The 229648-nt window shown below is 59.3% G+C and overlaps 25 protein-coding genes across 31 annotated transcripts; 15 read left to right on the forward strand and 10 right to left on the reverse strand.

Annotated features, from left to right (window-relative positions):
* Window positions 1-2559: 2559 nt before the first annotated feature.
* Window positions 2560-5394, reverse strand: MRPL16 (mitochondrial ribosomal protein L16). The gene is made up of 4 exons (XM_061348450.1): window positions 5316-5394; window positions 5099-5164; window positions 3869-4017; window positions 2560-3069 (listed from the first exon to the last, which is right to left on the reverse strand). Exons 1-4 carry the CDS (start codon window positions 5365-5367, stop codon window positions 2584-2586), a joined length of 753 nt encoding a protein of 250 aa, XP_061204434.1. The 5' UTR covers window positions 5368-5394; the 3' UTR covers window positions 2560-2583.
* Window positions 5395-5648: 254 nt separating this feature from the next.
* CBLIF (cobalamin binding intrinsic factor) lies at window positions 5649-9055 on the reverse strand. Its single transcript, XM_061348452.1, has 8 exons — window positions 8987-9055; window positions 8734-8913; window positions 8506-8649; window positions 7500-7643; window positions 7245-7420; window positions 6745-7154; window positions 5895-6013; window positions 5649-5731 (listed from the first exon to the last, which is right to left on the reverse strand). Exons 2-8 carry the CDS (start codon window positions 8873-8875, stop codon window positions 5670-5672), a joined length of 1197 nt encoding a protein of 398 aa, XP_061204436.1. The 5' UTR covers window positions 8876-8913; window positions 8987-9055; the 3' UTR covers window positions 5649-5669.
* A 1314-nt stretch (window positions 9056-10369) lies between these two features.
* Window positions 10370-13824, reverse strand: LOC133209708 (membrane-spanning 4-domains subfamily A member 12-like). The gene is made up of 7 exons (XM_061348453.1): window positions 13654-13824; window positions 13305-13424; window positions 13013-13069; window positions 12653-12784; window positions 11709-11822; window positions 11535-11618; window positions 10370-10438 (listed from the first exon to the last, which is right to left on the reverse strand). Exons 1-7 carry the CDS (start codon window positions 13741-13743, stop codon window positions 10418-10420), a joined length of 618 nt encoding a protein of 205 aa, XP_061204437.1. The 5' UTR covers window positions 13744-13824; the 3' UTR covers window positions 10370-10417.
* A 5460-nt stretch (window positions 13825-19284) lies between these two features.
* Window positions 19285-21250, forward strand: LOC133209709 (membrane-spanning 4-domains subfamily A member 15-like). The gene is made up of 7 exons (XM_061348454.1): window positions 19285-19360; window positions 19517-19687; window positions 19826-19945; window positions 20143-20199; window positions 20533-20688; window positions 20806-20925; window positions 21068-21250. Exons 2-7 carry the CDS (start codon window positions 19520-19522, stop codon window positions 21074-21076), a joined length of 630 nt encoding a protein of 209 aa, XP_061204438.1. The 5' UTR covers window positions 19285-19360; window positions 19517-19519; the 3' UTR covers window positions 21077-21250.
* Window positions 21251-21454: 204 nt separating this feature from the next.
* CCDC86 (coiled-coil domain containing 86) lies at window positions 21455-25194 on the forward strand. Its single transcript, XM_061348455.1, has 4 exons — window positions 21455-21651; window positions 22450-22579; window positions 23810-23884; window positions 25050-25194. Exons 1-4 carry the CDS (start codon window positions 21464-21466, stop codon window positions 25167-25169), a joined length of 513 nt encoding a protein of 170 aa, XP_061204439.1. The 5' UTR covers window positions 21455-21463; the 3' UTR covers window positions 25170-25194.
* A 1662-nt stretch (window positions 25195-26856) lies between these two features.
* LOC133209717 (acyl-coenzyme A amino acid N-acyltransferase 2-like) lies at window positions 26857-30333 on the forward strand. The gene is made up of 3 exons (XM_061348464.1): window positions 26857-27343; window positions 29419-29621; window positions 29718-30333. Exons 1-3 carry the CDS (start codon window positions 26881-26883, stop codon window positions 30300-30302), a joined length of 1251 nt encoding a protein of 416 aa, XP_061204448.1. The 5' UTR covers window positions 26857-26880; the 3' UTR covers window positions 30303-30333.
* A 512-nt stretch (window positions 30334-30845) lies between these two features.
* On the forward strand, window positions 30846-35433 carry ZP1 (zona pellucida glycoprotein 1). Its single transcript, XM_061348476.1, has 12 exons — window positions 30846-31002; window positions 31137-31258; window positions 31350-31752; window positions 32329-32823; window positions 32914-33057; window positions 33913-34097; window positions 34196-34293; window positions 34441-34568; window positions 34649-34838; window positions 34925-35075; window positions 35160-35244; window positions 35330-35433. Exons 1-12 carry the CDS (start codon window positions 30846-30848, stop codon window positions 35431-35433), a joined length of 2262 nt encoding a protein of 753 aa, XP_061204460.1.
* A 464-nt stretch (window positions 35434-35897) lies between these two features.
* On the reverse strand, window positions 35898-45895 carry PRPF19 (pre-mRNA processing factor 19). The gene is made up of 16 exons (XM_061348465.1): window positions 45821-45895; window positions 45572-45721; window positions 42226-42302; window positions 41994-42135; window positions 40221-40294; window positions 40068-40130; window positions 39944-39985; window positions 39772-39846; window positions 39532-39607; window positions 39230-39339; window positions 38983-39138; window positions 38836-38905; window positions 38442-38527; window positions 37353-37523; window positions 36095-36200; window positions 35898-36015 (listed from the first exon to the last, which is right to left on the reverse strand). The coding sequence occupies exons 1-16, from the start codon at window positions 45837-45839 to the stop codon at window positions 35918-35920; spliced, it is 1515 nt and encodes a 504-aa protein (XP_061204449.1). The 5' UTR covers window positions 45840-45895; the 3' UTR covers window positions 35898-35917.
* Window positions 45896-46993: 1098 nt separating this feature from the next.
* TMEM109 (transmembrane protein 109) lies at window positions 46994-53264 on the forward strand. Its single transcript, XM_061348444.1, has 3 exons — window positions 46994-47155; window positions 51441-51543; window positions 52885-53264. Exons 1-3 carry the CDS (start codon window positions 46994-46996, stop codon window positions 53262-53264), a joined length of 645 nt encoding a protein of 214 aa, XP_061204428.1.
* A 2481-nt stretch (window positions 53265-55745) lies between these two features.
* TMEM132A (transmembrane protein 132A) lies at window positions 55746-67014 on the forward strand. The gene is made up of 12 exons (XM_061348445.1): window positions 55746-55989; window positions 56373-56587; window positions 56682-56862; window positions 57079-57419; window positions 58063-58388; window positions 58473-58622; window positions 58720-58912; window positions 59620-59763; window positions 60611-60813; window positions 63289-63565; window positions 65652-65843; window positions 65964-67014. The coding sequence occupies exons 1-12, from the start codon at window positions 55746-55748 to the stop codon at window positions 67008-67010; spliced, it is 3513 nt and encodes a 1170-aa protein (XP_061204429.1). The 3' UTR covers window positions 67011-67014.
* Window positions 67015-70320: 3306 nt separating this feature from the next.
* CD6 (CD6 molecule) lies at window positions 70321-73691 on the forward strand. The gene is made up of 10 exons (XM_061348446.1): window positions 70321-70375; window positions 70464-70778; window positions 70900-71199; window positions 71298-71363; window positions 71451-71591; window positions 71687-71815; window positions 71891-71977; window positions 72063-72143; window positions 72682-72849; window positions 73416-73691. Exons 1-10 carry the CDS (start codon window positions 70321-70323, stop codon window positions 73652-73654), a joined length of 1581 nt encoding a protein of 526 aa, XP_061204430.1. The 3' UTR covers window positions 73655-73691.
* A 5682-nt stretch (window positions 73692-79373) lies between these two features.
* On the forward strand, window positions 79374-83723 carry CD5 (CD5 molecule). Its single transcript, XM_061348447.1, has 8 exons — window positions 79374-79761; window positions 80269-80322; window positions 80488-80802; window positions 81353-81631; window positions 81761-81892; window positions 82219-82272; window positions 83432-83539; window positions 83638-83723. Exons 1-8 carry the CDS (start codon window positions 79374-79376, stop codon window positions 83721-83723), a joined length of 1416 nt encoding a protein of 471 aa, XP_061204431.1.
* Window positions 83724-86340: 2617 nt separating this feature from the next.
* VPS37C (VPS37C subunit of ESCRT-I) lies at window positions 86341-88816 on the reverse strand. Its single transcript, XM_061348457.1, has 4 exons — window positions 88716-88816; window positions 88006-88177; window positions 87560-87642; window positions 86341-87079 (listed from the first exon to the last, which is right to left on the reverse strand). Exons 1-4 carry the CDS (start codon window positions 88806-88808, stop codon window positions 86372-86374), a joined length of 1056 nt encoding a protein of 351 aa, XP_061204441.1. The 5' UTR covers window positions 88809-88816; the 3' UTR covers window positions 86341-86371.
* A 10814-nt stretch (window positions 88817-99630) lies between these two features.
* On the forward strand, window positions 99631-104277 carry LOC133209712 (pepsin A-like). The gene is made up of 9 exons (XM_061348458.1): window positions 99631-99961; window positions 100187-100334; window positions 102489-102606; window positions 102790-102908; window positions 102999-103198; window positions 103365-103481; window positions 103558-103696; window positions 103791-103883; window positions 103973-104277. The coding sequence occupies exons 1-9, from the start codon at window positions 99906-99908 to the stop codon at window positions 104120-104122; spliced, it is 1140 nt and encodes a 379-aa protein (XP_061204442.1). The 5' UTR covers window positions 99631-99905; the 3' UTR covers window positions 104123-104277.
* A 3366-nt stretch (window positions 104278-107643) lies between these two features.
* On the reverse strand, window positions 107644-123106 carry VWCE (von Willebrand factor C and EGF domains). Its single transcript, XM_061348448.1, has 22 exons — window positions 123069-123106; window positions 121619-121807; window positions 119640-119734; window positions 118349-118438; window positions 118034-118162; window positions 116979-117095; window positions 116361-116477; window positions 116061-116189; window positions 115655-115971; window positions 115481-115577; window positions 115327-115409; window positions 113220-113307; window positions 112995-113080; window positions 111690-111807; window positions 109521-109606; window positions 109267-109363; window positions 108853-108935; window positions 108594-108684; window positions 108415-108497; window positions 108247-108322; window positions 108033-108119; window positions 107644-107801 (listed from the first exon to the last, which is right to left on the reverse strand). Exons 1-22 carry the CDS (start codon window positions 123104-123106, stop codon window positions 107644-107646), a joined length of 2454 nt encoding a protein of 817 aa, XP_061204432.1.
* Window positions 123107-123676: 570 nt separating this feature from the next.
* On the reverse strand, window positions 123677-144392 carry DDB1 (damage specific DNA binding protein 1). The gene is made up of 27 exons (XM_061348466.1): window positions 144270-144392; window positions 142302-142450; window positions 142073-142189; window positions 139201-139422; window positions 136699-136813; window positions 136504-136601; window positions 134514-134672; window positions 133434-133517; window positions 133164-133280; window positions 132173-132275; window positions 131948-132023; window positions 131202-131310; window positions 130842-131020; window positions 130592-130755; window positions 130407-130514; window positions 129510-129717; window positions 128732-128827; window positions 128436-128547; window positions 127854-127977; window positions 127427-127591; window positions 126300-126394; window positions 125996-126166; window positions 125123-125232; window positions 124805-124974; window positions 124490-124592; window positions 123990-124113; window positions 123677-123821 (listed from the first exon to the last, which is right to left on the reverse strand). The coding sequence occupies exons 1-27, from the start codon at window positions 144328-144330 to the stop codon at window positions 123738-123740; spliced, it is 3423 nt and encodes a 1140-aa protein (XP_061204450.1). The 5' UTR covers window positions 144331-144392; the 3' UTR covers window positions 123677-123737.
* Window positions 144393-145530: 1138 nt separating this feature from the next.
* On the forward strand, window positions 145531-150341 carry TKFC (triokinase and FMN cyclase). Of its 2 annotated transcripts, none has more exons than XM_061348474.1 (17): window positions 145531-145628; window positions 145708-145897; window positions 145965-146075; window positions 147154-147335; window positions 147409-147487; window positions 147600-147689; window positions 147782-147816; window positions 147912-147996; window positions 148071-148160; window positions 148235-148351; window positions 148448-148567; window positions 148664-148801; window positions 148993-149099; window positions 149173-149276; window positions 149366-149399; window positions 149931-150020; window positions 150122-150341. In XM_061348474.1, the coding sequence occupies exons 1-17, from the start codon at window positions 145623-145625 to the stop codon at window positions 150272-150274; spliced, it is 1731 nt and encodes a 576-aa protein (XP_061204458.1). In that variant the 5' UTR covers window positions 145531-145622; the 3' UTR covers window positions 150275-150341. The 2 variants fall into 2 exon arrangements, with proteins under 2 accessions (XP_061204458.1, XP_061204459.1); XM_061348475.1 differs by having other exon boundaries at window positions 149931-150012; window positions 150114-150341.
* Window positions 150342-151078: 737 nt separating this feature from the next.
* On the reverse strand, window positions 151079-154836 carry LOC133209704 (lysosomal membrane ascorbate-dependent ferrireductase CYB561A3). Its single transcript, XM_061348449.1, has 6 exons — window positions 154787-154836; window positions 153337-153542; window positions 153061-153269; window positions 151724-151878; window positions 151377-151529; window positions 151079-151274 (listed from the first exon to the last, which is right to left on the reverse strand). Exons 1-6 carry the CDS (start codon window positions 154816-154818, stop codon window positions 151079-151081), a joined length of 951 nt encoding a protein of 316 aa, XP_061204433.1. The 5' UTR covers window positions 154819-154836.
* A 65-nt stretch (window positions 154837-154901) lies between these two features.
* Window positions 154902-158114, forward strand: TMEM138 (transmembrane protein 138). Its single transcript, XM_061348459.1, has 5 exons — window positions 154902-155003; window positions 156181-156416; window positions 156497-156668; window positions 157774-157849; window positions 157959-158114. The coding sequence occupies exons 2-5, from the start codon at window positions 156289-156291 to the stop codon at window positions 158069-158071; spliced, it is 489 nt and encodes a 162-aa protein (XP_061204443.1). The 5' UTR covers window positions 154902-155003; window positions 156181-156288; the 3' UTR covers window positions 158072-158114.
* Window positions 158115-158469: 355 nt separating this feature from the next.
* Window positions 158470-159868, forward strand: TMEM216 (transmembrane protein 216). The gene is made up of 5 exons (XM_061348468.1): window positions 158470-158597; window positions 158724-158825; window positions 158929-159021; window positions 159350-159551; window positions 159637-159868. The coding sequence occupies exons 1-5, from the start codon at window positions 158585-158587 to the stop codon at window positions 159650-159652; spliced, it is 426 nt and encodes a 141-aa protein (XP_061204452.1). The 5' UTR covers window positions 158470-158584; the 3' UTR covers window positions 159653-159868.
* A 1967-nt stretch (window positions 159869-161835) lies between these two features.
* CPSF7 (cleavage and polyadenylation specific factor 7) lies at window positions 161836-171708 on the reverse strand. Its single transcript, XM_061348467.1, has 9 exons — window positions 171567-171708; window positions 166583-166804; window positions 166053-166156; window positions 165473-165618; window positions 163790-164198; window positions 163583-163701; window positions 163313-163481; window positions 162637-162810; window positions 161836-161935 (listed from the first exon to the last, which is right to left on the reverse strand). The coding sequence occupies exons 1-8, from the start codon at window positions 171618-171620 to the stop codon at window positions 162642-162644; spliced, it is 1392 nt and encodes a 463-aa protein (XP_061204451.1). The 5' UTR covers window positions 171621-171708; the 3' UTR covers window positions 161836-161935; window positions 162637-162641.
* Window positions 171709-172724: 1016 nt separating this feature from the next.
* SDHAF2 (succinate dehydrogenase complex assembly factor 2) lies at window positions 172725-176104 on the forward strand. 2 transcript variants are annotated; one of them, XM_061348461.1, is made up of 4 exons: window positions 172725-172754; window positions 174281-174504; window positions 175642-175751; window positions 175865-176104. In XM_061348461.1, the coding sequence occupies exons 1-4, from the start codon at window positions 172740-172742 to the stop codon at window positions 176002-176004; spliced, it is 489 nt and encodes a 162-aa protein (XP_061204445.1). In that variant the 5' UTR covers window positions 172725-172739; the 3' UTR covers window positions 176005-176104. The 2 variants fall into 2 exon arrangements, with proteins under 2 accessions (XP_061204445.1, XP_061204444.1); XM_061348460.1 differs by lacking the exon at window positions 172725-172754 and having other exon boundaries at window positions 174248-174504.
* Window positions 176105-176411: 307 nt separating this feature from the next.
* Window positions 176412-179821, forward strand: SAXO4 (stabilizer of axonemal microtubules 4). The gene is made up of 7 exons (XM_061348462.1): window positions 176412-176556; window positions 176637-176745; window positions 176838-177064; window positions 177810-177919; window positions 179165-179215; window positions 179301-179387; window positions 179464-179821. The coding sequence occupies exons 1-7, from the start codon at window positions 176412-176414 to the stop codon at window positions 179710-179712; spliced, it is 978 nt and encodes a 325-aa protein (XP_061204446.1). The 3' UTR covers window positions 179713-179821.
* Window positions 179822-181188: 1367 nt separating this feature from the next.
* LRRC10B (leucine rich repeat containing 10B) lies at window positions 181189-182136 on the forward strand. Its single transcript, XM_061348463.1, has one exon. The coding sequence runs from the start codon at window positions 181189-181191 to the stop codon at window positions 182026-182028; it is 840 nt and encodes a 279-aa protein (XP_061204447.1). The 3' UTR covers window positions 182029-182136.
* An 8689-nt stretch (window positions 182137-190825) lies between these two features.
* SYT7 (synaptotagmin 7) lies at window positions 190826-224627 on the reverse strand. Of its 5 annotated transcripts, XM_061348469.1 has the most exons (13): window positions 224580-224627; window positions 212970-213073; window positions 209289-209368; window positions 205119-205250; window positions 204354-204569; window positions 200543-200929; window positions 198205-198330; window positions 195613-195748; window positions 194909-195179; window positions 194374-194543; window positions 193264-193378; window positions 192969-193168; window positions 190826-191477 (listed from the first exon to the last, which is right to left on the reverse strand). In XM_061348469.1, exons 1-13 carry the CDS (start codon window positions 224608-224610, stop codon window positions 191373-191375), a joined length of 2073 nt encoding a protein of 690 aa, XP_061204453.1. In that variant the 5' UTR covers window positions 224611-224627; the 3' UTR covers window positions 190826-191372. The 5 variants fall into 5 exon arrangements, with proteins under 5 accessions (XP_061204453.1, XP_061204455.1, XP_061204454.1 ...); XM_061348471.1 differs by lacking the exon at window positions 200543-200929; XM_061348470.1 differs by lacking the exon at window positions 198205-198330.
* Between the last annotated feature and the right edge of the window lie 5021 nt (window positions 224628-229648).

A 229648-nucleotide genomic window follows, 5' to 3' on the forward strand; every position in this document is an offset into this window, starting at 1 on the left:
CGTTAAGAGTGACCCAGGGGAGGGGGTCACAGTAGAGAGAGCATCCGTCACCCCATAGAGAGCATCCGTCACCCCATAGAGAGCTGGGATCGCCCCATAGAGAGAGCATCCGTCACCCCATAGAGAGCAGGGATCGCCCCATAGAGAGCATCCATCACCCCATAGAGAGCAGGGATCGCCCCATAGAGAGAGCATCCATCATCCCATAGAGAGCTGGGATCGCCCCATAGAGAGAGCATCCATCATCCCATAGAGAGCTGGGATCGCCCCATAGAGAGAGCATCCATCACCCCATAGAGAGCATCCATCACCCCATAGAGAGCAGGGATCGCCCCATAGAGAGAGCATCCATCACCCCATAGAGAGCAGGGATCGCCCCATAGTGAGCATCCATCACCCCATAGCAAGCACTTATCACCCCATAGGGATGGATGGGGTGGAGGAGTGGAGGGGACAGGAGAGCCCCATGTGGGGGGCATGGGAACAATGGGTGCCAGCACTGTGTGTCTGTGGGGCTTAGGTCTATGGGGCTCAGGCTCTGTGGGGCTCTATGGAGCTCAGGTCTATGGGGCTCTAGGCTCTATGGGGCTCAGGGTTCTATGGTGCTCTATGGAGCTCAGGGCTCTATGGTGCTCAGGGCTCTATGGGGCTCTATGGAGCTCAGTTCTATGGGATTCAGGGCTCTATAGGGCTCTATGGAACTCAGGGCTCTATGGGGCTCAGGGCTCTATGGGGCTCAGTTCTACGGGATTCAGGGCTCTATGGAACTCGGAGCTCTATGAGGCTCTATGGGGCTCAGGGCTCTATGGGGCTCAGTTCTACGGGATTCAGGGCTCTATGGAACTCAGAGCTCTATGAGGCTCTATGGGGCCCTATGGGGCTCAGGGCTCTATGGGGCTCAGTTCTATGGGTTTCAGAGCTCTATAGGGCTCTATGGAACTCAGAGCTCTATGAGGCTCTATGGGGCCCTATGGGGCTCAGGGCTCTATGGGGCTCCATGGATTTGCTCCATGGGCCTATGGCCCTCCCACTCTATGCGGCTCATGGGCCCCTATGGGCTCACCTCCATGCCCATGGGGCTCTATGGCCCTCCTCCCTCCATCCCTACTCCCTCCCCACATCCCCTTCCCTCCCATCACCATGGCGACGGAGCAGGCAAGGACCGGACCCCCATCCCTGTGCGCATCCCATGGGATGAGGGGTGGGAACACAGGGGCTTGGTGGCACCGGTGGCTCTGCCTTTGCTACCTATGGAACTGGGAATACCATCCCCTTCCGGGCCTTGATATCCATACTGGAGCCATGGGGACAGGGGGATGTGGTGGTACCCAATTCCCACTGCACAATGCGATGCTTAGGGGGGACATCACTGGGATGAGGGTTTGGGACCGGATGCGACCCCCCCATCCCTTCCAGAGCAGAATTCCCCATGGATTTGATAGGACACCCCCCATTGGGGCCAGGTTGGACACAGGGGCTTGGAGCAAGCTGCTCCAGTGGAAGGGGTTGGATGAGCTTTGCGCTCCCTTTATCCCAACCCATTCCAGGATGGATTGGGATCGCTCCTGGGCATTCCCATCACTCCCCTTTCCCCCCTGCAGAAGAAGATCCTCATCATGCTCTGCTGCATCATCCTCGCCGTTATCCTGGCCGCCAGCATCGGCAGCATCTTCGCCTGAGCCCATCCCGCTGCCCTCAGGTGATGGAGCACCCACATTGGGAACGGGATCACTGGGAATGGGATTGGATTCACCCCAAAGCACCAGTGCGGACTGGGGGAGCCCCCTGTTAAGGAGGGATGGGGATGGAGCTCCGTTGGTCCTCATCTTGTTCCAGGTGGCCTTTCCCGCTCCATGATGATCCCATTGTGGCTCCGGCCTTGTCCCCCAGAGCCATGAGGACATCCCTGTGCATCCCAAAGGAACGGAGACCCCGCATCCCCATCCTTTGCTCTGCATCCCGTCCATCCCTGGGGCAGCATCCATGCTCAGAGCAGGACGAGCAGCATCCCCCTTTCCCTACAGCCGTATCCATAGGGATTCTCCATCCCGGAGGCTCCTTGGATGCTCCCTAATAAAACCATCACCCGAGCCTATGGTTCCTTATGGGAAGAACCTAAAGAGGCTTTAGGAAAACCGGGATAGGAGCAGAAAGGACCCCAATGGATACAGGGAACGCATCCAGCATCATCCCATCCCTATGGACCAGCGCATCCCTTGGGAAGCTTTAATCCCTTTTCCCATCACACACGGTGCTTGAGGAAGAACTTGCCCCAGTAGCGCCCATGGAGGTGCAGGTCATAGGGGCTCAGGTACCGGCGCATCCCCAACATATTGGCTCTCACCACACGCTCAAAGGTCTACAGCTGTATCCATAGGGATTCTCCATCCCGGAGGCTCCTTGGATGCTCCCTAATAAAACCATCACCCGAGCCTATGGTTCCTTATGGGAAGAACCTAAAGAGGCTTTAGGAAAACCGGGATAGGAGCAGAAAGGACCCCAATGGATACAGGGAACGCATCCAGCATCATCCCATCCGTATGGACCAGCGCATCCCTTGGGAAGCTTTAATCCCTTTTCCCATCACACACGGTGCTTGAGGAAGAACTTGCCCCAGTAGCGCCCATGGAGGTGCAGGTCATAGGGGCTCAGGTACCGGCGCATCCCCAACATATTGGCTCTCACCACACGCTCAAAGGTCCATGGGTTCTGGTTCTGGAGCTTCCTCTCCTCCTCTTCCCGACGCATCCGTTCCAGACCGGATCTGCTGATGGGAATGGCCGGGAATGGGAGCTTCCGAGCTGCCTGCAATAGGAACGGTTCCACCTCTTGGAACTCGCAGCGTCCACCCAGTTCCACCAGCAAGCGCCCGCTCTTGATGGCAGTCACATAGCGGTCAATGGGGCCTTTGCCACCTCCCATGCGGTGCCCTAAGCTCTTCCTGGTGACCGGTTTGGAAGGCGCCGGCACGCGCCAGATGGCAAACATGGATTTGGGATCCATGGAGCGCCCGATGGTCAAGCGCAGCATCTCCAGGTGGCCCCAGTGAAGGTATCCGCCGCCCAGAGCCTATAGGGGGGGAAAGGAGGAGGTGGGGATGGTTTGGGGTGGTACCCAACATCCGGTCATGAGCATCGCACAAGGATGCTGGGGATGGCTATAGGGATGCAGGGGCAGGAGGAGGGGATGGTTCCCATTGGGATATGGGGATGGAGGCTCACCAGGATCCCAGTGATGGCCATAGGGATGCAGGGGCAGGACAAGGGGATGGTTCCCATTGGGATATGGGATGGAGGCTCACCAGGATCCCAGTGATGGCCATAGGGATGCAGGGACAGGACAAGGGGATGGTTCCCATTGGGATATGGGGATGGAGGCTCACCAGGATCCCAGTGATGCCCATAGGGATGCAGGGGTAGGACAAGGGGATGGTTCCCATTGGGATATGGGGATGGAGGCTCACCAGGATCCCAGTGATGCCCATAGGGATGCAGGGACAGGACAAGGGGATGGTTCCCATTGGGATATGGGGATGGAGGCTCACCAGGATCCCAGTGATGCCCATAGGGATGCAGGGACAGGACAAGGGGATGGTTCCCATTGGGATATGGGGATGGAGGCTCACCAGGATCCCAGTGATGCCCATAGGGATGCAGGGACAGGACAAGGGGATGGTTCCCATTGGGATATGGGGATGGAGGCTCACCAGGATCCCAGTGATGCCCATAGGGATGCAGGGGTAGGAGGAGGGGATGGTTCCCATTGGGATATGGGGATGGAGGCTCACCAGGATCCCAGTGATGGCCATAGGGATGCAGGGACAGGACAAGGGGATGGTTCCCATTGGGATATGGGGACGGAGGCTCACCAGGATCCCGAATTGTCCCTGGGTGAAGTCAGTGGCCACCCGGGATGGGCCACGGATGTCCCGGAGCCGCCGTGGCTCCCGGCGCATCTTGGGCACCGCTGGCACCTTCTCCATGAACTTCAGCTTCGGCTTCTCCGGGATCTCGATCCCTGGGGGGGGGTAAAGGAATATGAGCACTCATTGAACCCCATTATATCCCTATGGGGGGGGTTCAACCCATAGACTCCCATTATATCCCCATGGGGGGGGGTTCAACCCATAGATCCCCATTATATCCCCATGGGGGGGGTTCAACCCATAGACCCCCATTATATCCCTATGGGGGGGGTTCAACCCATAGACCCCCATTATATCCCCATGGTGGGGGGTTCAACCCATAGACCCCCATTATATCCCCATGGGGGGGGTTCAACCCATAGACCCCCATTATATCCCCATGGGGGGCTCTCCCTCCATAGACCCCCATTATATCCCCATGGGGGGCTCTCCCTCCATAGACCCCTGTTATATCCCCATGAGGGGCTCTCCCTCCATAGACCCCCATTATATCTCCATGGGGGGCTCTTCCTCCATAGACCCCCATTATATCCCCATGGGGGGGGGTTCAACCCATAGACCCCCATTATATCCCCATGGGGGGGGTTCAACCCATAGACCCCCATTATATCCGCAGGGGGGGCTCTCCCTCCATAGACCCCCATTATATCCCTATGGGGGGGGTTCAACCCATAGACCCCCATTATATCCCCAGGGGGGGCTCTCCCTCCATAGACCCCCATTATACCCCCCTGGGTGGTGTTCTCCCCCCATAAGCCCCCTATTATACCCCCATGGGGGGTGTTCTCCCCCCATAGACCCCCATTAGACCCCCATAGGGGGGTGTTCTCCCCCCATAGACCCCCATTAGATCCCCATGGGGGGGTATTCTTCCCCCATAGTCTTCCATTAGACCCCCATCGGGGTGTGTTCTCCCCCCATACACCCCCATTATACCCCCATACGGGGGTGTTTACCCCTCCCAGACCCCCATTAGACCCCTATAGGAAGCGGTTCTCTCCCTATAGACCCCCATTAGACCCCCATAGGGGGGTGTTCTCCCCTCATAGACCCCCATTAGATCCCCATGGGGGGTGTTCTCCCCCCACAGACCCCCTATAGACCCCCATAGGGGGGTGTTCTCCTCCCATAGACCACCATTAGACCCCGCAGCCCCCCATTGCCCCCCCTCACCGCTGTAGTCCGGAGGCATCACCAGCTTCTTGAGGCCTGCCCGGGGCACGGTGACACCGGCGGGACCTGGGGACAGAGCGGAGCTGAGGCACCGGCAACGGGGACCCGAGCACCTCCGACCCGGGCACACAGGGCCCCATTGTACCCTATAGAGCCCCACTGTGCCACATAGAGCCCCATTGTGCCCCATAGCGCGGCCCGGACCCCCCCCTCTGACCTGCCCGGGTCAGGAGCGGCGCCCGCAGGCGCCATCGCAACATGGCCGCCATCACTTCAGTGCCGGTAGGGCGTCGCCATGTTGTACGTCCCTAAAAGCGGCACTTCCGGTTGTTGGTCCGTTCCCCCACCCGGGAAACACGGAGCGGAACTTTAGTTCCGGGCGGAATTCCCGCTAATTTTTGGCATTCCATGAGGTCGCTCCCGGTCCCACAATCCCCCCCCATCGCCCCCATATCCTCGGGGTCCGGTTGAGCCCCCCAGCATCCCTCCCCATGGTGTTCCCCACACACACAAACACGCATAGAGCTGCAAATGATGCTTTATTGGGGGGGCGGGATGTCCCTCGATGGGCTCAGTAGGTGCTGAACACAGCCTGGATGTGCTCCCCGTTGTGCGGCTTGTAGAGACCGACCCCTACGGTGAGAGCATGGGGTGAGCCGTGGGGCACGCTCCCCATCCTGCATCCCCCCCCATAGAGCCATGGAATGGTCCCCCCATGTCCCCCATCCCTTTATGGGTCCTTTCCAACCCAACCCATTCCATGGATCCCTCCCATCCATTCCAGCTCCTATCCCACCTTCCTGCAGAGCATCGCTGCCGCTCAGGAAGCACCAGTACGTCCGATCCTCGGCACTCCCGGCCAGCCCGTGGATGGACACCACCATGATCCCCCAGGACATCTGCTCCGTCTGGAAGCTTCCAGAGAGGCAAAGATGGGCTCCGTGTTCCATAGGGGAACCGGCCCCTAAACCCCTCCATCTCTCATCTATGGAGTCTATAGGGCTCACCTATAGAGTTATAGGGCTCACCTATAGAGTAAGTCACCTACAGGGTCTATAGGTCTCATCTATAGTGTCTATGGGTCTCACCTATAGGGTAGGTCACCTACAGGGTCTATAGGTCTCATCTATGGTGTTGATGGGTCTCATCTATAGGGTTATAGGTCACCTACAGGGTCTATAGGTCTCATCTATGGTGTTGATGGGTCTCACCTATAGGGTTATAGGTCACCTACAGGGTCTATAGGTCTCATCTATGGTGTCTATGGGTCTCACCTATAGAGTTATAGGTCACCTACAGGGTCTATAGGTCTCATCTATGGTGTCTATGGGTCTCACCTATAGGGTTATAGGTCACCTACAGGGTCTATAGGTCTCATCTGTGGCGTCTATGGGTCTCATCTATAGGGTTATAGGTCACCTACAGGGTCTATAGGTCTCATCGATGGTGTCTATGGGTCTCACCTATAGAGATATAGGTCTCACCTGTAGAGTTGTCTCACCTATAGAATCTATAGGTCTCACCTACAGAGTCATAGGTCTCACCTATAGGGTTATAGGTCACCTATAGGGTCATAGGTCTCACCTATAGAGTCATAGGTCTCACCTATAGGGTTATAGGTCACCTATAGAGTCTATGGGTCTCACCTATAGACCTCAGGGTTCTCCTTGGCCGCTACCTCCATCACCTCCAGCAGCGTGGAGCCATCCGGCACGCTCACGGTGATGCTGAAGCTGAAGGGCTTCCCCTGGAGCCGGTTGATGATGGAGAACTGCACCGTGATTGGCTGCGCTGCCAGGGATGCAGGCATGGAGCGGCGCCGGGGATGCAGAGCGGGAGCAGTGGTACCCATGGATGCAGCCGGGATGCTCCGGGATGCTCCGGTGCTGGAGGAGCAATCCAAGCTCCCTGCATCCAGGTAGGTCCTGCCCAGTAGTGCAGGAAGGAGCTGGGCAATGGCTGTGGGCAGCTGGAAGTGATGCTTGGACACCACAGAGAGGGCTTGGGAGCAATCCCATTGGCGAGGGGCGTAAAACATCCCTGCGGATTGCAGTGCCTGTGGGATGGCAGCAAGGATGGGACCATGGCCATGGAGCTGGGGGGGGGGTCCATGCTCCATGCTCCATGCCAAGCCATCCCATTGTACCTGCATGGCCAGCCCCATGCTGTAGATGTTCCCTATGAGGCCACCGCTCTGCTCCTGCTCGTCCAGGAAGGCGTTGGTGACCACGGACACAGCCTCTCGGAGCAGGTCCCGCTCATCCTGGAGCTCCGTGCGCCCATGGGTGCACACCAGCGCCAGCACCGCCATGGCCCGGGTGTCTGGGGCATCCCCATCACCATTGGGATCCATGGGGATGGTAGAGGGGGGATGCAATGGGGTTGGAGGGGGGGATCTCACCCACGGAGAGGGGGCTGGAGGGGCTCAGCAGCTCCCTGGCCAGCTCCACGGAGGCCTCTTGGTAGCCACCAACCCCGGTCAGGCAGAGGCTGAGGGCGTCCAGGCCGATGCTGTAAAGGGTGGTCCTGGGGACACCTTCGACCTCTGCAGAGTGAATGTGGGGAGGGGATGGGGGGGGATGATGGGGATGGGGGTGAGGAGATGGAGGGTTATGGGAAAATGGTGGGGGGATGATGGGGGGTGATGGGGAGGGGATGGGGATGATGGGGAGGGGATGGGGATGATGGGGAAATGATGGGGAAATGATGGGGAGGTGATGGGGTGATGGGGAGGTGATGGGGGTGATGGGGAGGCGATGGGGGTGATGGGGAGGTGATGGGGATGATGGGGAGGTGATGGGGATGATGGGGAGGTGATGGGGATGATGGGGAGATGATGGGGGTGATGGGGAGGTGATGGGGGTGATGGGGAGGCGATGGGGGTGATGGGGAGGTGATGGGGATGATGGGGAGGTGATGGGGATGATGAGGAGGTGATGGGGGTGATGGGGAGATGATGGGGGTGATGGGGAGGTGATGGGGATGATGGGGAGGTGATGGGGATGATGGGGAGATGATGGGGATGATGGGGAGGTGATGGGGATGATGGGGAGGTGATGGGGGTGATGGGGAGGTGATGGGGATGATGGGGAGGTGATGGGGATGATGGGGAGTTGATGGGGATGATGGGGAGGTGATGGGGATGATGAGGAGGTGATGGGGGTGATGGGGAGATGATGGGGATGATGGGGAGATGATGGGGATGATGGGGAGATGATGGGGATGATGATGGGGATGATGGGGAGATGATGGGGATGATGGGGAGATGATGGGGATGATGGGGAAGTGATGGGGATGATGGGGAGGCGATGGGGGTGATGGGGAAGTGATGGGGGTGATCATGGATGATGGGGGGAGGCACTGGGGACGCAGCCAGGCGCCAGCCCCATTCCCCCATCCCACCGTACCCATACTGGCCAGCTCCCCATCGGTCGCCTGCTGCAGGATGCCGAGCAGGTCCACGCTCATCCCCAGGGCCTGGACCTGCTGCGGGTCCTGGCAGGAGGACAGGAGGGCGAGCACGAGCAGAGCCACCTCCCCCGAGGCCATGCCTGTGGGGACAGGACAGGGGGGATGCGAGCGGTACCACCGGGCCCTATGGGATGCAGGGGGAGCATCCCCTGCCCCGTTCCTACCTTTTGGGGCCCTCTTCACCGCCTCCTCCTTCAGCTGCTGGAGCAGCAGCTTCTGCACATCCCTACTGGAGCCCCCGGCCAGGTTCAGGGCCAGGAGGACACTGGGGTTGGGGCTTGCATCCTCCAGCACGGAGCCCTCCATTCGCTGCAGCAGCTCTGACACCAGCGCCTGTGGGGCTGCTATGGGGAGAGGGGTTGGGGGTCATCAGAGCCCCATAATAGGCTCCCTATGGGTCCTGCGCATCGCACTCACCGCATCCCTGTGCCCATGGGGCACACAGCAGGGCCAGCAGGACCCCAAGGGGCAAAAGCACACGGAGCATCCTCTGGGATCAGAGCAGTCTGTCTGCCCAAGCGTCCTTGGGTCCTTATAACAGGTCCCAGTGTCCTTCCCTGGTCACCTTCCCCATAGCCACCAAGTCACCACCAGGCACCGTGGGTTTATCTGTGTCCCCACGGCTGGGTCATGGCTGTGGGGACTGGGATTTTCCATTGGAGGTCATTGGGAAGGAGCAGTGGAATGATGGGGTGGGGAGCTCACCCAATCCAACCCCAATATATCCCAATGGGGCAGGGTGATCCAAGCCCTTATGTCCTTGAGCACGGTCCCAAGGGACTGGGCCCTTCCTCCTGGACCTGCTCATGATTATTGCAGAGGCATGGACCCGAAATAACAGGGAGGCAGTGAATAATGCATGAGCCTGGGCAGGGCATGGGGAGAACAAGGCAGGAACCAAAGGGATGGGTCCAACAGGAACCCTAACCCTGTTCTGGGGCTGGAGATGGGCTTTGTCCCGAAGGAATGGGATGAATCCCACCTTAAAGCACCAATGATGCACCAGGGTCTTGTTCTTCCCCTTTATCCCAAGCTTTTGGGATGCTATAGGAACGATGCGCTTCATCGGCGTGCTGTGGAGGATGCTCCTTGCTCCCCAAGCATCCCCATCCCTGCAGGGTGGTGCTCACCAAGAAGCCCTTTAAAGGCAAAAAAACCCCTCTTTTCTGGTTAAAAAGGTCAGGAATCTCCCTTTCCAACCCTAAAATAGGGGCTTGTTGAGGGGCTGCATCACTGGTGATGCTCAACCACCCCTGCAGCCCCAAGGGACCGGGTGCCACCGGTGTCCCTGCATCACCCCAAGGAGTGGTCCTTGGTGGAGCTGCTGCCATCATCCCCATTGGCTTCCCAGTTGCTCCAGCAGCACTGGAATAGGGTGGAAGATTCCCTTTGGAGTAGAAGTGGTACCCAAGGACCTTCGTCTCACCCTCATTAATGGGACCAGAAGACCCTTAAAGCCCCACAGTGGGTTTGGGGAGGGAACTGAAGCTTCTGCATTGAGGTCACCCCAAAAGAGGAGCCACAACCCCAGAGAGAGCCTTTATTCCCAAGAGGAAGTGAAGCCGAGGGGATGCTCTGGCTCCCAGCACACATTGGGACCTCTCCATGAGCACCAAAGAGGTCCTGAACCCCAATAGGGTACTTATAGGGCCCCCCCAGACATCCCAGCAAGCAAAGAGCCCCCTGAGGCCCGAAGCAATGGGGAGGGAAGGGGGATTAGGGGGTGCTTGCTGGCTTTGGGGAGCAGGGAGCAGCACATCCCAGTCTGCAGTGGGGTGGGAGGAGGATGCTGTGGCCATAGGGATGGAGATAGGATCCCAATCGATGTCCTCATGGACCAGCACTGGGTTAGACCTCGGGAGCAGGGAGCTGCAAAGGAAGCCAAGAGATGCTGCTTAGAGAAGGGGATGGGGTTTGGGGTGAGGCACCAGTATCCCCCAAGCCCATAGGGGCTGTGGTACCCAGTGCCCATCAATGGTGAGTATTGGGGTGAAGGTGTTGGGGTGCTCCTGGGGATGGGGGGGTCATGCAAGGGGTGGGTGCTGCTACTGAGAGGCAGCAGCGGAGATGGGGATGAGATAATGGGGTTTGCCCTGCTCTGAACTGGGGTTTGCCCTGCTTCTATATGGGGTTTGCTCTGTTCCTCCATGGGGTTTGCTCTGTTCCTCCATGGGGTTTGCCCTGTTCCTCCATGGGGTTTGCCCTGTTCCCCTATGGGGTTTGCTCTGTTCCCCTATGGGGTTTGCCCTGTTCCCCCATGGGGTTTGCCCTGTTCCCCTATGGGGTTTGCCCTGTTCCCCTATGGGGTTTGCCCTGTTCCTCCATGGGGTTTGCCCTGTTCCCCTATGGGGTTTGCTCTGTTCCTCCATGGGGTTTGCTCTGTTCCCCCATGGGGTTTGCCCTGTTCCTCCATGGGGTTTGCCCTGTTCCCCTATGGGGTTTGCCCTGTTCCTCCATGGGGTTTGCTCTGTTCCTCCATGGGGTTTGCTCTGTTCCTCCATGGGGTTTGCCCTGTTCCCCTATGGGGTTTGCTCTGTTCCTCCATGGGGTTTGCCCTGTTCCTCCATGGGGTTTGCCCTGTTCCTCCATGGGGTTTGCCCTGTTCCTCTATGGGGTTTGCCCTGTTCCCCTATGGGGTTTGCTCTGTTCCTCCATGGGGTTTGCTCTGTTCCTCCATGGGGTTTGCCCTGTTCCTCCATGGGGTTTGCTCTGTTCCTCCATGGGGTTTGCTCTGTTCCTCCATGGGGTTTGCCCTGTTCCCCTATGGGGTTTGCTCTGTTCCCCTATGGGGTTTGCCCTGTTCCTCCATGGGGTTTGCTCTGTTCCTCCATGGGGTTTGCTCTGTTCCTCCATGGGGTTTGCTCTGTTCCTCCATGGGGTTTGCCCTGTTCCCCTATGGGGTTTGCCCTGTTCCCCCATGGGGTTTGCCCTGTTCCCCCCTGTTCCCCATAGGGCCGGAGCTCACCTCAGTGTAACTCGGTGGCTGCGGCATCTCAGTCACTGGTGCTGCCAGGTCTACCCGGGTGGCACTGGGCACGATCAGCATGGACTGGGATCAGATGGAAACAACGGGGGTGAACCAGCGCTATGGGACCAAGCAGGTCTCACCCCCCCTTTACCCTGCACCCCATTACCCTACCTCATTGGAGCTGAGGCGAGTGGCCCTGCACCAGAAGTTGGCCGTGGCCACAGCGATGCAGAACTCGAGGATGGTGAAGATGAGGAGCACGATGGAGATCCCGTTCCCTGCGAGCTCCAGGGTGGGCGAAAACCCCCATCAGCCCCCCCGTTACACCCCAAGGATGGGGAACCCCCCCCATGGGAACCGATCCCACCCCATAGATGGGTACCAAGGAGCCCTTCGCATCGCTGCGTTTATGGCTTTCGGGATGGGAACGGGCGCTTCCAGCGTGAGTCATCGGCCGCAAATAGGGGCAGGAAGGCGGCGCGGCGCCGGGTGCTGGCTCCGCGTAGGGCCGTGGTTCCCCCCCCATACACACACCCCGATCCCAAGCAGCCCCATAGAGCAGCGGGGAACAGCGCCCTCGGAGCCAAAGGGATGGAGAAGGGAGGAGGGAATGGTGTCAAAGGGGAAGGAGAGCGTGGAAAAGCCCCCCCCGTATCCCAGGAAGGGGTCGGGGAGGATGCAGGATAAAGAAGGGGATGCTCCGCAATGGGAGGACTTGGAAAAGCTCCTCGTTTCCCAGGAAGGGGACAGGGAACATCCAGGAGGGATGGGGAAGGGAGAAAGGGATGTTCCCAAAGGGAAAGGAGCCTGGAAAAGGCTCTCATATCCCAGGAAAGGCTCGGGAAGGGATGGAGAAGGGAGAAAGGGATGTTCCCAAAGGGAAAAGGAGCCTGGAAAAGGCTCTCATGTCCCAGGAAAGGCTCGGGAAGCATTCAAAGGGATGCAGAAGGGGGACGGGGATGTTCCCAAAGGGAAAAGGAGCCTGGAAAAGCCTCTCATATCCCAGGAAAGGCTTGGAAGCATTCAAAGGGATGGAGAAGGGGGAAAGGGATGCTCCTGAAGGGCTGGTACCCCGGTTCAAAGGGGGGCCCATGCTGTGCCCCCCCCTCACCTACCAGGACCAAGTAGCTGTAGTAGTTGAAGCTGGAGTGATAGAGCCCGTTGAGGTTGAGGTCCACGATGAAGGCCACGATGCCCAGGAGGGCGAAGATGGCGCTGATGATGTTCATGGTCTGGCTGCCCTTCACCTGCGGGCACACAGGGGCTTTGGGGGCAGCACAGGGGTATGGGGCAGCCCCATAGGGATACCCATCACTGTGGGTCTGTATCCAGGGTAACAGCATGGGGAGGGGGTGTCCTTTCCTTCATTCCCATTGACAGGAATACGCCTGCAAAAGGATTTGCCCTGATAGGGTTTGGGGTTGCTCCCCCCCCCCATATCCTGCACCCACTTTGGGGTGCCCAGCACCACTCACCGCACACTCTGTGGGGCTCTTCTCTGCCCCAATGGAGAGACACCCCGAGATGATGAACTGCCAAAAGGGAAACGGGGGGACACAGTGAAACACGGCCATGGTCACCCCAAACCCCAAATACCCCCCCAGCATCAACCCATGGGGTCCCTGTGAGCTCATTGAGTGCTGTTAGGATTGAGTTTTAAAGCCGGGAGGACCGGGGTCGCGGTGGGCACCGTTCCCAAGGGGAATCCCTGCCGGTGAGCATCATTCCCAGTGGGAATCCCTCCCCATCCATGCCCATAGTACGCACGGACACGCCGCCCAGGAAGGGGATCTCTCCGATGACGAAGACGGAGGTGTAGACGTTGGTGAGCGTCGTCAGGACGATCCCGAAGCCGATGTGCATGAAGCCGGTCATGATTTGGATGGTCTATGGGATAGAGCGGGAGCGATCCATACAAACCCCACATCCTTTATCCCGGGATGGGGTTAGGGGGGTCCCCTTGTCCCCAAGCTGAAGCATTGCAAAGGGGATGAGGAGGAGGAGTAGGAACCCTTGGGAATGAGGCAGAAACACCGGGAATGGGGCAAAAACACCGGGAATGAGGTAGGGAAAGGAATTGCCCCCCAAAAGTCGTCCCGTCCCCCCCCGAACTCACCCCCATGACTCGGTTCTTGCCCTTGGGCAGGGTCTCGGCCGTGTACATCACTGCGCGGCTGCCCAGCCGCAGGCTCCCCATCCCCTGCATGGAAGCGGAAAGGGGGGGGCAAAGGGACCCCCCCTTCCCGGTCCCGGAGCAGCTCCGGTCCCCACCGGGGGCGTTCCCGCCCCCCCCCCCGCAGGCCTCACCCAGCCACGCCCCCCAAGGCCTGGCGCTCATTGGTTGACCGAGGGTGACGTCAGAGGCTGCGGCATCCCCCGGCCACCGCCCAGCCCCATCGCGGACCCCGCGGTCCGGCCGCGCATCACGGGGTGAGCAGGGGATACGGAGCGTATAAGGACATATAGGAGCATATAGGGATGTATAGGAACATATAGGATCGTAATGGGGGTGATGGAAGAAGCAGCCCCCCAAAACCACCAAACACCCATGGGTGCAGCCCCCCCAGCTCTATGGGGTGTGTGGAAGATGCTCAGTGGTACCCACTCTCTAGGGGAAGATGCTCAGTGGTACCCACTCCCTAGGCCAAGATGCTCAGTGGTACCCACCCCATCAGGGAATATGCTCAGTGGTACCCACTCCCTAAGGGAAGATGCTCAGTGGTACCCACTCCCTAAGGGAAGATGCTCAGTGGTACCCACCCCATCAGGGAATATGCTCAGTGGTACCCACTCCCTAAGGGAAGATGCTCAGTGGTACCCACTCCCTAAGGGAAGATGCTCAGTGGTACCCACTCCCTAAGGGAAGATGCTCAGTGGTACCCACCTCATCAGGGAAGATGCTCAGTGGTACCCACTCCCTAAGGGAAGATGCTCAGTGGTACCCACTCCCTAAGGGAAGATGCTCAGTGGTACCCACTCCCTAAGGGAAGATGCTCAGTGGTACCCACCTCATCAGGGAAGATGCTCAGTGGTACCCACTCCTTAAGGGAAGATGCTCAGTGGTACCCACTCCCTAAGGGAAGATGCTCAGTGGTACCCATTCCCTAAGGGAAGATGCTCAGTGGTACCCACTCCCTAAGGGAAGATGCTCAGTGGTACCCACCCCATCAGGGAAGATGCTCAGTGGTACCCACTCCGTAAGGGAAGATGCTCAGTGGTACCCACTCCCTAGGGGAAGATGCTCAGTGGTACCCACTCCCTAAGGGAAGATGCTCAGTGGTACCCACCCCATCAGGGAAGATGCTCAGTGGTACCCACTCCTTAAGGGAAGATGCTCAGTGGTACCCACTCCCTAGGGGAAGATGCTCAGTGGTACCCACTCCCTAAGGGAAGATGCTCAGTGGTACCCACTCCCTAAGGGAAGATGCTCAGTGGTACCCACTCCTTAAGGGAAGATGCTCAGTGGTACCCACTCCCTAAGGGAAGATGCTCAGTGGTACCCACCCTGTCAGTGAAGATGCTCAGTGGTACCCACTCCCTAAGGGAAGATGCTCAGTGGTACTCACTCCCTAAGGGAAGATGCTCAGTGGTACCCACTCCCTAAGGGAAGATGCTCAGTGGTACCCACCCCGTCAGGGAAGATGCTCAGTGGTACCCACTCCCTAAGGGAAGATGCTCAGTGGTACCCACCCCATCAGGGAAGATGCTCAGTGGTACCCACTCCCTAAGGGAAGATGCTCAGTGGTACCCACTCCCTAAGGGAAGATGCTCAGTGGTACCCACTCCCTAAGGGAAGATGCTCAGTGGTACCCACTCCCTAGGGGAAGATGCTCAGACCCCCTCCCACAGCACGCTCATAGGAAAGGATGCTTGACAAAAGCCACCCCCCAAAGTGGTTTGTGCCCCCCCCCCATCTCCCCAAAAAGCTCCTGGCTGAGCTACAGCCCCATTTACAGCCGCCCCCCCCCAGGCTGTGGTTACAGGAGCTCAGACAGGAGGGAATAAAGAGAAAATGAAGAAAGCAAAAAGCTCTTTGCAGCCAGTTCCTGGCAGAAAGATCCATCAAGGCCATTAGGCACAGAGCATCTCCTCCCTGAGAGCTGGGGCTGTGGAGAGCATCACGGGGGGGGCTGGATCCCCACATCCCCCCCGATGGTGTCCAGCCAAGAGCTCCATGAGCACCCCATGTCAGTAAATGAAAGACACATGGGTGGAGTTGGGGGGCACAAGGGACCACCCCTCCGACCATCCCCCTGCACCAATGGAGGGGGGCACTTATAGGGACAAGGGGGGCGCCAATGGGGAGAGGGGGGCGCCAATGGGGGGGAGGGGCGCCAATGGGGGGGGTGGGGCGCCAATGGGGGGGTGCCAATGGGGGGGCGCCAATGGGGGGGGCAATGGGGATGGGCAGGGGCCAATGGGGATGGGGGGGCCAATGGGGATGGGGGGGGGCAGTGGGGATGGGGGTGGAGCCAATGGGGAGGGGGTGGAGCCTCTTCTTCCTCTTCTGCCTTTCCTCCTCCTTCTTCTCTTTTTCTTCCTCTTCTCCTCTTCCTCCTCTTCTTCCTCCTCTTCCTCTTCTTCCTCTTCTTCCTTTCCTCCTTGTCCTTTTTCTCCTTTCTCCTCCTTCTCCTTTTCTTCCTCTTCTCCTCTTCTTCCTCCTCTTCCTCTTCTTCCTCTTCTTCCTCTTCTTCCTCTTCTTCTTCTCCTTTCTCCTTCTCCTCTTCTTCCTCTTCTTCCTCTTCTTCCTCCTCTTTCTCTTCTTCCTCTTCTTCCTTTCCTCCTTCTCCTTCTTCTCCTCTTCTTCCTCTTCTCCTCTTCTTCCTCTTCTTCCTCCTCTTTCTCTTCTTCCTCTTCTTCCTTTTCTCCTTGTCCTCCTTCTTTCTCCTTCTCCTCTTCTTCCTCTTCTTCCTTTCCTCCTTGTCCTTCTTCTCCTTTATCCTTCCCCTTCTCCTTTTCTTCCTCTTCTCCTCTTCTTCCTCTTCTTCCTTTCCTCCCTTTCCTCCTTGTCCTTCTCCTTCTTTCTCCTTCTTTCTCTTTGTCCTTCTTCTTTCTCCTTCTTCTCCTTTTCTTCCTCTTCTCCTCCTCTTCCTCTTCTTTTCCTCTCCTCTTCTTCCTCCTCCTCTTCCCAGGAGCAAACCAAGGGCCCTGCTCCCTCTCCCTGTCCTTGCTCCTTCCCCTGCTCCTTGTCCCTGTCCCTGCCTTGCCGATGATGGGGATTGGGGTCAATCCCTGCCCTCATCACCCCAAAAGATGCTGGTCCCACACGCAGGGTGATGAGCGCATCCTTGTGCCACCCTCCTATGGGTACCAAGCACAGGGATTGGTCCCGAAGATCCTGTAGGCTTTATATCCATGCAGAGCTGGGCTCTGCATCCCATAATGAGGGGAAAGGGGGAGATGTGGAGCTGAAATGGGGGGGACCCCCCCACCCCAACAAGGGGAGCCGGGGGTAAAGGGTAAGCACCCCAGTGCCCATGAGCCCACCCCGGGTTGATGCTGCCCTGGATCCTCTGTTCCCAAAGCATCCAGGTCCTCCTGGGTACCAATCCCCTTGGATTTAGGGCAGTGGCTGCCTCTTCATCCCCTTCTCCTCCCCTTTTCCCAATGGTGATGGCTCCATCCGTGGCTTTATGGGACACAGAGCAGGGATAACGCACCTGGGATTGCATTGGGGCTGCAGGGGGAAGCGAAGCACAAGGCTGGCTTTTGGGGTTCCTATGGGGATATATATTCCCAGGCTATTTTCTTTGGAAAAAAGCAGGATTTTGGGGCTTGGAAAAGGCTTCCAGCAGGCTCATAAACTTGTGCTGTTATGGTGGGAAGGGATGCACCCAGCCAGGCTTTCCCATTGCATCCTATGGGATGCTGGAGCGTTGGAATGGAGCCATTGGGATGTGTTTGCATCCCATGGGGTAGACCTGTTGTCCAGCCCTGTGCGAGCAGCAGATAGGGATTGGAAAGGGAGAAGATCCAGCATAGAACAGAATTCCAGCTGTCAGGAAAGCACAACTCCACCTACATGAATAGGATGAATAATAAAACCCATGGAATGTGCTGGATCTATCAGCAAAGCCAGGAATTCCTCCATAAATTAGGGCTGGAATGCGGCACCGAGCGGCTTTGCCTCTTCCCTGCATCCCAAAGACATCCGCACATCCTCCTTTGGGATGCTGCCATCCCCACCTGGAGCTGGCTATGGTTAGAAGGGGAAATGTGCTTTCCCCATAGCTCCTTCCCTTGGCTCTTTGTGGCTGCGAGGCTGAAACCCTCTGGAATGCTTTAGGAATGTGGGAGGGAATCCACCATAGCCAGAGCTTCCAATGGGGAATAGGGGCTGTGTGGATGCTGGAAGCCTAAAGGCTCAAGAGGGGATCGCAGCATTTCCACGCTGGATCAAGTGTTCCGTCCCCTTTGGATGCTGGGAATGGGAGCTCTTGTTAGCACTGGGGTGTTGAAAGGGGCCCATTATCCTTTGGGATTTTCCAGCAGGAATGACAGCCTGAGAGGCACTGGGAGTGCAATGAACCTCATCCATGTCCATGTTTTCCTTGGAAAACCAGCATCCCTTTACAAGGCCCAGTGCTTGCTCCCTGCTGGATGCAGGATGGAGGGATGCATTGGGATGCTCAACGTGATCCAGGTTGGTCACAAGGGGCTTGGAGCAAACTGCTTGAAGTGGAAGATATCCCTGGATGAGGGAACTGGAAGAGCTTTAAGCTCCCTTTATCCCAACCATGATTCCATGCAAGTCAGCTCCATGGTGGGATGGGGACCACATCCCGATGCTGGCCCTAACGCTGGGGGCTGAGGGCTTCCAAAGCAGGACTGCCGGCTCCCTCTAGGGCCGAAGGGAAGGAAAAGGCACTTCCAAGCCTTGCTCCTAAAACCCTGCGGTTGGAATCCGGTCTTTTCTGGGATCATGGAGCCGGGATGCGGCTCCTAAGCACAGTGGATGTGGTGTGATGCTGCCTGCAGGTCCTTGCGGCTGGAAGCCTGTAGTTAAATATTCCCGTTGTAAGGAATAGCTTCATCTCCAAGGGAGGACAATCCCAAGTGGAATCCTGTCCCCACAGCCCTGAGCTGGTTCAATCCCACCTTGTCCCATTTGTCCTTGTCCTGCAGCACAATCCCATTGGGATCAATGGGATTTGTGCTCTTGGTGCGGAGCCGGAGCTCTGGAGACCTCCCTGAGCACGGAGGATGAGGAAGGGATGGGACCAGCATCCGACATCCAACACCCATGGAATCCCTCCTGGAGAGCACTGGGAATGGGGAGCGGTGGGAATGGAGACCTGGGAGGAAGGGGGTACCCCGAGCTTATCCCATGGGAGCTCCGAACCCAGGCTTAGCTCTCGCTTCCCATCACAAAGGGCCCCATCCCTGTGTATCCGGATGGGACCAGCATCTGACATCCAACACCCATGGAATCCCTCCTGGAGAGCACTGGGAATGGGGAGCAGTGGGAATGGAGACCTGGGAGGAAGGGGGCACCCAGAGCTTATCCCATGGGAGCTCCGATCCCAGGCTTAGCTCTTGCTTCCCATCACAAAGGGCCCCATCCCTGTGGATCCGGATGGATCCATCCCATTCCCCAGGGATGGATCCGCAGCTCCAGAAGGAGAATCCCAAAGGAAAGGCGATAAAGGAGCTTCCCGGGGAGGCTTTCCCAGCCTCATTCCTCACTCTTGGCCAAAGCCACCTCATTGAGCAAGAGGGATTTCCATGAGCAAACTTCCTGCAGGGAGCAAAGGGCATTGGGATCAGCACGGCCCTGGGGAGCCCATAGGGAAGAAGAGGAGGGTAAAGGCAAGCTGAAGGAGGTACCCGGCTTGGGATGAGGTGCTGGGAGCAGGATTGGGATGCAGGACACCTCCATAAGGGGATGCCAGAGCCGCTTGTGCTCCCATGGATGCATCCATGTGCTGCTTCCTGGAGCTGAAGGCCTCATCCTGCAGCTTCCCCTGCTCTATCCCTAGGGAATGGCGGCCACCACGGTGACGGATGCTGGAGGGGTGCGCATCATCACGGAAGTCATCCCAGCCTCCGACCCCCGTGTGGCCCAGTTGGCTCCCAGCTCCAGGCCGGCGGCAGCACCGGTGTCATTCCAAGTGCGGGGCTTCCGAAGGGCTCAGCCCAAGGCGTTGGGGGTGAGAGATGGCAATTCCCAAGGGATGGGGCACTTGGGGTGCGTATCCCATGGGAACGGCCTGCTGGAGGGTCTCCTTGATTGGTGGTTGGTTGGGGTGATGGAGGTGGGATGCTGGTGATGCCCGATCCTTCCTTAGACCATCCACATCCTCACTGGGATCATCCACATCTGCTTTGGGATCATCCTGACGGCAGCGGAGCATCAGAAACCTGCCCTCCCCGTGGCCAGTGGGGTCCTCTTCTGGCTGGGGCTCCTGGTAAGCAGGGATGTGCTTGGAATCCATCTCCTCATTATCCAATGAGGACAAAGGGATCCGGGTGGATGCGGGAGCAGATCCCGTTGTCACCCACGTCTCCCACTCTCCATCCCAAACACGATTCCCAGTGGGATGGGCACTGGGATGAGCGGGATGGGAGAGGAGCATCCCTGCTGATGCCTCTGTTCCCTGAGCAGCTCCTGGTCTCGGGCTCTCTGCTGGTGGAAAGCGAGAAGCGAGACAGCATCCTCCTGGTGAGGGGGGATCCCTTGGGTTGGGGGGAGCATCTCCCATTGCTTCCATGCCTCCTGCTCCTTCCAGTGGTGCTGGGATCCATCCTATGGGATTCACCCCATAGGATCCAAGGCAACGCTTGCCCCGTGCTTGGGAGTCTGGGTCTCTATGAAGGGCTTGGTGTGGTGATGGGGACAAAGGGCACACACAGAGGGGATGCTCTGGGCGGCTTCTCCAAGAGTAGACTGGATCCCAGTGGAATAATCCACACTGGAACGCTCAGGGAGCTGCTCCCAGGGTCTCCATGGCAACGGGAAGGGATGGAGCCGCTGACGGAGGGGGGCCTCACGCAGGTCAAGACGTGCTGCGTGCTCAATGCCGGCCTCATCCTGAGCACGCTGGTGGCCGCCCTGCTCCACAGCACGGCCATCACCCGCGACAGCCCCGGCTGCGAGCCCAGCACTGGGATCCAGCTCAGAGCCGAGTGGTGCTGGCACAGCGAGAGCAAGGTTAGAACCACCCCCCCCCTGCCCTTGTCCCGATGGGATGCAGGGTCCCCGCCTCCATCCGTGCGGCACAGCCGTTGCCAGGCAACGGAGAGGGGATGCAGGTCCCGCTCCTCGCAGCTCCTGAGCAATGGGATGGATTCCCTGCTCGTGGTCTTCATCCTGCTCGAGTTCTGCGTGGCCGTGGCGGTGCTGGCCTTTGGGTACCACGCTGTCAAGCAGCACAGCTACACCCGCATGGTGAGGGGTTAACACCAGAGCATTCGGGATGCTGGATCCGGCATCCCATGGGATCAGGGCAGATTTCCCTCCTCAGAGGGGCTCCCCAGCATCCTCTTTATGGCTCCCAAAGCGGGATTCCACCCTTTATCCTCTCCTTTAGGTGATGTAGCCATGGCCAGGCACGGAGCCATCACTATTGAGAGCTGCATCCGCGATGCTGGAGCCCCTGAGATGCTCCCTGATCCCTGGGGGTGCTGGGATCGGAGCTTGAGACCCCCGCTACCCCCGGGGCAGGGCACCGCGGTCCTCAGCGCCACAATAAAGGCTCTTTATTGCATTGGCATCACTGCGGGGATGAAGGGACCGGGAGAGCACCGGGTACCGCTATGGGCCCGTTTGCCCTCAACAAAGATGGCGGCCGCCGCCCGGTGGCGTTGAGGAAGCAGGGAGGGGGGGAAGTGCCCGATTCCAATATGGCCGCCGAGGCGTCGCCGTGTGCGTGCGGCGCGCGGTGACGTCATCACGCGGCGACCAGCGTGAGGGGGCAGCGTGGAGGATGGAGGAGGAAGGGGAGGGGACCCCGGTACCGGGCAATGGAGGGAGCGGAGCCGCGGCCCCGGCCCCGGCCCCGGCCCCGGTCCGGAGGCGTCGGAAAGCGGCCAAGAAGCGGAAGGAGGCGGCGGCCGCGATCCCGAGGGGCAAACCCAAGTCAGGGCGGGTGTGGAAGGACCCCGGCAAGAAGAGGTCTGGGGGGGGTTTGGTGATGGGAAGGGGTTTGGGGGGGATTTGGTGATGGGAAGGGGTTTGGGGGGGGTTGGTGATGGGAAGGGGTTTGGGGGGGGTTTGGTGATGGGAAGGGGTTTGGGAGGGGTTTGGTGATGGGAAGGGGTTTGGGGGGGGTTGGTGATGGGAAGGGGTTTGGGGGGGGTTTGGTGATGGGAAGGGGTTTGGGGGGGCTGTGGGATGGGAAGGGGTTGGGGGGGTTGGTGATGGGAAGGGGTTTGGGGGGGGTTTGGTGATGGGAAGGGGTTTGGGGGGGGTTTGGTGATGGGAATGGGTTTGGGGGGTTTGGTGATGGGGTTTGGGGGGGGTTTGGTGATGGGAAGGGGTTTGGGGGGGGTTTGGTGATGGGAAGGGGTTTTGGGGGGGTTTGGTGATGGGAAGGGGTTTGGGGGGGATTTGGTGATGGGAAGGGGTGGTTTGGGGGGGATTTGGTGATGGGAAGGGGTTTGGGGGGGGTTGGTGATGGGAAGGGGTTTGGGGGGGTTTGGTGATGGGAAGGGGTTTGGGGGGGGTTTGGTGATGGGAAGGGGTTTGGGAGGGGTTTGGTGATGGGAAGGGGTTTGGGGTGTCCCCAACACAAGGGGGACCTGCAGCTGATGGAGCAAGCCCATGGGGATGCTGCGAGGATGCTGTGCCCATTGCATCCCTCGGGGTCTCCATAGGCTTAGGAAGGGGAAGGCTTGGATGAGCCGAGGCCGTTGCAAAGAGGGGGGGTCCCTGCCTCAGCTCTGCCTCCTTTCCCCCCCCTTCCATCCCCAGGTTCTCCCACATGATCCAGGACAAGGCCCTGCGCAGCTCCTGGCCTCGGAAGCTGCGGGAGCGGCAGGAGAAGAAGCTGGTGCAGGCCCTGGCTCGGCAGCTGCAGGATGGGAAGAGGAGGGAGAGAGAGGTACCAGGGTCCCCCCCCAACACATTATCCCTATGGAGCATCAGCACCATGGGGAAGGAGATGCTGTGGTCCAGGGTGGGTTACACAGGAGGCATCCAGAGAGGGATGCTCTGCATCCCACCCTGCACCAGGGCTGTGGTACCCTCAGCATCAATAAGCTCCTATTCATGGTTCTGGTTCTGTTCATTGCCATTGCTCCTGCTGGGCCTCCCCCTGGTGCACTGAGGGGATCCCCTCTCAGGCTCCACATGAATCAGACCCAGTCTCCCCTTTAAGATGCTCCAGCCCCTGAGCATCCCTCTGGTCTCTGGGACTGGGACACAGGGCTCCAGCCATGGCATCCCCATGGTTCAATAGAGCAGCATCACCTCCCCAGGCTCCTGATGCATCCCAGGGTGCTCATGGAACAGGAAGCTGCTCATGGTTAAGCCATCACCCCCCCAACCAGGTCCTTGCCAGTGGGGGGCACCCCCATTTACTGGTGCTTGGGGTTCTGCCTCCTCTTGCCCTTGTGGGGCCTCAGGAGGTTTCTCCCCTATGGGGGGGTCCTGTTTGTGGCAGCACAGCTTGAGGTGGCCCCAGCTCTGCCCCATGGAGGGGGCATTGATGAGTTCAGTAGGAGCAGACCCAGCGTTGATCCCTTGGGAATACCATGGCAAGCCTCCAAGTGGGTCCTGCCCCACTGATCCCAACCCTCTGGGCCACTCGGCCGCTTCCCTGTCCCATCCATCCAACCCCTGCTTCCTGAGCTGGTACCCAAGGATGCGATGGGAGACGGTGCCGAAAGCCTCCTGTGGTCCAGGGGGATGCCATCCATCATGCCATGGCATCATAGGAAGGTGCTGGGTTGATGTGGCAACACCAATCCAAGGGGATGCCCCATTCCCTTTGCTTGGATGAGCTCAGGACCACATCGCAGGGTCAGGATCCTTCCACCTCCCCATGTGTGTGCCCCCATCCAGGGGCTGTGGCACCATGGGATGAGCGGGGCAAAGCCCTGCAGTGAGCACAGATGCTTCCAGGGAGCAGCTGGGATGGGGAATTCCCTGTGGTGGAGCCGAATTCCCTATGGAATTCCAGTGTCAGCTCCAGCGTGGAGCAAGGAGGATGCTGTTTGTGCCGCAGGGTCCAAGCTGTGCAGTTCCTGATGGGGAGGATGGGATGGGGTTGGGGATGCTGTTGGTGTGGGATCATTTGGGAAGTGGGAATCAGCAGGGAATGTTCCCATAGGAGAAGAAGAGGCGGCGAGAGGAGAACATGAAGCGGAGGCTGGAGAATGAGCGCAAGGCGGAGATCGTGCAAGTGGTGAGTGACCAGGGCATCACCAGAGCCCTCAGTGCTCCAGGGCCCAGAATCCCAGCATCCCAAGGCTTGGAAAGGGACCTCAAGAGATCATCAGGTCCAATCCCCTACAAGAGCAGGGAAACAGAGTACATCCCATGGGAACTTGGGTATCCCCAACATAGGAGACTCCACAACCTGGTCCAGTGCTCTGTCACTCTCACAGTAAAGATCCTCCTCATGTTCACATGGAACCTCCTATGCTCCAGTTTACACCCATTGCCCCTTGTCCCAGCACTGGACATCACTGGAAAAACCTACCTGATGCTCACCCTTTATTTATAAGCATTGATGGGGTCACCCCTCAGTCTCCTCTATAGAGACCCAGCTCCATCAGCCTCTCATAAGGGAGATGCTCCAGGCTCTGTGCTGGCCTCTTCCAAGCAATTCCCTGTCCTTCTTGAACTGAGGGGCCCAGAACTGGACCCAGTATTCCAGATGGGGTCTCACCAGGGCTGAGTAGAGGGGAAGGAGGACCTCTCTTGCCCTACTAACCACCCCCTTTCTAATGCACCATTGGCCTTGTTGGCCACAAAGGCACATTGCTGGCTCATGGGCATCCTTCTATCCACCAGCACCCCCAGGTCCCTTTCCCATTGACTCCTTTCCAGCAGGTCAACCCCATCCTATACTGGTCCATGGGGTTGTTCCTGCCCAGATGCAGGACTCTACACTTACCCTTGTTGAATTGCATCACGTTATTCCCTATCTAGGTCCTGTTGTGGCAGCCTCCCTTAGTTTAGCATCATCAGTGAACTTGCTGAGGGTACCCTCAGTTCCCCCATCCAGGTCATTGATGAGGGTATTAAACAGCACTGGTCCCAGCATCAACCCCTGAGGTCCTATCCCTGCATCCCATGGGAAGAGCCCTAAGGCCATAACTGCATTGGGAAGGGCTCCTCTGTGCCTGGATAAGCCCATAGCAGGGATGAGAGCACTGAGGCTGCGTTTGCATGGAGGGAAGTTGGGGTTTTCCTTATGGAAGAGCCTTGGGAGCTGTTGGAGCATCCCCATGGAAGAGTTTGAAGATGAAATACCCAGGTCCTGGTGCCAAGGGTTCCCCTTTAAGGCACCGGAGCAGGGTGGGAAGCTGGGATCTGGAGCCCTTTTCCTCCTCCTTCTCCTCCAGATCCGGAACCCTCTGAAGCTGAAGCGAGCCAAGAAGAAGCACCTGAGGCGGGTGGAGAAGAGGGATACCCTGGCCCTGCTCCAGAAGGAACCCATCAGGAGCAAAGCAGCCATGGAATGAGCCGGGAATCACCTCCATGCTCTGTGGGTCCTGCTGCCCGCCCCATAAGCTGGATGCAATGGGGCAGAGCTGGGGTGGGCTCTGCATCCCTATGGCTCCAAGGGTCCTGTCCTGCCTTTGGAGAGCGCAGGTTGGGGCTGGAAGAATGGCTTCAAATGGCCCAAATCTGCCTTTTTTTGTACCAAAATGAGTAGGAACTGAACCCAAAATCCCCTCCCAATGGCTTTGTGTGGTGGTGATGGGGCCGCTTTGGGGTCTCCTCTGTGCTAAATAAAGGAGCTCATCTCCATTGGGACGATGATCTCCCATCCATCCCGTTGGGAATGAGCCCTGGAGCGCATCCCAAAGGAAGGGGGTTTGTTTCTGCTGCCCTATGGGGATGGGAAGGGAATGTGGGGCTGGAATCTCTTCATATTCCTGGTTTTTCTTGCTGTATGAGCACCCCATTCTCCATCCCTCTTGAGGGTGTCACTGGGTGGTTCCAATGGGATAAAGCCCTGGAATGGGAGCACGTGGTGGTACCCAGCTCCATCCTTGTGGGAACACCGTGGGCCTATGGGATGAACAGGAAGGTTAAGGAAGGGTTAATCACAGCTGGAGGGACCCCAATGTGTGGGGCAGAGCTTGATGTAGCCCCATGGAGCAGCATTGGGGATGGGGATCCCTTTGAGGGCTTCCAGAGGCAAGGAAGGCGGCGTCTATGGGGTGCACTGGGGTGGTTGCCAACGGGTCATAGGGCAGAAGGGCTTTGCCCTCGTTGCTTCCTGGTTAATGAATGATTCCCAAGGCATGGAAAAGCCCAACCTCTTCCACCACCTCCCTCCCTACACTTCCTAACCAGCCTTTGCCCTGCTGGTAAGAGGTGAGGGTTGGAAGGGGGGGGGGGGGTGGTTTGGAGCCCATCCCCGTGGCGTCGGGGCGGCTGTTGTTCCTAATGGGGTCTATGCGGTGTCCCCTAACCAGGGTTGGGATAGAGCCAGTGTTCTTGCTGGGATCTCTGCCTGTATGGGAATGGGGGGCCCATAGATGGGGCAACCCCCCTTGCCCTTTGTCCCCTTGCCCATGGTTTTGGGGTGCAGAGGAGGAGGATGGGGAGGGGGAAAAGTGGGTGCTGGGGGTGGGGGAGAGGAGTAAAAGGGGTGTCCCTGTTGTTAGAGGGGGTGTCAATGGGGTGATGCTGCCCCTTGGATGCTGCATCCAGCCCTGATGTGCCCAGTATCAGGACATGGGGATGCTCTGGGGATGGAGCAGGTCCCGGATGGAGCCAGGCTGGGAGCACTGGGGCTGTGTGGGGAGCTCAGAGCAGCTCCAGTGTGTGAAGGGGATACAGGGATGCTGGGGATGGATTCTCCATCAGGGATGGGAGTGATGGATGAGGGGTGATGGGGATGCAGGGATGCTGGGGATGGATTCTCCATCAGGGATGGGAGTGATGGGATGAGGGGTGATGGGGATGCAGGGATGCTGGGGATGGATTCTCCATCAGGGATGGGAGTGATGGGATGAGGGGTGATGGGTTCAGAGTGAAACAGGGGGGATGCAGCTTAGATGTAAGGAAGGAATCCTTCATTATGAGGGTGCCCAGAGAGGCTGTGGCTGCCCCATCCCATGGGCTTGGAGCACCCTGCTCCAGTGGAAGGGGTTGGGGTCAGAGCTGGATCCCCCCCCATACCATAACCAGGATGCTCCTCTCCATCCCCATAGGTGCCCCATGGTGGAGGTGACGGTGACGCCGCGCTCCTCCCTCGCCGACCGCCCCATCCGGGTGCTGGTGCGGGGCCTGTCCCCATCCCAGCTCATCACCCTACGGGCCTGGCTCCGGGATGAGCAAGGGGAACGCTTCCAAGCCCGGGCCTTCTTCCGTGCGGATGCTATGGGCGAGGTGGACCCCGGGTACCAACCTGCCCTTGGTGGTACCTACAGAGGCCTCTCCCCTATGGGGCTGCTGTGGTCCCTGCAGCCGGATACCCCCTTCCGCCGCCTGCTCAAGAGGGATGTGACCGGCAGCCCCTTCCGCATCCATGTGGAAGCCTTCGATGGCGTCCTCCTCGTCGATGGACCCCAGGACCGGCCCTTGGCTTCCTGTGAAGCCGAGCGTTGGTTTGTGGGTGCTGGGGTGCAGAGGGTGCCCATCAGGGAGGGCAGGGTCCGGGGGGCCCTCTTCTTGCCGCCTGGTGAGTAATGGGATGAGGGGGGAGCATCCATTGGGATGCGGGATGGAGCCGGTCCTCAGTGTGGATGCGGGGGGAGCATCCATTGGGATGCGGGATGGAGCCGGTCCTCAGTGTGGATGCAGGGGGAGCATCCATTGGGATGCGGGATGGAGCCGGTCCTCAGTGTGGATGAAGAGGGGGGAGCATCCATTGGGATGTGGGATGGAGGCGGTCCTCAGTGTGGATGAAGGAGGGGGGAGCATCCATTGGGATGCGGGATGGAGCTGGTCCTCAGTGTGGATGCAGGGGGAGCATCCATTGGGATGCACGATGGAGCCGGTCCTCGGTGTGGATGAAGGAGGGGGGAGCATCCATTGGGATGTGCGATGGAGCCGGTCCTCAGTGTGGATGCAGGGGGAGCATCCATTGGGATGCGGGATGGAGCCGGTCCTCAGTGTGGATGCGGGGGGAGCATCCATTGGGATGCGGGATGGAGCTGGTCCTCAGCGTGGATGCAGGGGGAGCATCCATTGGGATGCGGGATGGAGCCGGTCCTCAGTGTGGATGCTGGGGGAGCATCCATTGGGATGCGCGATGGAGCCGGTCCTCAGTGTGGATGCAGGGGGAGCATCCATTGGGATGCGGGATGGAGCCGGTCCTCAGCGTGGATGCAGGGGGAGCATCCATTGGGATGAGGGATGGAGCCGGTCCTCAGTGTGGATGCGGGGGGAGCATCCATTGGGATGTGCGATGGAGCCGGTCCTCAGTGTGGATGCAGGGGGAGCATCCATTGGGATGCACGATGGAGCCGGTCCTCAGTGTGGATGTGGGGGGAGCATCCATTGGGATGCAAAATGGAGCTGGTCCTCAGTGTGGATGCAGGGGGAGCATCCATTGGGATGCGGGATGGAACCAGTCCTCAGTGTGGATGCAGGGGGAGCATCCATTGGGATGCGCGATGGAACCGGTCCTCAGTGTGGATGCAGGGGGAGCATCCATTGGGATGCGCGATGGAGCCGGTCCTCAGTGTGGATGCAGGGGGAGCATCCATTGGGATGCGGGATGGAGCCGGTCCTCAGTGTGGATGCAGGGGGAGCATCCATTGGGATGCGCGATGGAGCCGGTCCTCAGTGTGGATGCAGGGGGAGCATCCATTGGGATGCGCGATGGAGCCGGTCCTCAGTGTGGATGCAGGGGGAGCATCCATTGGGATGCACGATGGAGCCGGTCCTCAGTGTGGATGCAGGGGGAGCATCCATTGGGATGCGCGATGGAGCCGGTCCTCAGTGTGGATGCAGGGGGAGCATCCATTGGGATGCGGGATGGAGCCGGTCCTCAGTGTGGATGCAGGGGGAGCATCCATTGGGATGCGGGATGGAGCCGGTCCTCAGTGTGGATGCAGGGGGAGCATCCATTGGGATGCGCAATGGAGCCGGTCCTCAGTGTGGATGCAGGGGGAGCATCCATTGGGATGCGGGATGGAGCCGGTCCTTAGGGTGGATGCGGGAGGAGCATCCATTGGGATGCACAATGGAGCTGGTCCTCAGTGTGGATGCAGGGGGAGCATCCATTGGGATGCACGATGGAGCCGGTCCTCAGTGTGGATGCTGGGGGGGAGCATCCATTGGGATGCGCGATGGAGCCGGTCCTCAGTGTGGATGCAGGGGGAGCATCCATTGGGATGCGGGATGGAACCAGTCCTCAGTGTGGATGCGGGGGGAGCATCCATTGGGATGCGGGATGGAGCCGGTCCTCAGTGTGGATGCAGGGGGAGCATCCATTGGGATGTGCGATGGAGCCGGTCCTCAGTGTGGATGCAGGGGGAGCATCCATTGGGATGAGGGATGGAGCCGGTCCTCAGTGTGGATGCAGGGGGGAGCATCCATTGGGATGCACAATGGAGCTGGTCCTCAGTGTGGATGCAGGGGGAGCACCCATTGGGATGCACGATGGAGCCGGTCCTCAGTGTGGATGCAGGGGGAGCATCCATTGGGATGCGGGATGGAACCGGTCCTCAGTGTGGATGCGGGGGGAGCATCCATTGGGATGCACGATGCCGCCAGCTCTCAGTGATGATTCCTGGGGTTCCCCCACAGGCCCAGGCCCCTTCCCGGGCGTCGTGGACCTCTTTGGGGGTGCAGGAGGTCTCATTGAGTTCCGAGCGGGGCTCTTGGCCAGCCGGGGCTTTGCGGTGCTGGCTTTGGCTTTCTTTGCCTATGAGGACCTGCCCCGCACCATGGCCCTGCTGGACCTCAACTACTTCGAGGAGGCGACAGCGGTGCTGCTGCAGCACCCCAAGGTGAGCACCCATCAGTGGGGTACGGGGTGCGGGTGCGGTGGCCGCAGCACCAACGCATCCCATGGAGCATCCCAATGCACGGCGCTCCCATTGCAGGTGCGAGGCCCTGGGTTGGGCGTCATCGGTGTCTCCAAAGGAGCAGAGGTGGCTTTGGCCATGGCTTCCTTCCTGCCGTCGGTGGTGGCCACGGTGTGGATCAACGGCACCGCTTTCCTCCATGGCAACCCTTTGGTCTACAAGGACCTCCGCATCCCCGCTATTCCCTATGGGATCGAGCGCGTCCTCATCACCGAGATGGGCGCTTTGGATAACTCCGCTGTCCTCAATGACCCCCAGCGCCCCATTCCCAGCTCCTCGGCCATCCCAGTGGAGAGGATCAATGGGAAGGTGCTGTTTATAGTGGGAGAAGCCGACCGCAGCCTCAACAGCAAGCTCTATGCCAAGCTGGCCATGGCACGGATGCAGCCGGAGCATGGGCGCATCCTGTCCTACCCTGGGGCCGGGCACCTCATTGAGCCCCCTTGCTCCCCACTTTGCAGCATGTCCTGCATCAAGGGGAGCCCCCGACCCCTGCTTTGGGGGGGTGAAGCCAAGGCCCATGCCAGGGCTCAGGAACACTCATGGGAGGAGATGATCCGCTTCCTAGCGCACGAGCTGGGATGTGCTGGGGCGAAGCTGTGATGGGGATGGGGAAAGGGATGCCCTTAATAAAGGTTGGGCTCGGAGTGATGCTGCCTGGTGCTGTATGGGATTGGGGGGGGCACCATGGAGGAGCCCTATGGGAGGTTTCCCATTGGGAATACTGCAGGTAGAGGGGAGGGATGGCTTTAACCCCACAAAGGATGAGGGTGGGATGGATGGTGGCAAATGGGCTTTGAGGGATGTGTGGGGAGCTCAGAGCATCTTCCACTGTCCTAAGGGGATACAGGGATGCTGGGGGGGGGGGATTCTTCATCAGGGATGGGATCAGACTGGAATGGATTAGGTGGGATCTAAGGAAGTTCCTTGCTCCGTTCCCATTCCCTATTCCCAAAGCCTCCAGTCCCTGCCCGCTCGCCCCGGCCATGGGAGGTGAGCACAGCCCTAGGGCAATGAGGTCAGTGCTGCTGGGCAGAGGAGCGAGGAGCCCTGGCACCCTCGCAGCATTCCAGGGGTGGGGAACGCGGCGCATTCCATGCAGCCGGGGATAAAAGCCCCGGTGCTGATCCCTGCTCCGTGCTCACCATGGGCTGGAGCTGCTCCATGCGGCTCCTGCTGCTGCTGCTGCTGCTGGGTCCTGGAGCCCTCTCCCTCCTGCGCTACCGGTACGAGTGCAGGGAGCAGCGGATGCAGCTGGAGGCGCATCCCAGCCGTGGGCGCAGCGCCCGCATCAGGGTCCTGGGTGAGTGGGGATGGGGTCCCTATGGGGCAGGGGTGGGGAAAGGGGAACGGAGTGAAGCTGGGGGGGGATTGGGTGAGCTTTGAGGTCCCTTCATCCCACTGCATCCCATGGATCCCATTATCCCCCCCATACAGATGAGCTCGGGAGCCCCTTCGACGTGGCCAACTGCTCCATCTGCCTCCATTGGCTCCACAGCAGAGCAGATGGTGCCATCGTCTTCTCCTCTGGCTATGAGGGATGCCATGTGCTGCTGAAGGTGAGGCTCCATCACTTCCATCACCCCCCAATGCAGTGCTATGGGGCTGGGGGTCACTGTTATCCCCCCCATCCACCCTGCCCCATTGCAGGAGGACCACTACATCCTACGGGTGCAGCTGGAGGAGATGCTACCCAATGGAGCCCCACTCAGCTCCTATGAGGTGAACATGACCTGTCCTCAGCCCCCTGGCAACGAGCATCCCGCTGGTGGCCATGGCAACGGCATCCGCCACAGCCAGCCTGGGGTCCCGGTCCCCCTGTCCCAGCCGGGCCTCCTGCACCAAGCATCCCAATCCTCCATCAGCATCCCGGGATCCCAGCTCATGTCCCAAGTGCACCAGGAGCAGGTTCCCCCCCTGGCACGGGCAGAGCCCCAGGAGCAGCCGGGAATGGGGCATCCCGGGGCTCAGCATCAACCGGGGCGGCTTCATTCAGTGCTTCAGACCCACAACCAGCCCGGGCTGATGCATTCTATGGGTCAGAATCAAGCAGGTCAGGTCCGTCCTGGGGTCCAGACCCAAACCCAACCTGGGCTGATGCATTCTATGGGTCAGAATCAAGCAGGTCAGGTCCGTCCTGGGGTCCAGACCCAAACCCAACCTGGTCTGATGCATTCTATGGGTCAGAATCAAGCAGGTCTCGTCCGTCCTGCGGTCCAGACCCACAACCAACCTGGTCTGATGCATTCTATGGGTCAGAATCAACCGGGTCTTGTCCGTCCTGGGGTCCAGACCCAAGCCCAACCTGGTCTGATGCATTCTATGGGTCAGAATCAACCGGGTCTTGTCCATCCTAGGGTCCAGACCCACAACCAACCTGGACTGATGCATTCTATGGGTCAGAATCAACCGGGTCTTGTCCATCCTAGGGTCCAGACCCAAACCCAACCTGGTCTGATGCATTCTATGGGTCAGAATCAACCGGGTCAGGTCCGTCCTGGGGTCCAGACCCACAACCAACCCAGTCTGATGCATTCTATGGGTCAGAATCAACCAGGTCACGTCCATCCTGCACTCCAGACCCACAACCAACCTGCTCTGGTGCATCCCAGGGCTCCAACTCAACCAGGGCACCTTCGCCCTGGGGTGCAGACCCAAACCCACCCTGTTCTGGTGCACCAAAGGGCTCAGACTCAAGCAGGAGCCCTTCGTGCAGGGCTTGCACCCCAAAACCAGCCCGGGTTGGTGCAGGGCACCGGTGCCTTCATGCACACTGGTGCTCAGACCCACACGGGCTTCATACGCCCTGGGGCTCACCCCCCAAACCAGCCGGGTTTAACCCATCCCAACCCTCAGCCCCATTCCCAAGGGAACCGTGTCCATGCTGGGCTCCAGAGCCAAACTGGGCTGATCCATCCAAGCCATTCCCAACCGGGTCTATCCCATCCCGGGCTCCAATCCCGCCCGGGTTTGATGCGCCCTGGTCTCCATGCTCAGCCCCAACCGGGTTTGGGGCGCCCAGGACTCCAGCCCCAAGCCCAGCCTGGTTTGATGCGGCCTGGCCTTCAATCCCAACCCAGTCTGCTGCAATCCACAGCCCTCTTCTACCCATCAGCAGGGGCAGGTAAGCGGATGGGATGGGTCAATGGGATGGGATGGGTACCCCTGGACCAGTGGGATGCAGGGATGCTGAGGGCCCTTTGTGCCATGCCAGGTACCCCATTGAGCCGTGAGCAGTGCCAAGTGGCCGTGGGGAGGATGCCCTGTGTGGCACCACAGGGCCGGGATGCGTGTCTGCAGGCGGGATGCTGCTACGATGACATGGACCGGGCTGCGCCCTGTTACTATGGCAACACTGGTAGGATGCTCAGGGCAAAGGGAGGGATGTGCCATCACCTGCATCCCTGGTTGGAAGCTGCTGGGTGGATAAATGGGGTTGGAGGTGCCCCTTTAGAAGGGAGATTGGGACTGGTTTGAAAGCCAAAGGTGTTGGGACAGGATGCTCGGGGCAATGGGAGGGATGTGCCATCACCTGCATCCCTGGTTGGAAGCTGCTGGGTGGATGAATGGGGCTGAAGTGCCCCTTTAGAAGGGAGATTGGGACTGGTTTGAAAGCCAAAGGTGTTGGGACAGGATGCTCGGGGCAAGGGGAGGGATGTGCCATCACCTGCATCCCTGGTTGGAAGCTGCTGGGTGGATAAATGGGGTTGGAAGTGCCCCTTTAGAAGGGAGATTGGGACTGGTTTGAAAGCCAAAGGTGTTGGGACAGGATGCTCGGGGCAAAGGGAGGGATGTGCCATCACCTGCATCCCTGGTTGGAAGCTGCTGGGTGGATAAATGGGGTTGGAAGTGCCCCTTTAAAAGGGAGATTGGGACTGGTTTGAAAGCCAAAGGTGTTGGGACAGGATGCTCGGGGCAAAGGGAGGGATGTGCCATCACCTGCATCCCTGGTTGGAAGCTGCTGGGTGGATAAATGGGGCTGGAAGTGCCCCTTTAGAAGGGAGATTGGGACTGGTTTGAAAGCCAAAGGTGTTGGGACAGGATGCTCGGGGCAAGTTGGGACAGGATGCAAGGTTCAAGGCCAGGCTGGACACAGGGGCTTGGAGTATCCTGGACCATCAGGGATGCCCATGGCACTGGATGAGCATGAAGCCCCCTTCCATGCCATGTCTCCATGGGGCTGTGCTGATGGGCTCGCTCCCTGTCGCCATAGCAACGGTGCAGTGCCTGCTGGATGCTCACTTCGTGCTGGTGGTACCAAGGGGGCTCAGCACCCAGCCCTACAACCTGGACAGCGTGCGCCTGGCCAGCAACCAGCCCGGCTGCGAGCCCCTCCGCATCACCGAGGCCTTCGTCATGTTCCGCTTCGCCGTCACCCAATGCGGGACCACGGTGCAGGTGGGGATGCGGTGGCACCCATCATCATCACCATCATCATCATCATCATCATCATCATCATCGCAGCATCCTCACCCCCATCTCTGTGCCCACCCCAGGCCATCGAGGACCGGCTCATCTATGAGAACCAGCTCATCTCCACCATCGATGTGCAGGGGTCCCCCCGTGGCTCCATCACACGGGACAGCATCTACATGTGAGATACCAGCATCCCCCTTACCTCCAGCATCCTTCCTCCTGCTGGGCCTTCATACTGGGGCCATGGACCAGTTCCTCTTTGGCTCCAGAGGCAATGGAAAAGATGGGGAGGGGGGGATCACCAATCTCTACCCTGCTCCCACAGCCTCCAAGCCCGCTGCATCTACAACGCCAGCGAGCTCCTACCCCTCCGCATGGAGGTTGCCATCCCCACCACTGCAGCCCCAGTGGCCAGGCTGGGCCCACTGGGGCTCCAGTTGCGCATCGCCACTGGTGAGCAACGCATCCGCTGGTCCCCTTCATCCCGGGTATCCCCCCCCCTTATCCCTCTCAGCTTCTCCCCATGCCCATAGATGAGAGCTACAGCTCCTACCACCCCGCTGGTGACTTCCCCCTGGTGAAGGTGCTGAGGGACCCCATCTACGTGGAGGTTCGGCTCCTGCAGAAGACAGACCCCAACCTGGTGCTGGTGCTGCACCATTGCTGGGCATCCCCCAGCACCGAGCCCACGGCCGAGCCCCAATGGCCCATCCTGGTGGAGGGGTGAGCAGAGGGCAACAAGAGGATGGAGATGGGGGTTTGGTGGGGGGGAACCCGCGTTAACCTAAAGGTCCCTTTGGCACCCCAAGGTGCCCCTTTGAAGGGGATAACTACAGGACGCAGCTTGTGCCGGTTGGACCAGCATCCCCACAGGTCCCATTCCCCAGTCATTACCAGCGCTTCGTCATCTCCACCTTCACCTTCGTGGAACCCCCATCCATGGCAGTGCTGGAGGGAGAGGTGAGGGGTGAATGGGGCTCTATGGGGCTCAGGGACCCTTCTATGGGGCCCTGCAGCCTGATGGAGCCCATGTGTGGGTCGCAGGTGTTCATCTCCTGCAGTGCCTCCGTCTGCCACTTGGCCCAGCCTGAACCCTGCCGCCCCTCCTGCCACCTCGGGGTGCCCTCACGTGAGTCCTGGGGGGGCCTGGGGTGGGGAAGGGACCCCCCCCTTTTTTGTGTCCCCCCAAACCAAGGCCCCTTGTCCCTCCCCAGGAGCACGGCGGGCAACGAGGGCCAGAAGCGGAGCCATGGGCACGGTCAGCTCCCAGGGCAGCATCGCCTTCCCCATGGTGGCCAAGGTGGGAGGAGGGGGATGAAGGCCCTGCTCTTCCTCAGCCTTCATCCCTGCTGCTGCACCATCAAATAAAGCCCCTGGAGCATGGATGGAGGGGATGCTTTGTGCCTAAAAGGGGGGGTAGGAAGGAGGAAAAGGGTCCCATGGCAGGCCCCCATCTCAGCCCCCCCATCCCAAGCCCAATGGAGCACAGAGGATGATGAAGAGCTCTTTATTTCCCCCATAAAGCCACATAATGGATACAAACCCTACCCATTCCCCCCCCATCCTCATTCCCCAGTGCCACGGTCCGATCCCAACCCCAAACCCAGAGCTAAAGGCAGGGATGAAAACACACACAGGAGGCTGCAAAGCAAAACCCACCTCAAACCACCCCAGGAAGGCCAAAACCCTAAGAGCTACTGAGGAGAGCCTGGAGAAGGGATGATCCCGGCTCCCTCCCCTACCCCATCCCGGATTCCCCATCCCTCTATCCCAAACCCCACATTGAGACCCCAGCTCCGTGGCTACAGGCTGTAGAACTTGAGGCTTCGGTCCATGCCCGTGGAGGCGATGAACTTGGCGTGGTGGCCAAAAGCCACCCCTGTGGTGAGGCCACTGTGCTCTGGGGAGGGAAGAGAGCATAGGGAATGGTTGCAGGAGGTAGCACTGAGGGTGCACAGACTGGTTGTGATGGGGCTCACCTGTGAAGTGGAGGATCTCAGTCCACTGCTTGCAGATGTAGATCTGCACATCCGTCCCACCCAGAGCCAGGTAGGTACCGCTCTGGTCAAAGATGAGAGACTTCACCTATGGAGGAGAAGGGGAAAGAGGCTCCCATGCAGCTCAGGATCACAGCATCACAGTATGGTAGAGATTGGAAGGGACCTCATAAGATCATCCAGCCCAATCCCCCTATGGAGCAGGAACACCTAGATAAGGTTTTGAATGTCTCCAGAGAAGGAGACCCCACAACCTCCCTGGGCAGCCTGGTCCAGTGTTCTGTCACCTCACTGAGAAGAGGTTTAAGTGGAACCTCTTGTGTTCCAGTTTGTACCCATTGCCCCTTGTCCTATCATTGTTTGCCACTGAGAAGAGCCTGGCTCCATCCTCGGGACACTCCCCCTTTATATATTTATATACACTAATAAGGTCACCCCTCAGTCTCCTCTTCTCCAAACTATAGAGACCCAGCTCCCTCAGTCTTTCCTCATAAGGGAGATGCTCCACTCCCTTCATCATCTCAGTTGCCCTGCGCTGGACTCTCTCCAGCAGGTCCCTGTCCTTTTTAAACTGAGGGGCCCAGAACTGGACCCCATATTCCAGATGGGGTCTCACCAGGGCTGAGTAGAGGGGAAGGAGGACCTCTCTCGACCTACTAACCACCCCCCTTCTAATACACCCCAGGATGCCATTGGCCTTCTTGGCCACAAGGGCACAGTGTCGGCTCATGGTCACCCTGTCGTCCACTAGACCCCCAGGTCCCTCTCTAACCGGTCGTTCCCCAGTCTATACTGGAACCTGGGGTTGTTCCTGCCCACATGCAGGACCCTACACTTTCCCTTGTTGTATTCCATCAAGTTATTCCCTGCCCAACTCTCCAGCCTGTCCAGGTCTCCAGGATGGCAGCACTGCCTTCTCCCAGCTTAGTGTCATCAGCAAACTCACTGATAGCACACTCAATTCCCTCATCTAAATCATTGATGAGTATATTAAACAATACTGGTCCCAGTATGGACCCTTGAGGCACTCCACTAGATACAGGCCTCCAACTAGACTCCCCCCCATAGCCTACATCTCTCTGCCTTCTCTCCTTCAGCCAGCTCACAGTCCACCTCACTACCCAATCACCCAACGATGCTCCAAAAGGGCGCTTTGGGATGCTCAGCACCTCCCAAGGATGCTCCTCCCTATGCAGCCCATGCCCCATCCCCATCCAGAGCACCAAGGGGATGCTCCCACCTCGAAGTTGTTTTCCAGCTGTAGGGTCTTGAAGTTCTTGAGCTTGCGGAGGTCCCAGAGCTTGACAGAGGAATCGTCTGCAGCAGTGGCCAGGTAGTAGCCGTTCTCTGAGAAGGCAATGCTGGTGATGGGGCCTGAGTGGCCTGGGAAGTTGGCCACGTTGGTGCGTTCCTAAGGGAAAAAGAGCTTGGAGCAAAAGGGAACTGCAGCACCCATGGATACTGGGGGAATAAGGAGGTGGGGATGGGGTCCTGAGTGGGTGATGTTGGGTTGGAACCATGGGCTCAGGGCTGGGTCCTGCGCTTGGGCCCCAATGGAACGGGGCAGGCTTGGGAAGGAGCTGCTGGAGCTGAGCAGGAGCAGCTTGAGCCCAAGGAGCCCCCAGCGTCCTGGCCTGCACCAGCACCAGTGCGGCAGCAGGAGCAGGGCAGGGACTGGGCCCCTGTGCTGGGCACTGGGGAGGCTGCACCTCGGATCCTGGGCTCAGCTCTGGGCCCCTCACTGCAAGAGAGACCTTGAGGGGCTGGAGCGGGGCCGGAGCAGGGCAATGGAGCTGGGGCAGGGCCTGGAGCCCAAGGGTGATGGGGAAGGGCTGAGGGAGCTGGGGGGTTCAGATGGAGAAGAGAAGGCTCAGGGGGGACCTGATGGCTGCCTCCAACTGCCTGACAGGAGGATGGAGCCAGGAGGGGCTGGGCTCTGCTCCCAAGGAACAAGGGATGGGACAAGAGGAACCGGCCTCAAGCTGCACCAGGGCAGGGTTAGATGGAGCTGAGGAACAATTCCTGCCCCAGAGGCATTGGAACAGGCTGCCCAGGGAACCGGCCCTGCAAGTGCTCCCAAACCCTATAGACGATGCCCTCAGTGCTATGGGTTGTGGTGGCCTTGGGGTTGGACTGGATGCTCTTAAAGCCCTTTCCCAGCCTGGTTGATGCCATGACTCCATGACCATCGCTCTGCTTCAGTCAGAACCAGGGTGGGTGAAGCAGCTGCTCCTGAGCTCAAGCTTTGTGGGTTCCAAACCCCCAAACTCCATGGATTGAACCCTCTGCAGGGCACTGAACCCCATCCCCTCCCAGAGCCCGTTTCTACCTTCAGATCCCAGATCTTGATCTGAGAGTCCATGGTTCCCGTTCCAAAGATGAGCCCATCCGGGTGGAACTGGGCACAGGTGAGAGCTGCAGAGACACAGGAACTGACTTGGGAAGAAGCTCTTCCCTATGAGGGTGCTGAGGCGCTGGCACAGGGTGCCCAGAGAAGCTGGGGCTGCCCCATCCCTTGCAGTGCTCAAGGCCAGGTTGGACCTGGGTAAGCCCCAAGGTCCCTTCCAACCCAAAATCCCCCTGGATTGGGAGGACTGGGAAGGATTCCTTTGCTCCCATCCCCATCAAGTCCTAGTGAGCTCCACGACATCAGGGACCCACAGGGAGGAAAATCCCTGCTCCAAAGCTCCCACAAGGGTTGGGATCCTCATCCCCATCCTTACCACAGCCAGAGCTCTCATCCGTCACCTTGGTGAGGACACGGCCTGTCTGGATGTCCGAGAAAGCCCAGTACTGGAGGGGAGGGAGAGCACAGTGAGGATGTGAGGATGAGGAGGAGGAAGGGGCTATGGAAAGGGCTAGGATCTCACCTGATCATCTGAGGAGCTCAGGAGGTAGTCACCCGTGGCATGGAGGCTCAGCCCTGTCACCGAGCCCTCATGGGCACGGACCACCTGCACACAGGAGGCGTTGGGGACCGACCAGATCCGGATGGTGGCATCAGGAGATGCTGAGAACACCAGGTCCTGGGGCACAGAGGGATGGAGGAGAAGGATGCTTGAGCTCCAGAGATCCCAATTGCAGTGTGGCTATGGGGGAAAAGGGGCCTGGGCACACCTGGGATGGGTGGAACACCACGCTGGTGACCTTCTTGGAATGCCCCTTGAGGGTGGCCAGGATCTGCTCCGAGCTCTTGTCGAAGACGATGACGTTTTTATCCGCCCCACCTGGGGAAAGGGAGCAGGGAATGAGGATGGATGGGAGCCTGCAGCCAAGCAGCTCCATGGCCCCCTCCAGTCCTGCTCCCAGCACTCAGAGAACCCCTCCTGTCCCTCATCCCAGTTCTATCCCCCCAATAGAATAGAAACAGGGACCTGCTCCCATAGAGCCCCAGCAAGCAGAGGGAGGGAGCCCTTTACCAGTGAGGATCTTGTTGGTGTCCGAAGGACACAGGTCCAAAGCCAGGATCCCTGGAATGCTGGCGCTGTGCAGCCCCTGTGTAACATGGAAGGACACCAGGTTAACCCCACCAGCACAAAAACAGCCCCATAAGGAACCAGGGAGCTCCTTTCCCCATGGGGAAGCATCTCCTGCAGCACAGCGAGCTGCATCCCCTTCAGTGCTCATCCCAGCTCCATGGGGCAGGTCCTGGCACTCACCACATGGGAAGCAACCTGCCGGTACTTGCTGAGCTCCTCCGGCTTCACCAGCTCCTCCGGCACCGTTTTCCCTCTCTGTGGAAGGGAAATGGGATGGGGATGGGCATCAGCATCCCTTGGAGGGCAGCATGTACCTGGGTGTTGGTTATTGGGGGGAAAGGGGGGCTCTCACCTTCTTCCTCTCCGTGGTGAGCACCGTGGCCTTGTCTTGGAGCTGCTCAAGAGAAGGGAGAGGTCAGGGATGGAGCAGGAGGGAAGGGAAGGGCTCAAAGGGTGCAGGAGAGAGACCCCGTTACCTTCTGGATGATCTCTGGGGTCATGCCTGCGAGCTCCCCCAGCTCCATGGGCTCCCCGGCTCCCTGCATGGGACACAGGGAATTGGGGGTGAGGTCCCCAAAGGGGGGAAGGAGGGGAAGGGGGGGGAAGGAAGGGAAATGGGGGGGACTCACGGCCACGTTGGGTTGGGAGGATGGCACCGCCTGGGGTACGATGAGCCCGGCCTGGGGCTTCAGGGTTGCCAGAGCTGGGGGGCAGAGAGGGCACGGGTGAGGGATGGGAATGGGAAGGGAGAGAGCGGCAGGGATGCCAAGCACAAACCCCAAAGGGATCCCAACCACTGCACCCAGTACCCAGTGCAGGGATCCCAGCACCCAGTGCAGTGATCCCAGTGCCCAGTGCAGTGATCCCAACACCCAGCGCAGTGATCCCAACCACAGCACCCACTGCCCAGCACCCAGTGCAGTGATCCCAGCACCCAGTGCAGTGATCCCAACCACAGCACCCACTGCCCAGCACCCAGTGCAGTGATCCCAGCACCCAGTGCAGTGATCCCAACCACAGCACCCACTGCCCAGCACCCAGCGCAGTGATCCCAGCACCCAGTCCAGAGATCCCAGCACCCAGTCCAGAGATCCCAGCACCCAGTGCAGTGGTCCCAGCACCCAGTGCAGTGATCCCAGCACCCAGTGCAGTGATCCCAGCACCCAGTCCAGAGATCCCAGCACCCAGTGCAGTGGTCCCAGCACCCAGCGCAGCGATCCCAGCACCCAGTGCAGTGATCCCAGCACCCAGTCCAGTGATCCCAACACCCAGTGCAGTGACCCCAGCACCCAGTCCAGTGATCCCAACACCCAGCACAGTGATCCCAGCACCCAGTCCAGTGATCCCAGCACCCAGTCCAGTGATCCCAACACCCAGTACAGTGATCCCAGCACCCAGTACAGTGATCCCAACACCCAGTCCAGTGATCCCAGCACCCAGTCCAGTGATCCCAACACCCAGTCCAGTGATCCCAGCACCCAGTGCAGTGACCCCAGCACCCAGCGCAGTTATCCCAGCACCCAGTACAGTGACCCAAGCACCCAGCGCAGTGACCCCAGCACCCAGCGCAGCGATCCCAGCACCCAGTACAGTGATCCCAGCACCCAGTACAGTGATCCCAGCACCCAGTACAGCGATCCCAGCACCCAGCGCAGTGATCCCAGCACCCAGTGCAGTGATCCCAGCACCCAGTCCAGCGACCCCAGCACCCAGTGCAGTGACCCCAGCACCCAGTGCAGTGATCCCAGCACCCAGTACAGTGATCCCAGCACCCAGTGCAGTGATCCCAGCACCCAGTGCAGCGATCCCAGCACCCAGTGCAGTGATCCCAGCACCCAGTCCAGTGATCCCAGCACCCAGTGCAGTGATCCCAGCACCCAGTGCAGTGATCCCAGCACCCAGTGCCCAGCACCCAGTACAGTGGTCCCAGCACCCAATGCAGTGATCCCAGCACCCAGTGCAGTGATCCCAGCACCCAGTGCCCAGCACCCAGTACAGTGGTCCCAGCACCCAGTGCAGTGATCCCAGCACCCAGTGCCCAGCACCCAGTACAGCGATCCCAGCACCCAGCGCAGTGATCCCAGCACCCAGCGCAGTGATCCCAACCACAGCACCCAGTGCCCAGCACCCAGTGCAGTGATCCCAGCACCCAGTGCAGTGATCCCAGCACCCAGTGCCCAGCACCCAGTACAGTGGTCCCAGCACCCAATGCAGTGATCCCAACCACAGCACCCACTGCCCAGCACCCAATCCAGTGATCCCAACCTCAGCACCCACTGCCCAGCACCCAGTGCAGTGATCCCAGCACCCAGCGCAGTTATCCCAGCACCCAGTCCAGTGATCCCAGCACCCAATGCTGCTCCCTCCTCCCCATCTGCCCCCATTCCTCCCCATTGGGCCACCTTCTCTGGCAGCCGTGACCTCCTTGGTGAGGCGGGCGATGACCCTGCAGGCAGCATCGTGCTGGTAGAGGGCATGGGAGAGCTCCTGGCGCGTGGTCTGGAGCTGCTGGCGCAGGGTGAAGCTGTGCAGCATGACCGCATCCTGCCGGGATGAGGGGTGGGGACATGGGCATCACCGGTAGCACCAGCATGGCCACCATGGGGGCCTCAGCACCGTGCCCCTAAGGCTTACCCATTCATCCTGCAGGGCCTTCAGGATGGCCGGGATGCTGGTGGCGGATGGAGGCTTTGGCCGGATTGGGTGGGCAACTGTCAATGGGAGGGTGGGAGAGCATCAAAACCAGTCCCAGTGCTGCATCCCAGAACCATCCCTTGGGAGAGCATCAACTGCAGTCCCAATGCTGCATCCCAGAACCATCCCTTGGGAGAGCATCAAAACCAGTGCCAGTGCTGCATCCCAGAAGCATCCCTTGGGAGAGCATCAACTGCAGCCCCAATGCTGCATCCCAGAACCATCCCTTGGGAGAGCATCAAAACCAGTCCCAATGCTGCATCCCAGAACCATCCCTTGGGAGAGCATCAACTGCAGCCCCAATGCTGCATCCCAGAACCATCCCTTGGGAGAGCATCAACTGCAGTCCCAATGCTCCATCCCAGAACCATCCCTTGGGAGAGCATCAAAACCAGTCCCAGTGCTGCATCCCAGAACCATCCCTTGGGAGAGCATCAACTGCAGTCCCAGTGCTGCATCCCAGAACCATCCCTTGGGAGAGCATCAACTGCAGTCCCAATGCTGCATCCCAGAACCATCCCTTGGGAGAGCATCAACTGCAGTCCCAGTGCTGCATCCCAGAACCATCCCTTGGGAGAGCATCAACTGCAGTCCCAGTGCTGCATCCCAGAACCATCCCTTGGGAGAGCATCAACTGCAGCCCCAATGCTCCATCCCAGAACCATCCCTTGGGAGAGCATCAACTGCAGCCCCAATGCTCCATCCCAGAACCATCCCTTGGGAGAGCATCAACTGCAGTCCCAGTGCTGCATCCCAGAACCATCCCTTGGGAGAGCATCAACTGCAGCCCCAATGCTGCATCCCAGAACCATCCCTTGGGAGAGCATCAACTGCAGTCCCAATGCTGCATCCCAGAACCATCCCTTGGGAGAGCATCAGAAACAGCCCCAATGCTGCATCCCAGAACCATCCCTTGGGAGAGCATCAACTGCAGTCCCAATGCTCCATCCCAGAACCATCCCTTGGGAGAGCATCAACTGCAGCCCCAATGCTGCATCCCAGAACCATCCCCTGGGAGAGCATCAACTGCAGTCCCAATGCTGCATCCCAGAACCATCCCTTGGGAGAGCATCAACTGCAGTCCCAATGCTGCATCCCAGAACCATCCCTTGGGAGAGCATCAACTGCAGCCCCAGTGCTGCATCCCAGAACCATCCCTTGGGAGAGCATCAACTGCAGCCCCAATGCTGCATCCCAGAACCATCCCTTGGGAGAGCATCAACTGCAGCCCCAATGCTGCATCCCAGAACCATCCCTTGGGAGAGCATCAACTGCAGCCCCAATGCTGCATCCCAGAACCATCCCTTGGGAGAGCATCAACTGCAGTCCCAATGCTGCATCCCAGAACCATCCCTTGGGAGAGCATCAACTGCAGCCCCAATGCTGCATCCCAGAACCATCCCTTGGGAGAGCATCAACTGCAGCCCCAATGCTGCATCCCAGAACCATCCCTTGGGAGAGCATCAACTGCAGCCCCAATGCTGCATCCCAGAACCATCCCTTGGGAGAGCATCAACTGCAGTCCCAATGCTGCATCCCAGAACCATCCCTTGGGAGAGCATCAACTGCAGCCCCAATGCTGCATCCCAGAACCATCCCTTGGGAGAGCATCAACTGCAGCCCCAATGCTGCATCCCAGAACCATCCCTTGGGAGAGCATCAACTGCAGCCCCAATGCTGCATCCCAGAACCATCCCTTGGGAGAGCATCAACTGCAGCCCCAATGCTGCATCCCAGAACCATCCCTTGGGAGAGCATCAACTGCAGTCCCAATGCTGCATCCCAGAACCATCCCTTGGGAGAGCATCAACTGCAGCCCCAGTGCTGCATCCCAGAACCATCCCTTGGGAGAGCATCAACTGCAGCCCCAATGCTGCATCCCAGAACCATCCCTTGGGAGAGCATCAACTGCAGTCCCAATGCTGCATCCCAGAACCATCCCTTGGGACAGCATCAACTGCAGCCCCAATGCTGCATCCCAGAACCATCCCTTGGGAGAGCATCAACTGCAGCCCCAATGCTGCATCCCAGAACCATCCCTTGGGAGAGCATCAACAGCCCCAATGCTGCATCCCAGAACCATCCCTTGGGAGAGCATCAACTGCAGTCCCAATGCTGCATCCCAGAACCATCCCTTGGGAGAGCATCAACTGCAGCCCCAATGCTGCATCCCAGAACCATCCCTTGGGAGAGCATCAACTGCAGCCCCAATGCTCCATCCCAGAACCATCCCTTGGGAGAGCATCAACTGCAGCCCCAATGCTGCATCCCAGAACCATCCCTTGGGAGAGCATCAACTGCAGCCCCAATGCTGCATCCCAGAACCATCCCTTGGGAGAGCATCAACTGCAGTCCCAATGCTGCATCCAGACACCCTTGGGAGCATCAACTGCAGCCCCAGCTGCATCCCAGAACCATCCCTGGGAAGCACAACAGCCCCAATGCTGCATCCCAGAACCATCCCTTGGGAGAGCATCAATGCAGCCCCAATGCTGCATCCCAGAACCATCCCTTGGGAGAGCATCAACTGCAGCCCCAATGCTGTATCCCAGAACCATCCCTTGGGAGAGCATCAACTGCAGTCCCAATGCTGCATCCCAGAACCATCCCTTGGGAGAGCATCAACTGCAGCCCCAATGCTGCATCCCAGAACCATCCCTTGGGAGAGCATCAACTGCAGTCCCAATGCTCCATCCCAGAACCATCCCTTGGGAGAGCATCAACTGCAGTCCCAATGCTCCATCCCAGAACCATCCCTTGGGAGAGCATCAACTGCAGCCCCAATGCTGCATTCCAGAACCATCCCTTGGGAGAGCATCAACTGCAGCCCCAATGCTGCATCCCAGAACCATCCCTTGGGAGAGCATCAACTGCAGTCCCAATGCTCCATCCCAGAACCATCCCTTGGGAGAGCATCAACTGCAGCCCCAATGCTGCATCCCAGAACCATCCCTTGGGAGAGCATCAACTGCAGCCCCAATGCTGCATCCCAGAACCATCCCTTGGGAGAGCATCAACTGCAGTCCCAATGCTCCATCCCAGAACCATCCCTGCATCCCAACCCATTTTCCTTCCCTTGGCTTACAAGAAGAGGGAATCCCACGGGCATCCCTTCCTTAGGGTACCTACACCCCGCTGCGGACCCACAGCTCCCCCTAAGCGTCCACAAACGGGGCCCCCCCACATCCCCATCCCCTCAACCCCTTTTATCCTCCTCCACAACGCCCCAAAGCGGCCCCCCCAAAGCCCGCCGGGCCCCGTTGCAAGGCCCGGTGGAAGCGGACACCTTTAATGTCGATGAGCTGCTCCTCGGCCAGCGGCTGGTTGTTCACCGGGTCCGTGCCGTTCTCCGCGATGTACTTCTCGATGAGGCGCCGCTCGTACACGTGGTTGGACACCGGGGACACGCACGGGTGCTCGGGGACCTCATTGGAGACTGCGGACAAGGGGAGGGATGAACGGGAGGGCCCCCGCTGAGGCCTTTCCTTCCTCCCGCCCGCCCCCGTGGTCCCGGCGAGGCCTAGGCCGCACTCACTGGAGCAGATGAGCGCCATGGCGGAGGCCTCGGGGCACCGACTGCCGCCTGCTCCGCTTCCGGTGTCGGCGGTTCCGCTTCCGGTAAGAGGCCGCGCCGCCTCAACGGCACACGCGGGAGCACAGGAGGAAACGGAAACGATCCCGGCGTGCACCGCGGCCCCGCTACGGGGCGATGAGGGATGGGGAACACCCTCCCCCCGTTGCTATAGAGACCGCGGGGAGGGGACTACAACTCCCATGGTGCCCCGAGGCCGCTGTGGACTACAGCTCCCGGCATGCACCGCGCGTCCGGAAGGCGCGCTGAGGGAAACGGGGTGCTGCTATAGAGACAGAGGACGGGACTACAACTCCCATGGTGCCCCGCGGCCGCTCTGGACTACAGCTCCCGGCGTGCCCCGCGGCGGCGGCGGTGGTGGTGGTGGCGGGCGGCGGCCATTGGGGTCTCCCCGCACGCTCCGGGCCGCGCGGCTCCGCAGCGCCCCCGTGCGGTGACGGTGAGCGATGCCCGGGAGAGGGGAGGCCATGGGGGGGGATCCAATGGGATTGGGGGGGTCCTGGTTTGGGGGGGGGCATTGAGGGGATTGTGGGGGGTCCCAAGAGGGGGGGCATCTGTGTATGGGGGCGTCCCGGTGGGACTGGGGGGTTCCGGGGTATTGGGAAGGCCCCAATGGGATGGGGGGGGACCCGGTGGCATTGGGGGGGGCGGTTCGGGGTATTGGGAAGGCCCCAATGGGATGGGGGGGACCGGGTGGGACTGGAGGGGTCCGGGGTATTGGGAAGGCCCCATTGGGATGGGGGGGGACCCGGTGGGACTGGGTCCCCATCGGGTGTGGGGGGCACTGAGGGGCACAAGGAGGGATCATGGGGATGGAGGAGGGGGGGAGGATCCGAGGGTGCCCCCTGCGAGATGGGGTGGAATGGGTCAGAACAGATGGGGGGGGTAAATGGGGCACGGGGGGGTGATCAGAAGTGGGGTGCCCCATGGGATGTGTGGGTCCCTATGGGGGGGGTGTGGGTCTCTATGGGGGTGCAATGATGCCCGCCCCCCCCGTGTCCTTGGCGAGGGCACAGCCGAGATCCCGGAACAGCCGGGGCCCGGCGCGGGGGGGTCCCGAGGGCCGATTATGGGGCGGGCCCCCCCATCAATATCCCCATAGAGGCCGGGCTGGCGATGGGTCCCGCGCATGCGCTGTCGGGGCTGGTGCTGGGCCTGGTGCTGAGCACCGGGGCCGGGGCTGCGGGCGGCGATGACGTCCTGAGCCGGGCGGGCAGTGCCGCATGGGCGGCGCTAGAGGGCGCGCTAGGACCGCAGCCGCTGCGAGCGGTGAGCGAGGTGGGTACCGCATGGCAGGGATAGCGCATCCCTATGGAGCACACATGGGGTATGGAATGGGGGCTGCATGGCAGGGATAGCGCATCCCTATGGAGCACACATGGGGTATGGAATGGGGGCTGCATGGCAGGGATAGCGCATCCCTATGGAGCACACATGGGGTATGGAATGGGGGCTGCATGGCAGGGATAGCGCATCCCTATGGAGCACACATGGGGTATGGAATGGGGGCTGCATGGCAGGGATAGTGCATCCCTATGGAGCACACATGGGTATGGAATGGGGGCTGCATGGCAGGGATAGCGCATCCCTATGGAGCACACATGGGTATGGAATGGACTGCATGGCAGGGATAGCCATCCCTATGGAGCACACATGGGTATGGAATGGGGGCTGCATGGCAGGGATAGCGCATCCCATGGAGCACACATGGGTATGGAATGGGGGCTGCATCAGGGATAGCGCATCCCTATGGAGCACACATGGGTATGGAATGGGCTGCATCGGGATAGCGCATCCCTATGGAGCACACATGGGGTATGGGATGGGGGCTGCATGGCAGGGATAGCGCATCCCTATGGAGCACACATGGGTATGGAATGGGGGCTGCATGGCAGGGATAGCGCATCCCTATGGAGCACACATGGGTATGGAATGGGGGCTGCATGGCAGGGATAGCGCATCCCTATGGAGCACACATGGGTATGGAATGGGGGCTGCATGGCAGGGATAGCGCATCCCTATGGAGCACACATGGGTATGGAATGGGGGCTGCATCCCGGGGATAGCGCATCCCTATGGAGCACACATGGGTATGGAATGGGGGCTGCATCCCGGGGATAGCGCATCCCTATGGAGCACACATGGGTATGGAATGGGGGCTGCATGGCAGGGATAGCGCATCCCTATGGAGCACACATGGGTAAACACATGGATGGAATGGGGGCTGCATGGCAGGGATAGCGCATCCCTATGGAGCACACATGGGGTATGGAATGGGGGCTGCATGGCAGGGATAGCGCATCCCTATGGAGCACACATGGGTATGGAATGGGGGCTGCATGGCAGGGATAGCGCATCCCTATGGAGCACACATGGGTATGGAATGGGGGCTGCATGGCAGGGATAGCGCATCCCTATGGAGCACACATGGGGTATGGAATGGGGGCTGCATGGCGGGGATAGCGCATCCCTATGGAGCACACATGGTATGGAATGGGGGCTGCATGGCAGGGATAGCGCATCCCTATGGAGCACACATGGGTATGGAATGGGGGCTGCATGGCAGGGATAGCGCATCCCTATGGAGCACACATGGGTATGGAATGGGGGCTGCATGGCAGGGATAGCGCATCCCTATGGAGCACACATGGGTATGGAATGGGGGCTGCATGGCAGGGATAGCGCATCCCTATGGAGCACACATGGGTATGGAATGGGGGCTGCATCCCGAGGATAGCGCATCCCTATGGACACACATGGGTATGGAATGGGGCTGCACCCGGGATAGCGCATCCCTATGGAGCACACATGGGGTATGGAATGGGCTGCATCCCGGACAGCCATCCCAATGGAGCACACATGGGGTATGGAATGGGGGCTGCATGGCAGGATAGCGCATCCCTATGGAGCACACATGGGTATGGAATGGGGGCTGCATGGCAGGGATAGCGCATCCCTATGGAGCACACATGGGTATGGAATGGGGGCTGCATGGCAGGGATAGCGCATCCCTATGGAGCACACATGGGTATGGAATGGGGGCTGCATGGCAGGGATAGCGCATCCCTATACACACAAAACCGGCAGGGATAGCGCATCCCTATGGAGCACACATGGGTATGGAATGGGGGCTGCATCCCGGGGATAGCGCATCCCTATGGAGCACACATGGGTATGGAATGGGCTGCATCCCGGAGCACACATGGGTATGGAATGGGGGCTGCATGGCAGGGATAGCGCATCCCTATGGAGCACACATGGGTATGGAATGGGGGCTGCATGGCAGGGATAGCGCATCCCTATGGAGCACACATGGGTATGGAATGGGGGCTGCATGGCAGGGATAGCGCATCCCTATGGAGCACACATGGGTATGGAATGGGGGCTGCATGGCAGGGATAGCGCATCCCTATGGAGCACACATGGGTATGGAATGGGGGCTGCATGGCAGGGATAGCGCATCCCTATGGAGCACACATGGGTATGGAATGGGGGCTGCATGGCAGGGATAGCGCATCCCTATGGAGCACACATGGGTATGGAATGGGGGCTGCATGGCAGGGATAGCGCATCCCTATGGAGCACACATGGGTATGGAATGGGGGCTGCATGGCAGGGATAGCGCATCCCTATGGAGCACACATGGGTATGGAATGGGGGCTGCATGGCAGGGATAGCGCATCCCTATGGAGCACACATGGGTATGGAATGGGGGCTGCATGGCAGGGATAGCGCATCCCTATGGAGCACACATGGGTATGGAATGGGGGCTGCATGGCAGGGATAGCGCATCCCTATGGAGCACACATGGGGTATGGAATGGGGGCTGCATGGCAGGGATAGCGCATCCCTATGGAGCACACATGGGTATGGAATGGGGGCTGCATGGCAGGGATAGCGCATCCCTATGGAGCACACATGGGTATGGAATGGGGGCTGCATGGCAGGGATAGCGCATCCCTATGGAGCACACATGGGGTATGGAATGGGGGCTCCATCCGGGGGATAGCGCATCCCTATGGAGCACACATGGGTATGGAATGGGGGCTGCATGGCAGGGATAGCGCATCCCTATGGAGCACGCATGGGTATGGAATGGGGGCTGCATGGCAGGGATAGCGCATCCCTATGGAGCACACATGGGGTATGGAATGGGGGCTCCATGGGGATAGCGCATCCCTATGGAGCACACATGGGTATGGAATGGGGGCTGCATGGCAGGGATAGCGCATCCCTATGGAGCACACATGGGTATGGAATGGGGGCTGCATGGCAGGGATAGCGCATCCCTATGGAGCACACATGGGTATGGAAAGGGGGCATGGCAGGGATAGCGCATCCCTATGGAGCACACATGGAATGGAATGGGGGCTGCATGGCAGGGATAGCGCATCCCTATGGAGCACACATGGGTATGGAATGGGGGCTGCATGGCAGGGATAGCGCATCCCTATGGAGCACACATGGGTATGGAATGGGGGCTGCATGGCAGGGATAGCGCATCCCTATGGAGCACACATGGGTATGGAATGGGGGCTGCATGGCAGGGATAGCGCATCCCTATGGAGCACACATGGGGTATGGAATGGGGGCTGCATGGCGGGGATAGCGCATCCCTATGGAGCACACATGGGGTATGGGATGGGGGCTGCATGGCAGGGATAGCGCATCCCTATGGAGCACACATGGGGTATGGAATGGGGGCTGCATGGCAGGGATAGCGCATCCCTATGGAGCACACATGGGTATGGAATGGGGGCTGCATGGCAGGGATAGCGCATCCCTATGGAGCACACATGGGTATGGAATGGGGGCGCATGGCAGGGATAGCGCATCCCTATGGAGCACACATGAGCACACATGGGTATGGAATGGGGGCTGCATGGCAGGGATAGCGCATCCCTATGGAGCACACATGGGGTATGGAATGGGGGCTGCATGGCAGGGATAGCGCATCCCTATGGAGCACACATGGGTATGGAATGGGGGCTGCATGGCAGGGATAGCGCATCCCTATGGAGCACACATGGGGTATGGAATGGGGGCTGCATGGCAGGGATAGCGCATCCCTATGGAGCACACATGGGTATGGAATGGGGGCTGCATGGCAGGGATAGCGCATCCCTATGGAGCACACATGGGTATGGAATGGGGGCTGCATGGCAGGGATAGCGCATCCCTATGGAGCACACATGGGTATGGAATGGGGCTGCATGGAGGATAGGCATCCCTATGGAGCACACAGGGTATGGAATGGGGGCTGCATGGCAGGGCTAGCGCATCCCTATGGAGCACACATGGGTATGGAATGGGGGCTGCATGGCAGGGATAGCGCATCCCTATGGAGCACACATGGGTATGGAATGGGGGCTGCATGGCAGGGATAGCGCATCCCTATGGAGCACACATGGGGTATGGAATGGGGGCTGCATGGCAGGGATAGCGCATCCCTATGGAGCACACATGGGTATGGAATGGGGGCTGCATGGCAGGGATAGCGCATCCCTATGGAGCACACATGGGTATGGGATGGGGGCTCCATCCCCTCTCCCCTCTCCCCCAGTTCCTCTCCAGCTCCCTCTGGGCCATCTCCTGCGGGCTCTCGGCTGCTCTGGGCGCGCTCTGTGGGATCCTGGGGGAGCTCCTGGCGGCTGCTGGTGTCAGTGGTGAGTGCTGGGGTGGGGGCCTCTGCGTGGCACCAGGGACACACCAGTTAACACACCAGTAACACCAGTGACACCAGTAACACCAGTAACACCAGTAACACACCAGTAACACACCAGTGACACACCAGTAACACCAGTAACACCAGTAACACCAGTAACACACCAGTAACACACCAGTAACACCAGTAACACCAGTGACACACCAGTAACACACCAGTAACACCAGTAACACACCAGTGACACACCAGTAACACACCAGTAACACCAGTAACACACCAGTGACACACCAGTAACACACCAGTAACACCAGTAACACACCAGTAACACCAGTAGCACACCAGTAACACCAGTAACACCAGTAACACCAGTAACAACCGGGAACACCAGTAACACCAGTAACAACCAGTAACACCAGTAACACCAGTAACACCGGTAACACCAGTAACACCAGTAACACCAGTAACACCAGTAACACCAGTAACACCAGTAACACCGGTAACACACCATTAACACACGAGCAATACACCGGTAACACCAGTAACACACCAGTGACACACCAGTAACACATCGGTAACACCAGTGACACACCAGTAACACATTGGTAACACCAGTAACACACCAGTATTACACCAGTGACACCAGTAACACCAGTAACACACTAGTAACACCAGTGACACCAGTGACACCAGTAACACCAGTGACACCACTGACACCATTGACACCAGTGACACCAGTACCGCACATGGGTGCCATGACTGATACCATTGACACAATTGCCACCAGTGCCACCATTGACACCAGTGACATCAGTGACACCAGTGCCACCATTGACACCGGTGACACCATTGACAGCAGTGACACCATTGACATCATGCCACCAGTGCCACCATTGACACCAGTACCACACACACCAGTGACACCAATCCCGCACACACACAGTGACACCAGTACCACACACACCAGTGACACCAGTACCGCACACACCAGTGACACCAGTGACACCAGTCCCACACACACCAGTAACACACCAGTGACACCAGTAACACACCAGTGACACCAGTCCTGCACACACACACACCAGTGACACCAGTGACACCACTCCCGCACACACCAGTGACACCAGCGACACCAGTCCCATACACACACAGCACTGATACCAGTGACACCAGTACTGCACACACACACCAGTGACACCAGTAACACACCAGTAACACACCAGTGACACCAGTAACACACCAGTAACACACCAGTGACACCAGTCCCGCACTCAGGTGCCCCCATTGCCCCCATTCCCCCCCATTCCCCTCTCCCCTCTCCCACCCTCTCCCATTCCCGTTCCAGGCCCCCCCTCTCTGCTCGCATCGGCCCCGGCTCCCCCCTCGGTCCAGCGGGCGCTGCTCTGGGCTCTGGCGGCGCTGGCGCTCTCGGGGCTCCGCTCCCTGCTGCGGGCCCGGCTCCAGCCCCTGCTCGGCCCCGCGCTGCGCTGCGCTTTCCTCTGCGCCTTCCTGCTGGTGGCGGGGTCCGCGCAGAGCCCCACGGCGCAGGCGGGGCAGCTCCTGGCTCTATGGGCGCTGAGCTGCGCCCTCCAGGCCCTCCTGGGACCCCCCCCCGAGCGCGATCCCGACCCCCGCCTGCAGGCGGCGCTCAGGAGCCTCGAGTGGAAAGTGGAGGAGCTGCAGAGGAGGCAGAGGTGGGGGGGGCCCCGCAATAGGGAGGAGTGAGGGACCCCCCCCCCCCCCTGCATCCCCCTCCCTGCGCACCCTGGTCCTGCAGGTGGGGTCCCCCCCATTGTAGCATCCCAAAGCTGGGGATGCTCCCATTGATGGCAGAAGTGGGGGGACCCCGGGGGGAGCCCCATGGAGCCCCCCTGCATCCCCCTCTCTGCACCCCCTGGTCCCGCAGGGGGGGTCCCCCCCATTGCAGCACCCTAAAGCTGAGGGGATGCTCCCATTGATGGCAGAAGTGGGGGGACCCCGAGGATGCGCTCCCTGAGCTGCCCCATTGTTCCCTATGGACCCCTCAGCATCCCCCTCCCTGCGCACCCTGGTCCCACAGATGGGGTCCCCCCCATTGCAGCACCCTAAAGCTGGGGATGCTCCCATTGATGGCAAAAGTGGGGGGACCCCGGGGGTGCGCCCCATGGACCCCCCAGCATCCCCCTCCCTGCGCCCCCTTATCCCACAGAGGGGGTCCCCCCCATTGACGGCAGAAGTGGGGGGACCCCGAGGATGCGCTCCCTGAGCTACCCCATTGCACCCCATGCACACCCCCCAGCATCCCCCTCCCTGCACCCCCTTATCCCACAGACGGGATGCTCCCATTGATGGCAGAAGTGGGGGGGACCCCGGACCAGGGAGGAGGGAGGGACCCCGAGGGTGCACCCCACTGAGCTGCCCCATTGCATCCCATGGACCGCCCCAGCATCCCCCTCCTTGCACCCCCTTATCCCACAGATGGGGTCCCCCCATTGCAGCATCCCAAAGCTGGGGATGCTCCCGTTGATGGCAGAAGGGGGGGGACACCCCATAACTGGGAGGAGGGATACCCCCCAGCACACTCCTCACAAGCTGCCCCATTGCACCCCATTGCTTTGGCTCTGGACCCCCAAACACGCATCCCTCTGGGACCCCCCATTACATACACAGAGGTGTCTCCCCCCCCCCCACTGCAGCACCCCAAAAGCTGGGGACGTGCTCCCAGTGCCTTCCCCCAAGCCAAAAGTGCCTTGCCCAGTGTGGGGGGACCCCCCTGCTCCCGACCTCAGGCCGAAATGGGGGTTCACCCTATGGGGGGGTGCAGCCCCCCCCTCGCTGTCAGCTGCTTTTGTACATGGGTCTGAATAAAGCCGGGTTCATCCCAGTCTGGCTCCTCTGCTCCACACATGGATCCCCATTGGGATACAGGGGGGACCCCCTTGGGGATGCTCAGAACCCCCCAATCCCAGTCTGGTGTGGGGGGGGTGAATTCATCCTTCTCCCCCTGCTGATGGTGCTGAGGGGGGTCCTTGTCTCCATCCCTGTGGATGGGGGCTTCTCAATAGGGCTCGTGGTACCCCGTGTCCTGGAATGGGAATGGGGATGGGAATGGGAATGGGATGAGAGCAGGGTAGAGTTGGGAATGGAGATGGGACTGGGGAACTGGGTGGGAATGGGAATGAAGAGTGTAATGTGGAACAGGGTGGGATGGGGATGGGGAACAGGATGGGAATGGGGATAGGGACGGAGATGGGGACGGGGAGTGGGATGGGAATGGGAAGGGGATGAGAATAGGATACAGTTGGGAATGGAGATGGGGTTGGGCAGCAGGATAGGAATGGGAATGAGCAGTGTAATGCAGAACAGAATGGGGTGGTGATGTGAATGAGGATGAGGATGGGGAGCAGGATGGGATTGGAGTGAGAATGGGGATGGGGAATGGGATGGGAAAGGGGATAAGGATGGAAATGGGGATGGGGAGCAGGATGGGAAAGGGATGGGGATGGGAATGGAAATGGGGATGGGAGTGGAATGGGGAGGAGGATGGGGTGGGAATGGGTATAGGGAGGGAAATAGGGACAGGGAGCAGGATGGGAATGGGAAAGGAATGAGAACAGGATAGAGTTGGGAATGGAGATAGGATTGGGCAGCAGGATAGGAATGGGAATAAACAGGATAATGCGGAAGAGGATGGGGTGGCGATGTGAATGGGGATGGGGATGGGATTGGGATGGGATTGGAATGAGAATGGGGATGGGGAACAGGATGGGAATGGGGATAGGGATGGAAAGGGGAATGGGAAAAGGACGGGAATGGGAATGGGGGTGGGAGTGGGATGGGAATGACGATGGGGAACAGGATGGGAATGGGGCTAGGGATGGAAATGGGGATAGGAAAGGGACAGGATGGGAATGGAAATGGGGATGGGAATAGGAGTGGGGAGGAGGATGGGGTGGGAATGGGGATAGGGAGGGAAATAGGGATGGGACTGGGATGAGAATGAGGATGGGGAACAGGATGGGAATGGGGATAGGGATAGAAAGGGGAATGGGAAAGGGACGGGAATGGGAATGGGGATGGGAGTGGGATGGGAATGAGGATGGGGAACAGGATGGGAATGGGGATAGGAATAGAAATGGGAATGGGAAAGGGACAGGGAAGGGAAGGGAATGGTAATGGGGATGGGAGTGGGATGGGATGGGAATGAGGATGGGGAACAGGATGGGAATGGGGATAAGGAAGGAAACGGGATGGGAGCAGCCCTCGGTGGTCGGCGCTACCCAGGGCGGGCAAGAGGCGGTGTTTAGGACCCAGCGGGACGAGGCGGTGCCGGTGCGGGTCCCGCCCCGGCCCCATTGTCTGTACGGGAGGCGGAGGAACGGGAGCGGCGAACGAGCCCCGGCCATGGCCCCGGTACCGACCCCGGGCCCGAAACTGGCGCTGTTGACCGCGGCCCTGCTCTGCTCCTCGGGTGAGTGCGGGCGGGACCGATCGCGATCGCTATCGCGATAGGGGGTGAACCCTTTCCACACCCCCCCCCCCCCAATCCCGCAGCCATTCCCGCATCGGGAGTCGTTTCCACACTGGGATCCCCTCGGGATCGCGGGGGGGGGGGTGGGGGCGGAACCCCCAGTTCCAGTGTGGAACGTGGGATCCAATGGGAATTCCTCCTTGCTTCCCATTGGGAATCACCCCCCCTCTTTCCCCAGTTCATCGCTGCATCCCACCGGGATGATGCCACCAGCATCCCTCCTCCTTCACCCCCGTTGTTACGAACGGGGATGAAGTTGGGGTGACGCTATAGCACGGATGCAGGGCATCACCCATAGCATCACACCCCCTTGTTCCCCATAGCAAAAGGGGACGGGGACCCCCCGGAACCCCTGTTCCTACCGGCAGACCTGGAGCTCCTGGGGGTACCGGAATACTACCGCTTGCAACGGGCAGACCGGGATACCCCAACCAACACCTCCATGGATACCCGCACCGAGACCTTCCTGATGCTGCGGCACAACCCCGGTACCCAACCTTTGCTCCAAGCCACTTACCCCCCCTTCAGCACCCGGCAGGTAAAGTGGTCCCCAAATCCATCCCCTTTTTCCATGCATCCTTTATAGGGGGGATGCTCAGCATCCTGCTCCCATCATCCCTATCCCACTGCAGGAGGTACCCATGGAGAGGGAGCAGAGGGAAGCTTGGGCTGTGCGGGCTGTCCCCATTGAGAGCTCCGTGTCACCGGCAGAGCCCTTTGCCCGTGTGCTCTTCCATCTGTATGGGCCTGATTGGATGGCTGGGAAACGGGATCATCCCGAGGGATGGGATCCACCCGGACAGCGGGAGCAGGGTGAGCCTGGAATGTGGGATCAGCATCAGGAGCGGGATCGTCCTGGGGAGTGGGATCACCCCAAGGAGCAGCATCCCAAGAACTGGGATCACCCCAAGGAGCAGCATCCCAAGAACTGGGATCATCCCAAGGAGCAGCATCCCAGGAACTGGGATCACCCCAAGGAGCAGCATCACAAGAACTGGGATCATCCCAAGGAATGGGATCAACCTAAAGAGAGGGATCACCCCATGGAACAGCATCATCCCAGGACCTGGGATCATCCCAAGGAGCAGCATCCCAAGAACTGGGATCATCCCAAGGAATGGGATCAACCTAAAGAGAGGGATCATCCCAAGGAGCAAAACCACCCCAGGAACTGGGATCACCCCAAGGAACGGGATCACCCTGGAGACTGGGATCACCCCACAAAGCAGGATCACCCCAAGGAATGGGATCACCCCATGGAATGGGATCACCCCATGGAACGGGATCACCCCAAGGACCGAGACCTGCCCTATGTCACCCTCTATGCACATCACCATGGCCGGGTGGCCCATGCCTCGTGCCACCTGCAGGTCAGTGCCACCATGGGCTCACCCCCTTCATCCCCCTAACTGGGATGCACCAGGATGCACCGGGATGCGCCGGGATGCAGTGGGATGCAATGGGATGCACTGGGATGCACCAGGATGCACCGGGATGCACTGGGATGCAGCAGGATGCACCGGGATGCAGTGGGATGTAGTGGGATGCACCAGGATGCACTGGGATGCACCGGGATGCACCGGGATGCACTGGGACACACCGGGATGCACCGGGATGCACCGGGATGCAGTGGGATGCACTGGGATGCACTGGGATGCACCGGGATGCACCGGGATGCACCGGGATGCACTGGGATGCACTGGGATGCACTGGGATGCACCGGGATGCACTGGGATGCACTGGGATGCAGTGGGATGCACTGGGATGCAGTGGGATGCACCGGGATGCACTGGGACTCACTGGGATGCACTGGGATGCACCGGGATGCACCAGGATGCACCGGGATGCAGTGGGATGCACCGGGATGCAGTGGGATGCAGTGGGATGCACCGGGATGCACCGGGATGCACTGGGATGCACTGGGATGAACCGGGATGCACTGGGACTCACTGGGATGCACTGGGATGAACTGGGATGCACCGGAACACACCAGAACCCCACTCTCCCCTCCAGGCACCCCTGGGCGCCTGCGTGGTAGAACTGGAGATCCCCCCCCACTGGTTCTCCCCCGCTCCCCCCGCACCGGCCCAGCTCCAGTACAGCGTGATGGGATCCCGGGAACACCGCACTGGGAACCGGGAACGGGGCCGTGCCGGGGCTGCTCCACATCCCCTGGGCTCCCTGGAGCTGCGGGCGGCGGAGGCGGTGCGGTGGCAGGAGGTGAGGTTGGACCCCAAGGTCCTGCTGCGGGTACCCGATGCCAGCGTGCGGCCGGGGCATCGCTTCAGCGCCAGCATCGCCCTGCGGCACAACTTCACCGCCGACCACTTGGTGCTGCGGTGAGAGGATGCGGGGGTACCCCCGATGCTGCGGGAACGGGGGGGTTATAACAGGGATGGGGGCTGATGGGGATGCTCCATTAGGATCAAGGCCAAGAAAGGGCTGCAGGTGATGGGTGCCCGCAGCGGGGTACCCGGGGCATGGACAACGCATGTGGAGCGCAGCCGCGGTCCCAAGCACTCCACGGTGGTGGTGATGTGCCGGAGGAGCGGGGATGCTGCTGCTGGATCCAGGTAAGGGATGCGCCCCATAGGGGTTAAGCATCCCAATGTGGGCATTGTGGGGACGGGGGGGGGTACAGCGCAGCTTGACCCCCATATGGTGGCACAGGGTGGCTGATACTGAGGCGTTCCTGCACTTGGATGTGGTGGTGGAGAATGGGACCGCGGGGCTGGCACCGGTGCGGCCCCTCACGTGGCAAGTGGAGTACCCAGGGCAGGACCCCGAGGCGCAGAAGGATAAACTGGTGTGGGAGATCCAGGTGTCGGAGCGCGATGTCCGGGCTCTCGTCCCCCTTGTACAGGTGGGTACCCCCCATCCTGTCCCCATCATCCCATCCCCACCATCCCACCCACACCATCCTGTCTCCATCATCCCATCCCCATCATCCCATCCCATCCCATCCCATCCCCATCATCCCATCCCCATCATCCCATCCCATCCCATCCCATCCCATCCCCATTATCCCATCCCATCCCCATCATCCCATCCCCATCATCCCATCCCATCCCCATCATCCCACCCTCATCATCCCATCACCACTACCCCATCCCCATTCCCCCATCCCCACCATCCCATCATCCCATCCCCATCATCCCATCCCCATCATCCTGTCCCATCCCCATCCCCATCATCCCATCCCATCCCATCCCATCCCATCCCCATCCCATCCCATCCCATCCCATCCCCATCATCCCATCCCATCCCCATCATCCCATCCCCATCCCATCCCCATCCCATCCCATCCCATCCCCACCATCCCATCCCCACATCCCATCCCATCCCATCCCCATCATCCATCCATCCCCACCCCATCCCCATCCCATCCCATCCCCATCATCCATCCCCATCATCCCATCCCCATCCCCATCCCATCCCCATCATCCCATCCCCATCCCACCCCATTCCCACTACCCCACCCCATTCCCATCCCATCCCACCCCATCCCCCCCATGCCATCCCCATCCCCCCCATATGGAGCCATGTTCCCAGCCCCACTCTGCCCCACAGGACCTGGAGATCCTCAACACGGCCCCACTGACGGGGGTCCCCCGCTTCGTGCCCGTCAGACTGGTGTTGGTGGAGGCGGGGGGGGGCATCACTGAGCTCCCGGAGCCCCCCGGCTGCGAGTCAGCTGACAAGCAGGTCCTGCAGGTGAGCGGGACCCCCAGATCCCCCCAGTACCCCATAGACACCCCTATGCCCCTCTATACCCCCCTATACCCCCTATACCCCTTATACCCCCCTATACCCCCTATACTCCCTATACCCCTTACAGCCCCTATAGCCCCCTATAGCCCCTATACCCCCCTATACTCCCTATACCCCCTATACTCCTGTATCCCCTACACCCCCTATACCCCCTATACCACCTATACCCCCTATACCCCCTATAACCACCATACCCCCTATACCCCCCTATACCCCCTATATGCCCCTATACCCCTTATACTCCCATACCCCCTATCCCCCTATAGCCCTATACAACCTATATGCCCCTATACCCCCTATCCCCCCCCATACCCCATATACCCCCTATACCCCCTATACCCCCTATACCCCCTATCCCCCATACCCCCATACCCCTCATACCCCCTATACCCCCTATACCCCCTCTACCCCCCATACCCCCTATACCCCCCATACCCCCTATACCCCCCATACCCCCTATACCCCTCTAAACCCCCTATACCCTCCATACCCCCCCATACCCCCCTATAGCCCCTATACCCCCTATACCCTCTATACCCCCTATCACCCCTATCCCCCCTATACCCCCATGCCCCCTATACCCCCTATACCCCCCATATCCCCCTATACCCTCAAACCCCCCTGTAACCCCTATACCCCCATACCCCCCTATACCCCCCATACCCTCTATACCCCCTATCACCCCTATCCCCCCCATACCCCCCATACCCCTTATACCCATCCCCCATACCCCCCATACCCCCCATATCCCCCCATCCCCCCTCTACCCCCATCTCCCCTCCCCGCGCAGGTCTCTGCCGCCTGCACCGCGGTGTTCGTGGGGGGCCAGGAGAGCCGTGGGGCTCGGGGGGCTCGGGTGGATTTCTGGTGGCGGCGCCTGCACGCGGCGCTGAGCTTCACGGTGTGGGCCCCACTGCTGCCGCTGCGCCTGCAGCTGGGGGACACGGCCCTGGGGCAGCTGCGGGGCTGGCGCCTGCCCCACGGCACCGAGAGGTGAGAGCAAGGGATGGGGATGTGGGGCACGGAGCAACCGCTGGGGTCAGTGCATAGGGGCTGCCCCATTGAGAGCCTTCTCCGACCACACACTGGCCCCATTGAACCCCCATCCCATCCCATCCTGATCCCACCCCCATCCCATCCCATCCCCATCCCATCCCCACCCCCTCCCCATCCCCATCCCCGTCCCCATCCCACCCCATCCACATCCCATCCCCACCCCACCCCATCCCCATCCCATCCCCACCCCACCCCATCCCCATCCCATCCCCATCCCCACCCCATTCCCCATCCATCCCCATCCATCCCCATCCCCCATCCCATCCCCATCCATCCATCCCCATCCCATCCATCCCCATCCATCCCCATCCCCACCCAGTCCATCCATCCCCATCCCCATCCCCATCCATCCCCCATCCCATCCCCATCCCATCCCCATCCATCCCCATCCCCATCCCATCCCATCCATCCCCATCCCCATCCCATCCCCATCCCATCCCCCATCCCCATCCCCATCCCCACCCCATCCCCATCCCCATCCCCCATCCCCACCCCATCCCCATCCCCATCCCCCATCCCATCCCCATCCCCATCCCCATCCATCCCATCCCCACCCCATCCCATCCCCATCCCATCCCCATCCCATCCCATCCCCATCCCATCCCCATCCCCACCCCATCCCATCCCCATCCCCACCCCATCCATCCCCATCCCATCCACGCACCATCCCCATCCCATTCCATCCATCCCATCCTGATCCATCCCAGCCCCATCCCCATCCCATCCCATCCATCCCCATCCATCCCATCCCCATCCCATCCCCCATCCCCACCCATCCATCCATCCATCCCCATCCATCCATCCCCATCCATCCCATCCCCATCCATCCCCATCCCATCCCCATCCATCCCCATCCATCCCCATCCCCATCCCCATCCCCATCCCCATCCATCCCCATCCCCATCCCCATCCCCACCCCATCCCCATCCCCATCCCCATCCCCATCCATCCATCCCTCCCCATCCCTCCATCCCCATCCATCCCATCCATCCCCATCCCCATGCCTTCCCCCATCCCATCCCCATCCCATCATCCCCATCCCCATCCCCATCCCCATCCATCCCGTCCCCATCCCCATCCCCATCCCCATCCCCATCCATCCCCATCCATCCATCCCCTCCCCATCCATCCATCCCCATCCATACCCATCCCCATCCCCATCCATCCCCCATCCCGTCCCCATCCCCATCCCCATCCCCATCCCCATCCCCATCCCACCCCCATCCCATCCCCAGTCCCATCCCCAGTCCCCATCCCCATCCCATCCCCATCCCATCCATCCCCATCCCCATCCCCATCCCCATCCCCATCCCATCCCCACCCCATCCATCCCCATCCCCCATCCATCCCCATCCCACCCCATCCCATCCCCACCTCATCCCCATCCCTCCCGTCCCCATCCCCATCCCTGTTCCCATCCCATCCCCATCTCATCCCCATCCATCCATCCCCTCCATCCCATCCCATCCCCCATCCCGTCCATCCCCATCCCCATCCCATCCCCCATCCCATTCCCATCCCCATCCCCATCTCCCATCCCCATCCCCATCCCCATCCCCATCCCACCCCCATCCCATCCCCATCCCCATCCCCATCCCCATCCCCATCCATCCCATCCCCATCCCCATCCCCATCCCCATCCCCCATCCCATCCCCATCCCACCCCATCCCATCCCCCATCCCCATCCCCATCCCATCATCCCCATCCCCATCCCCATCCCCTCCCCCATCCCCATCCATCCCCATCCCCATCCCATCCCATCCCCATCCCCATCCATCCCCATCCATCCCCATCCCCATCCCCCATCCCATCCCCATCCCCATCCCCATCCATCCATCCCCATCCCCATCCCCATCCATCCATCCCCATCCCCATCCCCCATCCCCATCCCCATCCCACATCCATCCCCATCCCCATCCCCATCCCCATCCCCATCCCATCCCCACCCCATCCCATCCCATCCCCATCCCCATCCCATCCCCCATCCCTATTCCTATCCCCATCCCCATCCCATCCTGATCCCCATCCCCAGTCCCCTCCCCATCCCATCCTATACCCCATCCCTCATCCCCATCCCATCCTGATCCTGTGATCCCCATCCTGATCCCATTTACATCCCCATCCCATCCCATCCTATTCCCATCCCCATCCCACCCCATCCCTAATCCTATTCCCATCCCATCATCCCCTACTCCCTACTGGGATTTCCTCATCCCCATCCCATCCCCATCCCCATCCCCATCCCATCGCATCCCCCCATCCCCCATCCCCATCCCCACATCCCCTGTATCCCTGATCTGGGTTCTTATCCCATCCCCATCCCATCCACATCCCCATCCCCATCACATCCCATCCCATCCCATCCCATCCCCACTCCCCTCTCCCCATTCCCACCTCCCCGTTCCCCGCAGCGCTCCGGATGAGGCCGCTCCCGGTGCCCGGGATGGTCCCCGCCGGTTCCGGGGCTGCCGCCCTCAGTTCCAGCGCACGGCGCTGCGGGTCCTGGCTCACTTCGCGGCGCGGCCGCTGGACGGGGGCCGGCCCCTCGCGTACCTGCCCGGCCCCGCCTGGCTCCTCGATGTCACCCCCCTGGTGGCCGCACGCACCCGGGTCCAGGACCCGCGGGTGGCAGCGCTGGAGCCGGGCCCTGTGGTGGTGGGGCTGGAGCCAGGGGTCACCTCGGTGGAGGTAGGGATGGGGTGGGGATGGGATGGGATGGGATGGGATGGGGATGGGATGGGATGGGATGGGGATGGGGATGGGGATGGGGATGGATGGGGATGGGGATGGGGATGGGATGGGGATGGGGATGGGGATGGGATGGGGATGGGATGGGGATGGGATGGGGATGGATGGGATGGGGATGGGGATGGGGATGGGGATGGGGATGGGATGGGGATGGGGATGGGGATGGATGGGATGGGGATGGGGATGGGATGGATGGGGATGGGATGGGGATGGGATGGGATGGGGATGGGGATGGGGATGGGGATGGGGATGGATGGGGATGGGGATGGGGATGGGATGGGGATGTATGGGGATGGGAATGGAAGGGATGGGGATGGATGAGATGGAATGGGTATGAATGAGGATGGGGATGGGGATGGGATGGGGATAGGATGGTGATGGGGTGTGATGGGGATGGGGATGGGATGGATGGGGATGGGATGGGGATGGGATGGGGATGGGATGGGGATGGGGATGGGATGGGGATGGGGATGGATGGGGATGGGGATGGATGGCGATGGGGATGGATGGGGATGGGATGGGGATGGGGATGGGATAGGGATGGATGGGGATGGGGATGGGATGGGGATGGGATGGGGATGGGATGGGGATGGGATGGGGATGGGGATGGGGATGGGATGGGGATGGGGATGGATGGGGATGGGATGGGGATGGGGATGGGGTGGGGATGGGGATGGGATGGGGATGGGATGGGGATGGGGTGGGGGTGGGGGATGGGGATGGGATGGGGATGGGGATGGGATGGGGATGGGGTGGGGATGGGGATGGGATGGGGATGGGGATGGGGTTGGGGATGGGAAGGGGATGGGATGGGGATGGGGATGGGATGGGGATGGGGATGGGGATGGGGATGGGGATGGGATGGGGATGGGGATGGGGGATGGGATGGGGATGGATGGGGATGGGGATGGGTGGGATGGGGATGGGATGGGGATGGGATGGGGATGGGGATGGGGATGGGGGTGGGGATGGGGATGGGATGGGGATGGGATGGGGATGGGATGGGGATGGGGATGGGATGGGGGTGGGGATGGGGATGGGATGGGGATGGGATGGGGATGGGGATGGGGATGGGGATGGGGATGGGATGGGATGGGATGGGATGGGATGGATGGGGAAGGGGATGGGGATGGGATGGGGATGGGGATGGGGATGGGGATGGGGATGGGGATGGATGGATGGGATGGGATGGGATGGGATGGGGGATGGGGATGGGGATGGATGGGGATGGGATGGATGGGGATGGATGGGATGGGATGGGATGGGATGGGGATGGGGATGGGGATGGGGATGGGGATGGGGATGGGATGGGGATGGGGATGGGGTGGGGATGGGGATGGGGAGGGGATGGGGAGGGGATGGGGATGGGATGGGGATGGGGATGGGGTTGGGATGGGAATGGGGATGGGATGGGGATGGAGGGAGGGATGAAGGGGGTGGAGGGAGGGATGCAGGGGATGGAGGAAGGGATGGAGGGAGGGATGAAGGGGATGGAGGGAGGGATGCAAGGGATGGAGGGAGGGATGGAGGGGATGGAGGGAGGGATGCAGAGGATGGAGGAACAGATGGAGAGAGGGATGAAGGGGGGTGGAGGAAGAGATGCAGAGGATGGAGGGAGGGATGCAGGGGATGGAGGAAGGGAAGAAGAGGATGGAGGAAGGGATGGAGGGAGGGATGCAGGGGATGGAGGAAGGGAAGAAGAGGATGGAGGAAGGGATGGAGGGAGGGATGCAGGGGATGGAGGAAGGGAAGGAGGATGGAGGAAGGGATGGAGGGAGGGATGCAGGGGATGGAGGAAGGGGATGGAGGAGGAATGGAGAGGGAGGGGATGGAGGGATGGAGGAGGATGGAAGAAGAGGATGGAGGAAGGGATGGAGGGAGGGATGCAGGGGATGGAGGGAGGGGTGGAGGAAGGGATGGAGGGGATGGAGGGAGGGAACTGGAGTTGCTGAGTACCAGGCCAGGGGTGCCAGAGGCTGGAGGTGTGACCTGAGGGCTCACAGTGTGTCCCCCCCCCATGTCCCAGGTCCGCTCCCCACTGTCAGACTCCATCCTGGGGGAGCAGACGCTGGTGGTGTCGGATGAGAAGGTGACGGTGACGGAGCTCCGGGCCCAGCTCGTGTCGGGGCTGTCCCTGGTGGTGCGGGCAGAGCCAGGGCACCGGGGGCTGGTGACCGCCAGCGCCATGGGCACAGGGAGCCTGCGGGTACCCAAGCAGGTGAGGGCTATGGGGGCTTGGAGCACCCTGCTCCAATGGAAGGGGTTGGGGTTGGGATGAGCTTTAAGCTCCATGCATCCCACCCCATCCCATCCTTCCCGGTGCCATCCTTCCCTGCAGGAAGCGACGCTCTCCGTGTGGCTGTCCTTCTCCGACCACACACTGGCCCCATTGGAGCTCTATGGGTGGCAGGACACAGCCTTGACCCTAACATCGCTGGACCCCACCATAGCCACCGTGGGGGGCTCCCCGGGTGTCCCCACCGCGCACCCATGGGTGGTAGCCGAAGGCCCGGGGCGCGGGGCCCTGCTGCAGCTCAGCCTGCACCCCCCAGACCCCTGCCGCCGGGGCCGGCACCGCGGCACCGCCTTGGCCACCGGCACCGCTTGGCTTGAGGTGCTGGGGGGGGGTAACGGCGCCACCAGCACCGGGGTCCCCCATGGGTCCAGGTCCCCGTTCCAAAGGGCGGAAGGGGCCATGTCCGGAGAGGCGGTGACGGCCGGGAGCGAGCCACGGAGGAGGGATGCGATGGGCAACACCAAGCTCCAAGGGATGGGGTCTTCATCGGAGGAGGAGGAGGATGGGTATGGGCACACTGGTGAGGAGGAGGAGGAGATGGTGAAGGCTCCGGAGCGCGTAACCGACCTGGAGATCGGCATGTACGTCCTGCTGGGGGTCTTCTGCTTGGCCATCTTCATCTTCCTCATCAACTGCATCTTCTTCGTGCTGCGCTACCAGCAGAAGGAGCTGCCCGATGCCGCGGCCCCATCGTCGGCCCCACAGCCCCACAACTGGGTCTGGTTGGGTACCGACCAGGAGGAGCTGAGCCGGCAGCTGGACCGGCGGCAACCCGAGCCCCCCATCACCGATGGGCGCTGCTGCTGCGGTTCTGAAGATGGGGGTACCCCCAGCCCCACAAGCCCGGCGGTTGCTCCGCAGCCCCATAGGGAAGGTGGAGCCCCAAGGGGGGGCAGGAGGAAGAGGGTGGAATTTGTCACCTTCTCCCCAACTCGAGGCGCTGAGGACCCCCAAGAGGAGCCCGTTCCCAATGTCCAATCCATCCTGGTGGCCAGCGAGGATGACATCCGTTGGGTGTGCGAGGATATGGGGCTGCGGGACCCCGAGGAGCTCCGTAGCTACATGGAGAGGATCCGGGGCAGCTCCTGAGCACGGTGGGATGAGATCCCAGTGCTCCCAGTCCGAAGCAGGAAGGGACCCACCTGCCTTGTGCCACCATAGGGATGCACACACACATGGGCTTGGGGGACCGCTCCGTGGTGATGGTGTTGGGGTCTGGGGCCATCACCCCTGTAAAGGGGGGTGTCCTAACTGCTTAGGGTCTCATTGCGCCCTTGTGTTCATAGTGATGCTGAGTCCTGTGTTGGGTGCCCTGACCCACACATCCGGGTTTGTATGACTGACTGATGTTCGGTACCTGTCCCATGTGCTGGGGGCTGTTATTTATAGGGGGGGGGTCACCCCGACCTTGCTACAGGCAATAAAGTGTTGGAGAGGACCCCATCAGCATCCTGACCCCATTGCCCTCGATGCTGGCTCCATGCAGGAGCTGGGCATGGCATGGCCTGGTCCAGGAGGGTGGCCTTAGGGAGTGGGGTCTCCTTCCTCCTCCTCCTCTTCCTCCCATGCAGCTCATCCCTGCCTGCTCATGGGGTTGCCCCAAGCTCCAGCAAAGCATCCCCCCTGCATTGACAGCCTCAAGTCCCTTTGTTTGGGGATCCCAAAGCCCCTCGACCCCAAGACACCCCCAAATCACCCTTGGAGTCGCCCTGCTCCTGCTGGCACCCCCATCCTTCCCCTTCCCTCTGCCCCATACGGGGCTCAAACCATCCCCACAGCATCCTATGGGGACCACAGGGATGCGGCTCCCATCCAGCATCATCAGAGCAGCAGAGCCCAGACCCATAGGAACCCAAGCAGGCATCGGACTGCTATGGGTAAGCAAAGGCCCCCCAGGTAAAGGGGCTGCCCCAGTTTGGATGTGATGCTGCTTGCTCCGAGGCCATGCAAGGGGTCTGCTCCCCATCACCCCCATCAAGAACCAAAGGGCCTGGTGCTGGCTCCTCACAGCCCCATGCTCTGCTCCCTCCCCACCTCCCCATTCCTCATTCCTGCTCCATGCAAGCATCAAAGGATGCTCCAGGATGGAAGGTCCCCATCAGCCAATGTGGCTTCTCCTTGCTATGGGGCTTTCCTTCTGCTTCCTCTTTACCTGGGGGGTCTGACCCCATTAGGGTCAGCACAAAGCCCATACAACCCCCTGGGGATCCATAGGGATGGATGGGAGCTCGAGGCTCACCCAGTTCCATGGGTCCCTTCCATTGGGGTTCTTGTGTCCTGAGCACTGCCAGGGATGGGGCAGCCACAGCATCTCTGGGCACCCCTGTGCTATGGAAGAGCCCTTCAGGATGGGACCCAGTCTGGTCCCAGCACCCAACCCCCTTGCTCCAGTGCTAACTGGTGGCACATCCTCATGGTCACCATGGTCCTCCATGCCATGGGGTAGATCCGGATGCGAGAGCCCGCATCCCACCTCACAAGCATCCTCCTGCCCCCATCCCACCCCACAGGAGGAGGAAGGAGCCCCACGCTCTGCTCCATCACCCCATAGAGGTCCTAACACCTGAGCCCCACCGTGTGATGCTGTCCCAGCCCCATAATGGTGAAGATCCACATCCCACAGGCACTGAGCATGGTCCTGGTACCTCGCATCACCCCAAGGGATGCTGGAGGTGCACGGCACGGACCTCGCCACCCCCAGACCCCCCATTTCCTCCCTCTGAACGTGCAGGATGGAGCCACCCCATTGAGCTCCTCCGCCCCACGGCGCTGAGCTGGCTTCCTGCAGCCCCAACCACAGGCAGGGGGCAAAGAGCAGCGGGTACCGCGCTGGGTCACAGCCACACCATGGCCCTGAGCTGCTAGAAGGGGACGGGACCACGCACCCCACATCTTCCCCACCCCGTACCGCTATGGGGCTGCCCCACATCGGCTAAGGAGGATGGAGAGGATCTGCTTGCTCGTGGTGGCTCTTTTTGCTGCAGCATCTGGACAAGGTACATCAGCATCCTCATCCCTTCCCTCCCCATCGCTTGCTGTGGTCCAGGGTAAGGCATCCTTGGATGGGTGCTGTGTGGACAGGGATGGTGCTTGGGGAGGTGCTTGCCCTCCTTGTGCCCCTCATTGGGTGGGAGTAAGGGATACGGGGCTGGGAAGCCCTCAGGTCCATCCCACCTCCATCCCTGCAGGGACAAGGGGATGCTTTCCTGTTGCTGGCAGGACCAAACCCCCTCCTGGTGTCACCAGCATCACCCAGGGATGGTTTTGGTGATGATGCCCCTTGTTCCCCACTGTCCCCAGTGGGGGTTAGGGTGGTTTCACACCCATGAGGGTACCAGGAGCAGCCTTGGATCCATGGGGAACGGTCCCCATCACCGCTAACGGCTCCTTCCCATGCCTTCAATACGATGCTCTGGGCTCGAGCATGGTGCCAGCAACCCCAGGACCCCATGGAGCAGCTCATCCCGAGCTCCTACGTTCATCCCTATCCTTCTCCTTTAACACTAAGCCAAACCCCAATGCCTAAAGGGGTGTTTTCCCATTGAGACACCCACCCAATGCATCCCCTTAAACACCTACGGATGCCTCTCGCAGTGATGGATGAGCAAAGGTGGGAATGGGCTCCAGCAGTGATCCATGACCAAAGGTGGGAATGGGCTCCAAGAGGGATCCGTGACCAAGGACTGGGCTCCATCAGCACGATGGGAGGATGCAGCAGTGGCAAAAAGTGCCCTTTTTTGGTCAAAACTCATCTTTGCATGGTTTTGGTGGTGGTGATGCTGAAAGCACCTCAGCTTCAACCAGGGGGGTGGATCCTTCATCCCAAAGGAGCAATTGATGGGGTTGTCCAGTGATAACCATGGAGAAGTGGCTTGGATGTAGATGTGGGTTGAAAGGGATGGGAAAGAGGGGACAAGGAGGATGGGATCGAGCCTTTGGGGTGTCCTAAAGCCTGAAGCGGGACCTTGGTGGCAGCAGCATCACCTGGAGTGATGGTTCAGAGGGGATACAGGCGGATACAGGCAGCAACAGCCCCTCTCCATCAGCAGGAACAGCGAGCTGGGACACGGCAGCATCCCGGGATCGTGGTACCCAACGCTTCGGCTCCCCCACCCGTGAGTCCTGCCCCCCAAATCACCCCCTTTAGGGCCAGATTCTGCCTCCCCCATCCTATGAGCAGATCCCACACCGGGGTTTGGGCCTGGGGGACATTCCCATCCCAGGGTTGATGTAAGGCCATTGGGGTTGATGTTGAGGGGTGCAAGAAGGGGCCCCCCGTGGTGCCGTCCATTTTGTGCAGCTGGGGAAGCCATTTTGAGCATCCTTCCCTAAAACAGCATCATTTTATGGGTGCTCATTCCTGATCCCCATCCTCTTCCCCTTCCTCCTTGCAGCCCCCATGGATTCAACAGCATCCCCCAGCATCCCAACAGGGAACACCTCAGTGGCTCCAGGTGAGCAGCACAGGACCAGCATCCCATTGGGATGCTCCCATCGCATCCCATTGTTCCCAATGGGGACCCTCACCCTGTGCCTCCACAGGTCCCGGTGCGCTGCGGTTGGTGGGGGGCCAGAGCCGGTGCGAGGGCCGGGTGGAGATGAAGGAGGAAGAGGAGGGTGCATGGGGCACGGTGTGCGATGATGGATGGGACCTGGTTGATGCCGACGTCGTGTGCCGGCAACTACGGTGTGGCCGTGCCGTGAGCGCCCGCGGTGATGCCGTTTATGGCCGGGGTACCGGCTCCATCCTCCGGGATGAAATGGGGTGTAAAGGGCACGAGGAGCACCTGTGGGAATGCCCTGCGGCGCGGGAGCACGACTGCAGCCATAAGGAGGATGCTGGTGTGGTGTGCTCAGGTGGGTTGGTGGGATGGGGGCGGTGGAAGGGAACCATGGAGCAGGTCCCATCCAACCCAACCCATGATGGTTGCACTGGTGGGATGCATCGGAGCATCCCCAACTCCATGCATCCCTACAGAGCATCACCAGTGGCGGTTGTCAGGGCGACGGGATGGATGCGCCGGCCGGCTGGAGGTGCTGTTCCGTGGTACATGGAGCACCGTGTGTGACAGCGCCTGGTACGAGCTGGAGCGCCGGGTGCTGTGCGGCTCATTGGGATGTGGGGTCCCAATCCGGACCCTATCCTATGGGCACACGCTGCCGGGGAGGATGTTCTACAAGTGTGAGAGCCTCCAGCCATCGCTGGCCTATTGCCACTGGGTGTTCAATAAGTCATCTCCTTGCTACCAGTCCCGGGCGGCTGGGGTTGTGTGCAATGGTATGGGGTCCCCATCCTGCTGCTCTCAGTGCCTTGGTGGGTATCGGGGTGCTGAGTGTTCACCCATGGGGACCCCCATCCTTATCCCCTCCTTCCAGGCTCCTTGGGTTTGCAGACCCCGACCCCGATGGCAACGGTGACACCGAACACCACGGTCCTGAGAGGTGAGCATCCCATTCCCCCCACCCTGCATCCCGTTAACGGATGCTCCCCATCCCTGTATCCCGAGCTGTGCCCGTTCTCTATCCCAGCTGATGGAGGCTCCTCGGATGCAGGATCCGGCTCCCATCTCCATGTGTCCCTCCTCATCCTCTGCTTGGTGCTGGCAGCGCTGCTCCTCCTCACCCTGGTGGCCTTCACCGCTGCCCTGCTGAGGGTGAGGAAGAGGAGCGGTAAGGAACCCATATAGGGGCACAGCAGGCTCTGCCCATGGATGGGGCGATGCTTCCAGCCCATCCATGGCCATTGCATCCCCATTGTCCCATAGCCCACACCGTGGCCTCCCTCGGGCTTCCTGGACCGGTCCTGCTGACCCACAGCGCCCAGCACCCCACTGTGTCCCCCAGGACCTCCAATGACTACAGGGAGATGCCCCCGAGCGCTCCCAAAGGACCAGGTCTGTCCTGACCCCATTCCCTATGGGCAATGGGTGTCCCATCCCCATCTCACCCCTGCATCCCGCTGCTCGCAGCCCATCCCGAGGACCCCGACTCCGATTCTGACTATGAACACTATGACTTCAGCACCAAGCCCCCCATGGCCCTGTCCACCTTCCACAGTGAGCAGCGCACCCACCACGGGACCCCCATCGCCCCCATCCATGGGGTGGCCCCACTGATGGCCCCTCCATCCCTTCCCCATAGATTCCCTGCGGCGGCAGCCCCAGGAGCAGCTCCTCCTGCTGATGCCCAAGAGGGATGGGATGGAGCCGTTCACTGAGGAGGGTAGGAGGTGATGGGGGGCATCCCATATCAGGTGCTGGGTGCTCATCCCATATCAGGTGCTGGGTGCTCATCCCGTATCAGGTGCTGGGTGCTCATCCCATATGATGTGCTGGGTGCTCATCCCATATGATGTGCTGGGTGCTCATCCCGTATGATGTGCTGGGTGCTCATCCCATATCAGGTGATGGGTGCTCATCCCATATGATGTGCTGGGTGCTCATCCCATATTGCATCCTATAGTGTGGGTGCTCACCTATGATGTGTGGGTGCTCATCCCTTGTGTGGGTGTTTGTGTGGTGTTTTGTTGGTATGATGTGCTGGGTGCTCATCCCATATGATGTGCTGGGTGCTCATCCCATATGATGTGCTGGGTGCTCATCCCGTATGATGTGCTGGGTGCTCATCCCATATGATGTGCTGGGTGCTCATCCCATATCAGGTGATGGGTGCTCATCCCATATGATGTGCTGGGTGCTCATCCCATATGACGTACTGGGTGCCACCAGCAGTATGGGGCTGATGTCCCTGTATCCCACAGCACCAGCCAGGCCAGGATCCACATCCCATGGCACCACCTCCACCTCTTCCTCCGTGTCCATGGAGCCCTATTGCAACGGCACCGTGTCCCCATCGGTCTGCATGGGGCACCCTGACAGCAGCACCCAGCGGCACATGGCACCCACTGCCCACGGCTGCACCGGCTCCGGTGGGTGCTGCTGGAGGGATGGGTGGCCATGGGGACCCCAAGGGAATGGGATGGGAACAGCCCTGGGGAGGGGACCATAAGGATGGAAGGGGATGGAAGCAGGGATGGATGGAGATGGGAGTAGGAATAGGGACAGGGATGGAGATAGGCCTTGAGGGGGGAAATGGGGTGGGGGACTCCAAGGATAGGAGGAGGGATGGGGATGGAAGCAGGGATGGAGGGACCCCAAAGATGGATGGAGGGATGGAGAGATCCTATAGGATGAGAGCAGTGATGGGGACAGACATGGAGAGGGGAATGGGGGTGAAGGGGCCACAAGGATGGGAGAGACCCCAGGGGATGGGAATAGGGATGGGGACAGCTCTGGGGAGAGGAATTGGGGTCGGGGGTCCCCAAGGATGGGGATGGAAGCAGAGATGGGAGTAGGGATGGGGACAGCCCTGGGGAGGGGAACTGGTGTGGGGGGACCCTAAGGATGGGAGAGGGGTTGGGACGGGTATAGGGATGAAGAGACCCCATGGGATGGAGCAGGGAGGGCTGGTACCAATCTGACCCCATCTCCACAGCGCCCCACATGCCCCCCCCAGCGCTGCCCCATAGGGGATGTGGGGGGGTCCCCATATCCACAGCAGCCCCCGATGCCAGCGACAGCTCCAGCACCTCCTCGGGGGAGTGGTCCGAGAGCCAGGGCATGGAGACACCGGGGGACCCAGCCCCATGGATGGGGGGGGACCCGGCCCCATGGATGGGGGGGGACCCCTCCGAAGGCAGTGACTACGATGACATCCAGGGCTCCTTGTACTGAGGGGCCCAATGGGGGCCCTGGCACTGCTGGGTCTCCCCCATCCATCTCCTCCATCCTGGGGTCAGACACTGGTGCTGGTGCTGCTCCAGTGCACTGTGATGGGTTATGTGCTCCCATTAAAAGCTTTTCCCACTGGATTCCTGCGTCCCTTGGTCATGGAGGTCACCAGCCCCATAAGGAGCCTGGGACACCAATGGGTCCCAGTTGGGGGATAAGTGGCCCAAAGTGGTCCTTCCTGTGGTCGCAGCCATGGTGAGGAGCAGACCAGACCCATGGCATGATCCAGCCCCATAGCATTGAAGTGGCCATCAGTGCAGGGGGAACATGAAGTAGTGGTGTCCCACAGTGTTCCCATCACTCCATGGTGACACAGTGATGGATACAGAGGTTACTGGTCCACGGTCCTCCCCATCCATTTCCATCATCTCCATCACCTCCATCTCCATCATTTCCCACTGTGCTGGGGGACTCAAGGGATGCTGGCACCAGGGTCCAAACCCAAGCACACTGAATGATGCTGGATGTATGGTGGTGCTGTGGGGCCTGGACCCTTCTCACCCCCATATGGGGCTGTGAGAGAGACACCGAGGTGGGATAGAGCCCACATCCAGCCCAGGGTGGGTTTATCCCCCTCACCCAGAGCCCAGGAGGTGGGATATGGGTCCCAAGGCATGGATCCTCCCATGCAGCATCCCCCATGCTGGGGTGGAAGCTGCAGCATCCCCTGGTCCAGCCAAGCCCTGGTAGGATGCAGAGCAAGGGAACATCACCCGGTGCCAGGCACCACCCCACTGTGGTGTGGGGGCTGTACGAGACACAGTCTCTGTGGGGGGGACCCCATGGGCCATGCAGCCCATGGGGATGGTCCCCACCACTCCATCACCTCCATCACCATAATCTCTATTCCCATCACCTCCATGTCCATTGTTTCCATCATCTCCATCGTCTCCATCACCTCCATCTCCATTGTTTCCATCTACCCTCTCCATCTCCATCATCTCCACCATTTCCATCTCTATTATTTCCATATCCATTATTTCCACCTCCATCACCTTCACCTCCACCACCTCCACCTCCATTACATCCATCTCCATCATCTCCGTCTCCACCTCCACCTCCATCTCCATCATCTCTATCCCCATCATTTCCACCTCCATCACCTCCATCTCTGTAATTTCCAACTCCATCACGTCCATCTCCATGTCCATCTCCATCTCCATCATCTCTATCTCCATCATTTCCATCACCTCCATCACCTCCACCTCCACTTCTACCTCCATCACCTCCATCTCTATCTCCATCTTTTTCACCTCCATCACCTCCATCTCCACTTCTACCTCCATCACCTCCATCTCCATCTTTTTCACCTCCATCACCTCCATCTCCATCATTTCCATCTCCATCACCCCCATCTCTGTAATTTCCATCTCCATCACTTCCATCTCTGTTCATCACCTCCATCTCCATCACCTCCATCACCTCCATCTCCATCACCTCCATCTCTGTAATTTCCATCTCAATCACCTCCATCTCTGTGTTCATCCCCTCCATCTCCACCATTTCCATCTATCACCTCCATCACTTCCATCTCCATCACCTCCATCTCCACCATTTCCATCTATCACCTCCATCACTTCCATCTCCATCACCTCCATCTCCACCATTTCCATCTCCACCCCCTCCACCTCCATCTCCACCATTTCCATCTATCACCTCCATCACTTCCATCTCCATCTCCATCCCCTCCATCTCCATCTCCACCATTTCCATCTATCAACTCCATCACTTCCATCTCCATCACCTCCATCTCCACCATTTCCATCTCCATCACCTCCATCCCCTCCATCTCCATCACCTCCATCACCTCCATCTCCACCATTTCCATCTATCACCTCCATCCCCTCCATCTCCATCTCCATCCCCTCCATCTCCATCTCCACCATTTCCATCTGTCACCTCCATCACTTCCATCTCCATCCCCTCCATCTCCATCTCCATCCCCTCCATCTCCACCATTTCCATCTCTCCCCTCCACCCCCTCCTCCCCAGGACGAGGTGGAGCCGCAGCAGAGCCTGCCCCATGGAAACTGCCTCCCCACCACATCCTCCAGCTCCTCACCGAGGCGAGAGGCTCCCCACAAAGGGGCTGCACCGCAACAACGGCGCCGGAAGCACCAGAATAGCACCAAAACCCCACACAAAGGGATGGGAGCGAGGAGATGGGTGCCAGCAACCAGCGGGGACAATGGGGTGCCCCACACCCCCACTGCTGTGCCTGTGTGATGCATTCACGCTCAGGACCACTTGGTGCTCCCCATCCCGCCCTGGGGGATGCTGATGCTCCCATTTAGGGTACCAGTGCCCTTGGGGTATCAATGCGCAAGGAGGGGACACCCCGATTCCCACTGGGAATGTGTCCCCTCCAGGTCCATCGAGGCCATGGGGAAGATGCTCTCCTGCATCAGGCTCTTCCCACTGCAGCAGTGTTGGAGCCGACAACCCCATTCCTGCATCACCAAATGCATCCCCTGCCTCTCCAAAGGGAGCCTGTGAGCGCATCCCATCGCTCCCCCCTCCACCAGGCACCCATGGGAGATGCTGCAATCACCCCTATGGTGATGGCACCCCCTGCAGCAAGGAGGGATGCTCTAACCCTGCCTGCACCTCCAGAGGGGCTGGAGGGGGTCAGGGAGCCTTGGGTAACACATGGGAGGTGGAGCTGCCCCATCCTGGCTTGCATAGGGTGCATCATAGTCTGTTTGGGGTGATGGGGCTCAGCTCCTGCCCATAGGACTGAGCCCTATGGAAAGGGTTAATCCCAGAGCAAGGCTTGCATCCCTATCCCAAAGCATTGCCTGCTGCAAGGGGCTGGGATGCAGCGGGGTTATCCCCAGGGATGCTGCAGATGGGATGCTCATGGTGCTGGCATCACCCTGCATCACTGCCTGCACCCAGCACCCACAGACACCGCAGCACCCAATGAGCATCCTCTTGTGTCATGGAAAACCTTCAACCCAAAGGGCAGGAAACTCCCAGGGGAACCAGAGCATCCGGATGCCCATGGAGGGGATGGGAGCTCTCATAACCCCACTGCACCGCTTGGGATGCTTCATTGCCTGCCCCCCCAGGGCTCCATCCTATTGCTGTGTCAATGGGAGCAGCGCGCATGACCTGGATTCACAGGGGTTCAATAGCACCGGATCAATGCCCTGACCCTTCCTGCTGTGCCCCATGTGTGTCCTTGTGGGGTGACACAGGGATGCGGAGGGGCAGCGCTGGGGAGAAGAGGGGATGTGCCCTAGGGAAAGCCTTCCCCATCCAACAGCACGTGGGGCCATAGCGGGGCTTTGGGTGCTGGGGTGGCTTGGAGTGGTGTGGGATGGGATCAGAGAACCATGGGATGGGTTGGAGCTTAAAGAGCATCCAATTCCAATCCCAACCCTTTCCATTGGAGCAGGGTGCTCCAAGCCCATGGGGCATTGAACACTGACAGGGATGGGGCTTCTCTGGGCACCCTCATAGGGAAGGATTCCTTCCTTACATCCAAGCTGCATCCCCCCTGTTTCACTCTGAACCCATCACCCCTCATCCATCACTCCCATCCCTGATGGAGAATCCATCCCCAGCATCCCTGCATCCCCATCACACACTGAAGCTGCTCTGAGCTCCCCAGTCAGCCCCAGTGCTCCCAGCCTGGCTCCATCCCAATGTGCCATGCTGTGCTATGGGTGTCCTGCATCCCCTCATCCACAGCACCCAACCATGGCACGTTTCCTGCCCTGGTGCCTCTCACCTCCATTGGTGACCGCGGATGGTGGTGATGGGGATGCTGCAACCAGCACACACTGAGGAGGAGGAGGAAGCACCAACAGAACCAGTGCTTGGGTTAATGGTTACACTGGTTTCCCCACACAATCCAGTGCGTTTGCTCCCGAAACACCTTACTGGGAGCTTCTCCTCCCATCTCTGTCCCCCCCAGTGCCCCCCATGATGCTCCCATCCCTGTCTCCATCCCTACCCCAAGTGCCCTGCAGAGATTGCGGGCACCCAGGAAGGGGATGAGCACCGAGCCCCCCATCTCCCCCCATACCCTTTACAGGACGTGGGGAGGCAGCTTCAAACAAGGCCAGAAGTGACGCAGAAAACCACAGAGGGAGGAAACCAGCCTCTGCCTGCCTGCCCCACGCCCCGGCCCCATAGCAGCATCCCGGGGCCGGCCGTGCCGATGGCATCCTGGAGCCTGCTGCTGCTGCTCCTGGGGATGTGGGGTGAGTGCTGGGGCTATGGGGCTCATGGGGATGGAGCCGGCTTTTGGGGTGATTCAAAGCACATGGGGATCCCCCCTTCTCCCTCCTGGTTTGCTGTTGGGAGTAATTGGGGGGGCTCAGGGTTGTGGTTTCTTATGGGGATCGCTGGTGATCATTTGGGGGTAACCCAAAGCACGGGGGGTCTGGACAGGGAAGGGTCCTAGGGGTCCCCAGGGTGCGCATCCATCCATCCCTCCATCCTCATTCCCAGCTCATTCCATCCCCAGCTGAGCCAGGAAGTGCTCTCCTATTGCCAAGGAATAACCCAGCACGATCCAAGCACCCCCCAACCAATGGGGTTTGGGGACATGGGTGCCCCCCCAGCCGGGTATGGCACAAACAAGGAGCTCCTAGCCACCATCACCAGCTTCCACCCACCAGCAGCACCATTACATGGGCACAAGGCTGATCTGAGCCCCCAGAATGCCCTTTTCTCCCCCAAAATAACCACTGAGAGGCTGCAAGCTGGGAGCTGCTGCCCCGGGTGGGGGGATCCCACGTCCCCTGGGGTGAGGAGCTCGACTGATGCTCTATCCCCATCTTCCTTGCAGCCGTCACCAGCCATGGAGGAGCTGCCCCGAGCACTGGAGGTAAGAGCAGGGATGGGGACCACGCTATGGCTTCATTAGCATCCCTTTTGCCATGGCTTCATTAGCATCCCTTTTGCCATGGCTTCATTAGCATCCCTTCGGCCATGGCTCTATCAGCATCCCTTTGGCCATGGCTCCATCAGCATCCCTTTGGCCATGGCTCCATCAGCATCCCTTTGGCCATGGCTCCATCAGCATCCCTTTATCCATGGCTTCATCAGCATCCCTTTGGCCATGGCTTCATCAGCATCCCTTTATCCATGGCTCTTGGTGGTCATCAGCATCCCTTTGGCATGGCTTCTACATCCCTTTGGCCATCCCAGTCCCTTGGCCTGTCTTAGCATCCCTTTGGCCATGGCTCCATCAGCATCCCTTTCGCCATGGCTCCATCAGCATCCCTTTGGCCATGGCTTCGTTAGCATCCCTTCGGCCATGGCTCCATCAGCATCCCTTTGGCCATGGCTCCATCAGCATCCCTTTGGCCATGGCTCCATCAGCATCCCTTTGGCCATGGCTCCACCAGCATCCCTTTGTCCATGGCTCCATCAGCATCCCTTTGTCCATGGCTCCATCAGCATCCCTTTGTCCATGGCTCCATCAGCATCCCTTTGGCCATGGCTCCATCAGCATCCCTTTGGCCATGGCTCCATCAGCATCCCTTTTGCCATGGCTCCATCAGCATCCCTTTATCCATGGCTCCATCAGCATCCCTTTGGCCATGGCTTCATCAGCATCCCTTTGTCCATGGCTTCATCAGCATCCCTTTGGCCATGGCTCCATCAGCATCCCTTTATCCATGGCTCCATCAGCATCCCTTTGGCCATGGCCTTCCCCAAGAAGCCCTGGTGGGGACATGCCCATGGCAAACTCACTGTGGATGGAAGTAAATCCCCTTCCACCCTAGCTTTCCCCACAGAACCCAGGCTGCGCCTCACTGGCGGCGGGTGCCGCTGCTCCGGGATGCTGGAAGTGAACTGGGATGGCAAATGGAGCCGCGTGTGCCAGGATGCTGTGACTGGATCCGGTGCCGATGGCATGTGCCGGAGGCTGGGCTGCGGTCCCCCCATCACCGGTCCCCTCCGCCTTGTGCTCACCAATGGGAAGGAGCCGTCCCTGGACCCGCTGCGGTGCCTGATGCAGGTGGATGCTCCAATGGGATGCGTTTGGGAGCCGGCAAACTGCACGGAGCATGCGGTCCTCACCTGCAGCGGTGAGTATGGATCCCAGCCCTGGGTACCAGCATCCCCATGGACCTGGCCCCTCTCTTCAGCCATAGAACCATGGGATGGGGTGGGATGATCACCTGCAGCGGTGAGTATGGATCCCAGGCCTGGGTACCAGCATCCCCATGGACCTGGCCCCTCTCTTCAGCCATAGAACCATGGGATGGGGTGGGATGATCACCTGCAGCGGTGAGTATGGATCCCAGCCCTGGGTACCAGCATCCCCATGGACCTGGCCCCTCTCTTCAGCCATAGAACCATGGGATGGGGTGGGATGAAGGGAGCTTAAAGCTCATCCATTTCCAACCCCAACCCCTTCCACTGGAGCAGAGTGCTCCAAACCCCTGTATCCAACCTGGCCTTGGGATGGGGCAGCCACAGCTTCTCTGGGCACCCTCATAGTGAAGGATTCCTTCCTTACATCCAATCTGGATCCCCCCTGAACCCATCACCCCTGCCCTTACCCCTCCATAACCACTTTATCCTTGCTTCAGAGCCAGCAAAAACCACCCCAGTGCCTCCTCCAGTCACCACACCAGAGCCCACCGGTAAGGCCCCAGTCTGGGTATGACAGAACGGGTTGAAGAAGCAACACCCAACCCAGACCCCCTTTGTTGATGCCTTCACCCCATTGACAGCGTTTGGGGTCAGAAAGTGATGCTTTGGGGGACTTATTGCTTTATAATGTAATGACCCCCCCATATTCCTCCCAGGGCCCCCCCGGCTGCGCCTGGTGGACGGTGATACTGGTTGCTCTGGTTTCCTGGAGCTGCACAAGGCTGGGATGTGGGGCTCGGTGGCCGCGGGCCGGAGCATCCCAGCGGCACTGGCGACCCACGTATGTGGGGCTCTGGGTTGTGGGAGCGCCCTGCACGGCTCCATCCCACCACCACCACCGCCGCGGTGGGGCAGCCCCATAGCGGTGCAATGGGAGGTGATGGAGCCCTGTGGGAGCCCCCATGTCTTTGAGTGCTTCAATGGGAGCAGTGGGAGGAGCGGAGCGGAGCCTGCGTTCATCCGGTGCTCCGGTGAGTGCCATGGCCACCGTTGGGGCTTGGATACGGGGATGCTGGGATGGGGTGGGAGTGATGGGAGCAGCTCCCATTCCGCAGCAAGGGGATGATGCCAAGGTCCTTTCCAACCCAAAGGGCTCTGTGCTATCCCTATGGAGCTGCATGGGGCTGGAAGGAGAGCGGTGAGGAGCATGGATCCATGGGATGGGTTGGGATGAAGGGAGCTTAAAGCTCATCCAGTCCCAACCGCAGCACCTTCCACTGGAGCAGGATGCTCCAAGCCCCTGTATCCTTGAGCACTGCCAGGGATGGGGCAGCCACAGCTTCTCTGGGTATTCTCCTTCCCAAAGCATTCCCACTGGGATTTTGGGATGAGCGGCAGCATCTTGCAAAGCCATGGCCCCAGATCAATGCATTCTCCCTATGGAACAAAGGGGAAGCGGAGATGCCAGGCGCTGATCCCGAGGGATGCAGGCTCACACATGGGCAGCATCCCAAGCCCTGGCAGCCAGTTCCAATGCATCCCTATGGATCTGATCCCTCTTTTCCCCCCCTTTCTCCCCAGATTCCCAACCCAAGGCCCTGCGGAGGCTGGCATCCGGCCCCACACCATGCGAAGGGGACATCGAGGTCTTCCATAGGGGCCATTGGAGGGTGCTGTGTGACAACAGGACCCTGCGGGCGCAATGGGGCAGGGAGCTGTGCCAGGAGCTGCGCTGCGGGAACCTCTCATCCAGCACCAAAACCCAGGACCCCCCTTCCATAGGGGTCACTTGTGGGGTGCCCAACCTGCACCTCTGCCCCCTTAGGGACACCCCGAGCTGCTCCAGCATCCGGGTCGTGTGTAAGCCGCTGGGTGATGCTGAGCCCTATGGGGGGACATTGGGGCAAAGGGGATGTGTCCAATGGGTGCTCAAGCTCCCAGCATCAGCAGCAAGGGTCTCATTCGGTGCCATTGGTGCTCTGTCCCCAGGCCAGGACTCGAAGCCGCATCCCAGTGGTCCAGCTGTGGGTACCATCGCGAGCATCTGCCTGGCCCTGCTGCTCCTCAGCATCCTCTTGTTCCTCTGTGGTCCTCCAGTGTGCAGGGGGCTGATGAAGAGAAGTAGGGGTCATGTCTGCATCCCTCCATCCTCTCCCCTCTGCTGTGCATCCATCCCTGCCTGCTCCTCCATCAAGGGAGATGCTCCCCACTGATCCCTATTATCCCTGAGCCTGCCCCATATGGGGTGGGCACAGAGAAAGGGATGGAAGGGGATTAAGCACTGAGCACACACAATAGAGCAAACAGAAGGGATTGAGGAAGGGATTAAGAGGAGGAGGTTATGGGGATCACATATAGGGCTGGTAGGGGGGGATAGGAGCTGGAGGAGGAGGCGGCATTGGGGCCATGGGATGCTCCCCATCGCATCGCCTGCCTCTGCCCTCCAGGGTCCAGGAGGAAGCAGCGCCAATGGATCGGCCCCACGGGGCTCAACCAGACGGGTGAGGGGATGGGGGTGGGATGGGGATGGTGTGGGCTGAACTCTTGCTGATTTGGGGCTGGTTTGGGCTGGTTTGGGGCTGGTTTGGGTTGATTTGGGATGGTTTGGGGCTGGTTTGGGCTGGTTTGGGGCTGGTTTGGGTTGATTTGGGGCTGGTTTGGGCTGGTTTGGGGCTGGTTTGGGTTGATTTGGGATGGTTTGGGGCTGTTTTGGGCTGATTTGGGGCTGGTTTGGGTTGATTTGGGGCTGGTTTGGGGCTGGTTTGGGCTGATTTGGGGCTGGTTTGGGTTGATTTGGGATGGTTTGGGGCTGATTTGGGTCTGTTTTGGGCTGGTTTTGGGCTGGTTTGGGGCTGGTTTGGGGCTGATTTGGGGCTGGTTTGGGATGATTTGGGGCCGATTTGGGGCTGGTTTGGGTTGATTTGGGATGGTTTGGGGCTGATTTGGGTCTGTTTTGGGCTGGTTTTGGGCTGATTTGGGGCTGGTTTCGGTCTGGTTTCGGGCTGATTTGGGGCTGGTTTGAGCTGATTTCTTGCTGGTTTGGGGCTGATTTGGGGCTGGTTTGGGCTGATTTTGGGCTGGTTTGCAGCTGGTTTGGGGCTGATTTGGGCTGATTTGGGTTGATTTGGGGCTGGTTTGGGCTGATTTGGGGCTGGTTTGGGCTGGTTTCTTGCTGGTTTGGGCTGATTTGGGGCTGGTTTGGGGCTGGTTTGGGGCTGGTTTGGGGCTGGTTTTGGGCTGATTTGGGGCTGGTTTTGCGCTGATCTGGGCTGATTTGGGGCTGATTTGAGGCTGATTTGGAGCTGGTTTGGGCTGATTTGGGGCTGATTTCTTGCTGATTTGGAGCCGATTTGGGGCTGATTTGGGGCCAGTTTGGGGCTGATTTGGTTCTGGTTTCTTGCTGATTTTGGCTGGTTTGGGCTGATTTGGGTCTGTTTTGGGCTGATTTGGGGCTGATTTGAGGCTGATTTGGGGCCCGCAGCAGGCAGAGCTCTCCCCTTCCCTTCCACCAACTTGACCCCTCGCACGCTGTGACCCCGACCCCACTGCTTTCCCTCAGCCCCTTCCCCTGCAGGCAGCATCACCCCACGGGGCTGCTCCATCCCCAAACCCCCCCATCCCCATCCCCATCCCATTCCCACCTCTTCCCATCTCCCCCAGTCTCCTTCCACCGCACCAGCACCGCCCCACCGAGACCACGGCTGCAGGGGGGGGACAACGACTACGCTGAGCCCCCCCAGCAGAGCCCTGACCCCTCGGGGTACCCAGGTGAGTGCGGGGGGATGCTGGGACCCCGCTCCTCAATGCTCCATTCCCAATGGGAAGGAAGGAGCCGTTGTGAGCCTGCATCCATCACCCCCCCACAGCCCTAGAGGGAGCTTTGGGACCTTCCAAGCCTATGGATAACTCCTCGGAGAGCGACTACGAGCTGAGCTCTGCACGCAGAGTGTGAGCCCCAGCCCATCCATCCCCTTGCTCAGGGTATGGGGCAGCAAAGCTCTGTTATTGATCTCTTTTAGTGCCTTTCCCTGCGTTCTATGGGGCGGGGGGGGGTGAACTTTGTCTCCTTCATCAGTCCCCCTTTTCCATGTGGGAAAAAGGGAGGGATGAAGCATAGGGAGCAAATGGATCAAGTAGATGTCCCTGCCTATGGTAAAGGTGGAAGGGGATGACCTTGGAAGGTCTTTCCCAACCCAAACCCTCCTGTGTTGCTATGCAATGATGGGTGAATGGGGAGTGATGGAGGATGCTGGCACAGAGAAGCTGTGGCTGCCCCATCCCAAGGGGACAGAGGGGCTTGGAGCACCCTGCTCCAATGGAAGGGGTTGGGACCCCATGGCCTTTAAGTTCCCTTCATCCCAACCCATTCCATGACTCTAAGAGATGCTCCCCTAGAGGGAAGCCTGCATCCCTCAAGGGATGGGATGAGCTCTCCTATGAGCACATGCAGCTCAGCTTGAAGCCATCCCAAACCCAGCTTTGGCTGCTCAAGCCCCATCTAAGGAGGCTTCCCCTTGCTTGTGAGCTTCTCCCATTGGGGAGTGTGAGGAGAAGGGGGTTTAAGCTCTTTGTATGGCTTCAAGAGGCAGATTCATACCTGCATGAATGGTGTGGCCATGCTTTGATCCCTATGGAACAGCATCACTGCCTTCTCCATGCCTCCAATCCCAGATCCATCCCACTCTGCTCCTTAGCCAGGCCAGGCTGAAAGCAGATGGGGCTGCCCTGTGCCAAGAAGCTTCAGGACAAAGGCCGCGAGCCCCCCATCTGCCTGATCCCATTGGAGCTGTGAAACAGGGATGTGAGGAGCAGGGAGGGTGGAATTCCTGGCAATGGGTTGGGTATTTAATAACCAACAACCACGGTGATAAAATTGGGAATTTTTATAGGAATTACATCTTGTTTCCTTCCTTTTAACCCTACCAGTGCTGTTCCCAGGCTAGAGACCTCCTAGTGATGGAGAACAGGTCCAAGGTGATGCTGCCCCTCTGCTCCATGCAATCCATCCCACCTGGATGCTGCATCCAGCCGTGGTGTCCTCAGCATCAGGCCATGGAGCTGGTGGAGCGAGGGCAGGAAGCCACAGGGATGCTCAGGAGCTGGAGCAGCTCCCATATGGATCCAGGTTGGGAATATTGGGGCTGCTCGGAGGGCTCAGAGCAGCTTCCAGTGTGTGAAGGGGATGCAGGGATGCTGGGGATGGACTCTGCATCAGGGATGGAGTGATGGGGTCCGACTGAAACAGGTCCCATAGGAAAAATGGGAGCGAGGAAGCAGGGAAGAGGAGTTTGGAGCTGATGCTGAAAGAGACTGAAAGGCTTCAATGATGAAACCAAGAGGAAGTTGCTCTGAGGATGCCACTGGGAACCAGAAGGATCAGGATCAATGCAAGCTGGAAGCAACCACCCCATGCACAGTTCATTGAGTTTTATTACTGCCATTAACCAGAGCTATGGAACTGCTTCCATCAAACCTAGCCCATTAGTAACAATGCCTGATAAATAACTTAACAGGGAGACAGGCAGGAGCTGGAGGATAAAGTGCTGAGCAAAGCAATCCCATTCCCATTCCCATATCCGTGCTCCTTCCATTAGTGTTACCTGAGAAGGGGGATGTAAGGAAGGCTGGAGCTTGGAGCACCCCAATAACAACTCAATTCTCCCCATGGGAGAGGTTGGGATGTGGGAAGCATCAATTCCCATTTCCCATTCCCAGCTGCCCGATCCCAAAGCAGCAATGCCCCAGGTCACTGTGCCAGCCTGGTTTACATCAAAAACATGGATAATATCCATAGTGAGCCCTGGGAAGGGACTGGAGGCTCCAAACCCTTGCTGGGACAGGGAACAGTGGTTTGTGCTTCCCAGTGAGCTGGGATCACTGGGACCCATCCAAACTGGGAATTGCCTCTGCTTTGGAGCACACCAGGACTCACCACACAGGCAGAGGCAGCGCTGGGGTGGGCTTGAGCAGAGCCAGAGTGGAAGTTATCCCACATCCAAGGATAACACTGGGATAGATCCCAAGGCCTGGCTCATCCATTCTCCCTGCTACAACCCATTGGGAATGACCTGCAAGGCAGGCTGGCTCTGCCTCTCGCTTCCAGGCACATCCCAGCACTGCTTTGGGGCCCCAAACCAGTGGATGTGGGGCAAGCAGCGGGTGGTTTTGTGTCAGGAATACTGTCCAGGATTCCCAAAGTGTCCTTTGAACACTTGTGGAGAGGTTTAGGGTTAGGATGTGACATCTGAGACCCATGGAGCACGACTCTTGCACACTCATGCTCTCTTGCATGTGTAGAGGGGGTCTGGCTCATTTCCCATTGAGTACCTCAGGGTCTACCTGGATTTCACACCAAAACCTGGATGAATCCACCTGGAACTGGCCATTCCAGCCCCTCAAGATGAGCACAACCTTCAGGAGACGAGATGTGGCCCATGGGGACAGCATCAACCTGCCTGACCCCCGGTGCTGCTGCCTGTGCATGGGTTGAAGAGCATCACTCTTCCTCCTCACTCCCCAACGCAGAGGAGGGGACAGGAGTGCATGTCCCATATTCCAGGAGCCAGGAGTCCCATATTCCAGGAGCCAGGAGTCCCATATTTAGTAGCCAGGCCAAGCAGGGCGCTGGGGATTGGGAGGTGGGGGGAACCCAAAGGGTGCAGGTGCTCCAGGAGGGTAAGGAGGTTGGGGGGGGATTGGGAAGTTAGGGAGAGGAGGTTGGGTTGGGTATGGACACTGGGGTCTCGCTGTTCCAGGTGGGAAGAAGGGAGGGTATCCGGGTCTGGGGGGTGCTGGAGGAGGAGGAGGAGGATGAGAGGCAGGAAAAGAGGGGGGCTGTGGTGGGCCCCTGGATGGAGACCAGGAATAACCTGGTGCTGGAGCAGAGCCTCCTGAGGGTGGTTTGGGATACCCGGCATCAGCACCTTGTGCCGGTGGGTACCCAGGAGCTGGAGGAGGTTTGTAGGGAAAGGTGGGCTGGGATGGAGCAGCGGTTCCCATGGCGACTGGGGAGGCAGAGAAGGGAGCAGGAGGGAGAGCTCCGTGTGCTGTGGGCCCAGCTGGAATGCTTGGGGCTGGGCTGTAGGGCAAGGGGAAGGAAGGAGCTGTTGAAGGAGGGGGCTTTGGGGGTTCTGTGGGCACAGGTCCAGGAGGAGGTGGCTGCTCCTGAGGCGCTCCTGACTTCCTGAGGATCTCCTGGAGCTTGTCCACTCTGACCCGGCGCAAATGGGCCAACTTCCTCATGGTGGAAAACTGCTCCAGGAACGTCTCCAGGGGCACATCACCCTCCAGGAACTTCTCAGCCATTTGCTGGAAGAGAAGCCAGGATGAGCGCTTCATCCCCCAAACCCAGGGACACACACACAGGACATCAAGGACTGTAGGGAAAGGCCAAGGGGTGATGGGTTTGAAGTGAAACAGGGATGGGTTTAAGGAAGCTCTTCCCTGTGAGGGTGCTGAGGCGCTGGCACAGGGTGCCCAGAGAAGCTGTGGCTGCCCCATCCCTGGAAGTGCTCAAGATGGGGCTTAGGAGCAAGCTGCTCCAGTGGAATGGGTCCCTACCCATGGCAGGGGTTGGGACTGGATGAGCTTTAAGGTCCCTTCCAACCCAACCCATTCCATACTAAGACCATCACCACCCCCACCACCACCACCAAACAAAGGGCAATCCAGTTCTTTTAGGAGCACCAACACCAAACCACAAAGAGATAATCCTTGATTCAAGACCTTCACTACACCTATGAGGACTTCACTGCTTGCCTTGCTCAAGGAGTTCAACCTTAAGCTCACCTCAGACTCCTCTTCAATCTTCTGGCTTTCCACCTGCAGGAGGTCCAGCAAGGTCTGGGGATGCAGTGCTGCAGAGAACTTCTCTGGGGAGGCATGGGGGGAACAAGGAGAGCAGCAGAGCACAACATCAGACACAAAAGGAAAGGAAAGCAGCAGCACCCAACCCTGCTGCACTCTGCCAGGAGGGAATTCCTGCCTTGGGAAGGGGTGGTGCAAGGAGAAAAGGAGAGGAAAAGGTTCTGGGCACTGCTGCAGCAAGATAGGGGAGCTGCTGGGTGATCTCTCAACTGGATCTGACTGGGAAACAGGAGAATAGAGGCAGCAGAGTGTGCCCCCACTCCCAAGAGCTCAGCGTGGCCAAGGGAGGGAGAAGCAGAAGGGAAGGCTCTTGCACTAAGCACAGCCCTTGTGCCTCTATCAGCAAGCAGAGGCTGGCAACCACTCACCCAGCTTTGCCTTTTGCTCCTGGCACCTCTGAGCCAGGTTCTGGAGCTCCTCGTACTTGCTGCAGAGCTCGGTGCGCCCCGTCTCCAGCGGCGCCTGGAACTTGAGGTTCTGCTCAGCCAAGCTCCTGTTGGCAGCCAGGGACATTTCCCTTTCCAGCTGCAGCTCCTGGACCTGGGTAAGGGGATGGGGAATGCATGGAAGGAGGGAATCAACCAGGTTGGAAGAGACCTTGAAGAGCATCGAGTTGCCCCAGCCCTGCCAAGGCCACCCCTAACCCACGGCACTGAGGGCATCGTCTATAGGGTTTGGGAGCACTTGCAGGGCCGGTTGCCTGGGCAGCCTGTTCCAATGCCTATGGGGCAGGAATTGTTCCTCAGCTCCATCTAAGCCTGCCCTGGTGCAGCTTGAGGCCGGTTCCTCTTGTCCCAGCCCTTGTTCCTTGGGAGCAGAGCCCAGCCCCTCCTGGCTCCATCCTCCTGTCAGGCAGTTGGAGGCAGCCATCAGGTCCCCCCTGAGCCTTCTCTTCTCCATCTGAACCCCCCAGCTCCCTCAGCCCTTCCCCATCACCCTTGGGCTCCAGGCCCTGCCCCAGCTCCATTGCCCTGCTCTGGCCCCGCTCCAGCCCCTCAAGGTCTCTCTTGCAGTGAGGGGCCCAGAGCTGAGCCCAGGATCCGAGGTGCAGCCTCACCCCCCCTCCATCCACACGCACCTCCTGCGACTCCAGCGCCAGGCGCTCGATCTCTTCCGTGTTCTCCTGCAGCTCCTGGAGCTCCTGCACCGTGCGGGTCCTCAGCGTCTCCATCCTGCCCCAGGGAGGAAGCCCAATAACACCGAGGCTTCCTAAAGCCAGCAGGCACTGCTCCTATCAGGGATTGAAGCAGCTTTATTACACTGCCCCAAGCAGCATCCTCCTCCTGCACCAATCCTGGCCCTCAGCTCCCATCTCATTTGCCTGCTCTTTTCCCTTTCCGGATACAGGGTGCCATTGCTTCCCTATGAAAAGTCATTATTCATCCATGGGGAACAGGATCCGACACTTGGGACTTGAAAAATAGGTGAAAAGTTACTAAAATCAGGGAATAAAACCAGTTTTATGCACTACCCATGACTTATTTCTCTGCTATCCATCACTTCTCCCAAGTAATTGGGGCTGTCTGATACTATTAAGGAAATAGCAATGTTCAAGTCGCAGTTTAGAAGTGGGATGGGATAATGTGGGAATACACTAAAACCAAGGGAGAGACACAGCAGGGAAAGGGAGCTACAATGGGAATCCCAGTGCTGTGGCTCTTCCACCTTCCCGTGGGTGAAGCAGCCCAATGCTGAGTCAGGCTCTGCGCCTACCATGGAACGCCAAGGGAAGGCCCAGGGTTACCAAACGTCCTCACCCACGATCCAGCCAAACTTGTCTGTGGAATTACCATGGGGAAGAGAGGGAAGCTGCTGCTATGGACACAGGGGGGTGAGTTCATCCCTCTGCCAACAGAAATGGACTTATGGGGTGGCTTTTGTGATCAATGAGGCTCAAGGAGGGAAAAGGGAGAAATAGTGGTAAAGGGAAGGCTCAATCCCTGCTGCTGTAAAGGTGTAGAGAGCATGGAGCATAGGATCATAGAGTGGTTTGGGATGAAAGGAGCTGAAAGCTCATCCAGCTCCAACCCCAACCCCTTCCACTGGAGCAGCTTGCTCCAAGCCCCTGTGTCCTTGAGCACTGCCAGGGATGGGGCAGCCACAGCTTCTCTGGGCACCCTGTGCCAGCGCCTCAGCACCCTCACAGGGAAGAGCTTCTGCCTAAGAGCTCAGCTCAGTCTCCCCTCGGGCAGGTTCAAGCCATTCCCCTTGGCCTGTCCCTACAGGCCCTTGTCCCAAGCCCCTCTCCAGGTTTCCTGCAGCCCCTTTAGGCACTGGAGCTGCTCTCAGGTCTCCCCTTCAGGAGCCTTCTCTTGTCCAGGCTGCCCCAGCCCAGCTCTCCCAGCCTGGCTCCAGAGCAGAGCTGCTCCATGGCCTCGCTCCATCACCTCCAGGTCCCTCTGGTGCTGTTCCCCCCGCGCTGGATCAGGACCGCAGGGGGGCTCCATCCCCTCCCTGCGCTGCTGCTCCCGCTCGGGGCACGCTCAATGGGACGCAGCCGAGAGAACCCAACGAGCCCAGGGCAGGGGCTCCCCCCTCACGGATCTCACCGGTTTCAGCAGCGTTCCGGTGCCACCAACCGGGACACAGCGGGTACACGGCAACGGGGAGGCCGCGGCCTACGGGACAAGGAGCCTCCCTCCGCTCCCAGTGCAAGGCCCGGCCGTGCCCCGCGGTCGGTCCCGACTGCAGCACCCCACCGGAGGGGCTGTGAGCGTTGAACCAGGCCCGGGCACCGCACACGGCGGGGTGGGGGGAACCCCGTTACCGGCACTCACCGCCGCGATACCGGAAGCCCCCCCTCATCATCCTCAGAGCACTTCCGGCTTCCGGCGCCGGGGTGGGCGGTACCACTGCGGGGCTGGGACGGGGGGGGAGAGGGGAGGAGGAGGCGGTTGGTACAGCCCGGCGCCGCCATCTTGGAGCGCGGAGGGATGGGGAGGTTGTGCCCTTGTGGAGGGGTTTATGAATGGTAATTAATGCACTGGTAATTAATTAATTAATGATGGTTTAGGTGGTGAATACTGATAGCGGAATAAACTCCACAACTTCATTAAAGTCGTAAAGTAGGTATGCTTTATTCAGCTGAAGACGCACAGGGGATCGGCCCTCCATAAGGCATGCGTACCTCAGTGCCGTTTTCCTTCTACATTTATCCTGTAAAGTCATACATATGTATTAGGCTGCACAATACGCCTATACATATTCATATTCTATCCCTGATTCATATTATAATGAGCTAAAAGGCTCTCCACGCATGCGCAGTGCCTCCTGGTGGCCTTGGGCAGGGGTCTTCAGATGAAGTAAGTAGTCTTCCTCTTGTGGGTAGGGGTCTTCAAGATGAAGTAAACGAGGCTTCCTCAGGCTTGAACTTTTTACCTCTGGTCCTCACGCATGCTCTTTAGGAGCTGGATGGGTCTGGTCTATGTCCAACTGGTTTAATGAGCTGTTCTCTTCATTAGGTTCTATCCTGGTACTGCCTGATAAGGCATCTGCTGAGCTTGTCAAGCCAGCTATAACTTAAGCAGTACCCCCGTGTACAACCCCCCTGTACACAATAGGCCACATCGGTTTCAATTATTCTCTATGGGGTGGCTTTCCTCAAGAGGTTTCCTGAAGGGGAGACCTTAGAGCAGCTCCAGTGCCTAAAGGGGCTGCAGGGAACCTGGAGAGGGGCTTGGGACAAGGGCCTGTAGGGACAGGCCAAGGGGAATGGCTTGAACCTGCCCGAGGGGAGACTGAGCTGAGCTCTTAGGCAGAAGCTCTTCCCTGTGAGGGTGCTGAGGCGCTGGCACAGGGTGCCCAGAGAAGCTGTGGCTGCCCCATCCCTGGCAGTGCTCAAGGACACAGGGGCTTGGAGCACCCTGCTCCAGTGGAAGGGGTTGGAGCTGGAGGAGCTTTCAGCTCCCTTCATCCCAAACCAGGCTGGGTTTCTATGAGGTGATGGCCCAGTGCTGGGCAGCAGAAGGTGCAGGGGTCATACAATGGTGTTGGCTTTCAGGTGGCAGAGCTGGAGGCAGGAGGTGAAGGTGAATCCCCATGGAATACAGGCGGCAGCTCCTCCTCGTGTGAAACAGGAACACCCTGAGCAGACCAGACCCAGGAAGCTCCATTCCCTTCACCCTCTCCTCTCCCACCGGTGCTCCTGCTGATACATGGGTAGACTCCACCATTGATTGTAACGTAGGGATGCTCTATTCAGCACTGAGGCACATGGGGATCACTCCTCCAAAGGCCCTTCCTGTGCCACTCAGGTTGTGAATAGCACATACAATGATCACCTAAACATATGCAAAACCTATGCCTGGATTTAGTTTGCTGGCATTCACCCCATGGATGCCCTTGCACAGTGCCTCCTGGTGGGGGTCGTGAGGATGAAGGCCTGTGGTTCCTCTTTGTCACCATGGGTAACCCCTTGCCTTCACACAGACTCAATGGGGTTGCAGCTCCTATCCAAACCCCGGGTTTGGTGCAAGCTGGGTTTAGGTATCTTAAAGCAGGAACTTGTCAAGCTTGCAGTGGTGTTCCTCTGGTTCTCTTCTGTTCCTTTTCTTTCGAGGGATCCTGTTTAAACAAGGATGTCTTCAATGTGAAGCTGTGAATCCCATCTGCTACACTGCTGCCTGTAACTCCTACAGTTCTGCTTCACCAAGCACAATGTTAACCTCTTATTCCCAGGTACCAGCAGCTCTTCTTCGTGTGAAACAGGAGCATCCCCGAGCAGATGAGACCCAGGGAGCTCCAATCCCTTCACCCTCTTCTTTCCCACCGGTGCTTCTGCATCCCCACAGACATTCCCATGCTTCCAATGGACCAGGTGGGGAAAGACCTTTCGGATCCTCACTGAGCAGGGCTAGGAATTACATTAGAACCATAGAATAGTTAGGGTTGGAAAGGACCTTAAGATCATCCAGTTCCAACCCCCTTCCATGGGCAGGGACACCTCGCTCTAAACCATGGGACCCAAGGCCTCGTCCAACCTGGCCTTGAACACTGCCAGGGATGGAGCATTCACAACCTCCCCGGGCAACCCATTCCAGTGCCTCACCACCCTCACAGGAAAGGATTTCCTCCTTAGATCCAATCTAAACTTCCCCTGTTTCAGTTTTAACCCATTACCCCTTGTCCTGTCACTGCAGTCCCTAATGAAGAGTCCCTCCCCAGCATCCCTATAGGCCCCCTTCAGACACTGGAAGCTGCTCTGAGGTCTCCACGCAGCTTCTCTTCTCCAGGCTGAACAGCCCCAGTGTTCTCAGCCTATCTCCATACAGGAGCTGCTCCAGCCCCTGAGCATCCTCGTGGCCTCCTCTGGACTTGTTCCAACAGTTCCATGTCCTTTTTATGCTGAGGACACCAGAACTGCACACAATGCTCCAGGGGAGGTCTCACGAGAGCAGAGCAGAGGGGCAGGATCAGCTCCTTGGACCTGCTGGTCACGCTCCTTTGGATGCAGCCCAGGATACGGTTGGTTTCTGGGCTGCAAGCACACACTGCCAACAATTAGGATGAAGGGAAGCTCGGTGCTGAGATGAGGAACATGAAGGACGCTGCTGAGGGCTGGCCAAGGTCATCCAGCAGAGCTGTGATCCAGGTGTGTATCCCAGGAAAGGCACCTCTTGTCCCAGCTGGAGACAGACCCCGTGTGAGGGAGTCATGTGAATCCTGATAGGAAAGCTGGGCTTGAATAAGGCAGGATTTATGCACTGGGGCTGATAACCAGGTCAAAACCCGGTGTTAGTGCACGAAGGGACTTGGCTTTCCAAAGGGGGATGGAGATTTCCATGTGGAATTGTTTCCATGGCCCTGGAAGGACATTGAGTTAACAGCTTCCATTCAGCTCTAAGCACTGAGTAGAGGATGCAGGAAGCTGTGCTCACAGTTACTCCTTGCCATGAAGGAAGCATTGAGTGAAGTGATGCAGTGTGACCCAATGGGCAAAGCCAAAGTGCCAAGTGAGTGCTTTCTGGTTAACACTGGAGCCCTTTGTGCCTTTTCATCTGTTAGGGAGCCTCTTTGATGATGTTAAAACTGGTCCTGATGACACCTCCCACGGTTACTGTAGGGCTGAAAGGTGCAAAAGTCAATATCCAGTACACACCAAGAGCAAGAGTGACTGAAAGTGGGTAAATACCCATTTTACACCAAGCTTGAGCTGAGCTGACGATCCACAGAGCACTTGGCTGGGGGTAAAGACACCAGAAAGGAGCAAAATGCTTGTAGAAAGGAGCAAAATGTTTGCAGAAAGGAGTAAAATGCTTGCAGAAAGGAGCAAAATGCTTGCAGAAAGGAGTAAAATGCTTGCAGAAAGGAGTAAAATGTTTGCAGAAAGGAGTAAAATGCTTGCAGAAAGGAGCAAAATGCTTGAAAATGCTGCAGAGGAGCAAAATGCTTGCAGAAAGGAGTAAAATGCTTGCAGAAAGGAGTAAAATGCTTGCAGAAAGGAGCAAAATGCTTGCAGAAAGGAGCAAAATGCTTGCAGAAAGGAGCAAAATGCTTGCAGAAAGGAGCAAAATGCTTGCAGAAAGGAGCAAAATGCTTGCAGAAAGGAGTAAAATGCTTGCAGAAAGGAGTAAAATGCTTGTAGAAAGGAGCAAAATGCTTGCAGAAAGGAGCAAAATGCTTGCAGAAAGGAGCAAAATGCTTGCAGAAAGGAGCAAAATGCTTGCAGAAAGGAGTAAAATGCTTGCAGAAAGGAGCAAAATGCTTGCAGAAAGGAGTAAAATGCTTGCAGAAAGGAGTAAAATGCTTGCAGAAAGGAGTAAAATGCTTGTAGAAAGAGCAAAATGCTTGTAGAAAGGAGTAAAATGCTTGCAGAAAGGAGTAAAATGCTTGCAGAAAGGAGCAAAATGCTTGCAGAAAGGAGTAAAATGCTTGCAGAAAGGAGCAAAATGCCTGCAGAAAGGAGTAAAATGCTTGCAGAAAGGAGCAAAATGCTTGCAGAAAGGAGCAAAATGCTTGCAGAAAGGAGCAAAATGCTTGCAGAAAGGAGCAAAATGCTTGCAGAAAGGAGTAAAATGCTTGCAGAGAGGAGTAAAATGCTTGCAGAAAGGAGCAAAATGCTTGCAGAAAGGAGCAAAATGCTTGCAGAAAGGAGCAAAATGCCTGCAGAAAGGAGTAAAATGCTTGCAGAAAGGAGCAAAATGCTTGCAGAGAGGAGCAAAATGCTTGCAGAGAGGAGTAAAATGCCTGCAGAGAGGAGTAAAATGCTTGCAGAAAGGAGCAAAATGCTTGTAGAAAGGAGTAAAATGCTTGTAGAAAGGAGTAAAATGCTTGCAGAAAGGAGTAAAATGCTTGTAGAAAGGAGTAAAATGCTTGTAGAAAGGAGCAAAATGCTTGCAGAAAGGAGCATTTGGCTCCAGAACCGGCTTCCGAAGCAGCTCAGGGCAGTTGGGATCTTTCCAATGCCAAGGAAAGGGCAAGTGAGTGCAATGGAAACTTTGTGGGGTTATCAGTGCAGGAGCTCCTTGGCACTGGTGATGTTTGCAGCTCCCTGGGGTCCCAAGAGGAGGGTGGCAGCGTCGGGACTGGGGAGCAAGTGAACACAGAGGCAGGGAAAGGTTACCCCAACAAAGGCTCACGTGCGGGGCTGATTGCAGCTTTCACCCCTGGCTTTGTTATCAAGGCCAGGTTCATTTGTGGCTTTGGTGGAACGTTCCTTTGGAGCCCAGGGGTCAAATGGAACTTGGAGAGTTTCCCAACAGAAGGGAGAACGCATTGATGGGGATGTGCTGGTTTCTCCCTTAATGTGATGCTGGTTGGTTTCAAGATGATGCTGTGGGTGTTCCTCAACAGGAGTCAGAGGTGGAAGAGCCTGTGGGAGAATGCCACCCTTCTGGGGTTGGTCTGAGAGCCCCACGTCTGCAGGAGGCCATGGGGATGCTGCAATGGAGCAGCTCTGCTCTAGAGCCAGGCTGAGAGCTGGACAAGAGAAGGCTCCTGAAGGGGAGACCTTAGAGCAGCTCCAGTGCCTAAAGGGGCTGCAGGGAACCTGGAGAGGGGCTTGGGACAAGGGCCTGTAGGGACAGGCCAAGGGGAATGGCAGTGCTCAAGGCCAGGTTGGACACAGGGGCTTGGAGCAAGCTGCTCCAGTGGAAGGGGTTGGAGCTGGATGAGCTTGAGCTTAAATCTGTTGGATGAGCTGCTCACATCAAAGCAGTTCCCCTCTGCTCTTGCTCTTGCCCACTGGAAGCTTTGTGGTCCATGTGGTCCAACCCTCACTGATGCAACAACCACAGACCGAGCCACTAATGCTTTTTAGTCACCATCTGTGGTCACCCACAGCAGGGAGGAAGAGGTGGCATGGCCACCCTGAGCTCCTAGCCCAGCAGAAGCCCTCCCACCACCCATTCAGCCTGTATCTCCTTGATAACTCCATCAAACACTCTGAAATCAAAGGGGTTTGACTCTGAGGAGTGTCAAACTTGGCCTCCCTCCTCTCTGCCTTTGTGCCTTTCATCTGATAAAGCCACGGTGTGATAACGCCTTTATGGGAAGGACAGGGAAAAACAGGAACAGGGGCTGGAAAACAAGTTTGCTTCCTTAATCTGCAGTTCCTAAGATAAGGAATATCTCGATGAGGTGACTGTTTTTCCAGCTGCACAGATAACGTTCAGGTTGTTCTGGGCTTAGTCAGCAAAGTCTTTGCCATGGAGAAAATCCATATATGGTCCCATTTGGCCCAAGGGCTGAGTCCTGTGGCAGTTAAACCCATCCTAAGTGTTGTCACCTGGTCCTGTGCACTTCCCATTGACAATTCCAGGCATGTGGCTGTCAGGATTGGTTGTGGAAACGGTCTCCTGGCCTTGTGCTCCACATGCAGGGATGGGTTGGGTTGATCAGGAGCCAAGTAAGATTTTGGAGGTGCCCATAGAATCCTTGTGTTGGAAGAGCTTCTGCCTAAGAGCTCAGCTCAGTCTCCCCTATGGGAGGTTCAAGCCATTCCCCTTGGCCTGGCCCTACAGGCCCTTGTCCCAAGCCCCTCTCCAGGTTTCCTGCAGCCCCTTTAGGCACTGGAGCTGCTCTAAGCTCTCTCCTTCAGGAGCCTTCTCTTGTCCAGGCTGCCCCAGCCCAGCTCTCCCAGCCTTTATCCCACCAGTTATCCTGCACCCATCAGTGCTGTTGGGTGCTTTAGAGCTCCTTACTTCCTTAATGCACCTATATAGCCCAAACTGATCATGAGAGTTGAGCATCCATATGCTGGAATCTCGTTTGGACACAACATTTCATCTGTCTTTGTGGATTTGATCCAACAGGAATCCTCACCCAGCCACCAATGCATCAGGACCAGAGCTAAAAGCCTCCCGATCCATCCCTCCTGCTGGATTTGGGGATCTCAGCATCGTTTGGTGCCCTCTGCCGCCAAGTAGAGCTACAGCAGAGCACCCAAGCTGGGCACCCAGCCTCCTTCCTCCTCCTTTGCCGCGGTGGGTATGCAGCAGGGTTGGGTTTCACGCTCTTCACAGCTTGGTTTTGAGTTCCCTCAGGGATTCCTGCTCCTTCTGGGAGCAAAGGGAAGATTATTCCAGGACCTGGCATGTCACATTCCCTCCATTTCTCTACCAAATGCTGCTTTCCCTCTGCCATCCCATGCCATGAGGCTGGAAGGGGGTTACTTGGGTCACAGCCCATCTGCTTCCAAACTCCAACAGGTCCAAAGTTCCCCAAAGGACTTTGAAAGCCATAAAGACCTGAAGGGATCCTGAGTGAGGAGAGGTTGGGAAAGAGGCAGAGCCTTGGAATTGCACTGCCACCAGTCCAGTAGGAAAGGGCTGGAATTCATCTGCCCTGCCAATGGAACTGCCCTGGGGCTTCAGGAACAAGAGCCAGGCCCTGGAGGAACAGGACCCGTATCTCTGGAGCCATCAACATGAAACTCGACCACTTCCAACCCAAACCCAAGCCTGTGGGGTTCTCCAGGCAAATCCTAGGAAGAAAGGGATTGAAGGGAACCTTCTCAGGGCACCCTGTGCCAGCGCCTCAGCACCCTCACAGGGAAGAATTCCTTCCCTACATCCAGTTTGGATCCCCCCTGTTTCACTCTGAACCCATCACCCCTTGTCCTATCACTCCAGTCCCTCTCCAGCATCCTTGTAGCCCCCTTCAGACACTGGAAGCTGCTCTGAGGTCTCCATTCAGTCTTCTCCAGGCTCAACAGCCCCAGTGTTCCCAGTCTGGCTCCATACGGGAGCTGCTCCAGCCCCTGAGCACCCTCGTGGCCTCCTCTGGATTTGCTCCAACAGCTCCACATCCTCCTGATGCTGAGGACACCAGAACTGCACCCAGTGCTGCAAGTGGGGCCTCACGAGAGCAGCGGTGATGCCAACCCCATGACCTGCTCCTAGACCTCCCCTCCAGCCACCACGTTCCCATCAGGGGTTCCTCACCTCAGGAGCTGTCTCCCCAGCCCTTACAAAGTCATCTTGCACCTAAAGGTGGTTCTTCCCCAGCCTCCCCTCCCCATCTCTTTTGTTCCTGATGGGAACGGTGCCAAATATTTGCTCTGGGATTGGTTTTGTGGTGCTGAATTCCATAACTGGAATTCTGGCTGGGATTATACATACCAAAAATCAATACCTGTCTGGGCACAGCTTCCCACTGGCTGCTGGTGATGGAATCTGTTGACAGAGGAATGAGCTTATCCAAAAACTTCCCCTGCTTTAACAAGTTGGCTCTTTCTGTTGGGAGGAAAACTGAAACAGGGATCCTCAGTGATTCCCTGCAGGAAAACCTTGGAAAATGGCTATAAGTCATCGTTGCATGGTCAAATCCTGACTTTGGGATGCTCTTTGGAAGAGCCCAGCTCAACTAAAGGTCCATCTATCAGCCCATAAGCATGAGATGGAGATAAATGGAACTGGTTTTAAGCTGCTGTGATGGATCCAGTCCAAACCCATCGCTGCCAGGGTGGAGAATGAAGCAAGTTGTGTTCCGTGCCATTACAAACCAGGTTATACAGCCCTAAAACACGAGGCTCTTCCAGTTTCTTTGCTAAATACAAGGAGAGGATCCATCCCAAAGAATTTAGCACTTGACCTTCCCATTCCTCTGCTCATTACCACAGTGAATGCAGGATGAGCCCCAGTGCAGGAGTAGCCCTTTGAGGTAGCTCATCCCTCCATCACCCCACCATGAGCTCTGGATGAACATCCCAGCTCACACCTTTCCCACTAATAGAGGAGAATCCACCTTGGCATCACCAGGACCTCCACCTCTCTTGTGTTTTCCATGTGTAAGCACACGGATCAGGGGGATCAGGGGCTGGAGCAGCTCCTGTATGGAGATAGGCTGAGAAAGTTGGGGCTGTTCAGCCTGGAGAAGAGAAGCTGCGTGGAGACCTCAGAGCAGCTTCCAGTGTCTGAAGGGAGCCTATAGGGATGCTGGGGATGGACTCTTCATTAGGGACTGTAGTGACAGGACAAGGGGTGATGGGTTCAAACTGAAACAGGGGAAGTTTAGATTGGATCTAAGGAGGAAATTCTTTCCTGTGAGGGTGGTGAGGCACTGGAATGGGTTGCCCAGGGAGGTTGTGAATGCTCCATCCCTGGCGGTGTTCAAGGACAGAGCCTTGGGTGCCATGGTTTAGTGTGAGGTGTCCCTGCCCATGGCAGGGGGTTGGAACTGGATGATCTTAAGCTCCTTTCCAACCCTAACTGTCCTATGATTCTATGATCTCATTTCCTTGGTGCAGTTCAACATCTCCCCTCAATTCTGCGTTACCCAGAGCTGGGGTGAAGCTGGTGCTGAGGGATGAAAGCCAGCTCCAGCCCATATGGTGCCTATGGTCTGCCTTTGTTTTCCTGCAGGCCAAGGTGACCTTGCCACCACGTGGTGCTGTGATGGAAGCCAAGGAGCCTGGTCCAGCCCCACTGCCGTAGCCCAGCACCAGTGACCTTGGCATTGCTCAACCAGCAGCATCCTGAGCTGGGTTTTCCCCTCTGAGGTCCCAGTTTGACTTTCCCCATCCCACTTCCCCAGGCAGCCATGGGATGGATGGACCAGCAGTGCCTTGCTGTTGGGACACCTGAGGATGCCGCTCTCCCACCTCCAGCCTTCCACAAGCATCCCCATGCCCCAGCATTGGACTGGGGTGAAGATGGGGAGCCCTCAGCTTGACATTGCCCCAGTGCCTCCATTAAGGACGTTGTGATAAGTGCCCCACGGGGCTGTTTGCCTTCCTTATCACGAGCACTGCCCAAACAACGTGCTTGGGATATAAGGAACCTACCTGGGACACCCTCGCTGTGTCTGCACCTCAGCTGCTAGAACCACCATGAAGCTCCTCCTGCTCTTCAGCTTGGTGGCCCTGGCTCAATGCCTCGTCCACAGGTAAGCATAGGGTGGGTTTAGGGTGCTGAGGACCCCCCAGAACCCATGCTTGGGGTAGCACATGGGGTGATGTGGGGACAACCTGCACCCCCCCCAAGCCATTCCATGGCCAAGGCTCCCCACAGTGAGGTGATGGCTGGGTCCCACATGATGGGGGGGGACCCGCAGCCCCTTGAGCACATCCCTGCCTGGCTCCTGGTGCTGGATCCCTCTCCTGTGTCCCAGGATCCCTCTGAGGAAGGGGAAGTCCCTGCGGCAGTCCCTGCAGGAGCGGGGCTTGCTGGAGCGCTACCTCAAGAAGCACCCCTATGACCCGGCTGCCAAGTACTTCAGTACTGGGGTCTCTTCGGAGCCTATGCAGAACTACATGGATGTGAGCATGGCAGGGAGAGGGCTGCCCCATTCCCATCCCACTGCCCATTCCCACCCCACTGCCCCATTCCCATCCCACTGCTTCGCATCCCACTGCCCCCTTTGCATCCCACTGCCCACATCCCACTGCTTCATCCACTGCTTTGCATCCCTTTTGCTTCGCATCCCACTGCCCTCTCCCACTGCCCCCTGCATCCCACTGCCCCCTTCCATCCCACTGCTTCGCATCCCACTGCCCCCTTCGCATCCCACTGCCCCCTTCCCATCCCACTGCTTCGCATCCCACTGCCCCCTTCGCATCCCACTGCCCCCTTCCCATCCCACTGCCCCATTCCCATCCCACTGCCCCATTCCCATCCCACTGCTTCGCATCCCACTGCCCCATTCCCATCCCACTGCCCCATTCCCATCCCACTGCTTCGCATCCCACTGCCCCCTTTGCATCCCACTGCCCCCTTCCCATCCCACTGCTTCGCATCCCACTGCCCCCTTTGCATCCCACTGCCCCATTCCCATCCCACTGCTTCGCATCCCACTGCCCTCCTCGCATCCCACTGCCCCCTTTGCATCCCACTGCCCCCTTCCCATCCCACTGCTTCGCATCCCACTGCCCCCTTTGCATCCCACTGCCCCATTCCCATCCCACTGCTTCGCATCCCACTGCCCCCTTGCATCCCACTGCCCCCTTTGCATCCCACTGCCCCTTCCCATCCCACTGCCCCATTCCCATCCCACTGCCCCATTCCCATCCCACTGCTTCGCATCCCACTGCCCCATTCCCATCCCACTGCCCCATTCCCATCCCACTGCTTCGCATCCCACTGCCCCCTTCGCATCCCACTGCCCCATTCCCATCCCACTGCTTTGCATCCCACTGCCCCCTTTGCATCCCACTGCTTTGCATCCCACTGCCCCCTTCCCATCCCACTGCCCCCTTCCCCTCCCACTGCCCCCTTCGCATCCCACTGCCCCATTCCCCTCCCACTGCCCCCTTCGCATCCCACTGCCCCCTTCGCATCCCACTGCCCCATTCCTGTCCCACTGCCCCGTTCCCATCCCACTGCCCCCTTCCCCTCCCACTGCCCCCTTCGCATCCCACTGCCCCATTCCCATCCCACTGCCCCCTTCGCATCCCACTGCCCCCTTCGCATCCCACTGCCCCCTTCCCATCCCACTGCCCCCTTCGCATCCCACTGCCCCATTCCCATCCCACTGCTTCGCATCCCACTGCCCCCTTCCCATCCCACTGCCCCCTTCGCATCCCACTGCCCCCTTCCCATCCCACTGCCCCCTTCGCATTCCACTGCCCCCTTCGCATCCCACTGCCCCATTCCTGTCCCACTGCCCCGTTCGCATCCCACTGCCCCCTTCGCATCCCACTGCCCCCTTCCCATCCCACTGCCCCATTCCCATCCCACTGCCCCATTCCCATCCCACTGCCCCATTCCCATCCCACTGCCCCATTCCCATCCCACTGCTTCGCATCGCACTGCCCCCTTTGCATCCCACTGCCCCCTTCCCATCCCACTGCTTCACATCCCACTGCCCCATTCCCATCCCACTGCCCCCTTCCCGTCCCACTGCCCCCTTCAAATCCTACTGCCCCCTTCCCATCCCACTGCCCTCTTCCCATCCCTCTAGCTCCTTACCTGACCCACTAGCCCCTAACCCATTCCCCACCCCACTAGCCCTTTACCCATCCCAGTAGTTCCTTACCTTTCCCTCTAACCCTTTACCCATTCCCCTAACCTGTTAACTTATCCCACTGGCCCATTCCCCATCCCACTAGCCCCTTACCCATTCCCCTAACCCATTACCCATCCCACTAGCCCTTTAACCATTCCCCTAACCCATTACCCATCCCTCTAGCCCCTTACCTCACCCACTGGCCACTTCCCTGACCCACTAACCTCTTACTTGATACACTGATTCCTTACCTGTCCCTCTCATCCTTTACCAATTCCCCTAACCCATTAAGTCATCCCACTAGCCCCTCACCTGAACCACTCGCCCCATACCTGACCCTCTAGCCTTTCACCTGATGTTAGTGCCTTACCCTAATCCTTTCCCAGCTGCGCTCATCCCACTAGCCCCTTTTGCATCCCAGTAGCCCCTTCTCCATCCCACTAACCCCCCACCCACCCTCCTTTGGCAGAACTCCTACTATGGCACCATCTCCATCGGGACCCCACCCCAGGACTTCACCGTCATCTTCGACACCGGCTCCTCCAACCTGTGGGTGCCCTCGGTGTACTGCACCAGCCTGTCCTGCAGTAGGTGTCTGCTAGCCCTGGGGCCACTGGGCAAGGGGAGGAGCCCCAGGATCCACTGGGAGGGATCAGGGTGGCTCTGCCCTGTCTCTCCCAAGGGATTTAGGGCCATGGGGAGGCGCTGGGGATGCACCCCAAGCCCTTGGGGTGAGGCTGGGCCATGACCATCTCCCTCCATCCCCACAGGCAACCACAACCGTTTCAACCCAGCAAAATCCTCCACCTTCATCAGCACCAACGAGAGCGTCTACATTGCCTATGGCACTGGTAGCCTGTCCGGCGTCCTGGGCTATGACACTGTCAATGTAAGGCCCCGTGCCCCAGCTCCCCCATCCCATGGCATTGAGGACATTGGGACACCCAACCCGAGCCTTTCTCCCTGGTTCTTTACCCAGGTTGCAGATATCGAGGTCTACAACCAGATCTTTGGGCTCTCTGAGACCGAGCCTGGGGACTTCTTCTACTACAGCCCCTTCGATGGCATCCTGGGGCTGGCTTTCCCCAGCCTCGCCTCTTCTGGAGCCACCCCTGTCTTTGACAACATGATGAACGAAGGGCTTGTGGCCAGGGACCTCTTCTCTGTCTACCTGAGCAAGTGAGTCCTGGCCAGAGCCACCCAAACCCATGGGGAGCATCTCCTCCAGTGCTGACTCCAGGACCATTCCCTGGCACTGTGCCTCCTAGGGACATGCTGCTGGTGGCATCGCCATGGTGATGGTGATGGGGATAGGGCCCTCATCTGATGGGTTTCCCCTTTACAGGAATGAGGAGAGTGGCAGCTTTGTCCTCTTTGGTGCCATCGACCCCTATTATGTCACCAACGGCATCTCTTGGATCCCCCTCTCTGCTGAGACCTACTGGCAGATCACCATGGACAGGTAGCCCTGGGGCAGCAGATGCTGAGTTTGGGGGTGCAGCACCCAGGAACCTCACCCTATGTCCCTTTGTCCCCAGAGTCTCCATCATGGGCAGGGCTGAACTCTGCCAGGACAGCTGCCAGGCCATTGTGGACACAGGCACCTCACTGCTGGCCATGCCCAATGAGTACCTCACTGTGGTCCTCCGTGCCCTTGGTGCCACCTCCAATGGCGAGGTGAGAGCCAGGGGAGCACACAGAGCTTTGGGGCTCCCATGGGGTGACCACTGACCCCCCACCTCCACTTACCACCGTGTCCCCCCCACCCCAGATTGACTGCGAATACAGGAACAGCCTGCCTGACATTGTCTTCTACATCAATGGAATGGAGTTCCCTTTGACACCCAGTGCCTACGTGACGGAGGTGAGCATCCTGCTGGGATGGGGACTGTGAGGGCTTAGGGTGGAGATCCAGGAGCTGGGAATCACCATAAACCATGGCCTTGCCTGCAGAGCAATGGGGTCTGCAGCCTGGGCTTTCAAAGCATGAATGTCCCCACTGAATCCGGTGAGATGTGGATCCTGGGGGATGTCTTCATCCGTGAGTACTACGTGATCTTCAGCAGGGCCAAGAACATGGTGGGCCTGTCCCGCCTGTCCTGAAGGACAGGGCAGTGCTGCCCCACTGCCCTGCAGCCCCAGCTTGGCAGCTCCCTGCCACCTTCTGCCATAGCCACCAATAAAGCTGTATAGAAGCACCCTTGGGTTGTGTCTTTGGGCTCAGGTGCCACCACGTCCCTGGGCATGGACCATGGGCAGGTTGGTGCCACCTTCACCCCCCTGATGATGCTCTTGACCATGCAAACATGGCCAAGGCTCCCAAACCCCTTCCTCAGCACCATTCCCTATGAGCAACCTGCAAAGGTCCTGTCTGGATGCTCTGATGATGCTCTTGGCCATGAAAACATGGCCCAGGCTCCCAAACCCCTTCCTCAGCACCATTCCCTTAGGAGCATCCTGCAAAGATCCTGTCTGGATGCTCTGATGATGCTCTTGACCATGCAAACATGGCCAAGGCTCCCAAACCCCTTCCTTAGCACCATTCCCTATGAGCAACCTGCAAAGGTCCTGTCTGGATGCCCTGATGATGCTCTTGACCATGCAAACGTGGCCAAGGCTCCCAAAACCCTTCCCTTAGGAGCAACCTGCAAAGGTCCTGTGTGGATGCCCTGATGATGCTGTTGGCCATGCAAACGTGGCCAAGGGTCCCAAAACCCTTCCCTTAGGAGCATCCTGCAAAGGTCCTGTCTGGATGCTCTGATGATGCTCTTGACCATGCAAACATGGCCAAGGCTCCCAAACCCCTTCCTCAGCACCATTCCCTTAGGAGCAACCTGCAAAGATCCTGTCTGGATGCTCTGATGATGCTCTTGACCATGCAAACATGGCCAAGGCTCCCAAACCCCTTCCTCAGCACCATTCCCTTAGGAGCAACCTGCAAAGGTCCTGTGTGGATGCCCTGATGATGCTCTTGACCATGCAAACATGGCCAAGGCTCCCCAAACCCTTCCTCAGCACCATTCCCTTAGGAGCATCCTGCAAAGGTCCTGTCTGGATGCTCTGATGATGCTCTTGACCATGCAAACGTGGCCAAGGCTCCCAAAACCCTTCCCTTAGGAGCAACCTGCAAAGGTCCTGTCTGGATGCTCTGATGATGCTCTTAACCATGCAAACGTGGCCAAGGCTCCCCAAACCCTTCCTCAGCACCATTCCCTTAGGAGCATCCTGCAAAGGTCCTGTCTGGATGCTCTGATGATGCTCTTGGCCATGCAAACGTGGCCAAGGCTCCCCAAAACCCTTCCCTTAGGAGCAACCTGCAAAGGTCCTGTCTGGATGCCCTGATGATGCTCTTGACCATGCAAACATGGCCAAGGCTCCCAAAACCCTTCCTCAGCACCATTCCCTTAGGAGCATCCTGCAAAGATCCTGTGTGGATGCTCTGATGATGCTCTTGACCATGCAAACATGGCCAAGGCTCCCCAAACCCTTCCTCAGCACCATTCCCTTAGGAGCATCCTGCAAAGATCCTATGTGGATGCCCTGATGATGCTCTTGACCATGCAAATGTAGCCAAGGCTCCCAAACCCCTTCCTCAGCACCATTCCCTTAGGAGCATCCTGCAATGGTCCTGTCTGGATGCCCTGATGATGCTCTTGACCATGCAAACGTGGCCAAGGCTCCCAAAACCCTTCCTCAGCACCATTCCCTAGGAGCAACCTGCAAAGATCCTATGTGGATGCTCTGATGATGCTCTTGACCATGCAAACGTGGCCAAGGCTCCCAAACCCTTCCCTTAGGAGCATCCTGCAATGGTCCTGTCTGGATGCCCTGATGATGCTCTTGGCCATGCAAACGTGGCCAAGGCTCCCAAACCCTTCCCTTAGGAGCATCCTGCAAAGATCCTGTCTGGATGCTCTGATGATGCTCTTGACCATGCAAACATGGCCAAGGCTCCCAAAACCCTTCCCTTAGGAGCAACCTACAAAGGTCCTCTGTGGATGCTCTGATGATGCTCTTGACCATGCAAACGTGGTCAAGGCTCCCCAAACCCTTCCTCAGCACCATTCCCTTAGGAGCATCCTGCAGAGGTCCTGTCTGGATGCTCTAATGATGCTCTTGACCATGCAAACGTGGCCAAGGCTCCCCAAACCCTTCCTCAGCACCATTCCCTTAGGAGCATCCTGCAGAGGTCCTGTCTGGATGCTCTGATGATGCTCTTGACCATGCAAACGTGGCCAAGGCTCCCAAACCCCTTCCCTTAGGAGCATCCTGCAAAGGTCCTATGTGGACACAATGAAGTCCCCACTGGGACAAGACACATCCCTCCTGTCCCCAAACCCAACTTAGGGGGGGCTGCACACCCCAAATCCCCCTCCATTGACACCTAGAGCAGCCCTATAGTAGGTACAAGCAGGAGTAAGGGGAGAGGGCATAAATACCAGGGTGACTTTATTGGTGTCAGGGAGGGCAGGTTCCCTGTCCCCAGGCCAGGAGCTGGGGCAGCAGCAGCACCCCAGGGGTGCATGAGGCACTTGGGGGGCTGGTGTGGGGCTGGGGGTCCCCAGGGATGCTCCAGGGCTTCCCTGCACCATCCTGCTGGGAGGATCCAGCCTTTGGGGCTGGGGTTCCCTATGGATGCTCCAGGGAGATGGGGGGATGCTCCTGGGGGACCCCAGCATCCCAGGGTGGATGGGGACCACGCAGCCTCTGCCTGAGAGACAAGCAGTGCCCATGCACCCATGGGAGGTGGGATGCACCCATGGGAGGTGGGATGCACCCATTGGACATGGGATGCACCCATGGGAGTCAGGATGCACCCATGGGACCTGGGATGCACCTATGGGAGCCAGGATGCACCCATGGGACATGGGATGCACCTATGGGAGCCAGGATGCACCCGTGGGACATGGGATGCACCTATGGGAGCCAGGATGCACCTATGGGAGTCAGGATGCACCCATGGGACATGGGATGCACCTATGGGAGCCAGGATGTACCCATGGGACATGGGATGCACCTATGGGAGCCAGGATGCACCCATGGGACATGGGATGCACCTATGGGAGCCAGGATGTACCCATGGGACATGGGATGCACCTATGGGAGCCAGGATGTACCCATGGGACATGGGATGCACCTATGGGAGCCAGGATGTACCCATGGGACATGGGATGCACCTATGGGAGCCAGGATGCACCCATGGGACATGGGATGCACCTATGGGAGCCAGGATGCACCTGTGAGAGCAGGGGTACACCCTTGAAGCTGGGATGCACTTATGGGAGCCGGGATGCACCCATGGGAGCTGGGATGCCTCCATAGGAGATGGGATATACCCACTGCAGCCAGGATGCACCCATAGAGCTGGGATTCACTTATGGGAGCCAGGATGTACCCATGGGAGATGGGAGGTACCCACACTGGAGCCAGGATGCACCCATAGAGCTGGGATGCACCTATAGGACCTGGGATGCACCCATAGGATCCAGGATGCTATTGCCCACCCCTATCTGCTTGGCACCCCCTCCCCTGCCACCCATCAGCCCAGGGGCCTGGTGGGCCAGACCTGCTGGTCCTGCAGACCCCTTCCCCTCCTCTTCCTCCTCTTCATCCTCACTTGGTCCCTATGGGGCATCCCCTCTGCCCTCCGTGTCCCTGGGGGGTCCCTGAGCTCTGGGGCTGCCTGTGGGAGCCGGGGGGGCTCCGGCCTCAGAGGGGGCATTGGGGGGCAGAGATGGGTGCCCCGAGGGGCTCAGCGTGGCCTCGGGGGGGTCCCCAGCCCCTGCACCCCATAAAGAGGGGCTGGGGGGGGGGGCGGTGTTGGGGAGCAGGAGCTGGGCCAGGCGAGGCCGGAGGGGGTGGGATGAGGGGGGGGGCGTTGGGGTTGCAGTGGGGGTGTCCTCATGGCTTGGGGTCAGGGATGGGGATGGGGATGGGGATGGGGATAAGGATGCGGATGGGGATGGGGATGGGGATGCGGATGGGGATGGGGATAAGGATGCGGATGGGGATGGGGATGGGGATGGGGATGGGGATGCGGATGGGGATGATGGGGATGGGGCCAGGTCACTGCTCTGCAGCGGGAGCCGGACGTCTGTGGCTATGGAGAGATGCTTTGTGTTAGCACCCATCTCCCCCTTGGGGACCCCCATGGGCTGGATGGGTGCACCCCCAGAGCAAAAAGGGGGGGGGTGTCCCCATTTGACCCCCATCACCCCGAGCATCACCTGGAGCCGGGCAGGGCGCAGCGAGCTCCGCGCAGGACCGGGGGCACAGCCTCTGCTCGCAGCTCACCTCCCCGAGCTGGTACCGAGGGGAAGGCTGGGGGTCAGCCCCCCCCCAACTCCATCACCCCCCCATTGCCACCATCACCCCCATGTCCCCGTCCCATTCACCTGGCAGGTACAGCGGGTGCAGGGCTGGCCCTCGGGGGTGAAGCTTTGGCCATTCCCCACCTTCCGACCTTGGTAGTTGCAGTCTATGGGGGGGGGAAGTGATGGAGAGGGGGTGATGGGGGGGACACACACATAAGGTAAGGCCAGGACCCCCCCTGGTTGTCCCCTTTGGTCCCTACCGTTGCAGACAGGGCAGCACTCGCCCTCGGGGTGGAAGGGGTACGTGCAGAAGATGGCACAGTCCATGGGGGAGCAGGCCACTGATCCCAACTGTGAGAGATGGGGATTAGAGCCCATACTGGGAATGGGGTGATGGGGAGGGGGGTTGGAAAAGGGGGGATTCCCCAAGGCTTTTTCCTGCAAAGGAGGAAGAAACCCAGGGTAAAACCATGGGGCGAAGAGCCAAGAGCATCTCATGGTACCCAGCACATCCCTCACCAGGCAGATGCAGCTGAGGCACGGGTCCAGGACGGAGGGGAAGGTCTCGTTGTTGTAGAAGATCCTCCCCATGTAAGTGCAGCCTGGAGGGAAAGGGGGGATTTGGGGGGGGGGATAGGGGGTGGAGATGGGTTTGGGGCCCCCATTGAGTCAATGGGGTTGGGAAAGGGGTTTAAGAGCATTGAGTTCAACCCTAAGACAACCATAACCCATAGCACCGTGGCTCCATCCTCCTGTCAAGCAGTTGGAGGCAGCCATCAGGTCCCCCCCTTGAGCCTTCTCTTCCCCATATTGAACCCCCCCACGTCCATCAGCCCTTCCCCATCACTCCAGGCCCTGCATGAGCTCCATTGACCTGTTCCCACCTCCCTGTATCCCTATGGATGGAGCGGATGCGCCCATCAGCATCCTCACCCGCGGAGCAGTCGGGGCAGCACTGCCCAGGGATGCGGATGGGATAGGGACACGTCTCCACGCAGTCTGTCCTCTTGCAGCTCACGGAGCCATCAGCCTGCAGGGGAGAAGCACTTGACCGAGACCTCAGGCTGCCCAAATCCATAGGGATCAATCCAATCCCACCTCCAGAGGAAAGGGAATGCCAGGGATCGTGGCCATGAGGAGCCCGGCGTTCCAAAGGGAGCAGTGGAGCAGAGCAGGTTCTCATTCACCTGGCAGATGCATAACTCACAGGGATCGCCCGGAGACCAGATCTGTCCAATGGGGAGCTCCACGCCGTTGTCATCCAGGAAGCAGCCTTGGGATGGGGATGGCATGGAGGGGACGTGGGTACCGCAGGGATGGAGGTGTGTGTGGTACCCATGGCCCAGCCAGGGAGGGATGTGTGTGTGGTACCCATGGCCCAGCCAGGGAGGGATGTGTGTGTGGTACCCATGGCCCAGCCAGGGAGGGATGTGTGTGTGGTACCCATGGCCCAGCCAGGGAGGGATGTGTGTGTGGTACCCATGGCCCAGCCAGGGAGGGATGTGTGTGTGGTACCCATGGCCCAGCCAGGGAGGGATGTGTGTGTGGTACCCATGGCCCAGCCAGGGAGGGATGTGTGTGTGGTACCCATCACCCAGCCAGGGAGGGATGTGTGTGTGGTACCCATGGCCCAGCCAGGGAGGGATGTGTGTGTGGTACCCATGGCCCAGCCAGGGAGGGATGTGTGTGTGGTACCCATGGCCCAGCCAGGGAGGGATGTGTGTGTGGTACCCATCACCCAGCCAGGGAGGGATGTGTGTGTGGTACCCATCACCCAGCCAGGGATGGATGTGTGTGTGGTACCCATGGCCCAGCCAGGGAGGGATGTGTGTGTGGTACCCATCACCCAGCCAGGGATGGATGTGTGTGTGGTACCCATCGCCCAGCCAGGGATGGATGTGTGTGTGGTACCCATGGCCCAGCCAGGGAGGGATGTGTGTGTGGTACCCATGGCCCAGCCAGGGAGGGATGTGTGTGTGGTACCCATCGCCCAGCCAGGGAGGGATGTGTGTGTGGTACCCATGGCCCAGCCAGGGAGGGATGTGTGTGTGGTACCCATCGCCCAGCCAGGGAGGGATGTGTGTGTGGTACCCATCGCCCAGCCAGGGAGGGATGTGTGTGTGGTACCCATGGCCCAGCCAGGGATGGATGTGTGTGTGGTACCCATCGCCCAGCCAGGGAGGGATGTGTGTGTGGTACCCATGGCCCAGCCAGGGATGGATGTGTGTGTGGTACCCATCACCCAGCCAGGTAGGGATGTGTGTGTGGTACCCATGGCCCAGCCAGGGATGGATGTGTGTGTGGTACCCATCGCCCAGCCAGGGATGGATGTGTGTGTGGTACCCATGGCCCAGCCTCCCCATGCCTCCCTGCTGGTGCCTGTGCACACACATCCAGCTCCCCTGTGTTCCCTACATCCCATCCTCCTTGTCCCAACATCCTCTACATCCCATCCTTCTGGTCCCCATATCCCCTACATCCCATCCTCACTATCGCCCCAATCCCCTTTTCCTTGTCTCCAAGCATCTCTGCCATCCCAGCCCACCCCACCCCATCCCCTTCCATCCCAGCCCACCCGTCGCATCCCATCCCCATCCCACCTCACCTCATCCTCTTCCATCCCAGCCCACACAATCCTGTCCCACCCAATCCTATCCCATCCCATCCCCTCCCATCCCATCCTATCCACCCCATCCCATCCCATCCTATCCACCCCACCCCATCCCATCCCATCCATCCCATCCCATCCCATCCATCCCACCCCATCCCATCCACCCCATCCCATCCATCCCCTTCCATCCCACCCCATCCTCTTCCATCCCATCCCCCAATCCCATCCCACCCCACCCCACCCCACCCCATCCCACCCATCCCACCCATCCCATCCCATCCCACCCCACCCCATCCTCTTCTATCCCACCCCACCAATCCCATCCCACCTCACCCATCCCCCATCCACCCCATCCCATCCCCACCCCACCCCACCACATCTCCTCCCATCCCACCCCATTCTCTTCCATCCCATCCCATCCCATCCCACCCCATCCCATCTTCCCATCACTACCCCATCCCATCCCATCCCATCCCACCCCATCCCATCTTCCCATCCCTACCCCATCCCACCCCATCTCAGCTCCTCCCCTCCATCCCATCTCCACCTTCCCATCCCCATTTCCATCCTACCCCATCCCATCCCTTCCCATTTCCTTCCCATCCCTACCCCATCCCATCCCCATCCCATCCCCTTCCATCCCACCCATCCATCCCCATCCCCACCATCCCATCCCACCCCATCCTCGTCCATCCCACCCATCCCATCCCCATCCCATCCCATCCCATCCCACCCCTGCTCTCACCGGCAGGGGCCGGGGTCTCCCTGCAGCTGAAGCAGCACTGCCCGGGGCTCAGCTGCTGCTGGTGCTGGGGACAATCGAGGGCAGGGCAGGGGGCGAAGGAGCACTCGACCTCGCCAGCCTGGGGACAAGGGACCGGTGACCCCCGGCATGGACCCCCCTGTGCCCCCCGGCCCCCTCCAGTGCCAGGCAAGGACCCCATGGACAGTGCAGGGAGGGCCTGAAGCATCCCTGGTCCCACCCATGTGGATGGTGCAGGAAGGCCTGGAGCATCCCTGGTTCCCATCCATCAGGATAATGAAGGCAAGCCCTGGAGCATCCCTGGTTCCCATCCATCAGGATAATGCAGGGAGGGCCTGGAGCATCCCTGGTTCCCATCCATCAGGATAACACAGGGAAGCCCTGGAGCATCCCTGGTTCCCATCCATCAGGATAACACAGGGAAGCCCTGGAGCATCCCTGGTTCCCATCCATCAGGATAACACAGGGAAGCCCTGGAGCATCCCTGGTTCCCATCCATCAGGATAACACAGGGAAGCCCTGGAGCATCCCTGGTTCCCATCCATCAGGATAACACAGGGAAGCCCTGGAGCATCCCTGGTTCCCATCCATCAGGATAACACAGGGAAGCCCTGGAGCATCCCTGGTTCCCGTCCATCAGGATAACACAGGGAAGCCCTGGAGCATCCCTGGTTCCCATCCATCAGGATAACACAGGGAAGCCCTGGAGCATCCCTGGTTCCCATCCATCAGGATAACACAGGGAAGCCCTGGAGCATCCCTGGTTCCCATCCATCAGGATAACACAGGGAAGCCCTGGAGCATCCCTGGTTCCCATCCATCAGGATAACACAGGGAAGCCCTGGAGCATCCCTGGTTCCCATCCATCAGGATAACACAGGGAAGCCCTGGAGCATCCCCAGTTCCCATCCATAAGGATAATGCAGGGAAGCCCTGCAGCTTCCCTGGTTCCCATCCATAAGGATGATGCAGGGAAGCCCAGGAGCATCCCTGGTTCCCATCCATCAGGATAATGCAGGAAAGACCAGGGGCATCCCTGGTTCCCATCCATCAGGATAATGCAGGAAAGACCAGGAGCATCCCTGGTTCCCATCCATCAGGATAATGCAGGAAAGACCAGGAGCATCCCTGGTTCCTTCTAGCAGGATGGTGCAGGGAAGCCCTGGAGCATCCCTGGTTCCCATCTATCAGGATAACACAGGGAAGCCCTGGAGCATCCCTGGTCCCCCTCCCCATGAGGAGGATACAGGGAAGCCCTGGAGCATCCCTTGGGCCCACAGGACCTACCCTGCAGACGCAGGTGGTGCACTCATCCTCATCCAGGCTGAAGCGGGCACCGTGCGCGTACGTCCGACCCCGAAAGCTGCACTTGGCTGGGGAGCAGGGAGGCAGCAGGAGCAGGAATGGGATCATGGAGCAAAGCAGAGCTCCCCCAGAGCCCCATCCCCATCCCAGCAGGGCCTGGGGTCCCCCTGCCCCACACATCCCAAGGGATGGGGGTCTCGGACCCACCGGGCTGGCAGGAGCAGCAGTCGGATGAGGAGGAGCTGGGGCAGGAGCCAGGGGGGCACTCGGGGGAGATGCAGGAGATGTTCCCAGCCTGTGGAGGGGAGCACGGAGCTGCCACAAGGTCCCACATTCCTCAGGCATGGAGGAAGCAGGGCAGGGCAGCATCCGCAAGAGCGCATCCCAGTCCATGAGCCCCAATTGGGATGCAGGGGGATGCTCCCTGTCCTTGGGGATGAGGAGGATGGGATGCAGGGATCAGGGGGACAAGGAAGATGGGATGCAGGGGACATAGGGACAAGGAGGATGGGATGTAGGGGATGTGGGGAAAAGGAAGATGGGATGCAGGATTATGGGGCCAAGGAGGATGGGATACAGGAGACACATGGGGACAAGGAGGATGGGATGCAGGAGATGTGGGCCCAGAGGGGATGGGATGCAGGGATCATGGGGACAAGGAGGATGGGATGCAGGGATGCAGGGACACAAGGAGGATGGGATGCAGGGGACATGGACACAAGGAGGATGGGATGCAGGGGACATGGACACAAGGAGGATGGGATGCAGGGGACATGGACACAAGGAGGATGGGATGCAGGGGACATGGACACAAGGAGGATGGGATGCAGGGGACATGGACAGGAGGATGGGATGCAGGGGACATGGACACAGAGGGATGGGATGCAGGGGACATGGACACAAGGAGGATGGGATGCAGGGGACATGGACACAAGGAGGATGGGATGCAGGGGACATGGACACAAGGAGGATGGGATGCAGGGGACATGGACACAAGGAGGATGGGATGCAGGGGACATGGACACAAGGAGGATGGGATGCAGGGGACATGGACACAAGGAGGATGGGATGCAGGGGACATGGACACAAGGAGGATGGGATGCAGGGGACATGGGGACAAGGAGGATGGGATGCAGGGGACATGGACACAAGGAGGATGGGATGCAGGGGACATGGACACAAGGAGGATGGGATGCAGGGGACATGGACACAGAGGGGATGGGATGCAGGGGACAATGGACACAAGGAGGATGGGATGCAGGGGACATGGACACAAGGAGGATGGGATGCAGGGGACATGGACACAAGGAGGATGGGATGCAGGGGACATGGACACAAGGAGGATGGGATGCAGGGGACAATGGACACAAGGAGGATGGGATGCAGGGGACAATGGACACAAGGAGGATGGGATGCAGGGGACATGGGGACAAGGAGGATGGGATGCAGGGGACATGGACACAAGCAGGATGGGATGTAGGGGACATGGACACAAGGAGGATGGGATGCAGGGATTATGGACACAAGGAGGATGGGATGCAGGGGACATGGACACAAGGAGGATGGGATGCAGGGGACATGGACACAAGGAGGATGGGATGCAGGGGACATGGGCACAAGGAGGATGGGATGCAGGGATCATGGACACAAGGAGGATGGGATGCAGGGGACATGGACACAAGGAGGATGGGATGCAGGGGACATGGACACAAGGAAGATGGGATGCAGGGGACATGGGCACAAGGAGGATGGGATGCAGGGGACAATGGACACAAGGAGGATGGGATGCAGGGGACAATGGACACAAGGAGGATGGGATGCAGGGGACATGGACCAAGGAGGATGGGATGCAGGGGACATGGACCAAGGAGGATGGGATGCAGGGATGCAGGGACACAAGGAGGATGGGATGCAGGGGACATGGACACAAGGAGGATGGGATGCAGGGGACATGGACACAAGGAGGATGGGATGCAGGGGACATGGACACAAGGAGGATGGGATGCAGGGGACATGGACACAAGGGGGATGGGATGCAGGGGACATGGACACAAGGAGGATGGGATGCAGGGAACATGGACACAGAGGGGATGGGATGCAGGGGACATGGACACAAGGAGGATGGGATGCAGGGGACATGGACACAAGGAGGATGGGATGCAGGGGACATGGACCAAGGAGGATGGGATGCAGGGGACATGGACACAAGGAGGATGGGATGCAGGGATGCAGGGATGCAGGGATGCAGGGACACAAGGAGGATAGGATGCAGGGATGCAGGGATGCAGGGACAAGGGGGATGCCGGCTGCTCACCAGGCAGACACAGACGGTGCAGTTCCCATCGGACAAGGAGAAGACGTCACCCTCAGCCCGGGCCACCCCTTCGTGCAGGCAGCCTGTGGGACCAGGGGGGTCAATGGGGCTGCCCCATGCAATGGGGCTGGGATGGGAGGGGTTTGGGGCTCACCTGCACAAGTGGGGCAGCAGCTCCCGCTCGGAGCAGGCAATGGATGGGAACAGGGCACAGTGGGGCAGGTCACGGCCTCACAGAGCACTTGTCCCCCCTGCATGGGCACAGGGGGGCTCAGCAGGGCCATGGGGGTCTGGGGGGGTGACATAAGGAGGGGGATACGATGCTCACCAGGCAGGAGCAGCTCCTGCATCCCGGCTCCATCCATCGAGCACCGGGATCCCTTGGGATGCCCCGGTCCCAGCAGCGCGGGGCTGATGGGGTGGAGGATGCAGGAGCTCCGTGTTGGGATGGCTCCGTTGCTGGGAACACCGGAGAGGAAGGAGGGAATTGGGTCCCGGGAGCCGCAGCGGGGAGCTGGGATGAAGGGGAGCCCCTGGGGACCAATAGGGATGCTCCGGATCCAGGCGGAGGGAGCAGGAGCAGGGTGGGAGGATGCTGCAGGGATTGAAGGATGGGCGATGGCGCCAGGATGGATTTGGGGTAACCTGGTTAAAGAGGGAACGAGCATCACATGGGGTAGGGAATGGGAGCATCCCGCTCCGCTTCCCAGCGCCAACCCATAGGGCATGGATACCTTCACAGGACACCCTATCCCCACTGAGGCGGTACCCAGGCCGGCAGGAGCATTGGAAGCTGCCTGGGGTGTTGTGGCAGGAGTGCTGGCACGCACGGCGCTCCCCGGGCCTCCGGCACTCGTTGACATCTGGGAACAAGGGGATGTGGCAGCGACATCCCGGGAATGTCGCTGGCATCCCAAGGATGGGCTAAGGATGAGGATGAGGCGGTAACAGCAAATCAATGGGGTCAAGGGTCGCTGCATCCCATTGGGATTGGTGGTGCGGGGAGGGAAGCGGGGTTGGGATGCGGTGCTCACCCACACAGGAGTGCCTGTTCCCATGGAGATGGTACCCGGGCCGGCAGGAGCAGCGGTAGCTGCCGATGCTGTTCTTGCAGTGATGCTGGCATGGGGTGGCCAAGCACTCATCTGTGTCTGCAGGGAGAGGATCGTGGGGTCATGGGATGGGATGGGGTGGGATGGGATGGGATGGGATGGGATGGGATGGGGTGGGATGAAGGGAGCTGGAAGCTGCTCCAACCCCAACCCCTTCCATTGGAGCAAGGTGCTCCAAGCCCCTGGGGCCTTGAACACAGCCAGGGATGGGGCAGCCACAGCTCCTCTGGGCACCCTCATACTGAAGGATTCCTTCCTTACATCCAAGCTGCATCCCCCCTTTTCACTCTGAACCCATCACCCCTCATCCATCACTCCCATCCCTGATGGAGAATCCATCCCCAGCATCCCTGCATCCCCTTCACACACTGAAGCTGCTCTGAGCTCCCCACACAGCCCCAGTGCCCCCAGCCTGGCTCCATCCGGGCCCTGCTCCATCCCCGGAGCATCCCCACTGAGGATGCTGAGGACACCACAACCGGATGCAGCATCCCCCCCCCCAATCACCCCCATTCCTTGCTCCCGTTCCGTGCCCCGCACCCCGGCATCGGTGCCGGTCGGCAGAGAGCTGCATCCCGGGGCCGCACTCGCAGACGAAGCCGCCCTCGGTGTTCACGCAGCGCCCCTCGCAGGCCGCGCTCAGGCACTCGTCGATGTCTGCGGGGTGGGAAGGGAGCGATGGAGATGCGGGACCATCCCCCCCCATATCCCCATCCCCATCCATCCCCATCCCATCCCCATCCCCATCCCATCCCCATCCCCATCCCATCCCATCCATCCCCATCCCATCCATCCCATCCCCATCCAATCCCATCCCATCCCCATCCACCCATCCCATCCCCTCCCATCCATCCCCATCCCCATCCCCATCCCCATCCCCCCATCATCCCCCATCCATCCCCCATCCCATCCCCATCCATCCCCCATCCCCCATCCCATCCCCATCCCCATCCATCCCCATCCCCATCCCATCCCCATCCATCCCATCCCATCCCCCATCCCCATCCCCATCCCCATCCCCATCCCCATCCCATCCCCATCCATCCCCATCCCATCCCCATCCCCATCCCCATCCCCATCCCCATCCCATCCCCATCCCCATCCCCATCCCCATCCCCATCCCATCCCCATCCCATCCCCATCCCCATCCCCATCCATCCCCATCCCATCCCCATCCTATCCACATCCCATCCCCATCCCCATCCCATCCCATCCCCATCCCCATCCCATCCCCATCCCCATCCCCTCCCCATCCCCATCCCCCTCCCATCCCCATCCCATCCCCATCCCATCCCATCCCCATCCCCATCCCCATCCCCTCCATCCCCATCCCCATCCCATCCCCATCCCCACCCCCATCCCCATCCATCCCCATCCCCATCCATCCCCATCCCCATCCCCATCCCCATCCCCATCCCAATCCCCATCCCCATCCCCATCCCCATCCCCATCCCATCCCCATCCCCATCCCCATCCCATCCCCATCCCCATCCATCCCCATCCCACCATCCCATCCCCATCCCCATCCCATCCCCATCCCAATCCCCATCCCCATCCCCGCATCCCTCCCTCCATCCCCTCCCTGCACCTCTCACCGGTGCAGCGGATCCCGTTGGAGGTCTCCACCATGGAGAAGCCGAGCGGGCAGACGCGGGCCACCTCCTGGCACCCACCCTGGTTACAGGCCAGGTCGCAGCCGTACTCCCCGCACGTCCCCGGGGGCTCTGGGACAGGGACATTGGGGACCAGAGGGAGCCGGGTACCAGCCCGGAACCAGCCCATTGGAGCCCATGGGGATGGCAGCGGGAGGGAGCATCCCTGCCCCTACCGGGGATGGGGATGGGGATGCGGGGATGCGGGGATGCGGGGGATGCAGGGATGCAGGGATGCAGGGATGCAGGGGGCGGTACCTGCGCAGGTGATGCCCTGCTCGCCATCGGGGCAGGAGCAGAGGTTGGGAGCGATGCAGAGCCCAGAGCCGCAGCCGAAGGGGCACAGGGCTGCGGGCAGAGGGGGTGAGCAGCCATGGGGAGGGCAGAGACCCCCACAGATGGGCCCGTGAGCACATTCCTCACACAGGGACCCCCATATCCCCCCTATAAGCCCGTTCCTCACATAGGGACGCCCATATCCCCCCTATGAGCCCATTCCCCACACAGGGACCCCCATAGACGGGCCCGTGAGCCCATTCCTCACACAGGGAACCCCAAATCTCCCCCATGAGCCCATTCCTCATGCAGGGACCCCCATATCCCCCCTATGAGCCCATTCCTAAAACAGGGATCCCCCTTTCCCCCCTCTGAGCCCATTCCCCACACAGGGACTCCCATATCTCCCCATTACTCACATAGAGACCCCCATACCCCCCCTATGAGCCCATTCCTCACACAGAGACCCCCATATCCCCCATTCCCTACACAGGGACAGCCATACCTCCCCATTACTCACATAGGGACCCCCATATCCCCTGTATGAGCCCATTCCCCACACAGGGACCCCCATAGCCCCATTTCCCACACAGGGACCCCCGTACCCCCCATTCCCCACACAGGGACCCCCGTACCCCCATTCCCCACACAGGGACCCCCGTACCCCCCATTCCCACCCATAGAGACCCCCGTACCCCCCATTCCCCACACAGGGACCCCCATACCCCCCATTCCCCACACAGGGACCCCCATACCCCCCATTCCCCACACAGGGACCCCCATATCCCCATTCCCCACACAGGGACCCCCGTACCCCCCATCCCCACACAGGGACCCCCGTACCCCCCTTCCCCACACAGGGACCCCCGTACCCCCATTCCCCACACAGGGACCCCCGTACCCCCATCCCCCACACAGGGACCCCGTACCCCCATTCCCCCCATAGAGACCCCCGTACCCCCCTTCCCCACACAGAGACCCCCGTACCCCCCATTCCCCACACAGGGACCCCCGTACCCCCCATTCCCCACACAGGGACCCCCATACCCCATTCCCACCATAAGCCATACCCCCATTCCCCACCAGGGACCCCCATCCCCATTCCCCCCATAGAGACCCCCCATCCCCATTCCCCACACAGGGACCCCCATACCCCCATCAGACCCCCGTATCCCCATTCCCCACACAGGGACCCCCATACCCCCCATTCCCCACACAGGGACCCCCATACCCCCATTCCCCACACAGAGACCCCCGTACCCCCATTACTCACGCAGGGTGCACTGCCCGCTGCCCGGGGCCAGCATCCACCCGGGACAGCATCCGCTGCCCAAGGCGGAGATGCAGACGTGGGGACCCAAGCGGCGCCTGTGGGAGGGATGCGGGGATGAGGCTGAACCCATCCCAGCCCCTTGGGGCCTCCCCCTTGAGCCAATGGGGACCCCCTGGCCATGGGGATGGGGGGTAAGGGGATGCCCATGGGGATACAAAGGGATGAAGGGGGAGAGTGACCCCCGAAACAAGAGGGATGGAGGCAATGCTGTGCTCCCAATGTAACTGAATGAGGGGATAAGGGAGCAGGATGAGGATGCAGGGGGAGAGTGACCCCAGAAACAAGAGGGATGGAGGGAATGCTGTGCTCCCAATGTAACTGAATGAGGGGATAAGGGAGGAGGATGAGGATGCAGGGGGAGAGTGACCCCAGAAACAAGAGGGATGGAGGATGCTGTGCTCCCAATGTAACGAATGAGGGGATAAGGGGCAGGATGAGGATGCAGGGGAGAGGCCAGAACAAGAGGGATGGAGGATGTGTGCTCCCAATGTAACTGAATGGGGGATGGGAGCAGGATGAGGATGCAGGGGGAGAGTGACCCCAGAAACAAGAGGGATGGAGGGAATGCTGTGCCCCAATGGAACTGAATGAGGGGATAAGGGAGCAGGATGAGGATGCAGGGGGAGAGTGACCCCAGAAACAAGAGGGATGGAGGGAATGCTGTGCTCCCAATGTAACTGAATGAGGGGATAAGGGAGCAGGATGAGGATGCAGGGGGAGAGTGACCCCAGAAACAAGAGGGATGGAGGGAATGCTGTGCTCCCAATGTAACTGAATGAGGGGATAAGGGAGCAGGATGAGGATACACAAGGAAAAGTGACCCCAGAAACAAGAGGGATGGAGACAATGCTGTGCCCCAAAGGAACTGAATGAGGGGATAAGGGAGCAGGATGGGGATGCAGGGGGAGAGTGACCCCAGAAACAAGAGGGATGGAGGGAATGCTGTGCTCCCAATGGAACTGAATGAGGGGATAAGGGAGCAGGATGAGGATGCAGGGGGAGAGTGACCCCAGAAACAAGAGGGATGGAGGGAATGCTGTGCCCCAACATATCCCAGAGGCAGTGACAAGGGAGCAGGACATGGATGTAGGGGATACAGTGACCCCCGAAACAAGTAGGATGGAGACAGAGCTGTGCCCCAAAGCAACCCGAACCCAGTGATAAGGGAGCAGGACATGGATGCAGGGGGAGATTGACCCCCGAAACAAGTGGGATGGAGGGAATGCTGTACCCCAAAGCAACCCGAACGCAGTGATAAGGGAGCAGAATGTGGATACATAGGGAAAAGTGACCCCAGAAACAAGAGGGATGGAGGGAATGCTGTGCTCCCAATGTAACTGAATGAGGGGATAAGGGAGCAGGATGCGGATACACAGGGAAAAGTGACCCCAGAAACAAGAGGGATGGAGACAGATCCATGCCCCAGCGCAACCCAAAGGCAGGGATAAGGGAGCAGGATGCGGATACACAGGGATGAGTGACCCCAGAAACAAATGGGATGGAGACAGAGCCATTCCCCAAAGCAACCCGAACGCAGTGATAAGGGAGCAGGATGGGGATGCAGGGGAAGAGTGACCCCCGAAACAAATGGGATGGAGACAGAGCCATTCCCCAAAGCAACCCGAAGGCAGGGATAAGGGAGCAGGATGGGGATGCAGGGGAAGAGTGACCCCCGAAACAAATGGGATGGAGACAGAGCCGTGCCCCAAAGCAACCCGAACCCAGCGCTGATGGAGCAGGACGCGGATGCAGCAGCGAGGACCCCCGGGGCCGGGCAGCACCGCCCGGGTCCGGTTTGTCTCGGTTGGATCCAGGTGTAGCTGGGAGCAAGGCAAGGACGGGAAGGAGGAAGAAGGGAGAACCCCCCCCCCCATCCCCATCCCCATCCCCATCCCCATCCCCATCCCCATCCCCGGTACCTCTGGACCGCAAAGCCGGGCGGGTTCTTCCTCCCGGGGTGCGCCGAGCCCGGGGCACCGGGGCCGAGGAGGGAGGCGGCGGCAGCGAGGAGCAGCAGCGCCCGCAGCATGACCGGGGGCTTGCGGCTCGCTCCTGCCTCGCTCCGCAGCCTGGGCCCTTGGCCCTGCTCCTCCTCCTCCTCCTCCCGGCTTCCACAATGCGGGGGGTGGAGGGGAGGCGAGAGCAGGGAGGGGGGGATCCCATCGGATGGGGATGCTCGCACCCAGTCTGGTTCCTATGGATGGGGCTCGGCCATAGGGAGCAAGGGGGGGGCACACTCAGGGTTGCAGGGAATGGGGGACCCCCCCCCCTTTCTCCCTTTCCCACATCTGGCAAAGCTCCGGCCTGGCCTCTCCCCACCGCTCCTCCTCCTCCTCCTCCTGGAGGCACTGGGCCGCCTGCCCGGCTCTGCACTGGGACCCACCAGAGAGGAGCACGCAGGGGCCAAAGTGATGCTGAGGGGGTGGTTTTGGGGGGGGGGGGTACCAGTGCAATGGGGTCACCCCCAACCAAGCAATTCCTTCCCCCCCACCCCATCCCATTCCATCTCATCCCAACCAAAGGCCAGGGGCTGGAGCAAAGGTCGCAGGCAGGTAAATGATTGATAGGAGGGAGCAAAGGGCGGGTGCTGCTCCCGGGTTAAGCCCTGCAGGGGCCAGGTCCCCATTCCATAAGGATTTTTCCTTCCCCCTCCCATATAGCCCTATCCAAGGTTGGGGTCACCAAAGCAGGATCCAGCATCAGGCACCCCCTGCATGCTTAGAAGTGAGGGTTAAAGGGGAATAGGGTGGGTTTAGGGGGGGATCTGCAGGGTGGTCACGGACATGATCCCAATGCTGGGATAGGGATGGAGCAGGGGCAGTGCATGGGATAAACACCCACCATAGGAGCACAGTAAAGGGGGGATGCTGGCAGCATCACAGGAGCCATGCAGAGCCAGGCTGATGTGGTCCTTGGAGCCCCCCAGTTGTAGAGGGGGGGGATGTCCAAGGAAGAAGGATGCAGGATGCTGCCCACCTCCTGCTGCTGCTGGAGGGTTTAGGGAAAACCTGCCCAGGATGGGGTACAGGGATCTTAACGTGAGGGGTTATGGATGGGGATCATGCACTGGGTGAGATCCAATGGGCAGAGACATGGGAAGAGCTTCTTCCTTGTATCCAACCTGAACGTGCCCTGGTTCAGTTTGAAGCCATCACCCCTTGTCCTATCCAGCCCCTGATGAAGAGGAGTAGCAGAGAGGGGGTCTGGTCCCCCTCTTCCCTATGGAGAAGGTGATGGAGCAGACGATGTCCCACAAGAGGCAGGCTCAGGTAATGCGCAGTCAATGGGATGATGCAAGATGAAGCTGACATCGCATCCTGATCCCCCCAGATCCATAGGGATGTGGGTTGACCACAAGGAAAAGGCTACTGACTGCAATCCACTCCACTACTGGTGCCTGCTTCCATGGTCCGACAAGCTCCCAAGTGCTGCTGCTCCAGGGCCAGGAATGCATGGGATAGTGTCTAAATGCAGGGGGGAAAATGCCTTGCAGCGGGAAGGGGGAATCCCTGCGGGTGCCAGCAGCCAAACCTTTTCCTTGGACTACTTTATTTGGTAAAACTCAGCAACCACCAACTGCTCCCAGAGCTTCCCTCCTGGAGTGAGCCCCAGATCCTGTGCTGAGAGGAGCATCCCTGCTCGGCTTCAGCACTTGGGATGCAGAGGAATCCTCCTCCTCATGCTCCATGTCTCACCCCCAACCCCAGCCCTCACCCCTGGGGCAGCTCTGCTTCCTCTTCCAAAGAAATCCCAACGAATCCAAAGCAAAACAAGAAGGAACAAGCTAAAGACAGCAGTGAAGAGGGAATCCAGGCCAGGGCATCCCATCGGCCTCAGCACAGCGATCACTTCCGGGGCTGCAGAGTCCATAGGATTCCTAAATCCAAGCAGGAGATGATGCAGTGCCCTCAAAGAAGCTGGATCCCCTCCAGAGCATCCTTCCCCCATGGCCCCCATGGCTGGGGTTTGGTGCAGGGTCAGGGGGGGAAGATTCCTTTGCACTCCATGGAGGAAGGTGGTTGGGAATGAGCCCAAATCCTAATGGATCCGGGTGAGCTCCTCCACTATCTTTATGAGGTCGTCCACGGTGGCTTCCCTCTTCATGCCACTGCCATCATCAATCTGCAAGGAGAGGAGGGCTCAGAGCTTGGAGGCAGCAGGAAGAGGCTCAAGAACATCCCCAGCTCATGGCCTTGGAGGAAGGGAGCGGATGGGATCTACTCCTTTAGCACAGCCTGGATTCCCGAGTGGGATTGGGAAGGATCCAAGAGGGAGGAACCCCCATCTCACCTGCAGGTTTGCCACCACCTCCTGCATCTTGGGCCTGCTGATGTCCAGGAAGCTCTCGATCAGGTCACCATCAATGAACCCCGTGGCTGGCTCCGTCTTGCGCTCGGTGTGAAACGATCTCCAGGTACCACAGTCAAGGAGCCAAAGCCATTGGGAATAAACCAAATCCAGAAGGAATAATAAGCCCAACCCTAGTGGGGAGCACAGCAGATGCCCCCATGCTGCCAGTGCCACATCAGGAGGATCCCAGGGCCACCACCAAGCCAGATTGAACCTTAACCCCCCCAAGACAGAGCCATCCCTACCTCCTCTATGAGCACAAAGCCCTGTGTTGGCACCTGAGGACCTCACAACCACCCTCTCCATCACTTGATGACCTTAAGGTCCTTTCCAACCCTAACTATTCTATGATGTCCATCCCAACCAGAGCATCCCAACAGGAATAAACCTCTCCAACCCTCCACAAGCACAGTGCTCCAGAGGGAATGGTGGAAGGATATAAGGAATGCTCAATCTTGCCCACGCTCTTGATGACTTTATTCAGCCTGTTCTGCATGTCCAAGAGGAGGTTGTACCAGCTCTCTGACAGTGAGGTCACCAGGCCTGTGAAGGGGAAAGCAGAGGTAAAGGATCCAGGGCTCATCCCAGCAGCCTCCTGGGACTGGAATTGTGCTGGGAGAGATGGGAGACCCAGAGGACTTCCCTCTTCTGGAAGCAATCCAGAGGTTTCTGAAGGGATTATGAGTGAGGAATGGAGAAGAGCAGAGACCCAAGGGAACCCAGCTCAGGATCAGCAGCAGGGATGAGACCCTTACCAATCATGCCATTGACTGTGCCGAAGAGAACGGAGCCCTGGGTGGGTGTGGAGGTCTCCCCCAGGTTCTGCATGACCAGAGATCCATGGCAGAAGACATTGACAAACTCCCCCAGGTGGGACAAGCCCACCTCCTGCAAGTGCTGACGCTCCTCATCGGTCGTGGCTGCGCTGTAAGGCAAAGCATCCTGGTTACCCTGTGTTGGGGGAGCCTGAGACCTTGCTCTGCTCTGCCCCCCTTCATTCCTCAGGGCTGGGTATGCTCCTCTCCCTAGTTGGGATGTGGAGGGGACCAGAAGGTCCTGTCCCTGCAGCTCACCTGTCCTTCTGGCACACAAACAGGTTGAAAGCATTCTCTGCTCCCAAGAAGTTGTCATCGTCCAGGATCTCCACAGCACTCATCCAGTTTGGATTGAAGTCCCGGGCAATCTGGAAAGGGCCAAGAGGAGACCCAGTGAGCCCAGATGGCTCTTCCTTGTCATCCAGCATCATCATTCCAACCCAGCAGCACCACTCAAGAGTGAGGATCCAGGCTGGCCTCCCTGCTGGAGTGGGAAAGGGCACCAAGTGCCTTCTGGACATGGCCCATGTGGTGCTCAGGTGATGCCACAGCATTCCCATGGCAAACCCAGAGAGCCCAAAGCCTAACAGAGGAAGTGCCTGCTCCATCCCCCCACTGCCAGAGCTGCAGCTATGGTCACACTGAGCTCTTCCAACTGGACAACAGGCACTCCAGATGGCAGCTCCCCAGCCTGGCAGGCAGCAAGCATGCACCCACAGTGTGCTCTTCTCCAGGCTGTTGGTACATTGCCCAGTTCCTTGGGAAGGCCAAAGATCCATCCCTCCACAAACCACAGGGATGCATGTGGAAGCATGCCTGGGTGATGCTGCTCTCATTGCACAGCCCTAGATCATAGAAGGGATTGGATTGGAAAGGTCCTTAAAGCTCCTGCAGTTCCAACCTCCCTAGAGCAGGTTATCTCCAACCTTCCACTAGAGCAGGTTATCTCCAACCTGAACTTGCCCTGTTTCAGTCTGAACCCATCACCCCTCATCCCATCACTGCAGTCATTGATGAAGAGTCCCTCTGCAGCATCCTTGCAGCCCCCTTAAGGCACTGGAAGCTTCTCTCCATGATCTCTGCCTCCAAAGGGCTGCAAGGTGAGCCAGACTCCTAGCACCTTCAACGCACCTCCTCGAAGTTCCCTTCCATGGGCTTGTATGCGAGGAGGAGCACGGACCTCATGAGGTCTCCCACCAGGATGAAGTCCCCTTTGGTCTTCAGGTAGAGGGCCATGATGTTGTTGTAGTGGTTGCACTCCGTGCGCAGCTCCTTCTCTGCTGTCCACTCATAGAGGCGCACCTGAAGGCAGGGGCAGTGCTCTGAGCCCCCACGGACACCCCACAGCAGCCAGGCCAGGCTCCTCCATAGGGATCAGGGACCTGACTGGTATCCAAAGGTGTTCCCAAAACAAGGCAGGGTCTTAGAGCCTTACCGTGCTGTTGATGCTGGCTAAGAGCTTCCCATTGAATTCCACCATGGAATACACGGCTCCCTTGACCTCCTTCTCAGCCAGGCTCTGCAGCTTCCCTGGAATAAAGCCATGCAGCACATCACAGTATCACAGTATCACAGTATGTTAGAGATTGGAAGGGACCTCATAAGATCATCCAGTCCAATCCCCCTATGGAGCAGGAACACCCAGATAAGGTTACACAGGAACGTGTCCAGGTGGGTTTTGAATGTCTCCAGAGAAGGAGACTCCACAACCTCCCTGGGCAGCCTGGTCCAGTGTTCTGTCACCCTCACTGAGAAGAGGTTTAAGTGGAACCTCTTGTGTTCCAGTTTGTACCCATTGCCCCTTGTCCTATCATTGTTTGCCACTGAGAAGAGCCTGGCTCCATCCTCGGGACACTCCCCCTTTATATATTTATATGCACTAATAAGGTCACCCCTCAGTCTCCTCTTCTCCAAACTATAGAGACCCAGCTCCCTCAGTCTGTCCTCATAAGGGAGATGCTCCACTCCCTTCATCATCTCAGTTGCCCTGCGCTGGACTCTCTCCAGCAGGTCCCTGTCCTTCTTAAACCGAGGGGCCCAGAACTGGACCCCATGTTCCAGATGGGGTCTCACCAGGGCAGAGTAGAGGGGAAGGAGGACCTCTCTCCACCTACTAACCACCCCCCTTCTAATACACCCCAGGATGCCATTGGCCTTCTTGGCCACGAGGGCACAGTGTCGGCTCATGGTCACCCTGTCGTCCACCAGGACCCCCATGGTTATTTTCCTTGCATTGCCAAGGGTGGCAAAGCAAAGGGAGTCACAGGAGCTGCTCTAAACATTGTTCTCTTTGAGGATCTGTAGGCAAGTAACACAAGGAGTGATGTGACAGCAGGGGCACACTGAGGAATCCCAGGATCCTGGCAAAGGATTCCTGGGCTTCTCTAGGAGATGGGAGCAGTGACAGCCCCTACAGATCCTGCCTATGGGCAGCTTACAGCAGGAGCCTCTGGTCAAACTCCACCTGCTCCTGGCACATGAGCCCTTTTGGGTGTGAGGAGCTCATCCCTGCTCCCATCCCCAGCAGCTGAACTCAGCCCCAGGAGAAGACCTCACTCTTACCATCGGAGTAGTGGAAGACCACGATGCGGCCCTGCTTGGGCTCTGCCTCCTCGGGATACACCATGGCAGTGCCCACGATGAAGTAGGTGTTGGGGTCCTTGCCAAGCTTGCAGGAGACCAGGCTGAGGGCGTACTCGTTCTGTAGGAACTGGTGAGCATGAAGCACTGTGCACAAAGGGAGAGGCAGAAGACAGCTGAGTCCTCCTAGGTCCTGGTAGAGCTTAAGACTTAAGCCATGTCCCAAGCAGATCCCATCTCCTGTCTCCTCGTGCTATCAAACCCCACTATGCCTTCAACCTGTGTCCTGGGGCTGATCCTCCACCAGGAAACACATTGTGGCCAAAGGAACACAGGAGATCAGAGATCTCCCCATCCCCACACTCATGGCCTTGTCCTGGAGGAGAAAACCAGACCTTGGGGTTGGTACCTTCAAAGGTGTGCTGATCTATGATGAGCAGGTTGTGCACCTCCACCTCCTCTCCAAAGGATGTCTCATGGGGGGCTGTGCTGCTGGAGAACAGCTTGCTGGTGCTCACACTGCTGGAGAGGGCCTAGGACACACAGAGTCAGTCACATCCTTGTGCTATCACCGTGTCCTCACGCTGCTCTACATGGGCTGAGGCAGCCAGAGAGCAGGCAAAGGAATGGGAGAGGTGACACAAGGAGCATCCTGGGCCCCAGTAAAGGGACACATTGAGCAACAGCATCCCCCAGTGCTACTGGCCTTGAAGGCCACTTGTGCTGCATCCCTGTGAGAAGGAAACCACTGGAGACCAAAGAGATGCCTGCATGGAAGCCTGAAGGAGCAGCACCCAAAGGTGACCGCACACAACAGGGATGCTGAGGCTGCCAAAGGGCCCTTGGGGATCTCTTACCACCCCATCTCCTCTGAGGCTGCCAAAGGGAGAGGTTGCACTCAGAGCTTTGCAAGAGAAGACTGTCGAGGATGATGTGCATCATGTGTTGGCCTGAGCACCTATGAAACCCCCAGCCCAGAGCTCCCCCTCACCTGGGTGCTGGCGCTGGGTCTGAGTGCAGTGGTGCCTCCACTGGCATCCTGCACCTCGATACGACTCGAGAGCACCCCAAAGCATTGGGACACCTCCTGGTAGCAGATCTTCCTATGGGACAAATTGAGCTGTGTGAGAGGCAGGAGAGGCCACTGCAAGGAGAGCACAGAGCTGTTTGCTTGCCCATGCTCTCAGGACAAGGCCACCACCACAACAGTGACCATGAAGTCTTCCCCCAAGCTTGTCCCATGCAGCAGAGCAAGGACCTTCGAGGCAGGCTCCTTCTCCAGCTCACCTGGGTGATTCATAGAGGGGAACGGTGCGGATGTGCAGCTTCTGGATCTCATCAATGGTGCCAATTGTCAGGGTGCTGTTGTTGGCCAGTGCCAAGCTGTGAGGGAACAAAACCACATGAGCAGAGGTGCTTGTACCATAGAAACATAGGATCAGCTAGGCTGGAAAAGACCTTTAAGGTCATCAAGTCCAACTGTTAAACGCAGGTGCCATGTCAAGCACCTCCTTTTCCTCCACACCCTTCAAAACTGCTGATCCCAGGACAGAACCCCAGCGTGGTTTGGGATGAAGGGAGCTTAAAGCTCATCCAGCTCCAACCCCAACCCCTTCCACTGGAGCAGCTTGCTCCAAGCCCCTGTGTCCTTGAGCACTGCCAGGGATGGGGCAGCCACAGCTTCTCTGGGCACCCTGTGCCAGCGCCTCAGCACCCTCACAGGGAAGAGCTTCTGCCTAAGAGCTCAGCTCAGTCTCCCCTCGGGCAGGTTCAAGCCATTCCCCTTGGCCTGTCCCTACAGGCCCTTGTCCCAAGCCCCTCTCCAGGTTTCCTGCAGCCCCTTTAGGCACTGGAGCTGCTCTAAGGTCTCCCCACAGGGCAAATCACGCTCTGGGGGTGCACCCAGCACATGGAGGGGTTCTGGGCTCAAGCACACACTGAAGCCAGGTCATGGGGAGCTTCTCCTCACCCAGAACCTTCAAATCCTCCTCAAGCTGCTCCATCCCATCTCCTATGCTTGTGCTTTGGGTCCCTTTCCACCACCCACCCCATGCCCCAGCCTCACCTGTCAGGATACCCATCCGAGTTGAGGGGACACATGTAGTTCACCTCCTTCAGGTTGACATTGGAGAAGACCAGCTTGTGGTTACTGCTGTAGATGACGGTGGGGCGGTCAGAGCAGGCAAACACGTTGGTGGTGGACAGAGAGCGGAAGGTCCTCAGGACAGTGGGCTGGGTGCCCAGGGTCACCTTCTTCCTGTCGCTCAGCAAACCTGCAGGAGAGGAGCTTGGGGTTGGCTGCCATAGCTGGGCTCACAAGAGGAGCACAGCAGAGTGCAATGGGGCTGCAGCTCCTTGAGAAGAGTGGGGGTGAACGCATCTTGCTGTCAGCACAGGGCAGCGACGGAATGGATGTAAGCATCCATCCATCTCCTTTCTCCATAGTTCACTCCCAGTGCCCACAGCCTGAGCACAGCCCCATCACAGGGAGAACACAAGGGAAAATTGGGCTTTTTCAGCCTGGAGAAGGCTCCGGAAGGGCAGACCTTAGAGCAGCTCCAGTGCCTAAAGGGGCTGCAGGGAACCTGGAGAGGGGCTTGGGACAAGGGCCTGTAGGGCCAGGCCAAGGGGAATGGCTTGAACCTGCCCGAGGGGAGACTGAGCTGAGCTCTTAGGCAGAAGCTCTTCCCTGTGAGGGTGCTGAGGCGCTGGAACAGGGTGCCCAGAGAAGCTGTGGCTGCCCCATCCCTGGCAGTGCTCAAGGACACAGGGGCTTGGAGCAAGCTGCTCCAGTGGAAGGGGTTGGAGCTGGATGAGCTTTCAGCTCCCTTCATCCCAACCCATCCCATGGTTCTATGAGAGCTCTCCAGAAGGATGAAAGGGAACCCATGAAGCACATAAGAGGGCACGAGTCCAGCCTCCCTCCCCAGCAGCCAGCTCAGTGCTGGGCCCCTGTACTCACCTGTCTCAAGGCTGAGCCCGAAGTAGAAGAGCGCTCCATCCCCCAGGGCACACAGGAGGTAGTGGCTGCTCTCAAAGGTTGTCATCAGGATGGAGCGAGGGATGATCTCTGCAGGGAGCACAGGGGAAGGCTGATGTGAGCCAGGCCTCCTCCAGGACCACCCAGCACCCCTAGGAGATTCCTACCTCCTCCCAGCATCTCTTTGTGCAGCAGCTCAAAGGAAGGCAGCTTGAGGATGCGGGCAGAGATGTCGGTCCAGAGCCCGATTGCACACAGTGGGGACATCCCATTGCTGTCCCCCAAGGGGGTGATGTCCAGGCAGGCAACTTCATGCTCCATTTCTGTGCAGCTGGAAGCAGAGGTGTCGGTCCTGAGCCCCAAAACAGATGGGAAAGGCTGAGAGCCCTCAGGTTGGGATGGGAGACCTGCACCCACCTGATCTGCCTGAGCTCCTGGGGTCGGATCTCTAGGTAATACAGGGCTCGTCCCACAGCCACCACGACCTGGTTAGTGTTGCAGGAAGCCACGCTGATGTTCTTGCCATTGGGCTCTTTCCATTCACTCACCAGGGCTTTGGGCTCCTGACTAACCAGTCTCACAGAGGCAGAGGTGATCTGGGGAGAGAGAACCCCTTTGCTCAGAGCTAGAACATCACCTTCCTTCCCACGTCAGTCCAAGGAAGGACACCAAACCATGCCCCAGGTAAGCAATGCAGGTCTAGGTTAGCCCAACAGCAGTAAGGAATGTGGGATCACCACAAGAGACTTATCTGCAGTGCCCTCCAACTGGAATTACCTGGATCAGTTGCTGGTGTGCCACATTGCCACAGAAGAAGGTCTGCTGATCATCCACAAACCCTGTGAGCTCCGTCTCTTCTACCTCCTCTCCATTTAACATAAGAACCCTAAGCAAGAAAGAGAACTCCTATCATTAGATATGGGTGACTACAGGTTGGAGGAGGTGATTCTGCCCCTCTCCTCTGCTCTGCTGAGACCCCTTTTGGAGCACTGTGTGCAGAGCTGGTGTCCCCAACATCAATAGGATGTGGAGCTGTTGGAGCAAAACCAGAGGAGGCCACGAGGATGCTCAGGGGCTGGAGCAGCTCCCATATGGAGTCAGGCTGGGAACATTAGGGCTGTTCAGCCTGGAGAAGAGAAGCTGCTTGGAGACCTCGGAGCAGCTTCCAGTGTCTGAAAGGGGCTGCAAGGATGCTGGAGAGGGACTCTTCATTAGGGACTGTAGCAACAGGACAAGGGGTGATGGGTTCAAACTGAAACAGGTTGGATATAAGGAAGCTCTTTACCGTGAGGGTGGTGAGGTGTTGGCACAGCTTGCCCGAAGAGGTGGTATTTGCACTCCCATCCCTGACAGTGCTCAAGGCCAGGTTGGACACAGGGGCTTGGAGCACCCTGCTCTAGTGGGAAGGGGTCCCTGCCCATGTTAGGGGTTGGAACTGAATGATCTTAAGGTCCTTTCCAACCCTACCTTAACTATTCTATGATCATGCTCCAATATGCAGCTCAACCTTAACCCCTCCTCACCTGGTCTGGCCAACGAAGGACAGCACCAACGTATTGTCTGTCTCCCGATGAGAATCTGACCTCAGGGGCCACAACCCTGCAATAAAAAGGCCTTAAGTTGGCTCCAAGGGAGTATTCCAAGAGCTGGTGGGTGGTAAGAACCTGCCCCATATCCCAGCCTCAGCCCGTGCACATGATGTGTCCCCAGCAAAGCCTCTATGTGCCAGCACTGAGGAGCTCACACACCTTTAATCCCTGGGAGGTCAATGCTGGCGTGTTCATGGATCCCAATGCCATTCCGGATGATCCGCAGGGAGCCCTCTTTAAATGCCCCTGAGCATGTGACCAGCTGCAGGAAAAGGAGGTGATCTTTACCCACCATTCCTGGGATGCTGCCCCACTCCTCCCTGTAGCAATGGGTTCAGAGGGAGATGGGGAACCCATCTTCACTTCCCAAAGGAAGGCTTTCGGCAGCAGCTCTTTCCCTGTTGTACAAAGACAACCCTTGCCCCATGATTCTGCTCTTGTGAGACCTCACTGGGAGCATTGTGTGCAGTTCTGGTGTCCTCAACATAAAAAGGACATGGAACTGTTGGAACAAGTCCAGAGGAGGCCACGAGGATGCTCAGGGGCTGGAGCAGCTCCTGTATGGAGATAGGCTGAGAACATTGGGGCTGTTCAGCCTGGAGAAGAGAAGGCTGCGTGGAGACCTCAGAGCAGCTTCCAGTGTCTGAAGGGGGCCTACAGGGATGCTGGGGAGGGACTCTTCATTAGGGACTGTAGTGACAGGACAAGGGGTAACGGGTTCAAACTGAAACAGGGGAAGTTTAGATTGGATCTAAGGAGGAAATTCTTTCCTGTGAGGGTGGTGAGGCACTGGAATGGGTTGTCCAGGGAGGTTGTGAATGCTCCATCCCTGGCAGTGTTCAAGGCCAGGTTGGACAAAGCCTTGGGTGCAATGGTTTAGTGTGAGGTGTCCCTGCCCATGGCAGAGGGGTTGGAACTGGATGATCTTAAGGTCCTTTCCAACCCAAACTATTCTATGATTCTATGAACAGGGTTAGCCAAGAATTAGCCTTCCCCCTCCTATCTCTCTTCAATACCATCCCTGCAGCTGGAGAAGACTTTGAGATCCTCCAGGAAACGGTTTCTGGTCTCTTCCTCCCATGGACAACCCACGTGCATCCACCTGGCTGGCCCAGACACCGAAAGCAAAGCAAAGCAGAAGCAGCACTACCTGCCCTTGGCCTTGTCTTTCCAGGTCTACCACACACATATCAACAATGGGCCCAAGGTTGGTGAAGGTCTCCATGGCCACCACGTAGGAGCCCTGCTCGTTGCTGTCCACGTTGAGCTGTGGGTGAACACAATGGTCAGCTTTTGATGTCTTAAGATCATGTGGAAAGGGTTTAGAGCAGACAAAGGGAAGGAAAACCGACCCACACACAGCCCAGATGAAAACACACGTGTACAATCCCCTGTCAGAGCACACACAGAGCTGCTGTACCTTCACAAGCTGGGAATCCCCAAGGCGAGAGCCAACGAACACAACTCCATTGTCCAGGTAGGTCAAACACTCTGCTATGGATGTCTGGGAAGGGAGAAGATGCAGCTGAAGCATCACGGGTGTGAAAAGGACCCTGTTACACCCCACAAGCAGCACATCTGCGGTGCAGCCCCATAGGAAGACCCTGAGCACAGGGTGGAGAGTTCAAGCTTCTCCCAGGGATGGCACATAAGCACCAGGCAAAACCTTGGGAAGAGGCTGGGGAACGACCTGTTAGAGAGCAGTGTAGGGGAGAGGGACCTGGGGGTCCTGGTGGACAACAGGGTGACCATGAGCAGACACTGTGCCCTTGTGGCCAAGAAGGCCAATGGCATCCTGGGGTCTATTAGAAGGGGGGTGGTTAGTAGGTCGAGAGAGGTCCTCCTTCCCCTCTACTCTGCCAGGACAGGGACCTGCTGGAGAGAGTCCAGCGCAGGGCAACTGAGATGATGAAGGGAGTGGAGCATCTCCCTTATGAGGAAAGACTGAGGGAGCTGGGTCTCTATAGTTTGGAGAAGAGGAGATTGAGGGGTGACCTTATTAGTGTATATAAATATATAAAGGGGGAGTGTCCCGAGGATGGAGCCAGGCTCTTCTCAGTGGCAAACAATGATAGGACAAGGGGCAATGGGTACAAACTGGAACACAAGAGGTTCCACTTAAACTTCTTCTCAGTGAGGGTGACAGAACACTGGAACAGGCTGCCCAGGGAGGTTGTGGAGTCTCCTTCTCTGGAGACATTCAAAACCCGCCTGGACACGTTCCTGTGTAACCTTATCTAGGTGTTCCTGCTCCATAGGGGGATTGGACTGGATGATCTTTTGAGGTCCCTTCCAATCTCTAACATACTGTGATACTGTGAAGATGGTGCAGACTTTGAGGTGCTTACAAAGGGAATTCCCCACCAAATTCCAGTCAGATCCAGGACAAGTGTGAAACACCAGGCTCTAAAACAGCCCTCTATGGGGCATTTCTACCCTATAGAGCCTCCCAGCCCCATGGTGAGAAGTGACAGGGCCCCAGGATGTGACCAGGTCCTACCTCGCCGAGCAGCTCCACACGCAGGTCCTTCAAGGTGACAGTGCCATCCATCTGCTCCTCCTTCTCCAGCAGCAGCATGAAGAGGCGTCCTTCCATGTCCCCCAGCAGGTAACGGGATCCATTGGGATCCACACGGTTGTGGCACACGATTGTGCTTTGCTGCATGTAAAGGAAGAGGGATGTTTTAGGAACACAAAGGGACAGCTTGGACCATCTCTGTCCATGCCTGAAGGGAATGGGGTCTAGAGGGATGCTGGGGATGGACTCTTCATTAGGGACTGTAGTGACAGGACAAGGGGTAATGGGTTCAAACTGAAACAGGGGAAGTTTAGATTGGATATAAGGAGGAAATTCTTTCCTGTGAGGGTGGTGAGGCACTGGAATGGGTTGCCCAGGGAGGTTGTGAATGCTCCATCCCTGGCAGTGTTCAAGGCCAGGTTGGACAGACCCTTGGGTGAGATGGTTTAGAGCGAGGTGTCCCTGCCCATGGCAGGGGGGGTTGGAACTGGATGATCTCAAGGTCCTTTCCAACCCTACCTATTCCATGATTCTATGAATGAGCACATCCCCCAGCTGCTGGCTGCAACCATGGCAAAGACCCACTTCTCCTGTGTAGAGCTGGATCCACCCTTCAACCATCTCTCTCAGCGACCACAACCACAACCTGTGGTCAAACAGTCGCATTTCAGGCACTAGGAACCACCTCGTGTTCCTATACCAAACACAGGATCATGGGATGGGTTGGAAGGGAGCTTAATGCTCATCCAGCTCCAACCCCAACCCCTTCCACTGGAGCAGCTTGCTCCAAGCCCCTGTGTCCTTGAGCACTGCCAGGGATGGGGCAGCCACAGCTTCTCTGGGCACCCTGTGCCAGCGCCTCAGCACCCTCACAGGGAAGAGCTTCTGCCTAAGAGCTCAGCTCAGTCTCCCCTCGGGCAGGTTCAAGCCATTCCCCTTGGCCTGGCCCTACAGGCCCTTGTAGAGCCCCTCTCATGTCACTGGCTCCTTCACAGCCCAGGGAAGATGCCCTCAGAGAGCCTGTTTTCTGCTGCCCCTTCCATGGATGCAGGGATGCTACCTGGGACCTGCAGAGCTCCAAGCTCTGCTGCATCTCCAGCCCCAAGCTCTGCAGATGGATGCTGCCTGGCCTCCTGTCAACAGATTTGGTTCTGGTTTAAGCAATTCCTCATCTTGCAGATCCTCATTGGATGCAAACATCCCACTGGCCTCAGTACAGATGTGCCTGCATGCTGCCTGCAGGTCAAAGCTCTCCCTGCTCCAGTATCTCCACCAGAGAGCTCCAGCAGCAGCCTGAGAGCCTGCAGCACTCAGGCAACGACATTAGGACTTCTTTACTCCAGATTTATTCCTCTTTCCTAGCCTATCGTTATTCCCAGCTTAAAAGGAGCTTCTGATCCCAGCTCCAGCCTCTTTCAGCCCCAAGTGGCACCTCAGCTGTGCCATTTGGGCTTCCTGCACCGTTCCAGTGTGGGAACTGGTCCATCCCTCTGACAAAAGCCACAAGCTCAGCCTCTGGCACAAGCTCTGTATCCCTTTAAACAAGTGCCCCAATCACCCATTGGTGGACTCAGGTCTCCAAGGGGCTCATTCAGATCTTTTCTGCTTGAAATGAAAGCAGGCTCTGGCCTGGACCCATGCCCAAACCATGCTCTACATCCTGATTAAGCCCTTTCTCTGGGGCCTAGGCATGATTTCAGCCTTCCTGCACCATTTCTATGCACTCCACAGAGGCAGAGCCACCAGTACAAGGATTGCAAGCCCCTCAGCCCCCAGAACCACAGACCAGGCATGGTGTGACACACACACCAAACCCAGTGTGGGAATGAGTGGCTCTGTTAGACTAAACCTGGAGACAAGAGCAGTTGAATTCATGGCTCCAAGTAGCCCAATACCCTGCCAGGATGATAAGAGATGCCTGGGAAAGGAGGAATGCCATGGGATGCACTTCTGGATCTCAGCAGGCCCTCACCTTGATGATAGGGGGAGCTATAGCCAGGTATTTGTCTCCGTTGTGGTAGGTGATGGACTCCTGCCCAATGATGATCGCGCCTCCGAAAGGCTCTGGCACTGCACAGGGGAGAAGATACAGGGCTCATTGGAGAACCTCTACAGAACACCTTGAGGAAGGCACAGGAGGGAAGCTCTTCAACAGAGCAGAACCAACCTGCAATGACCATGGAGGCTTCAGCTTCCACGTTCTCCTGCTTCCAGGGCCCTTTGTTGAACTCCTTCTCGCGCAGGGACACCTCGTACGTCTTCACGTGCCGACCCTGAGGGTCCTGAAAGAGAAGCCATGGGTGATGGGGTGCAATGGGCACGGCCTTGGGTGTGCTAAGACTCCAACCTGTGAAGTGGGGAGGCTCCAGTTCATCTGCAAGAGCCCCATCTTGAGGCTCCTCACCCTGTCCACCTCCTCTCCATCCTCCCATAAAGCATGCATGTGTCTGAACATACCCCCCTGATGCTCTCCTTCACCTCACCCGGGTGTAGAACAAGCTCTCAATAAATCCCTGGGCCAAAAAGGGGTTGAAAACTGCTTGTTGTGGGTTTAGACAAGTGATTTTGCTAGGACTTGTACTCATCCAGGCACAAGTGGCACTACACTATCACCACCGCCTCCAGCTTCAGCTGAGCTCTGCTGTAGCAATGCAGATGCCACTGAGCTCCCATCTGATGCTCCTCAGGCCTTTCAGCCTCATTTCCTGAGGAAGCATCACCTCCTTGAGGAATAATCCCCCTGAAGGCTCTGCCATTCCAGTAGTCCAAGCCCAGTGGGTGGTTTCAACCATATCTGATGTGTGGAAAGGTTGCCAAGGGAGTAATTCCATGTGGGCTTCACTATGTGGTGGGTGGAGAAGAGGCCCCCCAAATCAACACCCCACTATGGGGAAGGTGGTCTGTGCTAACAGGCACTTGGGAACCCATATGAGGAGAAGATACATGAACACCCAAAGCACAGAGAGGGCTTTGGACATAACTCTGCCCCATTTCATGTCTAAGATGCTCAGACAAAGCTCTAAATCAGAGGGAATCACGTTGCTTTAGTGAGGCTATAAAGAGGTGCTCACCTTTTGTTATGCCACCACCTTCCAGATCTGAGTAAAGAGATCCTGGTAAATGCCCCATCCCTGGCAGTGCTCAAGGACACAGGGGCTTGGAGCAAGCTGCTCCAGTGGAAGGGGTTGGGGTTGGAACTGGGTGAGCTTTAAGCTCCCTTCCAACCCAAACCAGTCTGGGATTCTATGAAGCATCCTCACTGATGGTGCTCCAGAACCCGAGGGATGCAAAGAGCAGCACAGGCTGATAGAGAAGGGGAAGCTGAAGGAGAAACAGCTCTGTGGGGAGGAGAAAGCTGAAGTGGGGCTGTGAAAAGGGCAGAGGAGGCATTCAGGAAACCACTGCCATTTCTGCACCTTTTCTCTCCATCCCATAGCAGCTCTGGAGCCTTTTTCTGCATCTGTTTTTACCAACTTCCCCTTTTTTGTGCCACCAACGGCACAAATATCCTCTCCCTGTTACTCTCTTTGGTCCAAACCCTATGATAATGACTGATAAACTGAGATAGAAGCCAAGCAGCAGCTTGGAAACATCCCCCTCTCCACACACACAAACTCAGACACCCCAGGGCCTAAAACAGAGCTTTATGTAAGGCTGAATGAGTCAGGCAGAGCTTCCACCTCGCTCCTGGTGCGAGGAGAAAACCCAGATTAAGGGTTAGACATGGAGCAAGCTATTAATTTACTCTTCCTTTGTGTCACACATGCTTAGAATGAGTGATCCATTAACAGATCTGCTGGTTTATCTGGAGATCTGGCATCTTCACAGGTTAAGACTTTACTTGCTGACTATAGGGGGTCACCAAGCTCTTTTTAATGCTCTGGAGGACTGAGCTACCACAAAGCAAAGGAGAACTGCCCTGACATGGAGCTTCCCTCCCAGGCCCATGGTGACAAAGTGGTTTCTTCCCCATCCTTTTACTCAGTTACTGTTTGGGGGGAGGTCCCACAGCACCCAGATAGGGAATAACCAAGCCTCTGTTGGTGCACAGAAGCTCTTATGGTAGGAGTTTGTCACCGTGAAGCAGAACTAAGCTCACTGCAGATCCCATGTGCTGCTGCACCAGGAACTCCCAGCTAAGCCCAGCCTGGGCTGGAATTTGACACAGCAAAGATAATCCCTTGCTCAGTCAGCACAGCAAAGGGCAAAGTAAGCAGGAGAAGGGCCTACAAACACTGCCTCTGTGAGGAGCCAGGCAAGAGGAGAGGTGATGGGCCCCTCTTTACACTCCTGAGTGGCCACATAAGACATTCCCTTCTTTTTTAAGGGGAAGGTTCAGGTCTCACTGCAATGCTTGTAGGAAACAGGACCCTGGTTCTAATCATGCTCAGCACTTGCTGGGAAGATCCATGCACCCTATGTTTAACAAGGAAACGGTCCCATCTGAAGCATCACTCCTCAGTTTTCCTATGGGAGTGTGGTTTCCTCTCCCAGGAAGGGAAAAAAGCAGCACAGAGGAAAATGGACTTTCCTCAGCTACACAATGAGCCTGCAAGGAGGGCAAGAACCACCTCTTGTTCCATCCCAAGCACTGCCTGCTGGTAGCCCCAGGCCACCTCTACTGCTCCAAGCCCTTGGCTGCTGCCTCTGCCCATTGAAATCAAGGTACCTGGTAGACAAAGCAGATGGTGGGAGCCTGGCAACCATAGAGGAACTTCACATCGATGACCTGGAGCTCTTCCAGGCGGATGTTAAAAGCCTTTAATTCCTTGTTCTCCCTGTCCAAGGGGATGACCTTGAAGAGGCCATCGTAGAGCCTCAGGCCGATCATGCGGCACTCGGGGTCAATGATGCCGATGATCCCGGTCTCCGAGGGGCGGCCGATGCGATCCTGAGCCAGGGATGCATGGAGAGGGGACAGAGAAAGAGAGGTTAGATAAGAGAACCCTATGTGGGGCTGGAGAAGAACGGGTACAAGAGTTAGCACCCCCTCAGTTGAGGAACAACTCCCTGCACACCTCGCAGTGGGTGTTTAAATAGGTGGTACCAAAGGCAATTGAGGCATCTCCTGCCTTGAGCAGCAGGTCATGGAATCATGGCATGGGATGGGTTGGAAAGGGAGCTTAAAGCTCATCCAGTTCCAACCCCATCACCTTCTACTGGAGCAGCTTGCTCCAAGCCCCTGTGTCCTTGAGCACTGCCAGGGATGGGGCAGCCACAGCTTCTCTGGGCACCCTGTGCCAGAGCCTCGGCACCCTTATAGGGAAGAGCTTCTGCCTTATCTCCAACCTGAACTTCCCCTGTTTCAGTTGGAACCCATCACCCCTTGTCCCATCACTCCCATCCCTGATGAAGAGTCCCTCTGCAGCATCCTTGTAGCTCCCTTCAGACACTGGAAGCTGCTTTGAGGTCTCCACACCTTCCCATCAGAGCTCCCATAGGAGGAACTTGCTCTTTCCTGGGACCCAGGCATTCCAGGAGCAGAACCTGTGACTGGTTTCCCAACCCCAGCTCTCTACTGAGTGACCTCAGAGACTCCATTGCTTTCCTAGAGCTGATGGAAAGCGATGCCCTCCACTGCTGTGAAGGGTTTTGATACCCACAACCAAAAATCACCCTCCTGATAACCAGGACACCCCGTTATCAACCTCCACAGGCCCCTCGGTGGGGGCTGGTATCAGCATCTCCATATGCCACGAAGCAGAACCGTGCCATAAGAAGATTAAGGGCATCTCCCCAAACACACTGACATGGTGGGATACGTCCACCTACATCTCCTGCCCATAACCCAATGCTCAGCTTCAGCAGCAGTCAATCAGCAGAAGCTCAGTGCTTGGAAACAGATGGAAGGTATTTTAGCTTGACAAGTGATGGGAAGCATTTGGCTAGTGACTAACAGAAAGCCAAGGATCCATATGGAATGGTGACCTGCTCAGAAGAACCATTTTAATCCATATCACAGTATCACAGTATCACAGTAGGTTAGAGATTGGAAGGGACCTCAAAAGATCATCTAGTCCAATCCCCCTGCCGGAGCAGGAACACCTAGATAAGGTTACACAGGAACGTGTCCAGGCGGGTCTTGAATGTCTCCAAAGAAGGAGATTCCACAACCCCCCTGGGCAGCCCGTTCCAGTGTTCCGTCACCCTCACTGAGAAGAAGTTTCTTCTCAGGTTTAAGTGGAACCTCTTGTGCTCCAATTTGTATCCATTACCCCTTGTCCTTTCATTGTTTGCCACTGAGAAGAGCCTGGCTCCATCCTCGTGACACTCCCCCTTTATATATTTATATACACTAATAAGGTCACCCCTCAATCTCCTCTTCTCCAAACTGTAGAGACCCAGCTCCCTCAGTCTTTCCTCATAAGGGAGATGCTCCACTCCCTTAATCATCTTAGTTGCCCTGCGCTGGACTCTCTCCAGCAGGTCCCTGTCCTTTTTAAACTGAGGGCCATAAAACAGAATAATGGAGAATATACACAACTATTGATGCTCTATGGTTGTGGTGCGAGGATTAACTCCAGCAGCCATGGTTCTGGTGTGCAGGGTGTAGAACCCAGCCACGGAATACCAAAGAAGCCATTTCCCAGGGAGAATTCCACCTTATGTTGAGTTTTGAGCATTAATTCTCTTTATGGGAGGAGTAACTCAAATGAACCTTATCATTCTGGTGCTGAAGGCACTGGCACAGGCTGCATAAAGAGGTGATAGGTGCTTCATTTACTAAAGCATTCAAGGTCCTGGTGGACAGGGCTCTGAGCAACCTCACCCAGTTGAAGATGCTCCTGCCTATGGCAGGGGTTGGAAGTGGATGAGCTTTAAAGGTGCCTCCCAGCCCAAACCAGTCTGGGATTCTGGGGCTCTGCAAACTACCCCAGGAACACAACTGCAGTCTCAGTCCTTGACATGAGACTGATTCACTGCACACAGCAGCAGTGGGTGAACCAGAGTGAGGGGCAGGCAGAGGATCATGGAAGGGTTTGGGATGAAGGGAGCTTAAAGCTCCTCCAGCTCCAACCCCAACCCCTTCCACTGGAGCAGGGTGCTCCAAGCCCCTGTGTCCTTGAGCACTGCCAGGGATGGGGCAGCCACAGCTTCTCTGGGCACCCTGTGCCAGCGCCTCAGCACCCTCACAGGGAAGAGCTTCTGCCTAAGAGCTCAGCTCAGTCTCCCCTCGGGCAGGTTCAAGCCATTCCCCTTGGCCTGTCCCTACAGGCCCTTGTCCCAAGCCCCTCTCCAGGTTTCCTGCAGCCCCTTTAGGCACTGGAGCTGCTCTAAGGTCTCCCCTTCAGGAGCCTTCTCTTGTCCAGGCTGCCCCAGCCCAGCTCTCCCAGCCTGGCTCCAGAGCAGAGCTGCTTCAGCCCTCACAGCATCTCCACTGCTCTCACTCCAGGTCCCTCCCTTGTGCTGCTGCCCCAGAGCTGGACCCCCACAACTCCATAATCAGGAGTTAAGAAGCTCAAAGCCCATCACCAGCACACCCAAACCCCCCCCCCAAAGGACGGGCACTGTTGCCCCCCAGGCTCTGCAGCTCCACTCACCTGCACGTTGCCATGAGCACGGGTGATGATGTCAATGTTGTCTCCATTCTGCTTGTACTCCAGGATGCAGGCGTTGTACTTGGCTGTCAGGATGAACAACAAGTCCTTGCTCTCCCCCTGCCAAAGCAGAGCAGTGATGAGCCTTAAGGAGGGGATCAGAGCCAGGGGTACCAGTGTCCCCAAGCCTCTCCTCCCCATGGCAAGGTCCCTGTCCCCATAGCACACCCACCTTGGGGCGGAAGAGCTCCATCACTGCTGTCTTGCCATACATCCCCACCTCCTTGACGGGCCGCAGCCCCTCTGCTGTCACCACGTAGATCTCCAGCCGTGTGTTCTTGGCAATGAGCAGGTTCAAATCCTCTGCTGAGGTGAAGTGTCCTGGATAACAGAGAGGAGAAAGCACGGCTCTGAGGCACAGGGATGGGACAAGGGGACAACGTGGGGTGGTCACATTGAACAGTCCCATCCATAGCCCCCAGCCACAGCATCCCAAAACCTCAGCTTCTTCCTCCCACAAGTCCCAGCTCCCCCTTGGAACCCCATTCCCAGGGCTCCTTCCACTGCACCCCCTCTCCAGAGTACATCCCCCTTGGCCTGGCCCTACAGGCCCTTGTCCCAAGCCCCTCTCCAGGTCCCCTGCAGCCCCTTTAGGCACTGGAGCTGCTCTCAGGTCTCCCCTTTGCAGCACCCCACAGCAGCCCCCCATTAAACCCCACTTCACCCCACACCCAAAACCCCACGGAGCTCTCAGTAACCTCAAGCTAAAGAACCCCCAGTGCCCCCCCCATCACCTCCACAACGCTGAACAAGCCCCCCCAGGACACTCACAACACCCCCACCCCCCCAGTGCCCCACAGAACCCCAACAAACTCAGTCCCCCCCTGCTCCCCCCAGTGCCCCCCTAACACACCTATAGACCCCAGGGCCCCACAGCCCCCCCCAAGCACCACAGTGCACTTGCATCCCCCCATGGACCTCAAGGAACCCCCTGACTCCCCCACCCTGTGCCCCACAGCTCCCCAATGCCTCCCCAATACCCCAATTCCCCCCACTCCACAGCTCCCCCATGCTTCACAACCCCCCAATACCCCACAAACCCCCCCAATGCCACTGCAGTGCCCCACTTCCCCCATCACACAATGCCCCACAGACCCCCCCAGTACCGCATAGACCCCCCCAGTACCCTATAGGCATTCCCAATACCCCACCTCCCCATCACACAATGCCCCACAGACCCATAGTGCCCCACAGACACCCCCAATACCCCACTTCCCCCATCCCACAATGCCTCATAGACCCCCCCAGTGCCCCATAGACACCCCAATACCCCACTTCCCCATCACACAATGCCCCACAGACCCCCCCACTGCCCCATAGACACCAATACCCCACTTCCCCCATCCCACAATGCCTCACAGACCCCCCCCAGTGCTCCACAGACCCCCCCAATGCCCCAAAGACATCCCCAACACCCCACTTCCCCCATCCCACAATGCCCCACAGACCCCTCAGTGCCCCAGACACCCCAATACCCCACTTCCCCATCACACAATGCCTCATAGACCCCCCCAGTGCCCCAGACACCCCAATACCCCACCTCCCCCATCACACAATGCCTCACAGACCCCCCCCAGTGCTCCAGACACCCCCAATGCCCCACAGACACCCCCAACACCCCACTTCCCCCATCACACAGTGCCCCACAGACCCCCCAGTGCCCCATAGACACCCCAATACCCCACTTCCCCCACCCCACAATGCCTCACAGACCCCCGTCATAGACCCCCCAATGCCCCACAGACACCCCCAATACCCCACTTCCCCCATCACACAATGCCCCACAGACCCCCGTCCCACCAATACCCCACTTCCCCATCCACAATGCCCATAGACCCCCCCAGTGCCCCATAGACACCCCAATACCCCACTTCCCCATCACACAATGCCCAAGACCCCATCCCATAACAATACCCCACTTCCCCATCCACATCCCACAGACCCCCCCAGTGCCCCATAGACCCCCACCCCCATAATGCCCCACAGCCCCCCCCACTTCCCCCCACCCCAATACCCCCACAAGGCCTCAGCCCCCTCCATCCCCCCAGTGCCCCATTGACCCCCATACACCCCAATACCCCGCCCATAGCAAACACAGGCCCCGGCTCCTCAGCCGTTAGGCCGGGACCCCCGGCGGTACCGGTGACGCAGCCGTTGACGGCCGTGGGCTTCTGCGCTGTCACCACGTAGTTGTAGGACATGGTGGCGGCGGGGGGGGGGGCTCGCAGGGCCGGGGGAGGAACCGGGAACCGGGGCTGGAACCGGGGAACAGGAGCGGGGCCGCGCACCGGTAGCGGGGCCTGGCGCGGCCTCTCCGCCGCTTCCGCCCGCCGCCCTGACGTCACCGGAAGTGAGCCGCGCGGGGCCGCTCTAGGCGGCTTGGAGGACCCCGGGGAGCAGACGAGACGGGAGGTGGCGCAGGGCTGAGCTGCGGTGGGGATGGATCCCTTTAGGGTTCCATATGGGGTGGATCCTTATGGAATGGTTCCCTTTGGGATGGATCCCTTTGGGATGGACCCCCCCCAACACACACACGCCAGGAGGGGTCCCCGCTGAGGAGGCGGTCCCTGATGGGCGGAGCATCCAGCCCGGTCCTTCCACATCCCATCAAGGGGATCCCTGCTTGGGGGTGTATCCCCCCTGGACCCCTCTTCCCAATGGATAGTGCCCCCCCCCTTCCTTTTTACCCTAGGAGGGGGGTCCAGCTGGGGGATGCTCCCCTCTAACACGAGTGGGTAACTTGGGGGGGGGGGTGTCCATCATGGTCCTCCCCATCCCCATGAGGGGGTCCCCACTTTGGGGGTGCTCCCATCCTGGTCCCCAGGTCCCCATCCCCATAAGAGGGTCCCTGCTTTGGGGATGCTCCCATCCTGGTCCCCAGGTCCCCATCCCCATGAGGGGGTCCCCACTTTGGGGGTGCTCCCATCCTGGTCCCGAGGTCCCCATCCCCATAAGAGGGTCCCTGCTTTGGGGATGCTCCCATCCTGGTCCCCAGGTCCCCATCCCCATGAGGGGGTCCCCACTTTGGGGGTGCTCCCATCCTGGTCCCCAGGTCCCCATCCCCATAAGAGGGTCCCCACTTTGGGGGATGCTCCCATCCTGGTCCCCAGGTCCCCATCCCCATGAGGGGGTCAATACTTTAGGGATGCTCCCATCCTGGTCCCCAGGTCCCCATCCCCATAAGAGGGTCCCTGCTTTGGGGATGCTGCCACCCTGGTTCCCATCCCCATAAGAGTGTCCCTGCTGCAGGACTCGTTCCTCCCCATCCTCTCCCCATACCCCCCAGTTGAGGTCCCTGCTTTGGGGGTTATCCCCACCCGGATCCTGCCCCATCCCAGACATTATCCCCATGCAGGACCACGCTGAACCCATCTCCCCAATCAGGCGCTGTCCCCGTGTCACCGTATCCCTACCGGTAGCGGACCTTGCCCTGCCTCAGCCCCTTGGACTCTGAGCTGCACCTGCGAGGGATCCATCACCACCACGCTGCCCTATGGAGGTGAGCCCTTTACACTGCTATGGGGTCCCTATGTTACCCCTTTGTGTCACCCCTTTGTGTCACCCCTTTGTGCCCCCAGGTCCCCAAGAAGCTGGTGAACTCAGTGTCGGGCTGTGCTGACGATGCTCTGGCCGGGCTGGTGGCTTCCAACCCAGGGCTGCAGCTGCTGCAGGGACACCGGGTGGCCCTAAGAGCTGACCTGGTGGCCATAAGGGGCCGGGTGGCTCTCATTTCCGGAGGGGGCTCTGGCCATGAGCCTGCCCATGCAGGTAAGCGCCTCCCCACCGTGAACCAGTGTTCCCAGTGCGGCTCCGAGCTCCCTGTGCTGTTCCATAGGGTACATTGGGAAGGGGATGCTCACTGGTGTGGTGGCTGGAGCCGTCTTCACCTCTCCGGCTGTGGGCAGCATCCTGGCGGCCATCCGGGCTGTGACACAGGCTGGGGCAGGTAGGGATGAGCTTCCAACCCAAACCAGTCCATGATTCCGTGGTTAATCCCATGATTCCATGGTTAATCCCATGATTCCATGGTTAATCCCATGATTCCATGGTTAATCCCATGATTCCATGGTTAATTCCATGATTCCATGGTTAATCCCATGATTCCATGGTTAATTCCATGATTCCATGGTTAATCCCATGATTCATTCCATGATTCCATGGTTAATCCCATGATTCCATGGTTAATTCCATGATTCCATGGTTAATCCCATGATTCCATGGTTAATTCCATGATTCATTCGATGTTTCCATGGTTAATCCCATGATTCCGTGGTTAATCCCATGATTCTGTGGTTAATCCCATGATTCCGTGGTTAATTCCATGATTCCATGGTTAATCCCATGATTCCATGGTTAATTCCATGATTCCATGGTTAATCCCATGATTCCGTGGTTAATCCCATGATTCCGTGGTTAATCCCATGATTCCATGGTTAATCCCATGTTTCCGTGGTTAATCCCATGATTCCGTGGTTAATCCCATGATTCCATGGTTAATCCCATGATTCCACGGTTAATCCCATGATTCCGTGGTTAATCCCATGATTCCATGGTTAATCCCATGATTCCACGGTTAATCCCATGATTCCGTGGTTAATCCCATGATTCCATGGTTAATTCCATGATCCCGTGGTTAATTCCATGATTCCATGGTTAATTCCATGATCCCGTGGTTAATTCCATGATTCCATGGTTAATGCCATGATTCCATGGTTAATGCCATGATTCCATGGTTAATCCCATGATTCCATGGTTAATCCCATGATTCCATGGTTAATGCCATGATTCCATGGTTAATCCCATGATTCCGTGGTTAATCCCATGACTCCATGGTTAATCCCATGATTCCATGGTTAATCCCATGACTGAGAGGTTTGCAGACCCTATCCCCTAGGTCCCAATGAAGACCCCACTCCCTTCACTACCCCTGCCCCATTGCCCCCCGCACCCTCATAGCCCCAATCCCCATCCCCTTGAGCCCATCCCGCACATCCACGCTTCACCCATCCCATGTCCCTCCGCAGCCGGGACCCTCCTCATCGTCAAGAACTACACCGGGGACCGGCTCAACTTCGGGCTGGCGCTGGAGCGGGCACGGGCAGAGGGGACCGACGTGCGCATGGTGGTGGTGGGCGATGACAGCGCCTTCGCCACGCTGAAGAAAGCCGGGCGCCGTGGGCTCTGTGGCACCATCCTCATCCATAAGGTGACTGGGATGCAATGGGAATATGGGATATGGGGGGGGGGGTGATGGTCCTTACCCATTGTGCTCTTTGCAGGTCGCAGGAGCTCTGGCTGAGGCAGGAGCGAGCTTGGATGAGATCGTGGAGAAGGTGTCATTGGCTGCCAAAGGCTTGGGTAGGGGAAGGGGATCCTTTAGTGCTCCTCAAGGGGATGCTGAGCCCCATCCCTGGCAAACCAGAGCCCCCCCATTAGCTCCATGGAACCTGGCGCATCCCTCCCCACGCAGGTACCCTGGGGCTCAGCCTGGCCCCATGCAGCGTTCCCGGCTCCAAACCCACTTTCCAGCTGGATGCTGATGAGATGGAGCTGGGTCTGGGTGAGGAGATGCCCCCCATTCCCCATGGGATCGACATCCCTTGGTGCTGGAGGTGGCCGCAGCATCACTGATGCTGCCCTATCTCCCCACAGGGATCCACGGTGAGGCAGGAGTGCGCAGGATGAAGGTGAGCGCGGTCCTGTTGGGTCCCCCCAATGCTCCCCACACCCCCCCCCACTCTTCCCTCAATGTCCCCCCATTGTCCCCCTATTATCCCCCTAGATGCTGACAGCAGATGAGGCGGTGGAGATGATGCTGGCCCACATGACAGACCCCTCCAATGCCTCCCACCTCCCTCTTAGCCCTGGTGAGCCCCCATTCACCCTCCAAACCCCCCCCAGACCCCATAGGCAGGGGTCTCATCCTGCTCCTCCCCTTTAGGAGCCTCCGTGGTGCTGGTAGTGAACAACCTGGGTGGTTTGTCCTGCCTGGAGCTGGGCATCGTGGCCGGGGCTGCTGTGCGCTGCCTGGGTGAGTACCGGGGGCTCCATTCCCTTGCTCTGCTCCTGCTGCTGATGCTCATGGTCCTTCCTCCATGGCCACAGAGAGACGAGGGATCAGCATCACCAGGGCACTGGTTGGCTCCTTCATGACGGCGCTGGAGATGGCCGGGGTCTCCCTCACCCTCATGCTGGTGGATGAGGAGCTGGTGGGGCTCATTGGTGCGTGGGGCTGCCCACAGGTGATGGGGATGCTCAGGACCCGGTGTGGTCCTTGGTTGGGGGGGGGTATCCATCACTCACCTCCTGCCTCTCCAGATGCCAAGACCACGGCCATGGCATGGCCCAACGTGGCCACGGCGCCGGCCACGAGCCAGAGACAGGAGCTACCAGCACCAAAGGAGGGAGCAGGGACCATGCAGCATGAACCCAGCTCTGGTAGGGCAGCATCAAGGAGCTTGGATCCCTTATGGAACCACCTCCCTGTGCCTTGGTTTCCCTGTATCCACCCAAGGTGATGCCTCCTCCTCGCAGGGCCCGGTGCGGCGCGGGTGCAGAGGGTGCTGGAGCTGGTGTGCAGCACCCTGCTGGCCATGCAGGACAGGCTCAACGAGCTGGACCGGCAGGCAGGAGATGGGGACTGCGGCCACACGCACGCTCGGGCTGCTCGAGGTGGGGCAGGGAGTTATGGGGCAGGGAGTTATGGGGCAGGGTACCTGAATCATGGGAGTCATGGGATGAAGGGAGCCAAAGCCCCTTTAGGAACCCCCTGTCAGCTGCCCCAAGGCATTGGGGGGGTCTCCCTGCTTGTCCCTATGGCCTAAGGGGCTCCCTCCCAGTCTGTTCCCATCTCCTCCCTGCAGCCATCCAGGAGTGGGTCCATGCCCAGTCCCCCCCAGCAGCCCCAGCCCAGCTCCTCTCAGCCCTGGCTGACCTCTTATTGGAGAAGATGGGGGGCTCCTCTGGTGTGGTGAGTGCAAGGGGGGGGATGGGACAAGAGGGGACCTCCCCCCCCATGACCCCTCACCCCCAGTGCCCCACAGCTCTATGGGCTCTTCCTGACGGCGGCCGCCCGGCCCCTGCTCCGCAGCACTGAGCTCCCAGCATGGGCTGATGCCATGGATGCAGGCATTGAAGCCATGCAGAGGTGGGTGAGCAGGGTCAGGGGACCCCCCTACCCCAACACTGGGACCCCCAGACCTTCCCACTAACCCTCTCCTGCATCCCCCCCCCCAGGTATGGAGGTGCTGCCCCAGGGGACAGGACAATGGTGAGTGCTGGTGTCCTGTTGGGGGGACTTGGGCTTGTGGGGTCCTCAAAGCAACGGCTGGAGTGAGGCCATGGGGATGCTGCAATGGAGCAGCTCTGCTCTGGAGCCAGGCTGGGAGAGCTGGGCTGGGGCAGCCTGGACAAGAGAAGGCTCCTGAAGGGGAGACCTGAGAGCAGCTCCAGTGCCTGAAGGGGCTGCAGGGAACCTGGAGAGGGGCTTGGGACAAGGGCCTGTAGGGCCAGGCCAAGGGGAATGGCTTGAACCTGCCCGAGGGGAGACTGAGCTGAGCTCTTAGGCAGAAGCTCTTCCCTTGTGAGGGTGCTGAGGCGCTGGCACAGGGTGCCCAGAGAAGCTGTGGCTGCCCCATCCCTGGCAGTGCTCAAGGACACAGGGGCTTGGAGCAAGCTGCTCCAATGGAAAGGGTTGGAGCTGGATGAGCTTCATCCCAACCCATTCCATGACTCCACATGGGGCAGAGCCACAATCCAGGCTGCTCCCATCCGGCTCTCAGCCCCTTCCCCATCTCCCCAGTTGGACTCTCTGTGTGCTGCAGCACAGGCTCTGCATCCCCTGCGCAGCCCCGGTGCCGAGCTGCTGCCCGTGCTGACCAACGCTGTGCAGGTACCATGTGTGTGTATGGGGGGATCCCAGTGCAGGGCTGGCTTGGGAATTGGATATGGGAATCCCTTTGATGCCCTGGTCCATCCCCTTTACCCCTGCAGAGCGCGGAGGCTGCAGCAGAGGCCACCAAGCACATGGAGGCCGGGGCGGGCAGAGCCAGCTACATCAGCTCAGCACGGCTGCTGCAGCCCGACCCGGGGGCTGTGGCTGTGGCTGCAGTGCTCAAGGCAGTGCTGGAGGGGCTGCAGAGCTGATGGGGGGGGGGCTGCATCTCACTTCTGACCCCCCTCCATGCCCTCAATAAACCTTTGTGGTCCTCAAGCTGCTCCAGTGCTTCCCTAGGGATGCAGCGGGATGGGATGGGGATGGGGATGCGGAGCAGGGATCCTGTGCTTCATCATCACTGAGGAAGGAAGCTTCTGGGCTGAGCACGAGTTCAGCACCAGGGTAACCACAGGGCTCACATGGCCCCAGGCACGGGGCTTGGAGACACAGGGGGAAGGCAGAAAGGAGAAGCAGGGGATGGGGGCCAGCACTGGGGTCTCCTCCTCCAGCCCCATCCGGGCTCCTATGGCCCTGCTTTGTCCCCAGGGATGCGGATGCAGGAGCCCTGCAGAAGCCAGTGCTTTATTAAGTAGCCAGGAGGGCCCTGTGAGGCTCCTGGGCTGCTCCCACCACCATGGGGTGGAGGGAGAGGCACCCTGGTGAAGGGCAAGGCACGGGGTGAGGGTTCCCTGCATCCCCATCAGGTTCATGGGTGCTCCTCCAGCAGCTGCTGCCAGCTCCAGGGGCTGCTTTGGAGCACAGCACACTCCAGGGAGGAGATTCCAGATGCATGGAAGCACGAGGATGCAGGCACGAGCATCCCCCTGTGGCTGCCCCCATCCTGCCCCAGGTCACAAAGGGGGCAAAGAGATGTCCTCATGGCAGCAGCATCTCCTGCAGGGGAGCTGAGCGTGGTCCTCCCATGGAGTTGGGAGCATTGGGTGCAGGCTCCTGGGTGAGGACAAGGTGATGGCCACAGGCAGGGCCAGCAGGGAAGAGCTGGGATCCAAATCTCAGTGCTGGGATCCTGGGAATGGCTCCAGCAGAGTAAGCAGGGAAGTGATGGAGCCAAAGCTCGGGAAGGGCAGGGATAGACCTCGGATGCTCCAGCACAGCAGGCAGGGAAGCGATGGGATCCAAAGAGCCCACGAATGGCAGGGAGAGACCTCAGCTGCTCCATCAGCATCAGTGCTCAGCATCAAGCAGTGGCTGTGGGGAGGATACAGCTGAGCCCCACATCCATCCCCACACAGGGATAACCCAGGGGGGGGAACCAGCACCCCCAAATCCACCCCATAGCGAACCCAGTACCTGACGGGAGTCGGGGCAGTCAGCATCAGGGCGCTTCCAGCTCGGCCGGGCCAGGGCACCCAGCACCAGCACCCCAAAGAGCAGGATGAGGAGCCCCAAGGTGTTGGCAAACACAGCCTCAGCAGGCAGGAGCTTGTATTGTGCTGTCCCATTCTTCCTTAAGGGGGGGAAAGGAGCCCAAAGCTGTCCTGGATGTGCCCAGCCTCCCCATCCAACCCCACAGTACCCCTGCAGCAGGGAGTGGAGCAGAGCATCACCCGTTTGCCCTATGCCCAACAGGGTTTGGGTTCACTCTGCTCCACTGGGAGCCCAAAGCCTGCTTGCTCCCCAGTACACAGGATGCTCACAGGCTGAAGAAGAGCTTCTCGTTGATGCCTGACACGCAGGAGGCCACGGACAGCAGCAGGATGGTGGAGCCAAAGAAGATGTGGATGGGTTTGTAGAGGCCTCGGAGCCAGGCAGGAGCCCAGGGGAGCAGGAAGGTGCTGAATCCAACCAGCCACTGTGGGAGGGAAGGGAGGATGGGGAGGGAATGGGGCTGGGATGCAGGAGCAGGAGCATCACTCACTGACAGCAGAGCAGGATGGGGAGGGAATGGGGCTGGGATGCAGGAGCAGGAGCATCACTCACTGACAGCAGAGCAGGATGGGGAGGGAATGGAGCTGGGATGCAGGAGCAGGAGCATCACTCACTGACAGCAGAGCAGGATGGGGAGTGCATGGAGCTGGGATGCAGGAGCAGGAGCATCACTCACTGACAGCAGAGCAGGATGGGGAGTGCATGGGGCTGGGATGCAGGAGCAGGAGCATCACTCACTGACAGCAGAGCAGGATGGGGAGTGCATGGAGCTGGGATGCAGGAGCAGGAGCATCACTCACTGACAGCAGAGCAGGATGGGGAGTGCATGGAGCTGGGATGCAGGAGCAGGAGCATCACTCACTGACAGCAGAGCAGGATGGGGAGTGCATGGAGCTGGGATGCAGGAGCAGGAGCATCACTCACTGACAGCAGAGCAGGATGGGGAGTGCATGGAGCTGGGATGCAGGAGCAGGAGCATCACTCACTGACAGCAGAGCAGGATGGGGAGTGCATGGAGCTGGGATGCAGGAGCAGGAGCATCACTCACTGACAGCAGAGCAGGATGGGGAGTGCATGGAGCTGGGATGCAGGAGCAGGAGCATCACTCACTGACAGCAGAGCAGGATGGGGAGTGCATGGGGCTGGGATGCAGGAGCAGGAGCATCACTCACTGACAGCAGAGCAGGATGGGGAGTGCATGGGGCTGGGATGCAGGAGCAGGACCAGCACTCACTGACAGCAGAGCAGGATGGGGAGTGCATGGGGCTGGGATGCAGGAGCAGGACCAGCACTCACTGACAGCAGAGCAGGATGGGGAGTGCATGGAGCTGGGATGCAGGAGCAGGACCAGCACTCACTGACAGCAGAGCAGGATGGGGAGTGCATGGAGCTGGGATGCAGGAGCAGGAGCATCACTCACTGACAGCAGGGCAGGATGGGGAGTGCATGGGGCTGGGATGCAGGAGCAGGAGCATCACTCACTGACAGCAGAGCAGGATGGGGAGTGCATGGGGCTGGGATGCAGGAGCAGGAGCATCACTCACTGACAGCAGAGCAGGATGGGGAGTGAATGGAGCTGGGATGCAGGAGCAGGAGCATCACTCACCTGACAGCAGAAGAGCAGCACAGTGGCCAGGCCCAACCAGCTGTGCAATGAGTACATATTGGGGGTACCTTGTGCATTGTGGAAGCGGAACACGGCCACCAAGCCCAGCGCTGCCAGGCTGAGGGCTACCAGTGCCAGGGAGCTGTGCAGCACCTTCCAGGGCAGCTTGGGACCGCTCCAGGATGCGGGCAGGCGATAAACCAGGGATGCTGTGGGATGAGGCGGTGAGGATGGAGCCGCGTTAGGTCCGCACCCCCCCCTTTGCACCCCACTTACCTGCCCCATAGAGCACCACCATGGCCGTCACCATCAGCACCGGGTGCCAGTTGAACATGCGGGCGCTGCCGTCCCAAGCGAAGCCCCCTCGCCAGTACTGGCACCAGGAGCTCACAAAGGCCACGCACAGCAAGCCCAGGAGGCCCAGGAGGAGGCAGAAGGGCAGGAAGGGCACGTCCAGCATCTCCACAATGGGATGGGGGCACCTAGGGAAGAGCAAGGCCTCTGTGTATGGGGCTCTGTGGGGAGGAGCCGCTGAAAGGGGAACTGGGCTCCAGCCCAGCTGCTGCCTGCATAGGGAATGATGGCAGGGCTGGAGCCGGGCCCATGCTATGAGAAGGCACCCCATAGGGGACAACGTTAAGGGCATCCCAATGGGTCTCTCCTGTACCCCCCCCCACATTGTCCTCAGGACCCCATTGATGTAATCCCTTCCCTTTCCACACCCCATCCCCACCATAGGGCTCACCCCAATTGGATGCAAGGCACCGCTCCCATACCCTCATCCTAGCATCACCCCTCGCCCCATAGGGGTAAATGGGACCCCACGGGCAGCACCCATCGTGGTACCTGCGCTATGGTCCTGCCCTCAGCCTGTGGGGCTCCAAGCAGGAGGCTGAGCTCATTTGAATGGCGATTTGCATCTGCCTCCAGCAAGGGCTATTTCTGGCCCCGTCGGGGGTGGGGACAGCCCCGTCCTGCCCCACAGAGGCCGCCCCACGGCAGTGGGACACGGCCCCACAGCGGGGTCGGGGGGGGGGGGGGAGATAAGGAGCTCGGACACCCATTGCTTGGGGCACTGCAGTGCTGAGCTGCCCCACGGCACCCATAGAGCATGGGGATTGGGCCTGGCCCTATAGCATCCACAGAGCATGGGGAACAGGGCTGGCTCTATTGCACCCATAGAGCATGGGGATTGGGCCTGGCCCCATAGCACCCATAGAGCACGGGGATCGGGCCTAGCCCCATGGCACCCATAGAGCGTGGGGAATCGGGGCTGGCCCCATAGCACCCATAGAGCATGGGAAACAGGGCTGGCCCCAGGGCACTCACAGAGCATGGGGAACAGGGCTGGCCCCATGGCTCCCCCCGGGCCTGGTCCCATGGCACCCACAGAGCATGGGGAACGGGGCTGGCCCTATGGCACCCATAGAGCATGGGGATCGGCGCTGGCCCCATGGGCCTAGTCCCATGGCACCCATAGAGCATGCGGAACAGGGCTGGCCCCATGGCTTCCCCCGGGCCTGGCCCCATGGCACCCACAGAGCATGGGAATCGGGCCTGGCCCCATAGCACCCACAGAGCATGGGAATCGGGCTTGGCCCCATGGCACCCACAGAGCATGGGGATCGGCGCTGGCCCCATGGGCCTGGCCCCATGGCACTCCCTTCCTATAACACCGGGCACACGGGGCCCTGCCCCACGGCTCCCCCCGGTACCGGGGCCGTACCTCGCCCCCTCCGCCCCGCCGGGCGCCTCCATCGTGGCCGGCGCCGCTCGCCCCGGTGGTGGCGCCGAGCCCAGGCCGCCAATGCCCCCGGTGATCAGCGAGAGCGGCGGCCAGAGCGGCCTCAGCTCGGCCCCAGCGCGGCCCTTCTAGCCACGCACTTCCGCCTTCCTCTCGGTGCCCGCGCCGTTGCCGTGGAGACGGAAGATGGCGGCCGCAGGTCAGCGCTGGGCCGCGGTGCGGTGCGGGCACACGGGGGGACATAGATGGGGTAGGAGGGGGACATGAAGGGACAAGGGGGCACACAGCGGCACCCACAACCCCGGCACTACCGGTGTGTGCGCTCCGGGGAGCATCGAGCCCGCTTTCGGTGGGGAACGGGGGGCTTTGGGGGTGTCCGGTGGGGCTGCGGCCTCCTTAGGGCCTGGTAAAGGGGGTCCGCGAGGGGTGTGAGGGGGGAAGAGGGGACGAGGGGGGCCCACATCGGTGTTGGGGCTGTAAAGCGTGGTTGTCCCCTTCCCCCCCCCCATCGCAGCCCTATGGGTGCCAGGACAAGGGGGATCCCGCGTTGCCCTGCACCCCTCCTTGCCCCCTGCACCCCCGTTACCTGCCCCGTGCTCCGCGTCCCTGCTTTGGCAGTGGAGGGCAGGGAGGGTTGGGCCTCCCCGGTGCTGCCCGGCCGGCCCCGTGTGGCCTCACAGCAGCCCCAGGCCTGGGTGCGGGCTCCAGGAGGCCCCGCGTGTCCGAGCCTGTCCCCACAGCGCGGCCTGGGACTCACCCGTGGGCCTTGGCCCTGCAGAGGTTGGGGCTGGGGAGGCCGCACCTCGGATCCTGGGCTCAGCTCTGGGCCCCTCACTGCAAGAGAGACCTTGAGGGGCTGGAGCGGGGCCAGAGCAGGGCAATGGAGCTGGGGCAGGGCCTGGAGCCCAAGGGTGATGGGGAAGGGCTGAGGGAGCTGGGGGGTTCAGATGGAGAAGAGAAGGCTCAGGGGGGACCTGATGGCTGCCTCCAACTGCCTGACAGGAGGATGGAGCCAGGAGGGGCTGGGCTCTGCTCCCAAGGAACAAGGGCTGGGACAAGAGGAACCGGCCTCAAGCTGCACCAGGGCAGGGTTAGATGGAGCTGGGGAACAATTCCTGCCCCAGAGGGTGCTCAGGCATTGGAACAGGCTGCCCAGGGAACCGGCCCTGCAAGTGCTCCCAAACCCTACAGACGATGCCCTCAGTGCTATGGGCTGTGGTGGCCTTGGCAGGGCTGGGATTGCTGATCATAAAGGCCTTTTCCAGCCTGGCTGATTGTAGGGGTGAATCTGAACCTGCTGCATGGGGAGAAAGGAGAGGGACGCAGCCCAGGGCTTCATCCCATGCTGCCAAACCAAAGCTCTGCTCCCCCTCCAGGTCCTGGCAATGGAAACGAGCAACACTGAGCCCCTCAGCTCCACGCCATGAGCTGCCTTTGCCTCTGGGGACGCTGGAGCTGAGAGCTCCAAGGCCAAGGGAAGGAGGATGCTCCAGACCAGCAACTACAGCCTGGTGCTGTTCCTGCAGTTCCTGCTCCTCTTCTATGACCTCTTTGTCAACTCCTTCTCGGAGCTGCTCCGCACAGCTCCTGCTGTCCAGCTCGTCCTCTTCATGTGAGTACCCACAGGGGGGCTGTGGCCACCCTGGTGGGACAGGAAGGTTGGGATCTCACCCCGTTTCCCTCCTCCTGCAGCATCCAGGACATTGCTATTCTCTTCAACGTCATCATCATCTTCCTCATGTTCTTCAACACCTTCGTCTTCCAGGCTGGGCTGGTCAATCTCCTCTTCCACAAGTTCAAGGGCACCATCCTGCTGTCTGCAGCCTACCTGGGGCTCAGCATCTCCTTCCACGTGTGGGTTATGGTAGGTTGGGGCCGCTGGTTCCTCCTGAGGGTGACCAGCACAACCCTCTGCTCCCTCCTTCAGCCCCTCTTCCATGAGAGGAAGACCATCATCCACCCAGCAGGGTCAGTTTGGTGTCCCCCCATTGGCATCCGGATGGAAGGAGGGAGCTGCCCCATCCCAGCCCTTTTCCTAAAGGCTGGAAAATCCTCTTCCCCCCCCCAGGGAAAGCAGCTCCAGCTCCGTGCTGCCACGGGATAATCCCTGCTGAGGGCTGGGACAGCAGCTCCTGCTTTACCTGGGATTAATCCCCAGCAAACACCAGTGCTCAGAGCCTGCTGGCACTGGGCAGCCCTGAGGGCATTCAGGGGGTCCTGGTTCTGTTGAAGCAGCATCTTCCCCTTTTCATCCCCAAAGAAACTCCCTCTTATCCCCATCCCCTGAAGAAGCAGCCCCATGCCCTGCCCAGCCCCTGGGCATCCTCCTCTATGGGGTCTCATCCCCCTCCATCCTCAGGGTGAGGGTCTCTCCTCACCCCGTTGCCCCTGGGTCTGGAGCAGCCACGTTGGTGCTGCCCAGATCCCGCAGGCAGGGGATTGACAGGGGATTTGCAGGGATCTGAAGCAGGAATAGGTCCTGGCTCGCTGGTTAAATCCCCTGAGCTGCTTAACCTTTGGGGTGGGGGTGTCCCCAAAGTGATGGAGCTGCTGCGAGGGCTGCAGCAGCTCTGCCCTGGAGCCAGGCTGGGAGAGCTGGGCTGGGGCAGCCTGGACAAGAGAAGGCTCCTGAAGGGGAGACCTTAGAGCAGCTCCAGTGCCTAAAGGGGCTGCAGGGAACCTGGAGAGGGGCTTGGGACAAGGGCCTGTAGGGCCAGGCCAAGGGGAATGGCTTGAACCTGCCCGAGGGGAGACTGAGCTGAGCTCTTAGGCAGAAGCTCTTCCCTGTGAGGGTGCTGAGGCGCTGGCACAGGGTGCCCAGAGAAGCTGTGGCTGCCCCATCCCTGGCAGTGCTCAAGGACACAGGGGCTTGGAGCAAGCTGCTCCAGTGGAAGGTGTTGGGGTTGGAACTGGATGGGCTTTCAGCTCCCTTCATCCCACCCCATCCCATGCCTCCTGTCTGTGCTCAGAACCTGCGCTGGCGCGACTCCAGCCGCTTCGTGTGGACCGAAGGCCTGCAGACCCTCTTCGTGTTCCAGCGCCTGGGTAAGGGCTGGGGCTCACAGGAGCCCTGCTGGGCCCCTGCTACTTTTGGGGTGCCCCTGGGGATGAAGGTGGGTGCTCACCTTCACACCCCTCTTCCTCCCTCCCGCAGCGGCCGTGCTCTATTGCTACTTCTACAAGAGGACCGCGGTGCACCTGGGGGACCCCCTCTTCTACCAGGACTCTCTGTGGCTGCGCAAGGAGTTTGAGCAGTTCCGTGGCTGACGGTTCCCCTCCATTCTCCATCACCTCCTGGCCCCCAGTGGGGACCGCTGGTCCTCACTGGTACCAGCACCTCAGGTGGATGCTAGGAGCTTATCCGCACCCCACTGTGCATCAGGATGGAGCCGCATCCCTTGTTTTGGGGCTCAAGTGGTTTTGTAATCAGTAAAGAAATAAATGAGCTGTGTTTTCCAACGCTGACCCCCCCGCCCTGCCCCGGGCTGTTCCCTCCATCCCATTCACTCTCTGCCTCCCAGCATCCTTCCCCCAGCTCCTGGCTGCGTTTCCAGCCCGTTAACGGGGCAGTGCCCACCGTGTAGTGGAGAGAACCGCGGCACAACCCGTGTGTGTGTGTGTGTTTTGGGGGGGAACACCCGGCGAGCCCCCCCTCAATTCACCGTGCCTAAGTGCCGGCTGCGCGCCTCGAACCCGCGGCCTCCCGGCTCAGTCCTCCGGGATCATAGAGAGGGCGGAGGGAGCGGGCGAGGGCGGCGGCGGTTGCCATGGAGATGGAAGATGGCGCCTAGGAGTGAGTTAAGCCCCGCGGCCGGGGGCCCGGGGAGGGCAGAACGGGGCCGGGAGGAACCGGGGGCTCGGTGCGGCCGGAACCGGCCCCTTTGGGCGCTGCCCGCCCACCGCCGCCTTGTGCCCGCAGGCCGCCAGCGCTCCTCGGCCCCGCTGCAGGTCCTGCTCTTCCTCAATGGCTGGTACAGCGCGACCTACTTCCTGCTGGAGGCCTTCATCTTCGTGTACAAGGGTGAGCCCCCCCCGTACCCCGGTACCCCTGGAGCGCATCCGGGGGTCCCGGTCCCGGTCCCTGCCCCTGCGCTGGGCGGGCTCTGAGGTGGCTGTGCCCGCAGTGCTGCTGCTGCCCTACCCCTTCACCAACCTGGTGCTGGACGTGGCGCTGCTCTTCCTCTACCTCGGCACTGAGGCGACGCGCATCTTCTTCGGTGAGTGCTTTGGGACAAGGGCCTGTAGGGCCAGGCCAAGGGGAATGGCTTGAACCTGCCCGAGGGGAGACTGAGCTGAGCTCTTAGGCAGAAGCTCTTCCCTGTGAGGGTGCTGAGGCGCTGGCACAGGGTGCCCAGAGAAGCTGTGGCTGCCCCAGCCCTGGCAGTGCTCAAGCACACAGGGGCTTGGAGCACTGGGGTTGGCCCTTGTGAGCGTTCAGCTCCCTTCCTCCCAACCCACCCCATGGCTCCGAGTGCTGGTGACACCGAGAGCCCCAAGAACCGATGGGACCCACAAGGCCCCCCTCTGTTCCCATCCCCACAACAGGCTCCAAGGGCAACCTGTGCCAGCGGAAGGTTCCCCTCTGCATCAGCCTGGCGCTGACGGTGCCGGCAGCCGTGATGGCCACCTATTACCTACTGCTGCAGACCTATGCCCTGCGCCTGGAAGCCATCCTCAACGCCATCCTCCTCCTCTTCTACAGCCTGGAGCTGCTGCTGGCTGTCCTGGCGCTCCTCTCCTTCTCCAGGTACCTTTCCCAGGCTGCTCCCTATGGAATGCCAGACTTCCAAGCTGCTTTAGCACTCCTCCATCCCTCTTTTATCCCTTAACAGCGCAGACTCATACTGAGGCCCTGCGCCACGCCAAAGGACCAGGTACAGGAGGCACTGGGTGCTCAGCACCCCCCCGTTGGGTGTCTCCCCATCGGCCAGGAGTGACCTGCGAGGCAGCCCCCTCCCTGCTGCCCCCCAGGACGTGCACGGCAGCTCCAGGTACTGAGAATTCCTATTTTTTTTGCTACCTTCTCACAAGAATTCCCTCTTTTCCAATAAATATTTATTTTTACCTGGGGCCTGAGCACTTGGGTTGCACCCCCCCCCGTCTCCAGGGCACCCCCCACTGCTGCTCTGAGTGCTTGGAGGGGCAGAAAAGCCCCTCAGTAGCAGCCCATCAGTCCCCAACCACCCCTTGTCCACTCAGCAGAGCAGCTTTAAAGCACTCCAGACCCCTCTTCATCACTTCCAACACTTCATAGGCAAGGCAAGGTCCTACACCTGGGTCAGGGCAACCCCAGGCATAGAGGCAGATGGGTGGAGAAGAGATGCAGAGCAGCCTGAGGAGGACTTGGGGGTGTTGGGTGATGAGAAACTGAACATGAGCAGGGTTCAGTGTGCGCTGGAGCCCAGAAAGCAACTGTAACCTGGGCTGCATCCAAAGGAGCGTGACCAGCAGGTCCAAGGAGCTGATCCTACCCCTCTGCTCTGCTCTCGTGAGACCTCCCCTGGAGCATTGTGTGCAGTTCTGGTGTCCTCAACATAAAAAGGACATGGAACTGTTGGAACAAGTCCAGAGGAGGCCACGAGGATGCTCAGGGGCTGGAGCAGCTCCTGTATGGAGATAGGCTGAGAAAGTTGGGGCTGTTCAGCCTGGAGAAGAGAAGCTGCGTGGAGACCTCAGAGCAGCTTCCAGTGTCTGAAGGGGGATACAAGGATGCTGGAGAGGGACTCTTCATTAGGGACTGGAGCAACAGGACAAGGGGTAATGGGTTCACACTGAAACAGGGAGGATCCAGACTGGATGTAAGGAAGGAATTCTTCCCTATGAGGGTGCTGAGGTGCTGGCACAGGGTGCCCAGAGAAGCTGTGGCTGCCCCATCCCTGGCAGTGCTCAAGGACACAGGGGCTTGGAGCAAGCTGCTCCAGTGGAAGGGGTTGGGGTTGGGGCTGGAGGAGCTTTAAGGTCCCTTCCAACCCATTCCCTGATTGCAAGGGAAGAGCCCTCCAGCACCATGTAAAAGATTGACAACGTCAGCCAAGTTTTATTACACAATGTCCAACCTAGCAGAAAGACAAAGCAAATCTCTCTAGTCACTGCGGGCAGGAGGGGCACTGCCTCCATGGTGCCTCCTAGGGGGGTCTGGCTCTGCACTCACCTCCTTTGTGTGTGTGTCCCCCGTTCCCTCCCTCCACTATCTGGAAAGAAACCTAAAAATGGCATTAAGTACAAAAGAAAACCCATCCGGAAGCCTCCCGGCACCTCCCTGCTCTTTGGGGTCATTTCGACTTAAAAACCCCTCCAGAGGCAGGTTTGCTCCTTAGCCAGCGACAGTTCAAATGAGGGGGGGACACCCAGTGTCTCCACACCACAGCCTGACCCTTTATGGGTGCTTCCCTTGGGATCCCACCGGGCCTGGAGAGGTGCAGCCCCCTTTGAGCATGGGGAACTTCCCCCCTCATTGTGCCCCCTGGAAGGGTGGTTGGGGGGGAAAGGAGAGCATCCCCAGGGATAAGCATCTGGGGGGGGGGTTGCATCCTGCCCTGCTGCCTCCTCTTCCTCTAAAACAAGGAAGGTGCTGCAGGAGAGCCCTGGAATGTGGGGCAGAGGGAAGGGGTGAACCCCAGTTCTGCTCCAGCCCCCCCCATCCCATCCCTCCTGGGCTGAGCAGGGAGGATAAAGGGGAAAAGGAGCAGCATGGGGTGCCTGTGCTGGCACATGGGGACACGAGCATCCCCAAATAACAGGGGGCAGGAGGCTGGGGAGCCCCTGGTACCGCTTCCAGCAACCCCAAGCACGGAGTGGGATCCGTGCACTGTTAGGAAGGATCCATCCCCTTCCCAGCACGGCCTCACCGACTCCCTCCATGGAAGGAAAAGCACCATTTCTCTTTGGGTCCCAGTATCCGTGGGGCAGAGCGGGCTGAGCCGGGTGCTGGCGTTCCCTCTGGGAAGCAGCAGGGAGCAGGGGCTCCGGCCCCAAGGCCACGAGGTGTCCGGTGGGAGGCCCGGGTGCTCCACGGCTCTCCTGGTGTGTCCGGAGGGAGCTGGGGGGGGCCTGGGATGGGGTGGGAGGGTGGAGCAGCCTCGTCGAGGGGAGGAGATACGAGTCCATTAAAAACCACTTCCTGCCGAGTTCCTGTGGGGAAGAGGAGCAGAGGGGTCAGGGCAACCCTCGGGATGGCTGGCAAGGAAAAGGGGAATGGCAGAGGGGAGATGGAGAGTGCTCAAGGCCAGGTTGGACACAGGGGCTTGGAGCAAGCTGCTCCAGTGGAAGGGGTTGGGGTTGGAGCTGGAGGAGCTTTAAGCGCCCTTCATCCCAAACCATTCTTGATGCTGTGGGATCCCCAGTGTAAGGGGGATGTGGATGGAGGTGTTGGAGGGAGTTTGAAGGAGGCCATGGAGATAAAAGGGAGCTGGAGCTCTGCTCTGGAGCCAGGCTGGGAGAGCTGGGCTGGGGCAGCCTGGACAAGAGAAGGCTCCTGAAGGGGAGACCTTAGAGCAGCTCCAGTGCCTAAAGGGGCTGCAGGGAACCTGGAGAGGGGCTTGGGACAAGGGCCTGTAGGGCCAGGCCAAGGGGAATGGCTTGAACCTGCCCGAGGGGAGACTGAGCTGAGCTCTTAGGCAGAAGCTCTTCCCTGTGAGGGTGCTGAGGCACTGGCACAGGGTGCCCAGAGAAGCTGTGGCTGCCCCAGCCCTGGCAGTGCTCAAGGCCAGGTTGGACACTGGGGCTTGGAGCAAGCTGCTCCAGTGGAAGGGGTTGGAACTGGAGGAGCTTTCAGCTCCCTTCATCCCACCCCATCCCATGATGACTCCCAGCACCTCGGGGACACCCCTCACCTCTCTCAGTGGTGCCGGTCCCTCTCTCTGTCCCTGTCCCGATGCCGCTCGTGCTCCCGGTTCCGCTCCTGGAAGTAGTCCTCGTGCCGGTCCTCGCTGTGGAGCACGTCCCGGTGCCGCCGGCTGCTGTCACGGGACCGGCTGGGGGAGCGCTCCCGGGATCGGTGCCTTTTCCTGGGACAAGAGGAGAGGAGAGGACTTGTGGTGTGCTCAGCATCAGGAGGGTGTGGAGCTGGTGGAGCAAGGCCAGAGGAGGCCACAAGGATGCTCAGGGGCTGGAGCAGCTCCTGTATGGAGCCAGGCTGGGAACATTGGGGCTGTTGAGCCTGGAGAAGAGAAGCTGCGTGGAGACCTCAGAGCAGCTTCCAGTGTCTGAAGGGGGCCTATAGGGATGCTGGGGAGGGACTCTTCATTAAGGACTGTAGTGACAGGACAAGGGGTGATGGGTTCAGAGTGAAACAGGGGGGATCCAAACTGGATGTAAGGAAGGAATTCTTCCTTGTGAGGGTGCTGAGGCCCAGAGAAGCTGTGGCTGCCCCATCCCTGGCAGTGCTCAAGGACACAGGGGCTTGGAGCAAGCTGCTCCAGTGGCAGGGGTTGGGGTCGGAGCTTTCATCTCCGTTCATCCCAACCCATCCCATGATGGGATGCAACGAATCCACCCCCCCTCCGGTACCTGGAGGAGCTGCTGCTGGCGCCGGTGCTGTAGGACTTGGCCTCGATGCCGTGCAGGCAGTCCTTGAGGGACGAGAGGAGGACGCGGCACCGCTCGTCGCTGGCCACACGGGACTGCTTGATGACAGCGATGGCCGTGAGCAGGGTCTCGATGGCGTCGCTGTAGTCACCTGGTGGGGGGGGGGGATGATGACAGAGCAGGGTTAAGGGGGGCAAACCCACTGTGGGACAAAGAGGGGGGGTAACCCCACAGGGACACAGTCACCGGTACCTGCGCTGGCCCCGGACACCGCCTTGGATATGGCGCTGCTGGAGATGGCCCGGTTCCTGTTCATGATCTCCTCAAACTCCCCTTCACTCACTGGGGCCGGGGGAGGACCCAGCTCCCGGCTGCACAAGAGACAAGTGGGGTGCTCAGCAAACCCCCCCCATTGCATCCCCATTTATACCCCACTGAGACCCCCCCCAAACCCCTCACCTGCTGTGGTTATAGGGAGCCATGGCCTTGCCGTAGGTGTCCGGTGGAGGACCCAGCGCCGCGTTGGGTGGGGGGAAGAAGGCAGGGTTGAGGTGCAGGGCAGGGGGGACAGCCCCCGGGGGGGGCACAGCAAGGTGTGGGGGCAGTCGGGGTGGGGGGGGCATGAGGTGCTGGTAGTGGATACCGGGGGGTGGTGGGGGGACACCGAAACCGGAGGACAAGGGGGGGGGTGGTGGCATGGGTGGGGGGGGCAGCCCCATAAGGGGCAAGGCGGTGGGGGGGCGGTTGAAGAAGGGAAGGACCGAAGGGGGTTTGTCCGGGCGGGCTGCGGGCAATGCATTCTCTGTTGGGGTGGCCCGGCCATCCACGGAGTCCATGGAATCCCGGGAATGGGCCCTCGGAGGCACACCTGGAAGCGGGATGGGAAAGAGCCATGAGCTACAGGCAGAGCATCCCTCAGGTCTTGGGAGCGCTCCTCCTCTTCCTCCCCACCCATAGTGACCGGTGCAAGGAGCATCCTCTCCCTCAGCCCCGTGAGGTGCCCAGAGCAAGATCCAGCCACAGCCACACGTAGCCTCCGCTTCCACGGGCCTCCAAGAGGGGCTGAAGCCACCGAGCAAAGTGGGTTCCAAGGAGAGAAGCCAAAAGAGCCCCAAGAGAAGGTGAGAGGATCCCCAGCAGAGAGCTCACTGGGGCCCCGAAGAGATGAAACAGCCCAGAGAGAGGCTCAGGAAAGGCCTGAACGTGGAGGAAGACGAAGGGGCAGAACCCAAGTGCTGAGAGCAACGGAGCTGCTGGAGGAAGAACTTGGAGCCTGGTTGCCCTCAATGAGGAGCAGGAATCTGCTGTGTCCCAAGAGGCTCTGAGGATGAGACTGATGTTCAGTGAGGAGCCACAGCTCCCCACCAGGCTCTGCTGGCCATCAAGGCAAGCACTGGTCAGGCTTCATGTGAGCTCATGATGAGGCCCCTGTGCCTGACAGGGTGAGGGAAACACCCCTGTGCTCCACCAGAACACAAGGGCAGGTCTGGACAGGGTCTAACAGCACCCACAGCTGCCAAGCAGCCGATGGAGCTGAAGGAAGGAAGCTGCAACTCTGCCAGGGCCCATAGGAAGAAGTGGTTTCTCCTTGGCTGAAACAGGGCTCTACAATGAGCAGAGCTGGCCATGCCCTCCTCTTGCCCTGTGGGTCCAGCAGAGCCCCCCCCCAGCACCGGGGCTGGGCACGTCACATCGCTGCGGAGTGAGGCGAGGACCACCGAGTGCCACCGTAGAAAGCCCCACGGCCAGGCCCCAGCTGGAATACTGCATCCAGTGATGGGCACCTTACCTCCGCAGGGATGGACAAGTTCTGGAGGAGATCCAGAGAAGAGCTACTACTACATATGGAGGGTCTTAGCTATGTTGATAGGCTGAAGAGCTTAAGCCCATTCAGTTTGGAGAGGAGGAGGAGGAGGCTACGAGGGATCTTCGCAGTGTGTGAGCAACCTAAAAAGGGGATCATAAAGACTCGGGTCAGGATCTAAGCAGACTCAGCAGCAATAGGAAACAACCCCCAGAGGCTCCTGGCAGTGTCCCCCCCAAACCCTGAAGGTGCTGGTGGGTTCAGGCTGACAGCGCTGCAGTGTGGAGAGCCCCCCCTTCCCCATTCCCAGTGCCGCCCCGTGCCTGCACCCCACTCACGTTTGCGAGCCTGGGCCTCGAACTGGGAGAGGTTCTGCCGGGTGGCCAGCCTCACCTCCACCTTGTCCCCATTGAGCATCTTGCCAGGTAGGAGCTCCAGGAGCTTGTGCACCGAGTTCTCGGAGGCAACCACCACCTCTGCGTACCTGTGGGGAAGTACAAGGGTTGGGTTGAGCATCACCTGGTACCCAGGGCTTGGGCTGAGCATCACCTGGTACCCAGGGCTTGGGCTGAGCATCACCTGGTACCCTGGCTTGGGCTGAGCATCACCTGGTACCCAGGGCTTGGGCTGAGCATCGCCTGGTACCCAAGGCTTGGGCTGAGCATCACCTGGTACCCTGGCTTGGGCTGAGCATCGCCTGGTACCCAGGGCTTGGGCTGAGCATCGCCTGGTACCCAGGGCTTGGGCTGAGCGCACCCTGGTGTCCTGCATCCCTTCCTCCTCATCCTGTGCTGCTTCGGAGTCCCCGCTTTACCATCCCCAGCCAGGAAAAGCATCATCTGCCCCCTCACCACAACAGATGTGGGGTTCAGGACCTGGATATCCCCCCCCCTCACCCAATTCTGCCCCAGCTCTCACCCTTTGGACTGGCCGTTGGCTCGGTTCTCTGCGAACTTCAGCTCCACCACATCATAGACACCGACGGAGCGGATGGTTTGGATCAGCTGCTGGTCCGTTGTCCACTGAGGGGAGGAGAGAGATGCTGGGGTCACCTCTTGTCAGCCCTTGGTGTGTCCCCCAACACACTGAGTACAAGCACCCTCAGAGCCCCTGCCATGGGGTTTGCAATCAACCAACAGGCTTTGAGCAGAGCCACCAGAGGTCTGGATGAGCCAGAGCATTCCCAAGCTGTCCATCAAGGAGAAGGGGACTCATCCATGCAGCCCCAAGGAAGAGCCAGCGCACTGCAGGCACCAGTCCCCTACTTCAGGCTCAGTCTGAAACCCTCTCAGAGCTGACCCCAGGCACTGGATTGAGGAAGACCCACACCTCCAAAGAGCCCCTTGGTGGGGATGGAGCTCTGAACCTCCCCATCCCCATTCCCACTATAGGAGACCCAACCTGGCCCCCACAGCAGCAGCAGGCAAGGCAGGCAAGACCCCACTCACCCAGGAGAAGCTGCCCACGTAGACAGCAGCCCTCTTGTTGCGCAGCCCGCTGTAGGTGTACAGGATGGCCGGGGCCTTGCTGTTGGCTTTGGGGGACGGCTCCTGGCGGATCTCGGGGGGGGGCTCGGAGCTGCTGCTGCTGCGGCTCTCGGGGGGCTGGGAGCTGACGGCCAGGACATCATCGTACAGGTCCATCTGATCGGCGCTGCTGAACTCTGAGTCCTAAAGGGACACCCCCAGGGAGGGGGGGAGCAATTCCATGTGTGCCCCCCCCCCCATTCCAGCCCTGCTCAGCATCTTCCATTAGAGCAGGGTGCTCCAAGCCCCTGTGTCCTTGAGCACTGCCAGGGATGGGGCAGCCACAGCTTCTCTGGGCACCCTGTGCCAGCGCCTCAGCACCCTCACAGGGAAGAGCTTCTGCCTAAGAGCTCAGCTCAGTCTCCCCTCGGGCAGGTTCAAGCCATTCCCCTTGGCCTGTCCCTACAGGCCCTTGTCCCAAGCCCCTCTCCAGGTTTCCTGCAGCCCCTTTAGGCACTGGAGCTGCTCTAAGGTCTCCCCTTCAGGAGCCTTCTCTTGTCCAGGCTGCCCCAGCCCAGCTCTCTCAGCCTGGCTCCAGAGCAGAGCTGCTCCATTGCAGCATCCCCATGGCCTCCTCTGGCCTCGCTCCAACAGCTCCAGGTCCAGCCCAGCCAAACATTAACACAAGCCCCACAACAAGGGGATCAACACCTCCTGTCCCAGCAATGGGGTTACCGGTACCCCAAAGACAGGGTGATGGGCTCTGCTTTGTGATGCTGACATAACCCTGGAGCACTTTTAACATGGAAGGAGGTGGAGAAGGGAGGAAAACCCCAGGAAGCAGAACCATGAGGCTCTGGGTTGCTTTCCCTCCCTCAAACCAGAACCCTTTCGCTTTGGACCCGCTGAGCCCCAGCACAGAGCTCATTCAAGCAGAGAACACCACCAGGCTGTGCCGAGCAACGAGACAACACTCAACATGCTCCTTTGGGAGCTACCAGGAAGGAACTCACCTTTCCTAAGAGTTCAGGGGTGCAAACCCTCAATGGACGAGCATCTTACTCCTTACCAGGCGCATCCATCACCACCAGTCCCCCCTCAAACCCTGCTCCAGAGAGCCCCACACTGAGTGCTTTGAGGGCAGGCAGGAGCAGGCACTGCAGCAGCCAGGCTGTGAACTCCAGCATCCTGGCTCTGCCTCCCCATTCCCACATTCATTCCCACTCTGTTCCAGGCTATATTTAATGTGGAGTGTTTACTATGCAGCTCCAGGCTCACGGCTCAGCCGGCTTCAATGCGTGCCGAGCATCCTTTCGTGCTACATGTTACTATGGCAGGGTCTGTCCCATTGGGTCCTGTATGGCAGAGAACCACGGAGGCACAGCTCCCAGATCCGGAATTCCAGGGATTCAAAGGCAGTTTGGGCAATATTAGCTCTAGAAATGGCATGAGGTGGTTAAATTCCCTGTGCTGTGGTGGTCAGGGAATGGTACGGCTAAAACAGGGGGTGAAGGGAGAGAGGGAGAAAGATGCTCAACCAAAGGCACTCAGGTCATGGAAATACAAAGATAAAACCATTTTCATGGAATTCCAGAATGGTTTGGGATGAAGGGAGCTTAAAGCTCATCCCATTCCAACCCCAGCCCCTTCCACTGGAGCAGCTTGCTCCAAGCCCCTGTGTCCTTGAGCACTGCCAGGGATGGGGCAGCCACAGCTTCTCTGGGCACCCTGTGCCAGCGCCTCAGCACCCTCACAGGGAAGAGCTTCTGCCTAAGAGCTCAGCTCAGTCTCCCCTCGGGCAGGTTCAAGCCATTCCCCTTGGCCTGTCCCTACAGGCCCTTGTCCCAAGCCCCTCTCCAGGTTTCCTGCAGCCCCTTTAGGCACTGGAGCTGCTCTAAGGTCTCCCCTTCAGGAGCCTTCTCTCCTCCAGGCTGCCCTGGACACTCCCATCCTGTCCATCTTCCCCTCAAGCCCCTTCTCACCACAACACCCATTCCCAAGGCACCTGCATTGTTTCCATGCAGCCCTTTCACCTGCGGAGCTGGCCAACAGGGCACAAGAGCTCCAAGAGGGAGCTGTTTTCCTGCTCCTCAGCCCAGCTCAGCTGTTTGTTTAATCCACCTCACACACTCCTACCCCTACTCCGAGTGCTTTGGACACGGCCCAAGGCTGCAGGATTCCTGCCTGGAAGTTGTAGAAAGTTGAGACCAAAACCAGAGGTGGGCAGAGGATTCCTTGGATGTGCTCCTATGGGGATGCTGCAGCTTGGCAGGTTTTAGAGCTCTTCTGGGATCTCTGTAAATGCTCCCCTTTAAGCATGGAATCAACCAGGTTGGAAAAGCCCTTTAAGCTCATCCAGTCCAACCCTTACCCCAGCCCTGCCAAGGCCACCACTGACCCATGGCACTGAGGCCTCGTCTCCACGGTGTGTGAGCACTTGCAGGGCTGGTTCCCTGGGCAGCCTGTTCCAATGCCTGAGCACCCTCTGGGGCAGGAATTGTTCCTCAGCTCCATCTAACCCTGCCCTGGTGCAGCTTGAGGCCGGTTCCTCTTGTCCCATCCCTTGTTCCTTGGGAGCAGAGCCCAGCCCCTCCTGGCTCCATCCTCCTGTCAGGCAGTTGGAGGCAGCCATCAGGTCCCCCCTGAGCCTTCTCTTCTCCATCTGAACCCCCCAGCTCCCTCAGCCCTTCCCCATCACCCCTGGGCTCCAGGCCCTGCCCCCAGCTCCATTGCCCTGCTCTGGCCCCGCTCCAGCCCCTCAAGGTCTCTCTTGCAGTGAGGGGCCCAGAGCTGAGCCCAGGATCCGAGGTGCAGCCTCCCCAGTGCCCAGCACAGGGGCCCAATCCCTGCCCTGCTCCTGCTGCCGCACTGGTGCTGGTGCAGGCCAGGACGCTGGGGGCTCCTTGGGCTCAAGCTGCTCCTGCTCAGCTCCAGCAGCTCCTTCCCAAGCCTGCCCCGTTCCATTGGGGCCCAAGCGCAGGACCCAGCCCTGAGCCCTGCTGGAGCTCAGCCCATGGATCCAGCCTGGCCACATCCCTCTGCAGAGCCTCCAGCACATCCACACTCCCCCCAACCTGGTGTCACCTGCAAGGTGCCTGAGGGTGGCCTCAATCCCCCCATCCAAACCATCAGTGAAGACACCAAACACCAGCCCTGAGGGTGAGCAAGCTAAAAGAGCCCTAACCCACAGCCCCATGGGGTGATGGTGCAGAAGCACCCAAAGCTGCTCTCTGCCCTTGCCATCACACCACGCTTGCAGAGCAACAGTGATGAGAAGCTTCTTCCATCCCCACCACGTTCACTGCTGCCACCCAAACCCCAGCTCAGCAGACACATCACAGCTTGTGGGGTCCATGAGGCTGAATCCGGGCACCATCAGCGCCATTCCCACGTTGTTCCATGGGATCTGGAACCGCACCAGCATCCCCAGTGTGCCCCGGGGCAACCACGGCACCTTCCCCCTGCACTTTGATCCCATGGATTAGCTTCCTGCTGTGGCACAGCCTGAGGTGCTCAATGAGCACTTCCAGCCCCAAGAAGCCCCCATCTACTTGGGGGGGGGTCAAAGATCTTGGGTCTCCCATGCACCAGCCCCTCCAGGTGAAGCTTTCCCTGCTGTGCAGCTGGGATTGCTCCATCCTCCTCCAATCACTCCTAAAGATCCCCAGGACTGGCCCAGCACCATCAGAGCCCTCTCAGCATTCCAGTCAACATTCCCATGTCAACTCAAGCCACTGCTTCCATCACCATTCCCACTCCTGGGAGCCAAGCCTTCATGGGAAAGCCTACCTGCAGGCATAGGCAGGAGCTGCCCATCTCCACACAGCACCCATGAAGCAGCTCCCATTAAATCCTTCCACCTGTATTCCAGCAGCTGGGCAGCAATTCCCTCTGCTCCCAAGTGCAGATGGGATTGGGTATCCCCAGGCATACCCATTTCCTGATGCTTTCCAAAGCAAATTGCCTAAACCCATCCAAACTGGGGTTATTCCATTTGGTCCCAGCACCATCACTAGATGGTTTCATGCATGGAGAACTGGGATTATTCCAGGTTTTTTTGAGGGAGGATGCAGTATGTGGGAGTCAGAGGGCATCCAGGCAGGAATTCACTTCACAACCCACCTTCCTAGTGAGGATCCCATTGCTTTGGCAGTGTCACAGCCAGCTCAGAGCAGAGCCCCCTCTGCTCCAAGGGCCTTAACACCACTCCCACCATCCCACTTTTCCCAACACGGCAGGAATTATTCCTTGGAACAAAGATTCCTCCCCCTCCAGGAGCTCACAGGGATTCCCTTCCTCCATGTGCTTTGCTCCCAGTTCAGGTCTTCCCTCTTAGTTCATTCCAACTTCCCTCCTTGGGTGCTCCACAGGTATCTGACCTCCAAGCATCCACGTCCACGTTTGCTCTCCCGCATCCCTGAATCCTCCTTTCCCAACAGCCACGCGCTCTCCTTCTCCATCACTTCTTCCTGGGATTCCCAGGCACGACCCTGACCACAGCTTTGGTGCTCTGGGTCCCTTTCCTGCGCCATTCCCTGGCAGAGCCTCTTCCCATTGGGATTTCTCACTTCTCCAACCAGGATGATGCTCTCCCTCCTTCCATCCTCACTCATCACTTCCCTGGCAAAGGCTCCAATCCAGACCCTGCCTCCCCTTCCCAAACACTGGGTACCAGGGGAAGGTGTCCCTGGTTGGAACTGGCTGAGCTTTAAGCTCCCTCCAACCCAAGCCACTCTGTGTTCCTATATCGAAATCCACCAGGATTCAGGACCATTCCTGGTGGATTCTCCCCATAGGAACTCCTCAATGCTGGACCACACCTTCCCGGTCACATCTCCTTCAACTCAACACATTCACACCACTCAATGGGTCCATCCACTGTAACTGGTCCAGCACCCATTAAGGAGCTGGATGCTGCTGCTTCCAGTGCTTTTCCCACTGGGAAGCGGGAGGTGCAGCCTCTCACCTGGTTGAACTCCTCATCGGCGTAGATATCGATCAGATCCACCCCCTCCGACATCCTTCCAGAGGCGGGAGCAGAGCAGGAGCCCGGGCTGGGACCGGGAGGTCGGGATGAGCACTGCAGTGATGAGCAGGAGAAGGGGGGAGAGCCCATCAGCGACCCCCTCTGTGCCCCCCACTTCTCCCTATGGGGTTGGGGTTCCCTCTAGTCCCTGCAGCACCCCTTTAACGGGACAGACCCCATCTCAACCCCTGGGGGGAGCAATTGGGGTCCCCCCTATTCCCTGCAGCACCCCTTTAATGGGACAGACCCCACCTCAACCCCCGGGGGGGGCAACTGGGGTCCCCCCTATTCGCTGCAGCACCCCTTTAACGGGACAAACCCCACCTCAACGCCTGGGGGGTGGCAATTGGGGTCCCCCCTATTCCCTGCAGCACCCCTTTAATGGGACAGACCCCACCTCAACCCCTGGGGGGTGGCAATTGGGGTCCCCCCTATTCCCTGCAGCACCCCTTTAATGGGACAGACCCCATCTCAACCCCCGGGGGGTGGTTGGGGTTTTTGGTTTTGGGTTGGGGGGGGTAACTGGGGTCCCCCCTATTCCCTGCAGCACCCCTTTAATGGGACAAACCCCACCTCAACCCCCGATGGGGGGGGGGGAAGGCAACGTGGCCCCGTTACCCCCAACCTCCCCCACACCAGGGGGCGACTACCACCGGGCTCCCCCCCGCACCCCCTCTCTATGGTACCTCACACCTCCTCCTCACACACTGCGGCCTCTCCACACACACACACAACCGGGGCCGAGACCGCCATAACGGGCCGGGCGGGGGGAGAGGAAGGGGTGGAACCGGACGGGGGGGTAACGAAATGGGGGGGGGTCGGTTCCGTTGCCCCCCCCCCCCCTCCCGGTTCCCGCGCCCCGCCCCCCCCCCGCGCCCGTTTCCGCCCGCAGGCCCCGAGCGCGCGCGCCAACCGCGCTCACCGCTACCGCCAGCGCCGCCGCGCCACGCCACGCCCCTTCCGGCTCTGGCCACGCCCCCTTCCGCCCCGCCCCTGCTGGAGGGGGGTGTGTGTGTGTAGGGGGGCTCCTCCACCGCTACCGGGGTCATAGAGTTGGTCCTCCCGGTCGTATAGAGCGGTTACAGCGGGAGGGTAGAGGGGCTTCGTGGAGACATGGCAGCCGCCAGGGTGAGCGGTGAGGTGGGGGTAAAGGGAGGCCTATAGGGGCGGGGGGGGCGATAGATGGGGATTGAGGGTCGGGATTGTATAGGGGATGTGATTATATAGGGGCCGGGGATAGCAAGGGCACGGAGGTTATAAATGGGGCTGAGGGTCCCAGCGTTTGGGGGGGGGGGGTATATGGAGTGTTATATGGGTTGTTGGGGGGTGTAAGAGAGTCTGGGAAGGTTCTGTAGGGGATTGGGGGGAGAGGAGGGTCTGGGGGGGTTATATGTGGGGTTATATGGAGGAATATATGTGGGGTTATACGGAGGGTTATATGGAGGGTTATATGAAGGGATATATGTGGGGTTATATGGAGGCTTATATGGAGGGATATATGTGGGGTTATATGAAGGGTTATATGGAGGGTTATATGGAGGAATATATGTGGGGTTATACGGAGGGTTATATGGAGGGATATATGTGGGATTATATGAAGGTTTATATGGAGGGATATATGTGGGATTATATAGAGGATTATATGGAGGGTTATATGTGGGGTTATATGAAGGGTTATATGTGGGGTTACATGGAGGGTTATATGTGGGGTTATACGGAGGGTTATATGGAGGAGTATATGTGGGATTATATGGAAGGATATATGTGGGGTTATATGTGGGGCTATACAGAGAGTTATATGGAGGGGTATATGTGGGATTATATGGAGGGATATATGTGGGGTTATACGGAGAGTTATATGGAGGAATATATGTGGGGTTATACAAAGGGTTATATGTGGGTTTATATGGAGAATTATATGGAGGGATATATGTGGGGTTATATGGAGGGTTACATGTGGGGTTATATGGAGGGTCTGGGGGTTTATATGTGGGGTTATATGGGGCAAAAGGGTTTGGGGGCTTATATGGGGGATCAGGGACTGCAGGATCTGGGGGGCTTATATAGGAGCTTGGGGGGGGCAGGAAGTTCTGGGGGGGCTATAGATGGTCTGGGCCACAGCATTAGGGGGGTTGGGGGAGAGGCAGGGTCTGGGGGGTTATATTGGGGTTTAGGGGGGGCAGGAGGGTCTAAGGGGGTTCTAGATGGGGGTCAGGGGCAGTATGTAGGGGGTTATATGGGGGGCCGGGGGGTGTTAGGTAGGGGTTCAGAGACAGCAGGGTTGGGGGGACTGGAGGCAGCATCTTGGGGGTTTCTATGGGAGATCAGGGGGGCAAGAGGGTCTGTGGGGTTATAGATGGGGGGTCAGGGGCAGCATTTAGGGGGTTAAATGGGGGGTTATGGAGGGGGTCAGATGGCAAGTGTGTAGGATGGGGGGGATTATGTGGGAGATGGGGGGGGCAAGAGGTTCTAAAGGGTTATAGATGGGGCTATTGGGGACAGTGGAGTCTGGGGAACTATATGAGAGGCCATGGGAGCAGCAGGCTCTGGGGGATTTATGGGATGGGGGTCACAGGCAGCAGGGTTTGGGGGGTCTGTGTGTGCTGGGACAGCCAGGCCTGATGTCCCCTGCACCATCCCTGTCCCTCTCACAGCTCTGCTCCCTGCCCATGTGGGCTCTGTGCCGGCGGTCCCTGGGCCTGGGGCTGCTGCAGCGCGGCTACAGAGGAGATTCCCCATCGGAATCCGGGAAGGATTTGCTGGAGATCCCATTGCCCCCCTGGCAGGAGCGTCCGGATGAGCCTCTGGAGACCAAGAGAGCCCGGCTGCTCTATGAGAGCCGCAAGAGGGGGATGCTGGAGAACTGCATCCTGCTCAGGTTAGCTGCGGGCTGCTCGCCCTCCAGCCCTGCTCCTCGGCCACCCTGCCCCTTCCCCAGGGTGCCCTGACAGTCTGTGCCCTGCAGACAGGGCCAGGGATGGGAGAACATCAGCCCTGGGGAGCTGAGGGGGAACTGCTTGAGGTGGGCTCTAGTTCAGTTCCCTGAAGGTTTGGTGCTGGGGAGGCTGCACCTCGGATCCTGTGCTCAGCTCTGGGCCCCTCACTGCAAGAGAGACCTTGAGGGGCTGGAGCGGGGCCAGAGCAGGGCAATGGAGCTGGAGCAGGGCCTGGAGCCCAAGTGTGATGGGGAAGGGCTGAGGGAGCTGGGGGGTTCAGATGGAGAAGAGAAGGCTCAGGGGGGACCTGATGGCTGCCTCCAACTGCCTGACAGGAGGATGGAGCCAGGAGGGGCTGGGCTCTGCTCCCAAGGAACAAGGGATGGGACAAGAGGAACCGGCCTCAAGCTGCACCAGGGCAGGGTTAGATGGAGCTGAGGAACAATTCCTGCCCCAGAGGGTGCTCAGGCATTGGAACAGGCTGCCCAGGGCAGGGCTGCAGGCACCGGCCCTGCAAGTGCTCACACACCGTGGAGACAAGGCCTCAGTGCCATGGGTTAGGGGTGGCTTTGGCAGGGCTGGGGTAAGGGTTGGATTTGGTGATCTTCAAGGTGTTTTCCAACCCAGTTGATCCCAGGATTCCATGAAGAGCCCTGAGCATTGTAGCAAAGTGTTTGGTGAGGTGCTCAGTGCGCAGCTGGAATCCAGACCTCGGGAGATGGGATGCTGCTTGGAGGATGCCCACTGACCTGTTGGACCAGTCACCGCAAGAGCTCTGCTCTGGTCCATGCTGGATGCAGTGGTCAGTGCTGCAGGACAGGATGGGGCAGAGCCAGAGGCACGTGAGGGAGCTCCTGGCTGATGTCTGAGCCAAAATCCTTTGGGAAGGATGTATGCAATCCTTTGGGATGTACAGACAAGGCACGTCCGGTTGGGTTTTGGGACTTGAGGCGTGTTTAATGGAGAGGAGGTCCTTTGGCCCAGCTCCTTCATGTCTTCCGGCACCGTGTTGGGTGCTGGGTGCCAGCCTGGCTCTTCTCCCAGTCACCCCAATGCATCCTCCCCCATGCTCCCTGCAGCCTCTTTGCAAAGGAGAACCTGCACCTCATGAGCGAGCACCAGCTGAACCTCTACGACCGCCTCATCAACGAGCCCAGTAACGACTGGGACATCTACTACTGGGCCACAGGTACGGAGCAGCTCCCTCCTGCCCTGCCCTGCCCATCCCATTGCTGGTGGGATGAGTGTGGGTGCCTCGGGACAGGACACAGCCCTTCCTTTACTGCCCTTTTTGTACCCCAGAAGCAAAGCCCACCCCAGTGGAGTTTGAGAGCGAGGTGATGGCCAAGCTGCGGGACTCCGCCAAGAACAAGAACAGGGAGCAGAGGCTGCGGCAACCGGACCTGGAATACCTCTTTGAGCCCCCCAGCTCACAACAGTGATGCTGCTGCCCTCCCTGGAGCCTTCCTCCTCCTCCTCTTCCTCCTCCAGCAGCTCCTTTGGACTCTCAGGTCATGCTGAATAAAGCCATGGCTGCTCCTGTGAGCTCAGGGCTCTGCTCTTTGGCAGAGGGAGGTGATGGAATTCCATGTGCCAACTCATTGCTGCCTCCCCAGCTCCTCCCTGTCCCTTTGAAACCCCATTTTGGGGGGGACCTGGGGGAGGTTGGAGTGGGGTATCCTTCTCCCTGGTGCCCTCAGTGGGGTGGCACAGTGACAGCAGAACCCAGGCGGTGTGTGACCCAGTCGTTACTAGGAGACACTGTCCCCATTGTAACGCCCCCTTCCACAAGAGCATTCCATAGGCTCCAATCTTTCTGGTTGGAGCTGCTCTCCAGAAGGGCCCCACCATGGAGGGTGCTTGTCCTTTTGACTGTCACTGCACCAAGCTGCTGTCCCTGGGGCTGGACACTGTGTCCCCTTCGGAGAAGGCACTCACTGGGGGGAGCTCCGACCTCATGGACTTCTATGCCACAAACTACACCATGGCTCATGGTAGGGGGGCCCAAAAGCTTCCCTAAATGGGGGGTGGGCTCATTCCCAAAGCTCACCCCTCTTTCCCTGCTGTCACCCAGGCCAGCCAGGCTTCTGTCCCCAGCTCGGCCACCACACAGGCACTGGCTACGTGACCCACAACCACTCAGCCATATCCTCCCTGCTGCGCCCACACAGTGTAGCAGAGGGGTAGGTACCTTTGGTTATGGGTTGGGGGGGGAATGACAAAGAGGACAAGTTTTGGGACCACTCCATCACATCCGTGTGGCTTCCCACTGCAGCCACTGCCAGGATGCCATGGCCACCACTGCTGAGCACTTCAAGCCCCTCTGGCTTCCTGATGGCAGGAGCATCCTGCCCCGGCGCATCCACCAGCCACAGAGTGGGTACCTGCAGGAGTGCCCCCCTTCCTGCCTCTGTATGGGAATGGTGAGTCCCCAGCACATGAGGCTCCAGCAGAGCAGGCCTGGACTAAGCGATAGGCGCTGCACCAGTCCTCTCCAGCCAGGTATGGATTTGGGGTGCTGGTGGTCCCCAGACAAGCTCCATCCACAGGAGGGTTTGGGGCTGTTGATGGTCCTGGGGCCAGCTCCATCCCCAGCAGGGTTTGGGGGTGTTGATGGTTCCTTAGGGCCAGCTCCATCCCCAGGAGGGTTTGGGAATGTTGATGGTCCTGGGGTCAGCTCCATCCCCATTGGGATTTGGGGTGTTGGTGGCCCTGGGGTCAGCTCCATCCCCAGCAGGGTTTTGGGGTGCTGGTCATCTTCGGGTGAGCTCCATCGCTATGGGGGTTTGGGGTGTTGGTGGTCCTGGGGTCAGCTCCATCCCCATGGGGATTTGGGGTGTTGGTGGCCCTGGGGTCAGCTCCATCCCTATGGGGATTTAGGGTGTTGGTGGCCCTGGCGTCAGCTCCATCCCTATGGGGATTTGGGGTGTTGATAGTCCTGGGGTCAGTTTCATCCCCATGGGGATGTGGGATGTTGGTGGTTCCAGGACCAGCTCCATCACCAATAGGGTTTTGGGGTGCCAGTGGTCCCAAGGCCAGCTCCAACATTAGGGTGTTTTGGGGCATTAGTGGATCTTTGACCCCTGGGGGGTTTGGGGACCCCCTGACCTGTATCACCCATCCCTGTGCATCCCCAAACACAGGGTCCCCCAGGCCCTGTGACACCAGCTAATGCCATGGCATGGGCAGGGTTGGGGACAGGACTGGATACAATGGGACTCCTTCCCTGCCTTCCTGCTCCCCACAGATACCCTGCAGATCATCACCCTTGGCACCAAGGAGCCATCCGGCTTCACCAAAGCCACCAAGAGAACCAACTCCTTCCTGCCACCTCTGCCGATCCGACAGGGCCAGCCTGTGAGCACCCTATGGGACACTTCTCCCCCTCCCAGTCCCCTCCATCCCCATTTGCACCCTATGGGACACTTCTCCCCCTCCCAGTCCCCTCCATCCGCATTTGCACCCTATGGGACACTTCTCTCCCTCCCAGTCCCCTCCACCCCCATTTGCACCCTATGGGACACTTCTCTCCCTCCCGGTCCCCTCCATCCCCATTTGCACCCTATGGGACACTTATCTCCCTCCCGGTTCCCTCCATCCCCATTTGCACCCTATGGGTCACTTCTCTCCCTCCCAGTCCCCTCCATCCCCATTTGCACCCTATGGGACACTTCTCTCCCTCCCAGTCCCCTCCACCCCCATTTGCACCCTATGGGACACTTCTCTCCCTCCCAGTCCCCTCCACCCCCATTTGCACCCATGGGAACTTCCTCCTCCCAGTCCCCTCCACCCCCATTTGCACCCTATGGGAATTCTCTCCTCCCAGTCCCCTCCATCTCCATTTACACCCTATGGGAACTTCTCCCTCCCAGTCCCTCCACCCCCATTTGCACCCTATGGGACACTTCTCTCCCAGTCCCTCCATCCCCATTTGCACCCTATGGGACATTTCTCTCCCTCCCAGTCCCCTCCATCTCCATTTACACCCTATGGGACACTTCTCTCCCTCCCAGTCCCCTCCACCCCCATTTGCACCCTATGGGACACTTCTCTCCCTCCCAGTCCCCTCCATCCCCATTTGCACCCTATGGGACACTTCTCTCCCTCCCAGTCCCCTCCATCCCCATTTGCACCCTATGGGACACTTCTCTCCCTCCCAGTCCCCTCCATCCCCATTTGCACCCTATGGGACACTTCTCTCCCTCCCAGTCCCCTCCATCCCCATTTGCACCCTATGGGACACTTCTCTCCCTCCCGGTCCCCTCCATCCCCATTTGCACCCTATGGGACACTTCTCTCCCTCCCGGTCCCCTCCATCCCCATTTGCACCCTATGGGACACTTCTCCCCTCCCGGTCCCCTCCATCCCCATTTGCACCCTATGGGACACTTCTCTCCCTCCCAGTCCCCTCCATCCCCATTTGCACCCTATGGGACACTTCTCCCCCTCCCAGTCCCCTCCACCCCCATTTGCACCCTGTGGGACACTTCTCTCCCTCCCGGTCCCCTCCAACCCCATTTACACCCCATGGGACACTTCTCCCCCTCCCAGTCCCCTCCATCCCCATTTGCACCCTATGGGACGCTTCTTCTCTCCCAACAGGTCAGTGTCAGCCTCACCACAAGGGATTACCTGCCCTCTATGCACAGCCACGTAAGTGGGGCGAGGGGATGGGGTGACGAGGGGACGCCCCACTGAGATGTCATCACCCCCATCATCCCCTTCCATCCTCCTGCAGGGCAATGAGATGCTCCCAACGGTGCCACCAGGCTCCAAGCGAGGCAGTGGCTTCACCCAGCAAGGACCGAGCTCCCTGGGCACGATGGTGAGCAGGATCCCATCCTCTTGTCCATCTCCATCCCTTTGTGTCCTCCTCATCCTCACCCCCTGACCCCACACAGGTCTTGCCCACACTGGGCCACTCAGCATCCCTCCTCTCCCGACGGGTGGAGGCAACCCGAGAGACCCCAAAAGAGAGCCCCCAAAGAGGGGGTTTCCAGCTTTACCACCCCATCCATGATATTCCAGCCCGGGATGCAACCTGGATACCGAGACCCATTGGTGGAATCCAGCCCCAGCATCCCAGCGGCTTCCACACCAGCAACCACCCCACTCGGCTGGGGGACGTCATTGACCACTTCCTGGTGTGATGCCCCCCGTTATCCCATCTTTAGGGGTAACCCCATCTTCATTGGGGATCCCCAAATCCCTGTAAGTTCCCTTTCTCTGCACATGGAGGAATAAAGACTGCAAAGCAACCTTGCTGGCCATAACGCCATTGGCATTGACACCCCCATAGAGGGGTGGTGGCTGCCTGCACCCCACAGGTGAACAGGGGGGGAACTGGGGATGCTGTCTGGCCGACAGCCACTGGAGGGCTGTATGAGTCCGGCTTATCCGAGCTGCCTTTGGGATGACACAGCTGATTTCAGGCAGGGAAAAGCAGGCAGGGCTGCCTGGGGTGGGCAGTGAGAGGAGGAGGAGGAGGAAAGTGGCAGCTATACCGTGGGGTTGTCACTTGTGGGCTTCATCCCTGCCCTCCATGGCCTTGGGGCACTAACGAGGCTTTGTGGGGTGGGAAATGGCACCGAGGGGGTGCAGCAGCACACAGGGGTGCCAGGGGGTGTGGGTGATAACAGAAGGACCCCCCCTCCCCATAGCCTGGTACCCAAGGAGGTGCTGAGCCTGATGGAGGGACCCAGAAGGGGAAGGGGTAATGTGGGCACAGGCAGATGATGGACAGGGAGCAAGGTGCTGCTGCTGCCTGGGGTGGGGACAGGCAGGGTGCAGGCAGGGGTAGAACAGGCAGGAGTGAGGCAAAGCACAGGCAGGACATGGCAGAGCAATGGTGGTGCAGGATGGGGTACGAGAAGGGCAGAGGCAGGGCAGAGCAATGGGGCAGGGTGAGGTACAGGCAGGACACAGGAAAGGCAGGCTACAGGCAGGGCATGCCAGAACAATGGTGGTGCAGAATGGGATACAAGAAGGACACAGGCAGGGTGAGGTACAGGCAGGGAGGGTAGAGGCAGGGCAGAGGGAGTGCATGACATCAATGGTGGTGCAGAATGGGGTACAAGAAGGGCACAGGCAGGGCAGAGCAATGGGGCAGGGTGAGGTACAGGCAGGGCATGCCAGAGCAATGGTGGTGCAGAATAGGGTACAAGAAGGGCAGAGGCAGGGTGAGGTACAGGCAGGGAGGGTAGAGGCAGTGCATGACAACAATGGTGGGGCAGAATGGGGTACAAGAAGGGCACAGGCAGGGCAGAGCAATGGGGCAGGGTGAGGTACAGGCAGGGAGGGTAGAGGCAGGGCAGAGGCAGCACATGACAGCAATGGTGGGGCAGAATGGGGCACAGGAAGGGCACAGGCAGGGCAGAGCAATGGGGCAGGGTGAGGTAGAGGCAGTGCATGACATCAATGGTGGTGCAGAAGGGGGTACAAGAAGGGCACAGGCAGGGCAGAGCAATGGGGCAGGGTGAGGTACAGGCAGGGCGATGGGGACACAGAGAGGTACAGGCAGGGCGCGGAGGGGGCGTGGCATCGCGGGGAGGGGGGGCGTGGCCTCGGCGCAGGTATCCCCGCCTTCCCATTGGCGTTGCCGTGGCGACGGCGTTGCCCTCGTTGCGATGGGCAGCGGCGGCTCCTCGGGCCGCGGGGCTCGGGTGGCCGTGGCCGAGGGCCCGGACGGGGCGGAGCAGCGGGTACCGGTGCGGGGAGGCCGGGTCCCGGCCGCGCTCTGGGAGCAGCGGGGGCTGCAGAAGCTTTACCTGAGCGGGGCCGGCCTGCGGGACGTGCCCGTGGAGCTGGAGGCGCTCCAGCACCTCCGCACGCTGGCGCTGGACGGCAACGAGCTGATGGAGGTGCCCGAGGAGCTCTGCCACTTGCCCCGCTTAGCGCATCTCTACCTGGGCCGCAACGGGCTGCAGGGGCTGCCGCCCGCCTTCGCCTGCCTGCAGAGCCTGCGCTGCCTGTGGCTGGAGGGCAACTTCCTGGCCCGCTTCCCCGGTGCCCTCCTGCGCCTCCCCGAGCTCCGCAGCCTGCAGCTGGGGGACAACCGCTTGACCCGGCTGCCCGCGGCGCTGCCCCGCATGGCCGGGCTGCGGGGGCTCTGGCTCTACGGGAACCGCTTCGAGGAGTTCCCCGCCGTGCTGCTGCGCATGGGGCAGCTCCGCGTCCTCGACCTGGACCGCAACCGCATCGCCCGCTTCCCCGACCTCAGCGGCCTCGCCGCCCTGCGCCTCTTCTCCTACGACCACAACCCCGTGCATCGGCCGCCCCGCGTCGGGGATGCCGTGAGGCTGGTGGGGAACGGGGCGCAGGAGTTCATGGAGGAGCGGCAGGAGCGCCTGGAGAGCCTCCAGCGCCAGGAGGAAGAAGAGGAGGAAGGCACCGAGGCCCCACCGGTGGCCCCTGGGGATGGGGAGGGTGGATCCGCAGCCCTGCCGGGCTCCCCAGGGGAAACGTGAGCCGCGGCGCTGCAGCCGGACACCCATAGGGAAGCATCACGGAGGGATGCGCAGCCTCGGGCAGGCTCCCAAGGACCAGCATCTCCCAGCTGGGGCTGGGGAGGAAGAACCCTCGGAGCCTCCATGCAATGAGAACAGCCCCAGCATCATCACCTCCCCTGGGACAGCAAAGAGCAGTCTCATGGATCTACACCGGGATCCACAAAGGAACCTTGGAGCATCCCATTAACCACAGCGTGCCTTGGATGGGTGACCCCATGGACCCCACCACCTGCCTGCTGGGCAGCACGGTGCTGCTGAGAGCCGGGCATCCCCATGGACGTGGGGACCTTCTGCAGCCACCCCAGCACCCCCATGGGCATCCTTTGCTCCTGGCTCTGTGGGGCAGGACAGGGAAAGCAGCGCTGTTTGCACCTGATCTATATGGACCCCATCGACCTGAAGAGCAGCAAGGTTGGGGAGCAAGGGCATGGATCCCTTTTCACCCCCAATCCCTTATCCTGCTGCTGGAATTGGGATGCAGGGGAGCGAACTCCCTGCTGGGGTCCTCCTGGGCCTGTCTTAAGCCTGGAAAGGGTTTTACCTCGGTATAGGACAAGGAGCCCCGTCTCTTGCTCTGTCTGCCTCGAAAGGGGCACCAAAGCCAGGGGCTGCCCCCTGCTCCTTCCTCTTCCCTTCCCCGAGTGCTCTTTGTACCAAACTCAAGCAATAAAAAGCACAAACCCAAGGAAACCTGGTGTGAGAGGCAGGGCATGGGCCTGTTCTGTGGGATAGGGTCTATTTCAGACCCACTTGGAATACAGCAACCCCTCCATGTGCAGGAGCCCCTATTGCTGCTGGCATTGAAGGGAGCTCTGCTTCCCTCTGCCTGTCCCCAAGCCGCAGCAGGAGCTCAGCCACACCAGCACCATTGGGAGGGCTGGAGGTCCCCATGTATCCGCTGTTGATCACAAGGGGGTTTGGGGTTGGTGGCTGGGAGGCAGCCAATGCTCCCACCACATCCTCTCCCATGCCGAGGGGATGGATGCAGCCCGGCTCTTCCCCTCCCTGCCTGCTCTGTGGTGCAACCACAGCTATTCTGGATGCGCTGGAGCAGCCGCATCCAGGCTGGTGCCAGCCCCTGATGGAGCCCCTGACTTCCCAGCATTGAGGTGGCCCCATTCCCAATCCCACTTCAGGATGCTGGATCTGGCAGGTCTGATCCCCCAAATCCAGGTCTCCATAGAGGGACAGATACAGGCTCTTGGTCCCTGTTGCCATCCAAGCAGCCTTCACCGCTGTGGGTGGGAGTGGGCATGGGGCACCCCCAGCCCCATGTGTGGCACCCTGGGGTGCTGACACAGCAATGGGGGGGCTCCCAGCCCTCGGGGTCATGCTGTAGATCCTGGGGTGCATCACCCCATGGGAGCGCTGGTGTTGGCAGAGACTCCAAGCTCCAGCTATAAGATGGGAATTCCTACATGGCACATCCCTCCTGCTCCCACCAGCTCCATGCAGACCCTTACCAACCAGTCCATGCTTGCAGGGTGGGGGTAAAGGCAGCCTTGGTGCCAACAGTTTGTCCTTGCAGCCAGATCCAGACCCATGGGATGGGGATCCCTGCATCCCTTTCCCACTATTCCAGCCTCAGTTTTCACCCTGTGGCTTGGGAAAAGAGCAAGGTGTGGGTGCAGGCACTGCTGCACTCAGCAGGAACCTCACCCCTTCCTGCTACACACAGACACCTTGGGGATGCTGGTGAGTGCAATGCATCATCCATCCGTCTGTCTCTATATATATCCCTGCCCACTCCCCATCCCCGTGTACCACAGCTCACGGCCTCAGCGCAGCTGGGATCACGCTGCTATTTCCATCTGCTCCCGACAAACACAAAGGAAGAGGCTCGGGAATGGGGCTGGCTCCGTGCAACAGGAGCACCGGGATCGCGGCGCCAGGCCAAGCGTGGATGCTCTTTGCTGTGTCCAAGGATGGAGCGTGCTAAAACAAGCCCAGGCTCGGTGGCACTGGTGCCATCTATAGCTTGGGAGTGCCAAAGAGCGCAGGATTGGTGCAAACCAGGGCCCAAAGGGGTGGAAGCAGCAGGGATTTACCCTCCATCAGGATGCAGGACTGGCAATGGGATGGATTTGTCCCCTTCTACCAGGTCTAACGCTAAGGAGAGGTGGATGCAGAGGGCACACAGAGCCTGGCTCCGCTCCTTTCCCTGCGTCTGGAGTTTCTCTTGCTTATTCAAGACCAGTGCTCAGTGAATTATTTAACACAGGCACTTGAGCATGAGTGGTGGCAGCCAGCTCCTGGCACGTCCCTGCCTCACCAAGCAGCATCTCTCCATGCAGGACATCATTCCCTGCCTCTCTCCATGCAGGACATCATTCCCTGCCTCTCTCCATGCAGGACATCATTCCCTGCCTCTCTCCATCCAGGACATCATTCTCTGCCTCTCTCCATGCAGGACATCATTCCCTGCCTCTCTCCCTACAGGACATCATTCCCTGCCTCTCTCCATGCAGGACATCATTCCCTGCCTCTCTCCATGCAGGACATCATTCCCTGCCTCTCTCCATCCAGGACATCATTCCCTGCTTCTCTCCATACAGGACATCATTCCCTGCCTCTCTCCATGCAGGACATCATTCCCTGCCTCTCTCTGTACAGGACATCATTCCCTGCCTCTCTCCATGCAGGACATCATTCCCTGCCTCTCTCCGTACAGGACATCATTCCCTGCCTCTCTCCATACAGGACATCATTCCCTGCCTCTCTCCATGCAGGACATCATTCCCTGCCTCTCTCCATGCAGGACATCATTCCCTGCTTCTCTCCATCCAGGACATCATTCCCTGCCTCTCTCCATACAGGACATCATTCCCTGCCTCTCTCCGTACAGGACATCATTCCCTGCCTCTCTCCGTACAGGACATCATTCCCTGCCTCTCTCCATACAGGACATCATTCCCTGCCTCTCTCCATGCAGGACATCATTGCCTGCTTCTCTCCATCCAGGACATCATTCCCTGCCTCTCTCCGTACAGGACATCATTCCCTGCCTCTCTCCATCCAGGACATCATTCCCTGCCTCTCTCCATACAGGACATCATTCCCTGCCTCTCTCCATACAGGACATCATTCCCTGCCTCTCTCCATACAGGACATCATTCCCTGCCTCTCTCCATACAGGACATCATTCCCTGCCTCTCCATCCAGGACATCATTCCCTGCCTCTCTCCATACAGGACATCATTCCCTGCCTCTCTCCATCCAGGACATCATTCCCTGCCTCTCTCCATCCAGGACATCATTCCCTGCCTCTCTCCATACAGGACATCATTCCCTGCCTCTCTCCATACAGGACATCATTCCCTGCCTCTCTCCATACAGACATCATTCCCTGCCTCTCCATCCAGGACATCATTCCCTGCCTCTCTCCATGCAGGACATCATTCCCTGCCTCTCTCCATACAGGACATCATTCCCTGCCTCTCTCCATACAGGACATCATTCCCTGCCTCTCTCCATCCAGGACATCATTCCCTGCCTCTCTCCATCCAGGACATCATTCCCTGCCTCTCTCCATGCAGGACATCATTCCCTGCCTCTCTCCATGCAGGACATCATTCCCTGCCTCTCTCCATACAGGACATCATTCCCTGCCTCTCTCCATGCAGGACATCATTCCCTGCCTCTCTCCATGCAGGACATCATTCCCTGCCTCTCTCCATGCAGGACATCATTCCCTGCCTCTCTCCATACAGGACATCATTCCCTGCCTCTCTCCATGCAGGACATCATTCCCTGCCTCTCTCCATGCAGGACATCATTCCCTGCCTCTCTCCATGCAGGACATCATTCCCTGCCTCTCTCCATGCAGGACATCATTCCCTGCCTCTCTCCATGCAGGACATCATTCCCTGCCTCTCTCCATACAGGACATCATTCCCTGCCTCTCTCCATGCAGGACATCATTCCCTGCCTCTCTCCATGCGGGACATCATTCCCTGCCCCTCTCCATACGGGACATCATTCCCTGCCCCTCTCCATACGGGACATCATTCCCTGCCTCTCTCCATGCAGGACATCATTCCCTGCCTCTCTCCATACAGGACATCATTCCCTGCCTCTCTCCATCCAGGACATCATTCCCTGCCTCTCTTCGTACAGGACATCATTCCCTGCCTCTCTTCATACAGGACATCATTCCCTGCCTCTCTCCATGCAGGACATCATTCCCTGCCTCTATCCCTCAACCCAGAGGTGGGTTCTGGTCCCTACCCCACACATCACCCCCCAGGGACCCAGCACTCACCCTTAAGCTGCTGCCTTTGGGATACCAGCACCATCCCCCCATTTGGGGACCCCAAAGTCCACACTGGATCTCCAAGCCCAGGCAGGAGCCACCTCCCAGCACAGCCTCTGCTTGCAGCCACATTGCCTTGAGGAGCTCCTTGTCTGAGGGCTGCTCTTAATAAACCCTCATTAATTGCCCTGATTGGATGCTCCCATTAGCAGGCCCAGCCTTAAGTCCATGCAGGTGGTGTTGGGCAGCTTGCAAGGGGCATCCTAGAGCCCATGGGGGTGCTTTGGGGTATGGGCTGGTTTTGTCCCTTCTCTTTGGAGTGCTTCACCCCTAGCACATACCCTCTTCAATAGAGGGTCCTTGGGTATATCCTGCTTCATCCTTCCCTTGCCTTGTGCAGAGGTGCATGAGGTGCAGGGATGCACAAGGTGAAGGGGTGCTCAGTGCTTGGGGGGATTCTTAGTGATGGGGAAGGATATTTTAGTGCTAAGGGCACTGGGGGAATGATGCTCCATGTTGGGGGGATGCTTGGTGCTTGGAGGGATGCTTGAGGGGAGTATTTGGTGCTAGGAGGGATGCTCAGTGCTGAAGGGGGGATGCCTGATGTTGGGGGGATGCTGTTGCTTGGGGGGATGCTTGAGGGGGGCATTTAGTGCTTGAAGGGATGCTCAGTGCTGAAGGGGGGATGCTTGTTGCTTGAAGGGGATGCTCAGTGCTGGGGAAGGATGCTTGATGTTGAGGGGATGCTCAGTGCTCGTGGGGGGATACCTGATACTGGGGGGATGCTCAATGCTGGAGAAGGATGCTCCATGTTAAAGGGATGCTCAGTGCTGTGGGGGATGCTTAGTGCTGAGGAAGGATGCTCGATGCTTTTGGGGGGATGCTCGATGCTTGGGGGGATGCTCAGTGCTGGGGAAAGATGCTCGACATTGAAGGGATGCTCAATGCTTAAGGGGGGTTACCTGATATTGGGGTGATGCTTGTTGCTTGGGTGGGGGGGAGATGCTCAGTGCTGGGGAAGGATGCTCGATGCTGAAGGGATGCTTGGTGCTGATGGATGGTCAGTGCTTGTGGGGGGGATACCTGATATTGGGGTGATGATCAATGCTGAGGAAGGATGCTTGATGCTGAAGGGATGCTTGGTGCTGAGGAAGGATGCTCAGTGCTCATGGGGGGATGCTCAATGCTGGGGAAGGATTCTCCATGTTAAAGGGATGTTTGGTGCTGAGGAAGGATGCTCAGTGCTTGAGGGGGGATGCTTGTTGCTTGGGGGGGATGCTCAGTGCTGGGAAAGGATGCTCCACGTTGGGGGGATGCTTGGTGCTGTGGAAGGCTGCTTAGTGCTCGTGGGGGGATAGCTGATATTGGGGTGATGCTCAATGCTGGGGAAGGATGCTCCATGTTGAAGGGATGCTCAGTGCTGTGGGGGATTCTCAATGCTGGGGAATGAAGGATGCTCCACGTTGGGGGTATGCTTGATGCTGCGGAAGGATGCTTAGTGCTCATGGGGGGATGCTCGATGCTTGGAGGGATGCTCAGTGCTGGGAAAGGATGCTTCCCGTTGGGGGGATGCTTGGTGCTGAGGAAGGATGCTCAGTGCTCGTGGGGGGATACCTGATATTGGGGGGATGCTCAATGCTGGGGCGGGATGCTCCACATTGAAGGGATGCTTGGTGCTGCGGAAGGATGCTCAGTGCTTGAGGGGGGATGCTTGTTGCTTGGGGGGATTCTCAGTGCTGGGGAAGGATGCTACATGTTGGGGGGATGCTTGGTGCTGGGGAAGGATGCTCAGTGCTTGTGGTGGGATACCTGATATTGGGGTGATGCTCAATGCTGGGGAAGGATGCTCCATGTTAAAGGGATGCTCAGTGTTGTGGGGGATGCTCAGTGCTGGGGCAGGATGCTCCACATTGAAGGGATGCTTGGTGCTGTGGAAGGATGCTCAGTGCTCATGGGGGGATGCTCAATGCTTGGAGGGATGCTCAGTGCTGGGAAAGAATGCTCCCCATTGGGGGGGTGCTTGGTGCTGAGGAAGGATGCTCAGTGCTCGTGGGGGGATACCTGATATTGGGGTGATGCTCAATGCTGGGGAAGGATGCTCCATGTTAAAGAGATGTTTGGTGCTGAGGAAGGATGCTCAGTGCTTGAGGGGGGATGCTTGTTGCTTGGGGGGGATGCTCAGTGCTGGGAAAGGATGCTCCAAGTTGGGGGGATGCTTGGTGCTGAGAAAGGATGCTCAGTGCTCGTGGGGGGATACCTGATATTGGGGGGATGCTCAATGCTGGGGAAGGATGCTCCATGTTAAAGGGATGCTCAGTGCTGTGGGGGATGCTCAGGGCTGGGGAAGGATGCTCCATGTTAAAGGGATGCTCAGTGCTGTGGGGGATGCTCAATGCTGGGGGGGGTGTTTGGGGGGTGTTGGTGTGGGGGTGTGTGTTGGGGGGATGCTTGTTGCTTGGGGGGATGCTCAGTGCTGGGAAAGGATGCTCCTGTTGGGGGATGCTTGGTGCTGGGGAAGGATGCTCAGTGCTTGTGGGGGGATACCTGATATTGGGGTGATGCTCAATGCTGGGGCAGGATGCTCCATGTTGAAGGGATGCTCAGTGCTGCGGGGGATGCTCAGTGCTGGGGCAGGATGCTCCACGTTGGGGGGATGCTTGATGCTTGAAGGGATGCTCAGTGCTCATGGGGGGATGCTTGATGCCTGGAGGGATGCTCAGTGCTGAGTAAGAACACTTAACCCCAGGAGTACCCCACATCCCCCCCCAAGCTGATCCACTCTGGCAGTTCCCGACTGTCCTTTATTACAGAGAACAGGGGCTGCCTCCAGAAAACGAGGGGCCCCGCTCCCCAAAAAGAGCCTTCACCCCCCCCCCCCCCAGCTCCCCCTGCACCACCCGGCTCCTGCTGCTGCTGCCATTGGCACGGGGGTCATCAGCAAAGCCGGCCTCGCTTGCCTTGGGTTTAATGTCTCTTTTTCACTGTGGTTTTGCCCCGTTTTGCTGTATTTTACACACCAGTTGGATGTTACCGTCACATGAAGAAGAGAGAGACCTGGACAAGAGAACGGCTACGAGCTCTAGGGTTAAAACACACAAACCCCTCTCCCCATGGAATCCTCCCTGGAGGAGCGGGCTGGCTGAAGAGGTGATGGGTGGGCACCCAGCGCGGCTCCATCCTCAACCTCTTCTTTTTTAGGGGTAAAAAGAAAAGAGAATGGGCTAAAAACACGAAGTGGCCCTAAAAGCATCGTTATTACTGCGGAGCAGGGTTATGACTTCTCTCCAGATTGTCCAAAATCACCTAAAGGAGGACTTTGGGGCCTGCTGAAGATGGTCCCGCTGCCACTGTGGTCCCCATGGGATGCGACAGGGATGTCCCCCCTTGGTAGGAGAAGGAGCAAGCAGCCAGGTACCCCAGGGAGGTTTTGGGGTGGGGGGGTTCTGGATGCAGGCTCCCTTATGGAGCACCTCGGGGTTCAGTGGGTGCCCCTCTCCATCACCCTGTGCCTGGTGGGGTGGCATTGGGTGCTGGGCCCCATTGTGGCGCAGGGGTGATGGTGATGGGGTGAAGCACTCTCATGGGCTGTAGCCAGGCTCCTGGCTTTTGGCAGCACCCCACATGTGGGTGGTACCCAAGGTGGGGGGGGCACATCAGTGTCCTCCCCATGGGTGCCTTCGGAGGGGCATGGGAAGACTGAGGATTGGGGTCCTCCCTGTCCAGAAGGGGCAATGGGCTCGCTCTGGGTGCCCATGGGTGGCTGTGCCCTACCTGAGATGGCTGTGGAGGTGACAGCACCCACCTCTTCCCCTCCTGCTGCTGCGGGTGCTGTCACATCATACCCGGTGCTGCTGGGGTCCTGCCAGCACCCATGTCCCCCATGGGGAGCCCAACACCACAGGGTGACACCATCGTCACCCCCAAACCCCTGCACCCCATGGGGCTCCCATAGCCTCGGCCCTAGGGAGCTGGCAGGGATCTGGCACATGAATCCCAATGGGAGATGCTGGCACTGCTCCTGCCAGGCTGGCTGACCCAAGGAATGCCACCTACCCAGGATGGGGACAATGGCACTTGCTCCATCCCTTATCCCCAGGGACCCCAGTGATGGGCACAGGGCTTATTGGGGTCAGCCTGGCTGGAAGGGGATGCTCTGGGGCTCAGCATCCCTTTGTGGGTACCACCACATGGGTCGAGGCCAGTCCCCTGCCCAGCCCTATGGGGACAAGCCCAGGGTGTGGGGGTAACATGGGGTGAAAGCTGGGTTAGGGGCAGGATGGGGAGGGGGGGGTGAGCCCCAGGATGGGGGTCTCGACCTCCTGCTCCCACCGAGCCCATGGACGGAGGTAAAGCATCAAACCCAGCTAAAGGCAGTGCACAAACGAGCCCGCTTTGGCTATCGAACTGTGTCATGGCTTCCGATCCCAGGAGCCCGCGCCTGGCCCGGGAATGGGGGTTACCCCCTCCCATGGGGTGCTCCCCCCATCCCTTCCCCATCCCCATCCTCATCCCACCCCAGCAGGGGGCTTGGGGAGGGCGGTGGGGATGAGGATGGGCAATGGAAGGGGGGGGCTCCATGGCCCCGCTCAGGCGACGCTGACGGCTCGGAGAGGTTCTATTGAGCTGGAAGGGGAAGGGAAGGGAAAGGGGGGGACCCCTCTTGCCTGGCCCCCCTGCAATGGGGAGGGGGGGGGGATGAGGCTGGGAAGGGGCAGAGGGGCTCCCAGGGAGCGGGGCTGGAAGCACTCATTGAAGTCCTGCCCAGTGATGGGATGGGGATGGGGGGGGTCTGGCACCCATCTCCAGGCTGGGGATGAGGCCGGGGGGGGGCGGTCCTGGGTACCCCAGCGCTGGGATGAGGTGAAAGCAAAGGGGCTGGAGGGCTCCATCCCCCTCCTACCGCAGGGTCCCCATGAGCCGGGTGCTGTCCTGCTGGTGCCTCAGCTCCCTCCCGGCTGGGAGCCCTGAGGAGGGGTGATGGGCGCTGGGAAGGGAAGGGGGGACCCCCGGCCCCGCAGTCCTTGGTGGTGGTGGTGTTGGGGGGGGATGCTCAGGCCTTCAGCTGGTGCCACTGTGCCACTGCCTGCCGGGGACGGGCGATCATGTCCTTCCAGTGCTTCACCTCCCCGGGGCCGCTCTTCCAGGACAGGTAGATCTGGGGGGGACACAGGGAGGGTTTGGACCCATGGCTCTGCTATGGGAGCCTCCAGTCCTATCCTGCTCCCTATGTGTGTGGCTGTGTTTAGCCATCAGTTTTCCATATGGTGACATGGAAAACCACACGTGCCAAGGCCTCCCTGGAGAAGAGTTTGCTGCTGATTGTGCCATCAGAGGTGATCGGCCCTCTACTGGCTATGGTGGGGTGGCCAGGGCATGAAGGGCATGGGCCTCACCATCAGCATCGCTGTGTTGCTCGAATGCAGCTTAATGCAATGTGGTGGCATTCTGGGCACTGACTGTCCATCTATCCATCCATCCATCCACCCATCCATCCATCCATCCATCCATCCATCCATCCATCATTGATCCATCCATCCATCCATCCATCCACCCATCATTGATCCATCCATCCATCCATTCATCCATCCATCATTGATCCATCCATCCACCCATCCACCCATCATTGATCCATCCATCCATCCATCCACCCATCATTGATCCATCCATCCATCCATTCATCATCCATCTATCCATCATCATCCATCCATTTTCCATCCATCATCCATCCATCCATCCATCCACCCATCATTGATCCATCCATCCATCCATCCACCCATCCACCCACCCACCCATCATTGATCCATCCATCCATCCATTCATCCATCCATCCACCCACCCATCATTGATCCATCCATCCATCCATTCATCCATCCATCCACCCATCATTCATCCATCCATTCATCCATCCATCCATCCATCCATCCATCCACCCATCATCCATCCATCCATCCTGATGGCACAGTCATGCTCATGCCACCAGTGATGCTCCCAATGGGGGCATTCCTGTCCATCTCCAGCATCCCCCCATTCCACCCCCTCCTTTCCCAGGTTCATCCCAATCTCCACATTTCCTTGATGCCAGCACTGCATTGGGGGATCATCAGCGTTCTTTTGCCATCACTACTCTAAGGACCAGTGAGCTCAATGGGTTTAACTGCATCAAATGCAGAGGGGGTGGGAATTCCTCCCTTCCTGTCTTTGGGAAGTGGTGGGTAATCCCGGTGTGGGGATGGAGGTTGGGGCCTGTCTGGTGGTGGACCCACCATGGCACACAGGATCCATAGGAGGCTTCGATTTGTGCCTTGCTATAAGTAGAGTTAAGCAGGTTGAAGCTCACCATGGCACAGGCTATGGGCATGGATCTCCATCCATGTTGGATGGATCCCCATCATCTCAATGCTCATAGAATGGTTTGGGTTGGAAAGGACCTTCAGATCATCCAGTTCCAACCCCCCTCATGCCAGTTCCAATGCCCCCTCATTGCCACCACCCACCATGGCCATGCAAAGCCAACGCAAGGGGACCCCCACCACGCTCCACCTTCTTCTTCAGCTTGACCTGACACCACCAAGCAGGGATCCGGTTGTCCCCCATCTCCCACCCTTGTGTAGGACCCTCCACCCCACGCCGGTGCCATGGGACCCACCTTGCCGATGACATCGTTGCGGCTCAGCCTGTCCTTGTCCATGACGGTGATGACGATGGTGGTCTCGCGCAGCCGCTCCGTGGGGATGTCGAAGGCGAAGGACTCGTTGAAGACGGGGTTCAGGCACCGTTTCATCACCACCGTCTTCTTCTTCTCCACCCGCTTGTCCTTGTACATCAGCCACACCTTCACATAGGGGTCTAAGGGGGGACACACACAGGTGATGCTCTCAGCCTGGAGCAATGGTACCGCATGGAGCATTGGTACCCAACACGATGAGAGGTGGAGCTCGTACCTGACGTGCCCCCGATGTCCATGGCTTTGAGGTTCCGTGCTTTGATGATGTTCACCACGATGGAGTTGGCGGAGGGGTTGTAGCACAGCGACAGCAGCAGCTCCCCACGGCTTCCCTATGGGACCCACAGAGGCCTGAGCCTTCAGAGGGCACCCAAAGCCCCCATGTCCCACTGTGGGAGCAGGGTGCTGAGATGGGAACCCCCATTCTGGAGCTGTCCCAAAGGGGGGGCTTTGGGGCCAGAGAGAAAATCAGGGCAGGAGGAAACGGGGCCGTTACCACTGGGACATTGTGTGGTCTTGCTGGAGGCAACTTTTGTTTTAGATCTAGCCAAAATGGCTTGTTTTGACCCAAAATGAGACGCTCTGGACTATTCTTGAGCTAGCTAAATTGGCTTGTTTTGACCCAAAATGAGACGCTCTGGACTATTCTTGAGCTAGCCAAAATGGCTTGTTTTGACCCAAAATGAGACACTCTGGACTGGTTTAGATCTAGCCAAAATGGCTTGTTTTGACCCAAAATGAGACGCTCTGGACTATTCTTGAGCTAGCCAAAATGGCTTGTTTTGACCCAAAATGAGACACTCTGGACTGGTTTAGATCTAGCCAAAATGGCTTGTTTTGACCCAAAATGAGACGCTCTGGACTGGTTTAGATCTAGCCAAAATGGCTTGTTTTGACCCAAAATGAGACACTCTGGAGTGGTTTAGATCTAGCCAAAATGGCTTGTTTTGACCCAAAATGAGACACTCTGGACTATTCTAGATCTAGCCAAAAATGGCTTGTTTTGACCCAAAATGAGACACTCTGGAGTGGTTTAGATCTAGCCAAAATAGCTTGTTTTGACCCAAAATGACACACTCTGGACTATTCTAGATCTAGCCAAAATGGCTTGTTTTGACCCAAAATGAGATGCTCTGGCGACTTTATACCTTAAAATAAAGATGTGGGATGAGAAACCTCTCCAATGGACACCAAACCTCCTCCCAAGGCAGAAAAGTCCCCATTGGGGTAGCAAGAGGGTGCCGGTCCCATTGGGACACCCCAGGAACAGGGGGGAGCCTCCCCTTGGGGACTGTCCCCATGTTTGGGATGGGGAGCAGGGCCTTACGCTGCCATCACTGCAGGGCTTCAGGTCCTTCCAGAAGGTCTGCATCTGGGTGAGGTCCACCTTGTTGAGGGGGATGGACACCTCCCCAATGGGGTCGTTGCGGCTGAAGCGGTCGTAGTCCAGCACCTGGAGGTACAGCACCCGCTGCACCACCTTCTCATAGGGGAACCCTGTGCCAGGGATGGAAGAGGGGGAAGAGCCATCATGGTCATGCCAATGAGCACCCAATGCAGGTGTTGCTGTTCCTTGTGTCGATGGGGAGATGTTGACATGAGGGAGCAGATCATGATGTGAGCGGTGGTAGATCAATTCCCATGTATGCACCCACCCATGGGTGCTTGATGGGAGAAGAAGGAGCCCCCCTACATGTCCCTTATATGCAGAGCAACCTCCAACATGGCCTTGATAGCTTGGCCAACCCATCTCATCAATGCCAGCCATCAGGTTGAGCAGATCCAGCCAAGAAGGGAGGGAATAGGGTCCCACCACCGCTCTGCTCCCATCCTAGTCCATCCAAACCCATCCCAACCCCTACCTTCGAAGAGGAAGGTCTCATTCCAATGCGGGTTGAGGTTCTTCCGCTTCACCTTGGTCTCCAGCTTGTGCTTCTTGTCAGGGAGCAGGTAGATCTTGACAAAGGGGTCACTGGTGCCGCTGAAGTCCTTGGCCGGCAGCTCCTGCGCCTTCATGATCTTCACGGTCAGGGTGGACTCCTGGAAGTTGTAGCCGACGCTGAACTGGATGCGGCCCAGGTTCTCCCGGCTGATGCCATCGTGGGCCTCATCGTCCTCGGAGCCCGGAGAGAGCTGTGGCAAGGGGAGAAGGGTGATGAGCTCCTGGGGACCACCAGTGGGGTCTGCGCATCATCGTCCCCCCCCATTTCAGCACCTCTACACCAGCACCCAACCTCCAACCCTGCGAGCTGTCACTGGGCATCAGCTTCTCAACCAGCTCCCTGTCACCAGCATCACTTCGGATGACTCCTGGCTCCGCGCCACACATCCCAAGGATGGGAAGTGCCAATTAGCCAAATTCCTCCTGACAGCCATCCCTCACATCTCCATCACTGCTTCATCATGCTTGGCCCGGGGGGGATGGCTGCGTCACCTCCGTTGTGACAGGGACGTGCCAGTGCTTATGGCACCGGGTGGGCACAGGGATGCGAGAAGACACCCGTATGGTACCCAGCCAGGGCTACCAGCCATGGGGAGCCCGTCCCCATCGCTCCCCATCACCCACCATGAGCATCTCGCTGGTCAGGGAGTTGACCAGGTCGGAGACGGAGGAGCGAGGCTCCGTCTTGCGGTCGGACTCATCGTGCGGTGGCTGCCCGGGCACCGGTGTCGTGGTCACCGCCTTGCCACCGGCCGGTAACCTGGGGAAAGAGAGGCAGGGACTCAGTGGAGAGGGTCCAAGAGCTGAAGGTGAGACAGCGAGGGGCTCCCCGGGCACCCTCTCCCAGTGGATGCTGCGCCTTGGCTGGGATGCTGTGCTGGGATGCAGGGATACCCGGCACCTGCGTGCCACCAGCATCCCCACCTCCTGGATGGTGCAGGCAGCTGGTTCTGCCTGTGCTGCTGCCAGCTCGTGCCCTAAGACCTGCACACATCACCTCAGAGCACAACAGAAGGTCTCATAGCGCCCATGTCTCCCCCAGCACCAGCAGAACCCATGGTGATACTGGGCATCCACTCAGCCATGTGGGCACCCAGACTGCACCTCACACGGCCCATTTCCACCCTGGTGAGGTCCAGTGTAGCTGACACATGGGTGCTTCGTGCTGCGCTGTGGTGCCAACCACCCCTTGTCCTTCTGCCATAGAGCCCTCTTGTGCCCCACAGCCAGGACCACTGCCCTGGTTCTAGAGACCGGGTCTGGAGGGGCTGTGGCTCCTGGCTGGTTGCGGGATGATGGACACGGTGCCAGGGAGGGAACATCCCAGAGGGAAGGTGGAGAGCCAGGAGCACACAGAGCAGCAATGGAGGCACCCACCAAGGCCACGCTGCCACGATGCACAGGGACAAACAGGGATGGGGCAGCACTGGGTGGCCCCACGGTGCAAAGGGAGGGTACGTGCACACAGACAGCACCCCACGCTGCACCCATCCCGAGCCGAGACGCGACGCTGGGGTACACACAGCCCCAGCACGGCCCCACAGGGTCACAAAGCCACCATCATGCCACTGGGACACGCCAAGCACACGCAGACACGCACACACCCGCACTGATGGAGATGCAGAAGGGGGATCTGGGGGTGATGGCAATGGCAGCAAAGGGGGGGGGCCGCCTTCTCACACACGCACGTGGTTCAGCCGCCCCACTGGGACGGCACCAAGGGAGGACCGGAGAGCCCGAGGTAGCTGGGGAGGTAAAACCAGGTTAAAACCAGAGGGCAAATGGAAGCAGAGGAGCTGGTGGTGGGAGCCGCTGGGGCGAGAGGCGCCGGTGGAGCCGTGGGTGCCGGGGCGGGGGCACCCCGTGTGCCAGCGGAGGTCGAGGACAGCAAGAGAGAAAGAGCAAGGAAAGAGCAAGAAGAAGGAGGAGAAGCATCATCCGCTGCTGGCCTGCAGGGAGGGAATGGGGAGAGAGGAGCGGGGAGGTGAACGGACCGAGAGAGCTTGGTTGGTCGCCGGGACAGGAGCCGCGCCGAGGAGCCTCCGGGGATGGGCTGGAAGGAAGAAGCTGAGAACTAGGGATGGAGGAGACGTTTTGGGGTGGAAGAGCAGGGGGTCGGCAGCGCCGGTGGGCAGGAAGGAGCAGAGAGTGAAGCCAATGCTGGCTGAGCCCCCCGTGTCCCATGGGATGCAGGGGAATAGGGAGCAAGGGATGGTCATGCATGCGCTGCGATGGGGCTTTGCGAGCAGCGAGCAGGGAGCAGGGTCTTGCTGCGGCCCCCACAGCCACGCAGGGCCCCCCATCCCCATCAGCCAGCACAGGGCAGGCAGCACGGGCCCGTCTGCTCAGCGCGGTGCCGGCTAAAGGGAAGTGCTAAAAGATGGAGCGAAACCAATGGAGCGAAACCAAGCGGGTGCAGGGTTATAAATAGGCGCTGGGCGAGAACGGTGCCAGTTCATCACCACGGCGAGCACACACGGGGAAGGGGGGGGGGCAGAACCCGCCGGTTTCACACCTCCTCCCCGCTCCCGAGAGGGGATTAACACCCGCTCCCGGCAGCACAGGGCCCCTCTGCTCCTGCCGGTGCCGGTGCCAGATGTGGTGCTGAGCCTTTGGCACCCCGAGAAGGCAGGAGCAGGCGGAGGCGCAGCTTGCTTGGAGGAAAAAGGGGGGGAACGCATCCCCCCGCCTTGCCCAGCCTGTTGCGCTTGCTCTGCCCCTGGTTGAGCACTGGGGCTCTAAGGGATGAGCACAAGCCATTGCAGGGATGTCCGCGCATCCCTCAGGGTGATGCCAGCCCCACACCGGGCTGCAAACGGCGCGATGGACCAGACATGCGTTAGGATGGGATGCGGCATCATCGGGGGCATCCCATCCGTGCGCCCCTGCTCCCGTGGTGTGTCGTGTCCCCCCCCCCCCCCAGCATGCAGCCGGGATGGGAGGGCTGGAGGTGGGGACGGCAGAAGGGGAAGGGCAGGGAGGGAGGAGGAAGGGATTGCGGGGAGGGAGGGGGGGTCCTTTCGGTGCCGCTGCTCCAAAGGCAGAACCGCGGATGCCGGCGGGCGAGAGCTGCAGTCGTGCCGGTGCCCGCTGGGGCCACCCTGTGCCGCTCCAACCTTGGCGCTCCACGAGGCCAGCCTCCTCCTCCTCCTCCTCCTCCACCCTGCGTGAGGCCCTGGTCTCCTCCTGCGGGACTGCCCTCGTCCTCGCTCATACCTCTTGTCCCCCTGAGCGTTCGGCTGGTTCGGCTGCGTCCCAGCGGGTTGCAGGTCGGGGATATTGGCAAAGTCATCTTGCTCTGAGAGTCCCAAAACCAGGGATAACACCACCATCCGGCCTTCCCTGCCCAGGCATCCCCGCAGGCAGCGGGAGAGAGAGAAAGAGAAAGAGGAGAACACAGCATCAGGCAGAGAACAGGCAGGAGCCGCTGGTGCACCGAGGGTCCCCCGATGGCAAAGGGACCCCGGCTCTGCCCGCTGGAGGTGATGGGCACAGAGGGCTGTGGGGAGAAAGGTGCCAGCTCCTGGGACACATGGGTACCACCACCACCCTTCTCCTCCACTGGTCCAGGCAGGGAGGATGCCAAAGTCCTGCCGAGGGGGGCAAGATGATGCCCAGAGGGGCTGGGGATAAGGGGTAGAGCAACAGGAGCGAGGTGCCAGCATCCTTCCAGGGAGGAGAGAAGGCAGTGCCATGGCTGAGGCTCTTTGCCCGTCTCTGGCACTGGTGGCACAGCCTCCCCGGGCCTGTAACCACGTTTATACCGTGGTGATAGCAGGATAAAGAGCAAAAGCAAAGTGGAAGCTTTGGGAAGCAGCTCTGGTGAATGGAAGCAGCTCCTCCGCTGGGAAGCGGCGTGCTGGGTCGGTACATTGCAGCTCTGCGGCTCTTCCTCCCATCCCGGCAATAAAGGCTGGGATCCAGCACCAGGAAACAGGGGGAATGCGACCCATGGGATAGCGAATGAGCCACATCACATTGGGAAGCTGGCAAATGGGGCCTCTTGTGGGAGAGGGCAGAGCTGGCATTGGGAAGAGCTGGGAAGCACTGGCTGGCTGGTGGTGAGGATGGGGGGGTTCAACCACTCCATTGCTGCCTGTGGAGGCAGGAGTGGGGTGGGCAGCCAAATTCGTGTCTCTTAGGGCATTTCCCACCTAACCCTGATGCAGAAGGTGCTGCACTGAGCAGGGTCAGACCTGTGTCCCCTACCCTGAGCACTTCCAGCCGGTGGGAAGCACATCCAGGACCTCAGCATCCCCTTTCCTGGGGCTCTGGGTGGCAACTGGAGGCCAAGGGGGAGCAGGAGGACCCTGGGGAGGATGGAGGCTGGGGGGGGAGCTGTCTCCATGGAGGAGTGACAGTGTCATGTGCTGGGATGTGGTCACAGCACGGGACTCAGATTAGCCCTCAGTGCTTGAGGGCTGAGAGGCAGCGCTGATACAGGAGATAGGGTTAAGCCAGATTAAAGACCACACGACTGCAGCAGCTCGATATCGGAGCTGAGCAGATGCTCACCCCTGCACGGGGGCCACCACCACTGTGGCTGACCCCCCCCCCCATTCATCCTTGGGGCAATGTCATTCCTTGGGGACCACACTGGTGGCTGTCCCATGGGCTGGAACATCCCTGCACTCCCTTGGGAGCAAAGGAGACCTGAGCACCCACATGGAGAGTGATGGGCAGCAAAGCCAGAGGGCAAAGGAAGCTGGGGAGGGTGAGGGGTCTATCCCTGAGCCCCCAGGGTGGGTGAGCTGGGATGGGGATGGAGGGAGCTGGCTCTTCCCGATGGCCATGGGTGGTGGTTCCCTGAGGAGGAGCTGGCTGAGCAGAGGAGAGAGCAGAGGAGAATGCAGCAGAGAGGAGAGGAGAAGGAGGAGAAGGAGAAGGAAAGGTGGAGGAGGGAAAAGGAGAAGGAAAAGGAGGAGAAGGAAAGGAGGAAAAGGAGAAGAAGGAGGAGGAAAAGGAGAAGGAGAAGGAGGAGGAGAAGGAAAGGTGAAGGAGAAGAAGGGGAAGGAAAGGAGGAGGAAAAGGAGAAGGAGAAGGAGAAGGAGAAGGAGAAGGAGAAGGAGAAGGAGAAGGAGAAGGAGAAGGAGGAGGAGGAGGAGAAGGAAAGGTGAAGAAGAAGGAAAGGAGAAGGAGAAGGAGGGGAAGGAAAGGAGGAGGAAAAGGAGAAGGAGAAGGAGAAGGAGGAGGAGAAGGAAAGGTGAAGGAGAAGGAAAGGAGAAGGAAAAGGAGGAGAAGGAGGGAAAGGAGAAGGAGGAGGAGGAGGAAAAGGAGAAGAAGGAGGAGGAGGAGAAGGAGGAGGAGAGGCAAAGGAAGAGAAGGAAGAGGAGACGGAAGAGGAGAGGAAGAAAAGGAAGTGGAGAGGGGAGAGGAGAAGGGAGAGCAGAGGAGAGAGAAGAATGTGAAGGGGAGCAAAGTAGGGAGCAGAGGAGAATGCCACGGAGAGAGCAAATGAGAGAGCGAAAGAGATAGCAAAGGACAGGGCAACGGAGAGAGCAAAGCCAGGAGCAGAGGAGGCAGCCAAGGGGAGAGCAGAAGAGCGCGCACTTACAGGAAGGACTTCATGTCCAAGCCGCGGTTGCGGATCTGCCCCACCACATGGTCCCAGCTGCCGGGATTGGAGCGGCTCCGGCCGCCGGCCGTCGGATGCTTGGAGCCGGCGGCGATGCCGGGGCGCGCCTGGCCCCCGCGGGAGCCCCGGGCTGTGCCGGTCCCGGTGCCGGTGCCGGTGCCGGCCGAGGAGCCGCTGTGAGCCTGGAGGTGGCCCAGGCTCTGGCTGGTGGTGGGCTGGCTGTGGTTGGAGCGCTGGTGCTGGCTGAGGGGCTGCTGCAGACTTTGCTGGCGCATGAGCGTGCGGGGCCTCTGGCATTTGGGGTCGCCTGCTGAGGTGGGGATATACTCAAGGGTAGTGGCTGTGGACAAGGTGGAGTCCTCGAAACTTAGGGAGAGGAAGGGCAGAGGAGAGGAGAGAAAGGAGAAGAAGGTGAAGGGGTAGAATTGGAGGAAGGAAAAGAAGAGCGTTAGAGAGAAGATGCCCCAGCGCAGGGAGCGCTCCGGCAGCGCCCAGCGGATGCAGCCACCGGTTCCTCTGCCCCTGCGCCCCGGCTCGCCGCTGGCCCGGCGCTGTCGCCCCGTTGCCATGTCGCTGGTGATGGGGGGTGATGGTGCTGGGTGCCCTCCCTCTCCCGTGCCTGCCGTGCAGCAGCAGGCACCTTCCCAGCGCGCCGGGCGACCTCATCTGCCAGCTGAGGAATTAGGCTGCTGCGTGGAAGGCGAGTCCCGTGGCGCCCGCTCACGTGCTGCCGGTCCCCATCCCCATCTCCATCCCTCCCAGCCCAGCACCAGCTGGGCCTCAGCATCACCCGTCCCATGGGACTGTGTCAAATGGGGTCCCACAGTGATGGACAGGGTCGAGCCACCCGTGGTGGGGACGAGCCAGCAAGCTCCCCAGCGGTGAGGGACCCCGTTAAGGGTCCAGCCACGCTCCCAGTGCTCCGATAGTGGGATGGGGGTGATGCAGACGCGGCCCCATTGGGGTAGGGAGAGCAGGGAAGCCGGGCCCTGCGTGGAACGGGTTCATCTGGTTGTTGGAAAGGGAATAAGCGGGTGCGGGAAGCGGCGGTGCTGGCCATGCAGCCCATGCGTGGCATGTCCCATGCAGCCAGGCACGGTGCTGATGCCCACAGCAGCCTGCAAAGCTCGTGGCTGTGACACCAAGGAGGGTCCATCCAGCCTGGCCAAAGCCCCCAGGCCTGGCCCCACCTCCAGCAATAGCCACGGAGCCAACCGCAGTCCCCTGCGTGGTGATGAAGCGGTGCCGTCGCGCATTGCCAGCAGCGGGGGGGCAGGATAAGGAGCTTACAACATAAAAAATAGAGGGGAAGAAAGAGCGAAAGGGGAGAGAAAGGGAGAGAGGAGGGAGGGGGGGTGAGAGGAGCTGAGAGCTGGGATGGATCCAGCCCCATGGAAGGGCTGAAGGCAGTGGGGTGCTGCCCTGGCGCTGCTCCGTGCGTCCCCCCCACCTTGTGCCTGCCGCCGACCTCCTTTTGCTTTCCTCCCCGGTCCCAAATTAGTTCCATTTACAACCTCTCACTCGCAGGGAACTAAATCTGGCTCCTCTCGGCCCCGAGCCAGCCGGAGGCGAGAGCTCCTGCCAGCACCGTGCCAGGCGGCAGCACACCCTGCCTGCACCCTGCCTGCACCCTGCCTGCACCCTGCACACACTGCAGGTACCCTGCAAAACCTGTTAGTATCCTGCATACCCTGCCTGCACCCTGCCTGCACCCTGCACACACTGCAGGTACCCTGCACAACCTGTTAGTATCCTGCATACCCTGCCTGCACCCTGCACATCCTGCCTGCACACTGCATACACTGCAAGTACCCTGCACACCCTGCCTGTACCCTATGTTACCCTGCCTGCAACCTGCACATCCTGCCTGCACACTGCACACACTGCAGGTACCCTGCACACCCTGCCTGTACCCTATGTTACCCTGCCTGCACCCTGCACATCCTGCCTGCACCCTGCACACACTGCAGGTACCCTGCACAACCTGTTAGTATCCTGCATACCCTGCCTACATGCTGCACACCCTGCCTGCACCCTGCCTGCACCCTGCCTGCACACTGCACATACTGCAGGTACCCTGTACAACCTGCTTGTACCCTGCATACCCTGCCTGCACCCTGCCTGCACCCTGCCTGCACCCTGCACACACTGCAGGTATACTGTACAACCTGCTTGTACCCTGCATACCCTGCCTGCACCCAGCACATCCTGCCTGAACCCTGCACACACTGCAGGTACCCTGCACACCCTGCCTGCACCCTGCACACACTGCAGGTACACTGTACAACCTGCCTTTACCGTGCCTGCCCCCTGCACACCCTACCTGTACAACCTGCCTGCATCCTGCCTGTACCCTTCACACCCTGCCTGTATTCTGTACACTCTGCCTGTACCCTGCATACCCTGTCTGCACAACCTGCCTGCACCCTGCCTGCACCCTTCATACCCTGCCTGCACTCTTCATGCCCTGCCTGTATCCTCTGCCTGTACACCCTGCCCGCATCACCTGCCTGCCCTGCCTCTACTCTGCCTGCACACCCTCCTGCATCCATCCAGGTGTTCCCGGTACCAGAGGAGGGTCACAGCATCTGACCCCCATGAAGACCCCTAAACCCAAAAGCTCTGCACAAAAGAGATGCTGAAAGGCAGGAGGATGCTTCTCTGGTGGCTTCCATTCCCCATTAACTCTGCCCTTGCTGCCTATGCCAGCCCTGTGAGCTACAGCATCACCCATCCATCATCCATCTGTCCCGCTGCCAACCCCTCCAGTTCTGGAGCCAGAAGAACAGAGCACATCCCCACACCAGCATCACTCCAAACAGGTACTGCAGCTCCCAACAGGGGGGGACACCAATCTCTGGGGCTCCAGGAAGCAGTTGGGGTTTGACCAAGACATTAGGAGTGGCCTTTCCCCTTTGAAAAGGTTTCCTCCCTACCAACAAAGCTGGAAGAAGCCATTGGGAATGAGGAACAGCAGCGCCTTTGCCATCCCCACTGAGCTCTCTGAGGGTGCTGGGACCCACCAGGAGCATCGGAATGAGGGAACCAGAGCAGAGACAGAACGCAGGATGGAGCCCACAGCCAGATCAACCACCTATGGTCACTGCCAGCATTGGAGGGTCTCACCAAGACCCTCACCCACGTTTGCCACTGCCAAAGCTCTGGTTTTCCCCTCGATCTGATAAACCACCGTATTCCCAAGCTATCTGCCAGTATCGGGATGTGGAGCCGCAAGTTCAGACTGAAACAGGGGAAGTTTAGATTGGATCTAAGGAGGAAATTCTTTCCTGTGAGGGTGGTGAGGCACTGGAATGGGTTGCCCAAGGAGCTTGTGAATGCTCCATCCCTGGGGGTGTTCAAGGCCACGTTGGATGAGGCCTTGGGTAATATGGTTTAGAGTGAGGTGTCCCTGCCCATGGCAGGGGGTTGGAACTGGATGATCTTAAGGTACTTTTCAACCCTAACTATTCTATGATTCTAAATGAGATGCTGGCACCGGGTCTCATGGGTCAGGGAAGAGGTTGGTGATGCCCACATCCTAAGGATGGGGAGATGGGATTGCAGCTCCTGCCTTTGGGCCACCACCACGATGATGCTCCAGGGAGCCTCCCTGGGGACACCGAGCGGCACCGCACGAAGCCACCCTCGGCACTGGAAACAACACCGGGAACAGCACCCAACGGCGCTTCTCCTGCAGCCAAAACCCTGCCAGACCCCATCGAGGGGGCACGGGCAGCTCCTCCGCTGCGGTGACCCCCATCCAAGCACGCTGTCGGTGGTGCTCACTCACTTGGACAGGCTGAGCTTCCCTGCGGCCAAGTGGCTCTGCACCGTGTGCCAGCGGCCTCGCGCTGCCTTCCCCGCACCGGGCTCGCTGTGGGCAGAGATGCTGCTCCTCAGGCCGTCCTCGCCGAGCCGCTGCTTGTCCCCAGGGCGGCCGTCGCGGTCCCCAGCCAACCCCGCCGCGGCCGATGCCGTCAGCTTGGCCCCTGATAACAGAGAGCCACTGGGCCGGGCCGGCGGCCAGACCCCCCCAGGACAGACAAGGAAGGAAGCCAGAGGGATGGACGTGAGAAAAAGAAGGAGCCGTTTGATAGGGATCGAAGGGGTTACAAGGGAGAGAGCCGGAAAGGAGGGGGGCAGACGGACAAGAGACGGACAGACAGACAGAGAGAGAAAGAGAGACATCAGCACTGCAAAGGAAAAGGGATCCTGGCTTAGGGAAGGGGGGGGGCTCGGCAGAACCATCCAATGTACAGGGGCAGAGGGAGGGTTCAAGGGGAGGGTCCCGCTCGCCGGCAGCCCCAACCCCGGGGGGGGACCCGTCCCCACCACCGAGGGGGTGCCCCCCAACGCGCAACCCCATCCTATGAGCCGTGGAGAGGATGAGGGGGGGGTCCCCAGCGGGAAGGAAGGGGTTGCTCGTCTCCATGGGGCGGCCCATGGGTGGCGTGCGGGGAGGAGGAAGGAAGGATAAAGGAAGAGGAGGAGGAAGGCGAGTGGGTGCTGCCCATATACTCACTACACGGAGCAAACCAGGCAAGGAGAGACTCACTTGAGGGAAAGGCGCGGGTCACCGTACGGGGCGTAAGGTGAAATGTTTAGTATAAACTCCTTGGGAGGGTAGGAGCTCCATTTCTGCTGCACTGTGTTGTCATTGTTATTCCAAAAGTCTCTGTCTAGATCGCTACAGCGGCCGGAGACCAGGGCGGAGAGATAAGAAAAGGGAAATACAAGAGAAAGAAGCTGAATTCCTGTGAAAGGGAAGGAAAAGCAGCCCTCAAGCCCCGGAGCGCTGGGATCCTGCGGAGAGACACGGGGCTGCCCACCCCTCGGGCACCAACACGCACGCACACACATACAGGAGGAGAGATGGATGGATGGATGGATGGATGGATGGATGGATGGATGGATGGATGGAGCAGGGAAGAGCTGTGGAGAGACAGGAGTGGGTGGCTCCATTGGCTGGGGAGGAAAGAAGGATGGTGAGGGGTTAGAGAGGTGCTGGGGAGCGCGGTGTGCCCGGCACGTGTCTGTGTGTCCTCGGTACATGTGTCTGTGTGTCCTTGGGACATGTGTCTATGGGTCCTCGTCATGCGTGTCTATGTGTTCTCATCACATGTGTCTGTGTGTCCTTGGTACATGTGTCTGTGTGTCCTTGGTACATGTGTCTATAGGTCCTCGTCATGTGTGTCTATGTGTTCTCATCACATGTGTCTGTGTGTCTCCATCACACATCTGTGTGTCCTTGGTACATGTGTCTATGAGTCCTTGGGACATGTGTCTATGGGTCCTCGTCATGCGTGTCTATGTGTTCTCATCACATGTGTCTGTGTGTCCTTGGTACATGTGTCTATGAGTCCTTGGGACATGTGTCTATGGGTCCTCGTCATGCGTGTCTATGTGTTCTCATCACATGTGTCTGTGTGTCCTTGGTACATGTGTCTATGAGTCCTTGGTACATGTGTCTATGGGTCCTTGTCATGCGTGTCTATGTGTTCTCATCACATGTGTCTGTGTGTCTCCATCACACATCTGCGTGTCCTTGGTACATGTGTCTATGGGTCCTCGTCATGCGTGTCTATGGGTTCTCATCCCATGTGGCTGTGTGTCCTTGGTACATGTGTCTATGGGTCCTTGTCATGCGTGTCTATGTGTTCTCATCATGTCTGTCTGTGTGTCCTTGGTATACGTGTCTATGTGTCCTCATCATGCGTGTCTATGTGTTCTCATCACGTGTCTGTGTCTCCATCACATGTCTGCATGTCCTTGGTATATGTGTCTATGTGTCCTTGGTGCATGTGTCTATGTGTCCTTGCCATGCGTGTCTATGTGTTCTCATCACGTGTCTGTGTGATTCCATCACACATGTCTGTGTGTCCTTGGTATGTATGTCTATGGGTCCTCATCATGCATGCATATGTGTTCTCATCACATCTGTCTGTGTGTCCTCATCATGTGTGTGTGTCTGCATCACATGTGTCTACTTGTGCTTGGTACATGTGTCTATGTGTCCTTGTTATCCATGTCCATGTGTTCTTATCACACGTGTCTGTGTGTCCTCATCACGTGTGTTTGTGTGTCTCCATCACACATATCTGTGTGTCCTTGGTACATGTGTCTGTGTGTCCTCGGTACGTGGGTCTATGTGTCCTTGGTACATGGGTCTATGTGTCCTCATAATGCATGTCTATGTGTTCTCATCACGTGTGTCCCTATCACACATGTCTGTGTGTCCCCATCACACGTGTCTGTGTGTCCCCATCACATGTGTCTGTGTGTCCCCATCACATGTGCCTGTGTGTCCCCATCACACGTGCCTGTGTGTCTCCATCACACGTGTCTGTGTGTCCCCATCACACGTGCCTGTGTGTCCCCATCACGCCTGCCTGTGTGTTCCCATCACACGTGCCTGTGTGTTCCTATCACATGTGCCTGTGTATCCCCATCACACGTGCCTGTGTGTTCCCATCACACGTGCCTGTGTGTTCCCATCACACCTGCCTGTGTGTCCCCATCACACGTGCCTGTGTGTCCCCATCACACATGCCTGTGTGTCCCCATCACACGTGCCTGTGTGTCCCCATCACGTGTCTGTGTGTTCCCATCACACGTGTCTGTGTGTCCCCATCACACGTGTCTGTGTGTCCCCATCACACGTGTCTGTGTGTCCCCATCACACGTGTCTGTGTGTCCCCATCACGTGTCTGTGTGTTCCCATCACACGTGTCTGTGTGTCCCCATCACACGTGCCTGTGTGTCCCCATCACGTGTCTGTGTGTCCCCATCACATGTGTCTGTGTGTCCCCATCACATGTGCCTGTGTGTCCCCATCACACGTGCCTGTGTGTCCCCATCACGTGTCTGTGTGTTCCCATCACACGTGTCTGTGTGTCCCCATCACACGTGTCTGTGTGTCCCCATCACACGTGTCTGTGTGTCCCCATCACACGTGCCTGTGTGTCCCCATCACACATGCCTGTGTGTCCCCATCACACGTGTCTGTGTGTCCCCATCACGTGTCTGTGTGTTCCCATCACACGTGTCTGTGTGTCCCCATCACACGTGTCTGTGTGTCCCCATCACACCTGCCTGTGTGTCCCCATCACACGTGTCTGTGTGTCCCCATCACACCTGCCTGTGTGTCCCCATCACACGTGTCTGTGTGTCCCCATCACACGTGTCTGTGTGTCCCCATCACACGTGTCTGTGTGTCCCCATCACACGTGTCTGTCTGTCCCCATCACACATGTCTGTGTGTCCCCATCACACGTGTCTGTCTGTCCCCATCATACGTGTCTGTGTGTCCCCATCACACCTGCCTGTGTGTCCCCATCACACGTGTCTGTGTGTCCCCATCACACGTGTCTGTGTGTCCCCATCACACCTGCCTGTGTGTCCCCATCACACGTGTCTGTGTGTCCCCATCACACCTGCCTGTGTGTCCCCATCACACGTGTCTGTGTGTCCCCATCACACGTGTCTGTGTGTCCCCATCACACCTGCCTGTGTGTCCCCATCACACGTGTCTGTGTGTCCTTGCCTCCTCAGCAGCCAGGTCCTGGCAGCGCACACTGCTTGGTTAACCACGATGCTGCTGCACGTTGGAGACCCCTCCAGGTCCCCTCCTTCCAAACCAGACCATTACCAGCACCAAGCCTGAACCTCCTGGCTCCAGCAAGTGACCCATAGCATCCCACTATAGCTGTGTGCTGGGGGCTCTGGAGCCCAGCAGCTCCTCACTGATGCTGGGGCCTTGCCCAGCCCTCACTGATGTCCAACAGTGGCTCTGGGTTGATGGAACCCATTGGAGCTGGGGATGGAGAGCCCCATGTGCCGTGGCATCAGGAGGGGATGTGCCTCCTCCTCCAGTCCCCACTGTGGCCCAATGGAGAGGTGCCCAAGGTAGCCCCAGATGCTTGCACCCCAATAACAGCATGGGCAGCCCAGGCCAGCCAAGGGAAGGGGTTTGCAGCAGTCTTGCTCCAGTCACAGGCTATTTCCTCCTGGTTGTCCATCCCTGGCTCTTCCCAAGAGCCCTGTGGGATACCAGAGGGGCTCAGGGGGCAGAGCTGGAGCTGGGGTGCCTGGGAGAGCCCCCCTTGGCTGCCAGCACCCCACCTCACTCCATACCCAGTGCTATGAGATGCCTCATCTCCCATCACCTTTCCCAACCGCATCCCTGTTGCCTGTGGTCTACAGAGCTGTGCCAACCACGCACAGAGGGAGGGCTCCATCAGTGTGACCTGGAGCATCCTTAGGGACACCCATACTGAGGTCCCCATGGCTCCATCCGGTCATGCCCATAGCTTGGTGGGTGAACCACAAGAGGTTCCTGAGGGTGCTGGAGACACCCATCAGCTCTCCCAGACCCCTTCTCCCCTTAAGACTGGGAGATATGGGAACACCCCTGCCCCATCCAGGGGGATGATCCCATCCTGCAGCCGCTGTAGGAGGAGCAGGGACCGGTGATGCTTTGGCAGCACCATGGGCATCACCCATTGCTCAATCTCCCCAGCATCCCTCACTCTATCAAAGAGCTGGGCATGGACCATCCTCTATGGGAGCAGAGGGACAGCCACCTCTGACCCCAAAGAGGGACTTCCCTGCTTCCAATGGGGATGGCACCGATCCGGCACGGGATGACGGGGGCCTGGCTTGTGCTGAGGCTGTGCCAGACCCATGGGCACAGAGGCCCCTCTTCCCCCCTGCCCCTGGAACCTACTTGATGGTTTTCTTCTCACTGCGGCCTCGGCTGGAGTCTGGAGTCCCCACAGTCTCCAGGGAAGTCTTGTAACGCTTACCCTGCAGAGAGGAGAGGATCGGGGGGTCAGGGGTGGAAGGGAGACCCCCCTGCAACAGAGGATGGGGATGGGAGTGACCGGGGCTGCAGCTCCATCACCTGGAGGGGTTGAATCACAGAAGGTTTGGGATGAAGGGAGCTTAAAGCTCATCCAGCTCCAACCCCTTCCACTGGAGCAGGGTGCTCCAAGCCCCTGTGTCCTTGAGCACTGCCAGAGATGGGGCAGCCACAGCTTCTCTGGGCACCCTGTGCCAGCGCCTCAGCACCCTCACAGAGAAGAGCTTCTGCCTAAGAGCTCAGCTCAGTCTCCCCTCGGGCAGGTTCAAGCCATTCCCCTTGGCCTGTGCCTACAGGCCCTTGTCCCAAGCCCCTCTCCAGGTTTCCTGCATTCCCTTTAGGCACTGGAGCTGCTCTAAGGTCTCCCCTTCAGGAGCCTTCTCTTGTCCAGGCTGCCCCAGCCCAGCTCTCTCAGCCTGGCTCCAGAGCAGAGCTGCTCCATTGCAGCATCCCCATGGCCTCCTCTGGCCTCGCTCCATCAGCTCCAGGTCCCTCCTGTGTTGGGGCGAGTTTGATTTTGCCCTTTCCCCTTACAGCTCCCCAGTCGCTGGGCTCCATCCCATTGATCCAGGCAGGAAAACTCCTGATACTTTCATCCCTTGGTCCATTGGAGCCAGCAGAGGCACCAGGGAGATGCTGACCTGGTGGCCTGGTTTCAGCTGTAACACTTATTTATTCTCATTCCTAGCATCTGGTGCAGTGCTGGGTTTAGTGTGAGAACGATGCTGATAACACACTGATGCTTTAGCTGTGGCTCAGTAGCTCTTACCCTGACCAAGGACTGCTCAGTCTCATGCTGGCCAGTGAGGAAGGGCACAGGAAGCCAGGATAGAGCAGAGACAGCACCCCTGACCTATATCCAAAGGGGTATTCCATACCATTCCATACATCAAACCCAGAATAGAGACTGGGGGGAGTCACCGATCGCTGCTTGGGTCAGGCTGGGTACCAATAAGTGGGTGCTGAGCAATTGTATTGGATGTCACTTGTGTTTATTGGTTTCTTTCCTTTCCCCTTTTAGTTTTAGTGTTATTTCCCTTATCATTGTTATTAGTAGTGTTATATTATACTTTAGATAGTAATATCTTCTTATCTCAACCCATGGGATTGATTTGATTCATCCTTTGATTCTCCTCCCCATCCCAGTGTGATGCTGAGTTACCGCTGGGTCTAAACCACAACCCCTGTTGGTCACTGTCCCTAAGGGCACAGGACAGCAGCAGCCCCCTCTTGGGGACCCTTCCATGGCCCCACTAAGGGAGGAGCTGGCAATTTTAGCCTTAATGAACCTGCATTAATTGAGTTTCACCTTCCCCAGCGCTAGGGAAGAGCTGAACCGCGATAACGGAGCTGGAGCTTGCTCCTAACTGGGGCTGGAAACCAGGGCACTTTGCTGTGGTTTCCAATGCAGGTTGAGCACAAGCCCCCATCCAGGGAGGGCAGGAGCACAGTTAATGCCAGGTAGCAAACAATGAGGAGTGGGATGGGAGCTGCTGCTGGGGCAGGAGGGGGATGTGGCCTGTGAGCATCCTTCCTGCAGGAGCCAGTGCAGGGGTGGTGGATCTCCTTGGATGGCTATGGGCCAGTCCTGCTTGGATCTGCAGGGATATTGGACCTCATTGGGTGCCTATGGGCTCATCCTGCCTGGATCTGCAGGGATATTGGACCTCCTTGGATACCCATGAGCTAATTCTGCAGGGATCTGAAGGGATACCCAACCTCCTTCGATGACCATGGGCTGTTTCTGATGGGATCTACAGGGATGTTGGATCTCCTTGGATGACTATGGGCTAATCCTGCCTGGATCTGCAGGGATATTGGACCTCCTTGGGTGTCTATGGGCTCATCCTGCCTGGATCTGCAGGGATATTGGACCTCCTTGGATGCCTATGGGCTCATCCTGCCTGGATCTGCAGGGATATTGGACCTCCTTGGATGCCTATGGGCTAATCCTGCCTGGATCTGCAGGGATATTGGACCTCCTTGGATGCCTATGGGCTCATCCTGCCTGGATCTGCAGGGATATTGGACCTCCTTGGATGCCTATGGGCTCATCCTGCCTGGATCTGCAGGGATATTGGACCTCCTTGGATGCCTATGGGCTCATCCTGCCTGGATCTGCAGGGATATTGGACCTCCTTGGATGCCTATGGGCTAATCCTGCCTGGATCTGCAGGGATATTGGACCTCCTTGGATGCCTATGGGCTCATTTTGCCTAGATCTGCAGGGATATTGGACCTCCTTGGGTGTCTATGGGCTCATCCTGCCTGGATCTGCAGGGATATTGGACCTCCTTGGATGCCTATGGGCTCATCCTGCCTGGATCTGCAGGGATATTGGACCTCCTTGGATGCCTATGGGCTAATCCTGCCTGAATCATTACGGATACCCATGGGCTAATCCTGCCCAATTGGACCTCCTTGGATGCCTATGGGCTAACCCTGCTGGGATCATCACGGATACCCAACCTCTTTGGATGCTCATGGGTGAATCCTGGTGGGATCTGCGGGGATGCAGGACCTCCTTGGATGCCCATGGACCATCATGGAAGGAACCAGCACTATGCTGAGCATTGTCCCCAGCCGGGCACAGCCCAGGGCTCATGAGGACACAGCTGCTGGCCCCTGCTCTCCCAGTACAAGCCAACTGGGGCCAGTCACTCAGCGGGTTTGGCCGTGGCTCCCAAGCAGCCATTCCAGCTCCATCGAGGGCCTCTCCATTCCCAGCCTGAATGTCTTCCCAGCCAATTTATCCTTCTTTGTTCCTCTGCCAGCTTCTTCCTTTGATACAACCGGCCCTTCTCCTCCTGGTCCTCAAGCCTCCATCACATCCCTCTCCGGGTGGTACCAGCCAGGCCCGCAAGCTCCTTCCCATCCACTCCCCACTGCTCCCATATCCACAGCCAAACCCCATCTCCTATTCCCAAGGGATCCCTGCCTTCCCACTCATTACGGGCATCTCAGAGGCTATCACCACCACAGCACTTGACCCAGATTTGAATCTGATGGTGAAGGAAACATGGCCAAGAACCAGATCCTGGTCCACGGAGAGGAGGAGGAAGGATGCAGAGCAGGAGGAAGCTCCGGCTCAAGCCAAAACCCCCTTTAGCCCCAATGGGGCTCGAAATGGGGTGCCCTGTGAGTGCTGTAGAGCTGATGTATGGGGCACAGCAATGGCAGAGCTGCCTTATGGCACCCAGCAGTGCCAGACACTGGCTGGCCACCTTCCCATGGGGCTCTTCCAGGCAGGAGCGTGCCCAGCAGGACAGGGGCCAGCTTCCTGCTCATCACAAATATATCTATATCTCTATCTATGTATTTGGAAACTTCCCTTTATGCTGCACAAACGGTTTTGCCCAAACATTAAATTATCACATCCCCTAAAGAGCACAAGAGGAGCTGCAGCCAGCGCCCGACACAAAGCGCTCTCGGCGCCTTGCCTTTATCTGATGGCATCAGTGTGGGCATTGCCCCCCATCCAGTGGGACCCCCATACCCAGGGCGAGGAGAAGGGCTCCCCCCACCCATCCATCACGGGACACTCACCAGTTTGCGCTGGCACCACTGGCAGATCCCACAGAGGACGATGGTGACGCTAAGGCTGACGGTGATGATGGCTGAGACGAGGAGGACATCGCGGGAAGGAGCCCCTATGGGGAAGCAAAGCAGAGCTAGGGCTTAGTGAGGGGATAGGGGATGGGGTGGGCACCCAGGGGTGTCCCCAGTGTGGGCAAGCAGCACCCAATGGGAGCTGCACAAGAGCAGGGAGGGTGAACACAGGGAATGTGGTACCCAGGCTCCAACCCCATCAGGAGACACTGGCACCGTGGGGCCCTCCATGGGCTCCAGGTTCCCAATGGGGTGCGTGCAGTGGGGCAGAGCTCCAGGAGCTCAGGTTGGAGCAGAGCAAAGGCTTTAATCCCTGCTGGCCCCCCTGGGAGCACGGGCATGTCCAGTAAAGGTCACAGCATCACACGTGCCTCCCGCAGCACCGCTGCTCTTGTGTTCATTGCTCTTCCCCTTCATAGTCACCGTCTCTTCTTCTTCTTGCCCTCTCTCTTCCCCTTTCCCCTTTCTTTTCCTAATGCTCATCCCTTCCCCATCCTTTCACCTTCATCCTCTTCCCATTTTCCTTCCTTTTCCCCACCTCTTCTTCTTCCCTTTCCCCTTTCCCACCCCCTTCTCCTTCCTAATCACCAACTCCTCTGCTTGCCCATCCCTTCCCTATTTCCTTTCCCCTTTCCATTCCTCTCTCCTTCCTTATAACCATCTCTTCCCCATCCCTATCCCTTCACCTTCCCAATCTTCTTCCCCACCTTTCCCCTCCCCTTTTCCCTCTCTCCTTTCCCTTTCTCTACTCCTTCCCCTTCCTAATGATGCATGCTTCCCCTTGCCCATCCATTTCCCTTTCATTTCCCTCTTTTTCTTCCTCATGCTCATCCCTTCCCCACCAAATCCCCATCCTTTTCCCTTCTTCATCCTCTTCCCCTTTTCCTTCCCAATCCTCACCTCTTCCCCTTTCCCATCCTCTCCAGACAAGCCACCCCCACTCCCCTTGCAGCACCCATTCTCTTTCCATCAGAGCCCCACAGCCACCTCACCACAGGGGTTCCCTCTTTGGATCAACCAAACCCCATAAATTCACCCCAAACTGTGCACTGTGGGCACTTCACAGTGGCAGGAGCTGCCTCCTGACCCAGCCTGGCCTTGGAGACAACCCTGAGGACCCCAAAAGTGAGGATGGACCCTTCTGCTGTGCCAGCATCACCCCGTTTGTGTGTATGGGGATGGGTACGGGTTAACGCAGGTATCTCCCACCCACCCTGCTTCTGTCCTGCACCCAACCACCCCCTACCAGCCCCAATACTGGGTGTCCCCATCATCATGCTGCCAGCAAGCAGGGTGGCCCTGGCACCATAAGAACACGGACCCAATATCACTTAGGAGGGTCCAGTGCATCTCCCATCCCACCCTAACCCTTTTCCCATGCAGGACCCCCTGTATAGCATCCCCCCATGCAGCTCAGCATCCCGGGATGGGGAAGCCCATTGCTGGAGCAGTGGGATGCAGTGGGGCTGGATCAGTGTGCCTGGAGCGGTGCTGCCCTCTAAATATTAAACACTAATAGTTAATAATTAATTCACCCGCAGCCCTTGTTATTGTAATGAAATTTGCCAATGGCTCAGAGGCTGCCGTGAGTCAGAGCATCCCCATTCGGGGCTCAGGCATCCCCTGGGCACATGGTGGGGTCCTGGTTCTATGCCATAGGGAGCAAAGGGGATGGAGGCAATAAAGGGGATGGAGCTTTATAACAGCACATAGATGCTGAGCGGGGTGAAGGGGTTAGAGGGAGGTGAAAGGGCTTGGGGGTCCTGGACCACTCCATTGCTCCATCACTGGTACACGTGCTCCCTGCATCCAAACCAAGCACGGGGCCCCTCCATCCCTCCTGGGTCACGAGGAGCCTGTGTATAAAGCTCACTTAGCAACTGTTGCCTAGGAGGGAATTTGGGACCAGCCCTTAATTTCAAACATTTATAAAGCCCAGCTACATCAGCTGATGTGGGGATAAAGAAGACATTGGGGTAGAGCCCCCCCCCCCCTCCGGGGATACTTGGGTCGTGGTGGGGAGAGAACCCAACCAGTGCAGCCCATGGGCTAAATGGGCAGCCTGGTGTGGTTAAGAATTGGGGTGAGCCCTCCTCTAACCCCCCGCACCCCCAAAACGTGTCTCCCCACAGCCCTGATGCCTGCTTGGGGACACTGTGGTATATGGCGAGCAGGGCGACCTGCTTGGATGCTGTGTGAGAGGGGAGAGCGGCTTTGAGAGATGCAGGGTCAAGTTCATCCTCAATAATCAGGCATGAGGGAAATCATGGAATCAGAAACCATGGAATGGTTTGGGATGAAGGGAGCTTAAAGCTCCTCCAGCTCCATCCCCAACCCCTTCCACTGGAGCAGCTTGCTCCAAGCCCCTGTGTCCTTGAGCACTGCCAGGGATGGGGCAGCCACAGCTTCTCTGGGCACCCTGTGCCAGCGCCTCAGCACCCTCACAGGGCACAACATCTCCCTTATATCAAAGAGGAAAGGACAGAGGTGCTGCCATGGCACAGAGGAGGGATTACCCTGCTTAGGAGGGAGAAATCCAGCACCAAGGGGCTTGGGGAGGGATGCTGCTGCTGGTTCCTATGCTGGTACCTGCCCCTGGCCAAACTGAGCTGTCACCACAGCCCCAAGCCTGGCATCGCCCAGTGAACCTGATGATGGGGACCTGCCCGGTGGGCTCCATGCCCCCCAGTGACCACCAGGTTCATCCACACTGGTCCCTATGTATGGAGGCTCCTAACCCTCCCCAGCAGGGAAACAGGTCCCTGTGCTGGCCCTGTCCGCAGGGCTCTGCTGCCCTCAACACCATTGAAAGGACTCATTTTCCAGGCTATTAACACTGGTTAATTAGAGAAGATGAGTGGAGCAGAGCTCCTGGTTTCGCCCCATCCTTGGGTTCTGGCCTGCTACGCTGCATGGGGTCCCCATGATAGCATCCGCAGCTCTGCGCCTGGGATGCTTGGCATAGGGATGCCATGGGGTGGGTGGCTGTGGGACCTCAGCTCCGTGCATTGGGGGGTCCACAGCCCTGTTCTGGGGTCCCTGCATCCACATCCCCCCCTCCCAGTCACACCCACCCTTCACTGGTCCTACCCCATCCAAAAGAGGTGCTCCATGAGCAGGAGACCCCACATCCCCCCTTTGGAGGACATAAAGGTCTCCCTAGGCTGGCAGTGGAGGCTGGGGAAGGAGCCAGCTCAGCCCTGCAGCTCTGTCATCAGTATTCAATGCCACTTGACGGGCTATAATTCCACTTTTACAGCCGGTTATTGATGAGGGGATTACCTGCCTCGTTAGATCCACAGCCCTGCAGTGTGGGGTTTGAGTGGTGCTGCCACAAGAGCAGGGAACAGGGCTCCTGCACTGGGAAAGAGCATCCCTGCGCACAGGGAGAGGGTCTCCATGGACAAATTGATGCCCTTGGATGAGCAGGACACCCCCCAGCACCCATAGGAGTGTGTTGGGAGATGAGGCTGGTGATGGCATCGATGGCATCGTGCCACCGGTGCTTATCCCCCCTAAGCCGCCGCTCCTGCGGGCATGGAATTAGCTGCCTCCGGAGCACGACCGAGCTGTGGCCTTTGTGGTTGAGGAGGAAACACTTCAAAACCTGACCTCAGCACAAGGGAAAGGTGCAGAAATCTGAGAGGGATTTGCATGTCCTTGTGGGGTTTTGGACATCTCGTGGCTTTGAGCATCCCGCTGGCTTTGAGCATCCTGCTGGCTTTGAGCATCCTGCTGGCTTTGAGCATCCCGCTGGCTTTGAGCATCCCGCTGGCTTTGAGCATCCCTCTGGCTTTGAGCATCCCAGTGGTTTTGAGCATCTCGGTAGCCCTATGCACACTGAGCTCTCAAGGATGGACATCCCTCAAGTCCAGCACAGTGAGACCTTGGTGCTCAGTTCCCCCTGATTTCCTTCCCCATGGCATGGATGCTGTATCCCTGTGTCCATCCCTGCATTCAGACTCAATCAACAGCTCCCCCATCACTCCCAGTTCCTCACCATGGACCTGCACCAAAGGCCATGGTCCTGGAGCAGCACTTCCCACCATGGCAATATGGCAACACTGGGAGGACAAAGCACTTGTGAGGGGCATCCAGCTCCTGGCTGCTCTCACAGTCAAAAGGCTCTTGCATGGGATAAAGAGGCTGGAATCTCTTCCATGGAGTGGCAAATGGCCAAGGGCTTTGGATGAGTGGTGGGCACAAGCTGACAGCATCTGCCAGCACCAGCACTGGGGCTGACTTCTCTATAGAGAGGATGGTGCTGGCCATGCTCTCAGGGCCATATTGCTGTGTGCAGAGCCCAAAATACCTGTGTTGAGCATGGCATCTCCCCTGCTGCTGCTCAGTATCCCCATCTCCCCGAGCATCCTCCCATCCTCTTTCCATCTCCATCAATACCCAGTACCCTGGGGGAGGAATCAAAGCGGACGAACCCCCCTCCAGCCCCAGGCACTCTTTGGAAGTGCTGATCAAAGCTCATCCCCACAGCTAGCACGTCAGAGCTCCATGCAGAGCCACGGCACCGTGTGCCAGCCTGCATGCCGCCACCAGGAACACATGTGTGCATGGAGAGGGAATGGGAGAAGGTGCCAAGGGAGCGGTGCAAGCCCACCACCACCAGCACCACCAGCACCACCAGCATCGCATCGTCACGCTGCGAGCTGTGGAGCTGGGGTGGGATGTGACGTGGAGCACAAGTTGGGATGATGATGCTGAGGAAGGGATGGAGTAGGGCTGGAGCAGCTCCCGTATGGAGCCAGGCTGGGAACACTGGAGAGGAGAAGCTGCTTGGAGAGCTCAGAGCAGCTTCCAGTGTCTGAAGGGGGATACAAGGATGATGGAGAGGGACTCTTCATCAGGGACTGGAGCGATAGGACAAGGGGTGATGGGCTCAGACTGAAACAGGGGGGATCCAGATTGGATGTAAGGAAGGATTCTTCCCTATGAGGGTGCTGAGACTCTGGCACAGGGTGCCCAGAGAAGCTGTGGCTGCCCCATCCCTGGCAGTGTTCAAGGACACAGGGGCTTGGAGCAAGCTGCTCCAGTGGAAGGGGTTGGGGTTGGAATGGGATGAGCTTTAAGCTCCCTTCATCCCAACCCATTCCACGACTCTATGGGAACGGGGCTGATCCTGCCCTGCGTGGCATCAACACATCCCCACGTGCTGCTGCGGTGGATGGCCGCGGGGCGGGGAGCGAGGCGACCACGTTGCCACTCCGGGGCTTCCCAGATGCTGTTTGCCTGGCGCCAGGCCATTAATTCCTCCTCTTCTCCTCCTCCCACTCATTTGCTCGATATTTCCCAAACCTCTTATTTTTAGGTTGCAGCTGAAAAGCTGTGAATTTGCAGCTTTCGCTCCGGTGCAGGAGCCCGGGCGCAATGCGGGTGGGAGCCGGGCAGGACCACGGTGGGGCAGGAGAGACCCAAGTGCTCAGCGCAGGCAGATGGACAAGGACCGGGCATGGAGGTGCTGCCAGGATGCAAAACCTCCGAGGGGGGCTGAGCCCTCACCAGCATCCATGGAAACACCACGATGGGCATTTTGGAGCTGAATGTGCCACAAGGCAGAGTTGGTGGCCACAGGGCTGGAGGGATGAGGTGGTTGTGGGGATGCCAGGGGCTGTGTGGCCATAAGATGCTCAATGAAGGATGCTGGTTGTCCCAGTGTCCTGCTGTTGGACAAGCCTCAGAGGAGAGGCCCAGTGCAGTGATGCAGCTCAGCACCCCAGGCATGTCCAGGGCAAAGGGGAAGCAGGCGTCTGTTCTCTATCTGCGCCTCTGTCTGTCTATCCATGTGTCCTCCTCTCCAACACATCCATCAATCTCTCCATCCATCCATCCCTCCATCCCTCGTACACATCTGCTTCTCCATCCAGCCATCTGTCCATCCCCCGGAGCTGTCAATCTGTCTGTCTCTGCCTCCTCCATGCGATGCTGCCTGCCCTGGGGGGCTTTGCCTCCGGACCCGTGCCGTGGTGCTGCCTCCTTTACCAGGGACACCATGGATGGGCCAGATGGTGCCACCCTATGTGGGCATCCCCAGTGCCTACTGCTGGTGATGCCAAGGCCCCAGCACCCAGCAGAAGCATCGTGGTGGGGACAGGGTGACCGTGCCCATGGGCACTGTGTGGGCTGCTGATGTGGACATCTCCCATACACCGCATAGCTCCTGTTCAACCTGTTGCCATGCATGGACATGGCCCTGGTGCCACGGTGAGGGGCACAGTGAGAAACCAGGTTTGATGTAAGGCAGAAGCTCTTTCCTGTGAGGGTGCTGAGGCGCTGGCACAGGGTGCCCAGAGAAGCTGTGGCTGCCCCATCCCTGGCAGTGCTCAAGGACACAGGGGCTTGGAGCAAGCTGCTCCAGTGGAAGGGGTCCCTGAATGATGGACATTGGAACTGGATGAGCTTTAAGCTCCCTTCATCCCAAACCATTCCATGGCCTATGGTGGAGGACGGGATGGGTGTTTTGCCAGTAAAGCCATCAGCTCCCTCATGCAATCAGGTTTCATTTCACGCTGCCTTCATAGAGCAAGCCCCCCACTTACGGTTTGGGTATGATGCAGGGCTGTACATCAGCCTCCCCAAGGCCAGCAGGCACCAATGCAACGTGGTTCACCCTCTTGCCAATGGGATATGCCCACCAGGATGGGCTCAGCCCATGATTCCCTATGGAGAGCCAATCCAGAGCGCCCAGCATCCAGTGTGTGCTCTCCCCACCGCCCGGTCTCGGGGAGAGGATGCTGAGGCCATGTCCATCACCAACCCCCGGTGGTACCCACCAGCATCCCCATTCCCTGCGCTGTCCCAGCCTTCTGGCAGCTCCCAGCACACGGCCCCACGGCAGAGCAGACCCCACGGCAGCCACAAGCAGGAGCTGGCGGTGGAGGGAGGATTTGGCAAGCGCAGGCAGCTCCTTCCCCCGGTGCCGAGCTATTTTTGGCTGAGGATTTCCGGAGAGACGTGTGGCTGCTTTCTCCTCTCCGTGGTCCCCACCGCATCCCTCTTTCCTCACCCCCCCCCCCGCCTCAGGACTTCCTGCCCTCATGTCCAAACCCCATCGGATCTGCATCCATCACCCTCCCTGTTTCAAGCCTCACGATGCTCCGCATCCCTTACGCCTCCTGCTCAGCCTTGCTCCGGGGCATCTGTGCCCTAAGGCATGAGCCCTAAGCCTCACCTCCCGCAGGCAGGGAACGGCGGCGCTCGGCGGCAGCAGGCTCGGAGCAACGGGGATGGGCTCTCGCTCTCTGCCAGCCCGAGCGCCGCCGCGCCGCCACCACCACTTAGCCTTTAGCCCCAGGGTCCTCCATCATTGCCGGGCACTTCGGGTGACAGCGGGAGAGAGGGAAGCACAAAGCCAGAGGCTCCCGAGGGATGGGAATGAGCAGGCTCCGCACGGCCGTACCCAGCCCCGTCGGCCCCTGTTTGCTTCCCCTGCGTGAATGGCCCCACTTGATGCTGCGGCCAAGAAGGTCACCATGAGGGGGAGAAGAGCCCCATAGGGAGATCAGGACAGGGTGCAGCACCCAAAATAAGGGGGGGGGGGGTGATGAGGGGGGAAGAGGAGGGTGGGAGGGAGCAGAGCCCATGGGAAGATGGAGAAACGCAGCTCGGAGGGGAGGAGAGAGGAGGCAGAGGAGGGGAATAAAGGGCAGAGGAAGGCTCCAGATGGGCACAGAGGTGTGGGCAGGTGCCTGGGGGACGCAGGGGCCGGTGGAAACCCTCCTGCAGCCCCTGCTCCTGGGGCTGCATCCTCCAGTGACACACACTGAGCCCCCGGGGCAGCGGGGATGCACACACATGGAGGTGTGGGCACAGCCACCCATCACCGCCCCAATGCCACCAGCATCCCACAGGCTGACTGCACCTCATTATAGGGGGGCCAGAACCACCCCCACAAAGGGCTGTCCCCCCCCCTCTCGGGAGAAGGCTCCTGTCCCTCTGGCACCACCCTGGCTCCATCCCCGTCACCACCACCGCCCGCTTCCCTTTCAAACCTCATTAACTCCCCCCAAGGTGACCCCTCTCCCTCCTGCAGCAGCAGAGGACAGGAGGGGATGGGGTGCTCAGCGCGCACCCCAAAGCGGGCACCCAGCATCCCTGGACCACCACGCTCACACCCACAGCGGGATGCGCTGCTCCGGCACAGCCTGCCCCACTGCTCCCTGTGCCCCCCTCCAGCCCCACACACACACCCCCCTAACCCTCCCTGAGCCCCCCAAGTTGTAACGCAGGGAGCACGGCCCCTGCTCCATGCTTTGGGTGCTGCTTTGCCTTCGCACACGCACGGCGGCTGGCGGCTGCTCTCCGAAGCCCTTCCCCTGCTGAATGCATCTATAATAGATATTGTAGCTGAGCCCCCAGGGGCTGGGGGGGGTGGCAGTGATATTATCTGCATCTGTCTTCATTCCCTGCTCCCCCGCCCTTCCCTGCCAGCCCGAAAAGCCGCGAGATGTGGCGGTGGGAAGCCGCCTCCAGCTCCAATCCTGCTCCTTGGTGTGATGGGGAAGGGGGGGGGGGATATTAAGCAGACCCCCTGCCTGGTTGTGGACCCCCCATCCTTGTCCCTGCAGTCCCCAAGTCATACATGGGGCTATGGGACATGCACTGTGCATCAGCCACCCCACGTGTGATACATGTCTGCTTGGGGGTCACCCCCCTAATGAATGGATATGGGGGGGACACAAGGCAAGGACCCCTGGGAGGGAGAAGGGGAAGAAGACCCCAAGGGGGGTTCTATATGGACACCCCACTGCCGTGCAGGATGTGATGGAGCTGTCACGGTGTGTGGGGGGGGGACGTGAGCGCTGGGGGACAAAGGGACACGGTGAGGCCGTGGGGATGCTCTGGGGATGCAGGCAGGAGCATCCCTCAGGCTCGAGGTGCTGCGGAGAGGCTGGGAGGGAGGAGAACCCCAACCCCATGCAGGATGCGGGTGCCAAGGGGGGGAAGTGGAGCCAGCAGCGCTGAGCCTGCACCGTTCGGGACGTGTGGCTGCAGCAGGTGCCTGGCTCCCAGCCCTCGGCTCTTTGTCTGCCTCCGTTGCTGCCGCGCTTCCCCCCATTCTCCATGCTCCCAACGTCTCCCCGCACATCCCGGCCCCCCGCCTCGCTCCTCAGGGCATTCCAGCTCATTTCCAACCCTGCTCTCGGCTCCTGTCCCAGCCCTGGGGACGTGCTCCCATGGCACAGCCCTCTCCATCGCTCACCCCGAGACAGCGCAGGGGGGGAAAACAAGGCAGCAGCCTGGTTATTGATTCACCACCGGCAGCAGCACGGCTCTGCTCCGGCAGGAATGGAGCCTGGGACACGGGGATGTGGGGCAAGGGGAAGCCAGGGCCCCCCCAGAACCTCTCTGAAGCAGTTGGGGTGCAATCACCTCCATGGAGATGGAGGGCGGGGGGTCTTGCATTAAAGAGGAGAGTGATCCCTGGTGTCCCCGGAGCTGGCGTGGGGGACATTGTCCCTGTGGCACAGAGGGCACCTTTGTCTTCAAACCCAATCTCTGCTCTGCACTCGGCCCATCACGGGATGATGGCCCCATCGGCAGCACAGCCTCCAGCTGGAGGGAGCTGCTTTGGGAAGCACCTCGGCTCCATCCCAATCCCCAGCACCTCTCCCTAACCAAGGCTCCTTCAGGCATCTCCCACCCCACAACTGGACCTGCCATCACCAGCATCACCTCCGAGCTCCACCTCACCCCTGAATCCCCTTCACAAAGCTCAGTGCAGATGGCATCAAAGTGTCCCAAATTTCCCCCTATGGCATCTTCTCCCCCATGAAAAGCATCCAGGGCTGGAGACCACAGTGACACAGAGCAGGGGATGAGGCTGGTGCCACCTCCAGCTGAAGGAGCTGTGCTGGGGCCACCCAAGGCTGCACCGTGGGGTGAACCCCCAGCATCCCCCCCATCCCATGTCCATCACTGGGAGACAGACCCGGGCACCCACCCAGCACCGTGGCCGAGCAGCGGCACAGGAGGAAAAGCGGGAGCAAGGAGGGCAATAGGGAAGGGAGCAGATGGTGTCCCAGCACCAGGCGGGCCCCACCACAGCACCCCACGGCTGCAGGCACCACGGCACAGCCGCGGGCGCTGACGTGGGAAAACTCCCACGTGATGGGAGACCCGGCAGCCGGGAATGGGGGGGATTGGGAATGGGGGGCAAGGGGGTCTGCACCCCCCAAAAGCCCCAGCAGCTCAGGCTCTGCCTTTTAACCTTAAGGGCAGCAGTGGCACAGGCAGCCGGTGATGCTCACAGAGCACCAAGGGACATGGGGCAGGGACAAGGGGGCAGATAAGTTCGGAGAGGGGATAACACCAGTGCAAACCTCAGCCCTGGGAGGGAAGGGCAGCTCTGCCACAAGGCTGCTGCTGGGAACGAGCCGGTGTGCCCACCGTGCCACCAACCCACCCGGTGACCTTGGGCCAAGCTGTGCCCGGCTCACTGAGCATCCCTGCGGGCTCCCAGGGATGGGGTATCCCAGGACCAGGCTGCGATGGGAATGGATGGGAAGGGATGGGAAGGGATGGGAAGGGATGGGAAGGGATGGGAAGGGATGCTCAGCCTGCGGGCAGGAGGAAACTTCCCCTCGAAGGGAGCTCGTGTGGAGCCGCCGGGTCCCGGGGCAGCAGTGCCACCGCCACCGGCCACGGGTGACAACGTGTGGCTGTCCCCAGCGCTGCCCAAACGCGGCATCTCCCGCAGGCCTGGCTCTGCCGAGCACCTGCAGCTCGCTCCAGCCGCTCTCCCTGCATCCGTGCTCGCCCGCTGCCGCGCCGGCACGTCCCCACGCCACCGCAGGACACCGTGTCCTTCTGCTCCTCGGGCCCCGGGACACCGCAGGTGAGGGCTGCCAGGCCCCGGTGAGCCGCACCGCACCGGTGGCAGCATCCCTTCCCCTCCGCACCGGCTGCCGCCAGCTCCGGCAGCCCCAAAACCTTCCCGGTAGCGTCCCAGATTCCCCGGTACGGGGCCGACCGATGCCTTCGGAGCATGAGCTCAGCAAAACCGCACCGGCCAAAGCCCCTTCCCCAGTTGCCCACCACGGCAAGCGGAGGAGGTGCAGCGGGATGGGGCTGGGGGACCCCCACAAGGATGCAGGGGGTGAATGAGGAGGAGCGGGGTGACCACTGGATGCTTGTCCAGGTGCTGGGGGCTCACCCGGGGCTTGCCCCAGGGTTGGGGGCTGCCCTGTAAAGGGGAGAGCTGGCCCCGGGGAGGGGGTGACCCCGGTGGGGGGTGTCCCCGGGATGCTGGGGGGGGGGGGGGGATGTCCAGTGCCACCGGGTCTCCATGGGCTCTGCAGGGCGGTGATTCATCCGACAGTGACTTTGTCCCTAAACTACCGTAACTCCCGACCGGTCACTCCGGCAGAGCCGCAGCCGGGGAGGCGAGGGGGGGAGCCGGGCAGCGGGGGACCGGTCCCAGCGGCGGAGCCGGGGCATGGGAAGCAGCGGGAGGCGAGCCCCGGTGCGTGCGTGAGCGTCCCCCATCCCCTTCTCCCGTTGCGCGGTGCTGGGCGCTGCGCACCACGGGCTCACCTGCGGGGGCAGCCTCCGGGTGCAGGTACATGGCGGCGGGCGGCGGGGCGGCGGCTGCCCGGTTCGGCGGGGCCGCGGCTCATCAGACGGCGGCGGCGGCGGGCGGCGGCAGCGGGGCGGGCGCGGGGGCCGCGGGAGGCGGCGGCGGGGCGGCGGGGACCCGCATGCGGCGGGGACGGGGGGGGGCCCGGTAGCCCCGCGAAGCCCGTGCTGCCCGCCCGCTGCCTGCCTGCCTGCCTGCCTGCGGGGTGTGCGGGTGTGTGCGGGTGTGTGTGTGTGTGTGTGTGTGTGTGCGCCCCGATCGCGCATCCACTTGCTGCTCGCTGCTGGCGGGAGAGGAAACTGCAGCCGCCGGGGAGGGAGGGAGGGAGGGAGGGAGGGATGGGGGGATGAGGGGATGGAGGGAGGGAGGGAGGGGTGGAGGGATGGGGAGAGGGAGGGATGGAGGGAGGGAAGGAGAGAGATGGAGGGATGGATGGAGGGGTGGGTGGATGGATAAAGGGATGGATGAAGGGATGGATGGATGGATGCATGGATGGATGGATGGATGCGTGCATGGATGGATGCATGGAGGGATGGAGGAGTGGATGGATGGATGGCTGGAGGGATGGAGGGGTGGAGGGATGGAGGGACTGAGGGGTGGATGGAGGGCTGGAGGATTGAGGGTGGATGGAGGGATGAAGGGATTTATGGATGGATGAATGGATGGATGGATGGATGGATGGATGGATGGATGGATGGATGGATGGATGGATGGATGGATATAGGGAGGAGACGTCGTTACCGCACACGGAGAAAGGGGAACATGGCCCCGCTACGGCCCCATGCGTGGTCACGGAGCCCTGCACTGGGCACGGAGGGGGTGCCACCCGCGGGGTCACACCCGCACCCGTGAGCACAGATGGGCGCCACTCACGCACACACGGACACGGACTCCCACAGCTCGCACACGCACGGCAGCTGGCACCCGCGGTCCTGCACACGCACATGGCAGCACGGAGCGCGGCACACGCACACGGTGGCACTCCCAGGGAGGTCCAAGCAGAGCGCCCCGTGTCCGTACCCCCCGCAATCCGCGCTGCCACCGCGTCCCGAGCCACCCCTGCGGGACCTCCGTTGCTCCGCTCCGTTTGAATCCAGGCCGGGTCTTCCCAGTGCCGGGGCGCGGCGGCCGTTGCTGGGGCACTGCGGGCGCGGCGGGCGGTGCGGGCGGAGGAAAAACCGGCCTGGATTCCCGGAGCGGGTGCGAGCCGTGCGCTGGCTCCCGTTGTCTCCCCCTCCCAGCACGCAAAGGCAATTTGTGCCCGGGCGTTTATTGCTTGTTCAACGTTTGCTGTTAGAGAGGCAAACAAACGGGAGAGCTGCTCAGGGGTGTGCACATCCACCCCCAGGTTCCCTGGTGCAAGGGAGACCCCGAGACCTGGTACAGGAGGTGCCCCTGGAGGGATGCAGTGGGGCAGGGGAGGATGCTGGTGGGTGAGGATTGGGGGCTCCATCCTCTTTACCCTTTCTGCTGGGGTGAAGGGGTCAGAGACCCACCCCAGCACAGGGCAATGGGGCTGGGATGCTTGCACGGATGGTCCAGGTCTTGTGCGAACCTCAAGGAGCAGAACCCAGAGTGGCCTTTCAGGATGGAGGGGATCAGGTGGAAGCTCTCTGGAGCGATACTGCGCTGGGAAGAGCCAGAAAACCATCACCATGGTGGCTCTTGGGACTAAACCTCGACTTTCCATGCCCCCCGAGCTGGGTTTTGAGCAGGGAACTAAGCAGGGAATATCTCCTCATAATGACGTTTAAAGCCTGCAGAGGCAAACCTGAATCATCAGGGACTGGTTTTAGGCATGGGGCTGAGCTGGAGGGGAGCCTGACCCGGCACCATTGGCTCCCTTGTCTCTGGGGGTGCCAGCACTGCCTGCTGCCTGTTGCAGCGAGGCCGCGTGGGTGATAAGGGACCCAGTCTCGTGCGCCTGACTCACTCTGCAGGCTCCTCATAGCCTGTTCTGGCACGTCACCCACCACGGGGGACCGGGGACTTCTCCCAGCCCCTCGGAGCTGGGCCAGCCCCAACCCATCTCGGGGCTGAGTGCCAGGGAAGCGGGTGCTGGCAGCCGATGTGGCTCGCTGGGGAGCCCATGTGCCAGGCAAACTGCTGCACAGCCACCCGGGGAGAAGCTCTTCCAGCGAGTGGGACCAGTCACCAGCCTGCTCCCAGCACCAGGAGGCTGCGGATGGGCTGGGAAGGAGGCAGCATCCCTCTGCCCTTCTCTTCTCCAGGGCTGGCAGGGCTTTGCTTTGATTTTCCCTGTTCTTCCCCCCCTTCCCTTTGGTGGGAACCTTCTCATTAAACCCTTGGCACAAACCCTCGCTTCTCTCCGCTCGCTTCCCACCCACTCTTCAGCGAGCTCCAAGCTCCCGGTCCCCGCACGCTCAGGCATCCCGGCAGCAGCAGCACCGTAACCTCCCGCTCCCACACAGCCGCTCGCTTCCACCGGGGGCCAAAGTGGGTGTGAATCGCTGCTGACTCACGGCAGAACCGGCGCCGGTGCCTCAACGGGTGCCACACGTGAGGCTCTGACACCAGACGGGCTCCTGCCTTAGCGTCGGCACCCAGGGATGCTCTTCCCGGCCTCGCCGGGTCCTTGTACAGGGAGAGAATCGGTCCCAGCTCAGCTGGGGTTGGTGGGGTGGGTGAGACCCGATTCACACTCGCCCTGCTGTCACCCATCACTCCCTGTCTCCCTGTGGCAGAGATAGGAGCTGGCCCCAGTCCGGTCCTATTGCTCTCCCAACACCTCACCCTGCAAAGCCCTGCACCCCATAACCTCTACCCCTAAAACCTCTGGGCAACTCAGTTCCTTGCCATCCCAAAGCAACTTGCCATTCCAACCCCCTGGACAACCCCAGCTCCTGCTTATCCCAACACTCTGGGTATCCCAAATCCCTGGGCATCCCAAATCCCTGGGCAACTCAATACCTGCCATCCCAGCCCCCTGGACAACCCCAGCTCCTGCTTATCCAAACACCCTGGGTATCCCAAATCCCTGGGCAACTGGGTCCCTGCTATTCCAACCCCATGGGCAACCTCAGCCCTTGCCATCCCAAACTGCTGTGTATCCTGAACCCCTGGGTCACTGCAGCATCTACCACCCCAACCCTCTGGGTATCCCAAATCCCCGGGCAACTGGATCCCTGCCATCCCAAAGCTCTGGGCAACCTCAGCCCTTACTATCCCAACCGCATGGGTAACTGGAGTCCTTGCCATCCCAAACCCCTGGGTATCCTGAACCCCTGGGTAACTGCAGCTCCTGTTGCCCCAACCCTCTGGGTACCCCGAAGCCCTGGGCATCCCAAGTCCAGCCCAGCGTGACCCCCTCCATCCTGACCACAGGGCAAGGGGATGCTCCCATGTCTCCAGCATGGTACTGGGCTGTACCAGGGCAGCACCATGGGCATCCCCAAGGGTTGGCTCAGGGCTTGGCTCCATCTCCCAACCCTGGCTCCCAACCTCACTGGGGTGCCTGGAGCATCCTTCCCAGATCCTTCCTGCAGCACTGGGGACAAGGGAGCTCCTTGGTCCTGAGCTGCATCTCCCCCATGGCCTCCATCTCCACCACCTCAACCCACGCTGCTCTCTGTGGAGGTCCCACACGGGGCTCCTGGGCAAGGGCAGGTTCTGCTGCCAAATTGCAGTGTTCAGTTCACAAGCACTTGGGCTTCCCCGCTGCTCAGAAAGGAGTCATTCCGTTCCTTTCTTTCCCCTTTGCTTCTGTGGATGGGGAGAAAATGGGCATTCCTCATTCTCCCCTCCCACCAAAGGGGGAAGCTTTTCTTCCCTCTTCACAGGAGCCTTTTATACAAATTAATGTCGGGGCTGAGGCCAAGCCTGGGGGAATTTCATCTCCAATGGTGACTTTTCCCAGAGCCTAACAGCAGTAATTACAGGGGGTTAGAAAGCAAACTCCTTCACAGCTCGAACACGAGCAGGCTGTGACCCAGCACTTGTTCCAGCTAATAAAGATGTTAATGAAGCAGCAGCAGCAATGGGGCTCTGCCATTGCTCCTTCTTGTTCTCTCTGCTCATCCTGGTCCTCTGGATGGGGTGGAAGCGGGAGCAGTGGCTTGTGCAAGCAGCGGGGTTGATCCAAGAGGATGCTCATCCCTTCGGTGAGTTCTTGCAGTGTGTAAATGATGCTGATTGACAAGCCTGAGGCTGTGTGTGAGTAAAGCCCCTTGAACATGGGCTGTGGATCCACGGGGAAGGCAACTGGAGACCCGTCCATAGGGACCACAGCAGACCTGTTTATCCTATTCCAGTGCCCTCGGTGACAAGCCATAGTGGGAGGATGCATGGGGATAATGGGCTCGGTGGGGAGTGAATCCCTTGGTGAGTGTTTTAATTACAGAGAGAGCATCCTTTGTGCTGCTTGCTCCAAGCCCCTGTGTCCAACCTGGGATGGGGCAGCCACAGCTTCTCTGGGCACCCTGTGCCAGCGCCTCAGCACCCTCACAGGGAAGAGCTTCTGCCTAAGAGCTCAGCTCAGTCTCCCCTCGGGCAGGTTCAAGCCATTCCCCTTGGCCTGGCCCTACAGGCCCTTGTCCCAAGCCCCTCTCCAGGTTCCCTGCAGCCCCTTTAGGCACTGAATGGCCACCCTGGCTGCTGCTGGTGCAGGCAGGAGGGTTCTCAGCCCATTGGCATCACCAGGATGGATTCAAGCCCAGAGGAAGGCAGGGAACGGCAGCAGATGGAGGCTGAAGGTCACAGCTCGGACTTTGCCCATGGCACCGGGAGCAGCTGCTCTGCAGGTGAGATGGGTGCTGAGGCTGCACCGTGGGCTGGTTCCTCCCCATCCACCCGGAGCCATGGGATGCAGAGAGACCCTATAGAGTCAGTGATGCTCCAGGAGCTGCTGCAGTGGGGTTTGGGCCGGGTCCTGCCCTCCAACACTGTGTAGAGGAGGTGGCTGGTTCAGAGCAGCCACCTTGAATTGATGTTTGTCCTTTCTGGCAGCACAGAGCCAAAAGTGGGGCTGTGCCAGGGTCCTTCTCTATAGATGGACCATTTCCCCTAT

Source organism: Neopsephotus bourkii, unplaced genomic scaffold, assembly GCF_033783945.1.
Source record: "Neopsephotus bourkii isolate Nb327-2 ecotype Australia unplaced genomic scaffold, CSIRO-AGI_Nbou_v1 NB_358, whole genome shotgun sequence".
Taxonomy (NCBI): domain Eukaryota; kingdom Metazoa; phylum Chordata; class Aves; order Psittaciformes; family Psittacidae; genus Neopsephotus; species Neopsephotus bourkii.

What these genes read in the sequence shown, in the direction of transcription:
- MRPL16 (XM_061348450.1), bottom strand. Translation starts at nt 5,367, where the DNA reads ATGGCGGCCATGTTGCGATGGCGCCTGCGGGCGCCGCTCCTGACCCGG. An exon ending in GCCGCTCCTGACCCGGGCAG is followed by an intron (nt 5,165 to 5,315) that starts GTCAGAGGGGGG and finishes CTCTGTCCCCAG; the next exon opens with GTCCCGCCGGTGTCACCGTG. An exon ending in AGGGACAATTCGGGATCCTG is followed by an intron (nt 3,070 to 3,868) that starts GTGAGCCTCCGT and finishes CCCCCCCTATAG; the next exon opens with GCTCTGGGCGGCGGATACCT.
- CBLIF (XM_061348452.1), bottom strand. Translation starts at nt 8,875, where the DNA reads ATGGAGGGCTCCGTGCTGGAGGATGCAAGCCCCAACCCCAGTGTCCTC. An exon ending in TGGGGAGCTGGCCAGTATGG is followed by an intron (nt 7,644 to 8,505) that starts GTACGGTGGGAT and finishes TTCACTCTGCAG; the next exon opens with AGGTCGAAGGTGTCCCCAGG. An exon ending in CAGCGATGCTCTGCAGGAAG is followed by an intron (nt 5,732 to 5,894) that starts GTGGGATAGGAG and finishes CTCTCACCGTAG; the next exon opens with GGGTCGGTCTCTACAAGCCG.
- LOC133209708 (XM_061348453.1), bottom strand. Translation starts at nt 13,743, where the DNA reads ATGCAGGGGATGGGGAGCCTGCGGCTGGGCAGCCGCGCAGTGATGTAC. An exon ending in GCAAGAACCGAGTCATGGGG is followed by an intron (nt 13,425 to 13,653) that starts GTGAGTTCGGGG and finishes TCTATCCCATAG; the next exon opens with ACCATCCAAATCATGACCGG. An exon ending in AGAGCCCCACAGAGTGTGCG is followed by an intron (nt 12,785 to 13,012) that starts GTGAGTGGTGCT and finishes GTGTGCCCGCAG; the next exon opens with GTGAAGGGCAGCCAGACCAT.
- LOC133209709 (XM_061348454.1), top strand. Translation starts at nt 19,520, where the DNA reads ATGGCGGCCACCACGGTGACGGATGCTGGAGGGGTGCGCATCATCACG. An exon ending in CTCAGCCCAAGGCGTTGGGG is followed by an intron (nt 19,688 to 19,825) that starts GTGAGAGATGGC and finishes ATCCTTCCTTAG; the next exon opens with ACCATCCACATCCTCACTGG. An exon ending in GCTGGCACAGCGAGAGCAAG is followed by an intron (nt 20,689 to 20,805) that starts GTTAGAACCACC and finishes CGCTCCTCGCAG; the next exon opens with CTCCTGAGCAATGGGATGGA.
- CCDC86 (XM_061348455.1), top strand. Translation starts at nt 21,464, where the DNA reads ATGGAGGAGGAAGGGGAGGGGACCCCGGTACCGGGCAATGGAGGGAGC. An exon ending in GGAAGAGGAGGGAGAGAGAG is followed by an intron (nt 22,580 to 23,809) that starts GTACCAGGGTCC and finishes ATGTTCCCATAG; the next exon opens with GAGAAGAAGAGGCGGCGAGA. An exon ending in AGGCGGAGATCGTGCAAGTG is followed by an intron (nt 23,885 to 25,049) that starts GTGAGTGACCAG and finishes CTTCTCCTCCAG; the next exon opens with ATCCGGAACCCTCTGAAGCT.
- LOC133209717 (XM_061348464.1), top strand. Translation starts at nt 26,881, where the DNA reads ATGGTGGAGGTGACGGTGACGCCGCGCTCCTCCCTCGCCGACCGCCCC. An exon ending in GGCCCTCTTCTTGCCGCCTG is followed by an intron (nt 27,344 to 29,418) that starts GTGAGTAATGGG and finishes GTTCCCCCACAG; the next exon opens with GCCCAGGCCCCTTCCCGGGC. An exon ending in TGCTGCTGCAGCACCCCAAG is followed by an intron (nt 29,622 to 29,717) that starts GTGAGCACCCAT and finishes CTCCCATTGCAG; the next exon opens with GTGCGAGGCCCTGGGTTGGG.
- ZP1 (XM_061348476.1), top strand. Translation starts at nt 30,846, where the DNA reads ATGGGCTGGAGCTGCTCCATGCGGCTCCTGCTGCTGCTGCTGCTGCTG. An exon ending in AATGCGGGACCACGGTGCAG is followed by an intron (nt 34,098 to 34,195) that starts GTGGGGATGCGG and finishes TGCCCACCCCAG; the next exon opens with GCCATCGAGGACCGGCTCAT. An exon ending in CCAGTTGCGCATCGCCACTG is followed by an intron (nt 34,569 to 34,648) that starts GTGAGCAACGCA and finishes CCATGCCCATAG; the next exon opens with ATGAGAGCTACAGCTCCTAC.
- PRPF19 (XM_061348465.1), bottom strand. An exon ending in CCCCAGAGATCATCCAGAAG is followed by an intron (nt 39,986 to 40,067) that starts GTAACGGGGTCT and finishes TCTCTTGAGCAG; the next exon opens with CTCCAAGACAAGGCCACGGT. An exon ending in TGAGCTCCTCAGATGATCAG is followed by an intron (nt 38,906 to 38,982) that starts GTGAGATCCTAG and finishes CCTCCCCTCCAG; the next exon opens with TACTGGGCTTTCTCGGACAT.
- TMEM109 (XM_061348444.1), top strand. Translation starts at nt 46,994, where the DNA reads ATGGGTCCCGCGCATGCGCTGTCGGGGCTGGTGCTGGGCCTGGTGCTG. An exon ending in CGCTGCGAGCGGTGAGCGAG is followed by an intron (nt 47,156 to 51,440) that starts GTGGGTACCGCA and finishes CCTCTCCCCCAG; the next exon opens with TTCCTCTCCAGCTCCCTCTG. An exon ending in GGCGGCTGCTGGTGTCAGTG is followed by an intron (nt 51,544 to 52,884) that starts GTGAGTGCTGGG and finishes TTCCCGTTCCAG; the next exon opens with GCCCCCCCTCTCTGCTCGCA.
- TMEM132A (XM_061348445.1), top strand. Translation starts at nt 55,746, where the DNA reads ATGGGGATAAGGAAGGAAACGGGATGGGAGCAGCCCTCGGTGGTCGGC. An exon ending in CTGACAAGCAGGTCCTGCAG is followed by an intron (nt 59,764 to 60,610) that starts GTGAGCGGGACC and finishes CTCCCCGCGCAG; the next exon opens with GTCTCTGCCGCCTGCACCGC. An exon ending in CAGGGGTCACCTCGGTGGAG is followed by an intron (nt 63,566 to 65,651) that starts GTAGGGATGGGG and finishes CCCATGTCCCAG; the next exon opens with GTCCGCTCCCCACTGTCAGA.
- CD6 (XM_061348446.1), top strand. Translation starts at nt 70,321, where the DNA reads ATGGATTCAACAGCATCCCCCAGCATCCCAACAGGGAACACCTCAGTG. An exon ending in GAGCGCTCCCAAAGGACCAG is followed by an intron (nt 71,816 to 71,890) that starts GTCTGTCCTGAC and finishes CGCTGCTCGCAG; the next exon opens with CCCATCCCGAGGACCCCGAC. An exon ending in GGAGCCGTTCACTGAGGAGG is followed by an intron (nt 72,144 to 72,681) that starts GTAGGAGGTGAT and finishes TGTATCCCACAG; the next exon opens with CACCAGCCAGGCCAGGATCC.
- CD5 (XM_061348447.1), top strand. Translation starts at nt 79,374, where the DNA reads ATGGCCTTCCCCAAGAAGCCCTGGTGGGGACATGCCCATGGCAAACTC. An exon ending in TGCGTTCATCCGGTGCTCCG is followed by an intron (nt 80,803 to 81,352) that starts GTGAGTGCCATG and finishes CTTTCTCCCCAG; the next exon opens with ATTCCCAACCCAAGGCCCTG. An exon ending in CTCCAGCATCCGGGTCGTGT is followed by an intron (nt 81,632 to 81,760) that starts GTAAGCCGCTGG and finishes CTCTGTCCCCAG; the next exon opens with GCCAGGACTCGAAGCCGCAT.
- VPS37C (XM_061348457.1), bottom strand. Translation starts at nt 88,808, where the DNA reads ATGGAGACGCTGAGGACCCGCACGGTGCAGGAGCTCCAGGAGCTGCAG. An exon ending in GGAGCAAAAGGCAAAGCTGG is followed by an intron (nt 87,643 to 88,005) that starts GTGAGTGGTTGC and finishes ATGCCTCCCCAG; the next exon opens with AGAAGTTCTCTGCAGCACTG. An exon ending in AGATTGAAGAGGAGTCTGAG is followed by an intron (nt 87,080 to 87,559) that starts GTGAGCTTAAGG and finishes CTTCTCTTCCAG; the next exon opens with CAAATGGCTGAGAAGTTCCT.
- LOC133209712 (XM_061348458.1), top strand. Translation starts at nt 99,906, where the DNA reads ATGAAGCTCCTCCTGCTCTTCAGCTTGGTGGCCCTGGCTCAATGCCTC. An exon ending in TTCTCTGTCTACCTGAGCAA is followed by an intron (nt 103,199 to 103,364) that starts GTGAGTCCTGGC and finishes TCCCCTTTACAG; the next exon opens with GAATGAGGAGAGTGGCAGCT. An exon ending in TGGCAGATCACCATGGACAG is followed by an intron (nt 103,482 to 103,557) that starts GTAGCCCTGGGG and finishes CTTTGTCCCCAG; the next exon opens with AGTCTCCATCATGGGCAGGG.
- VWCE (XM_061348448.1), bottom strand. Translation starts at nt 123,106, where the DNA reads ATGGAAGCAGGCACCAGTAGTGGAGTGGATTGCAGTCA. An exon ending in GAACAGGCACTCCTGTGTGG is followed by an intron (nt 116,190 to 116,360) that starts GTGAGCACCGCA and finishes CCTTGTTCCCAG; the next exon opens with ATGTCAACGAGTGCCGGAGG. An exon ending in GCAGGAGCTGCTCCTGCCTG is followed by an intron (nt 115,578 to 115,654) that starts GTGAGCATCGTA and finishes GTGCCCATGCAG; the next exon opens with GGGGGACAAGTGCTCTGTGA.
- DDB1 (XM_061348466.1), bottom strand. Translation starts at nt 144,330, where the DNA reads ATGTCCTACAACTACGTGGTGACAGCGCAGAAGCCCACGGCCGTCAAC. An exon ending in GTGTGGAGCTGCTCGGCGAG is followed by an intron (nt 133,518 to 134,513) that starts GTAGGACCTGGT and finishes CTCCCTTCCCAG; the next exon opens with ACATCCATAGCAGAGTGTTT. An exon ending in TGGAAGGGAACTTCGAGGAG is followed by an intron (nt 125,233 to 125,995) that starts GTGCGTTGAAGG and finishes GGCCCTTTCCAG; the next exon opens with ATTGCCCGGGACTTCAATCC.
- TKFC (XM_061348474.1), top strand. An exon ending in CCATGAGCCTGCCCATGCAG is followed by an intron (nt 145,898 to 145,964) that starts GTAAGCGCCTCC and finishes GCTGTTCCATAG; the next exon opens with GGTACATTGGGAAGGGGATG. An exon ending in GCAGCATGAACCCAGCTCTG is followed by an intron (nt 148,568 to 148,663) that starts GTAGGGCAGCAT and finishes TCCTCCTCGCAG; the next exon opens with GGCCCGGTGCGGCGCGGGTG.
- LOC133209704 (XM_061348449.1), bottom strand. Translation starts at nt 154,818, where the DNA reads ATGGAGGCGCCCGGCGGGGCGGAGGGGGCGAG. An exon ending in GGCGGGGCGGAGGGGGCGAG is followed by an intron (nt 153,543 to 154,786) that starts GTACGGCCCCGG and finishes GCTCTTCCCTAG; the next exon opens with GTGCCCCCATCCCATTGTGG. An exon ending in TGCTGCTCTTCTGCTGTCAG is followed by an intron (nt 151,879 to 153,060) that starts GTGAGTGATGCT and finishes TCCCTCCCACAG; the next exon opens with TGGCTGGTTGGATTCAGCAC.
- TMEM138 (XM_061348459.1), top strand. Translation starts at nt 156,289, where the DNA reads ATGCTCCAGACCAGCAACTACAGCCTGGTGCTGTTCCTGCAGTTCCTG. An exon ending in GTCCAGCTCGTCCTCTTCAT is followed by an intron (nt 156,417 to 156,496) that starts GTGAGTACCCAC and finishes CTCCTCCTGCAG; the next exon opens with CATCCAGGACATTGCTATTC. An exon ending in CCTTCCACGTGTGGGTTATG is followed by an intron (nt 156,669 to 157,773) that starts GTAGGTTGGGGC and finishes GTCTGTGCTCAG; the next exon opens with AACCTGCGCTGGCGCGACTC.
- TMEM216 (XM_061348468.1), top strand. An exon ending in CTTCATCTTCGTGTACAAGG is followed by an intron (nt 158,826 to 158,928) that starts GTGAGCCCCCCC and finishes CTGTGCCCGCAG; the next exon opens with TGCTGCTGCTGCCCTACCCC. An exon ending in GGCGACGCGCATCTTCTTCG is followed by an intron (nt 159,022 to 159,349) that starts GTGAGTGCTTTG and finishes TCCCCACAACAG; the next exon opens with GCTCCAAGGGCAACCTGTGC.
- CPSF7 (XM_061348467.1), bottom strand. Translation starts at nt 171,620, where the DNA reads ATGTCGGAGGGGGTGGATCTGATCGATATCTACGCCGATGAGGAGTTC. An exon ending in GCCAACGGCCAGTCCAAAGG is followed by an intron (nt 165,619 to 166,052) that starts GTGAGAGCTGGG and finishes ACTTCCCCACAG; the next exon opens with GTACGCAGAGGTGGTGGTTG. An exon ending in GGTGTCCGGGGCCAGCGCAG is followed by an intron (nt 163,482 to 163,582) that starts GTACCGGTGACT and finishes CCCCCCCACCAG; the next exon opens with GTGACTACAGCGACGCCATC.
- SDHAF2 (XM_061348460.1), top strand. Translation starts at nt 174,248, where the DNA reads ATGTCCCCTGCACCATCCCTGTCCCTCTCACAGCTCTGCTCCCTGCCC. An exon ending in GAGAACTGCATCCTGCTCAG is followed by an intron (nt 174,505 to 175,641) that starts GTTAGCTGCGGG and finishes TGCTCCCTGCAG; the next exon opens with CCTCTTTGCAAAGGAGAACC. An exon ending in CATCTACTACTGGGCCACAG is followed by an intron (nt 175,752 to 175,864) that starts GTACGGAGCAGC and finishes TTTGTACCCCAG; the next exon opens with AAGCAAAGCCCACCCCAGTG.
- SAXO4 (XM_061348462.1), top strand. Translation starts at nt 176,412, where the DNA reads ATGGAGGGTGCTTGTCCTTTTGACTGTCACTGCACCAAGCTGCTGTCC. An exon ending in CCACACAGTGTAGCAGAGGG is followed by an intron (nt 176,746 to 176,837) that starts GTAGGTACCTTT and finishes TTCCCACTGCAG; the next exon opens with CCACTGCCAGGATGCCATGG. An exon ending in TGCCCTCTATGCACAGCCAC is followed by an intron (nt 179,216 to 179,300) that starts GTAAGTGGGGCG and finishes ATCCTCCTGCAG; the next exon opens with GGCAATGAGATGCTCCCAAC.
- LRRC10B (XM_061348463.1), top strand. Translation starts at nt 181,189, where the DNA reads ATGGGCAGCGGCGGCTCCTCGGGCCGCGGGGCTCGGGTGGCCGTGGCC.
- SYT7 (XM_061348469.1), bottom strand. Translation starts at nt 224,610, where the DNA reads ATGTACCTGCACCCGGAGGCTGCCCCCGCAG. An exon ending in AGTGAGAAGAAAACCATCAA is followed by an intron (nt 205,251 to 209,288) that starts GTAGGTTCCAGG and finishes CGGCCGCTGTAG; the next exon opens with CGATCTAGACAGAGACTTTT. An exon ending in TGAGACCTTCCTCTTCGAAG is followed by an intron (nt 194,544 to 194,908) that starts GTAGGGGTTGGG and finishes TCCCTGGCACAG; the next exon opens with GGTTCCCCTATGAGAAGGTG.